The sequence below is a fragment of the Phodopus roborovskii genome, unplaced genomic scaffold, assembly GCF_943737965.1.
Source record: "Phodopus roborovskii unplaced genomic scaffold, PHOROB, whole genome shotgun sequence".
Lineage (NCBI taxonomy): Eukaryota > Metazoa > Chordata > Mammalia > Rodentia > Cricetidae > Phodopus > Phodopus roborovskii.
The window spans coordinates 5,323,815-5,554,488 of record NW_026125506.1 but is presented as its reverse complement, the minus strand read 5'-3'; the positions used below and the strand labels follow the sequence as shown (position 1 = coordinate 5,554,488).

At 49.0% G+C, this 230,674-nt stretch overlaps 1 protein-coding gene across 1 annotated transcript; it reads left to right on the top strand.

Annotated features, from left to right (window-relative positions):
* Positions 1-91,630: 91,630 nt before the first annotated feature.
* Ccdc60 (coiled-coil domain containing 60) lies at positions 91,631-215,369 on the top strand. The gene is made up of 15 exons (XM_051176369.1): positions 91,631-91,720; positions 92,564-92,716; positions 143,306-143,385; positions 172,099-172,269; positions 176,291-176,398; positions 181,405-181,512; positions 190,056-190,146; positions 194,960-195,185; positions 199,785-199,866; positions 202,828-202,899; positions 206,280-206,342; positions 206,881-207,003; positions 208,822-208,953; positions 211,893-212,082; positions 215,274-215,369. The coding sequence occupies exons 1-15, from the start codon at positions 91,631-91,633 to the stop codon at positions 215,367-215,369; spliced, it is 1,785 nt and encodes a 594-aa protein (XP_051032326.1).
* Positions 215,370-230,674: the final 15,305 nt, after the last annotated feature.

The following is a 230,674-nucleotide window of genomic DNA, read 5'->3' as shown; positions in this document are numbered from 1 at the left end:
CTTCACAGCTCCTCAAAGGAAAAAAAGAAAAAAGAAAGGAAAAAAAGAAAAGAAAAAGGAAGGAAGGAAAGAGCATGGCTGGGTTGGGTGGCTGAGTTTGATCCCCAGACCTCTTAATTTAAAACAGTAAAAGGTCTATGTCTGTGTATATGTGAACATATGCATACCCTCATGAATTTAAAGACAAGGTCTTGCTTTGTCTTAGAGGCACACACTTGTAACCCCTGTGATTGGGAAGTGCACCTTGGGCTCTGGTCATCCTGGCTGAATTGGTGAATTACGGGGCCCAAGGAAAGACCCCGTGTCAATCAACAGGATGAACAGTTCTTGAAGAACACCACCTGAGGTTTTCTCACCTCGGGTGTACCCTCAGACCAACCCATACCCACCCACACCCGCAAACACACAGCCTGCTGGAGCATCCTTTTCACCCTTCAGTGCCGTTTTGCCAGAACTTTCCACCAAAGGGCCTCACTTTCCTCCAGCAGAGAGAGAAAAACATCGTTTAGCCAAACCAGCAGGAGCCCGTGGTTGGCGTCACAACCCTGTGTAAACAGACTTGAGCACGGCTGTAGTTGAAGTGGACTCATCCCAGAGACAGGGCCTGAGATGCCCATCTTCCTTTGCCCTCCCAGAGCATCAGAGGTGGGCCCATTTTTGTTCTCCCCTGGGATGTACTGCTCAGCTCTTCTTTCAGTTCTGTGAGCTATCCCATGACTTAATCACCCCCAGTTTGGTAGATCCTGTCCCTTTCCCCTGGAGACATGGAGTGTCCATAAGAGAAATATGCTGGGCTTGTAGCATCTCCCACATAACCTATAAGGTAATACATGGCTCTGCTTTGGGATTTTCTTTCTGAAGCCACCCTACACATGCTTAGTGATTGGTGCTGGAGTCCTGGCTTGGTTGCTACGCTTCTCCCAGGATGCATCGCCTGTATCCCGTAACTCTAGTAACCGTTCCCACTTACTATCCCTCAAGCCCTACTCACGGTGGTCCTAGTTTGCTTTCTATTGCTGGACAAAGACCACGAGCAGAAGCAACTTGGGGAAGAAAAGAAAGGGTTCATCTGGCTGGTTTGTCTTATACATCCCAATCACAGGGACCTGAGACAGGAACTAAATCGGAGGCCGTGGAGGGTGCTGCTCACTGGCTTGCTCCCTATGGCTTGCTCACCCTGCTTTCTTATACCACTAAGGACCACCTGCCTGGGGTGGTCCCACCCACAGTGGGGTGTGGGCCTTCTCACATCAAGTATTGATCGTGAAAATGTCCCATGGGCTTGCCCAAACGCCAGTCTGATGGAGGCGTCTTCTCAACTGCAATCTCCCCTTCCCAGATTACCCCAGCTGTGTCAAGCTGGCAAAACCCCCGCCAAGTCCTCCTGACCTTCAGGTAACTCTTAGGTGTCTCCACGTGTCAGTAATGAAGCTCAGCAAGTGTCTCCCTTTTCCTTCTTCAGCAATCAATACCAACACTCACCGGCTAGACTGGCCTTTCCTTATAGGCATGTCACCATCTCACTTTCCGATACCCTCTGTATAGATGGCCCCCTCATCTGTCCAGACACTGATATTTTATAACTTCCATATATTCATGCATCCCGTATCCTCTTTCATTGGTCCAGGAGGCAGGTGGTTTTTATCCAGCTGGAGGAAGTGGGGGACCAGAGCAGGGAAAGTATCTACCCAAGGTCACAGAGGAAATAGGAAGCACTGGTGGGATTCGAACCGGGACTATCTGAACCCCAGTGCTGCTTCCCCCATGATCTACTCCGTCCATAGTGTCCAGAGTCTGGAGGGTAAATTTGAGTCCATCTCTCTCTGATTTGTTACTAAGGTCTCCATGCAAACTTCCAAGTGTTGTCTATGAGCTCATCTGCTCCACCCAATTCCTAATCAGGACCTGACCTCGGAACTCATCTCCTAGGCAACTGAAGTGATGTAACAAACAGAGGCAGGGCTGCCAGCATAGAGTTGAGCTGCCCAGACCAGACTGGTGGTGCAAGCTTCGGACAGATGGCTGACATTCTAAAGGGCTCCCAGCCTAGAATGTCTCTGCTATGGAGTTGGTTCACATGGCTCTTAGAAGCCAACCCTATTCAACACCTTGTCCTGGCAGGGCCACCAGGAGCTGGTGACTCACCCTGATTACACAACACTCCCTGTGCATGGTCCCCTGGGATTGGTAGGAGTCAGGACACCAGGGTTCACATCTGTCCTGAGAGTTATTGACACTACCTAGAGACCACCAGGAAACATTTACCTCACAAATACATTGAGTCTTCAGTCATCTTCTACTTTGACCTAAGTCTGAATTATAATAAAGACTTCCTATGTGTGTCTCAATGATCAAAATTTTAATCACATTTGTGAGGTAGGGGTGTTCATATGCCACAGCACATGTGTGGGGGTTAAAGGACAATTTATAGACATCAACTCTCGTCTTCCACCATGTGGGTTCTGGGGAATTAAACTTGCCAGGCTTGGCTGCAAGCTCTCTCCCATTGAGCCATTTTGTCAACCCAAAATGGTAAAGATTTTTTTTTGTTGTTATAAAGCTGTTGACCAATGGCTAGAGCTTCTTATTGGTTAGCTCTGTCTTAAATATTAACCCATTTCTATTAATCTAAGTGTTTCCACATGGTCCAGACCTCTTACTCTCTCTCTCATCCTACATCATGACTCCTCTTTACTACCTCTCCCAGAATCCTCCTTGTCTCCTAGTCCCACCTATCTTGCTTTCTTATATGCCAACAGTGCTTTATTCATTAACCAATAAGAGGAACATATTTACAGAATGACATCTCTCATCATCTCCTCTTTTCTGTCTAAAATAAAAATAAGGGCTTTAACTTTAACATAGTAAAATTACATATGACAAAACAGTTATCAAATAAGAACTATAGTTAACAATATTTAGTCCATTAACATTATCAGGAATTAAAGAAAACGCTCTATCATCTATCCATCTTTGTGAGTCTAAAGTCTTATATGTAACTTATCTTTAATTCTCACTAAGGAAAACTATAACCATAACTATCTGTCTTCAACTCTATCAAAGACAACAGAAGGATAGTATATAAACTCTAGAAATGACAGAGACAACTTGCTGCCTGGTCAGTCACCCAAAGTTCTGTAATTTTCCATCTTCAGCCCAAAGGCCATAGTGTGCCTGGCAGACTTCTCAGCAAAGCAGGAAACTTTAAACTGTCCACCTGTGTTGGCAGTTTGTCAGTCACTTTTCTCTGTGTCCCGCAGAATGTCTGGCAGGCTCTTCCATGAAGCAGGAACTCTGTAGCAATGTCCATCTTGTTTCAGCAGTCACTTTCCTGTGGGTCCAGAATGTCTACTTTATAAAGCATAAAGTCCAACACTCCAGACAAGAGCAGTATCTTATCCAAATGGCTAGTCTTGCCATATTGGAAGCAAACTCCATAATGAGTTCTTCAATGCCCATCTTCTCTTCTGACAAAGTTGGTGTTTCCAGGAGCAGTTGTACCTCACTGCTAAGAAAAACCCTAAACCATTTTAAATGCCATATTCAGTAGGTCTTTGAAAGGTTTGAAGAATATTTATCAACCTCAAATACATCTCTATATATCTAGAAAACTTAACTAACCTAAGATTTGTCTATTATAGGTAACTATAATTTGTACTTAATTATACATTACATTTTTAAATGAGCTATATAAACACAATACTTAAACAAGAGGAGAAATATACATACCACAAAATTAACCTTAAATTTGAATCAATAAATGAAAATCCATTAAAAAACAAAGCATTTATTTCTATACCATAATCCCCCTTTTACCTTTAAAAAGAGATTGGTTGAGATCATTAACCATTTATAACCAACCCCATTTAAATGAAAGCAAACATTTATAAACAATATTTGGGAATTTGAGTGTTGCCGTTCTTCCCAAACTGCTTCCTGCTCGTTGGGGATGCTGTAATACCATGGGATTCCTAAGAAGACACAGAAATCCTGGCTGTAGTCTTCAAGGCTGCCTTGTCCCAGCTGTTTTGAATGTTGGCTCACCTGGGACACTGTTTCAGGTGGTCTTGCTTGACCAAACCATGTTAGTTGGAGAAAGGGTCCTCTGGACCTCTGACTTCTCTCCTTCTCTTTCGTCCAACATCTTGATTCCCATCTTTACTCCTCTTTACTACCTCTCCCAAAATCCTCCAGTGTTGCATAAAAGAAAAAACTCACCCTTTCACCATTTTTGTTGGTGAACAACTCAGGGACATTAATCATATTCATTACCATTGCTGTCAAGATACAACTCAGACCTCATCCAGCCTGCCTCTGATAACCCTGATATGTTCTGTCCCTGGATGTGCTCACGCAACTCAAAAGGGTTCATACAAGTAGAACTGCATGCATGGTGTGTGTGTGTGTGTGTGTGTGTGTGTGTGTGTGTGTGTGAGAGAGAGAGAGAGAGAGAGAGAGAGAGAGAGAGAGAGAGAGAGACAGAGACAGAGATTATGCCTGGCTTTTCTCATTTAGCATGTCTCCAATAGTTGTTCATATTGTGTCAGTACTTTTTTCTGTCTGTGGCCACATGGTATCTCACACTGTATGAATGTACCATGACCCATTTCTACCTTTGTCTCCTGATACTTCACATACTGCTTTCTGAGAAATCGTGACTCAGATGATGACGTAACTCTGTTAAAATACTACACATCTCAGTCCACTCAAAGAAAAATCTACAGTTCTTACCACGGGGCATGCAAAGCTCTAAGGACTTCCTCTGCCATGTGCCATCCACCCTCTCTCTTACCTTTGTGGCTCCTCCAACCTCACCTCCCCATCCTCTCTACCTCTGCAACGCAGGGGAGGTAAGTCAACTCTCATTCCATTAACCCCCCCTTCACAGATTGAGAAACTGAGGCTCTAGAGCAGGAAGTGGCTTGTCTGAACATCATGCAACATACAAGGGAGAAAAGTCAGAGCCTCAGCCCAACTGCCAGGCTTTTATTTATTTATTTTTTCCTGCTAAACTGCTTTCAGCTGTGAGATTTCAGAAGCTTAAAAGAAAACTCCTTCCCCAGAGACCAGCTCGGAGCCCAGGGGAGTCATAACAAAGATGAAGAAAAAAAAAAGCTTCCTTTTTATTAAGAGCTTCCTATGTGTGTGGAGCTTGCTGTACCTCTTGCCAGGTGTTTTCCAGATGTGTTCCCCACGGGGAGGGGAAGGCAGGATGCAGAATTATCCCCATAGCCGATGAGGAATGGAAGGCACCAGGCTTCCCAGTTCATGGTGAACAGAGGTGGTATTTAAGTCTGACTCCCACAGTGCCTGGCAAAGACCCATGATCATAAAGCTGTGGCGTCTCTGATGCCGCCCACACATTTGTCTTCCCAGTGACCTTCCTACGCGAAGAGGATCCAAGAGGCTGCTTACAGAGGCGGAAAGGCAAACATTACACCACCACCCCCCTCTCCATGTGAGCAGCAGGATAGAGAGGAGCCAGGCACTGGTGTGGTGGGGGCTGGCATTGGGATCCTATGTACCCAGCAAGGATAGGTGAAGAAAGCCCCGAAACAAAGAAAGTCAGGACACTTCCACCCCAGAGCAAGAAAAAAAAAAAACAAAAAAACAAAAAAACAAAAAAACACATCACCGAAGCCCCATGCCTGATGTGCCAATTTCAGAGGGAGGAGATGAGCTCATTTATCTGCCTGGTGACATGCTTGGAAGTCTTTGGGCTGTGAGAGGGTATAAAAATATTCCCAGCATGCACTTGGCCCAAGGCTGGCTCCAAGTGGGTAGTGAGAACCATTGGAGAGGTCTGGTTGCCAGAACCGTATCTGTCTTTGACTTCCCAGATTGCTTTAATACAAGGTCCTGATAATCTCCATGGCTTTTGAAGTAACCACAATCCTATCAAGTGCCATGTTCCGAATGCTCACTGTGCACCAGGCTTTGTGGAGTGTTTTCAATACACATTATCTCACTAACTGGCTACACAGAAATTATTGTGGGAAAGTCTCCGTTCTGCAGGGGGAAAAAAAAAAATCTGAGTTTGAGATCATCTTTGCTTTACTCTAATGATAACAAACATTAAGTAAGAGAGGTGGCCCAGCGCCAGGTTACAGGTCACCTCCTAAGGATGTTCCTAATTTTCCCACCAATGCTAGTAGCAGCAGCAGCCACACTCCTGAGTCCCATCTCTGCAGTGAGCTCTGAAGGAAAAAAAAAAAAAAAAAAAAAAAAAAAAAAGGCAATGGAAGGGTGAGTGAATAGGACAGAGTGGGAGGCAGAAGAGAATGAACTGGAAAATTCCAGCCCTTGGGGAGGTAAAGGTCACGGAGACCTTGGAACTGAGGCCCTTTCATTCGGAGGAACCTTGTCAGACTACGCTGCCAAGGTCTGCTGTGCGCTGCCAAAAATGAAAGGCTGTCTGGGTAGAACTAAAGCTACAATGTGCCTGGTCTGCAGGGTGGGGGAGGGTGATGCGGAGCCCTCCCGGAGTCTGCAGAGGAGCTGGGTGGACACTAAGTGGACATTTCATATGAGCATTTCACTCAACACCCCCCAAACATCCATTTGGCAGAGGGGACTCAGCCTCATGATACCAGCAGAGTTCCATCCCCAAGCTTTCCCTAAATGTTTCACAACAGAATCTTCCATGATACTCCAAGCCCCACAAGCCCTGCAGACAGGTAGCCCGCAGAGTACTTCTTTCTCTCTCACCTCTTTGGGAATAGGAGATAACCAACAAAAGAAAATGTACAGTTACAAAAGTTGTGTCATGGGCACTAACAGAAAAAAGTGGCATCTACTGAAGAGGCGGGGACAGATGGCTGTGCGGGGCTCATGACAAGTCCTAGGCTAAAGAGTGACCTTGTCTCTATCAGCAAAGTGGACGGCTCCTGGGAAACAACACACACGTTTGACTCATCCATGCATGTTCCCATGACTGCATACGGGTACTCACACATCAACCCCCAGAAAGGCATGCTCACAGACACGTTCACATACAAGCACACACACGCACAAACCATGTCAGGGAATTGCCTTTATGATCACAAGAAGTGATGCCATTTTGAAACTGCACAGAAACCAAAGCCCCAACAGACATATGCCTGACAGTACTGATGACACTTCAGTGTAGGAAAGGGTAGACTGGTTGGAAGACTTCATGGATGTTTTCTCATTTATCAGCAATGCATTTGTGGTGTGTGTTTTCAGGACAGAAACAAAGGGTCTGTTCCCTCTAAGAAGAATGGATACATGACACTGTTGCTATATACATACCCTGGTGGTCTTCCATTTTGTTTTTGAACACCTTTGAGGACATCATGTGAGCTCCACTACACATGGGAAGTCAGCCAGGTTTCCATGATCTTTGCTTCCACATGCCACAGAGAAAGCAACGGGGTCTGTCCATCTGATCCCCAACTGCTACTCTTCCTTTCCCGAAGTTCTCTGATATCCAAGCAGAATCCTGAGAGCTGCCTTCTAGCTCCCAGAATTCCTCAACTCAAGTCCCCACCCTCCAGCTCCTTCACACAAAATCTGTGCCCTTCAGTGCCCAAAATTCCTCATTTCAAGTCCCTGCCCTCCATCTCCCAGATTTCCACACATTAAATCTCTGCCTTTCATCTCCCAGAATCCTTCACATCCCATCTCTGCCCCTCCCCAGCTCCCAGAAGCTCTCCTTACACCAACTCTCAGCTCTCTAACTCCCAAAGGCCCTTCTTGCAAAGCTCCCTCCCCCCACCCCCCGCCCCCCGCCCCCCCGCCCCCCGCCCCTGTACTCAGCCCTCAGGAGCAGGACTCCATTTTTCATTAAAAAACAAAACAAAACACTTTTTATTTGTATGTGCATGTGTGTGTAGAGGCCCTAGCTCCAACTGTCATTTGTCAGGTGCCATCAACCTCCTTGCCTTGACTTGTTTGTTTGTTTCAAAGTCTCTTGGTGACCTGAAAGTCACCAAGTTGGCTAGGCTGCCTGACCAGCAAACCTCGGGGATCCACCCATCTCCACCTCCTTAGCACTTGGGATTATGAGACCAAGCCACCACACCCAGCTTTGTTTCTTTTAAACATGGTCTGGAGATGGGACTCAGCTTGCCAGGCAAGTGCTTTACCCACAGAGATACCTAAAGGTCCAGGAAGGCTGTCTTTGCAGGGAGTTGGGGAAGGAGAGAAAGTACAAACCAGTACCCAAGGCTATTGGGCTTTGAGTTCAGATCCCCATTCTGCCTTAGATGTCATCCTTCCCTGCCTGAGTTTGAAATCCCAGCTGAGGAACGATCCTATTCTAAGTTCAAAACTAACTCCGAGTGAGGCTGAATCATGTTCCATCGCTGGCGATGAGATGACCTTAGGGAAGCCACTTACCTGTCTTTTCACCATTACCCTTGCTGAAGGTATACTTTAAAAAAATTATGCGTATGTGTGTATGTCTGAGTGTGCGTGTGTATGTGCGCTTGCACTATGTATGGGTGTGTGCCCACAGAGGCTAGAAGATGGCATCAGATCCCCTAGAACTAGGGCTACAGATAAGATGGTGGTGTGCCACCATGTGGATGCTGGGGACCAAACCTGGGAAGTGCTCTGCACCGCTGGCATCCCTCCAGCCCAAAAAGGATACATCCAAAGCCAACACCTAGGATGGCTTCTGGGTGAGAAATGCGTATGGAGTCCTGGGCGCCATATTGGAACCAGTGTGAGCTCCTCCTTCCTCTTCCCCTGCTGATTTTTTTTTTTCCTCTTATGAAACTGACCAAAGAGTCAGAGTGGTGTTTGGGGACATAACCATATTTTCTTTCCTCTGATGCTCTGTCACTTAGAGTCCTGAGGTGGGACCTGACACACCCTGGACTCCCACAGAAGTTGTAGGGTACCTAGCTACCTGGCCCAAAGCCAGATCAGCAATACACACATTTGCTGAACTTGCTAAAAGTGTGTTCTTGGAGATGGACACTCTCCTATTCAGTGAATATGAAAATGGTCTTAATAAATTAGTCTTAAATGTGTTCAATGAACACATTCTCCTTGGCAGCATTTTAAGCCCCATTTGTCTGAGGCTAAATATCAAGGGGGCTGTTTCGCCTTCTTAGGATTGCTTGCTCCTAAGGAATATCTTAAACAGAATCTGGAATATAATTAAAATCCCTTGAATAATTTTGTGATAAGAGTATTCAAGAAATATAAATTCACTGAGTGTTATCACCGAGCCAGTTAAAACCGCATTTTGCTGAGTTGTTGTCGACTTTATTCAAAAGAAGTGCATTCATAGTCATCAGCATTGGTAAGAACCATCCTTAAAATCAGGTTCTGAAAAATAGACCAGTTGAGCCACCATGATCAATTGATCTGTAGAGTTTTGATATTTAAGGAACTTTGATGAAATGATTTTGGCGACCCGTGAATCCTCTCCCGGTGGATACAGCGTCCCCTGTGGAAACTAGGGGAAGTCCACCCAGATCCGTCTCCCATTCAGCTCAGACTTCAGCGAGAGCCAGGACCCCCAGATTCTATGTCAGAGCTTTGAAACACCCCCCTGACGATGATGGCCCTTATTCTTCCGGCCTTTCAACACTCGTGCTATGTTATGCCACAGATGCACACTTGACAGATGAAGCCGGCACCCAAGCACACAGCTCTGAGTTTGAATCCTAGTCAAGGGCTTAGGTCAGCTGTGTTGTCTTGAACAACTGGCACAACCTCTCTGAGCTTTAAAAACAAAAGAGAAAAAATGAGGCCTGCTCTAAGAATTGTGTCAAAGATCTCAGGAAGCACTAAGACACGGAAGAGCTCTGCCTAGTAGTCCGTGTCACTGTTACACTGCTACCAGCTGAGGCATTCATGTCTCCAACTCTTCCTCTCACCTGGAAGTGACATGTGTGGGTCACAGGGTAAGTCTGACCATTCTCTGAGAAACTTCAATGCCTTTTCCATGAGGGCCGGAGTGATTAACCTCTCCTTCTGTCCGCATTGTAACCTCACCAGTATTTGTTGTTTCTTATTGGGGTTAGCTGGACTCTCGCTGCAGTTTCGATACTTGAGTCTCTTGTGAGATTCATCAAATGTTCACTGCACATTTGTACGTTGCCTTTTGAGGATAATCTGTTAGCTCATTTGTTGAACGGAGGAGTTATGTCATCTGCGGGAAAATGCTTGCGACTACAATCATAGTCAGCAAATCAATATAACATATGTCTTCCCTTGCGTTTCCCAGATTTTATACTTGGCTGTTTTAGCATCTGAAAAACGGCTGTTCATAGAGAGCGACCTAGAACCTCCCGGGCTGAGACAAGCATACAGTCGTAAGGTCTATGGTGTGCAGTGTGTTTGTGCAGACTGGGCTCTTTCTCATCTGGTCTGAGGGCAGCAGAGGTCATCACTCCCTAGTCAGGGTTTGAGGCACCACCTGCCTTGTGTTTATACGTCCATACTTTGACTCTCCACTCACCTTTCCCTCTTAATGCCAGGGTATGCTCTACCAACCCCAGGGGAGTGGGCCTGCTTCATCAGTGCCCTCCCCAGCCCACACTCAGTGATCTATTCTTGCTTCATAGTGCCCGTGTGTGTTTCTCAGTGGACATGCTCTGACCAGGGGCCCTGTCTCCCAGCACCATACAAAGAGCCGGGCAGTAGTATCTGCTCCTTAAATGTCTGTTGCAAAATTGAGACAAATAAACCCGCATTGAGCACATTGAGCATTTTGTATATAACAACCGTGAAGGCGAGGTTTAAATGAGTCCAGCAGACCCAAGATAAGTTGATCCATAGGCGTTTATTAGGGAAGGACTTGCACAGATAACAGTAAATAACTACCTCAGTCTTCCTGCTCCAGAACATGCAGCCTCTGCCCTTCCGATGCTCTCTGCAACCTAAGAGAGTGTGAGCCAGCCCCTCCTCTACCTTATAATGGGTCACACAGCACAGATGCACCAGAAACCACACCCTAAGGGTGTGGCCACCACCACAAGCTCACTGGCAAGGCAAGATGCCACTACACAACCCCTTTCTCCAGTGTGTGTTTTTGGTGTCTTTATCAAAAATCTGGAGGCTGAAGCTATGCGGGTTTTTTATCTGTTTTATTCTGTCTTATTCACGGATCTCTGCCTCTGCCTTTGTGTCAGTAAAATGCTGTTTTATTTATTTATTTATTTAGTACCCTGAGCCATGTGATGATATAACTTCAAATTGGGTGTGGTGGTATCTCTAACAGTATTTTTCCCCCCTTAAGACGGCATTATCCAAGGTCTTGTGTTTCCAAATGAATTTTAAGTTTTTTTTTTTCTGCTTCTATAAAGAATGATGCTATAATTTTTTATGGGGATTGTATTGACTGCATACCACTTTTATGATAGCCATTTTCACAGTATTAATTTTCCCAACCCATACGCATATATACGATGTTTTCTTCATCCATTCATCTGTTATGGATTTTTCCGTGGTAGATGATGTGGTTAGGTTATGGCAGACAACGTTACTTCCTTTAGTTCTTACTGTATCCAAGATGGCAAGTAGGCAACCATTATTTCCACTGGGCAAATGACAACTTAGAGACTCACAGTAGTGAAGGAGATGGCCCAAGGTCACACAGCCAAGCCGTGGCAGAAATAGAATTCGAACCCAGATCCACCCGGTCTCTTCCCATCCAGACAATACATGCAAGAAGCTTCTCACTGTTGTATGGCAGGCATGGAGCTAAGAGCCCCACAATGCAGAGAACTCTGACCATGTGGCTTAAACACGGGTGTTTATTATCTCACAGCTCTTCCGGATCCAGGTGCTGGCCAATATGGATTTTCACGAGGACTGTTCTCCACAGTTGAAGATGGCTGCCTACATGCTGTCCAGAGATGGTGACGAGAACTGAGAGAGAGATCTCTGCATGTGAGCTCACTAACCATGGGGTTGGGTGGGGCCCAACCTTTGTTAAGCTTAGTGACTTCTGTAGCATCTCCAATGCTGTTAGGTTTCCAACGCTCTGACCAAACACCCAAAAGAAACAAGAGGAAGTAAGGTTATGTTGTCTTGTGGTTTCAGAGCAGTTGGTTAAAGCTGGAACAGCAGGAAAGCTGGAATGTCTCTGTTCTTAGCAAGGGAAGCGTGTGGTGATGACTTCTCACGTGCTTGGCAGTACCAAAAGGCGGGGTGTTCAGACCAGAGGAGACTGTGCCCTTCAGAGGCCACAGCGACCCACTTCTGCCAGCCAGTCCCCCAACACCCCAAATTTCCAGAGCTCCAAAAACAGCATCATATCGGACGCAACCCAATTCAAACTGTAACAACTTTCAAACTCAGCCACAGTGGGGCTCTGAGTGTTGATATCCTGGCTTCTCCCTCTCCCCGGGTCCTGGGCAACCTGGCCCTGTTCCTGCTCCCAACTCCTCTCCTCCTGCCCCGGGAGATTTTTAAAAAGTGTATGTAGTGTACGTGGTTTCCTGTGAAGGCCAGAAGACAGCATCCGGCCCTCTGGAGCTGGAGTTTCACATGGTTATAAGCCATTCGATGTGAGCGCTGGGAACTGAATGCAAGTGTTCATAACCACCTTTCCAGCCCTGGGGTAGGGATGAGCTCTGAGGCACATAGACATTCCATCTCTAACAGATTCTTCCCCAGTCTTTCCATTCCCCTCATCAGGATTCCACTCCACACACCCTCCTGATGGAGAAGCTGTTCATGGTGAAAGCAAAGAGGAGAAAGACGAAAATACTCAAGCAAGCAGCAAATATTTACAGACTCCATAGATTCCTCCCTGACTTCCCACACAAATGCAAACAGACCACAGCTTCCCCTACTGTCTCCTCAGATTATTGAACTAAAACTATTTGCCACCAGAACTCTTTTATTAGTAGAATAATTAGATGTTTTTTTTTTTCCCTTGCAGCAAAGTCATTACCGAAGCAGGAGCCTGTGGCCATCCTAAGAAATACCTCTCAGAGTGGCTTAAGCCAACGGCTTTCTCTTGGTTCTCTGGCCGCAGGGACTACATTAATTTACTTTCCCACCCTTAATCGTATTATTTTTTAACTCCACAAAACATTTTATTGCAGGAAAATGAGAAAACTTGGAAGGAAAATAAACACCAGCGTTCTCCCCGATCGGAGAGCCAACTGTGATTCTCTATCACAGCGAAGCTCCATGGTTACTGTGGTCATTGGTTTGTCAAAATGATGGCAAGCCTAGTTCTAGTGCCTAGTGTGCCCTGAGCATCTTTCCACCCCCCCAATACAGGATTCCCTTTTAATTGTCTGCCTACTTTTCCATTATGTCAAGCGGACACATCATTGATTTAGGAGTAGCCCACTGGTATATACTTAGGCTGTTTCTCACTTTTGTTCTTATAAATGAAGCCGACAGAAATAAGTGTCCTGGGAGCTAAGCATTTACCCTTGTTCACACTTTCTCTCATGGAACCAGCACTTTTGAGTTAATGGATGTACATAGTTTTGTTGGTATTACTGCTTAGTCACATACTTTACTCTCAAAATGGAGGGTTTGTCTTTTGTGTGTGTGCGTGTGTGTGTGTGTTTCTTTTTGTCTCCCTCTCTTCCTGAGACATCTTCAAGAGACGTCTTTAGGGGGATAGGTGAAATACAGAAATTTAAATGAATACAACTCATCAGCATTATACCAGGAGAGCTAATTGATCATTAAATTGGAATTGTAGAGCCCATTTAATTAGCTTGAATTCCATGGTATTTCGTCAAATGTAAAACAATTGATTTTAAGATGCACCATTATTTGAGGTGAAATTAAGAGGGGGTTGGCAGTAAAACCTCCTCTAATTAAGTGACGGCACACTGCCTCCATAGTCCTGTGCAGGATCTCAGCCAGCCTCAGTATCTTTCCTTCATGTGAGAGTATTTCGATCTGTTGTAAACAACTTGGCAGTTTTTCTAGTCTCCATAGCAGAACGAGAAATTGTTTTAAGGGCAGAGGAGATGATTTCATTGGTACAGGGCTTACCATGCAAGCATGAGGACCCTCGATGATCCCCAACACCCAGACAAAAAGCCCGGTGTAGTCCAGGCTTGTAATCCTAGCACTATGAAGGCAGAGATGAGACCCTGAACTCACTGGCCGCAGCCCAGCCTATCTGACAATCTCCAGGTCAGTAAGAGACCCCGTCTCCAAACAAGAGGTGTTTACAGCACCCGAAGAACCCAAAGTTGACCTCTGACCTCCAGGTGTGCAGCACGTATGCACACACATCCTCATACACAAATGCAGATGAAATTCTTTTTATATATAGCTCCGTGATAAAATACAACACAGCTTCATCCACCCCCATTCTGGGGGTCAAGCAAAGATTTGTCTGTTGCTTTGTAAGGACAAAAAACAAACAAGAAAGAGACCAGAGTCATTCCCCCAAAATAACAACTTGTTTCACTGGTATTCACGTCTGTTCTTGCTCTATTTGGGAACATCTGTGAATACACAGAGACTTTCTGCGTCAATGGGAAATCATATCATAACATAATTTTTTGAGGACATTCTAAGTGGCAATTAAAACCAATGCATCAAGTGTCAACCACGTGACTTAGCCGGAGGGGTCTCAGTGTGAAACCTGAGACCAAGGGTGCTTAGGAAAAGAGACTGGAACTCCAGCGTGCCCGCTGACTGGCAGAGAATTATAAAACACGTCTCAACTGTGAGGAGCTTATTGTAGAAAAACTATGCATCTTAATGAAATTTGGTTAATAGAAGCCTCCAAAATCGATATTAACAGTGGTAAAATTATACAGGTGCTTGTAAATTATGCCCCAGAGTAAGAGTGAGATAGGAAGACGCCTTTGACCATTGTACCTTCCCTTGGTACCATCGTCCACCTGCCTCTCAGACAGAGACACAGATGCCACGATAGAGGATGATTCTAGAGTCTGAGGATACATAGAAATGAGTAATGCTCCTGTTTAAGTAGATTATATATAAGTGATAGATGATTGACAGAGACAGATGGATGTAGATGGCAGGTGAATAGATAGGTGGATAGATAGATAGATAGATAGATAGATAGATAGATAGATAGATAGATAGAAGATTAGAGATAGATGGATATAAATGATAAATAGATAATATAAATGGAGATAGACAAACATCAAACATATTACACGTATAGATATAATCTCAATATGGTCTACAACCACAAATCCAGTGAACTATTCTCTGTTCTTGGAAGTCTTAGAAAGAGACACATTTAGTTCCCCCAACATGTTCCTTCGAGAAGAGCTTTGAATTTTAAAGCTGTAATCGTAACAATCTGACCTAGGATAGATCTGGGACACTAGAAGAGGGGGAGAGAGAGAGAAACCTAACTAAGGACTACAGTCTAGGGAAGAGGAAATGGACAGTGACGGGGGAGAGGCTGTAACCTCTGGACCCTCCACACCAGGATCCTAACGGGACTAAGAGGTTCAGAGGGGAAAGCCCTTATTGTCCCAGTCACTGGGCTGAAGCCCACAGCTTTCTAAGGGTGCGGTCTACCCTTCCAGCTGTTGTCGGTGCTGCTACAGCTGCAGCCACTTGAGTGTGGTCTGTCAGACCACACTTCACATTCACCTTTCAGCGCCCCTTGGCAGTGTTGGGAGGTGGGCCCTTTGAATGGCGATTACCTCATTAAGAGGGGCTAATGTCTGCTATGGCATGGATGCAGTTTGTCCTCATGGAAAGTCATGTTGAAGCTCATGATGGTTCAGGTGCTTGGATCAGTGGGAGAAATATCTAGGCGACCTGGGATTTGGCATTGACACCCCAGATTCACATACACACTGCATGACCCATGAAAGAAATAAGTTGGAATTCGTTCAAATTTATATGTTTCTGTGGAAGATAGGGCAATGTGAAGACAAACCACAGACGGGAGACCAACTCTTCAAAATTTATAAAGAAAACCCAGGAACTCCATGACTCCCGAAGGACACAGATCAGATTTTTAAAATGGTAAAAAGGGTGGGGGGCTGCAGAGATGGCTCTGAGGTTAAGAGCACCGGTTGCTCTTCCAAAGAACCCAGGTTCAATTCCCAGCAACCACATGGTGGCTTCACAATCGTCAATAATGAGATCTGGTGCCCTCTTCTGGCCTGCAGGGATGCATGCAGGCAGAACACAGTATACATAACTAATAAATAAGTCTAAAAATGGTCTGAGAAGATGCCTTGCAGAGGAAGACATACAGATGGCAAGTATGTATGCAGTGGTCATGTTATTAGAGGACTGAAAATGATACTGGAGTACCACAGTTACACCTGTAGGATGGCTAATGCCCCAACAGCACCAAACAGCAGTGAGGATGTGGTTGAATGTCTCATTCAATGCCAGTGAGAATGCAAGGTGGCACATCAACTTTAGACACAAGTTTGATTGGTTCCTTTGCTAAAGATGGCTCAGTGCTTGAGAACACCTATTTCTCTTTCAGAAGACCTGGGCTCAGTTGCCAGGACTCACATCATGACTAACAACCATCCCCAAATCCAGGGCATCCGAGTCCCTGGAACTTCTGACCTCTATAAAGATCAAACACTCAGCCGGGCGTTGGTGGTGCACACCTTTAATCCCAGCACTCGGGAGGCAGAGGCAGGTGGATCTCTGTGAGTTCCAGGCTAGCCTGGTCTACAGCGCGAGTTCCAGGACAGGCTCCAAAGCTACAGAGAAACCCTGTCTCAAAACACCAAAATAAATAAATAAATAAATAAATAAATAAATAAATAAATAAATAAACAAATAACTAAAAATAAGAAAGCAAGCACTCATGTGGTGCACATATATGCAGGTGAAACTTTTATAATAAAGCAAAGTAGCCTAATTTTAAGATTAAAAAAATGAAACCTACGCTTACCATAGGATCTATCCATTGTTCTTGTCATTTCATGGCATTTACCCAAGTGAGCTGGAGGTGGAAATCTGCCTGAGAAGGCTTAGAAGTGCTGTATTCATAATCGTCCTAAATTAGAAGTAGGTAAGTAGGTAAATAAGCTGCCATACAGCCACACAATGGAATGTTATTTAGTGCTAAAAGTAGAGGCTGGGGAGGTGGCCCCATGGATCAAACACACGCCACTCAAGCTTTAAGGACCAGGACTTGGATTCTCAGCATCCACTTACATGCTGGGGGTGGCCTGCCCTGTAAACCGAGTCCTTGGGAGGCAGAGACTGGCTATCTAGAACAAACTGGCTAGACCAGGCATTTGAGAAACCTTGCCTTAATGAATAAGGAAGGTCCCTGACATTAACTTTGGCCCTCCACACACACACACGTACACAATGTACACACCTGCACATTCCAGGTGTTCCAGGCAGCGGAACCCTGCTATGTGAAACCATCATTGTAGAGACACATCATTACACGTGTGTCAAAACACATGAAATCCACAATACACAGAATGAACCCAATTATAAGCAATATAATTCTTAATGACATGCCCATTTTGACTCTTCCCGAAGCAGCTCACATCCTTCCAATGCTTGGTAATATCCAGTTGTGTGGATGCATAGCACTGATGTGACGTTAATGACGGGAACTGTGTAGGAGAGATGAGGTCATCCTCTGCACTTTGCACTCCGTGTTTCTATAAACACAAAGCTACTTGGGAATTGGCTGTTAAACAGGCATCGCAGCCAGATGTGATGGCCCACTCCTGCAACCCCAGTGCTGTAGAAGCTGAGTCAGGAGGATCTTAGTTTAGAACAACCTGAGCTACATGGCAAGACCCTGTTTCTCAAATATGTATATTAATTTATAGTTATAACCATTAGACATATTTGAGGATGCATATATAGTTTATAGATAAATGTATACTTTAAAACAGCCACTGTTTAGTTGTTGGACATCCAGTCCCGCTTCCATGCAAATAGAGTTATGTAATTAACTTAAGAAGTGCCTGCTAAATGTGCATACCAGTCTTTAAAGGTTCCAACTTCCCCACAGGAAGGCATGGATTTCCACTACCCACTGAACGAACGCACGTTCTTTACCCTGTACTCCTGCCTGAGCCCTGGCTGGGTTCACAGACAATTGCTTGACTTCTAGTGTGTGTCTGAGTCCCTGAATGGAGTGAGAGTGTGGAGCAAGTCCCATCAGTTGCACACTGTGCCTGGCTGGGCAGGGAGATGGGGTGCGGGGCTCACCTTGGCTATAACATCTGAGCCCCCGAGTCTGCTGTCCCTACAGACATCATCTGCATGGGGTCTAGAAAGTCGGGGCAGTCCTGGCAGGATGAGATTTGCCTTTTTGCCAGTTCAGGTTTGTCAATAAAATTGTGACTGTGCTGTTATCGATGTGGATTCTTGTGCCCCATGGCTGTCATTCTTGGGATAGTCAATCCTTCAGGATCCCCAGTGCCTTGATAGCCCAAGATAAAGGTAGCCAGGGAATAAGAGAACAAGCTGAATGAAAGACTGAAACTTTGGAGTTGCCTGTAGTCGAACTGTCTTTGGATCACCAGCTCCCAAATAATGACATGGAGACTTATTATTGTGAAAGCTTAGCTTAGGCTTGTTCCCAACTGCAACTTAAAACTTAAATTAACCCATTTATATTAATCTACATTCTGCCACATGGCTTGTCATCTCTCCTCAGTATAGTATGTCCCACTTCCTGTGTCTGGCTGGCAAATCCCCGCCTCTCTGATTCTTCCCCCAAGTTCCTCTCTCCTCTCTCTCTCTCTCTCTCTCTCTCTCTCTCTCTCTCTCTCTCTCTGGAAGTCCTGCCTATCCTCTCCTGCCTCGCTATTGGCCTTTCAGCTCGTTATTAAACCAGTCAGAAGGTGCCTTAGGCAAGTGAGGAAGGACATAGAAACATCTTTATACAGTGTGGTCAAATATCCCACAATTGCCCATCTAAACATCTGAGACCCCAGATTGAATAATCTCTCCCCAGGATACAAGATGACTCTGGTTCCATGGCTGCCATTTAGATGCAACCAGAACCTAGCAAATGTCACCTGGCTCCAGCAGCTGTCAATCTCAGTGTCCTCATTGTTTATGCTCCCATCAGGGGATTCTTGTGCATTTTAACTCCTCCCTTTAAAGGCATTTTGAACGTCCAAGGGTCATCAGAGATGGCTGAGTCCAAACCTCTCCACTTGAGCCCAGCAAGGCTCAGAGAAGGATAACAAAGTCTCAGTGCAATGCTTTTCAAGACATGAAGTACTCAGAACTCAGCCTCTTAATGGTTGTTCACCTCTCTCCTGACTCAGTGGAGCCCTAGATAAATCCAGGTGTGTTAGAAATTTTCTCAAATAAAAGTAGCTTCTGGAAAGGGTTTATTTATTTGCGTCTAGGGCACACAGGATGGTAGGGAGGGTGTGGTGGCAGGAGCTTGAGGCAATGATCCACACAAGTTCTGGAGTCAGGGAGCAGAGACCAACAAAGATGCTCAGTCCACCCTCTCTGTTCTACTCCACCTGAGCCGCATCCAACGGCGTTGTCCATATTTAGGATGTGCTTTCCATCTCAATTAACCCAGTCTAGAAACTTCCTCACGAGGCACCGACACACGTGGTTACCAAGAATGCTTTTGTTTGTCAGATTTTTTTTTTTTTTTTGTGTGTGTGTGTGTGTGTGTGTGTTTTGTTTTTTGTTTTCTGTCTTTTGTCTTTTTCCTATGTCTCTCAAGCAAGCAATCCTTGAGTGTAGGGACCTGGAAGCTGCCACTCCGTAGGTGATGCATCTAGCTTCCCACCAACGGCAAGACCCCTCGAACCCATCTCTGTGCAATGAAGTTCAATCATTATATTCTCTTCTCAAATCTTCTGTTTTCCTCTTCCCCCAAGAACCCCCACCTGGAGAGTCATTTCTTGACAGGTCCTTTTAAAATTGCATGCACATGCATTCATAGGTGTAAGTGTGTACACCCACATACCACGGTCATGTGTGGAAGGCAGACTGCCTCAGACGGTCCTTGCCATCCAACTTGTTAGACACAGGGTCTCTTGATGTTTGTTTCTGTGTGTACCTACACTAGCTGGTTGAGAAGCTTCTTGGGGTTCTGGTCTACATCATCATCCATCCTGCAGTAAGTACCACAATCTGCTTTATGTTGGGTGAGACCCGAACTCAGGTCCTCACACTTGTATGACAAGCACCCTAACCACTGAGCCCCCTCTGTGGCCTGGCTTTCTCTTATCAAGGGATACATTTCTAAATTAAGTCATTGTAGTGAATATACAGAGCACTGGGTTTCTTCATGACATTTTCATTTGTATGTGTGCCTTTCCTGGCCCCCCACTAGGGGGCCCCTTCATGCCCTGACCCCAATTAGTCTTGCTCTGTCTTCACGTTATTTAAATCTAAGTTCTGCATGTGAGAGGAAACACGTGGTGTTTTTCTCTGTTTTCCCTCCCAGTCTCCTCTCTTATCCCCCCACTCCATCCCCACATAGCACCTTTCTGATCTATTTAAATCCACATGTAAGAGAAAACATGATATTTGTATTTCATTGAAGACAATGATGTTCAGATTCATCCATTTTCCTGCAAAGGGCATAATTATATTCTTCCTTACATCTCAGTAAAATCCCATTGTCTATACCACATTCTCTTTATCCATTCACCTGTTGATGGACAGCTAGGCTATTTCCATATCTTGGCCATTCTGAGTAGTGCCATGATAAAAATGTTCTTTCTGGATCCTTCTACTGATCTCGCTGTTTCCATCCAGATTCCTCCTTCCCTAATCACAGAATAACACCAGTTGCTTGTAGTGAGATATTCATCCTGCCCACACCTGTTGCACTGTCCACACCCATTTGGGCGTGGTCACAGCCAAATGTGAAAGGGGAAGGCTAGGTCTGAGATCCCATACCCCTTGCCCTCTCTTGGTTCTGGTCCGGGGTCTGGTCACAGACAGCAGCCTGGGCATGGATTCCTGGAGCGGGGACTTGTGGGTCATTGGTTTCTCATGTAAGTGAATTCTCCTCGAATAAAATATAATAACCCATATTGTAACCCCACCCCATGTATCTTAATCTGTGCATCAATAGTTGCTAGCATCACAATGTACTCACCGGGCTCAGATTATTTCCTGAGCTGCTACAGAGTCCATTGTCCAAGGCCATGCATCCTCTCCCAGGGCATCTCAAGCAGAGATCTCAAGGCCCATCCCTGGCTCAGAGCACTCACAGGTGTTGACTGAGCCCTCTGGCAAGGCGGACACCCTCAGTTAGGCTCATGCCTGACATGGGTCAGTGTTCAGAGAGAGAAAGGGACAGAGGAGATGAGGATAGAAGCCTGGGTAGGATGCTGGGAATCAGTGGTGCTTGGTTCCAGGGACTTTGGCTTTCATCTGGAGCACACATAGGAGACCACCAGACGGCGCTGAGTAGACAAACCTGTTTCAGAGGCTCTGATGCCAGAGTGACAAGTGCAAGGGTGCATTTCACAAGACAACAATAACCCAGAGCCGAAAGCACAGCGGCTCCATCGGGGCCCAGAAGGCACTAGCTCTGCCAGTTTTCGAATGAAATCCCATTTTCCCTTTCTTGCTTGGTGATGGAGGAATATGAGTCAGCTCAGCTGGAACATTTCCCAGCCTCCCTTGGGGCAAGAACTGGATGGACTAAGGGTCTAGCTAATGGAATGGGAGCAGAAGGGATCTGGCTAGCATTGTTTCACTTGCTTGAAGGAAATGTGTGTGTTGTGTCATGTTCCTCTTTGTCACTATCTACAAAGTGTGTGCAAGGATGTGCACTCATACAGCAGAGCCACAAGAATAAGAGCAATGCTTCAGAAAGCTATGAGTCCCTGAGAAGCAAAGCCTAGAATAATAAATAAACTATCTCTTTGAATCCACTGAGGCTGGGGGTTGTTTGTTACAGCAGCTTAAACTTTACCTCAACTAAGACACACTCTTAGTGGGGCTTGTCAGTCTCCTGAGCGTTGCAGAGCAATGGGGAACAGGAGATGATATACAATGTAACACTCACAGGATGTGATATACAATGTAACATCCCCATGAGGTGGTATACAATGTAACATCCCCATGAGGTGGTATACAATGTAACATCCCCATGAGGTGGTATACAATGTAACATTCACAGGAGATGGTATACAATGTAACACTCACAGGATGTGATATACAATGTAACATCCCCATGAGGCGGTATACAATGTAACATCCCCATGAGGTGGTATACAATGTAACATCCCCATGAGGTGGTATACAATGTAACATTCACAGGAGATGGTATACAATGTAACACTCACAGGATGTGATATACAATGTAACATCCCCATGAGGCGGTATACAATGTAACATCCCCATGAGGCGGTATACAATGTAACATCCCCATGAGGTGGTATACAATGTAACATTCACAGGAGATGATATACAATGTAACAAACACTCACAGATTATATACAATGTAGCACTCACTACCTCCATCCTTGACCCTCATTAACCAAACTCCACAGGAACTTTCCAGGCAGTCTTTCCCATTAGGTCCCTTCCTGATAAACTTTCTTTTGACGCACTCACCTTTCTCTCCTAGAAATACATCTATAACTTCCCAGTGCCTGGAGACATCTGCAAAATGTATCAATCAAATGTGCGTGTGTGTGTGTGTGTGTGTGTGTGTGTGTGTGTGTGTGTGTGTGTGTTTTCCAATTTCCATCACAGGCCAGCTCCCTGAAGTTGCCAGGTGTAAATCCAAAGGCCTGATAGCCCATTCTCAAACAAGAAAGATATACCTTACCCAGGCCATGGTCCCCCTACAACAGATTACAGAACTATCTAACAACCCACGTGCTCCATATGTGGCAGCATAAATAGGAATGGCCCCCATAGATTCATATATTTGAATGCTCAGCATCAGGGAGTGGCGATACTTGAGAAGGATTAGGAGGTGTGGCCTCGTTGGAGTACATGTGCCTTTGTTGGAGGAAGCATGCCACTGGGAGTGGGCTTTGGGGCTTCAGAAGCACAAGCCAGGTCCAGTGTCTCTTTCTCTTCCCGCTGTCTGCAGATGTAAACTACTTCTCCAGCACCATGTCTGCCTGTGTGCCACCACCTTCTCTGCCACAATGACAATGGACTAATCCTCTGAAAGTGTAAGCAAGCCCCCAGTTAAACCCTTTCTTTTATAAGAGTTGCTGCGATCAAAGAGTGACTAAGACACCACCCTCACTTGTCTTGTAGCCAATGCCTTTGTCTGACAAATCTCCCTTCCTTAGAAATACTCTGTGCAGAAGCAGGGAGGCAAAATAGCAGAGAATCTGTTTTTCTCAACCTTCATCAAGTTTATGGTTTGTCCCTGGGAGTTTGGAGTCTTCTCCCATTTACTATGACACATAATCACACAGTGGCCACTCCTATGCATATATCCACAGGGCTCTTTCTCAGAGCACCAGCTCAGGCACGCACAGCCAGTAGTGCTGGGAGATGCCAGGCTCTATGTCCTCTTATGGTTTCTAAGCCCAGCCTGCAGCAGTGGCTTCCCGTTCTCTGGCTGCATGCCCTTCCCACTTGCTGGTTCTTTGTGTTTCTCCCTGAAGTCACAGTGGGTTTGCTGTGCGGACTCATTTCCTGCCTGCTTTTATGGTCTGTTGTGTTCACTAATGACACTTTGGGGCGGGCTTTAACTGCCCTGGAAGAAGGCGGCGGAAGCCAAGCTGTAGTAAGGCACAGTCAGGACTGACTATTGCGTCAAGACAGGTCATACCTTCCCGCTGAGAGAGACAAGATGTCTTGTAAGGTCACTAGCTTAGAGAGTAGCCATTGCCTGCTAATGCTCACACCCCCGTCCCCTGAAATGTGAGTAGAGAAAATGCCACATAGGGTCTTGGAGAGGGTCCTCCAAGATTTTCTTAGTGTCTGTCTGGGATTAACTCTTCTGCCACCTCCCAGGGAATAAGGGAATGGACTGGATTAAGGGGGTGTTCCATGTGGTTTCAGGGGGTTCTGTATTGGTAGGTGTGAACACACATACACGGTTGACTAGGTGAGTTAGGTAGCTGGAAGTGTGGGCTGTATACACGTGATGCTGTTATCATGTGGTTTGGTGTGTGTCATCATCTGCTTATGCTTTATCAGTCCCTGCTTATTTCTCCAGCCCACCTCACATCACTCTTCCTCCGTCCTCCATTCTAAATATTCAGCGAACATTTACCCCTCTCTAATTCACAGTGTGTTCACTCTCTTTGGATCCTGTGGCCTGACTGCAGTGCAAACACACAAATAAAAAACTAAATATTAAATCCATAAATAGTTTTTGAGCTTTACATATGTTTTATTACATTCTATTCTTTTCTGAGATGCATTTATTTTTATGTGCATTGGTGTTTTGCCTGCATGTATATCTGTGTGATCATGCCAGGTCCCCTGGAACTGGAGTTACAGACAGGTGTGAGCTGCCATGTGGGTGCTGGGAATTGAACCAGGGTCCTCTGGAAGAGCATCAGTACTCTTAACCACTGAGTTATCTCTCCAGCCCCAATTAAATTCTATCCTAATTATTCCATTTTATCCAATGGAATTCCTGCAATGCCTGAACTCCTGACCTGACCTCACAGATGATGGACCACAAACTGTAATATGAGGTGAACCCTTTCTTTTCCTCCCAAAATTGCTTTTGGTCATGGTGTATTTTCACAGCAATGGAAATCCTAACTAAGACATGTCTGTGTTAAACATGAACAGGTGTTTTTCTTTCATTATTCCCTGAACAATAGTTTCACTAAGTGCATAATATTTCTATCATACAAGACTCTGTGAGTAATATTGAAGTGGTTTAAAGTATACAGAGGATGTGTATGAATTATATGCAAATGCCAGGCCATGTTATGCACAGGACTTGAGAATCTGCAATTATGCAGCCCTGGTACCAATCTGAACTTGGATGCATATTCATCATATTCATCTATATGTCATACTTTAGTCTGTCAGAATATAAATCACTATTTCCCACAGCACATGTATTGTGTCATATCTTAAATTGTTTGCATGATACTCTGCTTATGTATGTAATGCATACATATGTTATACATACATACACATACACACATGTATGTTTATGTGATGCTTTGTTTATGTGTGTAATATGTATATATTCATATGTATACACATATGTATATATGTGTATGCACATATATACATATATATTCCATACATGGATCTGTATGTCAAAATACTGTTTGTCAGCCTGGAACTATATAAGACTCCTTCTGATCTCATTGATGTATATGTGTTCTACTATAGGTTGTTTTGTCTACATTTTATAATGAAAATACGGGGGGAGGAAGATGGCCCTTGGAGAAAATGACTCAGTTATACATTGTAAGTTGTTTGTGTCAACTGTAGTCAGCTTCACCTTTTCTTACTCACACATCCTTCCCACTAGTGTACCACTCTCTCAAACACTGCAAATGTTGGCTGCTAGCAGCTCACACCTGTCTACCTTGCTCAAGGACGCCTGAGTGGTTACATCAATTCCCAGAAGGAATCCTGATCTGATAGGTGACTGATGTGAGATCTAAGAATGGCCCCACACACTGTGTATTACTATCGGGAGGGAGGAGAGCAGGGTTGGGGGCTGTGGGGAGAAGGAGCCAGACAAGTGGGATTCTGGGAGGAAACTAGCCTGAATCCCCATGTGTGGCTTTGCTTTTCAGGATCTCAGTCTAGACATTATTGAGTCAGACATGGAACATAGGTTCAGGCTGAATACAAAGCCGGGGATTTCCCTCCACACCACACCGCATCCTCCCTGGGTGTTTGCACTATGAGATTCATGATCATCAGGGATGGTTTCTCTGTACCTTTCCCCAGAGGTAGCAGTGAATAGAAACTGTTTGTTTGTCTAAGAGTAGAGGCTAACCGTCTGAAACTATGAAGCACATAATGGACACTGTGCCTGTTACATTACATTTTATGGTTTTATAGCAATTACACTGCATTTTATGGTGTCATAACATATCACATTTTATGGCTTAATACGGGCTTTAATACAAGACACCGTGGCCTAGAATTTTAACCAGGGGAAGGAGGTAGAATAACCATGGGCTTTTGCATGACCACATGCCTGCCAGCAGAGGGCCAGGAAGGGACCACCACAACCAGAATGAGATTCCCAGGTCAATCACATCATATGCTAAAGCCACAGGGAGTTTCTGGCCATTGGCGACCACACCACACCCTTTCACAACCCACCGTTCCTTCCAGAGGCCTTCCTTAGATATACTTTTAAATCGATGCGTTCATCCAACAAGCAGTAACTAGGAACCTTCCATGCTTGGTACTATTGTGGCATCTAAGGATGTAGTAGTGAGACTCTCAAGGTCTCTTCTCACAGAGTCCACTTTCTAGTGGGATGGATAATAATGCATCCAGCCCTTCAAAGTACGCGTTCAGAGCCTTGCGATGGGGGCCCACGCATTTAATCCCAGCACTCGGGAGGCAGATCTCTGTGAGTTTGAGACCAGCCTGGTTTATAGAGCAAGTTCCAGGACAGGGTCCAAAAGCTACATAGGGAGACTCTGTCTCGAAAAACCAAAGTGTGTTCAGGATGCTTTTCCTAGTGGGTCAACTGGTGAAGTTTATTACATGCCTATGCTATGACATCTGTCAGAGCAATTGTCAATGCTTATTCACTTTCCTGCCTTCCCATGGGGCAGGGACAAAGCCCTACACAAGTTCACCTTTCCATCACCATCACCACACAAAGTCTCTGGAAGTGTCTAGCAAGTTGATTGAATAAACAAATGAAAGAAACAAGAGGAGATGAATGGCAGGTGAGGGTGAGAAGTACCAGGAAGATCCCACTGCCACAGGAAAGCACTTCCAATACGGACCCTTAAAATCTCACTAGGAGAAATTCACTCACTTGGAATAAGAACCCTGATGACCTACGCACCACAACTCATATAAAACCCCAAAATGGGTGCATTGGCAGAGCCTGCAATCCCAGCCCCAGAACAGAGACAATGAGTCACTGCCTCATAAACAAGGGTGAAGGAGAGAACCAGCTTCCAAAGAGTTATCCTTTGAACTCTACTTGTTGGCAGTGGCACACACAGATGAACATACTCAAACACAGGAGCACATGCATACACATAAACACACACCACACACACACATACACCACACACAATATACACAAACACATGCAAATTAGTTAGTAATGAAATATTAGAACAAAAGAGCCAGACTTTACCTGGGGACCCTGTCTCATCAGGACAGTAGAGCTGGTAGGCAAGATACTATGGGAGAGAAGAAAGATCTGTGATCCCATCCCTAGTTCTCATCCTGGCCCAGATGCTAACTTGCTGTGCACCTTCTGGCAAAGCTTTCAACCTCTCTGAACCTCAGTTTCATAAAACAATGAGGCTAGAGCCACGTCGTTAGTGGTTAAATGTCGGCACTGCTGTTATCGCTGTGGCCTGGGGTAACTTTCCTATCCCGGTCTCCTCCCCTGTATGTGACAAGCCTAAAATTGTCAGAGGATGAGGAAACCCTTAAGGATGATTTCATACAAATGAATCAGTTAGCACAGGACTCAGGGCATCATAAGCACCAGGGAAAGCTAGTTAATGCTAAATTAATACTGAATGAACAAAAGGGCAAAGGATGGACTACTGAGTATGGAAGGTATAGAAGATCTCAGGAAAGACAAGGGCAGCCCCATGACAGGGACTTGCTGTGCCCCAAACACTTGACTGGGAGCTCATAAACACATGAACTTGCAGTGACCTTAGGGGGTACATATCAAACAACTCAAAGCATGTAAGCCGTGTTTTTGTTTAGTTTTGTTTTTAAATCTCATCTTTTTCTTCTCTCCTTTAGACTCCAAAGATATGTGTATTCTTCTGCATGAAGCTGTCCACAGCTCTTTAGTCTTCCTTATTCTTCTAACCCTTCCTTCTGTTGTTCTGGTCGATGTTAACTGTCAACTCTCCGCATCCTAGAATCAATCACCTGGGAAATGTCTTCATGGGAAATTATCTATATCAGGTTGGCCTGTGCACATATCTGCAGGAGTGGGCATGTCTGTGGGGGGTGGGCATGCCTGTGTGGGGTGGGCATGTTTGTGGGGTGGGCGTGTCTGGGGTGTGTGTGCCTTGGGGTGGGCGTGCCTGTGGGGTGGGCGTGTCTGAGGGGTTAAGCTGAGGTGTGAGGACCCACCCTGAATGTGGACTGTAAGGTAGGGCCTGAACGTGTAAATGACAAAAGCCAGCTGGACATCAGCAGAAGGCAAATGGGTATCGTGGGTCGAGGGTCCCTTTGATTCTCTTTGCTCTGAACGTTGCCTGTTACCTGTCCTTGATGATGGACTGTTACCTGGAATGGCAAGATGAGACGGACCTTTCCTCCCTGAGCTGCTTCTGAGTGAGAGTTTTATTGCAGCCATAGAAATGAAATGAGGATACTTGCAATGCACCTCGGACAGTTTGACTTCCAGAATCTGCAACTTTAAAGCCCTATCCTACACGGCCTCTGCGTGAAGAAACCGGGATGCACTGTCACCGTTCTGTATCCACGGTGCTCAGGGCCAAGGAACTGGGGCTGCCAACGGGCGCCAAAAAGCCTTCCTAATGAGCTCACTCGGCTCCTCTTCTCTAATAGCGTTCCCTGCTGGGGCCAGGGGCCTCGTCTGCCAATACTGATGCCTGTCTGAGATGCTCAGAACCTGCCATGGATGGAGGAACAGATAGTGCTAAGAATTAAAGAGAAAAGAAGAACGCAAATCTCCTCACCAATGCTGCCCCTTGCAAACACAGAGGCACTCTGTGCCGCTGGTGGGGATGCAGACAAAGGCTAACTGATGTGCCAGCCAGGATTCAAGTGCTTCACTGGCCTCCCATACCCAGTGTGGGGTCCCCTGCCTGCTCAGAGGGACTGTGGAAAACTCATGCCTTAGGGTTTTAATTGGTGTGAAGAGACACCATGACTATGGCAACTCTTATGAAGGAAAACATTTAATGAAGGCGGCTCACTTACTGTTTCAGAGGTTCGGTCCGTTATCCTCATGGCGGGGAGCATGGCAGCGTGCAGCAGATGTGCTGGAGAGGTAGCTGAGAGTTCTACATGCAGGCAACAGGAAGTCGACTGAAACACTGCCAGGTACCCTGAGCATAGGAAACTCAAAGCCCGCCTCCACAATGACGCACTTCCTCCAAGAAGGCCACACCCACTCCAACAAAACCACACCCCTAATAGTGCTGCTCCCTATGAGATTATGGGGCCCAATTACATTCAGACGACCACAGTCTGACTGAGTACTTCTCCGGCAACTGGAGGAAGCCTGTTTGCCAGGTGTGTCCCTTGGAGAGTTGAGATTCTGATGGCCACAGGCTTTGCCCAGCCTGTAGTTCCTGGAGGGCCAAAGCCAGGGGGTAAGAGGAGGTATTTCTGCAGGGTGGTATAGGGAAACCCTGATAAAGTATGAGGACTATTGCCTGTGAAGTGGGAGTCTGGGATCCCGTTCATACTAAGCAGCTGCCTTCTCTGGCAGCTGGGGATCCGTCCACCCAGCACACATTCATGTATCGGCTACGAGGACTGTATGAGGTTATGGAGTGTAATATAATGCCCAGCATAAAGACCAGCACGGAACTATGCTTAGGGAATGCAGGAAATCCTGATGGCTGGACAGCGGCCACTAACCTGACCATCTTGTCCACACTTAGTGACACTACTGTCTCTAAAAGTCTCAGAGACTGAGTGACATCAACCCTGTCACACACTGTCCCTGAAGGCCTGGGCAGTCAGTCCATGCATTGTTTAATTTTGTGTGTCACTTTGACTGGGCAATAAGATGCCCAGATATTTGACCAAAATTACTTTGAGTGTGTCTGCAAGGGTTTCTGGATGAGATGAATGTAAGGATTGGTGGGCTGGGTGGAATGCACCCTCTGGGAGGAGATCTTCAACAAAAACATAAACTGGGGCTGGAGAGATGGTTCTGTGCTTAAGAGCACTGGTTTCTCTTCCAGAGGACCAGGGTTCAATGCCCAGCACCCACATGACAGCTCACAGCTGTCTGTAACTCCAGGGGCCTCCTCCAGCTTTCAAACTTTAGGTCATAAGAGTCTGGGATCATGTAGCCAATTCTATTTTTGCTTTTCTTGAATCAAGATCATCTCTCTATTATGTAGTCCTGGCTGTCCTGGAGCTTGTTATGTAGACCATGCTGGCTTTGAACCCACAGAGAGCTACTATCCTGTAAGCCAGTACTTTTTAGAAAATTAATAAATCTGTCTATTATATATTTATTATCTGTCTACCATCATCTATCTGGTCATCTTGCTATCATCTGTCTACCAATCTATCACTTGTATATCTATATATCATCTGTCTACCATCTACCTATCTAATTTATCTTTCGAGGTTTATGTATCCCTCCATGTTATCGGCTGTTTCTCTGCGCCGCTACCCTGACTGCTCCCCCTGCCCCTCCCCCAACCTTCCCACTCCTGCCACTTCATCTGTGAACTGATGACAGTTGTTCCCACTCGGTGTGTTGTTGTGATGACAGCAATTACAATATAGATTACACTGTAGTTTGCAATGTGTGCTACGAGACAGATTTTCAAGCGTACCAGGCTGAAGACTCAAAAGGAGCACGTTTCTCAATCTTCAAGGATAGCTTCTTCCAGAATGGGTGCAGAGTGATTGACAGGCTGAGGGTTGGAGGAACTTCCCAGTGCCTGCAGGTACTTGCTGCCAAGCCTAATGACCTGAGGCGAAAGGAGAGAGCTTGATCCCTGCAAGCTGTCCTCGGGCCGCGACACGAGGGCTGTGGCGCACTCTCCCCTCCCCCACCGTGCCTGCGTTCAAATAATAAATATTTATATAAGAACGCACTTGGCAAACTCTAGAGCTTTTGATGGAATTCAGACACGTGTTAGCTGTCTCCCCGGCATCTGTGTTAATTTGGATCTTTTGCAAAACAGAGCTCAACACGAAAGGAATTAATTAAGGGGAGATGTCTGTGACAGATACAGGAACAGGGAACAGGAGGGTCCACCCCAGTGCAGACTCATTCCAAAAGAATGGTAGAGGGGAGACAGCGGGTGGGGCGGGAATAAAGCATCTTAGCCTGCAGAGTGGACCTCTGTGTATCCCAGCCCCAGAGGGTATGGGAGTCCCAGGTCCCCCCACCCCCCAGGAACCAGATAGCCTGAGGATTAACCAAGGCCCGAGCCAATCAGAACATCACAGGACCTTGTCTGTAGTGACTGGTGTACACAGGGACGTGTGAGCCCTTCTTGTTCAATCAGAGATGATCCGGAGGAATCGTAGGCAGAGTAAACTTTCCCCCAGATTTAAATCTGGGAGAAGCAGGTTTAGACCTTTGGCATGGCAGACCCTGGTGTCCACACGGGGAGGGGTCACGTGATCGGGGAAAGGGAATTTGTGTGGTAAAGGCACCGGCTCGTCTCACACCTGTGTGGAGCCCATTTCCAAACGTTTCACTGGGCCCGTTTAACAGCTTCACTGGGACAACGTGTGCAGGAAATAGCCCAGAAGTAAGAATAGGACTTGAAGTTTGACCTATGAACACACCGGTAACATAGTCAGTGTGATCATGACAAAGTAGGGCATGGCGGCATGTGCAACCCCAGCCCTGAGGAGACAGAGACTAGAGCAGCCAGCTGGGGCTGTGCACCAGTGTGCAGGGCAGAATGCAGAAGCGGTGGGCTCCATGAGCCCCTGTGGCAAACATTGAGGTGAAAAGTAGCTGAGGAACACCCTTTATATTAACTCGTGGCTTCCACACACACGCACACACAGTTCACACACACACACACACACACACACACACACACACACACCTCAAAGAACACACCCAACAAACCCACTCCAAAGTTTCTTTCTGCTCCATGAAGTCCTTTCCTCCCAGCCCCTTCCTGTAACATCATTGATTAGCTTCCTATTCCGCAGGTGTTTATCTTCTTGCGAACTTTATATTGATGGGATTGCAAAGTGTGTTTTTATTTGACTTCTCTTATTCGGTACAATTATTTTGAAACTGTGTGTTGCTGTGATGTAGTATCCTGTTGTATCCCCCTATTAAACAGCGTTTATTATACTGCAGAATATACCATCCCACAGGACACACCATCATCCCACAGGACACATCATCATCCCACAGGACACATCATCATCCCACAGGACACATCATCATCCCACAGGACACATCATCATCCCACAGGACACATCATCATCCCACAGGACACATCATCATCCCACAGGACACATCATCATCCCACAGGACACATCATCATCCCACAGGACACATCATCATCCCACAGGACACATCATCCCACGGGATATGTCATCGTCCCACAGGACAGGAAGCATCATCCCATAGGACACACTATAAGTTAATTTTTATTTGACACAAACCATGAGCCATACCTTATTCATTTGATATAGATAGTAATTTCTTCATTTATTGAAAAGGGAAATTTTACACTGTATTCTGCCCCATGAATATATCAATCTATTTGCCACACCACAATGTCAGGATCACTGTGGCTTCATAGTAAGTCTCAAACTTTATTCTTCCTTATCAAAGTTGTTTTGGCTATTCCTAATCCTTTACATTTTTTTCATTATGACTTCTAGAATGAGTTTGACTATATATATATATATATATATATATATATATATATATATATATATATATTTTAAAGCCTGTTGGGATTTGGACTGGGATTGCACCATATTAGAAATTAATCTGGGAAAACTGACTCTTGGCCAGACTGTGTTTATTCATCTATGAACATGGTATGTCTCTCTGTTCATGTAAGTCTTCTTTAATGTTTCTATTGTGTTTTATAGTTTTCTCTTTTTATTTTTAATTACGTGTGTATCTGTGTATAAGTGTACATGAGTGCAGGCACCCACAGAGGCCAGAAGGGGTCATTGGTTCTGCAGTTACAGGTGGTTCTGAGCTGCCTCATGTGGATGCTGGCAACCAAAGCCAAGTCCTCAGGAAGGGCGGTACAGGGTCTTAACTGTGATGCCTTCTCTCCAGCTCTCTCTATTTTCAACTGTGCCTCGTACCTCTTTGGTCAGATTTGTCCTGAAGTATTGACGTTTTTTAAAAGGCATTTTAAATTCCAAACCTCAGCTTCCTGCCACTTCTATACAGACAGAAACTCACATTTGTATATTAATCTGTGTCCTACAACTTCACTAAATTCAGTGATTAAATAAAAGTAGCTTTCATGAAGATTCAGTAAGATTTCCCAGACACATGACGACATCCCCCGAAATGAGGCAGTTTTATTCCTGCCTTTGTGACCTTATCTCTATGTTTTCTCTTGGTGATTGTCCATTAGTGTCACAGTGATGTCCTTGTCTGGTTTCTGGTATTCCAACATTCTGCAATTAAGTATTTTATTTCTACTAATGCTACGTCTTTGTTCCCAGCCTCACCATTAGGATCATCACGCAAGCCCTTCCACACTCCACACACAATGGACATTTTCCCAGTAGAGCTAATGCAATGGTGTACTTGATGCTGTGTAAATGCCTCCCAAGATTGCCCTCAATCTTTAGGGATGATCTTTCTCCAAGCATTGGTCTTCCCCACATCTGCGGGCTGATCGCTCACCTCTTGAACACCTAATGCTTTACAGATTTAACATTTTCTCTTCTCAGGACATTCCAGAGACCGAGACTGAAGGAGGAGAGTGATAAGGTGAGCTTCGGGACACGCTCTGACAGCAAAAATGGAAGAGGCTGGAGGAAGCCGGAGTAGCAATGATCACAAGGAACGGTGAGGAGAGGAGAGAGAAGATAAATGGAATCATAAAGACAAGCCATCCAGGAGACAGCCCAGCTGGCCTCCAAAATGCCACTAATTGCACAGTTTCCATTCCATTTCTATTCCTATTCACAGTTTGAAAATAACAATTTTTTGTTTGTTTGTTTGCTTGTTTTTGAGCAGTTAAAGTGGTGCCTTTTGGGGGAAGGGTCTAACCAGGAGTCCATGAAATAGAACGTAGGGAATGGGACACAGCTCAGTGGTAGGGTGCATGTTTCATATGCTGGGTTTAACGTCTAGATCTCTCCCCGACAAATTCAAAAGGGGAATGAGGCCGATTCCTACCTTCCTGTCTCTCTTCCACACTGCCTTGGATATCCGTGTTCTTCTATCCATATTTTCTTTAAAAAAATTGAGATGGTGCTATTTGATGGGCACATCCTATGGTAAACCTTTAAATGCTTCCAGAGCACACTACCCCCTGAAGCAAGGTCATTATCATTAAAGTGTGAGTTCTTTTCCACTGGACATTTCAGCTTCTCGGGGATATCTTGCCTCTGCATGTACAGGTAATGCTGCAGTGAACACAGTTGTAGCCAAATCTTTACACACGTGCTAGATTATCAGACAGCTGGTCGCTGGGTCAATGGGTACACAGCCCCCTCAATCTTTGGATACATGTTGTTAGTCATACTTTGCATACATAGCAAAAAGGTATAAGTGTGTGAGTCATAGGAGCTTTGAGGAGCGAGTCTACCCCACCCTGAAGACCCTACAATCTGGCAGTATGCCTGGTATAATCAGTAAGCACTTGCTACATGCGTGCTGGCCCAAGCAGAAAACAGTTCTTTTCGTCTTGTGTTAAGCCAAGGGGTCTGTGCTTTGTTCAACTTCCTTGACCCCTAACACGCTCCCCGCATGCTCTTCTTTGGGGAATATCAGGTGTAACTGCATCTGGGAACACAGAAGCCTTGCTCAGCAGATCCAAGCAGGAAACTCCCCCATCCTGGAGTCCATGACCTCCTCAGGGAAGAATCTGTTCTTATTCCTCACCCATGCACCAACTACCGAGCAGGGAAAAAGGAATGAAAAGGAGACAGATGGAGAGCTCATTACACGATCAATTATTTCAATGCATTGGAACACAACAAAAATGCACTAGGGTGTGTGGGTTTTTAATAAGACATGACCCGAGAGAGCGGCCATAAGGCCCCAGGGTGGAGACTAAGGCACAGCTTTCCAGAAGGTGCCTACTGTGATAACTTTACCTGCCACTTATGCGGTGGCAAAAAACCAGACACAACCCCCAAGAATGTTAAATCTTGAGATAATGGGTTTTTTAATTGTTTTCAAATTTTGGATGAGCATTTTAATTGAAGTGGTTTGGAGGTTAATATAACTTTTGTATTTGATTATCCAGCAAGAAGATGGAGGAATAAAGGAAAGGGGGGAAAGTAAGGTAGTCTTTTTAGAAAAACACATTCTTTCATAGCATATTGCATGATAAATTCCATTTCTGCAGAATCATTTTCATTATACATAGAAGAGGAGAAATGATCTCTGCATAATTAGTGCCGAGATCAGAAAAATGCTGACAGCCAGAAGTTCTACCGTTTAACTCCCTGCAGACACTTTCAGCCCTCTAACACACCCTTGGGAGAAGTTAGGAGCATTCTGTTTTTAAGTGGTCACCATGGCCAAGTCATATATGGGACATTTTTGTCTTTCTCTTTAAATCCCATGATAATTCTGTGAAGATTAACTTCAAATTGGCATGACCCAGAGTCACCCGGGAAGAGGGTCTCAATGAGAGGTCCTCTGCATTGGGTTGGTCTGTAGGCGTCTCTATGGATGATTGTTTTAATTAAGCCAATGGATGTGGAAAGACCCAGGCCACCGTGGGAAACACCATCCCCTAGGCAAGGGGCCCCAAAAGGCAGAAATGGAGAAACCGAACACAAGCAAGCAAACGAGCATGCCCGTATTCGTTTCTCTCTGCTCTCCAGAGTGTATGCTGCAGCTGCCCTTAGCTCCTGCTGGCCCGTCTTCACTACAATGAAAGACTTTACTTTTTAATGGTAAGGTGAAATGAGCCTTCCCCCGCCCCCAAGTTTTTCGTTGTCAGGGTAGCGTTTTTATCATGGCCACGGGAATGAAAGTAGGACACACTTTATAAGTTTTCCTTTTCTTTCTTCCTATTTCACAGACAATGGGAACTGAGACACAGAGAGGTTCGAAGACTTGTTCAAGGCTACACAACTGTGTTGCTGGAGGTCCTGCCACCACTTCAGCCCCAAATAAGCAAACAGAGACATATATTAATTATAAAATTGTTGGCAGATGGCTACGGCTTCTTATTGGATAGCTCTCTCTTAATTATTAACTCATAACTACTAATCTATGTATTTCTACATGGCCTTATCTTACCAGAGAATGCCTAGCATATCCTTTCTTCCTCGTCCCTACATGAATTCTCTCTGCACACCTCTCTGCTTATCTTTCCCAGAATTCTCCTCATCTCCTAGTCCCTATCTTCCTCCCTCTATTGGACAAACAGTATTTTATTTCATCAACCAATAAGAGAAACACATATACAAAAGGATGTCCCCCATCACAACTGTCAGGAGAAAACTGCTCTGACCCAATCCCAGTGACCTCCAAGGTCAGCACAGAAGAATGGAAACACACACTCCTGACACTCCTATTGGTTGAGAGTTCTGTGGTGTTGGGCCTCAGATTTATCTCCCTCAAAATGAAGGTTACTTTTATGTCACTGTGACCAACCATTTGACAGAATCGACTTAAAGGAGGTTTATCTTGGTTCATGGTTCCAGGACTCTCGTCCAAGGCTGTTTAGTCCCATGTGTGGTGGTTGGCCACAATGGTGGTGGGAGTGTGAGTAAAGGAGGTTCTTCACCTTAGGGGAGGAGGGACAAGGTGTTACCTCAACAGGACAACTCCAGGGAACTACTAAGGAGCCAGCTCGACTCCATCTTAAGATCAGAAGCCATCTTGTTACAAGGTCAAAATAAGTTCATTTCTCTTTTCTGTAAAACTTCCCATGTTTTAGAATTTGACCTGGCTGTAACTTGAATCCTCCTCCAGGTCTGTACTTGACTGAGTCTTGACCCTATATGCATCCTCATAAGGTAAGTTGTTCTTCTAAATAATTTTGAAATGTTCTTCCAAGTTCCCATGGGACCAAAATTCCTCTGGAAATCCCTAGACCCTTGGAAGGCCCCTACTCCTGAAGTTTTTGAGCTATACAAACCCAGCTTTCTCCTGTACTCAATGCCGTTCTTCCAAACCCTATTTGAGGGAGACAGCTCTGTCTGACAGAATGTAAAGCTTGCTTAATTTGACTACAAGAATTTGGGTAATGGTTTTTACTGGTTTGGGTAATGGTGGGATTAACACTACTTCCCCCACTGAGGTCCCTCCACCCAAAATAGCACCTCCAGTTGGGCACAAGCCTTCTAGACATAAGCCATGGTGGACATTTCCTGGTAAAATTGTAACAACGATACAATAGTACCATTACAATAGTAAATGGTAAATAAAAATGTCAGCCAGTGATGCTGACACACACCTTTAATACCAGCACTAGGGAGGCAGAGGCAGGAGGATCTCTGAATTTAAGGCCAGTCTGGTCTACAGAGCAAGTTCTAGGACATCCAAGACTACACAGAGAAACCCTGTCTTTAAAAAAAATAAATAAATAAAATAAATAAAAATGCTACCATGAATGATAGATGTTATCATTGAAGAGTCACTAAATATGAATTATTGCTATGGCTCAAGGAAATGAGGTCACGAAGGCCATGGCCTCAGAGGAGGCACTGAAACACAACTATTTCCTGTCCCTCGTTGTTTCCCAGTGGCCACGAGGCAAACAGCTTCCTCTGCTATGCTCTCCACAGCAACAGGGCCGACTGACCACAGCTCAGAACCTCTGAAGCTGTAAACTAAAACCAGCCCTTCTACTCTCTAAGTTGGCTTATCTGAGACCCTTGTCACAGTGATGAAGTGCTGAGCGACACAGTCATCAAGGACATAACAAGGTCAAGAGCCTGCTGCTAGTTAGCTGTTAGTGTTAGCAAACATCTGTGCCCTGCATACAGCTTATTTCCAAGGCTCAGAAAGGGGATGAGACATCATGCTACGGAACCGCGTTCACACTTGGAGGGTTTATTAACATGGCTATTATTAACATGTCCATTGGAGACTATTAACATGAATGGATCAGAGCCCAGTGTGGTGGCACACACCGTGCTATCCAAGCACTTTAGGGGGTGGAGGCAAGAGGTTCAGGTGTTCAAGGTTATCTTCAGTTACATCATAGCAAGCTTGAAGACAGCCTGGGCTACATGAGACCCAGCATTAGTTACTGGGGACAAAGTGTTCAAATTGCATGAGACTAGGGGGGACATTTTTTTTATTTAAACCATCACAGACTCTGTCTCAAGAAACCCAAGGTAAGCACAGGTATTCCATGCATTGACAGAGAATCTCGTACCATTGGTCCGCATCTCGACTCTCCTCTCCACTTGCATTAGTTGAGACTTTTCCTGCTTCTTGCTACCCAGGGTGTAGTATGGGACCCTGCCTGCATCTCTCCTGGCTCTCCCTCACTCCCAGATCACCATGAGTTACTTCCCCTCTGGACCCAATACCAACACCTTCCTTAGAGACATTCGACTACTCTAAATGAGAGAAGTTTCAAATCAATTCTCATGTTTTCCAGGTGAGAGAGAAAAGCTGTTCAGTGACCCAGGGATCCCAGGGGTCTCTTGCAAGATATCACTTGCCTTCCACTTTTCTGCTTAGATGAGCTGCCAGCCTCTCTGAAAACTCAAACTTTTCTCCAAATAATTCCCAGAGACAAAGACAGAAGCAGATCCATCCAGGAACCGGCTTCCTGTGGCACAGAAGCATCCATTAATTAAATCGAAAGGATAAAGCCATGGCCACATTAACAGCAGGGCCTTCAAAGCACCTAGAAAGTTTCCGAATCCAGGGACCCAGAGAGAACAGCACACACAACACTTCCAGTAACTCCTTGCAGGGAACCACAGTCCCCGCTTTATCCTGTGGAAGATAAAGCCCAGAAAACTCATCACTTGCTCAAGGACAGCCAGCAAGAAGAGAAACAGAGAGGTAAGCTCGGGTGGTCTGCCTCTAATTATTGAGCAGATGATGTCTAGCCAGACACTGTGCTGGGTGCCGGGAATGCAAGAAATACTCCCCGCCCTGGCGGAGTCTATAATCTTCTGGGTGGGGAGAAGGCGTTATTAAATGCACAATTGAATATCACACTTGTGATGTTGCCAGAAGGGGTAAAAGTCTTAAGATTGCTCTGAACTGCCCCTTAATAATAGATGGTATGCTTGGAACTGGCATTTCCTGGGACCTGCTAGTACTTTTCAGATCACAGGCAGTGGGACTTGGAGACGTCCTGTACCCACAGTGACTTGGGTGTCCACTGACAGGTGGGTAGTGCAGTGGTTTGAGTGAAAGTGTCCCCCGCAGGCTCCAGCATTTGAACACATGGTCCCCCTTTGGTGGCATCGCTTGGGGAGGCTTAGGCTGGGCAGCCGTACAGAAAGAAACTCATGGCTGAGGGTGGGCGTTGCCTTCACTCACTTCCAGTTTGCTTTCGCTGCGTGTAGATTTTCCTGGCTTTTTGGTGCCTGTGGCTGAGCTGTAAACTCTGCTCCCACCACCACACCGGCCAGCCGCCACGCCTCCCCACCTGGACAGATTCTTCTCTTTCCGAAACCTGAAGCCAAAATAAACTCTTCTCTAAGTTGCCTTGGTCACGGTATTTATCACAACAGCAGAAGAGAAACTGTGTTTATACCAATGGTCCACGGTCTAATTTTCTTCTGTTATGGCAGAAGCAACCTTTGCCCTTTGGAAAGATTGACGACTGGCTCAGAAAGGTAAGGGGCTTGCAGTGACAAGGTGAGCCATGACTGGTCACAAGTCAAGTTCAATTCTTCAGGCAGCACCACAAATCCCATTTCTCGGCCTTAGCACTGTGGGTGTTTGGAGCCAGGTAATCTCTTCGTGGGCGTAGACAGGAGAGGCTGTCCTAAATAATATGAGATTTTCAGAAATATCTTTGACCTGCAATAACTAGAGTTCAACAGTAGTTGTCACCTTTCCCCCAAATGTGACACCAAAAACATCAGCAGACAACACCCTGTGTCTCCTTAGGGTGAAAGGGAGCCACAGCCACCTGAAATCTACCACTACAGATGCTGACCCATCCACAACCTGTAGCTTGTTCACCCCTGGCCACACAGAGCACAGTGCCCATGTGCAGGTACCGCTTTCCAGCTGAAACAGGAGAAAGGAAAAGAAGAAAGGTCCCCTAGTGTGCAGACTAATCAACCAGAGTTGATTCTGTACCCCAAATTCACTTTGAAGGTCAAGGTTTGGGGTGGTGTTTAGATAAATCCTTACATTAAGTAGGCCATCTTCCTAAGACATGACTCAGCACGCATGTATAACAGCCACAATACACACACATACAAACACTCATACACACATGTACACACACAGGTGCATATATGTACATGCACACATATACCCATACACAGCACACACATATACAAACATGTACACACACATACAGACAAACATACACTCACACACAACATACACACACTCTCACACACATCCAAAGTGTGGTGAACAAAGTCACCCTTGCTCCACCCCAGTGGGGAGTCAATGCCTCCATCTGACAGAACAGCCCAGGGGCTCCTCCAGGCTTCTCCACAGAATGATGTTTATAACTGACTGGTTGCTGTCATAACTAAGAGGAACCCAGTTTCCCGAGAGGTCAGCCCCTCACTGCCCTGCAGTTCTCAGGGGTCCATTTCTACAGAAGTCTCACATTCCCACCATCTCTACAGCTCAGAGTTTCCCCGGCCCATCTGTATTTTCATTAGCAGGAGCCCAGCATCTCCAAGGCAGACTCTTCCCACTGAGCCGGATAAGAGTGATGGGCATCAGGGACGGGGGTACCCACGTCAGACCCCAGGGAGGAGACAATCTACTGTCCTCCACGGACTTCCAAATGAGACCAGGATGTGTGCTATCACCCTGAGTACTTGGGGGTAACAGCGAGCTTGTGGGTCCATCTTCATATGACAGTATCAGGCTGTGTCATTCTGTGGCACTCTCTGCGTTTACTGGCTGAACAACCTTGAAGGAGCTCCTGTAGTTTTCTCTGGCACAACATCCTCATTTGGAAATGCCGGAGGAGACGGCTCAGCCAGCCGTGCTAGCATGCAGAAGGGCGTTCAGAGCACCGGCACCTACATGAAAGCCGGGCACAGCTGCATGCATCTGTTACCCCAGGGCTGCAAAGGCAGACCGAGGAGGATCCCTTGGGTTGCCTGGCCAGCCAGTCCAGCTGTTCAGTGAGTGATTCTGTCTTAAAATATAAGATGGTGAGAAACTGAGGTAGACACTTAATGTTGACCTCTGGCCTTCACACACATGCATGCATACACACAAGCACGCAGAAAGGAAAATGAAGATGCAAGTGTCACCTACCTCCTAGGATGGGTGAGAAGAGTAAATAAGTCACTTGCCATCCATAAAAGCCATTTAGCACTCAGTAAGTTCCCAGAACATGATTGCTCTTGTTTTACAGCAGCCTTGCACTGAGATCACAACCTGTTTGATCAATGAAACCCAGACTCGGATTGAAGGGAGTCCCCATGAGTTCAGTCTACTTGGGCAGCCAGAACTCAACACAGATGCAACCTCCTGGCTCCATCGTCCCCTCCCCCCACAGCCTTGAATTTGGACGTGTCATCTCAGCTGGCATATAGTGTCGCTGAACCTTGCCTTATGTTGTTGTAGTTAGATGCAGTTTGCCTTAATCAGTGTGATATTGTCGTAAAAAAGACACCATGACCATGGCGACTCTTGTAAAGGAAAGCGTTTATCTGGGGCTGGCTTATAGTTTCCAGAGGCTGACTCCATTGTTATGACAGGGAGAACAGCAACAAGCAGGCAGACAGGGTACTGAAGCTCTAGCTGAGAATTCTACATCTAGGGCCCTCAGGCAGCAGAAGAGAGAGACACCGGGCCTGGCTTGGGCTTTTGAAACCTCAAAGCCCACCTCCTGTGATACACTTCCTCAACAAGGCCACGCCTACTTCAACAGGGCCACACCTCCTAATTCCTCTCAATTATGTGAGCTTATATGGGCCATTCTCATGAAAACCACCACAAAGTTGTGGATTCATTCTAGAATCTTCCACAGACGCCAGTGCTTCCATGTGCTCCAACCCTTTGCACGTTCCCTCTCCCCTGCGAATCACAGTGTTTGCACGTAACGTATGCCCATCATCTCAACACTTGGAGTCACCTGTAGACTATTTGCTGAGTTTAATGTACAATTTCTCTTTAGACAGCTGCCATGCTCTACTGCTTAGGAGAAGATAAAAGTCAGGACATGGTCAGTAAAGATGCATCCCCTCCCCCAGTAGCTTCACTACCCAGAACCAGCATGCACAAAGAGTTCCTGCCTCTCCTTCCTCTTGAGTGCTGGAACTACAAGTATGGTCCATTCACCCAACTCTTGGTTTGGACTTCCTTTGCATGCAACCAAAATACCGCTCACTGGTGTGCTTCATTCTCTCCTGCAAACTTCAGAAAGGATGCAATAGCCCAACCGGGCATGCGGAAATCAGATGTAGACTATAAAGCCACCACCCCAATTACATGGGCTGCTTCTGAAAACAAATGTCTCATCTTCGAGACTTCCTGGCCTGGAATAACCCAATTTGTCCCAGACGAGGGATGTTTGCTTCCATTCTTCTGAAATGTATTAGTTTCATTACACTGAAAATTTTTAGATTGTACATTGATAATGGTGCCTAATGAGGCCAACAGTATTATATTCCTTATAAACAGAAATGTATGTAATTAACAACTCTGATAAGGCTCTGTGTATTCGTTGGTGTTAATTACAATCCAGCCCTCATCAGTGTGACTCCAATCTGGATAGTGAGAGAGGAAGGAGACACCTGGTCTCCAAGGAAAGAAAGGTGAGACCCTGGGAATCTGCACTGGCTGTCAATCATCTGTGTGAAAAAGAGTGTTGTCTTCTATCCCGGCTCTACCACTGATGGGTGAGCCTAGCTGTGTCCCTCACCCTCCCTGAGCCTCTCAGCCTCCATCTAAACAGTAAGGCTAGATTAGCCAGGTTTGTGTGTGTGTGTGTGTGTGTGTGTGTGTGTGTGTGTGCTTGTGCATGAGTGTGTGTGCTCGAGTTTTTGTATGTGTGCATGCCCAGAGACCAAATGAAGACATTTGGTGTGTTACTCTGTCTCCCACCACCTTATTCCCTTGACAGTCTCTCACAGAACCTGGAATTACACCAGAAGCCATCAAGTCCCAGCAATGCTCCTGTCTCCACTCTACCCTGTCCCTCGGTACTGGGGTCAAATGTGTGTATAAGCATCCATCTGTGAAAAGGGTCCTGGCTATGATGTTTAAGTTCTGCCATGAGTAACAACGGACCTAAATGAATGACCCTGAGTGCTAGGGATGTAGACAGCTAAGGCTGCCCAGAAGACCCCAGTATTTACAGCAGTGGGAGATTTCTCTCTGTTCAACCACAAAGAAAAATTGGGGTTTGAGGTAGCTGTAAGAGTTCCAGTCATCACACCTCCTGCCTCAGGGTATGAGAAGACGGCAAGGTTGCAAAATGAAGCCCCTTACCAAATGTTCCTGGGGCAAATCTTCCAGTTAATTGCATGGGCTGTAAAAGAGGAACCCTGCGGCTGGCTAGGCTGCTGTCTAAGACTACCATCAAGGATGAAGGAAGAAATCAACAGCAGCACTTACTTCAGAAGTAGCACAGAGAGGACTGGGGAGGCGGCTCAGCAGTCCAAGCACTTACTTATGGCACATCATTTGTCAGGACCAGAATTGGAATTCTAGCGTTCAAGTGGATGTCAGGTGGGTGTGGAGACCTGCCTGAGATCCCAGCTTCAGATGGTAGACATCACGTTAGCAAGACTAGCCACATTTGTGAGCTCTGAAATTGATGGAGAGACCCCCCTCCTCCTCAAGGGATAAGGTCAGGAGCAATCGAACATGAAAAGATGCTAGCTAGCTTTTGAGAGTTGGACGCCAGTATGTGTTACCTGAGACGCTGTCAATAGAAAGAAACAGAAGAGAGAGGGGACAATGGAGGGAAGGCCCTCCATAGCTCAGATGAAGGAGTGCCTGCCTAGTACACACAAGACCATGTGTGCAATCTCCAGCACCATGTAAAATTGGATGATACACACCTGTGACCCCAGCACTTGGGAGGAAGAGGACAGAGGGACCATCCTTGACTGTACTGTGATGTTGAGGCCAGCCTGGCTCACAGGGACAAGAGAGTCCAGATTGAGTCTGAGTTTCCCAGTAGATTGCTGAAACCCAGGAAAAGGTATGGACCAGAGCAGTAGATCTGAGATCTGTCCAAACATAAAGGATAGGCATGGCCTGGACATTGTCTTCAGACTAACAAACTGAGGATGCAAACCTGTTCCCAACCCTCCATGCCATCCTTACAATACCCCAAGCTCTCAAATTTCAAGGCGAGGACACTGGGCCCTCAGAGGGAGCGCCTTGGGGTTGCTGTATTCTGACTCCTGCGCACAGGGTTCCCCTAAAGTCCTCTTCACTCTTGAGCCTCTCGGAGATGTTAGCAGCCAATGTCTCACAGCTCTTCCATCCACACCTCCCTTCGGGTCTTCACTTTGGGGCATCACCACTATCAGCCTTCACAAACCCGCAAATGGTGAGAAACTGGAACATCCGCCCCAATTTCATGCAACAACAGCTCAAAGACGGAAGAGTTCCAGCTAAAGTCACCTGAGCAGAGAGAGCCAAAATCAGACATCAGAGCTGGGGTCTTGGAGCTGGCACTTCCGCTCCAGACTGCTCAGGTGGGGTTGCCCTCCAAGCCAGCAAAAGAAAGACGGACAGAAGGGGGAGGGTGGCCAGACACTCTAGAGCCCATGAGGGCACAGGGCTCATTCAATCAGTCTGGACACAGCCTGTCCCACCACTGTGACCCCCCCATCCCACCTTTGCTCAGCACGTCCCAGGGGAACTTGATTAATCCATTAGGTTTAACCTCTCTTTAACTTCCTGATTAGTTACATTTATAAACTCCGTTTGTGTTTGCTTTTTCATCAAACCAACACCCGCACCTCCCTCCCCCCGCCTGCCCCAGAAAAAAAAAAAAAAAAAAAAAAAAAAAAAAAGAGAGGGCCAATTTTCAGTGCCACTGATTTACTGCAATTTCTGAAAATCAGACGGAACCAAGGAGAGACGTGGTTGGAATTTCAATTTCTCCTCTGCACGCATGTCGCAGGTATCTGCTTGAATCGGAGAAAAGGACAGCAGAAGAGGAGAAAATTAAATGATGGCCAGATCCCAGAGTTAGCCAAGGCGGGTACGGCTCTTCAGAAGCCCTGTGTGTCCTTCCGTCACCACAGACCGAGAGCCTGTGTCTTTATGGGCCTGGTGACAGACTCCGAACAAGGACATCAGTCACTCTGATCCCGTGTCTTTACTCTGTGCTCCATGGTCCAGGGTACTTAAACATTGAATTAGTACTAATTTTAATAAAGTGTTAAATGTTCACCATTCAAAGTTTCTTCCAATTTTACACAGAAATCCCTGAACTTGTCCGGCTGTGTGTTTAAGTGACGCACGATGCCTTGACATCATGACTCCCCAGCTACACAGTCCTCTCCCTGCCTCTCCATCTCCCTCCTTTCTCCTCCCCTTCCTCTGTCACCATCTCTTCCTTCCCGCCTCCTCTCAGCCTCTTACCTCTTCTCTTTTCTTAGGCTCCCCCCATCCTGTCTCAAGATGGAACTGTTTGTGTCCTGGTCCAACACATGACTGTGTCTCGGGAGTTGCTTCTGTAAAGGATGCTGTGCCTTTCCCTCCTCCTCTGCATCCTCCCTGGGCTTCCTGTACCTGGCTCCCTGTATCCTTTCTGGGTTGCACGTTAGTTTTGCTGGAACACTTACCTTTGTAATGCTCTGAGAAGGGTTGTTGGGAGGGGGACACCAGATTATTTGTGTCTCTGAACATGTTCTTTTGGGTTTATTTGTTGAGCCCCATTATTTCTTGGTACTTATTCAAGATTGGAGTAACTGTAAACTTTGAAGGCATCCATGCTTTTACTTCAGTCTTTGTTATGGTTATTGGCCCATTGACACAGTCAGGTTCGCCTTTATTGGTATGTGGCATGTGCTTTTCTTGTTCCTGTTTTTGTTCTTTTCTGGGTGCTTTCGTGATCTTTGTCTAATCCTGTCATGCATGTCTCCACTATAGAACATGGATCACTCAGGGGCCTGGAGAGATGGCTCACTGGTTAAGAGCACTGACTGTGCTTGCAGAGGACCTGGGTTCAATCCTGAGCACCCACACAATGCCCCACAACTGTCTAACTCCAGCTCTACATCCAGCTTTTACCTGAGTTCTGGGATCCAAACTCGTGTCTTCATATGTGTATGGCAAGCATCTTACCCACCAAGCCATGTCCACGGGAGAGCTATCTTAAATTTTGGCCAGACATATGTCAAAGCATAAATAGAAGTTAAAAATCTAATTGGAATTTTCTTCTCTTAGTTTTGAAAAGGATCTGTCAACTGACAGACCGATGGCATGGAAGATGACCTGATGGAAGTCTGTCCCACTGTCTTAGAGAGACAGTAACCCCGCGGGACAGTATGAAGAACCCCATAGCACCGAGGATAGTCAACAAACATCCACTGAACAACGTGCACTCTTTGCAGCATACCGATGCTCTGGTTTGGATATAATATCCATCCCAAAAGACTCAAGTATTGACAGCAGAGGCCCTGATGAGGACAGTATTCCCAGCTGGGGCCTGGGGAAAGGGACTTCCCTAACATATCACTTCTCCGATGGATTCGCAAGCTGACACCATTTGGGGGAAGGATGGAAATGAAGAGGTGGAGTGTGCTGGGAGGAAGACGGTCATTGAAGGCAGGCTAACTCTGCTCTCTGCTCCCATAGTCTCCTCACACAACATTCCAGCCTGCATTGAGGGTCAGCCACACCGTGGCCCCAAAATAATGGAGCCGTCTAACCAAGGGCTCAAACCATGGAAACCATGAGCACAGACACATCCTCCTCATCTAACCAAGGACTCAAACCATGGGAACCATGAGCACAGACACATCCTCCCTCCTCAGAGCTGTCTCCTCAGGTGTTTCACGAATCGAGGAGACATCTGATGAATACAACTTACAACTGTGAAGAGAGGGAACTCTACTCCCTCCTGTCTAACGTTTTGTTTTTTTTTTTCATGAAAATATCAAACACAGAAGAGTAGGATGACTGTCACACACACACCACACCGGGCCAAGCTTGTCTACTCAGACTCAAAGCACTGGAGTGCTTCTGGGTAAGTTCCCGATGTCACATCACTTCATCGGGAGATGGCTATTTGTGAAGCTTTACATTAGCACGTTACAGGGGATGTCCCTGACCTGAGTGTGGGCATCAGTCTCCAGTTACCCACACTTCAGCAGGAGCCCTTGTTCTCAGACCACAATACTCCTGTTCTCAGCCCATAATACTCCCTCCTGTAGTTTTTTTTTTTTTTTTTTTTTTTTGGCCCAAACTCATGGAACAGTCTACGAAATATTATCCTCAGAGAAATAATGATTAATTTATCTGAACCAGGGCTCGTCTTTACCAAATCCTTCTCCTTGAGGAATGAGGACAGAGGACAGTCTTCACCCATGGGAAAAACCTCTGCTCTATGTCTACAGGCAATGAGATGTTTATAGCTAAACTCGCAGGAGGGACCAAAACCAAGATTTATGGTACACAATCTGCAATGCCATCTTACACAGCCCCCTTTACCTCTCTTGTCACGGTAGCAACCATATCCCATAATAAGTAGTGAGAACATTGTCAGGAAATACAAGAAGCTGGAAAGAGCAAGATTTGCCTCTGGTCTCTCCCAACTCCTTGGAGTTCTTCCTGTGGCATCGTAGCCTCTGGTGGTCCATTCTGCCCACTGGCTGCTGGCTGCAGCCATCGCCCAGACGAGTCAGTTCCTAACATGTTGCCATTGTGCCAATTCCAAGTTCTCAACATCCTGTACCTAGGCAGTACCGCCGCATTAAACAAGTCTCAGGCACTTTAGTTCGGGCTTTCTATCATGAAATTCTAAAATGAGAGTAAGTGTCAAACAGATTCTTGGAGTCAAATTCAGACTCCCAATTCCATAATCATAAAATAGGAGTGACGCGACCGCTCTCTGCCCACTGACTTGCAACTTACAGGATCACTGTGGAGGAGCTACCATTAGACAGAGTGTGTCTTCGCGGAAACTTCCGTGTGGGTTTTGTGTTACAGAAGAGAGGCTGGAAAGAGGGCTCAGTGGCTACACACTTCCTGCTCTATAGGTGTTCAGATCCCAGCACCCATGTGAGGCACCTCACAAATACCCATAATGCCAAAAGGTCCTAACGCCCACTGCTGACCTCCGTGGACACCCGTGTGCACACACAGACACATGTCCCTGAACGAACACCACAGAGGAAGGGTGAAAGATTGTACGGGCCAGAAGAAGTAGTGAACAGCATGAGAGAAACAGCGTTTGGTGGCTGCAGGCACAGGTCACATGGCTAAGGTAAGTGAATTCACGTGGCAAGTGAATCCAATCCCCCTGTTCTTGACTCTTATCAGCGTTGGTGTGTGACCCAGAAGAGTCCAATGGGAGTCAAGCTCCAGGGGTTTCTATGGCATGCAGGGACTAATATAACCTCTTCTCTGGTACATAAAGGTAAACCCTGCCACTTCATATGCTGACAAGTCCCCTTCTCCCAGAAGACAAGGACACAAAGGCTGGCAGGTCTGAGGAAAGTGTTGAGAAATGAAGCTTTAGATAATGTTATACTGTAACTCTCTCTCTCTCTCTCTCTCTGTGTGTGTGTGTGTGTGTGTGTGTGTCTGTCTGTGTGTGCACCTGTGTGTATGCGTGTGACTAACAAACAAAAGCCCCTTTCTAGTTCCTGGCTGCGTACTTCCTTGGCGACAAGTGTTGCTCAGGTGGATGAAGAGTTTCTCGCAAAAAGAAATTGTGAAATAAGCCTGATAAGACGCCGGTGGTTGATACGGGCAGAAGGGCATCAATCTCTCACTACACATCAATCACTGTACCCGTTTTAAGAGAAGCTGAGTAGACAAAGCACATACATTTGCAATCTATTTACAACTTATTAACTTTTTGAGTAAAACCACAGAGTGGCTTTTCAGGCTGTCCCCAGGAGGACAGCTTGACCTCCTTGTGGCCTCTGCCATTTCTCCAAATGCACTATGCATTTTCATTGAACACGGTTAAATTGGCCCGTGTGTGGTACTTGAGCGTACTCCCAGAGCAAAGGTCTGTAATGCCGCAGTGGGGGAGCTAGAAGCACAGGAGTGAACAGAAAGCAAATAGCAAAGGAGGCCAATTGGGCGTGACCAGATTCGGGACAGTGGGACTTGCAAATGGCCCTTGTTCCTGCCGACGCCCCATCTTCCATGAAAGGGGGGAGTAGCAAGTGTTCAAGTGTATTTAGAACATGTCAGTGCCAAAACACAAGCTCTTCCTTATTTGGAGGGATTAAAGGAAGGTTGAAAGCAGACATCAATCTCTCGCCAAGTATTTCCTTATTATTCAACCCTCTCTTCATATACAGACATCAATCATGCAAAAAAAAAAAAATGCATCGGCCCAGCAAAAGGAAGCCCTGCCCACCGCTCTCCCGATACGCAATACCATTTGATTATTTTCGTTGGGTTCATTTTGTGATCGCCTTCTCATTAAAACAAGTGGCTATTTGTTTGCGAGAGGCTTTGGTTGCTGAGTGACTTTGCCACTGCTGAGAGCAGGGAAGGAAAGCAAACCTTTGGTAATAACGGCCAGGGATGTTGGTCCCTATCAACCACCACTACCTCCTTATTCATAGCCTGGGCAGAGCTGGATGGCTTCTTTCTTTCAGGGTCTTATACTGTACGTTAATTTTGTACTATGAAGAACTAGCAGATAGGGGAGGTTTATTTGGGCTCATGGTTTCAGAGGGATCTGAGTTCGTCAAGATGGGGAATGATGATGACAAGAACATCTCCATGTGAGCAGCGGCAGAGGTGAGTCATACCCTGCCCCCACCTAGGAAGCTACCACGGCAGGAAGGCCTTACCTAACCCACAGATGGCAGAACTGTGCTTAACCTTAAGCATAGCCCCCCCCCCCCTCTCCTGGTGTTATCTAAGAGAATGCCGGGGAAGGGATACAAGCCTGCTGGGTTTGGGAAGAGGGTCTCTCTTGATGGATGCAACCAGTTAACATGGGGCACTGGGAAGAAGGCGGCAAAAACAGAAGCAAGAGAGGAAAACGGACGCTGCAGAATTCCGTCCCCGACTCTGCAACCTCCACAGCTCCAGGCGAAGCCTCCAGTCTGCGTTCTCTGGGGTCTGGCATTTTAGGAGCTCAGCAAAGGCAGAGACCCGTCAACTGATTTGCAGTCAGAGGTGGGTGACAGGGCAGGATGTGGAGGGAAGCAGGGGGCGGGGTGTGAGGGTGGGTGGCTCTAATTATGCAGGAGCCATCTTCTGTTTACATAAAAATATCTTAAGCAATCAGCAGTGATGAGCGAGAGGAAGAGCGTGGCTGCCTCAGAGTCCAAGGATGTTATGATCAATTAAACGCCACCTTTTCCAGCGCTCTCACGGGGGAATTGTAAGGTGGAACTGATTTTAATCTGGCACAGAGAACACGAAGTGCTCCTCCATGGAGCACGTTTCTGCCTTGCTCCAGGGCGGGCGGGCGGGTGGGTGCTCCTACCATCTTGCTACACCTATGCTTTTAGAATAATCTTTTAAGTCTTAAGTAATGGCTGTGAGGTGGTTTAAAATATTTCCTGCAAGTTCATAAAGCGCTCATAGAGACGGGCGTTAATTAATAACGCTACTTCCCAAGTAAGGGGAGGGACCCTGGAAAGGCGGGGTGACCCAGCGGACTTGTCATATCGTTTCTTGTTGCCCTCAAAATGCCCGACAAAAGGGAAAACAAGCTTGCTCAGCTCAGGGTTGAAGCGCGCAGCCCATCACAGCAAGGAAGCCAAGACAGGGGCCTGGGGAGGCATCTGCCTGAGGTCATTCCAGCTAAAGCTGCCTTTGTGAGTACTCCAGTGCAACAATGTGTGTGTGGGGGGGTTGGGGGGGTCAGGACAGTGTGCATTCTTTCATGAACCCATCTCCAAACAGGGCAAAGCTGGGGCTCTAGAACTCACCACCGTCTGCCCCCACAGGCTGCAAGCGGAGACTGAGGCAAGGGCAGGAAGGTCACAGGCTGGAACCCTGACTCCAGTACCATCCCAAGATGAGGCTTCTAAACCCCTGTCCCCTCTCTTGACCCAGCTGTTCTGAGAAGCAGTTGCCCTGAAGAACAGAACAGGGTGGATGGCCTGTGTGTTTTCTGAAGCTAGGTAGCTCACAAGCTGTGTGACCTTGGCCCAGTGACCCACCCTCTCTGAGCTCTGGGGGGCAATCTTACATACTCTGAGTAATTAGTACAAGATTCAGTGTGATGGGGCCTGAAAGGTGGCTGGCACAGGGTGTGTGTTTACCAAAGGTCAGCACCCTGCCGTCTCTCTCCACTATAGTCAGCTCAGCCTCAGATGGGCACCCATCGGCACCCTTACGCTGTAGCAGTGGCCTCATGTACCTACACTGGGCTCAGAATGGCTTCCTGTCTGTGAGCTCAGTACAGTCACACACGTAATAATAACAACACAGCCAACGGCACCGGCACCGCCTATTATGAGGACCACGGCAATCATTACTACCAGCCAAGACAAACCCTATGAGCCTTTTTCCAATACAGCCTTGCAGGGAAATGGAATGCGAGGTCATCAGAGATACTTTTGCAATGCCACGGTTTATTTATCTGTTAGTTTATTTAATCTAATGTGTTTCTATGGAGCAATTTAATTGCACACAACTTTTCGTTCCTATGAAAAATAATAAGAGGCTGGGGCGGGGGTGGGGGGGACAGTTGGGTGCCACACAATCACGAGGCCCTCATATCCTCGGTGCCCTTCTGAAGGCAGGGGAGTGCAGGGTGTGCCCCTGTAATCCTAGCTCTAGGGGTGTGAAGACAGGTCGGGTCAATCCCCAGAACTCACTAGCCAGCCAGGCTAGACAATCAGTGCACCCCAAGTTCAGTGAGAGAGATGGAGGAAGACACTGGACACTGACCTCTGGCCTCCACACTCAAATACATACATGAACAAGCACCAAAAAATGAACACATGCACATACATGCGCAATAAATAAACATCGCAAGCCATAGCACCAAAGTTGAGACTATGGAATTGGCAGATTATTTCCTTGACATGAATTCTGAGAAGGAGAAGGAACAAATTTTGAGGAGCTTTATGTTTTTTAAAGACTTTTGACATTCTGGGCAAAAATTTCCTCCCAAAGAATTTAGGGGAGATTGTTTACCCACAAATGTTTACCCACAAACTTTGCTCAGTCACTTCTGGTCACTCAAAAAACAAACAAACAAACAAAAAGCAGGAAACGAAAGCCATTTGCCTCCGTAGGGAGCCCTCCTCACTACTCTCCCTGAATCACTAATTCAGGGATGTACTGGTGCTGAGATCTGCATCCATCTGCATCCTCTGCCCCCACCTGAGAGACCTCCGTGCAAGTTTCCCTCTTCCTGGAGACTCCATTCCTCTGTCCTCATCAACCTCCCTGTTTACATGGCGGACCACATGAGCTGCTCCTTTTGAAGGCGCTCAGAGAGCTAAACACATAGAAGAAATTTACTGCACACACAATGGGAATTTTCCACATAGCAACCCCATTATTTTGTTTGCACACCAAACTTTTAAGTTTCCCGTGGGACTCTTATTAGGTTTTCTTAACTCTCCCTCGCTGTGGTTACTAAGACACAAATTGAATATAATTGCTTAAGGCGGGAAACGGTCCAGAGGGAACCCTGTTTCTCTCTAGACTCTGAACCCCAAGGCTGCCATGAATCCCGTCACGGCTCTGCTGGGGGAACCACATTTCTCTTTTTCTGGATCAGCAGCCTGCAATGACTGTTTCCCCAGCCACTACAGACTGATGATCTTGAACAAATTCATTGCATCCAATGGCGCTAGGATTCAAAACAAAAAGGCAATCTCCCTTCTGGTGCTCCACTGCAATCAGATTAAAAATGTGGCCTCTCCAGGATATTTGGAGCCACCTCTGAGGCGTGGCAGGAAAGAGGGAGGAGCAAGTCGGGGTCACCATCTGTTGCTTCTGCAGAGGCAGCTAAGGTACTGATACTCAGAGTTGCACTCACAGATGATGGTAGCTGTCACCCTCATCAGAGAAGTTTCTTTCTGCAGTGGAGGGAGACCATTACAGAAAGCTGTAACTGGTTGAAACAATCGTCTTTGGGGGCACCCAACCACATCTGATACATCTACAACATGACTCCTGCACCTAAGACTCAGGGAACATGGTAGAAGACCGGGCGGGACCATTGTATGAGCCAGGAAGTAGCTGTGAGATTGTGTCTTCTAGATACAACAGGGAAGCCATGCCTGATGGGAGATGTCAATCTGTAAATATGTTTCCTTATTGGTTAACGAATAAAGCAAATAGGCAAATAGGAAGGCAAGATGGGTGGCACTAGGAGACAAGGAGGATTCTGGGAGATGTAGTAGAGGAGATTCAAGACGTAGAGACTTGAGAGAGAAGAGGTCTGGGCCCTCTCTCCAGTAAGATAAGAGCACACGGAAATACTTAGATTGATAGAAATGGGTTAATATTTAAGACAGAGCTAGCCAATAAGAAATGCTAGTAAGGCCAACAGCTTTATATCGAATACAGCGTCTCTGTGTGCTATTTGGGGTTGATGCAGCTATGGGACCAGGTTGGCAGGAAAACTGCTTGTAACACACACCGAAGAAATCTCACCAGATGATATGCCAACTGTGGTAGAGGAAATCTCACAGGGCCCGGCCCCAGACATAGAGATGCAGGTAATTGATGACTACCAAGAGAAGGGGAGTTTTTTCCCCACAGTTGTGAAACCCTTTGTGACCAGTTCCTTAGTTCTGAAGGTTGCCAGCCCTTTTAAGAATATTTACTTTCCATGCAGGAGGACCAAAGTTTGCTGCTCCGGAATCCATGTAAATGCCAGGTGGTGGTGGAAGTCTGCCTGCAGTTCCACTCACAAGGTTAAAACGGAGACCTTGGAGCAAACTGGCTAACTAGACAAGCCATACCTGTGAGCTCTGAGTTCAATCAAGAGACCTCGCCTCGTGAATAAGGTATATAGTGATCAAAAGAGACTCCTGATGCCAACCTCCACCCTCCACACATGCCTACTACACGAACACGTGCACACAAGCATCCTAGATAAGGGAGCACACACACATATACACGTAAACGAAAGGGTGACCTTGGGAGCAAGGGGTAATTACACCAATACCGAGGAGTGCTTGAAGCTCTCCAAATTGGACCGGGGAGCTGTGGCAAAGTGCTTGCTAAACTAGCACAAAGACCTGAGTTCATATCCCAGCATCCACACAAAACCAAGGCAGGGTAATGTGTACCTGTAACACTGATGGCAGAGACATTACGTGTACCTGTAATACAGAGACAGGCTGGTCCTTGGGACTCACTAGCAATGAGCTCTGGCTTCTGTGAAAAACTGTTTTAAAAACTAAGATGGAGATGGATGAAGATAGAAGATATGTATGGGCAAGCATGTTCCCCAATGTAGCTGTACTTACACACACACACACACGCACACACACACACACGCACACACGCACACACACACACACACACACACACACTAACCTCTTCAAGCCAGAATATGCCAATCTTGAGTGTATGAGCCATCAGGATTTGTCCTCACTCAATCTAAGTGGCTCTCTTCTCTCTTCCCTCCCATCCTGCCATTGGAGCAGGCGAACCTTTCTACAGGAGACATCAGTCACCTAACCTCTGTACCTCTACTTTCTTAACTGAAAACTGGGGGAGTTTTAAGAGCACCTGCCTTGTGGAAGGCGGGAGCACTCAGTGAGAGGATCTGGGAACAGTCCTCACTTGATATCTGCTCGAGTCAGTTGAGTCGTCATCAGTTATTTTTGTTAGTCATTTCCCAAATACTAAGCAGTGCCGTGCATTATTTTGTGTCTCAGAAACAATCCAGCAGGGGAACAGTGTGCGCTGTTAGGTTCTTTTTTTTTTTTTTTTTTTCCAGCCTAACTGTTGTTGACTTATTTGCACAAGCATATGGTGTTTGTTGATCCAAAGTTTGTTTTTTGTTTTTCACGATGAGCTGGTTCCTGGGCCCACACTTGCCTCCTCAGCAGTCTGAGCCCTGTGTGATGAGAACTCTATGTGATAAACGGCACATGACCTTAACGTCACAGGGCTTGGAACAAGTGGCACAGAAACCAAGCAGTGAAAGCTGGATCGCTTTGGTTGCTGGTGCCACGAGGCTTCTTCTGGTCTTTTTGTGTGGCCCCTCCATGTGGCCCCTCCATGTGGCCTCCCCATGTGGCCCCTCCATGTGGCCCCTCTATGTGCCCCCCATGTGGCCCCTCCATGTGGCCCCCATGTGGCCCTCCATGTGGCCCCGCCATGTGAACCCTCCATGTGGCCCCCCCATGTGGCCCCTCCATGTGAACCCTCCACGTGGCCCCTCCATGTGGCTCCCATGTGGCCCCTCCATGTGGCCCCTCTACCCACTGTGCCACATGGACACCTTTATCAGAGCACAAAGACACACAACCGTGAATCCAAGCCCGGCATTCACACCGTCAGTCTGTGCCAGGCACTGCGTTTGTTTATTTCTTCTGCTTTGGGTAATTACCACGGATGCCGCTAACACTGTCAGGGGTTTATTTCGTTTGTGCTGTGAATTGAACCTGGGGCTCTGTGCATGCCAACCACACGACCACAGAGCAACACGACCCTAGCTGAACACCCAGACTTTCCCATGGAGCCCTAGAGATGCCAGGACTGAAGAAAATAAGGGCATTGGGAACCAACTTCCTCAGACAAGGCTCCTGCCATCAGAGGTGTTCACAGGGACCTGGGTCAGCTCCTCCACGTCTTCATCAGGAAGACCACAAACACTATCTGAACCTCACAGGGATGGCCACTCACTCCTCTGCCCACTAAACATGCCGAAACTACGATGCCCTCCTTTGGGCGTAGTCTCTGGCCACAGAGCATTTCCTGTCTAGGATTAAAGGCGATTGTTTCCTTAAATGTCTTAGAACAGAGCCCGGATGATAAAAACCACTCACTAAGAATTAGCTTCACCATCATCATCATCATTATTATTATTATGAGCCAACTGGCTCATAACAACAGATGTTGTTTTGACTCCGAAATCCTTTCAGTAAAGACAGGGATCAGTAAAGAAAGAATAGAAAGGCGAAAGGGATGTCAAGAGCAGACTTCAGATGCCTTAACCCTCTCGCTCTCCTCGACATGCTGAGCCTGATGTGGGCATACTCATTGGGCTCCCATAGATACATCACTGTCTGTGGGATACGTTTATTTCTCCGTAGCACATGAAGCCGTGTGTTTGATTTGCCTGGAAAGGTGTGGAAACCACCCAGACACGGCGCTAAAGGGAAGTGACAGAACTCTCCGGGCCTGGGAGGAAGAATGTTGAGGATCGAGTGCTTGACAAGCTTTCCACCCACGTTTCAATTATCCTAACAAGCTGCCAGGGAAGTCCCCCATTGCTGCACTACATTCTGGACGGTTTTGACGGGCCCAGGAGGAAGCTGAGTGTGCTCAAAGAAAGAAAATGATCTTCCCATCAGAGGGAGAGGTGGATAAACCCAAGTCAATGTTCTATTTTGTCATCTGGTACCTGAGAGGGTCCTTTCCTCAAGACCACTTCCTTATCTTCAGTTCCTGCACAAATGTGTCAGCCATCCTGAGCCACTCTAACACTGTGTAACAAAATACAATAATTCCTGTGCTTAGTCAAGCGGGCGGCTTTGACCATCTGGATGGAGCTTGGTGGAGTTGACACTTATTTCTGGCCAGCATCATGGCCCCGCCAATCTTGACTGAACTTTTCCACTCTTCTAGAGTACCCGAGATGACCCAGCATTATCCATGGGGTCATTAACGGCCCTCTCAGGTTTGCCCTCGGGTCAGCAGGAAGCTCCCATGAGAAAGGGCTTTGAAGTCATACAGTATTACATGGTCTAAGCTGGTACCCCAACGTAGAACAGGGTGGAGGTACTTCTCACATAGCCTGATAATCTGCGTGAATGGAAGACTAACCTAAACCCAAGGGACATTGGCGCAATCTCCCAGGACAACGTGAAGGTAGCCAGTGCCATGTCTTGACCACGAGCACATGCTCGAGCTTTATACATAGCGGGAGTGAGATGCTGTGGGTCTTAGTTTCAGCTGAGGCTTCACAGGCGAAGGACAGTCTTCAAACAGAGTAAAGGGCTGTGACACACAGATAGGGAAGGCAATGGTCTGGAGAAGGGTTGAGGAGAAAATAGTTTGGGATCCTTGATTCCACACCCACCTTCAGAGAACACAAATGTTCGTGCAAAGGCTTCGTTGGTGCAAGTGAGAGTCTCGGCCCTGCCCCACCCCGGGAGAGGAGAGAGGTCTTTTCCCCTGACCACCACTTTGTAAGGAGGACACCATCTCTCCTTTGCTATGCTTCTCCTCATGTGGGGGCGACCAAAGCCTGAAAATGGTACGAATTACTCAGGTTGGAGTCTCTATGGAAGCCTCAGGAAAGGAGCAAAGAGGGCAGAAGAAATATACCAGACCATGTCCGGGGTCCAGATATGTATGCGCTGCCTTGCCCTAACTCCTAGATGTGTGCAAACTGCTCAGAGGCAAACACGGGAAACAATATCCCACAGATGACAGAGACACTGATGTCTACCACTGGCTATGGATCTGGGAGGAAGGTACCAAACCAGAACTGTGAATCCTACTACTCTAGAGGATGGCACAGGTACAAATGACCCAAGATGAACCTCACATGATTGCGTTGGCATCGAACTGCTGAGGAACTCAGGAGCAGAGAGCACGCAGTGAGAGGTCCCTATGAAAGCCAACCACGACCCTTTCTCCAGGCCGTCTGAACTGAGAGGGCGGTGATGTAGGGAGACCAATAACTCACAATGGTGCCACGCCATGGAACTAGAAACGGGTCCGTCTGTAAGAGCGCTGCTTCTGTCTGTCTGAAGTTGGCCAAATAGACTAATTAATTACTTTTTACTGCACAGCAAATTGTCCCCAAAACTTCAGGGTTTAAAGCAACAACATTCATCATCATCTCACATGTTCTGTGAGTTGGCAGCCTAGGTAAGAGTTAACTCTATCCCCTGGTTCAGGGTCCCCCTACCAGGCTTCCATCAATGCATTCGGGCTGTGGTCTCCTCTGAGGATTTGATTCATTCGGGATGGGTGATCTTCCCAGCTTCTTCCTGTGGTTGTCAGGGAGATCTACTTCCTCGGGGGCTGCTGGCCATAGGACATGCTCCTAGCTCCCTGTTGTGTGATTTCGTCCACACAATCATTCTCATCATGGCGGTTTGTTTCATCAGAATGAGGCAGCGGGAAGGACCATACAGAGTTAGCCTTTTCATCCTTTAATATTAGACGTGAGACCCTATCACATTTAGTGTGCTATGTTCCTTAGAAGCAAGTCTCTAGGGGATGGTGACATAAGGTACCAGAAGGAAGAGATAATGGGGGGGGGAGGGGAGTCAGCACAAACCGCCCATTAGTGCAATTAATTTTGTAAGAAAAATACACCACTGCCATCAGCCAAAAGACTGCTAGAACAAACACACAAATCAATAGCAGCTATAATATGACAATACTCACTAGTTTTGTGCGGCAGACAATCTGCCAATCATATATGGTTGCCTTGGAGAGACATTACAGCATCTTTCCCAAAGGCGTACTTGTAGAAGATTCTGAGAATTTGCAGAGGTGGGGAATATAAGAATGTAAAATTATAAACATAGACATTCTTGCTTCATTTATGCCCAACGTCTTCTCCATCCAAACCATTAATTATTGAAAAGCAAACCTCAGACATTCTATTTCGTCTCCAGCCGGGCAGTAGGAATCCCTGACTATGGGGTTTTTTGTTGTTGTTGCTGCTGCTGTCCTCAGACATCCACACATGTGTCATAGCACTGGCTACAGCCCACACCACATAAATAAAGTTAGTAAAAGTGAAATGAAAGAGAAAAAAGAGTCCAGATAAGAATTTGCCAAAGGCATGGATTTTTTTTTTTTTTTTTTTTTCTCTATTTCACTTAATGACAGAATCTCATTGCTTAGTGCAGTGCCTGGGTCACAGTTCAAGCAAGACTTATATAAGCAGAAAGCAACAGTTTCTTCTAAACATCTTATGTATTTTTGCTGGTTGTGATGAATTAAAAGTACCAAAGTATTTGGGGGAGAGGATGCAATCAAGAAAAGATTTTTAAGTCTTTTTTTTTTTTTTTTTTTTTTTTTTTTTTCTATTCAGGGTTCTAAGGTAGGACGTTAGATGAATAAACAAGTAGCCTTGCCAAATGGAGCAGAGCCTCTAGGTCATTCTCCACCGGAAAAACCTGAGTGCTGCCGAGTCGGCGGGAAACAACACGGGGGGGGGGGGATGCAGGCTAGGTACAGCTGGGCTGTGTGGCAGCAATTTGGCTGACGATTTCCTTCTACGTTTCAGTGTAATTGAATTAGCATCCATGGAGACCGGCTCCCAGACATGGATGGGCAAATGGAATACCGAGGAATGAACACTGCCATTCATCTGACATTACGAGGGATTGAATTGCCATCCAATCACGCACCTCTCCGCGATGCTCTGAGTGTGCTCATTAAAGGAAATTAGGTAGAGGCGACAAGCCTGGGAACAATTAAAATCTCCTCACTTGGTGGATTCCCAGCAGTCATCAGCTTCCTCCGACAGTCAGGCTTGTTCAGCTAGTGCATATAACTGCTTCCACTTTTTGACCAGTGGGTAGAAATGCATCATGCTCTAGCTAAGGACCTAGAAAGATGTACAGACACAGCTACGGTACCAACCGACCCAAACATCATCCTTGACAGGAAGAGTGTTTCCAAAACAAGTATGGGCTGGCTGATGGAGCTTGACGTCAGAGTCAAGGGCCAGGAAAGCAGCACCCAGAAGGCTTGGTACTTGAAGCTATTCACTCTTGATTTTATTAGGGAACCCAACCCAATGGCGACACCATGTCTCATTTTAGCACGGGCAGTAGAGGTGGTCTGTCCTGCCAGGGTTCACACATCAGTGCTGGAAGGCCAGCATCCATCTCCCCTTTCCATCCCCATATCTCTGTGTACTTGGATGCTTCCACTGGAGATGAGCACGACATATCTGCCACTCCCAAGGTGAAATTAACACACACACACACACACACACACACACACACACACACACTGAGCAGCCATCCACCAAAGACACCAAAGTTGGGAGAGTGTAAACGAAATCTCCAGCTCCCCGTGCCTGAGTTAGAACACCGCCTGTCTCTCCAGAACCTCAGTGGGGTTATGCCAACACTCACAGAAATTCTGAGAGGGTGGTAACTGGCCTGCAGCCCCACCTCCCACAGCCTCCGTAAATGGAAGCATTGCCTGTCCCCTTCCTTCTAAGTGCCCTTGACAGCACGTGGAGGGAATGTGGGGTGGCACCATCACTTGGAAAATGCAAGACACTGGCCGCATCCACTCCCATTGCCGCTGCTGACTGCAGCAAACCTGCACAAGTGAAATGGTGTTGGCCGTTACGGGAGGCAGGACGTGTTCCCTGCTCAGCAGCAATGATGTGGTGGCCCGCGGGTGCGTCCAAGTCAGCCTCTTAACTGTGGAGAAAGGCTCCCTTTACCTCCCGAGTCAATGGCGGACTGGCTCTGTTGATTGCTCCATGGATCTGCGCTAAGGCGGAGAGAGCATGTTAGTAGATCTGGTGTCGTTTAAGGCACAGACAACAGGGATGTTCACCTTGGGATGGCAGGGAGCAGGAAACAGAGTCAAAAAAAATAGTCCATGAATAAGATGTTCCCCTCAAAGCCGCCTCCCCAGGAACTGGCTTCCTCCAAGCAGGGCCCTTCTCATGACAGCTCATCCATCTATGAACTCAACAACTGATTGATCTGTTGATGAGGTTGGAAGCTAGAGCCCTTGTGATCCAACTGCCTCTCTCAAAAAACAAAAACTCACAAGCTGGCAGCAGAGCCTTAGCCCACCAGCCTTCCAGGGACATTTCTAGATTAAAATTATAATAGATGTCAAAGACATTCCTCTTACCTATAAATAAACAAGTGAGAAAAATAGACTGTCCAGAATTCACTCTGCATTGGGAAAGACCTGCCCGATGGTTGTCTGAGAGCTGTGGGGGTGGGGACAAAAGTTTAGCCAATACCACAGAATGGGGGCTAACTATTGGACAGAAGAAGGGACCAGAAAGGCCAGGCCAGAGGGATGTGGACAGCAGTACACACCATTCCCGTGTATACTTTCTAACTGGGGGTAAAGGAAGAGTTGAGACAGGGTCTTAGTCCATATCCAGACTGGCCTAGGACTCTAGTGTCTCCAAGCACCAAGTTATGGGCACAAATTGCCATGCCTAGCTATTTTATAATATTCTATGGCAGAAAAAACTATAAACCATGTAGACATTAAAGCAAAAGTAACTGGCCTGTGCACCGAGTGGTGTTTCTGTGTCTCTGTTCCCTCACAAGTAAAATGCAGATTAAAATGCTGCTTTGTACTGTGTGCTGTAAGGGTTACGAATAACATACCTGGGCCAGGAAGATTAGTTCAGGTCCCAACACTCATGTGAAACCAGGTGTGATGATGCACGTCTTTAATTTCAGCATAGGGGTGTGAACACATGAGGGTCCCTGTGGCTTGCTGGCAGCTAGTCTGTTTTGTAGGCCCCTTGCTCACAGAAGTATGCCTATGAGAATAGAAATGCTGTGTTAAGTTGCATAACATATAACCAGTGTGTGTGTGTATGTGTGCATGTGTGCGTGTGTGCGCATGTGCGTGTGTGCGTGTGTGCGTGCGTGTGTGTGTGTGTGTGTGTGTGTGTGTGTGTGATTTTTAACTGGACTGTCAGTAAGCCTCAGCACAACCCTCCAGTCCCTGCCCTCATCAGAGATGGGATTACACATCACAGCCTGTTATGTGGGTGCTGGGCTCTGAACTGGGGTCCTCATGCTTGTCAGGAAACTCTCTTAACCACAGAGCCTTCCCTCCAGCACCCTAGACTTTTATTTTAGTTCAGATTTTTAGTTCTCTAGGAACTAAGGCAGAGTGACAGGGCAAGAGAACTTGATGTCCTCCTCTGGTCTCTGTGTGGCATGTACTCCACCACACACATATGCACATGTGCCCCCCACACACACATATACCACACATATACACACACACACATACAATACACACATACACACACACATACCATGCACACACATACACATGTACCATACACACACACACATACACACACACATACACACATACACACACACATGCCACACATGCACACACATACACATATACCACACACACACACACACATACCACACATGCACACACATACACATATACCATACACACACACATACACACACATACCATGCACACACATACACATGTACCATACACACACACACACCATGCACACACATACACATGTACCATACACACACACACATACACACACACACATACACATATACCACACACACACACACACCATGCACACACATACACATATACCATACACACACACACATACACACACACATACACACACATACACACACATACCATGCACACACATACACACATATACACACACACATATACAATACACACATACACACACACATACCATGCACACACATACACATATACCACACACACACACACACACACACACACACACACACACACACAATAAAAGAGAGAGAAAGCGAAGAGGTAAAGAAAGGAGGCTTAGATAAATAGCCAGCGACCTGGGAACAGTCATGCAGGTTGCACGCCAAGCAAGAGCTTCAGATGGACAACGTGAGGGATAAAAATCTTGCTGGCATCTGCGCAGAAAGCCATGGACCACAGCCCCAGATTCATCTTCCAAAGAAGGGATGGAGTTTCTCGCTTATACAAAGGAATCTCGCAGCCACAGCAGTACCAAGCAGGAGCAACAGCTTCGGGGGGGGGGGGGGGTCTGCTGAGTCTAAGAAGTAAGGAAGGCTTTGCTTGGTTTTCAACATGTGAAACCAGAGGTAAAGCACACAGCAGCAGACTCGGGATCTGAACCCAGGTCTGCCTGACCAAAAACCTCTGGCTTTGCATTTTAAAAACCCATTCACCTATCTGTGGGATGATGAAGATTCACCAAGCTCATAACGTGGAAAATGAGACAGGTAGATTCCTTCCTTATGCCTCTCTTTGCTGACAACCCAGTTAGCTGGTGGAAACAGACAGCCTACTTCAGAGAATTAAGGCCAGCTGAAGACAAGACAGCTCTCTCTCTCTCTCTCTCTCTCTCTCTCTCTCTGTGTGTGTGTGTGTGTGTGTGTGTGTGTGTGTCTGTCTGTCTGTCTGTCTGTCTCCCTGTCGCTCTCTCTCTCTGTCTTTCTCAGTCTCTCTCTGTATCTGTCTCTCTGTCTCTCTCTGTCTGTCTCTGACTCTCTCTCTCTCTCTGGTACACACAAAACCTGTTTGCAAACAGCTTGAGAGGGAGTCACAGCGATTCACTTAAAAAGGTAATTTCTTGCTTGGAACAGTGAGAAATTAGATGCAATCTGTTTTGATTTCTTCCCAATTTAGGGCACGCTTTAGTGACCAATTTGAAGACATGCCAGCCTCCTTCTGTCTGGAGGATGTGTTAGCTTGGTTTATGTCTCTGTTCATAAAGGAAGCTTAAATCACCCCACAGGAAGAGTGGCCTGGAATATATCTGCAGCAGGTGTGGAGCTCGTCCAGGCTGCCGCTTCCTGAACAGTATTGTTTATAAGGAGAATGATAGCTACCGTTTTCTGGGCGCTAACTGTATGCCAGATCTGATGCTGAAGACCCACATAGCCGCTGTCCTGGTGGGGATTGGATGAAGGGCTGTTTGAGGTGCTGAGCACAGGAACATTCTTCTGTTTTGGGTAAATCCCCCACTAGGAAGTTCCTGGTAAAAGCAGGAGGGGGAGATGGGGGAGATGATTCAATCAGTGACGTGCTTGTCACGCAGGCTCTGTTTAATTCTAAGCACTAGCACCTATGTAAAAAGCCAGGCATGGCGGTACACATTTGTAATCTCAACACTGGGGAGGTAGAAATAACTGGATCCCTGGGGCTCACATCCTGACCGTCTGATTGAATGAGTAAGCCCAGATAACCTAGAAACCTGTCTCAAAAGATAAGGTGGCTTATGCCTGAGGGGTAACATCTGAGGTTGACCTGTCCTCACGCACATTTTTGCACTCACACAAGCACACACACAGCAGAAGAGCTAACATCTCCAAGTTGGGGGCAGGGACTTAGCATTCCATTACCCTTCTAGATCATTCTATTTCTCAAAGGCTGTCTTTGTAAGAGCAGTTTTAGGTCTGTAGCAATACTGAGTGGAAGGTCTAGAGATTTCCCAGCTACCCCTGTATTCACACATGAATAAGCACCCTTTATTCCTGGCGGGACATACCCCAGAACTGATGAACCCACCTGGACACACTGCGTTCAGCTGCGTCTATGCATCAACAGTTCACATCGGGTTCTACTCTTGGTCCTGCATAGTCTGTGAGGACACACATCCATCATGGCTCTGCCAGACCTAACAGATGCCCCACCCTGAACATCTTCCTGTTCTCCTCCTCTTCTCCTCCTTTCCCCACTGATCCTTTGACTGCCTCCCTCACTTGGCTAAAATCAGAGTGCAGATCTACCCACATGGGTCTCTCCACTTCATCCTCCGTGTGCCCTTGTGGCTTACTTCTACAGTTCACGTTGTGATTAAATTAACCAAAGCCTGAGTGTCTTTTGACTGCATCCAAAGACCCTGCTACGTCGTCGTGGAGTGGCAGTGATCCTCATTTTATACAGCTGGAATGACCAGGAGATAAAACATTTGGTGACAGGGTAAAAAAAAAAAAAAAGAAGCTTCAGCGAATGGGGCAAATCTAGAGGCTAGCACGAAAGATGGGAGGGAGCACTCAAGGGATGACATGGGCATGAGTGTCCGCATCACCAGTGATGAACTGCTTGGTTTCCTATAGATGACTAAACGTCTCCCGGAGTCTCCATCCCGTCATCTGTAAAGTCCAGGTAGACGTGCCTACAACGCAGGCTTCCTGCAAATGCTATTTTTTAAGATTTTATTGTTTGATTACGTGTATGTACATGAGTATGTAAGTGCAAGTATCCACAGAGGCCAGACGATGATGATGGGTTCCCTGGAGTTGGAGATACACTCGCAGTATACACCCTTACTGGTTGAGCCATATCTTCAGCCCTGGATTCGTTCAGATACTTAAAACAATTGAATATGGTAGTGGGAGAGACGGCTCAGCAATTAAGAGAACTTACTGCTCTTCCAGAGGACCTGAGCTTAGTTCCCAGCACCCACCTCAAGCAGGTGGCAACCGCCTGTAACTTCAGCTCCCTCTGATTCCCTCTCCTGGCTTCCATGAGCACCTAGGATGGCATATGCGTGCCCACGCACAGACACAAAAATAAAAATAATTATTAAAAAGCAGCCATGTGTGGTTGTCCTCAGGGCCGCATCTAGTCCCATAGAAAGCATGGGTGGGCGTGAGCTCCTGTTTTTATTTGTATACAGGAACATCTTTTCTATACTATCGCATCATAAGTGAGGGTTATATGGCCAGCTGTACAATTGCATTTTGCTTTGCTTTGTCATCTCTCCAGTTCCCAAAACCAGGGCTGAAGGAGCAGTGAGTGAGTGATCTTTCCTCCAGGGAACCCTTGACAGGGAGAGATTCTGAAACCCGCCATTTATTCTGTTTCTCGCGGTGTCCCAGGAAGACCTCAGACAGCCTGGAAGGGCCCAGCCTGTGCCCATTGATCACACTAATGACGATGTTCTTCCTTCCTTTACCACTTGGTCCTCGGCCGCCCATGGCAGAACAGGCTACACTACCCAGCCTTTTTCTTCTGGCTCAGAGTCATCCGGAATGGAACCAATTAAGGAACTCACTCATTTCTCCACTCCTCACCCCTTTAATTACAAACAGTGCTGAGAGTTGAACAATACCAAACAAAAGACAGATTTATTTACCCCAGGATGTAAACAAGATTATCAGAAATAAGCATTCAGAAGCCCTTGACTCCTGGGAGAATTTCAATTAGCTGACCCCTGTCTTTACAGAAATCCTGGGGCTGTCCACATCATTAGGGAGTCCCCAGGCATTTTGCCTGCTTGCATTATTTGTTGGCATTGTTGGCATACATTCGCCAGCCAGCCCCTTTGCTCACGCAGGCCAATTATAAACTTCTCCACTGGGGCTTTAAACAGGGCTCTTTGGAAACAAGAAAGGAAACCTGAAAGAGATTCTCCTATCCTGGTGAAGCTTTCCCATGGGGGAGGGGCGGCTTCCTGGAACTACCTGCCTGGGTAGGTAAAGGAGGCAGAGATGGGGGAAGGCACAATTGTATTGGTTGAAACACATTAGGATGCAAAGCACCCACCACCACACTGATATTAAACCAAAAATAAGTATGCTGTAACTGGAGGATCTGCTGTTGATGTTAACTTCAAGCGTGGCTCCGGGTAGAGGGTCTACAGTACAACCATCCTAGGGAACATCAATCTATCCCTGCAGCTCTCACCTGGTTTTCCTCAGAACTCCAAGCTGCCAGCTTACAAGCTCCTAGAGTCTCACTGGACCAGCTCGGGTCACGTGTCCATACTTAGACCAGTCACGGTGAAGGATGGGTGGCATGCACCCATTGGCCAGACCAAGGTCATTTGTGAACCTGAAAGACCTAAAAAGTAATGTTAATGATGGACTAACCTGGAAACCAATATCTGTTCCTTGGAATTTGCTAGCTTCCTCTCACAAGGCCCTGAGATAAGAAGAATTCACACTGCCCCTCCTTTCCTGTGAGTCAACAGGTGGTAAATAGGGTCAAGAGATAGCTGTAACTCTGGTTTGCCCAGACAAGATTAATTAACACACCTGAAGCCCTAAGGTCTGCTGATCCTAATAGCAAGACCATCCGGCCTCCAAGGGTCATGTACTCAATGGACAGAGGGTCCCACCCCCTCCCTAAGCTTGTGGGTTTGCCTTTAAAAACACCTGGGCCCAGGGGAGGGGGCTTCTCTCTAGCCTGTGTGCTGGAGGAGCCCGTTTGCGCAAACGTTTCCTGTTCATTAAAGCCTCTTGCGTTTTGCAGCAACTGGACTGGACATTGAGTTCTTGGGGTATCGACCGAACCTGGAAGACTCCTCTTTCTGAGGGTCTTACACACCCTTGTGTCTATCTGGATGTGAAGCCAGTCCTAACTGTGTCTTGTGGACTGTGGGTGCCATGAGGAAAAACGGGGTTCTAACCAAGAGAGATTCTGAGAAGATAAAAGCAGTGGCTTCCAGATGGGCAGGGTGATGATACAAATCTTAATTCTAGTACTTGAGGCAGGAGGATTATGATTGGAGGCCACACTTTTCTATATATGGGGAAACCTTGTCAAGACAAATGGATGTCAACTTGACTATGCTGAGAATTTCCTACATGATTAACAAGTCTCTGGGAGGGCATTTCTAGAGAGGGTTGCCTGAATGTAGACATAAGAATGCCAAGGTCTAGAGCTAAAGCAAGAAAACAGAACGTGTGAGCCACCAGCCTGTCTCTGGGCACACCCACAGTGTGACCAGCCACCTTACACTGCCGCTGTCACAGCCAGAGCTGCTATCACCACCATACCTTCCCTGCCGTGGTCCAGGAGACCCTCAGGCTGTGCGCCAAAATAAACTCTTCCTTGGGTTGCTCCTGTGAGGGGGGTTTGTCACAGCAGCGGAAAAGCAACTAAGACAGTGTTCCTCTGGAGTAAGACTTGTAGGGTGCTCCATGGCCTCCCAGAGGCCATTTGAAAGTGATCTCATAGTATCTGTGTGGTCATTGTGTACCCCCAAATAGTACACACGGATTTCCCATGCTCTGGTAACTCAGAATGTGACCTTACCTACGCCTAAAAGTAAAGCCTTCAAAGAGGTAATCAACTTAAAGGGGGATGTGCTCTTTTATCAGTTTGACACAAGCTAAGCCCATCTGTGAAGAGGGAACTACAGATTGGCCTGTGGACAAATTAGTGGGTTGATGTGAGAGCTCTCCCTAGCCTAGTATTGGTGGTACCACTCCTGGGTAGGTGGCTTTGAATTGTACAAAATAAAACTGAGCAAACCATGAGGAACAAGACAGTAAACAGCATTCCTCCATGGTCTCTGCTTCATTTCTTGCCTCCAGGTTCCTGTCACCAGGTTCCTGACTCCAGGTTCCTGTCACCAGGTTCCTGACTCCAGGTTCCTGTTTCCAGGTTCCTGTCTCTAGATTCCTGCCTCCAGGTTCCTGACTCCAGGTTCCTGCCACCAGGTTCCTATCTCCAGGCTCCTGCCTCTGAGTTCCTGTCTCCAGGTTCCTCCCTCTGGGTTCCTGTCTCTGGGTTCCTGACTCCAGGTTCCTGACTCCAGGTTCCTGTCTCCAGGTTTCTGTCTCCGGGTTCCTGTCTCTGGGTTCCTGCCTCCAGGTTCCTGTCTCCAGGTTTCTGTCTCCAGGTTCCTGTCTCCAGGTTCCTGACTCTGGGTTCCTGTCTTCAGGTTCTTGACTCTGGGTTCCTGTCTCCAGGTTCCTGTCACCGGGTTCCTGTCTCTGGGTTCCTGTCTCCAGGTTCCTGCCTCCAGGTTCCTGCCTCCAGGTTCCTGTCTCCAGGTTTCTGTCTCCAGGTTCCTGCCTCCAGGTTCCTGCCTCCAGGTTCCTATCTCCAGGTTTCTGTCCCTGGGTTCCTGACTCCGGGTTCCTGTCTCTGGGTTCCTATCTCCAGGTTCCTGTCTCCGGGTTCCTGTCTCTGGGTTCCTATCTCCAGGTTCCTGTCTCCAGGTTTCTGTCTCCGGGTTCCTGTCTCCAGGTTCCTGTCTCTGGGTTCCTGTCTTTATTTTAAATCTGGGAATGGAGAGATCAGGAAATTCCTCTTGGAGATGAAGGTGGGATTTTTGCTGGAAGGAAAGAGAATGACTGAGAGGTACAGCCATGACAGTGACTGTCAGATTCTAAATGAGAACATGATGTTTAATTTTTACAGCTAACAGGGCTGGGCCATGAGTTGCTCAGGTATCTGGTTAAACATTGTTTCTGGGGGTGCATGTATGGTGTGTAGAGACTAATGTGGGGATATGACACAAAGAAAGCTGTCTTATGAATGTGGCAGGTCTCATCCACTGAAAGCCTGAGTAATTCTCTCTTAGCATCTTCCTCTCTCTTGTATGTTCTCTTTCCTTCTTCCCTCCCTCCATATCTTCTTCCCTCCCTCCCTCCACTGCCTGCCCTCCTCCCTCTCTCCACTCTTAGGCTCACACATAAACATCATCAGCCTTCCTGCTTTCCAAGCCACTTGACTTAGCAATGGTTTGAGTGTTTACCTTCTCCTATTATTTTTTTAATGCTGAGATTTTAGCTGCCAGTATAACTGTGTTAATAGGTGGGTCCTTTAATGCAGGAAGGCTCCAGCATCAGTGTCACTGTTAAAAGGCCAGTGTGATCCCCCCCATCTCCTCCCTTGCCTTTCTGCATTCATCATGGGAAGATGTAGCACAAAGACACTCAGCCAATGTGGGAACTGTGATGTAGGTCTTCCCAGCCCCCAGAGTGGTAAGCAATGTCTTCCTGACTGTTATAAACCACCCAGTACCAGGGTCTTCTGCTCCAGCAGAACCATATGGACCAAGATACATTTAGACTAGAGCCGGGTGTAAGCTCAGCTCCACAACCAGATAAGCCAATTTCTAATGAGAAATACATGCCATAAACATCATATACAGATGTGTGCATCTATGTAAGCATGTGCACACGTGCACGCACACCACACACACACACACACACACACACACACACAGAGAGAGAGAGAGAGAGAGAGAGAGTTGGTCTATTTCTCTGATATACCTTGGCTGATATACAAGACCACAGGGCAACATTACCTTCCTGTTAATGGGGCTAAATCCTCTGAATACAGAGTGAATTTTCACCTCTGGGCACTCTGGAACAAGGCCAGACACTAGGGCTGTACAGAGGTCTTGGACTGAGTAATGCCAGGCTCATAGGAGCTCTAAGGCAAGACAGATGGTATCATGGTAGGGAAGCTTCCATAGAAAACCACACAGTTGGATCCAGAGGTCCTGAGCAACAGCTGGGAGCAGCTCTCCGCATCTGCTTCCCTTCAACTCTCCTGTAACTTTCTGCCATGCGGGCATAGAGGACTCTGCCAGATTTTGGCTGCTATAGAGGGACATCAGGAAGGCTCCGTCCAGAGCTTTAAGGAAGCAAGAACCTGGGCGGGGCCACAGCAGCTGGACCTGGAAGGAGGGAGGGAGGGAGGGAGGGAGGAAAAGAGAGAGAGAGAGAGAGAGAGAGAGAGAGAGAGAGAGAGAGAGAGAGAGAGAGAGCAGTGCCTGGTGGGAAATGGGAGGCAGTGGTCCACAGAACTGTGGCTGAAATGACAAGGAAAATGAATTTGTGAAACAGGTTGTGCTCCCCAGTGAGGCAAAGCCAACTTTAAAAATGAAAACAAAAGAGGAAAAAAGGAACCAGAGGACCAAAGGGAAAGATGGAGATCTGTTTCCAGAGACTGAGGGAGGTGGGAGCCTGAACGTCACAAAGACTGCCTTGAAGGGCACACTCGAGCCTGGTCGGCACTGCGGAAGAGCAGAGTCTGGGGCCGACTTGTAAATAAGTAAATAAAATAAATAAGTAAAGTCAGAATTGTATGTGTAGGCACCACACTGAAAATTTCTGTGGCTGCTTTAACTTACACATCGCAGCCGCACGGAGACCCAGAGAGCTGTTTAATGTTACAGGTGAGGAGGAGATGGCAACTCGGAGTTTAAATGCATTGCCTAAGATCCCACAGCTAGGAGCCGGGAGAGTCAAGAGTTAAACTCGGTGCTGTCTGACTCGAAAATAGCTATTGGAGCCTTTTAAGGGTGTTCCACAGGACGCCAGACCCCTAAAGATCTGTGCTGCGAAGGGGGAAGCAGCTTGAAAGAGAGCTCAGTGGCTAAGAGTTGGTACTACACTATCACAGGGGCCAGAGCTCGGCCCCAGAACCTCCGAGGTCACAAGCTGGGCATCCATTGAAGGCCTGAAAAGAGGTCAGAGGCTGGACGGTCGCTGGGGCTCGCTGGTTTCCAGCTTAGTTGAGAAAACGCCAGCCTCAGGTACAGGGGGAGACCTTGCCTCAAAGGAGTATTCGAAGAAGGTGACAGAAAACACCCAGTGCCCACTTCTGGCCTCCACACCTGGGCACAGAAGTGCACACACCTGTAAACACATGCGTACATGCACATACAGGAAATAAGTAAGTAGTGTATGAAAAGGCGTGGAAGGGATGTTTGATCAATAACTAGACCTGGAACTTGTCATGTATCGTTACCCATTTATAAGGTCCGGACACAGACCAACCAGCTGTGAGTGGCTGTGTCCACGATTCAGTTATATAACAAAGCCAGCCTGTGGTGATTAATTATATATCCCACTAGACTAGGGCACAGTGCCCAGGCGTTAGATCAGACACTAGTCTGAATACTACTGTGAGGTCCGTGTTTAGATAAGCCTGACAATTGAATCTGTAGACGGTGTATGAAGCAGATCCAGCTCCCATAACAAAGATGGGCTCCATTCAATCTGCTAAAGACCTGAAGAGAGAAATTACTGGCGTCTTCCTGACACCACAAGCGCAATGTCGGCTCTCCTCTGCATCACCAGGCTCTAGCCCTCTCTACAGAGTTTGGACTTTGCGGCTTCCATAGCCACACGAACCAGTTCCATAAATTAACTCTGTCCACATACAGTCGGATTCAAAACCCTTGGGGAATTTGTTCAGAGACCTCTTGCAGATATCACAGTCTATGATGCTCTGTGTGTAAGAGGGCATAGTATTCACACACACAATCTAGTCACATCCTCCAGGGTATCTCCAAACATCACTAGGATCAGGGGAATGCTGTGCACATGGTTGTTCTGCTGTATCACCTGGGAGAGGACAGCAAGAGAAAAGGACCTTACATGTCTAGTACAGACAGATATGAAGGGACGACTGTATCTATGATTCCTTCATATGCACATGCACACATAGTATGCTTTTAGACAGGGTCTTTCACTGAACCTAGAACTCCCTGATTGGCTAGGCAATCGGCTATGACCTCTGGCTGAATGGTTTATGCTTAAACATGGGACATTCTCCAGGATAACTGATCATTAGTCAATAGATGGATAAGTTGGCAGGTTCATACATACATATATACATAGCCTATGCAATGTGTATCCTATGGAAATTTCAAGCATCTAATTATTGAATACAGTTTAACACACACACACACACACACACACACACACACACACACACACACACCCTGTTTTTCTGTATCTCTGAAGAAAACTGACTGAATCACAGCCTAAACTTGATGTCTTAAAACAACCTTTCCGAGACTGGTGAGCTAGCTCAGATGTCAAGGCACTTGCTGTACAAGCAGGAGGCTCCAGGTTTGAATCCCCAGCACTCATGTAAAAGCTTGGGGTAGCAGTTTCATTCTCAAGGGTCAGGAAAGCAGAAAGAGGATCCTGAGATATGTTGGTCAGCTATCTTAGTTAATCTGTGAGTTTCAGGTTTGATGGGAGACCCTGCCTCCAAAAGTAAATTTGAGAGGTTAGAAAGACAACTCAATGGTTGAGAGTATCCACTCCTCTTGTAAAGGGCTCCTGTTCACTTCCCAGCATCCTTATTGCAGCTCACAACTGCCTGTAACTCTATCTTCAAGGGACCTAGCTCCCTCTGCTGGCCCCTGCTGGCTCCTGCACTTACATGGTGCACATACAGACACTCAGACATAAGCACATATATAATAAATAATTTTAAAATAAACTAAAAAATAAAGTGAAGAGTGATTAAACTCCTCCAGTGCATGGTTACAAACATGTGCACACATCCATACAAACATGCACACACACACCAAATTCTTTGTCATGGTCTTGCAGCCTGGATCTTGGATTAAGGCAATTGGGCTTGGATTAATGCCTATGGGCTATTCACCTGTTTCACAATATCAGCGATTTCACCCTGGAGGCTTCGGGTAACTGTAGTTTGGGCTAAGGGCTGGGGTGTAGGTCCAGGTGGCTTTGTCACTCATCTGTCAGCTAGGAACATAGGCCAGATTGATCAAAATTTTAGCAAAAGAGGTGAAATGACACAGCCCATAAGACCCAGCCTTAGAAATCATAAACTGTCATTGGTACCCTACCTGTGGGTCCCAGACTCAAGGTACGGGAAGGCTACCCATGGGAGACTGGCCAGCACACCAGAAACCACCTTAGAGGCTGCAGAAGTCCACCGGCCAGACCCTCAGAATGTAACTTGCTATTTTCATCAGACTATAATCCTTGTGTTGATTAAAACTAATATTCACACATGCACAATGAGTGGGGAGTTAGCAATAAAATCCAAGGCCATTGCAGTTGTCTTCTGCCCACAGTTCCGTCTTGTTCTGCAGACAGCATCCTATGGATAATTTGATTGGCCTCTGTGTCCTCCCAGACACCCGAGTTTCTGGGTCTCTAAGGAAGTAGGAAGAATGGCCTGTGTACTCCTTCCTCTGGGTTCTCCCAGAGCCCCACAGATGGCCTTAAGGACCAGGTAAACACACACAAGGTCAGGAGCTGAGGGACCGGGCAGACATATTTCCAGTTTATGTGGAAGGAACAGGAAGGGCACATAGTGACCCGAGGAAGCATGGCTGAGCTATGTTTTAGTCCTGTGGAAAACACAGCTGTACGACATCGAGGAAGCCTCTGAACCTCTCTAGGACTCAGTTTCCCCATTTATGTATTCCAGACATCTTCAAAGACACTTTCTCTTTAAGACTTGATAAAATTTAAAGACACCTTTGGGACAACTTGTAGAAGAGGCTGGTGTCCTCCCCAACTTCTGTGAATGGTAAAGGGTGTGCTGTTTTGTTCCAGGTTCTGTCTTCATGTCTACACCAGGTAGGCAGACTCAGCCCCACGCTCACACAGTATTTGTAGGCAGCAACTATGTTGTGTATTAGCTGCCCACCAGTGACTCTCCTCATGCTAATGCAGTTTGGGGGGTGAAACACCCTTCCATGTCACTTTCACTCCAAGAGGAAATCCATGTGGCCCCATCGGTAGTTCCAAGGGTGGGGAAACAATCCAATCATGGCCAACCCCAGAGCATTCCATCATTTCCCCGACCACGGTGAGCAGATCAAAGCCAGTGTCAAGATCCCTGTAAAACAGACGAGGAAGCTGCTGAGTGTAATGACTTGAGGACAAATCCAAATCAGAGAGACGAGACACGAAGGGATGCCCAGGTTAGAACGGCATTATTAGAGGCCTGGATCTAACACAGAATACACTGTGCCTAGTGTATTCAATTTCATAAGCAAACAAATACTCCAGGCTTGTTTCACCTTAATCCAATTTTAGCTGGATTTCTATTGTTTGTTGGAGAGAGAAGCCTGACTAAATTTAAACCTTCCTGGAAAGGCGGGTGAATTTACAGCACAGAAAGGCAATCAGTGTGAGTGCAGCCTGCCATATCCTTGTTTCTAGGGCTTTCTGTTGGTTTTGTTCACTGGGGGCTGCCCGCCCCTGCTCCCTTCTCGTCTCCATCCTACACAGATGCTTACTCCTGGGAGAATGGTTTCGCCTGGCCGCTCCCTGCCCAGCACCAACCTTCCCATAAGCATTTATGATGGTATTTCCCTAAAAAGAAAGCCCCTTCCTTAAGGGGAATAATGTTCCAGCTACTCAGAAGACAAAAATCTCATTCCTCTGCATATAAAACGGGGAGGCTGGCCAAGCCCTCCTCTGTGATCCCATGCAATCTAAAAACCGTGGAGTGCCAAATATAGGAGAGCTATTAAAAACCGTGGCAGAGGAGAACGCTTTTCAAAATGCACTTCATAACCCATTAGAGGGTCCTGGAAACAATTTACTGGGTCATAACCAATATTTTTTAAAAATGAAGGGGAACAAAATAGAAAAATAATAGGGTCTATCATATATAATAGAGGCGAGCCTGAGCTCAGGAGACTTCAATTATAAACATACATGTGCTATACATATACCATTCTGCCTCACAGTCTAAATCTACTCTTCGCTGTGCATCATGGCACAAAAAAATTTGAAAGTCAGCGATAAAGGTGTGTGTGTGTGCAGTAAAGGGGAAGCCTTCAGGAAGTTACAAGTGAACTTAATGCTTGTTTAAAACGTAAGACAAAGGATAGTTTATTTTTGAAAGGTATTAGACTTCTGAAACCCTGAAAAGAAAGTATTCACGGTAAATGTGCCCAATGCATCATCAGTGCCAGTATGAGTAGTAGTTTATTTTCTGTTGTTAAAACAACAACAACAAAAGCCACCTGTGGACTGGTGGCTTATGTAGGCAAGAGGTTTACAGTGCTGGTGGAAGAAAGTCCATACAGAAGTCCAGCCTCTGGTGAGGGTCCTCAGAGGTTAAGAGCACCGTGGCGATGAGAATTCCTGGGATATATGGGGGGGGGCTCTCTATGTGACAGGAAGACATGCAAGGGGCTGGGCTCATCCTTCTATGACAACTTGCTCCTGAAGGAACTAATTTGGGGTCTGAAGAAATGCTAAAGTCAGTGGTTCTCAACCTTTCTAACGCTGCGACCATTTAACACAGTTCCTCGTGACCCCTCCCCCAACCATATACTTATTCTCATTGCTACTCCACAACTGTAATTTTGCTACTGTTATGAATCGTAATGTGACCGTCCGATGACGGGATATCTGATATGTGACCTCCTGACCTGTAGGTTGAGAACTGCTGGCCTAAATCTCTTCAGAGTACAGCAATGCCATTGACCTCCCACTAGGCTCCGCCTCTTAAGGATCCCTCTACCACAACACCTACACACAGAAGACCCAGCCTCCAACCCGTGCACACCTGTGTTACAGAGCACATGTCAGGCAACTTTGTTGCTTTCTTTGAAGTCATTGCTTGTTAACTCTTCAGTATAACTAGTGCAAATGTAAGAGGGAAGCTATTTTAATTATTTTTGCCTCTTAAAGTATCTTATTTTTGACAGATTCATGCATCTACCCAATCTTTCTTGATCTTCTCCACCTCAGGTGCCCCTTCCCACCCCTCCTTGTTACCCTCCAACACATCGCTTTCTAACCTTCATGCTTTCTCCCTTTTAGATTTATAGCCCTCCCGTGATTGCTGGGATAGTGGCTGTCCTTGTTGGCTTGATCTTGTACAGGAGGCCACAGCTGCAATTAGTTCATGAGTACAGTGGCTATGTCAGACCCAGAAACAGCATTTCACAATACTCTTTCCCTATCCTACCGACTCCACACTTTCCGCCTGCTCTGAGCCTTGTGAGGAGAATTCTATAGCTGTTCCATTTAAGGCTGAGCATTCAATAGTCATAGTTTCTCAGCACCTGAACTGGTTATGAATCTCTGCATTAACTGATGCCCATTGTGGAAAGAGAGGTTTCTCAGGCCAGGGTTGAGAGTGGCGGTAATCAGTGGGTATAAACATATTTAGAAAAGAGTTCTACAACATGACCATTTAGCAAACATCAGGAGTGGGTTTCCTAATGGGATCTGCACTTCAGATGAGGGTTACATTACTAGGACGAATCCCCTCCTGTGGAACAGGCCTCAGGTCCAATCAGGAAGCATTTGGTCGCCCCCATAGCCATCATGCCATTAATGCAACAGTGGACACATCTTACACGGCAAGTCTGCATTACAGCATTCGGGGTCTACTGGTAGGTAATACTGGAATTCTTCAGATCTGTTCCCAGACGGATTTTTCTAGGACATGCAACTAAAGTGTGTGGTAGTTTCAGTAATAGGGTCTTACCGCCTAGTTCTGGTGGACAACCAAGGTCAGTGGGAGTAGCCCGTGTTGCTTTGGGGGCGAACCCCTAATCAATAACTCATGAGGTGGTATCTCCTGCCTGGCACTCTGGGAGGTAGGACTCATTAAACTCTTTATTATCTTGTTTTATCAGGGGTAGACCCCTAACCAATAACTCATAATGAGGCATCTCATTCCTGGCACACCAGGGGAAAATAACTTAATATTCTGTTTTAAGTCCATTGGAAAGAGTGTTGGGAAGAAGATGCTTACAAACAAAACTTAGGAAAAAAATATAGTTATTGGGAAGAATTGCTAAGTGTGGCTTAGATGGCCTGGCAGGACATGTAAGTCCTCTGCATTGATTTTTTTTTTCATATCTCTGGGTTCATTTTCTTCCTCTAGCTGCTGTCTGTGTGTTAAGGTGTAGCTGTTGATATTCCAAACGTCAAATCCTTCCACATCTGTTTGAAGGAGCATAATTTATTGAGTACGGAATGTCACCGGATCTGAGAAAAGGAGAGACAGTTCCTACCAAGTGCCAGGAGTCAGACGGCAGCAGACAGGCGATAGCAGTCTGTCTCAGAGGCTGTCCTTGGATTTGATGCAACAGTGACATAGGACAAAACCAACAGACGGGCGCAGCGAGAAGATAAAGTTAAAAAAAAATAATAGTGTTGAGAACTGAAAAATCAGACTTTTCTATCAAGTCCGTCTGAAAAGAGAAGAAAGCCCGGAACGCATAGGCAAACTGTGGGTTTGAAAGTCTGAGCTCTGAGAAAGGAACTATGGGGGAAATGGAGGGACAGAGATGGAGGAGAATACAGGGATTAAACTCCTACCTGGAGCTTATGTGGTTCCCCCACGGCCCCTCCAGACAAATGGAGAGAAAAGTTGCAAGCAAAAAAGGATGCATCATTGAGTGCACACACACAGAGACAACAAACAGTCTGACCTCGCTGTGGTGCTGACGGGCCTGGCAGCCTCCCCCAGGGTGTTCACCCCTCCGGGAGTCTTTTTGAACCTGATAGAGGAAGCCATTTATTTTCCTTTTCTTTTTAGAAGGTAACATTATTTTTTTCCCCCTTTGCTTCTGTGTGCAATGTGGAGGATGGAAATTGATATTTATTTTCATTGCTGTGTTTGGAAAATCACGCAAGCAGCTGAGTGGCCCAAGCTTTGCAAGCCGTGCAGAAGACAGCCAAGTGTCAAGTTATTTGCATTCTACACATCTTCCCCTCTTGACCTCAGATTCACCTGTCACCTCTGGGACACATGTAACCGAGCTCCCGTGTAACCGAGCTCCGCGCTGCTTTCTTTGGCGAGACATGAACAAACGCCTATTCATCCCGAACAGGGTGCTGATGGCGACTACTGGTAGAGTTCCAGATAGCTGCGTCATTTCCTACAGCAACTCCTTTCTGAATCGGAACATTCCCTCTCTCCAGGAGTGGGAATGAGGCTCAAGAGGTAAACAAATGTCATATGTCTGGGAAGGCTTCGGGGTACAAGATCCCCAAGGGTCCTTCCCTAGGGTTCTAGAGGCTGTAGGCAGCTTCTGGGGAAAGAAGCTCAAGCAGCAGGAGTGTCCTCCAGAGAGAGAGTGCAGCTTTCATGAGTCATCGCCGGCACTAGGCTGGCTTTTGTACCAGTGTGTGCTAGGCTGGGCTTTTGGGTGATGCCACTACGTTTGTGTCATCCCTGTTCTTGAAGTAACCCCTTACCTATATTGCTGCTATAACCTAATTCAGTTCAGCAAGCTGGACTTTGGTCTGTCTTGGACTCCCTATCTGGGCTGAGTAGACGTGTGTGAGACACCCCAGGAAATGTCTCACACAACAATCACTGAAGAGCCGGGCGTTGGTGGCACACGCCTTTCATCCCAGCACTCGGAAAGCAGGGGCAGGAAGGAGGGTCTCTGTCTGGTCTACAAAGCTACACAGAGGAATCCTGTCTCAAAAAAAAAAAACAAACAAACAAACACACAAAAACATACACTCACTTAAGAATCCCTCCCCAGTATGAGAAAGTTCCCTCCTAGAGAAGCCTCCACCTTCTATATCCCAGCACCCCGAAAGACGGCAATCAGATCTGATTGCATGCAGCAGAACTTAGGACCCTCACTGCTCCTTCTGCAAAGGATGTTAACAGGCAGGGTATAGTGAGGGTGTCTTACGGATAATCCCTGGTGTCCTGGTTTGCTTTGTAATACTGTGACAAACAACACAACCAAAGCAGCTGGGGGAGTGTTTCATTTCCGCATCTGCCTTGTCCCAAGTGAACTCATGGATGCTATGTTAGTTATAACACTGTTGGCCGATGGCTTGGACTTCTCATTGGCTAGCCCTGTCTTAATTATTAACCCATTTCTATCAATCTATGTATTGCCACCAGGCTGTGCTTACCCAGTAATGCCCAGTATGGTGTTATTCCTCCGGCAGCACCGTGACTCTGATAGGCTCCCTGTCCTACCTCTCCCAGAATTCTCCTCGTCTCCCAATCCCACCTATCTTCCTGAGTTGTAGGGCCCTGCATGGACCCCCAAGGTCCACGAGCAAGCCTGAGCTGTTGGCTGGAACATTCTGCAGCTCATCTGGAACATCTTGCCCCAGAGTTGTTACTGGTGTTCTTCCTGATTTGCTAACACGCATCTGCTGGAGAGGAACTAAGCCCGAGAACTTGCACCATTGACCCTTGATTGTTTTCCACTGTGCCGTGAGTCAGTATATAAGCCTGCTCCTTCCCCTCAATAAACAGCATTTGGCATTCCAGCATCCCTGTTGCATAAATGACCCGCTGTCTCGTCTTTTATTTACATCTTTAGGCCTACGCCCAATTAGTGGAACAGATTGTAGCACGGGCGCCTTATTGGCCAACAGTGTTTTATTCATCAACCAATAAGAGAAACATATGTACAGAATGACATCCCCGTGAGGTACAATGTCAGGTGTCTTCCACTATTGCTCTCTCTCTTTCCCTCTGACACAAAGCTCACTCCTGGACCTGCCTGTCTCGGTCCTCCCTGCACTGGGGTCACAGTGGCATGCTGCCACACCTGGCTTTTTATGTGGGTGTGCATGATCTGAACTCAGGTCCTCATGCTTGTATGAAGCATTTCACCCATTGGGCCACCTTCCATAGTCGCCAGTCCAGTCCCTGCCACCCTCTGCTCTAAGGGTGACCCACTGGTGCAGTAACTGTGGGCTCCCGTGTCATGTGGGCTCAGATGCCCAGAAGCCAATTCCTCGCTAAAGGTATTGACAGCAGATGGGAAGTTAGGGGCAAGTGAGGTGGGAGTCTTCACACTTCCTAGTCGCATGAATTGAAGGTTGGGTGACTCCGTCTTCAGGCCTCAGTCTTGCTGAGTAGTGTTTCTTCTTCTTCTTCTTCTTCTTCTTCTTCTTCTTCTTCTTCTTCTCCTCCTCCTCCTCCTCCTCCTCCTCCTCCTCCTCCTCTTCCTCCTCCTCCTCCTTCTTCTTCTTCTCCTTCTTCTTCTTCTTCTTTTTCTTTTTCTTCTTCTTCTTCTTCTTCTTCTTCTTCTTCTTCTTCTTCTTCTTCTTCAGATTCTTGTTAAGCTAATTCTTCCCTGTTTTCTCCCTTCAAGTTTAGGATTACAATCCTAAGAGATTTCTAGATCACATCTTAGCCACAAGAACAACTTGATCTTATAATTCATATTTGAACAGCTGAGTAGAATCCCCATTGGAATGATGTCCCATAATTCATTGGCCCAATTCCTTAGCAGTGTGTGTGTGTGTGTGTGTGTGTGTGTGTGTGTGTGTGTGTACATATAATCTGGGCCCGGTGGCAGGCACATCTCATTCCATCCTCACATTCAGACTATCCAGTGGTAACTGCCACATCCACTTCTGAGAAGACGAAACAGATTGAGAGAGATGATGGTAGAGCCCAAGTTCACATAGGAGGTAAATGTGGATATAGGGATTCGAATCCAGCTCTGCATTGCTCCAGATCTCAAGGTATACTGGGTCTTAGTGTGATCTAAAGATCAGCTCTCAGTAACACACATTGATATGTTACACTGTAATTGCAACTTTAATGCACCTAAAACTAAAATAAGGTTGCCCGCTAAGGTGTACTCAAGCGTAACATTTGCAGAGAAAAAATACACAAATAATAATGCAAAGTGTTTAACATTGGGCAGTGAACACGTGCAGAGCACAATTGGTTGGATAAAGAGGTAGGATATCATCGGCAGGATAAGCATCCTGCCCTCCTCCACTCACCACCCCCTGCTCTTGCACAACCGAACTCTATTCTCATTTCTTCTCAATCTCCTGCAACATTGTATTATTGAATCTGTCTCTTGTGTACAGTAACGATTGCACTATGTATTTATAGACTTTCTGGCTATGGTGGATAAAAATGGAATGAATTCTGCCTGGAAATACTAAGAGTTAAACAATATTATGAAACAAGGGTTTTTTTTTAAACATCAGTCTGTGAAGGACCATGACCTTCAAGGACCAGGAGACAAACTCACAGGCAGTCCCAGTGGAGAGTATCTTGAGTGCAGAGGAGAAATGGATGTGTTGATCCCTGGGGTGGATTGATGCAAAAACCCACAGAGACCAAGGCATCTAGGATTTACAGAGAGAGTATGCACAATAAATAAAGCCTCAGCACGAAGAACCGAGGAGAGCTCTGAGAGGTCCCCTCCAACGTTCCTCCAAGCTGTGACCTCAGCACATATGTGAGTCAACTCAGAAAGAACCAGCAGAATTAAGGAGCTGTCAGGTGGTGGCACACGCCTTTAATCCCAACACTCTGGAGGCAGAGGCAGGTGGATCTCTGTGAGTTCCAGGCCAGCCTGGTCTGCAGAGCAAGTTCAAGGACAGACAAGGGCTACACAGAGAAACCCTGTCTTGGAAAAAGAAGAAGGAGAAGGAGAAGAAGGAGAAGAAGAAGAGGAGGAGGAGGAAGTGGAATAGGAGCAACATCCAAACCTCACCGAGAGACAACACCACCATCAAACTTGACTAACGAGACTGGAAAAACTCACAACTTGTAGAACATCAAATAGAGTTCTCAGCAAGGTTTGTCTCCATATTGACTCTTAACAGATGGAAAAGCAAGTCTGGAAAGGCCCAGCCTTAACTACGTCCCAGAACAAAGCTCGTGAACGTTGACAGGAACACAAAATGATCCAGCATCTAGGATGATAAAGGTGATAATGTCTGATAGCCTGTGGAAAATTATCATATGTGCAAAAAGGTGAGGAACCTCGAACCAAAACAAATATGAAAGTCAACGTACTGAAACTGACTCAGAAGTGACAATTATGCACAAGTATGGACATAAAGCGGTTGTTAGGAAAGACTGGGCATGTTATTAAGTGATACATAAGATGGGGGGAGGCTCACACTGAACCACAGGGGTGAAAGGTACACTGGATGGAGCAGCAGCAAGGAAAACCTTCGATGACATAAAACCATCACAGTTGCTTGGTACATTTGCCACCGCTGTTCTAAAGCCCTGCTTTTTTAAGACTCGTTTTATTAGTTACCTATGTGTCTGTGTCTGTGTACATGTATGTAAACCTGTGTGAGGGTACCCTCACAGACCAGAAGAGGGTTTTAGGAATCCTGAAGCTGGAGTTATAAGCAGTTGTCAGCCTACCAGTGTAGACCCAGCCTCTCTGTAAAGACATTAAGCACTCTTGACTGCTCAGCCAACTCTCCAGCCCCTACAGCCTTCACTCGACAATGCCAATATCTGAATTTCTTTGGGTTTGCCTTTTTTGTTGTTGTTGTTGTTACTGCTTTTCTCTTGGTTTTCTGTTATCTGGACCTATTTCCTGGCATGCTGGTAATGGTTTGATTTAATATGTAGAAGTATGTTTACTCTGAAATCCTGAATACTTGTGATTTCTGATGGTCTGTTTTCTGTTTGTCATAACCCTTACAGCATACCTTTTCCAGGGTTCTAATCAGAAAAAAGAAACTACAAAGTAAGGGGGATTAGGGAGAGAGGGAAAGGGAAAAGGGAGTATGAATTTCCAGAAGAATCAAATGACTTGGAGCCAATAACAATGATGAAAACTTACTTTGTACCTCTCTCCTGTCTATTATGTTTTATACCCGACTGTTCTGGTTAGCTCCAGTTGTCAACCTGGAGCCACCTGAGAAGGAAGTGTCAAATGAGGAATTGTTGGGATCAGACTGGCCTGTCCGTGAGGCATTGGCCCAAGCACTAATCGATGAAGGAGGATGCAGCCCACTATGGGCAGCATCACTCCTAGGCAGGTGGTTCTGAGCTACACAACACAGTTTCTGCCTTCGAGTTCCTGCCCTGACTTCCTCCACAATGAACTGTGACCTGGAAGTATAAGTAAGCCCTTGCCTCCCTTACGTTGCTTTTCATCAGAGTGTTTTCTCACAGCGACAGAACAGTGGAACATCAACATACATGCTCACATACTTTTATCTAACCTGCACACAGATGATGTGACAGAAATAAACATAGAGACAGATAGATAAGTATATCATTTAGCTTCATGATGACCCTAAAACTCTGATGGTAAAGACCTCGTGGCTGGGAGGTACACACAGTGACAACTGCACGGGTTGGAGAGAGTGAGCGTAGGACAAGGCAGAAAGTTGAAGAGTCACTGGGGGCCCAGGGCTCACACACACACTTGGGGATCCTAAGTGGAAACCCCTGACTATTCGGAGAGCAGTCTTAAGGCTTAAGGACTCCCCTAGGCCTCACCTCAGCACTCACACTGGGACATTTCCAGCATGTGAGCTCTCTGGGAGAGAATCTCTGGCAAAATACTCCCGATCTACTTGCTGTCCTTGGAAGGTTATGGGTTTGCTTGGGATGTTGGTTTTAGTTTCATTTGGCTTTTGCCAGGCATGAATGTTATTAAACTCTTTGACCCTCACACATACAAGTCCTAAATGGAGTCAGGTGGAGATGTTTTCCAAAAGGAAGTTGCTACAATTTGAGTATAAAATGATTCCCCAACCCTACAGGTTCGTGTTGAGCACGTGCTCACCAGCTGTTGTGGCCATAGGGTAGACTTCAGCACAAAGGGGATATCTGGAGGAAGAGGGTCCCTAGAAATATGTCCCTGAAGCCTGTGTATCCCCCAGACCCCTTTCTGTCTTTCCCTCTGATTCCTTCCTGCTAAAAGGCACACAGCTCCACGTGAGCTTGTCACAGTGATGCTTTACCCAAGTGCATGCAGTCAAGCAACCACAGACCGAAGGCTCTGAAAGCTTCAACCAGAATACAACTTTCCTCCCCAGTCACGCTGTTAGATGTCTCCTCATGGCTACCAGAGTGAAGGTGTTAGGTAGGACAAGAACTGCATCAGGCCTACATCCTGACACTGTGTCCCCAAGGTGAGAGATGGGTGCTCGCTAATGGCTTGCTTTCAGGCTCTGCAACCAACAGAACACCCCAGCACCCTCAAGATACCGCCCAGTTGTAGACTCAGAAACGGCTTGACACACTGTATGCAGTGGAATTCCACTTTAGCAGACTTTCATTTTGAAGCCACATTAAAATGTATCTATAAAATGAAGAATGTTTATAATGTATCATTTGAGGAAATGGCTGATGAACAGGAGAGATCATGGGGATTCCTAGCCTTCTTCTGTGTTATTACCAAACCACCTGGGACCCTAATTTTTTATTTAATTTAAAAGCCAGTGATGCCTCCCATTTAATTTTAAGTCACCAACTCTGGAAAGCCCCAGTCTTCTCCATTATCCCAAACCTCCAGTGAGACCTACGATGGACAGCCTTCAGGAGATAGCATGCCAAGCACACTCATAACTGGAGATAGAGAGAGAGAGACAAAAGTTCAGCCAAGACGGATGGTGTGTTGTTTCCAGGATGGTCTGCAATAAATAACTACAAGCTGTAGCAATTTACTGTCTTGTCTCAGGAACTAGAAGGCACAAACCAAGCCATCAGCAACACCGAGCCCCAAGCGCTCCCTGTGGGTTAAAAGGCAGGGAGGATGGGGGGATGGGGGGGCTTTCTTGTTCTTGCCTCATCTCAGCTGTGAGTGTGTGCTGATGAGTTCAATGCAACAGAGAGCAGAAACAAAGCTATGGTTTTCTTCTCTTTCATGCTAAGATCCAAGTTGCCCTCCCCCTTTGACTGTAGTTTGGAGAACAGGGCAGGAATGAGGTAGCATCAGAAAGCCTTCAAAGGGCAAGGGAGTATGATGCAATCTCCCTTTAATCTAATGAAGTCCCAGGATTCATGGAAGGGGTCCAAACACACATTATCCAGCGGTATTTATCCTGGAGGCCCTACATCAACAGATTGCCAACTACCAGGTGTCAAGGGAAACCCAAGTTTTATTCTTGCCCTGGGCCCCATAATTTGTAAGTCTGGTGCTGACATTTCAGTAAAAACATCCAGAAGGAGTTCACGGTGGCACTAGATTCAACACAGTAAGGCATATTAAAGGTATTACCCACCGAAATGATGACTTTTTTTTTTCAAATGGTTTTTAATGCCAAACATATGTATTAGTAACGGAAATCCAAGTGTTTACCAGATCTTGAGATTTCAATTCAGCTAACCCAGCTGGTGTCTGACACATTCTGAAGTTTTCATTCTACTTGATACATCTATTTTTAATCCCCTTGGATGCCTTTTTTCTTTTATGGTAGAGGGGGAGGAGAGAATGCCGGTCACTCCATGCCCGTCAGTTCATGTTTTTTCATAAAGCAGGATGGAATTAGGAATTAAACTATCACTTTGTATCACAGGTGTCAAATTCTTCACTGTTAGGGAGTGTGCTCACATGTCTGCAAACATGTTGGTCTCTCTGTGTTCACGGGGCATATGGAGAACATCTGCTTCCTTCAAATCTCAACGAGACCACAACCAAAGGGGATTAAAGGGACAGTTGATGGAGATGGTAGGAAGCCCGTGTAATGAGATGACTGAGAACAGGCATGACAGATGCCCAGACTATGAGCTGTGGTTGGATGTCGGGGCTTGACTCGGTTCTGGCCTCCATGATGGTACTGTCAACACTGACCCAGCCTGGGTTCCTCAGAATATAAGAGAGGAATTTGGAAATGTGTAGTTTATCTGAGAGGCCATCCAGGAAGCAACAGCAGGAGAGGAGAGAGTGGAAAAGTTCATAAACCAGTCCGGGAGCACGTACACTAATGAACAAGGGTTTCTATAACTGAGAGGAAGAGACGGCGGGCCATCACCTACTAGCTCCCTTTGGTCATTGCCTTAAAGCTATTCTTAACGGATGCTCAATTTTTGCACTCAGGAGTTTGCTCAGCATCAAGGCAGAATATGTTCCCACAGCCCAGTTCCCAAAGTACAGAGCAAGATGCCTCAGGGACCACCACAAACGCACAGAACAGATGGGGAACGATCTTGGATATGACAGAAAAGCATCTGTCGAACTGGTGTGGATTATGAATTCAACATTAAACCTTTCCACAGGTTGACATTTGAATTTCAACCTCTGTCCTCAAAGACTTACATGAAAGTCCTAACTCTGTGGGTTAGTTTGAAATTCTGAATTTAGTTAGTTAGCTGAAAATTTGAATGTCAACCCCTGTCCTCAAAGACTTACATGGAAGTCCTAACTCTACGTGTCTCAGAATGTGACCCTCTTTGAAAGCATGTTCTTTGTAGAGATGGTTAAGTAAAGGTATACACTAATATGTTATAACCAGTGTCACTGTAAGAAATCTAGACACAGATATGCAAGAGAAGCCCATGGGAAGACACACAGAGAAAAAGGCAGCCATATACAAGAAGAGAGAGAGAGAGAGAGAGAGAGAGAGAGAGAGAGAGAGAGAGAGATAAGAAGAACCAGAATCTATACACCTTGAACTCTGATCTTAGTGACTTCAGGTGACAAGAAATTTAGTCTCTGGTACTTAATCACCCAGTATGTAGTACTTTGTTGTGGCATCCCTGGCTGACTGGCACACACAATTTCAACAGTAGATCACATTTTACTCGTGTCTCCAAAGGGCTCGGTATAAAACATGGGCTGTAACAGAAATGAAATGACTGTGACAGGAAGTGAAATTGATGGTGTCCAGTCTAACACCAGGGTCTGAGAAACTGGGCAGTGAACACAATATCCATGTGTCCCCTTGGGGGGAAAACTGTAGCTATTTAAGAATCAAATACAAACAATATTTTAAAAGTAAGTTTGTGTAATTTTGGGATTTTTAGTGTGCTTCCCCCCCCCCCAACATGGTTACCATATTAAAAAAAAAAAACACACACACAAATACTAATTTGTGTGGATCTACCTCCTTAATAAATGGGATTCTCAAAATACTACTATTGGCTTACAGGTAATAAAATAAACAGAAAGAAAGAATTAAAATAGCAAAAGGAATTACTAGGCAGTATGGATGCCATTTCCCAAGGAAGTGTGGGTTTTAGGCAAATGGTGGCAAAGAGCTCCGCTTGGGAATTGGGCGTGTGAGAAGACTGGCTACCAATCCTGTTGGCTACCAATGTCACTTCCTCCTGCCACAGGAACTCCGAGAACGTGGAAGCATTCTTTCCCGTGGCCACAGGGTCTGGTCATAATCAGCCATCACACCAGCCAAAAGCAGCTGGCTCCACAGAGTTTAGGAATCATCTTTTAAAGCCATTGCTAAGCCATGAGCTCTGAAGTATTGTGTTGCCCTGACCTGGCCAAGATTTTCTCAGAACTGCTTCTCGGTATGTGGCTCCTCCTCCTATCCCTCCTTTCACCTTCAATGTGTTGACTCTCTTGCTTTTATTTCTTCATCCGGGTTGTATTAGTTTGTTTATCTCCGTTTACACGAGACACACACAGGATGCCTGAGACCGTGACACACACACACACACACAGGATGCCTGAGACCATGAGATACACACACAGGATGCCTGAGACCCTGAGACACACACACAGGATGCCTGAGACCCTGAGACACACACACAGGATGCCTGAGACCATATGCCTTATAAAGGAAAGCGATTTCTTGGCTCACAGTTTGGAGGACTAAGTCCAAACACCATGGTGTTGGCGCTAGTGAGAGCCGGCTAGTTGCATTGCATCATGGCAGATGACATCATGGTGGAAGAGTGCCAGAGAAGATCACAAACAGAGGCAGGAAATTAGAGAGAGAAATGGGGAGAGGCCAGGCTTGTTATTTTGTAACAACCCTGTCATAGAACCAGCCAGGGTTAGGGAGAATTGCATTAAATCCTTCCCAGGGAAGCACTCTCCATGACCCAATTACTACCCAGGAGACCCGGTCTCTTCAAGTCACCAACATGAAATGTTGGGAGACACACTCAAAACACACTAAGGCAATAGCACACATAGAACCCATTCTGGAATGGTCTATTGAAAGACCAAAATTGAAATAAACTTTTGTGTCTCTCTGTCTCTGTCTTGTGTGTGTGTGTGTGTTCATGTGTGTGAGTATGTGTGCATATATGTGTGTGTGTGTGCTCCCCAACTAAGTAGATTCAGAGGTACTCTAAAATCAGGAAGCTTTTTTCCCCTTAAGTAGTTGAATCTGGTATTAACAAGTTGATTGCAGAAATGCTTTGGTTCATATGGCTATAAAATAAAATAGCTAGCATTTGCCACGTTTTTATTGCATGCCAGCCAGTGGACTCGATGTTTTTTGGACATTATATCATTTTCATGGCTGTACAATTTCCACCACTCTATAAGGAGAAAATGAAGGCTCTAGGAGAAATGATTTGGGTAGTGTTGCACAGCTGGTAATTGTGGGTTGGGATTTAAACACTGGTTTAATTCACGAGCCACATGCCTGTGAAGAAGCCAAATAGCATTTGCTTGAACACCTGGAGCACTAGGGAGTTCACCCATTGCTTTGAGCTGTAGAACCCTTGACTAGAGAAGGAAGATGACCCCAACCATCTGGGCCAGTGCTCTGTGCACTTGTCCCTGAGTTCTGGGTGACAGGAACAAAATGGATAAACTGTCAGTGCATGTGACACTCACACATGAGATTAAAAACTAAAGCTGGGGAAATCAGAAGAGCTTCGCTTAGGCCCCATGAGCAGTCAATGGCAGAAGCAGAATTTGAACACAGGTCTTCTTGTCCCAAAGCCTTCCTGATTTCCCAGTTTTCGTTTGACACAAACAGGTGACTAACAACAAAGAAATGAGTACTGACTTCATTGAGCACTTTCTTTGTGCTAGACCCAGACCCAGCACGTCATGTGGACTGACCCCTTCGGTTTCAGCCTGCTCCAACCAGATCGCTATCACTGAGGCTGTTCACTGACCCAGCTGAGGGCAGAGCCTGAGACATTTTCCCATCACCATCCACAGCACCCAGGTCATAGAGTACCCGAGTGCCCCTCAGCAAATGGCTCAACAAAGATCTCAAGGCTGGAGGGATGGATGGCTCCATGGTTGAGGGAGCCTGCTGGTTTGGTTCCCAGGGCTTATATAGGGCAGCTCCCAACTTCATGTAACCGCAGCTCTAGGGGAATCCAACACCCTCTCTGGCTTCTGTGGACACTGCACTTAAGTGAGTGTGTATGCTTGCACTCACACACACACACAGAGACACACAGACACACACACACACATACACACAGAGAGAAGTGTTCACAAATAAACACACATGCACAAACACACAGGTAATCTTCAAAGAAATGTCTGCATTCACAATAGAGGTTTATTCCACCGTGAAGAATGAAATTACACAGTTTCGAGGAAATGGCTAGAAATGGGAATTGTATGAAGCGAGACAGACTCAGAAAGACGAGAACTGCATGCTTCCTTGTTTTCTCTTAGAGAATGTTAGGAGCATGGAAGGGGAGGAGCCGGAGGGAAGGAAGGCACAAGAAGTGAATTACTTGAATCACATTATACACACATGTGGAAATACTCTAATGGGGCCAGTACACCGCACAGTTAACACCAGCAAACCAGATGCTGTGCTTGTGTGTAGAGTTCCTCGAGCTGAGCTCAAACCCTTCTCCTCCAGACCATGCAGGACTGCTTGACTCTACCTCACGGCCCCACCCACATCTCCCTGTATGCCACGTGGCCCTGTAAGCCTTACCTCTGCTCCTCACTGTCTCATGCCCAGCCCTGTCCTCTAAACATGGCTTTGTTTATCTTCAGCCTTCAGAAAACTCTCCAGGGTTGCTGAATGCTACCCACAGAAGAAGCAGGCAGACCCAGACTTCCTGTGGTGAGGAAGGTCAGGTTCAGCCTTCGGACAGATGATGGAGAGAGGATAGCATTGTCAGAGGGAGGCGGTTTGCATTCTGTAGAGAGACTTCCGGCAGTGGGAGGGAGTCCAGAGAAGAAGGAGCCATGGTGAGATCAGGGCCCTCACAGCCCAAGGTTTAGGAATAAAACTTGGATGGGATTGAGGCAGAATAAAATACAGCCAAGGGGAAGGCATGTGAATCAAAATATATGGGTTAAATTGCTGCGGGGCCGCCACAGAGCAGGTGATCAATAAATATCAGAAGGCATTAACATCTGCTGGGCTGTGAGCCCAGAGCAGAGAGAATGTTGACACTTCCCAGAGTCATTAACAATACCCCTCCACCTGGGCTACCCACACGTGTTATTTCCTTCATCCTTCACCACCACTAGTAATCCCACTGCCCCCAATTTAAAGACCTGGAAACCCAAAGCTTACAAAGTTAGGTTTCCGTGAGTAAAACCTTAAAGTTTAGAATCGAATGGCTCTGGGTTGGGGAGACTAGCCAGTTCAGAAATGTTGTGAAAAACACAAACAGCGCATTGTATATTGCTGGCTCCCAATAAGTGGCATGTACACACACACACACACACACACACACACACACACACACAAACGCAGACACACACACACGCAGACACACACGTACATATCTATATCTGTACATGGGTTTTAAAGGTCATGTAGGAGTTTTCAGGTGGGAAGAGCAATAGGCACCTGCATTTGAGCATTTAAAACAAAGCCCGAGAAAACACTCTTAGATGAACAACAGGAGGAAACCAACTTTGAAAGGAGGGAATCTTGGAGACAATTAGAGAGAGGGCAGGAGTCCTCCAGCCTGAGCAGAAAAACAAAACAACAAACGTAAAACACTTCCTCCACCCACAACACCCCCCAAAAAGAGTTTGGACAAGGCGGCTCCCTGGCCAGCCAGCTGCTGAGCCCACCACTTCCAGCAACCAGGAAGAGTCCCTGTCCTCGCCTCCACCAATCCCAGCCAACTAGGAAGCTCTCAGGCGTCCGGTTGCCAGGTAACGGAGCGAGCCCTACCTGGCAGTTAGGCCCCAAGGCTGAGCCCCATGGTGGGCCACCTTGCTCCCTCGCCTCGCTGGCTGGGCGAGGATGGGGCTTTTTTGTCTGTAGAATTTTATATTTTTCAGCTCACATTTTATTTTGCTTATAGGGGAAAGATATTCCCTCCTTAAAGAGAGGAAACTATAGAAGTGATTTTGTACAAGTTGAACAGTTCCGGGCTCGCCTGTGGGAGCTTACCCCACTTCCCTACCTGGGACACCGGATGCTCAGCCTTCCAACTAGTCCTGGGAGAGACCTCCGTGCAGTCCGGGGACTTGGGACTTGTGGGGCTGGGAGAATCTTGGGGACCTTTCCCCCAAAGTCGAGGACTCTGGATACGCAACAAAAACCCTTCTTGTGAAGGTGCAGGCTAAATAAAGCCTGAGGTATTTTCAACATGACTAAAGTGCCGGCCAACAAAAAGCTGCAGAACACCTCCAGCAAGAAGGCACTGTGGCCCTCGTATGACTCAGATCCACAGACTCAGGTGAGTCGCCCCTCTGTGCTGAACCAGAGAATTGGGTCAGGGAGAGGGGAAGGGAGGGCCCAGGTATAATTAAATTGTCCAGACATCCCTGCTGCTTTGGATGGTTGGTTTCTCACAGAGAATGAGAACACGAATCAGAACTGCGAGCTGGGCCCCCCATCCCATTAGCCAGTAATTCCAAAATGATGGGCTAAATTGACAGAGACACTGTAGAGCGTCGTGGGGAAATGAAGATGAATTGTAGGCAGGGATCGCAGAACTTAGCTCCGGAGATCTGCTGGGCCAGAGAGACTGGCTCCCCGCCACACATACATGGGGATGGAGGGACTGGCTGCTGGGTGTCACTCTTGGAGTTTCGCAGCATCTCTGAGCCTTCCTCTCCTCCTGCCTACTGAGAATGGGAAGGTCAGCTAGGCCTAAATAAGGACAAAGAGAAGTGAAATACGGTATATACGTGCTTTTATACGTGCGTGTAAGGTGGGCCTGGGACAAGCTACTGTGTCATTGGTCTAGATGCAAATCATAATCGGGTAGATGTTTTAAGCATGCTTAATTTTGAGATGTCTTAGATGTCTTACTCCACCACGGTTAGCCAAGGGAGGGAGGGTGGGAATGGGTGGCCTGTGGGTGCACATAAGGACCATGGCTCAGAGAGGACAGGGCCCAGGCAAGGGGCAGAGCTGGCAGTGGAACTGAAACCTTGCCCATTCCAAAATTTGGGAAAGCCCAGAGGTTGTCCTGGTCAGCGCCCAGCATGTAAGGGGCAGGAAAACAATCATGTTGTGGGAACTCACTCCGCCAAGACTTGGAGTACCGGCCCTCTCTCTCGTGCTGTGGTTGAAGGTAGGGCTGCTGGTTCCATTCACGCCACCTCCCCCACCCCCACCCCCAGGAAAAACGGAAGACACTTGCGATGTGTATTTCTTGTGTACTCTAATAAACCCTAAACACCCCCTTAAGCGAGCTCTCAAGGATTCGCCTATATTCGCCTACACAGTGAGATGGTTTCCGGGCCTCGTTTAGAGAGGGAAGGGAAAGACAGGTAAAGAAGAATAACAAAATGCCAGGCTGGAGGACAAGCGCAGGAGAGATTACTCCCACGAGTGACTGGGCACCCCGGGAGGAAGGTGATGTCATTCGGCATCCATCGCACAGCCCTAAGTGTGGCCTGTCGGCACGGCCACAGAAGACTCCAAAGCCTCCCATTTCTCCTTCTCACAGAGGAAAAGGTTGTGAGATCAGGCCACCAGTGTTAGGAATAAAGCATATGGGAGACCTTGGTGGATCCCATCACAAGAGAGGGCCAAACACGCTGAGCAGTAGAGGTTAAGTAAGGAACAACCGGAAAGAGAGAGGAAGTGGGTCCTTTTCCTTTTAAAGGGTCCTTTGCACCTACATAGAGACTACGTAGAGATGTGGCAGCCATAGAACCCTGAGCTGTCCAGGATACCGCCTGAGTGCATTCTGTCAGGTACCACGGGACAGGCCAGCTTAATGCCTGAATCCTTACAATCAGGCTTTCACAGCAAGCCCCTTTCCCTGGTGACCCACTTGGCTGATCCTCATTTCTTTGGAAAAGAAATAGGAGGCTTCTCTTTTATGATGCGTTTTAATTTTTTTTTTTTTTTTTTTTTTTTTTTTTTTTTTTTTGCGACACTATAAAAGCAAGCTGCACCAGTTAATGAGAAGAAATGTTAAAATGTGGAGCAGGACGTGCCTCTTATTGCAGATGACGTTTGGCTAAAAGGCGCCGCCCTGGCAACACCGCCTTTAGAAACAGATGGGCTTGTGGGGGTAAAATTCAAAGGGAACGTGACACGGTCTGCGCCATCGAGTGCCAGCCGCCACGGTGGTGGTGTTTAATCTCATTAATGACTGAAGGGTAGAGGTGGCAGCCCTGAGTACACTGGGGCCTGGAGCCCCGAGGTCCAGTTCTCTCCTGAGAACCGAGCAGGCAGGTGAGGAAAGGAGGGGATGAGGAGCCAGGCGGGACCCTCGAACGGTTAGCGGTGAGGCCTCTGCACAGAGCCCCGGCTCCTCTGCACTCAGGCTGCCTGGAGTCCAAGACCGAGAGGCAAGATGTTTTTAGAAAGATTCTCTCCTGCCACTGGGAGCCAGCCTGGAGCCAGGTGATCTCCAGACCTCTAATCAAGGACGCCACACCCCCTGCACTGGATCGCTGATTACCCTGAAAAAGTAGTAAATTATCTAATGACCGATTGTGATTTAATGGGAAAAGGTAGGCGGGCAGACTCCTGTGTGCCAGGCAAGATTTGGGCCAGGAAAATAGCAGGGAGCCATTCCTCTCTCCAAGGGGACCAGTGGTGACCGCAGGAGACAATTGCACTTGGCGCTTGGTTGCTTTTTTGTTTTTCTTTGTTTTGTGTGTGTGTTTAATGCTTGTTCTTTATTTCTTCTTTCTCCTTCCTTCCTTCATTCTTTCTCCTTTCTTCCTACCTTCTCCTCCCTCCCTCCCTCCCTCCCTTCCTTTTCTCATGGCCTAATGCTCTGTCTGAGCTGGTACTACTCACCACAGCGGACCTTCACTGTGTCTAATTGCAGGCCCTGTGACAGACAGCCACTTCTCTCCATGATAAACCGGGAGGCGGGAAGGTGCTGGTCTATTACCCCCTGACGTAGGAAGAATGAGAGGCATGTTCTGCACTGCACAGAATGAGGCAGCGCTTTGTCCCTCTGCAAGGAAGCAGCTGGGCACCCTGAGTGCCTCCCAAGGAGGGGGCAGACAGAGCACAGTCTTCCTCCTGGCCTTTGAAGCCAGACAAATCAGAGTTCAAGTTCCGCCGTTGGACCTGCCTAGGGTGAGAATCTGTGGCCTGAAATGAATGGCATTAGGTCCATGAGGCAGGAGTTTTAATGGGTTAAATGAAGTGATGTGTGGGGACTAAAGGCAGTCCAGGCTCTATCGGCTGTGTTCTCCCTCTTCTCTGCCTGGCCGTGAAGCCACCACCAGTCTGAAGCTACACTCATCAGTGCCAAGTCTTGAGGAGCTGGCAGCAGGCTAAGGGTCCGATCATTAGCAAGGCCAGATCCCAGCTCAAGGAGAGGCACAGGGCCCATTTTAGATCTGCAAGAGGCTAAAACACCTCCCAAGAGTTCCTTCACCCTGGTGGCAGAAACGCCCCACCAGTCTGAACCTTTAAGTTGCAGAGAAGGAAGCAGCCATGGTGGATGACTCGGGCCTGTTATTTCCAGCTTTTTGGAAGCTGTGGCTGGAGAGATTGTGAATTTGAGACCAGCCTGGGCTATATAACAAGACTCTGTCTCAAAATAATTATTTTTAATTAATCAGTTGATTAGAAAGAGCGTGCCCATGAGTATAGTTGAGTCCCTTGGATTTAACTCTCAGCCTGGTCCTATCACTCACACTGAAATCCCATGGAGACCAGAAGTTACTGAGAAAACCCAAAGGAAAACACCAGGTATTGATCAGGACCTTTGCAGGCTGCGCGCACGCATGCGCGCGCGCACACACACACACACACACACACACACACACACAGAGGCGTGCACATGTGCACACATGAGAGTGGGGAGGGAAACCAACAATCCAGTGACATGAACATGAGTCTGTTTCTGTCCTGGTGCGAATTCTGGAGGGGGGCAGCTTCTGTACTGATTCAATCACTCTGGAATGCCACAGCTTCTCCTCATGATTACAAAATGGCTGCCCCGACTCCAGGCCTCACAGCCAAGATCCCTAATTGCCCCCCTTTGATGAACCAAGTCCCCGGCCAATGTGCACCAGTGCCTCACTTGCCGGGGTGGCGTTGCCTTTCTCTGCTCAGTGTAAGAGCGACTGGGGACTGGGGAGCGTTCTCTAACACTGACACAGTGTTGTGTTGGCAACGGCGACGGCGCTGGGTTGACAGATCAGCAGTGACTGATACAAATGAGCTCATAAAACCTCCATCACTGGGAGTCCTGAGCCACACACTGGCAGGTGGATCTAAAAGAGACAGGCATTACTGCCTTAGCCCAGCGGTCCTCAACCTCCCTAACGCTGAGACCCTTTAATACAGTTAGTTCTCCGTGTCGTGGTGCCCACCCTCCCAATCAGGAAATTTTGTTTGTTGATACTTCCTAACTGTAATTTTGCCACCGTTATAAATCGTAATTAAACATTTTTGGAGGTTGGAGGTTTGTCAAAGTGGTCGTAACCCACAGGTGAAGAACCTGTCCTAGCCCTGCGCTATAACTGTATTTGCCCGCCCACAATGGGTACCTTATGGAAGCCATCAGAGGGCCACGGTGGTCCGCCAGTCTAGAATCACCCAGGAGACCGAGGCAACCCTAACCCTTGCCACCATGCCGGGCCAACCCTTAGGAAACTGCAGGCCACAGAGATGCTGCCCCTCCTGAGTCATCCCCATCAGACCCTGCTGGCATGGTGACAGAAAAGGGAACTAGAGCTCAGGAGGAGAACAGTCACTCTGCTGGGGCAGCCACCCACTTAGCTAATACAGAACCCCAAGTGTGTAGCAAACGCGCTGGGCGCTGGGTATCTATCACCAGGGACTTGGTTCTGGGAGCTGAGGAGTACACTCTCACAGCATAAGGGGAGACCCAGAGCTGTGGGAAGCCGAGGAACTGCTTAGTTAGGCCATCACCCGGCTGTAAGACGCTCGGTCCTCACACACACACACACACACACACACACACACACACACACACACAATATAGGATGAGAGCTTACATCTTTAATGGGGTTTAGAAGGTATTATAGGAGACCCACTAAGTCATCTGAGGATTTGTAGAATGTCATGCCCTCTGTCTTCAGGCCATGTTTCAGTATTAGCTTGACGGTCACCTTTTAGACAAGACAAGCCTTTCCCAGAGCAACCCTTCCCAAACTAGGTCTCGGGCTCCAGTTTACCAGTTTCCCCGACTTAATACCCTCTCCCTTTGCAAGCTCACAGCTTCTCAAAGACAAGAGGCAGCTTAGCTTTGTCTGTCGCTGTAACTCCAGTGTCCAGCAGGACCTGCCACGCACCAGACACACGGTTCAGCTTTGGTTGAAGCAGATCAACCTGTCCAGGACCTGCTTGGTTCATAGTCAGCCACTCATTGGTGGCGGTACAGCCAAGTCAACTCCGCTTGGGATAGAAAGAGGAAGCAGAGGGCCAGGTGGGGCACAGGAAGGGAGGAAGGGAGCAACACAGCTCGGAGCTACCTCTCAGCAGCGTCCCCAGAGACCGCCAAGCCCACCATGGATGTCCATGTCAGGGTGCTCCCAGGGATCCAAATGGTGGCAGAACAGCCACAGCCCTTTGCCCGAAACCGACAGCCCTGGCTCCCAGCTCTTTTGCTGCCCATCTGGACGACTCTCGAGGAAGCATGTGACCTCCCCAGTTCCTCCTCCTCCCCCTGAGCAGAGAATCTAACCTAGAATTTTCTGGCCTCTGTCATTGCGACATGACTAGAGAGGGAAAAATAATGACCTATTTATCCATCAAACAGCAGGTATTCTGCATGTCTGGTTGGCAATAACACACCATTCCCGTGGAGCAGATGAGATCATAACCTACTATGTGTAGAGACAGGAATATGAACCTTGTGGTTGGGGAAGGGGTTCCTGCTCAGGTAGACCAGATGTACTAGCTACTTTTCCTGTTGTCTTGATACAAATATCCAGAAAGAAGTAACTCAGGAAAGGAAGACTTTATTTCTGTTCGCGGTTATAGGGTGTGGAGAAGTTAGAGTGACTAGAGCTTGAAGGGCTGGCCTCACTGGCCAGACCGAGCAGGAGGCAAGCACCTCTCTCATCGGAGAGGCATCTGTTGGAGCAAGTTTTTAAGGGGTATATTCAAAAAGTCCTTGGCAGAAAAAGGAGAATGCCAATTTTAGCCCTAGGCAACACGCACGAGAAATCTGACTGTGCCTGTGACCACGGGCCAAGACATTTGCGTTTTCTTGAGACCTGGATAAAACATGCTGTCGGGCTTCTGGCACCGGGCAGACCAAAGAGCATGGAGTAGACACAGCTTCCCAAGCAGCGCCCTTTCGGTGCAAGAGCATAGACACCGCTCCTACTTAGAGCCAGCCACGCTTCTAAGAGAGGCGTGCTTTGGCCCCAGGTCAATAGGCCAGATAGTGAGGACTAAGGTGGGGCTCACGGGGAGAAATGGTGATCTTTTAAACAGCTTAAAAATGGGTTGGATAATTTAGGCATATCCAGTCAAATGACTTGCCTCTGAGTCTAAGCTCTGACCATCAAAACTTCACTCTGCATTGTAAATTTTCTCCTTTTCCTGATACCTGAGCACTCGGCTTAGAGAACAGAATGTTCAGAAAGAGCCTGTGCACGTGGGCAGAACCCACTGGGAGTCTGTCTGGGAGAACCAAGGACAGCCCCACACCTGCACGCCGGTCCTCAGGCGGTTGTCTGTCCCACCTTATCGGGGGACCCACCGTGTTTCATCCACCTGTACCCCAACCTATGCCGAGCGCCCCACAGAGGGGTACCCAGTGTGCTGGCAGGGTTCTCCAGAGAAACAGAAGCAGTAGGGTGGGGGTGGGTGTATACCCTAAGACTGATTATTTTATCTATGTGTGCGCATGCCTGTGTGTACTTATGTGCGACATGCGTATGCAGGAGCCTTCAGGAACCAGAAGAGGGCACCAAACCCCCTGGAAGCTGGAGTTACAGGCATCTGTGGGTACCAGGAACTGAACCCTGGTCTTCTACAAGACAGTAACAGCTGGCCATCTCTCGGGGCCCAGGATAATAACTACAAAGGGGATTTATTCGAGTAGCATTTACCAAACAAGGTCTGGTGAGCCCAGAATGGCTCTCCGCACCCTGGAGAAGCAAACACCCAGTTGAGTTCCGTCCACGAGACCTTAACAGCCCCAGTTGGTCTGTGAAGGTTCAGAAGCTCCCTGGGGGAGCGCGTGTGGGTGCTGCTGCTATTCCTTACATATGAAAAGGCCAAAGAAACGGAAGAGTGATGAAGCCAAGGAAATAAAGGCCCTTGCTCCAGAAGAGGCGAAGCGAAGGCAGAGGACACTGCTTTTTCCTTGGATCTCATTTTTTTTTGGGGGGGGGAGAGGGATGATTGATACTGGAGATGAAACCTAGGCCCTCATTCATGTAAGGCAAACACTACCCCGTCTGTAACCCTGCCTGGGCCTCTACCATAGCTCAGGCCACTAAAAGTAGCACCCACTGTGCAGACAGGCCTTCCTTCCTGTCACTCCCCTCTGGAAACTGTCACAGACCGCTCAGAGGTGTGTCTCCCGGGTGATTAGCAGTCACCATCCTAAGCATACAAGACCAGTAACCTCAGGCAAGTTATTCTCGGTGCCTGAGTTTCCTTCTCTCTCCCGTGTAAAGGTAATAGTTGCTACTTGACTGGCTTGTTGGAAGGATGGGGACATAGTGTCCAGAAGTGTCCCCAGTGTGTAAGAAGTGCTCACTGAGGATACTCATCTAACTACTGCCGTGTGGGTATCAAAGCCTGTGGCCCCAACCACCAACAATGCAAACGTTTAAATGATGACATTTCCAGAAACGACGCCCCCCCGCCGCCGGCGGCTGATTATTCTTTATGTATTCAGGGGAAGACATGGAAAGGGCATCACAGCCGCAATGTTTCCTTCCCAAGAGCCCTTGAAGCAAATGCCCAAAAGGCAATTAGCACAGGATTGTCACCTATGTTCCCTTGCTTATTAGCGGATCTTGTCGTCTGCTAATCAAGCCTCTCTCCGGTATTTTTAGACCTCTTAAAGGAGGCGCCAAGGGATTTGAGGAAATATCAACCCGGCTTCCTCATGGTGAGATGGAAGGATGGTGGGGGTTGGGGGACAGCCCGGAGGGTTTGTGGGAGCAGAGACAGAAGGCCTGGATACGTCTTACCGTTAATGGTTTATCGGCACACGCCAAGTATACATAATAATAAGCTTCATTACGGCGTAGTCATACATGTGCGTAATGTACTTGATTCACGCTCATCCATGCTGCCCTCTCGTTGAATCCTTCTTCTTCTTCTTCTTCTTGCCAAGAAGCCCCCCTCCACCACCCCACTACTTCATGTAGTGGTGCATACGTGCCCCTGAAGACACGCGCCACTCCCTGACCAACAGCATCCACTCTTCACTGCCCACCCCTCCCCCAGAAGACTCGCGGCTTTCCAGGGTCCCCAACTGCCATGCTCCCTCTGTATTATGGCCCTCGCCTTCTCCCCTGTGAGGTCACAGCCCCTCATCACAGAAGCTGGTGTGGCGGCAATAAATGCATACCTCCCTCCCTCCTCACTGTCTGTCTTCTCACCCCTAGCCAAGGTTCGTGGGTTCAAGGTCTGTCTCATTTGTGTTTGAATTTGTGGCCTGTGGCATCTAACACGTTAGTCTTCACCGGAGCCTGCCCTGTGTCTTCCCGTGTACGAAGGCATTGCCGAATGCCCTGAGAGGGACAGACGTGACCTCCAGGCCTCAGGACAACACTAGGAGGGGGTAGGTAATGTCACTCCCATTTCGTACATAGGAAAACTGTCCCAGAGGAAAAGGGAAAGGGGATTTAAATGGAGGCAGTGATGGTTTGAATAAGACAGGCCCCCACCGGGCAGGCTCATACAGTTAAATCCCTACTCATCTGGGAGTGGCATTACTTGAGAAGCATTAGGAAGTGTGTGTGGCCTTGGAGGAAGCGTGTCATTAGGGATGGGCTTTGGAGTTTCAAATGCTCAAGCCAAGCCCGGTGCCGGACCCAGCCGACGTAGAAGTAACTCTCAGCTACTCCTCCAGCGTGATGTCTGCCTGCACACTGCCACGCCCGCCACACTCCCCACCATGAGGACAATGGGCCAAATCTCCGACACCGTAAGCCAGCCCCAGTTAAATAAGGGTTGCCATGGCCATGGTGTATCTTCATAGCAGTAGAACACTGACTACTACTCAGGAAGTGATCGACCCTCAAACCCGGGCCTGTCTGCTCCCAAAGATCTACCTGACGGCCTCCACCCCCAGTGGACGCGCATGGCCACGGGTCCTTCTCGGGATGTAGGCTTGGCTTCACTGTGTTGAGTTTCTCCAAATCCGGTTTCTGACTTTGCTCACACAGCCCGTGTACTACTCTTGAGAAGTGACAGGCATGTGTAGACAGAAGCCTCCCTGTCCACAGAACTGGCACCACAGGCGGCCAGGCTGTGGCCCCTCACAGGCTGACCTCTTTCCTTTCCTTCTGGATCTTCACCCGGCCTTTGTCTGCTGGTGAAGGATAACAGTCTCTTCTGGGGCTTAAAGGATCTGAGTTTAATCCACAGTGGGGATCTGGGTGGGAGAGTGGGATGCTGGATGAGGTCAAGTGCCACCTAAGCAGCCAGAGGAGAAAGAAAAGCTACTTCTCAGAAAGCAAAAGGCACTGTTTATTTCCCGAGAGCAAGAGAACTGTGCCTTCAATCAATCTTACATGTCTCTCTCTCTCTCTCTCTCTCTCTCTCTCTCTCTCTCTCTCTCTCTCTCTCTCCCCCTCCTCCTTTCTCTCCAGTGTCATTATAACAGTGAACAATATGTTAATTATCCCTTTCCTTCTTTTAGCGTAATTAATGCCTCTAATGATCTCATATGTTTGAAACCAGGAGAGGCGAAAGCCATGTTGGCCTGCCCTTGAACAAAGAAAACGGCTTTCAGACGGTTTAGCAGTTGTGCCAAGCAATATCCGCCCCATCTCTCAGACACATGAATCTCGTCTGCCCAGCGTTGTGGTGGGTTGTGGTAGACGTCTGTCTGTCTGTAGCCTCGAACCCCAGGTAGACAGATCATTAGGCAAGACTGGTAACAGTGGCCCCGGGTGACGTTTTAAACCAAATGCAGAAGATCTGGAGGGCATCCTCTCGGCAGCCGGCCAGTGACAGGAAGAGCCTGGCACGGCTTCTCAGCATCAGTGGCCCTTTGCTGCAGGTGTACCTTTCTGTTTTTACAAAGGACAAAAGGGAAGATTTCCTCTGCGCTCCACACCAAGCACAGGACTTGGCTGTGAACCTTACTCTCCTCCAAACGCTTTTATAAATTACAATTTTATTGTAGTAAATACCATGTAGGTAGAAAAAAATGGACACAGAGCAATGTACACTTTTAGGAATTTTTTTTTTTACAGTGAACATACAAAACCAAGATTCAGAGAACTCTCAAACTCCCTGAGACCACAGCCCTCTTCTCCTGTCTCTGCCCCCAACCCTCTTGCCTGACTGTGAACTTTGTCTACCAGAGCCGAGCTGTGCGTGTTCCATTTGTGTATGGGGCTCACTGGGGCAACTCAGGCCCCTTGTTGTAGCTGTTTGATTTTGGACTACAAGAATGTGCCATTGTGTGTTCATTCATATTCCTGTCAAAGAACTTTGGGGCCTGTGGCTTTTGCATAGAAGGGGAAGGTTGGCAAAGCAATCACACACACACACACACACACACACACACGCACGCACGCACGCACGCACGCACGCACACAATGCTCAGGGTGGTTTTGGCATTTGGTTATGTTCCCCTCTGGTAGGCGCTTCTGGTCATCCACAGTGGTTGTATCACGGATGCTGACAAATAGCTGTACCTGTAGTTGGGACAAAATGCCCACAGAGCAGCTTGGTGGGGAAGACCCTCTCTCAGCTCACAGCTCCTATACCTGTCTGAAAATGCTGTTCCTTTGCTGACAGCTGGAAGAGGAGTTTTCACTGGCTACGGGATATAGTGGGCGGGTCTTGATTAAAGGTGTCATTCTGTAGTGCTGTACATTTTCTAGCTCTTAAATACTCTTCATTCTGGAATATTCTCTCCTTTGGTCTTTTGGATCCATGGCTCTCCAGCAACTTTGAGATTATAAACTTTGCTATTAATCTTATTTTCCTGTCTTACAAGAAACACAAGCTCCCCACACACATGCTCGCAAACCCCCTCTTCCTTAGAGACTGACAGTGCTTACTGCCAGGATTTCCCATGAGTTCAGCCCCATCTCTCCCTGATTCTCCCATAGCTCCTTACCTGTTGCTTTATTAATCTGTTCTATCGATGGGAGGGGGTGTTACATGATTATGTGTGTAGGCTTAGGTGCACATGTATGTATGGCATGCTCATGTTCACGTGTGTATACTTGTGTGCACATGCATGTGTGGTATGCACATGTTCATGTGTGTACACCTGTGTGGTATGCGCATGTTCATGTGTGTACGCTTGTGTGCACACAGGTACACGTGCATGTGTGGTATACACATGTTTGTATGTATGCTAGTATATGCACACAGGTGCACGTGCATGTGTGGTATGCGCATGTTCATGTGTGTACACCTGTGTGCACAAGCATGTGTGGAAGCCAGAAGTCAGCACCTGGTATCTTTTTCTGTCACTTTTCACCTCTTTAAATTTGGGGGATGGGGACCCAGTCTGTCACTCCACTCGACTCTAAACTCCCCAGTTTGTCAAGACACAGAGACACAGACTGACCAGCAAATCCCGGGGATGGTCCCACCTCTGCCCCATCACTGAGGTTACAGGCGTGTGCTGCCATGCCCAGCTCTTACGTGGGTGCTGGGGATCCGAACCTGGGTCTTCACGCCTGTGCAGAGGGCCCTTTACCCACTGGGGCCTCTCCCCAGCCCCGATCCGTTCATTTAAAATCTTCCATTCAACACGTGTACACACAATACAACACATACTCCTCGGCTCTGCAGCTTAACATGGTATGGCAAACACATGTGCCACGCCATGCCATGTAACTGCCAGCAAACTCAACACAGAGCACCTGTGGACGCCCAAGTTCCCAACTCCCCTCCCCATCCCCCCACCCCCTGCCTCCCCACCACTATAACACACACCTCACCTTCAGGCTTCCGCACTCCGGGCCTGTAACTGACAATGCACCTGAAGTGGGGTGTGGCCTCATTAGCTCTGCAGCCGGTTTCAGCAGAGTCTACGGGCCCAGTCCCTCCCTCCTGCCCCCTCTCAGTACTGGGGAGCCCTTCACATAATTACCACAGGTTTATAAGTGTACGCAACCTAGGTTTCCATGGAGACTCCTGCATGAACACAGTGCCCAGGTAGAGTGGCAAGCATAGGTTCCCACCATCTTGTTTTGAAGGCCCCAAACTTAATTGGTGTTAATGGTGCCTCCCCCTGGTGTCCCTCTAATCACTTTTCAGCCTCCTCCATGCTTCTCACCCCAGGAGGAAGGGGATAGAGCGGCCCTGGGGCCCATGCAGTCCCTGCATTGGGGTTCCTGGCAGTCTGGCCCATGGACGGGACAGAGCAGGGACAGCAGAGAGGAAACCCAGCCTGGCAGGTTGGCACAGGATGAAAGCCACAAGCCTGACCTTATATGGGGCGCTCCTCGCCCAGGCTGAGGGCGTTGGCTAATGCTGGGCCTGAGAAGTCACCATATTTGGAGAGAAAGCTTGGAGTGGAGACTTTCAGAAAGATTTACGGTACACAGAGGGCTGACGCTGTCTCCCAGTGCGTCCCCCTGCTGCCTAGAAAGGTGAAAATTGCAAGCAAAGGCTTGGCAACTGGAGTGGGGGCGGGGGCGGGGGCGGGGGGGGGGAGCCTTCTGATTCTGTTGTGTTGAAAACACACACACACACAAACACACAGACACACACTCACACACTCTTACACATATATACACATACTCTCACATTCTCTCTCTCTCACACACATATACACACACTTGCACATAAACATGCCCACACACACTCTCATTCATGTATGCTCACATACATGCTCACATACACTCTCATATACACACTCACATTCATAATCTCACACACACTCTCACACATGCTCACACACACACATATGCTCACACAGATGCTCACACACATGCTCACACACACGCTCACACACACACTGTCACACATGCTCACACACACTCACACACACACTGTCACACATGCTCACACACATATACACACACGCTCACACACACACATGCTCACACACGCTCACACACACTCACACACATGCTCACACACACATACACACACGCTCACACACTCACACACATGCTCACACACACGCTCTCTCACACACACACTCACACACATGCTCACACACACACATACACACACGCTCACACACTCACACACATGCTCACACACACGCTCTCTCTCACACACACACTCATAAACACATGCTTACACACTGGTGTAACTACTGAATGCTCACTGTATTTCTTAAATCTGAAGAGTGGGAGACCCTGAAGCTGCAGGAACCTACTGCCAACCCCTGCATCTTTGCCAGCTGCCGTAAGGAATCAACCTTGCCAGACAAAGGCTGGAGTGTATGTGTTAGGTACACGGCGAGGGGCTGGGTAGATGGCTCAGCAGTTAAGAGGACCCCACTGGGGTTCCTGGTACCCACCTGGCAGCTCTCGAGCATCTGTAAGTTCAGTTCTGAGGATGTGGTACCCCTTTTCTGACCTCCACGGGCACCAGGAACCCAGGTGGTACAGACATGTACACAACAGGCAGACACTCACACGCAAGAGAAAAAACATAAATCTAAGTTTCTTAACGGACCATGGGGGAGTTTCTCACTTACTGTGTGACCACAGGCAGGTTTACTCTGCCTCTCTGTGCCCCAGCGTTCCCATCCATGAACTGAGAATAGGAATAGTACTCACCTTGCGGAGTTGTTATGGGGATAAATGTAGCAACTCCGGCTGGTAGTAATGATCACAGGGGTTGATTGGTAATGTCTGCCTATCCTGGCCCCCACCACAGGGGTAGCACAGGATCAAGTGCTACTAGAAGGTTGTTGAAGGAATGAGCGTGGTTAAAATGGGGTTCAGGGACCTGCCAAGGGCATCAGGAAATGTGTGAGTCACCTAGAAACCTGTCCCCGAATGCAAGAATTTCAGATTTAAATGTCTTTAAGACTCAGTCAGGAAATGCTGTGAATGAGAAAAGACAGTGAGGGACAGGGACTCAAACATACTGCCAAGCCCCAGGTCAGCCTCGAAAGCCCAGGTGGAGGAAGTGGCCATTCGACCCCTTCCAGCCTGCTGGAACCCGTCAGACATCCGATTCAGCCCCCCCCCCCCAGGTCACCTTTGCTCCTGAATGGTCACAAATAACACGATCAATTTTTCAAGTTCAATGCCTCTCCAAGCCACAGAATCCATAATGAGTTAAGGAAAGGGTATCAAGCAAAATCACCGCGCTTTGCTAAGTTCTTGGCAGGGTCCCCCAGTGCCAGTGACACCTCATACCTCATCTACAAGGCCATGATCCCCAAGCACATGTCAGAGTTAGATGGGTGAGAAAGGCTCCCTCCCCCGGCTCCTCTCTCCCGGCTCCTTCAGACTGCACTGGAGGGCCAGTGGGAGGGTCCTATACACCTCATCTCCTGCATCAGCAGCCTCCTGCATCAGCAGCCTGGGGCTTGAAGGGTGGTGTGCAGACATCAGCAAGAAAACCACAGTCGGCAAGCAAGCGGCAGGAAGTTTTGTCCAAAGCACACTCCGGAAACCTGGTTTGGAACATGTAAGCGGTGTCTTCGCTGTGAGCCTCAGAAACATTTATTCTCAGCCATGGGACATACCAGCCCTCCCCACCAGATCCTAGCTCTTACGGTGTGTGTTCTTAACACTCGTTCATGGGCAGCCATTGCGGCCAAGCAGGTTCTGTCTACACGGGGAAAAGATACTAAAGTCTGTTCACACAAAAACCACACAGGATGATGCCCTCTGTGCCCCCTGGTGGATGGGCAGGCCTGAATGGTGGAAACAATATGCATTTGCTCCCAGGGCCTAAATCTTGAACTTAGTTTACAACCTGTTTCCAGAGCTAAGATGGAGAAATGATTCAATGGATAGTCATGGGAGGGAAGGAGGCAGGGATGGAGGGAAGGATGGGTGGAGGGAGGGAAGGGTAAGTGGAGGGAGGGAGGGAGGTAAGAAGGGGGAGTGGGTGGAGCCTAGGCAGATGGATGGAGCTACCACCTACCTGTATATCAGAATTACAACTGTCCTTACAGTCACAGCTAATTAGAACCATGGGTTTACCAGGTGGTCAGTTCTGCCTAAGCCTGAGGGTTTTCCCACTTGGATCTCGAGGTGCTCATAACCATTGCTCAGAGTATGAAAGAAACCTCAGCATGTGCCCACATCCCTGAGCAGCTGTGCATCCCAGCCCCAGGGTTGTTCCTTTCTTGGGGAATATGTTTTTCTGAAAGGAGGCCTTGGTACCAGGGGTGTTGGTATATGCCCACCTAGCTCTCAGGAGGCCGAGGCCAGAGGATTAGGAGTTCAAGGTCAACAGAAGGCTGGGGAGATGGCTCAGTTGGGTAAAGTGTTTGCTTTACGAGCAGAAGGACCTGAGTTTGGATTCCCCAGCACCCAAGTGAAAAGCTAGGCATGATGGCATGTGTCAGTTAAACCAGCAATGGGGAAGCAGAGGCAGGCAGAATGCTTCAGGCTTGTTGGCCAGCAAGTCTAGGCCAAATGACTGTTCTGTCCTGGTTCAGTGAAAGGGCCTGTCTCAGATCATAAGGTAGAGAGAGATTGAGGACGTGTTCATGTGGCTGTACACATGCACATACACATACACACACACACACACACACACACACACACACACACACACACACACACACTAAAATACCAGACTACCAACAGAGAGTCAGGGAGTATTCTGGAATTCTGCAGCATCTGTCTGCAATCCCCTTGGGAGATATCAACCGCCATGGCTCACATCCACTGTTCAAAGGAACTCTAGTGAGTTCCCCAAGTAACCCTAGTCTTCAACCCTTCTGGTCCAGGGGTCCAAGGCAGGAGGCGGCACCAGGACAGGTTTCAGGATGGGTTACTGGGGTGTCATCTCTAGGAACCAGGGATTTGATGTGAGGTAGCCTGTGCTTGAAGCTAGGTCCCTCTGCTCGGCAGCCTGTTTGCCTCTCTCCTGGATAATGGAATAGAATGCCCATCTTTTGCTGAACCGATGAGGTCTGGAGTCGCTGCACAGGATGGAGGTGACCAGGAGCTGCTCTCCCATAACTGTGACTCCTGGGGCCTAATGGACCATGGAATCAAGACAGAGATGAAAATCAAACAACAGTGAGACCTGGTGGACATCTAGAGGAGCTTCCGCGTGGTGGAAGTTAGGCGGAGCCTGGGATCAGACCAGCTGTGGAAGTGCTGTAGTCTTAGGATTCCTCACACAGAGATCATGAGGCTCCGGCCCCTTTCCCGCCTTTCCACAGAGCTGGAGAAATTCCATGCAACGTTTGAGCCACAAGAGCAAGCGACAAGAGCCACGGGTGACACGTGACGGTTTGATGGAGGTCTACTCTTCCTCGTAACTGTTCACCATGCATTCATTTCCATGGTACGTCAGAGAAACCCCAAGGAGGACGCGGGACAGCGTGACATGCGTGAGGCCTGTTGGTGCTTAGGGAGAACCTGACACCCAGGAAATAGGAACCTCAATGAAGGAATTGCCTCCCTCATATTGACCTATAGACGTGTCTATGGATCATCTTCCTGATTAATGAATGATTGACGTGGTTTGGTCCAGCCCCCTGCGGCTGCTGCTATCCCTGGGTGGGTACAGGTGGTCCTGGGTTGTTTAAGAAGACAAACGGAGCAAGCTACGAGGAACAAGCCAGTACACAGCCGTCCTCCACGATTTGTGCTTCAGTTCCTGCCTCCTGGTTCCTATTTCTGTCCCTGCCCTGGCTGCTCTTGACATGGAGTGTCACCTATAAGAAGAAATGAACCCTTCCCTTCCCAAGTTGCCTCTGGTCGTGGTGTGTTAGCACAGAGTCAGAGAAGCAACTGGCACGGCGTGCACCCCCTCACCCCTCCCTGAACCCCGTTCTAAAGCGAAGAAAACCGGGCAGGAAGCAGCAAAGCCCAGAGCCCAGATCAGAAACCCTGTCATTTGAAACCTTCAGCCCTTCCGGAGGGAAACTGAGGCAGGTGACAGGAAGGGTGTCCCCACTCCGTGCACCTCGGATAACTGAACCAGAGAGAAGCACTTGATGCAAGATGTCCAACACCAGAGGGTTTGGCCCTGTGCCCCGGGAGATGGACAGACACAGCTGTGGAGTATGGACAGTCCAAGACACCCCAAGATCAGAACTGCCGTTTTGGCACAGCCGTGCTGTCACAGCTTGTGTGAAGAAACAGAGGGTTCGGAGAAGAGAAAAAGAGAAGAAGCCTGTGCTCAGAAGGGAGCAGACTTAGCTGAGGCTTTCCCACTGTTGGATTCCATGGAACATCCTACTTCTTTTCAAAGCTGAATTGGGTAAATGCATTCATTTCCTTTCCTATGGAGCACAGATTTCCGCAAATAAGACGGACATCTGAGAAGCCCACGAGAACAGAAATGGCTGAGCACCTCAGTGATGGACGCACGGACGAAAGGATGCTGGGCGCCGGTGGGTCTCTCTGTAATGCCTCTGCCTGGCTGCTTTAAAGAGGCAGAGTGGAGGCATCCTACAGAGGAGGGTGCCCTGCTCAGGGCTGCAGAGTGAAGGCTGCTTCCGTTTGGGACCACAACCCGGCCTCAACCTTTTCCACAGCCACACCACGAATAAAAAAGCAGCAAGGTGACAGGCTTCCTGCAAATCAACTTCATTTTTCGTCCCTCTGTCGACTGCAATGTGAGACAGCTCGAGGAGAAATTAATACTCACAGTCAGTGTCAGCCCTGCTGACAGCAGATCAAGGCCGAGAGACAAATTGCTCATTACAGTTCAGGGAGCCAGAGCCCGGAGGAGAAAGCAGCGCAGTCCCCGGTAAGCTCCAGGCAGCTCCCACCAGAGGACCCGCCCTGGTCCCTGCCTGCCTGTGAGGTTTGCAGGGGCCTGTTTGTACTGGAACAGCCCATTCCGATTTCACTGGAGCCTTGTTGGACACCAAGCCACTATCATGTTCTGGAAAGGGTGTGTGTGTGTGTGTGTGTGTATGTGTGTGGTGTGTGTGTAAGTGTGTGTGTGAGTGTGTGTGTGAGCACGTCTCTGTGTGTGTGTGTGAGTGTGTGTGTATGTGTGGTGTGTATGTATGTGTGTGGTGTGTGTGTGGTGTGTGTGGTGTGTGGGGGTGTGTGTGTGTATGTGTGGTGTGTGTGTATGTGTGTGGTGTGTGTGTATGTGTGAGTGTGTGTGTGTGAGTGTGTGTGTGAGCACGTCTCTGTGTGTGTGTGTGTGAGTGTGTGTGTATGTGTGGTGTGTATGTATGTGTGTGGTGTGTGTGTGGTGTGTGTGGTGTGTGGGGGTGTGTGTGTGTATGTGTGGTGTGTGTGTATGTGTGTGTGGTGTGTGTAGTGTGTGTGTGTGTGTGAGTGTGTGTGTGTGTGTGTAACCCGTGAGACCCTCTGTGGCAGCAATACCGACAAGACTGAGGCAGAGGACAGCCGCACACACTCCCTGTTGCCTGAGTTCTCTCTCGCCCTGCACAGTCCCCTCTCTATCTCATGACACCGTAGCTAGGTGATGGTGACAGAGGGTACATTTGTGAGTCCTGTATGAGCCCCTGACCCAAACATCAAGGGGCACCGCCCCAGCTAACCCGTGTGTCCCCCTTGAGCCCGGGGTTATATCCTGCCTTTTCTACATTTCCTGAAAGTGTTTGCTTGGCTTAGAATACAAGTTCCAGTGGGAGATAGGAAGGTTCTAGAAAAATTACATCTGCCCCTCCATGTTCCTGTGCTCTCTTCTTCCCCCTGCGGTAAAAGGTGGGAGAGAGAGCCCGGAGGTTACACTGTGGTTCCTGGTCACCTCTGTCCTGGGGCCTTGGTCTCTGTGTGGACCCCAGCAGGTCACAGTGCCTGTCTGTAAATGTTCTGTCCTGAAGTTTCACCCTTCGGCCTCTGCTGCTGCAGCCGGCCCCCCTCCCTGTTAGGCCTGATGCTGGGAAAGGCTCCTTTCTGATGTCACACCTGGGATAACTATCCCCTCCTGGAATCCCCAATCAGGTTCCCCTGCAGGTCCCCCAGCACAGTGTGACCACCAGTGTTTGCAGAACAAATGAAAGGTTGAATGAATGAATGAATGAATGGGCTCAAAGGGACAGGCTTTGTGCAGCGCTCCATCCAATACTCTTCACCATCTCAGTCCCGAAATTGGGCTGTGAGAAACCATCCAGAGCACCGTCCCTCCCACATCATTTCCCAGCCCTCAGCCGCCCTTCCCTTCCTGTTCTCAACCATTCTTTGTGGACGGATGGCAATTAGACCCTGTCTGGAAAACGCCTGCCTCCATCTCTCACCCAGAGGGGAGCATCTATTCTGATTTGGGCAGCGTGGGGGGGGTGTATATTTTCCCTGCCTCATGTTTTCTTTTCACCAATCCACCAGACCTGGTCCCCTAAATGAGTACTGGTGGATGCTCTCACCGGTGAGCAGGGATAATTCCACTCTGCAAATTCACAGAGCACCCGTGGGCTCTAGGAGCTGTTATCTGGGGGCCACTGCACGGCTCCCCAGCATCCAAGGAGTGTCTTTGGGGACAGCATCCGAGGGCTGTGGCGCATAATGACCAAGTGCCCGCATTCCAGACCCAGAGAGAGTGCCGCATGCTCCCTCCAGGGCTTTTCAGAAATGACACTGTCAGAGCAAACGGTGATTTAATGGCCACACGACAGGAGCTTAGAAACAAATGGTACCCAACCCAGAAAAATGTAGGTGACAACTGGAACGCAATTACGCCACCGTCCGTGCCCACTGCTGTCATTACCAGTCAAGCATCTCGAAGAAGCCTCTCTCCTTTGGAAGGTCAAGTCCATATGGTGCCCAGTCTTTGAGGGAAAAGAATCAGGGGTTGATATTTCTCTGGATAATCCCCCAGAGCTCTGTGTGAAGGGCCCCACCCACCTCTCCTGCCCTCTCCCCCCCCCCCCGTCCCTCTCCTTCACCCTCTCTAATCTCTGTCTTTTTTTCCCTCCCTCTCTCTCTCCCTTCCTGTTCTCCCTCTCACATTTTTTTCTTGTTTTGAGGTGGGTAGGATCAGACAGGATGTGCCCTGGCTCTGTAGCTGAGGAAAACCTTAAGTGTCCAGTGCCCCTTCCTCCCATCCTTCCTTCCTCCCTTCCTTCCTTCCTTCCTCCCTCCCTCTCTTCCTTCCTTCCTTCCTTCCTCCCTCCCTCTCTTCCTTCCTTCCTTTCTTCCTCCCTCCCTCTCTTCCTTCCTCCCTCCCTCCCTCCCTCCCTCCCTCCCTCCCTTGCTCCCTCCCTCTCTTCCTCCCTTCCTTCCTCCCTTCCTTCCGTCAATGTCCGGGTGCTGGGATTTTAGGCCCGTGCCACCAAGTGGGCTAATGTGTAGAGCTGGGGAAATGTGGGGCTGCGGGAATACTAGGCAATCATTCTACCAGCTGAGCTGTCCCAATTCTTTTAATTGTTTTAAACGTTTTGTCATTGTATTGGTGTGTATTCAGTGCTCTAAGGGACAGGTTTCCTAACGACACTCAAGTGCATGTCACACTTTTAAGACCCACCCCACCCGCTGCCGCCCCCACCCAGTTCCCTTTACTCTCTCACACTACATGCAAGCAGATGAAGACATGTGCGGGGCTAAGGACGCTCTCTCTTTGTTTCCCAGAGGCCTGAAATAGAGGTTCCCTCCAAAAGAAAAGAGAAAAAAAAGGCCTCTGTCTTGCACAGTTTGAACAAAACATACATTCATGCCTTCCGACATTTGCAGCATTTTCTGTAATGAGCAGGTGGGAAACTTGCTGAACTTTTTTGTGACAGAAGTCATAAATTCATCCATTTGTCTACCCAGAGGATAAAGTGCTTTGGAAAGGAAAGAAAAGCCCTTAACTGGAGTTCTCTGTCCATCTCCCTTCCCCACAGGAAGCACATTCGTGTGTGTGTGTGTGTGTGTGTGTGTGTGTGTGATAAAGCTCCTCAACGCCTTTATTATAGAGGTATGCATGCATGGGTGCATGGGTGCATGGATGCGTAGGTGCATGGGTACATGGGTATGTTAGTACATGGATGCATATGTGCATGGGTACATGAATGCATGAATGCATGGGTGTATGAGTTCACAGGTGCAAGAGTGCATGGATGCATAAGTGAATGGGTACATGAGTGCATGGGTGCATGGGTGCAGACCTCCACAGGTTTTACTTTTACAACTGTTTGCTTGGAGTACTGGGGAGATGGTTTGGTGAGTAAAGCGTTTGCTGAGAATGCGTGAGCACCCAAGTTTGGACCCTCAGCAAGCACAAAGAAGTTAACCCCCGTGCTGGCCACATCAAGGTACAGACAGGAGGGGCTTTAGGGCTCTCTGGCCAATCAGCCTTGCTGAAATGACAAGTTATAGGTCCAGCGAGAGACCCTGCCTGAAATCAATTAGTGAAGACTGATAGAAGTAATCAAAGGTTGACCTCTGAATTCTAGATGCACACACACAGGGCCTACACCATGTATGAGTGTCAGTCATATGCCCCCTCCAGTGTGCATAACAAGCACGCGCACACCTAGTTTCTTCACTAATGGAGTTATGTTACGTGCATTTATTTTTGCATGGTTTTAAATCTTAAGACTGTGTCTCTGAGACTTTCCATGTTGGAACCAGTGTAGAACTACTTTTTGTAATCCAGCATGGTGGTCCCAACTCTCAGGAGGCTGGGGCTGGAGGATCACAGGTTTCAAAGTGTTATGGGTCATGTAAGGAGATCCTGCCTCAAGAGAAACAGAAGAGGCTGGAGGGATGGCTCAGCGGCACTGGCTGCTCTTGCAGAGGGGGGACCAGTGTTTAGTTTTCAGCATCCACACAACCACTTTAAACTCCAGCTCCAAGGATCTGAAGTCCACTTCTGGCCTCTGAGGGAGCCTCTGTGCTCATGTGCACAGATGCACACAGATCCCCCTAATTGAACAGGTTTGTCAAAACTTAAAGACATTTAAATGTTTGCAAGCACAGCAGCCAGAGAAGCCATCTCTTTGTTCTTGTGCTGTCCTTGTGACTAACAGACTGAGAGTGTCTATGTATGTATCATCAGTTTGAGTTTTCGCCTGTATGAATAGAGTGTGTGTCGGGCCTTTGTTTCTGCTTTGTTGATTTATTTGTTTTTTTAAAATTTCTGCCTTGAAAACAGGTTTGAGAAGGTTCTTAAGAATATCTTGAATCATCTGTTTTCACTCGAATCCTTCAGCGTCCTGTCACCATGCAGGAAGGAAACACAAACACACCTCACTCAGAGGGTCATGTCACACAGTTCCCAAGCGACACCTTAGGCTCCCAGCTCCTTGGTGAAATGCAATCAAGGAGACTCATGTGAAGCCCTGCTCCTTCAGTCCTCACAATGCACAAGCAGCACAGGGACCGGCTCTCTCTTGATTGGGACCATTTCCGTATGGGTGACCGCAAGCCCTCCTTGTCCCCTCGCGCTACCCGTCGTGAAACAGTCCCCTCTGGGTTGTCCTGGTTGCATCCATCTGCTGCGTGTACCCCCCCCCCCAGACTCTTACCATAGCATACTCTCCCACAGCTCCCACGGTAAGCACTCATTAATCCACAGACCTGTGAGCAGCATTCTAGAAAGGGCAGGGAGGCAGGACTCTTAGGAGCGCCCCTTCGTGCTTGGCCGGGTCCAGATGTACCGTGGATGCTTGCCCTTCAGACACAACACCTCTAGGACATGTTCCATACCAGAGGCAACAGCACCCACCCCACCAGGCACAAGTGGCCCACCACTTGTTTTTATAAATAAAGTGTTATCACATCAAGCTGTTCCTTCTGCCCAAGAACACCATCCTCACAGAAGCAGGCCAAGGCCCTTCCTTAGCCTCAGCTGCTGTGGTTGCTACAGCAGGCTATGTCCAGTATTAAGCGTTTGCCTCAGGTCGGTGACGTGCTAAATGAAGTCAAGAACTTTGCCTGTGTCCTTTAGAGCCACATCCCCGAAGCCTGGGCATCAACGGATTTTCAGTATTGTTTTAATAGATGAGTGAGGACCCACAAGATTTCTCATTGTGTAAAAGTGTCTAAATAAGACTGGCAGCCCAAGTTTAAGCCCCAGAACCCACATGGAGGACTGAACTTCTGCAAGTCTCTCTCTCTTCTCTTTCTCTCTATCTCTCTCTGTCTCTCTCTGTCTCTCTGTCTCTATCTCTGTTTCTCTTTTTCTATCTCTGTCTCTCTGTCTCTGTCTCTCTCTGTCTCTGTCTCTATCTCTCTCTCTGTATCTCTCTCTCTCACACACACACTGACGGGGGCTGTGTGACCACACCACAGGTTTGGAGCCGTCTGTTGGAACCTGGTGTGCTCATCAGTGAATACACAACTAAAGACAGCTAAGAGAACTTTGATGGATAGGTTGAAAGGGATTTTCTGTTTAATCCTCCTCCCAAGTCCTGCAGAAATCCACACCTGGGGTTGCCACCTTCTAGTTGCTATCTCCAGCAGGGACCTACAACCCACCAGTGCATGCTAGAGATGAACGAGTGCTCAAGACCCCCATGCATTCTCCTCCTCCACTCCTTGAGTGGCTCTCTGCACAACACTGCAAAGGGCAGCGGCCAAAACACAGGACAGGACCCCGCCAGTGCCACAATCCCAAAGCCAGGCTTTGCCTCAACCAGAAGAAGCACCAACCCTTTCAGAGACCTAAAATAGGGCTCTCTCCTAGCGTGTAGTATCTGTATCGGAAGACACATGGGGACCTCGGGAGCAGCGGTCTAGGGACTGGGCATGGTATTGTGATAACCGGGTCTCTGTGATGACCAGCAGATGAGGATGCCGCTCACAGCACCCCCCCCCCGCTTTCCTGACTTCCTCCTATGAGATTGCTCACTGCTTTGCAATCTACAGCAGCTCAGTCTGCACTCTCTTACAGGAGCAGAGGACTCTCGGCCCAGGGTTCTTCCCTGAGAATCTCACAGTGAGGCCCATCATGCTTAATGATACATTTTCCCCATCTGTACAACTGAAGATTGAACCCGGGAACGCAACGAGGGCATACTCTCTGCCCATGTCCCTGCACATGTAGATGAATGGAGTGGTGTGGCCATGTGCATGCGTGCGAGTGTGGGACCAGGGGGCATGTGCATGTGTGTGAGTGTGGGGACAGAGTGGCCATGTGCATGCGTGTGAGTGTGGGGACAGAGTGGCCACGTGCATGCGTGTGAGTGTGGGAGCCAGGGGCATGTGCATGCGTGTGAGTGTGGACACAGTGTGGCATGTGCATGCGTGCGAGTGTGGGACCAGGGGCCATGTGCAAGCGTGTGAGTGTGGGAGCCAGGGGGCCATGTGCATGCGTGTGAGTGTGGACACAGTGTGGCATGTGCATGCGTGTGAGTGTGGGACCAGGGCGCGTGTGCATGCGTGTGAGTGTGGGACCAGGGCGCGTGTGCATGCGTGTGAGTGTGGGACCAGGGGGCCATGTGCATGCGTGTGAGTGTGGGACCAGGGGGCCATGTGCATGCGTGTGAGTGTGGGACCAGGGCGCCACCTCCGGGGAAGCCGTTCTCCCTGTTTTCTAGATGGGGTCTTGTCAGACATTAGCCCAGAGCTCATGGTCAGGCTCGGCTGTCTGGCCAGTGAGACCAGGGATGCCCCTGCCCCTCACCCCAGCACTGTGATGACAAGAACGCCACCCTACTCAACCTTTGGTGGGGGGTTGGATTTAAGATTCCATGCTCGCAAGGCAAAGCACTTTTACTGATTAAGCTGTCCCAACAGGCCTCTTGAGGACACACTTTGTCTCACAGGGACCTGGGTCCCCTCAGGCAATGACAAAATTAAAAATAGCAGTGGTGAGTGTTGTGTGACAGACTTCACCACACACACCTACCCACCCCGGAAGGGGAACACATGGCAGACCAAAGCAATGCATACCCAGAAGTCCAGCTCAGTGACGGTGGGGTTCCCAGGGTTGCTAACAGGAATGGGTGAGGGATTACTTTCAGGGGGACGGGTGACCCAGAAAACCAGTTACATCTCCAAAAAAAAGTCCACCCTAACGTGGCCACCAACCTCCAAACATCCCAGTCCTCATGGTCTCTGCCCAACTTGGGGGCAGCTCAACCAGTCAGAGAAATCTCCCCTTTACAGCTTGGCAGGTCAGGTCATAGCTGCCTGTCCACCCACCCCACCCCCACGGACAGTTGTTTGCTTTTTTTTTTTTGTGTTTGCAAGATATGGAGGGGTAGGCATTGTAGAACCCTGCCAGTTCGGTTTCCACTCTCCCAGACACTGACATTTTGCTTACCTCCAGGGTCTCCTGAGCCTTGCTCACTCCTGGAGGGAATGTTACAATTCAAAGGGAAGTGCTGTTCAACCGGAGTGCATTTACCTTGGAGGATGGTAGAGGCAGGGATCAGATGAGGGTATCTACAGCTGATGTCTCACCCAACTGCAAGGTGTAGAATACACATCCAGTAAAACGCTCTGTCGTTAGCTCTAACAGTTACTATGCACCGGATGCAAAGCCTAGCAACACCGATGCTCAATAACTATCTATGGGATGAACAAGTGAGTGAATGAACGATTGTGTCAGGGCTCCCGCGTGCTATTTGGTGTTCAATTACAACACATGGACCATAGACTCATAGACGGGTGCAATGTTTTCTCTCTGGGGGGGGGGGGGTTAAATTCTGCCCTCTAAACCAAGCCGAGTGCAGCATCCCAAGCCTAGACCTGGGGTTTGCAAGGTGCAAGCACTACATAGAAGAGCATTTGAGGGCTGCCAGGTGCTCGGGGCATATTTTACAGGTCATTAAATCTCTAGCTAGACAAACTCAATCATGTGCACTCGTTAAAATGAGATCTGGGCCATTTCTGAGATGAGGTTCCTACTGCTGCAAAGACAGCTTCAGAGGCAGGGGTGTGGAGACAGGGAAAGGGAGGGGAGGGAGGGGAGGGGAGGTAGGGGCAGGGAGGGAGGGGCGGGGAGGCAGGGGCGGGGCGGGGAGGCAGGGGCGGGGCGGGGAGGCAGGGGCGGGGAGGCAGGGGAGGGGAGGGGGTAAGCAGGGCAGGGGAGGGGAGGGGAGGCAGGGGGAGGGGGAGGCAGGGGGAGGGGAGGCAGGGGGAGGGGAGGCAGGGGAGGGAGGGAGGGGAGGGGAGGCAGGGGTGGGGAGGCAGGGCAGGGGAGGCAGGGGAGGGAGGCAGGGGAGGGAGGGGAGGGGAGGCAGGGGAGGGGCAGGGCGGGGAGGCAGGGGCGGGGCGGGGAGGCAGGGGCGGGGCGGGGAGGCAGGGGCGGGGCGGGGAGTGCACAGGCTGTAGTGTGGAAGGTTCCTCCATCCATCTCTCACTTCACCCTTCCTGCACTCTCCTACTTTGCCTTTTTTTTTTTTTTTTTTTTTTTTTTGGTCCTGTGAACACAGTATTTTTCCTGCATCTCCACTTAAACCAAAAGTGCAAAAGTGTGCATCCCAGGGACCTGAACCTGCGTTAAGGAGTGAGTGTGTTTACGACGGGATGTACAGTGAATCCACACGGACTCAGACAAGTGATGTGGGGAGCTGTGTATAAATGCAATCCCTCTCCCAGCGGCTTAGAAAGGGCCTCCAGAGTGCCACCTCTGTCCCCACAAGAAGACAGGCTTCAAGAGGAAGGGAAATGCCAGCAGTCTGAGCTCCCTGCTCCAGTGTGGCATCCTCAGCAGAGAGCGGGGAAGCCTGCATGCATTTGATGGACAGAGTCACAAGTCAGGCAGCCTTATGCGGCTCAGGCTCATCCAGGCTACGCTGAAACGCTGAAGCCAACAGACATTAAGGAGCACCTTCCCGAAGCTTCTGAAAGCAAGTGTAGGTGCACATGCATGTACACACAGACACACGCACGGTGGTCTTGTAGAGACAGCTTAAATGGCTGAGCACACATCACCACTGAGCACACACTCGCTCAATCCTTTCTCCGGTAGCTTCATTTCTTGTGCCCATGTTTCTCCACCCTTGGCATCTAAAGCATACTCCTTCTCACATCCCAAGATCCCTTTCCAACAGCAGGCCCTTAATACACCCCATGCAATGTCTGTTGAACTAGTCATATCCCTGCTAGACTTTGAAAAGACGATAAATAATGTTTGCCAGTAGCTTGCTCCATGTCAGGCTGGCCAGGCACTCCAGATGTAATTGTCATAGCCACACCACCAGGCAGGGTGACTCAGCATCCTCACTGGTGCAGACACAAAAACTTGGAGACTCAGAGAAAAAAAGGACACGTCCAAGGTCATACCACCAGGGAGAAGAGGTCAAGGGTTTGAAGCCCACATCTGTCTGGGGCTTAAGTCTGTGTGTGCACTCAGTTCTTGTCTCTGCTGCCCATCCCCTTAGCTGCAGACCATTTCCTGCCATTGCTTTTGACTTCCGTGAAGAGAGCAAGCAGTGATTTCACGGCACAGGGGATCCCGTTTGGTTTTTTTGTTTTTTGTTTTGTTTTGTTTTTGTTTGTTTTGTTTTTGTTTTTGTTTGGTTGGTTTTTTGTTTGTTTGTTTGTTTGTTCTGTTTTGTTTTGCACACCACAGCCAGGGGCCACTCTCAGGTTGCTGTTGAGTTGGGGAGTCTCTTATTGCCCCCAAGCATCCTCTCAAACCTCAGATGCACCCTCTAATCCCTCCCGGAACGGGAGGTGTGCTGATTTAAGTGAGAACGTCCTCCATAGGCTCACGTGTTTGAATACTTAGTCCCTACTTGCTCAGACTGTTTGAAAAGGATCAGGAGGTGTGGTCTTGTTGGAGGAGGTTTCAAAGGCCCTCACCATTCCTAGTCTCTCTCTCTCTCTCTCTCTCTCTCTCTCTCTCTCTCTCTCTCTCTCTCTCTCCTGTTACCATGCTCCCCTCCATGATGGTCATGGACTAACCCTGAAACTCTGAAACTGTAAGCCCACCCCCAGTAAACTCTCTCTTCTTCCTATAAGTTGTCTTGGTCATGCTGTCTCTTCATAGCCATAAGAACGGAAGAACAGGATGCTTAGGGAGGTTTCGTGGTGGTCATATTTGAGTGTTGAAAGGTGAGTAGGAGTTTTCCAAGAGAAAGAAAAGAGGTAGAAAGAGAAGAGAGGAGAGGACATCGCCGCCTCCGGGGACCTAACGTGCTTCCAGGGGCCCAGCATGTTTCAAATGATTCAGTCACTTCAGGACGGTGTGTGTGTGTGTGGGAGTGGAGGAATGGCACTTCCTTCTGAGGCCAGCAGGGAGGCATGGAAGGGTTTTAAGTGAGCATAACAAGGTCTGTGCTATAGAAAGATGGTGTGTTTGTTCTCTATGGCTACTACGATCAGTTACCTGCAGTGAGCTCATTCCAAGCAACAGAAATTTCATCTCTGGCAGCTGAGGAAGCCAGAAGTCCTAAGCCAGAGTCAGCAGGATCCATTCTCTCTCTAGAGGGAGACTCTGCCTTTCTTCCCAGCTTCAGCATCCAATGGCTCCACAGCATCCTCCCCCACCCTGTGGCCCCCAGCTTGCTCTTTGCCACCCATGCTCCTTGGCCCCGCCCCATGCTCCTTGGACCCCCCATGCTCCTTGGCCCCGCCCCATGCTCCTTGCCCCACCCCCATGCTCCTTGGCCCACCCCCCATGCTCCTTGGACCCCCATGCTCCTTGGCCCCGCCCCATGCTCCTTGCCCCCCATGCTCCTTACCCCACCCCCATGCTCCTTGGCCCCGCCCCATGCTCCTTGGCCCCGCCCCATGCTTCTTGGCCCCGCCGTCTATTCTCGTGTCCAGAAGGCTCCTTGTTCATTGCATCTTCTTTTCCTAAGGGTTCCAGACCTGCCCTGATCCACGGCACCTGCCTCACTGTGCCTGCAAAGACCCAGTGTCCACATAAGGTCCCCCTGGCGGTTAATGTTTGTGGTCAACCTGGCCAGGTTTAGGATTGCCATGGCAGCACACTTCTGAGCATTTCCAGAGAGGATCGCATGAGATGGGAAGAGTCTCCCTGAATGTGGGCAGCGCCAAGCCATAGGCCGGGGTCCTGAATACAAAGGGAGAGGGAGGCAGAAATGGGCTGAGCGCCAACGTCCATCTCTGCTTCCTGACTGTGGCCTGCCACCATGTCGGACTGTACCCTTAGTCTGTGAGACAGAGTAAAGCTTTCTCTCCCTGCTTTCCTCAGGGATTTTACCAATAAGGAAAGCAAAATTCAGCCTATGGTGGTTTGAATGCCATTGGCCCCCATAGTCTCAGGGAGCCGCACTGTTAGGAGGTGTGGCTTTGTTGGGGTGGGTGTGGCCTTGTTGGAGGAAGTGTGCCACTGTGGGGGCGGCTTTGAGGTTTCCTATGCTCAGGATACTGCCGAGTGTCTCAGTTGACTTCCTGTTGCCTGCAAAATGTAGCACTCTTAATTCCAGCACCACATCTGCCCGCCCGCCACCATGCTTTCCGCCATGGTGAGAATGGACTGAACCTCTAAAACTGTAAGCCACCACAATTAAATGTTTTCCCTTATAAGAGTTGCTGTGGTCATGGTGTCTCTTCACAGCAACAGAAACCCTAACTAAGACACCATCCCATTCCCAGATCCCGGGAGTGGGGATATGAATACTGAGGGGACCCTACTCAACCCACAACAGACTATGAAAAGACCAGGTTCAGAGTGGGGAGACCATCCAGGGAAGCCAGCCAGGTGGAGAAGGAAGGAGTCCCAGATGCAGCAGGAGGAGGGTGTGGCGCCCTACTGCAGTTGGATGGGTTCTGTCCCACCTGCTAGGTCCCAAATAACCACTCAGAGGCTTAATATTAGCTATAATTGTTTGGCCAGTGGCTCAGGCTTGATATTGGCTAGCTCTTACTTCTGAAGTGAACCCATTTCTGATAATCTGTGAATCACCACGTGGCTGTGGTTTGCCAGTAATGTCCTGGCATCTTAACTTCTATGGCCACTCCCTGACTCCGCCTTCTCTCTCTCCACATGTTTGTTTGGATTTCCCAGCTGGCTCTGTTCTGCTTGGCCACTGGTCAAGACAGCGTTATTCATCAATCAATGAAAGCAACACATATTCACACCACCCGAGCAAGGGCTTCCATGATGGCCTGCCCTCTGGGAGAGGGACCTGGTAACCCAGGAAGGTGGTTGGACAGAAGCTTGATGCAGATGCTTGCTTCCCCCCTGTGTTCGGATGAACACAGTCACAGACACTGTCCGCCCAGGTAACCACCTGCCCACCTGGAGGCTTCTTTGAATCTTAAGCTTGTTGTAATGCATTCTGGCCCTTTGCAGGGAGGCTTCCTTTAGGACAGGCCTGCAGGAACAGAGGAGCCCAGTAGCAGAGCTCATCATTACCTTAACAGCCAGCGTTCATTAGGTACTCACTAGATGTCGGGTGCTGTGCGAGGTGCCTCGAGTTCATTACTTGCAAGTCTCCCCATGCCTCTAAAGAGTAAGGCAATATTTCTAATACCTCTGTTTTTATGGATGGGAGAAATACAATCTATCCAGGGTCAGAGAAGGGTGATGTGATGCCCACAGTCATGTGACGCCCAAGGAAGCTCCTCAAAAAATGAGGCAGGAGATTGGTGGGGCATACAGGGCCGGGAAGATGACCTGATTTAAGATCCCCGGCACCTAAGTCAAAAAGTCAGGCATGGTATGGATGTCTGTAATCTTAGCTCTGGGGAAGTGGACGCAGGAGGCTCGTCCCAGCCCCCTGGCCAGCCAGTCTAGGTAAGTCAGTGAATCCCCAATGCAGTGATAGCCCCCAGGGGTTCTTTTTTAATACTAGGGGGACTTTTGTTTTCCATTTTAACTACAGTTATACTTAAGGGGAATCCAGAAGCTAAGAAGCAAAGATCAGGGTATCAAGAGGGACCCTGCTTCCCCTAACAGCCCCACAGTGCGGCTCTGAAGATACAGAGGGGCAGGCAAGACTGGCTGGCACAGCCTGCCCAGCCCCAGGTGTCGCCCATCCTACCTGTGGCCGCCTGCCTCTTCCCGAGCAGGTGCTCAGCCAGCAGGCCCTTCCAGCATGGTTAGAATAGGAGGCTACTCGAGCGTGCAGTTTGAGGATGAGACAGTGACTCCTCGTACACACCTGAGGTCACACTACTTGCCACACCTCTGGTTGTGCCAAGCCTTGCCAACACTCCGTTTTCAAGGTTGAATAATGCCTCCCACCAGTCCCATCTTATGTAAATTGGTCTACAAGTTGGATTTCACAGGTCAAGGCAGCAGGAAGCTATGTGACTGTCAGATGCAGTGATTAAGAGAGAAACTATTTTTAGGCATCACTAGACTAGGAAAGAAAACTAAAGGCCAGTGGCCACTTAGCTGCTAACCCAAGTAGGCCTGTCTGCCTTCGTGGGGTCAAGTGTCCCTTTGGGTTGTGATACTACCCTATCTAGCCTTCTTTTCCAATCCCTGTTGTGACTCCGCCCTCTACTTTTGACACGAGTCTCTGAGTTCAAATCCACCCTTTCTCCAGGAGTTGAGCATTCCATCCATCCATTCCCGTGTGCACCAAACGTTTGTGTGCCCTCTGTGTGCCCACCCTCCCCTCGGCCCTCACACCCACCTTCTGTCTGTCCACCTTTCTGTCCCTCTACCCATTTGCTTCCTCCTATCTACTCACCCTTCCCTCTCCTCACCCACCTGCCATTATTCCCACCTGTCTATCCATCCTCTCTTCTGTCCATCTGTCTGTCCCTCACCCTATCCTCTGTCTGCCCATATGTTCACCCACCAAGCATGTTGCATGCCAAAGCCTACCTCAAGGCTGGAGATCCACTGGCAAACACGATGGGGCCTTGGCCGTGAGGGAGCTCAAATACCCACCCCACCCCCAGATCCCAGGATCTCCTTCAACAATGCCCAGACACGCTGCCTGGGGATGTCTAAAGCGATGGTGGACACTTAACACTTCAGACTTCTTTCATTCGACTCAAATGGATTTGCAGGACTCCGGAAGGTTGGGCTCCCTTGTCCTTAAACACGAGCAAAGCGATTCAAGATCCTCAGTAATGGGAGTTATATAACTATCCCACCATCACACTCTGTTTATAGATCATCAAAGTGCACTGCACACTGTAAAACTTCTAATTAATCCTCATAAAGCCCCAGTATCAGGAGCAGAGGGCAGATAATAGCCCTACCTCACCGACAGGCCCAACGGACTAACAGCCGCCGTTAACTCCATACTTAGCCCGAGGTCCTGTGGCGGCCTGCCTGTTTTATCTCTTCATTAACAGTGCATCTTATTAATTACAACAGTTACATTAACAACTGGCATTTCTTGTGCCCCCTCTCCATAAACCCAGGACCTGTCCTAAGACGGTTACTTAGTATCAGGTAGGTGAATCTCCACCGTGACCCTGTGAGGTGGCCCTCCAAACACCAGGGAACTTAAGCTCACAGCACTGTCTCATCTGCCAGTGCCTGTGGGCAGTGAATAGAGATCTGTGAGGTTTCCATCCCACGCCCTTCTCTTTGACTTAGCGTGTGGCGAGCACACAGGTGAGGCTCTGTGTTGTCTTGTCTCCAGCTGTGTGTCCTTAGGAAAGTTCTGTTGGAGAAGAAAGAATACAGACTGCATTGCCAGCACAGGGGTTGGGTTTGAGCCTGCCGTGGCTTGCTTGCCTGTGTCTCCCAAATGTCATGGACTGCAAAGTCAATCCACAAAATCCTATGCTGGCAGTAATGGAGGCGAGGCCTTGGGTGAATGTTTAGAGCTGGGTGACATTCTGCGTGTGGGACTTCTGCGATGCCATTAATGACTTTATAACGAGACCACAGCTGACAGTCTGGCTGTCTCCTCAGGAGGGATCGCAAGTCCCCCTTCCTCTGTGACCCCTCTGCCCTCCCCGGCCCTGTCTGTGTGCTGCGTTTGAGTCGAGCCTCACTCAGCTCTGGTCACTCTGCACATGCTGTTGGCACAGCGCCCCCCTCCCCTCTTACCTACCTTCCGGTTTAATTGACAAATGAAGAGTATACATATTGGTGGAATACAGTGACTATTCTATTCTGTTGCTAGGCTCCACTGTGCAGGGATTAAATCTGGCTAACGAGCATATCTGTGGCTCACAGGCTTATCATTGCTAGTCCCTCCAGAGCCTGCTCACGCCTGGAAGTCGCCTCCTTTAACCCTGACTGCCCTTCCTCCTTGCTGACTAAATGCCCACAGCCCACATGATATGGCACTGTCTAATCTGCCCATTGTAACAAGTACGGGTTTTTCTGCCCGCCACCTGCTCTTCTTCCGGCACCAAGCCCCAAATAATACACAGAGACTCTGTATTTGGTACAATACTGTTGGCCCGGTTACTTGTTTCTTATCGGCTAGCTCTGCCTTAATTATTAACCCATTTCTGCTGATCTATGTATTTCTCTTACCGGGGAGCCGGCGGCATACTGCTTTCTTCAGACTCTCCATCTTGACTCCTCCTTACTACTTCCTATTTCCTCCTTGTCTCCTAGCCCCTCCTATCTTCCTTTCCTATTGGCCAACAGTGCTTTATTATTAACCAGTATGAGAAACATATACAGAATGACATCTCCCATCATCTCCTCTTTTCTGTCTAAATAAAAAGAAGGGCGCCATCTATAATGTGTACGGGTTTTTCCGCCTGCTGCCCGGTCTTGTCCTGCTACCACGCCACCAGCCCCAAATAACACACAGAGACTCTGTATTTGATACAATACTGTTGGCCCGGTTACTTGTTACTTATCAGCTAGCTCTGCCTTTAATTATTAACCCATTTCTATGTATCTTCACATGGCCTTCTCTTACCGGGAGGCGGCTGGCGTCCAGCTCTCTCCAGACTCTCCATCTTGACTCCTCCTTACTACTTCCTATTTCCTCCTTGTCTCCTAGTCCCTCCTATCTTCCTTTCCTATTGGCCAACAGTGCTTTATTATTAACCAGTATGAGAAACATATACAGAATGACATCTCCCATCATCTCCTCTTTTCTGTCTAAATAAAAAGAAGGGTTTTAACCTTAACATAGCAAAATATATTATACAACAGTTATCAAGTAAGAATCACAGTTAACAATATTTAGTCCATTAACATTTAGCAAGATTTGAAGAAAATATTTCATCATCTATTCTATCTTTGTGTGTCTAAAGTCTAAGTAACTTATCTTTAATCCTAACTAATGAAAACTATAACCATAACTATCTGTCTTCAACTCCTTCAAAGACCACAGAAGGATAATATATAAACTCTAGAAATGACAGAAACAACTCACTGCCTGGTCACCCGAAGTTCTTTTGTAATCTTCCATCTTCAGCCCATAGGCCATAGTGTGTCTGACAGACTCTCCAGTAAAGCAGAAAACTTTAAACTGTCTTCTTTATTGGCAGTTTGTCAGTCACTTTTCTCCGTGTCCTGCATACTGTCTCGAAGACTCTTCCATGAAGCAGGATCTCTGTAGCAATGTCCATCTTGAATCAGCAGTCACTTTCCTGTGGGTCCTGCATGTCCAGTTTATACATCACAAAGTCAAACAGTCCAGACAAGAGCAGTATCTTGTCCAAATGGCTAGTCTTGCCATATTGGAAGCAAACTTCATAATGCATTTCTTCGATGTCCATCTTCCTTTCTGGTGCAGGTGGTATTGCCAAGAGCAATTATGTCTCACTGTCACAAAAACCCTAAACCACTTTAAATGCCATATTCTGTAGGTCTTTGAAAGGTTTGAAGAATTCCTATATACATCTCTGTGTATCTTGAAAAACCTAACTAATCTCTAAGCTTTGACTATCATAGGTAATTATCTATAATAGTACTACATTGTACATTACATTTCTAACTGAGCTCAATAAACACGATACCTAAACAAGAGGAGAAATATACATATCACAAAATTGACATTAAATTCTATCAATAAATGAAAATCCATTCCAATACAAAGTATCCATATCTATACCATAATTCCCTTTTTACCTTTAAAAAGAATATTGGTTGTGATCATTAACCATTTATAACCAAGTCCATTTAAATGAAAACAAACATTTATAAACAATATTTGGGAATTTGGGCGTCGTTCTTTCCAAACTACTTCCTGCTGATAGGGGGCGCTGTCATGGGGATCCTAAGAAGTTGCAGAAATCTTGGCTGTAGTCTGCGAGGCTGCTTTGTCCAAGCTGTTTTGAATGTTGGATCATCAGCGACTGTTTCAGGGGGCCTGGCTTGATCAAACCACATTAGTCTGCAAGGAATCCACAGCTTTTCATTTTCTGTGGAAACAAAAATAGAAATCCTTTTCCCCAGTAACTTGTCCTTGAACTTAAGTGTTGGAGTCAAAGCATTTTTAAAATATATAAATTGAATTAATGCAGCAGCATTTCCTTTATCAGTTGTTGTTATTTTCTCAGCAGTCAAACAATGCAGAGACAACACAATAGCATACAGTAACCAGATTCTCTTTGAGCTTTTCATCTTTATGTGGCTGTATTATTACTCCGTTTCTTTTATTTTTTATTTTTTGAGACAGGTTTCTCTGTGTAACTCTTATCTGTCCTGGAATTCACTCTGCATACCAGGTTTACTTTGAAATCACAGAGATCTGCTTGCCTCTGTCTCCTGAGTGCTGGGATTAAAGGCGTGTGCTACAACACCCAGTTCCTCTTTGTCTCTTTAAAACCATTTTTTTTTTCATGTCTACGTATATTTTAAAACACACTGTAAACCTTTAGAGGTTTTTCTTAATATGAATCTGTCTTTACTGTAAATCTTTATCTTCGTCTGGCCACAAGTCTTTTATCTGGTAAACAACAACATTGCTAAAATGAAAGTCATAGCTGTGTCAGCCGCGGTTTACCAAAGATGGTGGCGGGTACTTTTACCTCCAGCACGGAAAGTTGTGCTCACTGCCTTGCTCTGTGCTGCCATCCAGAAAGCATGCTGCCGGCTTGGAGATGTGGTCACTGCCATTGCCATCTCTCATACACACCAATAAATTGTTAGCAGAGTTATTTAAAAGCTGTGCGTTTTTTTTCCCGCTTATTCAAAGTAAGGAATCTTCCCTTAAAGGAGCCGCGCGAATATCTGCTTGTCTCTAGCAAAGCACTGTTCAACTGAGAAAAATGCTGCTACCAAGAAACCTTGCTTGTCTCTGTTCTTTTGTTTCTAAAACCCTTTTTTAAGCTTTTGTTAAATTTTAAGTGGAAGTTCTTATTAACCACGTGGGCGCCATTTGTAACAAGTACGGGTTTTTCTGCCCGCCACCTGCTCTTCTTCCGGCACCAAGCCCCAAATAATACACAGAGACTCTGTATTTGGTACAATACTGTTGGCCCGGTTACTTGTTTCTTATCGGCTAGCTCTGCCTTAATTATTAACCCATTTCTGCTGATCTATGTATTTCTCTTACCGGGGAGCCGGCGGCATACTGCTTTCTTCAGACTCTCCATCTTGACTCCTCCTTACTACTTCCTATTTCCTCCTTGTCTCCTAGCCCCTCCTATCTTCCTTTCCTATTGGCCAACAGTGCTTTATTATTAACCAGTATGAGAAACATATACAGAATGACATCTCCCATCAGCCCATGAGACCCTCTGAAGCGGCTTAAAGGAGTGCGTGTGTTGTGTATGGTGGTGGTGGTGGTTGTGGGGTTCGAGCTGTTTTATTGCGGGTGGGTTGAGGATTTGAATCAAGGTCTCATGATATAGCCTTAGCTAGGCCAAATATCACTCTGTAAGCCAGGCTGGCTGCAAACTGGTAGCAATCCTCCTGTCTCTGCCTCCCATGTTCTGGTATTGTAGGTGTGAGCTGCCATGCCTAGCCGGATGTCTCTTTGTTTTGTTGTTGTTTGTTATTGGTTTGGGGTTTTGTTTCTGGGTTTGTTGTTGTTGTTGGTGGTGGTGGTGGTTCTTTCTCTTTTTGAATTGAATCCAATGTCTTGAGCAGTGAGAATGATATGCTGAGAAGTCTCAGGGCTGGGAGAGCAGGGAATGGAGGGGGGGGGACTGTGGCCAATCATCAAGAGACTCCAACAGCAAACAGCATGGATATGAGGGGAAGGATGAGGTTAGGTGAGTGGGGCCAGCCTTGAATCAGTCCAGATAAGACCTTAACCCAATGGCCAAACCGGGAGAGATCTGAGAAGTGTCCCCAGAGAGCTGGGAAGTGTCCCCAGCCGGGCCTCTCCCAGCCCAGATCTGCTCTGTACACCCAAGGCAGAGTTAAAGAAATCTTTGTAGCTCTGCCTGGAAGCTCCTCCGCTCTGCCATCAACCAGCTCTCCTTCCTCTCTGGCACTGCTTACCTCTCTCTAATTTGCATGGTGAACCTGCCTCAGCCCCCGATTTGCCCTGGCAGGGAAGGCATGGAATTGAGTATCTCATGTCCTCAAAGGCACCCCCTCTCCCCTCTTTGAAGGGCTTGGCTTGGTTCAGCACTTCACATCTAAAAATCATAAGCCGGTGTCTGCATGCTGCCGCCCTGTCCTGTCCTGACTCACCCCACCCCCAGGAACAGTGTTTGCTAACTGTGGAAGGGAAGATGCTTTGCTTTTCAAACAAGTCCGAACGAACCCCAGTTAGTTGCTCTGCAGCTTGATCCTCACTGGTGGCGACTGCGGCTTCTCATCCAGCCTTGTTATTGATTTGGCCAGAAGTAATTAAGGAGATAATTCTTACTCAATTACATTTCCCCGGATTTCTTGAGGTTGCTAACTCTGCTCCCTGGCTGTATTTTCTTTTCCAAATTAATTTCATCTTGACTCTGAAATAAGGGAGGGTGGGTATCACCGGGGCTCCCCATGCTCGTTGATTTTATTTTATTTATTTATTTATTTTTTTGTGGGAACAAAGTTGGGCTCCATATTTTAATTCCGATCAGGGTATTTGAATTTTTGATTTTTTCTTTTTAAGAAAAACATAACAAGCTTGAATATACCACAGAAAATGTACCATCCCCACCCTTCCCACCCGACCAGGGCAGCCAATTCTGACTCTTTGGATGTCGTGGTTTGGGTATGGAATGGTCCCCCGTGGGTTCACATTCTGCAAATTTTCTCCTCAGCCAGCAGAGCTGTGTTTAGGAGGCTGTGAATGCTTCGGGGTATGCTATGGACAGACGTCTAGGGATGCAAGACTGGGCTTGCCCCCCCACCAAGTGAAGGACCCAAAGGGCAGGAAAGAGTGTGAAAGTCTAGCTGGGCTGAAGTTTATTCAAAGCAAGAGTCACAAGCAGAGAAGCAAATTCCTTGGTGGGGGTATCCCCTCCCGACTGGCTAGCTTGAAGGAAGATGTGGACTGGACCACAGTTTGTGCAAGACGCGCCTTCAGGAAAGTGGCCTCCATGTCCCATTGTTGTGGAAGATCCAGCAGGAAAGAAAGACCACGTTCCAACCTCTGGCCATGCCGGTTAAAATCTATTCCTAGAGCCCCCCCCCCACTTTCCTGGGGAAGCCATGTGGCTTACACTGCCCTTCGGTGGGGTCTAATGCACAAGCATAGGTCCCTGGGGTGGGCTCTGGAGGCTACAGCTGGTCCTAATTTCTGTCCTGCTCTCTGTCCCAGTCTACCATGAGGTGAGCGGCACATGCCACATACTGTGGCTGCGGTGGACCGAAACCGTGAGCCAAGTGAATCTTTGTTGTTTGGCTCGTTTCGGCCAGGCATCCTATCCCGGAGATGCGGATGTAACCAATATGCACACGTGACTCCAAGTTCAACCTGCATCTAGGACTTCCATGATCCTCTGTGAGAGATGAACTCAAGGTCCTTTTTGTTCCCACACCATTTCCTGTCCCCCGAGCCCATCCCCTCAAAGGTTATGCTACCTCTAGTTCCTCTGTGGGTTCTATAACTTTTTAAAAGCTTTATTTTCATTTTGTGTATAGGAGTGTTTTGCCTGAGTGTACATATAGACACCATTTGCATGCAGTACTGAATGTGACCAGAGGGGGGAGTCTGCTCCCCTGGAACTGGAGTTAGAGTCAGTTGTGAGCTGTCATGTAGGTCCTAGGAACCAAACCCTGGGTCCTCTGTAAGAGCAGCCAATGCTTTGTGTAACCACTGAGTCATCTCTCCAGCCTTGAATCCTATAAATCTCAAAATTGGTTCCATACAAAACTGCTCCATCCACCACGAAGAGGGCATCATTGGTCCCCTTGCCTTACGGATGGGCATCTTACCAGCCCTCTGAGTTCCAGGGTCAATTGCATTCTTACTCAGATCTACACTGTGGCCTGGGCTTCCTGGCTTTGCCTCTGGGTCCAGTCCAAGAGTTAAAAATCAGTGAATCAATGGTCACGTCCATTCATCCATCCACTCACTCAGCAAACAAACAACTGCCAAGAAGCCACTCAGTGCTTGGCATTGTTCCTCAGACCAAAGATGCAGTGTGGCCAGGTCCCACTGCCTGCATGCATTGCATGGCTGGGGACCAGAGGAGGGAGAGAAGACATAGTTTACAGAAAAGAAGAGAGCTGCTCCAATTGGTGCTTAAAATATGAACACAAGAGAGAAAAAAAGCTAGGCCTAATACAACGAACGAAGAGATTTTTTTTCAGCCAGAGCTGTTGGCTTCTCTTTTGACTTCATAAACACAAGCAGAATCTTGAACCTCAAACTTTGACCCACTTTGCCAACCACGGGCTGAAGCTGGGAACCTTCGGGAAGCAGCACACAGGGGTTGAGCTCTTCCTCCAGGGGCTGGGATGGCAGGGTCCCAGAGCTATAGCTGGATTCCATGCCTGCCCAGCTCCTCCAGTCACTGTGGTTACTCCTTTTGCTGCCCAGAACACACTGGCAGCTCAAAATACGGCTTTGAGAACAGCTGGGGACACACATCTGCTCCTCATAAACGGTGCCAGATCAGCCCAGTGATGCCACCAGGGCCAGCATGGAACTCAGAAGGGACGGCTGGAGCGACGACGGAAGGGAATATTCTGTCTTTGACATGCTTAACAAAGACACAGACGCGGAACATGACAATAGAGAAGCTGTATGACCAAGTGTGCTGAGAAATTAGAGTAAGCCGCAAAATATGGCATAAATACCAATTAAAGGCTCAACAACAAAAGCAAAGTCTAACAAGGATGGGTGGGCAAAGGGAACTCATACACTATTGGAGGGGATATAAATTAGCACAGCCACTGTGGGAATGAGGACAGAGGCTTCTCTACTATCTAAAATTGGAACTACTTCACACTCCAGCTGTGTAAACTCTTAATACCGCATCTGAAGGAAATGAAGTCAGCCTGGGTACACCCTTTCTGGGCACGCACGGTTCCCAGTAACCAAGATATGGAATCAGCCTAGATGCAGATCAGCAGAGGAGTGGACAAAGCAAAGATTGCTCACCCGCATGGTTGACACGGCATAGAGGACATTTGGGTCATTCCTAGGGAGTGGGGCCAAAGGACATTACGTTAAGTGAAATAAGCCGAAACACAGAAAGATTAATGGCAGTGGCTAGGAGATAGCCCTGAGGGTAGGAGTGCTTGCTGCACACTCATGGCAACCTGAGTTCGAATCCCTGGTGCCCAGAAAAATTGGGCAGGGCCATGCACACACCTTTAACACCAGCACCGGGCAGACAAGGATCTCTGGCCCTCATTGGCCATCACCTCAGCTTCAGGTTCCTGCCTCAAGGAATAATAAGGAACATGCATATGTCATACACGCACCTACACGCATATACAAAAGACATACAAATATGCTTTCATTGTCATGTACAGAAAAAACATTAAAAGATGATCTGAAGGAAGATGATCGACCACTGTGGAGGGGGGAGTTGGAAGTGAGAAGAGGTCAAGAGAGACATGAGCACACATGATGTTTACATGTGTGGAAAAGCCACGGTGAATCACACGGACCTGTCCCGGCAATGCATGGTAATAGTTACAGTCTGTCTGCTGTCCGCCATCCCCTGTGGGAAATTGAGCAGGAGACACTGTCAGCAAGCTGTGTCCGGGGCGGTGCACACCTGGGAAGGAGTTGGGACTGCCACGGTCTGGAAGTTCTTTTAAAGCGGTGATTCGACCCAGAAGAGAAATGGAATGAGTTCACACAACCCCAAGTACCACCCGTTTCCGGGGAGCCCAGTGCCCCACGGCTGTGCTTTGTGATATATTGCTGTGTTGTGGGTTGCTCCAGAAGTGGATGGCTTAAAGACAACAAACACTTATCATCTCCAGCTGCTGTGTGCTGGGAATCCAGGTGTGGCTCAGATGCTGGCCTCTGGCTCTCCACCGAACCAAGATGGCCCCAGGGCAACTGGCCTTTCCGGCTCAGTATGTGTCGAGGGGGCTTCCGAGCTCACTCACGTGGCTGTCAGCAGGTAGCAGGTGCTCTCTGGCTTTGGCAGAGGTTCCTTGTTCCATGGTTTCTTTGAAAGAAAAGCCTCGCGACCAGGAAGCTGGATTCTGCCAGAGCAGAAGTCAATGGCCTAGGTAGAGCCATGTTCACTCTGCCACCCAATCCCAGGAGTCACCATTTCTGTCATTTTCTACTCATTCCATGAGAGTTACAGGGCTGAGCCCACCTCCCAAGGGAGAGGATTACACAAAGAGGTAGAAATGGGCTGCTGGAGACATCTCAGAAGCTTCATACCAGAAATAAGATGTAGGAGAAAATAAAACCTGAGTGTGTGTGTGTGTGTGTGTGTGTGTGTGTGTGTGTGTGTGTGTGTGAACTCTCTCTAGAAGGATCCACAAGACTTGGTAACACTAATCATCTCCAGAGAAGAACATGAACAACTCCCTGAAGATGGAAGGGACATGGTTGTAGCTGCCCCCACTTGGTCTGATTTTAAGTCATTTAGAAATACTGTGGTGTTGTTTTATGAAATGGACTTGACTACTTCATCTTCAGTACTTGGCCAGGGTCCTCACTTCTAAATTGCTTCTGCTAAAGGGAGCTCTCGTGGCCTCTTCACAGCATCGGCAGCCTCAGGCACATTCTTTCCCGCTTTCTGTCATCAGAAGAACCTGCATGACCCCCCCTTCCACCCCAACCCCCAGTCCCACTCTCTATTCCAAGCTCCCACTGGCTGCATGCCTCCATCTAAAATGCCTATAGGGGAAGAAACGTAGCGTCTCCCATCAACCACGGATCAACCACGGCTGTAGCCTATAGCAAAGACAGTCTGGCAGGAGGGAGGCACAGGGGGTTTGCTGAAGCTTCTTCCATGACGCTGGGATCCTTGGGGCTGTGGCCTCAAGGCCTGGCATATGTGTGCGTTTATGCTAAGTCTAACGAAAGAAATAGATCACGGCAGAGAAAAATGGCTGGAGAAAGACAGATGATAGATGTTAACAAATTAGTGTTAGGGTTTCAGCTAGGACTGCTCAGATGTCTGTCTGTCCCTCCCTCTGTCCTCTCTCTCTCTCTCTCTCTCTCTCTCTCTCACACACACACACACACACACACACACACACACACACTCAGACATGGGGCAGACACTTGTCATGTGAGGGAGGACCTTGGGGCATTTGGAGGCACCTTTTCTAGATTTTATGGATTAGAGATCAGAGTTCTGCAGCTTCTTCCATGACCTATTTCAGGGAAGGAAGGGAAGGGAAGGGAAGGGAAGGGAGGGAAAAGGGAGGGGAGGGGAGGGGAGGAAGGGATGGGACAGACAGAATTGAGAGTGGAGAGGTCAGAGATAAGTCACAGCTAGTTTTCAGTCTGACGTGAGCTTTAAAACAGCCTGCCAAGCCTGTAAGCGGTGTTCAGTGTCTGCATGTTACCGCCCCACTGAGGGCCAGTCACCTACAGATGTCTCTGCTGCCCAGCTCAGACCACCGGCTCCCTGAGAAACACATTGCCTACTCCTCCCATCAATGGGAACCTATGTGAGGCTGAGCTAGCTCCCGGCTGAAGCAACTCAAGGGTGGAAATGTGTCAAGAGTGTCAGCTCAAGGGCTCAGTTTGAGGGTGCAGGCCACTCAACCCTGGGGGTCACCAGGCTGGCAATCGTGCTGATGCTATCCCAGAACCTATTCCCTTAAGTTCATCCAGGGTCACGAAGGACACAAGGACCATGGTCCCTTATAGCTAGCCTTTCAAAAGACCCTGTGCGATTAGTGTGTTTTACTTATTTATTTTTTAACTAGTGCCTTGGCTGTTTGCAAACTAGCTTGGTCTCTGGCTGGTGTGTGTGTGGGGGGGGGGGGGCTCACAGACGTTAGCGGCTGATTTCCATTTCAATCAAGCGAGAGCTGAGAGACTCAGAGGCAGAAGGATCAAAGAAAGTGAAATCTGATAGAAAGCGATGGCCTCCAGCGCCACCTACTGGTTTGCCTCCACATTGCTGCCCTGGAAGCCCTTGGTAGTTAGGTGTTACCCAACTGTCAATATTGAATTTGTTTGGACACATTCTTATACACTTCCTCGAGTTATTTACTTTTTTTTTGTTGTTTTTTTGATCGTGGTGTGTGATTCTATGTGTGAAATCCACAGAGGTCCGCGTCACGGTGGCGGGAATGTTTGCTTGGTGAACTTGGTTGAGCTCCTGAGTTCACCAAGTGTAGAGCCGAGTCTCTCACAGTTCCCAGGTGAAGGCCAGGCAGGTGCTACTTTGGAGCCCTGATGCCCAGCTCGGCATCTGTAGTCAAAAGAAACAGGAGCAAAGAGATGGGAAGCTGTGCGTGTTGTCTGCATCTGGTATGACTGAGACTCACGCTGAGAGCATGAAGAAATCTCTAGGGAAGAGGGACAGTTTGGCCATGTCCCAGCACAGAAGGCCACACGGTACACTGACCCCCTGTTTCAGAGAAGGGTGTCAAGAGCAGGGGCTACACCCCATACTAGTGTCTTGGTGACCTTGAAGAAGAAGTCACTCTGTCTCTAGGGTCCTGGGGTTTCCTTTCAGCAAGATAGGGCTAGGGATGCCTGGGAGGGTCCCCTGGGAGGTGAAACAAAGCAGTGTAAGTAAGGGGAAAGGATGCTCCACAAACACAGTAGGTCCACGAGCACACAGTAGGTCTACAAACACACAGTGGGTCCACAAACACACAGTGGGCCCACACACCATAAGCACAGGGGACCTGTTTACCCCATCATGGCCAGAGTGGTCCCACATTATCCGCAGACCTCACCACACGTTAGATGTGCCTTGTCCCCTTTCATGATCAGTTAGTTATCACCCTGCAGTGCAGCCATCTCTCCGCTCATTCCGAAACAGCGAGGGGGACTCAGAGCCAAGACAGCAGGGGCTTTCTTCCCCAGGACTGTGGCCACTAGTCCCCTGCACCCTTCACACCCCCAACCCTCCCCCTAAGAACTTTCTTATCCCCATCCCTGGAGACAGTCATGTCTATCATTTCTCTCTTAACGTCCAGACCCAACTTCCTGTCCCCTGGGTTCATAAGAAAGTGTGCGGAAGGGGAGGACCACTGGCCCTCGGTGAAGGGTGTTAGTCTTCAGGCATCTGCACTGGCCTGCCCTTGGGGTCCTGACAGGATGCGCCCTCAGCTGCAGCCACTAAGAGCACCACCTGTGCACATTCACTATGCTCCCTTTTAAAGGGGCCCGGCCCACCTTCCATTCTCTCTCTCTCTCTCTCTCTCTCTCTCTCTCTCTCTCTCTCTCTCTCTCTCTCTCTCTTCTCTCCTGCTGCTCCTGTCCCTGGAGGCCAGTCTCCCCTCCCCCCTTTCCCATTTTTTTTAAACCTCCATTTGAACTCTGTTGCTTGGCATCTTCTCTTCCACACAGATTTTTTTTTTTTTTAAATAATAACAGTTTCTTGATGAACTCAAGAGAACACTCCATCCTTTACTTTAAAGCCTTTGTCTGTGACCAAGGCTCCTCGTCTGTGTGTTCCTGGCTCCGTTTTGTATCTTTATATGACTGTGATGGTTGGTTTTTGATTGCTTTTCCTTGCCAACGTGACACAAACCTAGACCCATCTAGGAAGAGAGGATCATCATTAAGAAAATGCCTCTTCATGACTAGCCAGTAGGCATGACTTGATTAACGATCGATCGCTGTGCAGAGGCCCATCCCCCCCGTGGGAGGTGCTACCCCTGAACATCTCTGCGGTCCTGGGTGTTACAAGAAATCAAGTTGAGCAAGCCAGGAAAGGCAGGTCAGCCAGCGGTGTCCTCCAGGGCCTCTGCTTCAGCTCCTGCCTCCAGGAGCTGACTGACTTCTCACAGTGGTGAGCACGGGTGTGGATGAGTGAGCTGAATTAACCCTTCCCTCCCCAAGTAGCTTTTGAGTCTGGGGTTCCATCGCAGCAGTAGAAACCCCGACTAAGACAACAAGGAAAAATCGAAAGGCCTCTCCCAGAAGGAAACTGCGCCACCCTCCCTGCTCACCATCCAAAACGTCAAACTGAAGTCTCAAGAGCCACCAACCGCCCTGCCCCACAGTCTGTCCCCAGAGCGGTCTGGAATGTGCAGTCGGTGGCTTGCACACCACTCATGTCTTTTCAAACAGTCTCCCTTCCCCCTCACAGCTCCACAGAACGGAGCATCCCAGCTGTTCCCCTGATGTCTACATCAACCCCAGCACATTTAAGGGAATTCGTTTCCATCTTAATCTGATTCCAGGAAGATCATATTTTAAGGCCTAACAGAGATGAGTCTGTGACATCCTTCCACAGAACAGAGAAAGCAGCTATTTAGAAGGTTGGCTCTCAGGCAGTGGGCGGTGACCTTCAATAAATCGTGCTGCTTTTCTGCCTTATGGAAGTCTTAACGGTGAAATGTAACAAAAAAAAAAAACCAAAAAAAAAAAAAAATCAGTGGATAAGCTACCTTTAAGTCAGCAGCCAGCCAGGCAGACAGGGCACTAACAGGGGAGGCATGCTCTTGGTATTAGGAACACACTTTTCTGACTATGGTGGTGCACGCCTGTGGTCCCAGAACTTGGGAAGCGGGGGGGGGGGGGGGGGGGGGACTTTGAGTTCAAGCCTGGACTATAGTCGTGAAAGGCTTTCACAAAGGGAAAATGCTCCGGCGTCACTTGAGCCTGTTTCCACACCCAGGCTTCGCCTCTTGATGCGGTGACTTCTCACCTTCCTAAGTCTACACAGACGCCTCACATGCTGGAATTGCCATGTGCACCACGCCTCACAGAGTGGAATTGCCATGCGTCACTGTAGCGAGATGTTCACTTTGTCCGCATCTGTGGCACTGACCACGCCCACTGGGGCAGAAGTGACCTGGGGAACTAGATCTGAGGAGGAGAAACCCAGGTACGCTCTCTTGCTGGCCTGACAGGACTCAGGCAGGAGAGCATCCGGAGGAACCTGCTGGTATTCATCTGTCTCTGTTGTGAGTTATTTCTCCCTGAATAAACATCTATTCGGCCTATTTGTTTCTCCTGAACCTTATTAGACTACAACACGGCACAGACAGATGACATGACACATCCTTAGACTATACGGGCAGCAAATAGGTGAATGCTCTGGGGAAACTGAGGCTCTGAATGTGGCTCACTCAGCAGCAGGCAGATCCTAACCAAGAGCACCAGGCCTCCGGCTGAGAGCAAAGGCCTTCCCTCCTCACCCAAATCATGTCCGAAGGCGGCCTTCGAAAGCAGCTGCATGCTTGCCCACCCCCTTGCCCCCATCAGCCGCTAGCTTGGTCCATCCCAGACAGCACAGTGTGCCTCTCACAGTCCCCTGCTGCAGGCCTCATGTCATCATTCAGAAGTGCTGAGGGCAGACCTGACTCTTGCTTTCCAGGAGACAGAGGGCGATGTCATCATCACTCATATCCACCAGGGAAACCAGAGGCTTCCAAAGGCCAGCCACACATCCAAGGAGAGCAGGGACAGATAACCCGGTCTCCTGCCTCCTGGCTGAGAATCATGACCCAAACCGGAAGGCACAGAGGGGCATGGGCTTCGGCCAGTACTTACGCTCTCCGTGTGTGTGTGTGTGTGTGTGTGTGTGTGTGTGTGTGTTTGTGTGTTTGTGTGTTTGTGTGTGTGTGTTTTGTGTGTGTGTTTGTGTGTGTTTGTGTGTGTGTTTGTGTGTGTATGTTTGTGTTTGTGTGTGTGTGTTTGTGTGTTTGTGTTTGTGTGTGTGTTTGTGTGTGTTTGTGTGTGTGAGTGTGTGTGTTTGTGTGTGTGTGTTTGTTTGATCTCTCCCTGACTCCCTATGATGTTTTCCGACTTTGTAAGAAGAACACATTCTTTGGTGTGGAGTCGTTTGGCAGCTGTGTCCCCTGGGTGAAAAGACGCAGTGTCGGTGTTCACATGGAATGCAAGGACACAAGGCAAGAGGGTCCCAGTCACCTAGCTGGTCTCATGGAGGAGGTGGTGGCTGTCAGGGTAGGACCCCTGAGCAGTTCCCTGCAAGGAAGGGAGGCCTAAGAAGGTCGCAGATACCCTAGAGCCACGGCTCCCGGGGAGGTCTTTAGGCCGTGGGGTGTCTCCCTTACTGTCTCTTTCATGCAGCCATCAGGGGGTAGGACGTTTGCCCTTCGGTGTCCCTCCATTTGTGCTGCCTGCCTCCCCACGGCCTCACAGCCACGGGCCAGGCCTTCCTTCGTGGACTAAGACTGCACGTCACAACAAGCCTTGTCTCTGCACAAGCTGACCGCCACGCCGGGCTCGTTGTAGTGTTGGAAATCTGACTAACACACACACACATACACACACACACACACACACACACACACACACACCACCACATAGGAACCCATCATTAAAAACTACATTCCCCCCCCCCCCCAGGACTCTAGATCCAAACAGTAGAAAGTTCAGACAGGAAATTGGCTGTCAGATGAGAGGAAGGCCCATGGTTTCCCCGCCCGTCTCTCAGCACCTGCAACTGAACCCGCCTTCCCAGGAGTCCAGCGATGCCAGGCTGGCCAGCGCCAGGGTTTCTCAGGGCCCTTTCCCTTAGTCCTGCCCTAAGGGTGACCGGGATGCAGGGGTTCTTTAGCTGTCCCAGCTTGACTTCCCAGATCTCCTGACGCCCTGTAACCGCTCTCCAAGACTACACTCCTTCTGTGGGACTACGGACTGAGCTTTTACATCCCTTCCGGAGTCCACTGATGCCATGCGTAAAACTCCCATCATTCCAGGACCTCAGACGGCCCAACTGAAATCAACATTAAACATTTATATTTTTCCACATCAAGAGAATTAGTCAAAAATCGTTCTACAGACATGAAAGACACCATTATTCAATTAGAATTAATATATGCAAATTACGGAAAATTAGGAAAAGAAACAACCCAAGTCAAAGCGATTGTCTAATTAACTTACAGTTCAGACACCCTGATATGACATCTCTATTGTGGATTTATTTGTATTTACTTCCAGATTATTCTATTATGACAAATTCTTTGCCATTGATTTTTTAAAAAATCATCTGTATGAGATGATAGAAAATTGTTAGAAATTTCTAGACAAAGGAAATATGAGCACTCTCTATGATCTAATTTTCTTATGACGTTTTCCCTTGAAATTATAGCTCACTGCTATGCTTTCACACCAATAAACAAACATCTACAGCAACATGAAGCATTGGCAAGGGAACCCCACCACTTAACCTTCTGGGCAAACCTCGGCTTGGCCCCATGACGCCTGTTTGCTGGGCACTGAGGCTTCTGCAGGGTGAGTCACATTGCCTTGTGGGACATGCTCATGGGAGCTGCCTCATCTCTTTGGATGGCAGTGAGATTGCTGGGAGCCGGGTGCAAACAGCTACGCAGTGCTCTCCAATGGGGACGCCTGAGGGATGTATCAGTGGATCTCACAGTCACTGTACAGACATTGTAGACTGCACGAATAGAAAGCTAAGAGGCACAGCCTGTATGTATGTGTGTGCATATGAGAGAGAGAGAGAGAGAGAGAGAGAGAGAGAGAGAGAGAGATCCCTGTTGCCCAGAACTCAGTGAACAAAACCACCCTAGATTAAATCCATCACAGAAGAAAGCAATACAGTCTAGAGGCTGGATAAACATGGGACACACCAGGCTGCTGCCGGCACACCAGCAGCCTGGCTTAGAGCGAACTTTTCAAATAAATAAGGGCAGTCTCAAAATCATGAAAATGCAATACAGCAAGCATATAAGCCAGTAACACAGACAGACAGTTACCACCACAAACAAGTGCCCTGTATCACATGCAATTGCATTCACTGTACTTTTTAATCTTATTTTCATTTTCATGTATGTATGTATGATGTATGGCACATGGTGTGCATGTGGGTATGCCTTTTGCACATGTCTGGTTACTTGTATATTGAGGCACACATGCACGTGTGTGTGTGTGTGTGTGTGTGTGTGTGTGTGTGTGTGTGTGTGTAAGCCCAAGGCTGATGTCAGGAACGACCCTCCATTGTTCTTCTACTGTTATTCAATAAGACAACGTCTTTCCATCAAACCCATAGCTCATCAATGTGGCCAGTCTTGCTGTCCAGTTTGCCCTGGGGACCCCACAGCTCCACCTTTCCAGGCTGGACTCACAAGAAGGTTTCCACATCCACCTGGCAATTATGTGGGTCCTGGGGATCTGAACTCAGGTCCTTAAGCTTGTGCAAAAGCCTTTTAACCACTGCGCAGGCCCCTAGAGCACTCTTACATAAGTAGTAGAGCAAGTGTCCTATCAGGGAGCCACAGCTCAGCCCCATTAAGGTCTCTTGAAATGCCATCATCTGTGCTGCCCCTGGGACTGGGGCTGTGCTTTTGAGGCTTCTCATTCATAGATAGATAGACAGTCAGATAGACAGACAGACAGACAAATAGAATGACAGATAGATAGATAGATAGATAGATAGATAGATAGATAGATAGATAGATAACAGGTCTCAGTGAGAGTGGTCCCTGGATTGTGACTGTCATAAAAATTAATTAATTAATAACAGGTCTCAGTGAGAGTGGTCCCTGGATTGTGACTGTCATAAAAATTAATTAATTAATAACAGGTCTCAGTGAGAGTGGTCCCTGAGGACCCCCAAGTGCTGGCAGACAAGGCCCAGCTTGTCTCCTAGATATGTTAGGCTGATGACAGGGCTGTAAATCCTCTAACCCAGCCAGTGTGGTGCCGTTTCACTCATTGGCCCAAGGACAAATGACCCCGTGATCAGGAGTGTGTCTGCCCTTCCACAAAACCCAAATTCAGTTCCCAGCACCCACGCTGGTTGGCTCACAACCTCCTGTAGCTCCAGCTCCAGGCGGCCCAGCATCCACCTCTTTCTGGGCTCTGTGGGCACCCACACTCACCTGCACAGAGTGATGTGTGTACATGTAATTTAAGAATAAAGTGGAAATTTAAAAACACACTTCAAAGTTGAACGTTGTCATGGTTGCTTACCAAGTGTCGCCCCATCCCCAGGAAAAGGTTTCCCTGTGGTAGCTGGGGTGCTGGCTCAGTGCATAAAACACTTTGCAGGCAAGAGGGCCTGTGTTTGATCCCAGGACACATATGATATCTACATCAGCTAAGAAGTAAGAAATACAGCCTGCCACAGCCCCACCCCCGGAGGAAGCACTATGTCTGGGAGCCATGTCCTTCCTTCCTTGTCTTTGAAAAGTCTATTTGCATATTTAAAAGTAAAAACAGAATCGTGTTGTAGATAGTGCTTTCTAACTCATCCTCCCCCTTAAAGAATGCACAGCCTCCCCACAGATCACTGAAGGTGCCTTCACCACCACACAGGAAGTATGTCCCTTCTAATTGCTGTTTAGCATTCTGCTCTCTGGATACTTCAGAACTGTTTAGTCTGTCTTCTCTTGTGAGATGGGTAGCCAGGAGTTTCTGTCCCGCCGGGTCCCACAGCTGTTTAGTCCCAAATAAACACACAGAGGCTTATACTAATTATAAACTATTTAGCCGATGACTCTGGTCTCATATTGGGTAGCTCTCTTAATTGTCAACCCATTTCTATTAATCTGTGCATCTCCACGTGGTCTTGGCTTAGCGGCGATGCTCAGGTCCTTCTTCCTTGGCAGATGCATAGCGTCACCTCTGTCTTCCTTTTCCCAGAATTCTCCTAGTCTGGTAGCCCTGCCTGTACTTCCTGCCTGGCTACATCCTGCCTGTCCATTGACCTAAAACAGTTTTGTTCATGAACCAATAAGAGAAACATATTCCCAGCATACCGAAGGGCATACCCCATCGGACATGTGCAGGCCGTTTTGCCTTCATAAGCAAATGAATGATCTTGCCGAGGACCCTCCGCATCTGTCAGGAAAAGTCTCTGGCGGGATGCTTAACTGCAGATGTTAGATCTAGGGGAAGACTCCCTTCTAACAAACTTGGAAGGCCTGGATGAACGGTCCTTCTCAAAGGGTTCCACCTCGAGTTTCCCACCGGTTTTATCTGAGGGGGCAAATTTTCCCACCATTCCTTAGCATTTTTTACTTAGAAAAGATCCTAAGGGGGAAGTAATTTCAAAGCAGGAAAGTATTTCTCTTAAGAAAGGCAGCTTTCATATAAAGTGTAATTAATCAAATCACCTTTTTAAATGTTGACCCAGTACCAACCTCTGTCTAATGAAGCTGCAGATCGTACGTTTCACCCACTGTCTAGTTAAGACTGGGAGAAAAAAAAGTGAAAGAGAGAGAAAGCCGCAAAAATTCCCAGGATGCTCCACCCCTTAGATCCCGCTGTGTGAGCATAAAGGTGTCAGAGCCACTGGCAGGGAATGGATTCAGTTGTTAAAACCAACTGCCAATGACACAAATAGGAATAATGTTTAAGCCCCTTGATCTTTCTTTTTCTCAATTTTAAGTTATATTGTTTACTTATTTATCTGTGGGGGAAGGGGCATGCACGCACTGGTGGAGATCGACTCCACCTGGAGCAACGGTATTAATGTCCCGTCTCCTGTCTGCCCATCAGGTGTCAGATAAGACAGTGAAGAACATGAGGTACATAGACAGAGAAATCATAAACCTCAAAAAGGATCTTGTACGAAGCCGGTGAGTGAGAGCCCTGAAAGGGATGACTGGGAGGGGGCGGGGTGGGAGAACACGGGGGAGGGGGAGGGGTGGGGGTAACACGGGGGAGGGGGCGGGGTGGGGAAACACGGGGGAGGGGGGAGGGGAACACGGGGGAGGGGGAGGGGTGGGAAAACACGGGGAGGGGGCGGGGTGGGGGAACACGGGGGAGGGGGAGGGGTGGGGGAACACGGGGGAGGGGGCGGGGTGGGGGAACATGGGGGAGGGGGCGGGGTGGAAAAACACGGGGAGGGGGCGAGGTGGGGGAACACGGGGGAGGGGGAGGGGTGGGGGAACACGGGGAGGGGGTGGGGTGGAGAAACACGGGGAAGGGGTGGGGTAACACAGGGGGGAGGGGCGGGGTGGGGGAACACGGGGAGGGGGAGGGGTGGGGGAACACGGGGAGGGGGAGGGGTGGGGTAACACAGGGGGGAGGGGGCATCCACTGGATTACTTACAGGAGGGAAACCTTGGAAAGAACAGAGAAAGGGGTCTCTAATTCGGTTTTACGTCTCAGGGAGGATTATGGGCCCTCCTACAAGCCCAACTGGCGTTTACGTGGGTTTCTGGGGTCCCCACACTTGGCAGCAAGCTCTTCGACAACTGAGCCGTCTTGTTGGTCCCTAGATAAAACTTTCTTTTCCCTCTTCACCCCTTAGCTCCTTCCAGGGAGTTGGCAGGAAGGTAAAATGGGGCTTTGGACTTAGCAACTCAAGATGGGGACCCTTTTATATCTGTTTGCTTTGTCGTAAAACACATTCGGTGAGCACGGGATCGGGATGTACTAGACACTGCCCCTCCTTGCCAGTCACAGCATCACCTGGAAGGCCCCTTGCCTCTGTCCAGCAGCAAAGACTGATGGAGGAGGATGGGAGGGAACGGGTGATAGGTAATGGGGCTAAGCAAGGGGCCAAGAAAGGCCTTTCCACAGGAGGGGTGGCCCTGTCTACTCTCCAGGGGCCGTGCCATGACGTAAGGAGCAGACGGAAGCAATTCCAGTAATGTTTTACTTAACCCAAGATGCTATCACTCATATTGTATTAAACATAAAACGAACGCATTTAGAGCTGGAGACATACTAAGTCAGTGTGACCAGTGTGAAGGTTAGCTTTGATCGTCAGTTTCACACTGTGGGATCGCCCGTGGAAGGGGTGTCGCTGAATCTCAAGAGGGTCTCAGCTGTCTGGCTGGGTTGGCTCAGGCTGTGACCATGCCTCTGACGGTTTTTTCTAAAGTGGGTTAATTGAGGTGGGTAGATCCACCCTGACCGTGCGCAGCAGCATCGTCTCACGGTCTGGACCCTGGACTGATTGACAGGAGGGAGCAAGAGGAACAGTAGGCATGCGCGTGCGCGCAGGTCTCTGCCCAGGTCTGAATGTCACGTGACCAGCTGCTTCATTCAAGTCCCCGCCCTGACTTCCCCAGAGCCCTGGACTGCAGCCTGCAGTTGTAAAGCCAGGGGAACCCTTTGCTCTGCCAAGTTGCTTTCGGTCAGTCAGCCACAGAAGGCAAACTAGAACATTCTGCCCGGTGGAAGGGGGGAAATAGCGAAGAACAATGAACGACCTAAGGCCAGGCTGTGGTTCCCGGCCGAAGCACACACCAACACCTAACATGCACGCATGGGCACGGGCCAGGTGTCTGTGTCTGCTTCTCCCGGTGAATGAGCTACTCCTCCCACGCGTGTCCTGGAGAAAGTCCCCGCATGGAAGCCCCGTGTGCCTTTATTTGGAACAAGGGCCACTTAAGCAGTAATTGAGGTTAAATGAGGTCAAGAGTGTCCTTACCCGGTCGTGCTCTGATAAGAACAGGGGGGAAACATCAGAAATTCATGCACAGAACCGGATGAGGACAAAGCAGGCAGGTGGCCGCCCGGCACCCCAGGAAGAGACGTTCCAGGAAAGACTCGGCCTGTCGGCGCCTTCCTCTTGGATGTCAGCCTCCACAGCTGTGGGAAATGTCACACACAGCCTGTGGTGGTTTTTTTCACAGGTTCTGGGGATTTGAACACAAATGTTCATAGTGCATTTACCCGATTATCCACCTCCTACGCCCACTCATCTCGATGTCTTTATACTCTTACCTAACTTCTTGTGGCTATTGGTGGTTGAAACATCTGTGTGGTAAAATGCTACAGAGGGAGCATTGGGTTTGAATATGAAATGTTCATGTGCTTAAACACTTGGCCCCCAATTGATGGCGCTGTTTGCAGATGCTATGGGACCTTTAGAAGGCAGAGCCTTCCTAGAGGAGACAGGTCAGGTCACTAGGATGCCACCTAGGTTTTATGGCTTGGACACACGTCCTCTCCTCTCTCTGCTTCCTGATGGCCAGGCCTGCCCAGTGCTGCCCTAGCCACACCTTCCCCTACCATGACTGGCTGCATCACCGGCCAGAACTGTCAGTCAAAATAAAGCCATCCTCTCCTAAGCTGATTTCGGTTGGGATGTTCTAGCCCAGGAACAGAAATGCAATGAACACAGAGTGTTAAAGCAAATGCCCTCCCAGCTGGGGATCTACTGATGCCCTCTTAACCCCAAATCAGCCATGACACAAATAAGATGGAAATCAGTAAGCAAATCGGGACTTCTCTGCCTCCTGGGAACTGGTTGGTGAACGCTCACTGGGACACCTCTGGGAGAAGCCTCAAGAAAGCCGGAGGCAGGAGGGAGCAGGCACCAGCTCAAGAGAGTGGGGATGATTGACGGACAGGTGAATGCAGTGGCTTCTCTGTGTCCGTCCTCTGACAGGGAGTCTGTCACTGGCGCCTGACATGGTCCCCACAGATCCGGAATAAGCCAGGATTTGACATCCTCATCAGAAGACAGAGTCAGCCTGCTTGACTGATGAATGTGAACAAGAGAGGAAGACAAGGACACACAGAAGAGCCACCAGCAAGAAACCAAGACACACACTGAGAGGCTCCGCCCACCCTGCTGGCGGTGCCCACTGACACTTAAGGAATCCGGAAATTCCCTCCAGCAGGAATTGCTGTTTTCCAGGGAAAACTTCCTTGCTGAGAGTTACAACAAGCGAGCACACACAGTTGCACAGAGCACACACAATTGCACCGTGCACACACAAGGAGTCCATCCCCACCATTAAGTGAGGTGAATTGTTAGCGAAGAACCGCTGCCTCCTCTACTGCCCCCCTTCATATCGCCCACCTTGAGCCAAGCCCCCTCTCTCCTGGATTTTTATTTAATGCTCCAGCCTTCTCATAATTCAATCACACCATCCCTGGCTTCATGGCCAATTTACATGATTCTAAAAGAGAACAAAGCCCTAACTGCCTCCTCCCAGCTTGTCCCGCCAGATGTAGGGTGGGGAAGGGCACCGAGCTGCTCTGCGTTTGGCCACGCTCTGTGCTCGGCTAGCACAGGTTGACACCTGGAGCCTCCTTGCGGGCCAGTTCTTGACCCGCCGTGGGAACCAATGGCCTACTTTCCTCCACTGACACTTGCTGATGCATGTGCCCTGAGGGATGCAAACATCCCTACCACAGAAATGCCCCACCCTAAGCCACCCACCCACCCTCCATACCCTGAGCTGGGCTCAACCACCTACAAATGGTGCCGTGGAGCCAGCGCGGCACAGATTCTGCAGATAATTCAGAGATCTGCGACACTGTTTTTCCAGCGGCGTTCTGTACACAGTAAAAGCAAGGCAATTAGAAACAGCTGAGGTGGCTTTGGGGGCAAAGGAAGCAGCTGTTCTGAGGTAAATACTTCTCTCCTGTGGGTTGGGGCCTCCAGCGCCCATGTGGCACACAGTGGAAACTGTGTGTGTGGGGGGGGTGGAGACTAGCGGGAAACACTCAGGTCACTGTAGAGGGTTAGAGCGGTCTCAAAGGGGATTTGGGGCCTAGACTCTTCTGCCCTTTTAGCTTCCATCACACCAGAGGCACAAAAGAGCAGACCGTTCACTTGTGGCAATTCTACTCACGGCGAGTAAGGCCTGCAAAGGCCCCGTGCAAAAGGCTACACTTTTCAGTCCATCTCTGTCACACATGGGACCCTGAGACTCGGAGCCATGAGCCAGAAACTGAAGAGGATCCTCACACGCCGGTGCCACTTACACAGAGGAAACACGTCAAGAGTCAGCCAGCCGGCAGTGGTAGAGAAAGGCACCAGGCTATAAAAATGTAGGGGAGCCAGAGGGGCCACGGGGAATCTGAAAGGTGGAGAATGATGACCGAGAGGAGCAGACACAGAGAAGACACGGAGAAGCGAGCTGGGAAGAATTAGAGAACAAAGAACACTCGGGAGAGGAGGGCAGGGCAGGGGAGGGCAGGGCAGGGGAGGGGAGAGGAAGGGAGGGGAGGGCAGGGGAGGGGAGGGCAGGGGAGGGGAGGGCAGGGGAAAGGGACAGCCCTTGCACTGTGGCAGTGCTCAGCCAAGAGACCACGCCCCCTGGAGGTCAAAATGCTACTCTACCAAGTTTCTGCCCTTGGATTTCCATGAGGGCTGCCACAGCCCTGGTAACCCTGCATATGCACCCTTGGAAGAAATCCTTCCTCAGGGGTTGGCTCACCAACCAAGGAGCCCGCATGAAATGACTACCTGGCTCATAAAGTCAAGAGGAAATGCAGCGCTTTTTACCACCCAGCCCATTTCTCAGGCTATTTTCTAAGTTAATGATGTTTGATAATGTTATCGGCATTCGCTTGGAAGCGTTATTTGTATCTGGGCTTGTAAGTATAGTGAACGCGCTCTCTCTCTCCCTCCCTCTCCCTTGTGTGTGGTGAGTGTGTGTGTTGTATATACACATGTGTAAGTGCACGCACACACATACAGAGGCTAGAACAGGGTGCCGGGAGTTCTACTCCGGCACTCACAGCCTTGGTCTCCTGAGACAGGGTCTCTCAGTGAAGCTAGAAGCCAGCAAGCCTCAGGGGTCCTGCTGTCTGGGCTCTCTGTAGATCTTGGTTACAGGAATACATGCAGCCATACCTGGCTTTGCACAGGAGTGCTGAAGATTCAAACTCAGGTCTTCATACTTGCTCAGCAAGCAGTCTCTCCAACTGACCCATCTCCCCAGCCCTGCTCCCCCAAATACGTTATAAAATTCATCACTGAACTGAAAAAAAAATTAAATACAGGATAGCAGAGACATGGCAATGTGCCCTTACCCTGAGCCTGTGACAGACATTACCAATGGATCACAGTGCTGTTACCCCTTGAGCCCATGACAGACATCACCAATGGATCACTATAGCGGTTTAATAAGGATCAGGATAAACAATTAGGCTGAACAGATGTTTATTTAGGGAGAAATAACACACAACATAGACAGGTAAACACCAACAGGTTCCTGCTTCCAAGAATTCCTCTGGATGTCCTCCTGTCCCCATGCAGCTGGCAAGAGAGCACCTCCTCCGACCTAGTTCCCCAGGTCACTTCCGCCCCTGGCTCCACCCCCCAATGGGCGTGGTCAGTGCTACAGAAGGAGACAAAGTGAATATCCCATTACAGATCACAGTGCCGGTTTCCCTTGAGTGAGTGTAGATCCGGCTTCAGATTCTTAGACATTGACCATGGCTGATGTCATGGCACAGGTCCTAGTTTATCATCTCTAAATTAGAAGCTGCAGGAGGAAACTGTGGTATCTATAATAACATTTTATTAATTGGAACTGGGGTTTGGAGTAAAAGGGATCAGCAGGAGGGGCCAAGCTCATCCGAATCCCTTTCTGAATGAGACTGGATTTTAATCAGTGAATTTAAACATTTGAAGCAGTTACTGCCGGGCTTGGGCATCGGCTGAGTTCACCGTCTCTAGCTTTTGCATCTCATCACCCTGCCCCTCAGGCCTTGCACAGCCACGGCCCCAAAGTCCACCCCTGGAGTCTTGCCTTTGCTTCTCCACCACCCTCAAAGCCTCCGAGCTGTTTAAGGCCTGAGACTCGTGTGTGTGCTGGTGGATGTGTTGGGTGTGGTCCTGGCTGAAATTTCTGGATTGTACCCAAAAGTAGATCTGTGTCAATCACGCATGCCCCGTGCTCTGAAACCAGCTAAGTTGCCATTAATGAGCCCCTTGTATGTTCTCTGAGGACGAACATTTGGCCCGTGTCCTTGACTCAGAATTAATAAACACAGCCACACAGCCACGCCGGGGCAACCTGGCTCAAGTTAATTGCATTTTTAGCATCGTGGCTGTGACCCAGGCGCTCTGCCCGCCCCTTGTCCATCTCTGTGTCTGCATGCATCAGATGCCTCCAGTCAGTCGGAGTCCCAGGGTTAAGTTTCTCCTCTGCTTTCCCTCCTGACACTCACAGCTCAGGGTAAATATCTGATGTTGTTCTTTTCCGCTTCTGGAGGCTAAGGCTTCCTCGAGGCATCTCACATCCCAAAAGAACTTGGCCAGAGGACCAAGGGTTCAAATCGAACACCAAAATCTCTGGGACCTTTGATCCCTTTGTCATTTTGTGTGTGTGTGTGTGTGTGTGTGTGTGTGTGTGTGTGTGTGTGTGTGAAATTCTTTCCCAGATACATAGCAGTACGGCCATTTTACAGCAAGGCCTGGAGGGTTCTCTTGGTATAGGTCCAAGTTGTCAGTCTTTGGGAATTGGGTCCAAATCCTACCACTGCCAGCCATTGGCCATGGGTGGATCAACCTGATCCCTACCTCTCAGACAGATTATCAGAGGAGAAGAGAAGGTGAATACAGCTGTGTCGGAATCAAAGGAGGCTTTGCCATTTCTGTGCTCAGTTTCCCGAGACAACCTGAAAATATTCCCAGGTTCCAAAAAACATGAGCTTTAGAAAGGCAGTAGCCCAGCCCGCCTCCTGTCAGGTCCGTGAACTTGGACTGGCCATCCCATTTCTCTGATGTCTCCACTGAATGGATTCAGGGCCTTTCCTCAAGGCGGGCGGGGCTCCAGGAAGGAAAGGACAAAATAGTCCAGCCTGAAGAGAATCACCTGCTCCCCTGCTTCCCTCGGTGCCTTGAAACAGAAGGGAAGCCAGGAGACCTGAGCCGAGGCCCCCAAACCAGATCCCTTCAGTCCACCCTTTCCTCCTGCCTCCTTGGGCTTCAGGGGTCCTGGACCAGACAACACTTTGTCAACATCAAAGATGGAGGACAGGCCCTCATTCTGCAGATCACAAATATGTTTTCTCTTTGCTGGACACACACACAAAAATGAGTTAACTTTGCCTTTAGTCCCTACACTTCTTACCAGAATTTTAGGAAAGTGTGTGTGTGTGTGTGTGTGTGTGTGTGTGTGTGTGTGTGTGTTTGTGTGTGTGCCCATGTGTGTATCTGTGTGTTTCTGTGTGTCTGTGGAGAGAGAGAGATACCCAAAACCAAGAGAAGGGAAATATGGGAAATATGCAGGCCTGTGACTGAGCTTTCCACTCCTCTTTTCCGTGGGACTTTAAGCTACAGCCAGCAAAGAAGCCTGAAGACAAAATGCCAAGAATGGATGCCGATGTTAAATTCCCCATCATTTTCAACAGGATCATAATCCTGATTCTCTCTGTCAGTCTCCCCAACATAACCCAAGGGACTCAAAGAAACATACTCCATTCTAGCTGTGTAAGAAACTGGGCCACAGGCTAGGAAGATCAGTGGGTAAAAGCCTGTGGCCTGGGCTTGGTCCATAGAACCCACATGTGGGGGAGGGGGGGAGAACAGAGTCCTGCAAGTTGTCTTCTAACCTGAATACACAGACTGCATTATACACACACACGCACATGCACACACGGACATGCACACATGCACATATGGACACACACAGATGCATGCACACACACACATGCACAAGCACACACACGCACTGACACACATGCACAAGCACACAGAGCGTACACACAGAGCACACACATGCACACATACAGATGCAGGGACTCACTCATGACATCCACTTGACACTCGTTCTGCCTGTTTCTGTGTGTTGTTCTCTATGTAAAGGCAGCAGCGTTTCTCTGCTCTGGTATTGATGGGCATTTGGTTTGTCTGCACTCTGGGGCGATTAGAGCTACTGGGAACACTCTTAAGGCAGTGTCTGCCAAGTGCGTGTAGGCATTTCTATCAGGATGGTTTCTAGAAGTGGAGCTGTCTGCTCACCCACTTGTGTGCGCTTGGCATCAGCAGATAATGTCAGTTTCCCAAGCCCAGGGTTCTCCACAGTGCGTGTGTGGAGGTCAGAGGACAGCTTTCAGGAGCTGGTCCCCTTCGTCCACCACGTGGGTCCTGGGGATCGGGACTCAGGTTGTCAAGCTTGGCAGCAAGCTCTTACCTACTTGGCCATATCACCAGTCCTCAGCCCAATATTTCAAAGGCCTTTCCAAAGTATATAAATAGCACAATGTAGGACAGTTAACCACTGAGCCTAAGAACGCAGCATGCAGTGATTGTGCGTACACAAAGATGTTAGTATTTTCATAAAAGAAAGTGTTCTGAATACACCAATTGGTAATATGATTTTAATTTAGAAAATGATTGTGAGTATCTACTGCAAGCTAAACAAATGTACGAAAGTGGCTTCATCTTGTAAATGTTTTAGTATAAATACATTTAAATACCTACAAAGGCAAATAAGAGACCATAACCAACTCCTGTGAAAGGTGTCACCCATATCAATTAAAATATAACTAAGGTCAATGTGCTCCATTGAAACTCATCCTAGTCAGGGTTTCTACGGCTGGGAAGAGACACCATGACCAAGGGAACTCTTACATGGAAAAACATTTAAAGGGCTGACTTACAGTTTCAGAGGTCTAGTCCATTATCACCATGGTGGGGCATGGCAGCGTGCAATTTTTAGACAGACATCCCCGGAGTACTTTGTCATGCATCTTGATTCTTAAATACACATAGCTCTGAGGTCCTTAACCGAATTCCTCTAGATTCGCACAGTATTTCTGTTGAAAAAGAGAGAGAGAGAGAGAGCGCTAATTCACAAATGCTTGAAACAAAATGAGCCTCTGATCAAAAATGAAAGGAAAGTAATAGACGTTGTTTAAGAGGCTGGAAACACTTCTGTCGCAGTTAAGAAGGATCTTACTCCTTACACACTTCTGTCGCAACTGCTTTCCCTTTTCACTTTGGTGCAGTCATCAACAGATAGCTGGACTCAAGCTGGAATCAAGATGAAACAGCGAGTATTTGCGGAAGGAAAAAACCCTGAAATTCCCCAGTGATCTCCGCTGAGCCACAGGCAGAGCTCTTCAGCCAAAATCATACATAATGTTACCAATAGCATCATGGGCTCAGCATTTCCTTTAATGCCAGCGTGTTCATCATCTTTCCATTTCTATAACGAAATACCCAAGACAGCATTTAAAAAATAAAATAAAATAAAATAAAGCTTATCTTGGCTCATGGTCTCAGACATCTCAATCCCTGGTCGTTTGGTCCCATTGCTCTAGAGCCTGTGAGACGAACGTGGCAGAGACTACTTGTGACCATATAGCAGCCACGAAGCACACAGAGCACAGGGCACCCCCCTCAAGGTCACACCCCAGAAGCCTACCTCTAGGGTCTCCCTCTTAAAACTCCCACCACCCACAGTGCCAGCTTGGACACTTGGCACTTAAAGCATGATAGAGACTGTTAATCGTCAGCCACCTAATTGGGGGGGGGGGTTCTTCTGCATGCTGTGAATAGATGTTTCTCTTATTGGTTGATGAATAAAGCTGTTTAGGCCAATAGCTCAAGGGCTGCAGGTGCTGAGTCTCGTAGGATAATAGCCGGGTACTCTGGAGGCATCACTTTTCTGACACTACCCAGCACCCGGAACGCAGAGTCCCCCACAGCACATGCCGGACAGCATCATTGTTAACACTTTCATTGCTATTACTTTGATTTAGTAACGTTGCTGTTACCAGAGACAACGGCTTGAGTCAGTGGGACAGTAAAAGGTCATTTTAGAGGTGACCAGACTACTTCCTGCCTCCTTACCCATGAGCCCATCATAGGGGGAAATTACAACACAAGAGCTCCACAGCTCTTGTATTTCCAGATAGTTCTGCGTGCATGGATGGATGTCTGTCTGGTATCTCTGTTAGGAGCTTCACCTTCTCCTCTTGGCTTCCCAACAAACAGCTTTCTGGTTGATTTCAGCACCCAACAGGGAAAGCCATGTTGGTTCAACACAGCCATCGCTTCTCCCAGTCACAAGGCCCTTCTTGACCAACACCTTGATGATCCATATCGCCATAGCTCTTAAAACCCAAGAGTTAGATACCTTACTCTAAGAGAGTCAGGAAGATGGTCTTGCGGGCTTCCAGAAGGCTCAGCCCTGAGGATGTCTCACCCTTTATTTGCTGAAATTTTAATATGAAGAGCACAATTTTCCCCTCCTCTGGGGATACCTAGATAGATCACACAAAAGTATGTCAGTGGATGTGCAGCGGTGTGGAAGGAGATGCTTCCCCAAAGCCAAAACGCTGAAGCTCATCATGGCCAGCAAGTCTCACCCGAGTCCTGGATTAATAGGACCCTTTAGAAACAGCCAAGAACTTTATCTTCCCCAAACTACACACACACACACACACACACACACACACACACACACATACACACAAAACAAGAACAAGAACAAAACAAGCCAGAATGCCTGGAGAAGCTTTTTTTTTTTCTGCCACAAGCCAAAAGAGAGAGAGGGGGGGAGAGAGAGGGAGAGAGAGAGGGAGGGAGGGAGAGAGAGAGGGAGACAGTAAAGTCAAACAGCCAAGAACTGTGGAGACTAGCGGTCCCTCCAGGTCCCCGAGGCTGTATCAGAAGCCAAGTTTGAGGGTCGGGAAGCTCCGACGGCTGGACTCAGGGGTCCAATTTAAGGGGAGTGTACAGACAGCCCTGCAGCAATCAGACTCTTGTGTTCTGCTGCCAAAATCGTTCCTAGTGAAAAGCGGGTGCCATGTAGAGACGTGAACTAGAAGGTGTCTTATATGATAGTCTTCAAATAAGAAATGTTTCCAAAGGAGTCTTTAAACAAAGCCAAGTTGTAGCTACACATCAACGAGGAATTTATCCCTTCACCCTTGTCTAGAGACATTTCAAAACGCGCATTACTGCCGAGCAGCCCCGAGTCCCCATGAGCTTTGCACGACGGCCTTGCCATCACCCAAGCCCAGGGGCAGAGCAGGAGGGGCAGCATTGTGTGCTGACACGTGTCTCTCCTTCTCACAGTGCGTGTTCCAGAGCAGATGCCACAGAGCGCCATAGAGCGTCCCCATACGGTGTCCCCATACAGGGGCCCAGGAGGCTGCATTGCGAGCTTCACTCTGCAGTTATTAAGTCCCTGGGGAGGAGTCAGGAGGCACAGCTGTAAAAGGAGACCTGGAAGACAACTCCGTCTAATGGCTGAAATACAGGCAGCATAAACAAGATGGCCAGGGTTTAGATGCCCAGTGTGCAATGTTTTAAAAGTGCCCGTGCTAGAGAACTGAACCAGGTTCCTTACTGAACCAGGCCAGCCAGATGGATAAAAGCTCCTGCTGGCAAGCCTGACGGCAGATGATCCTCAGAATCCGCACACGCACGCACGTGCACACACACACACACACACACACACACACACACACACACACCCCTTTAAAAACAACTGTCAAATCAAATGAATTGCAAAGTGAATGAGGAAGCTGACACTGATCTGCTCACGGATGGATGCCTGGCTTCCACACCCATGTGCATCCATACACGCGTGGCACATGCACACACACAAAGAGGGTATGCATGTACATGTGCCCAGTGTCACGTGTTTGGGCCCATTTACTTCTTCCCTTGCCGCCCCTGTAGCTCTATTTTTTTGAAGTTGCCTTCTGGAAGTGTTAGGACTGGGTAACAACAAGCAATGGCTGAGTGAAGGGAACACCGGGGAAGAGGGAGACACACCCCGCCCGGGCAGAGAAAGCAGCCCTCTTAGGACTGTAGCAGAGAGGCCCTGGGTGGAGGGGTGACTCCACTACATCCCTGCTCTGTGCCAGACCCTGAGGTAAGACTTGGTGTATGACCACCAGAGAGGTAAGGGGAAGATGAGAAATGGCAGCTCCGTCATCTGGGTCAGGCGATTAAGGGAACACCTTCAGATGGACATTGATCAGCAGAGTAGGAGGAAAGCGGAATGGTCCTGGGAGGGGGTCGGTGTGGCATTCTCTAGGGTCCCTAGAAATGAACCCCTGTGAGGACCAAGAGGGACAGGTAACCACGCCGCGTCCCGGAGGCCGATGGGGCGTTGTTGTGGTGACAGGCAAAGTGAGATTGTGAAATAACAGACGCCGTGGGCCCGTGCCCCTCTCTCAATGTCGCCACACCCCAGGCCCTTCCCAGAGCCACGCCTTGTTCTGTTGCCTGTCCTGAAATTATCAACCAGCCATGCTTCAGAGTTTGTGTGCCCTGGGGAAAGACACTCTCTTCCTCCTAATGCACTTTTAAATGCCCACCCTGGTGGGTCCGGGAAGAGCAATCCCTCCCTCCCGTTCCATTTAGTCATTAGGCACTTGGAAGACGACAGACAGGAAGTGGTTTCTACGGTGGGGTGGGGTTTCCATCCATATATGTGCGTCTCATTCATGGCACTAGTTCATCTCAGAACTGAAAGCCGAGGTCTAGTCTGCCTCCGCCCACCGCACACCACTCCTGCTTGCCAGCGGCCGGGCCTGAGTGGATGGATGCTGACAGGTAGCGGGGTGTGCGAGTGAGGCCCAGATCCTATGCTGCGGAGAACACTTGAAATTCGCCAGCCAGTGAGAGCCCAACTGTTGTCACCACCGAAGGGGAGAGTGGGGTGTGAGGAGGCGTGGGTCGCGCTAATTGTCTTGATGATGGCGATGATTGCGTGTGTGCAAATACTGGGCCATGGAGTTGTTCATCTTAAACATATACAATGGGAGAAGAGAGAGGAGTGGGGGCGAGGGGCGGGGAGAGGAAGAGGGTGTGGCTCTGGGTCCAGACAAGCAGAGCCACAATCCCGGCACTGGCGCCTTCCACCGTGGTGTGAGCTCAGCAAAGTGGTCCCCACTTCTTCATCTCTGACACGATAGACAGCACCTGCAAATGATGAGGCCATTGTGGGGATTGAATGGGTTAACACAAGAGACGTGAGTCCCCCAGGACACAGAGCACGTGCACCATAAGTGACGGCTCTCGCCTGGGGGATCCTGCAAGCCTGAGCTCTCTGCGAGGGCCTCTGCCCTCAAGGGTAATCAGCTTCATCAACACCCACCTCCCAAAGCCATCCCGTGTCTCCAAACGTGATGGGCTAAAATAGACAAGAACAGAGGCAGGGGGAGGGGGGCAGGAAGGGGAGGAGGGGGCAGGAAGGGGAGGAGGGGGCAGGAAGGGGAGGAGGGGGCAGGAAGGGGAGGAGGGGGCAGGAAGGGGAGGAGGGGGCAGGAAGGGGAGGAGGGAGGGGGCAGGAAGGGGAGGAGGGGGGCAGGAAGGGGAGGAGGGAGGGGGCAGGAAGGGGAGGAGGGGGGCAGGAAGGGGAGGAGGGGGCAGGAAGAGGCAAGGTTGTGCTTGTTAACAAGTCAGGCTTGGTGATGTGCCCTCTCCGACGACTAAGACAAGGAGGTTCAGAACTTGTAATGGCAGTTGCTTAGAAACCAGAGCCACAGTGGGGCTTCAGCTGCCTTCCAGCAATCACCCTAATTGGGATGCGTATAGAACTGTTTGTTGACGCTCGGCAGGTTTTTTCTTCTTCTTCCAGAAGAGATTCCAGGTCTTCTTGTACAAATGCTGACTCACATTAATTAAGGAGTAGTCCCGGGCAGGGGCACCTGTTAATCTGATAGAGAAGTGTGTTGGGTGGAAGAAGGGGATAGAAAAAGGGGAGGGGAGGGGATCAGAAGGGAGGGCAGGGGAGGGGAGGGGAGGGGAGGGGAGGGGAGGTTGCATTGATGGTCAGCATCCTCCTCCAATAACAGAACCATAAAAGTTTCTACCACTACGATCATTATGGAATGTTTCTAGGGACTATGGTATCTTTGGGGGCAGAGGTGTGTGTGTGTGTGTGTGTGTGTGTGTGTGTGTGTGTGTGTGTGTGTTAAGTCAGGTCACAAAGCTAGAAACACCCATACCCATGTGATCCTGTAACAAAGCAGAGTATGACACAGCACAATGCATGCATGCTGTGTGTCCTGGTATTAAATACTGCAGCTCCTTTGGGGGCTTAGGCAGCACATGAAGTAGCATGGGGTCATAGGTCAGAGAGTACACCATGGTATAAAGACAAAACTTTCCCCAGTGGCATATGGAGGGTCATTCCATTTGAACATTTCTCCCAGTGAATGAAGAAAAAAATGTGCATATATATATATATATATACACACACACACACATACATAAATACATATGTGTGTATATATTTGCATATTTGTTTTTATATCTTATATATGTTTACGTGTGTATATGTGTGTGTCTATATGTATATATACATACATACATACATACAAATACATATATAGGCAGCCATTCCTCTTTATATCAGTTCCCAGCATTCCACTCCTGCACAAACAGTTCTACAGCCTGCCCCACCCAAAGAGAAAGGGAATGTGCCCAGAAATGCCCTCGCTATACGCCAGGCAAAGTCGGCGTGTGCTTAATTGGCATTATAAATTCAAGAATCCCAAGCGGCCTCGTTAGCCATGCAGCAGTGTTCTGTGGAGGGCTCCCAGCACACAGAGGAGAGCTTAGAAAATGCAGGTTCCTCAAGCGCTCATGCTAGTGCTGGGGCATGGGAAGCAAACCTGTGGCCACACAAGCCAGCTGGCAGTTCACAGGTGCACAGGTCGAGGGGCAGCTCACCCCGCCTGAGCAACTTCCAGTGAGCGTGGATGGCAGGGCTCGTTACCAAGCAAAACCTGAGGGATGAGGACAGTTCGGAAGAGCATCATAGGTGGTGTGACCAAAGCAAAGCACAGGGGTCCATACAGAAGGCATGGGGAGGGGGAGGGGCCAGGGGGAGGGGACGCTGCGCTGGGAAACACAGAGCCTGGTGCTGCTAGGGTAGCCACCCACTGGCAATGCAGAGGTTAGGAAGGTGGGGTTGAACTGCAGAATCTGGAAGACAGGGAATGCAAATGCGGGAAAGGACACTGGTCACGTCTTTCCCTGCTGAGGCAGGAGCAGCTTAAGGCACTGCAGTCCATGAGTAGGACGCACGCATACAGCGAGAATGTGAGGGAAGCGGTCACATCCAGATGGTCACGGTTTGTCCTCGATCTGGAGGAGAGACGCATGGATGCTGATGCTCAACGTGCATGTGCCCTCCTCCGTCTCTTTTCAGTCAGCCCGGGACCCCGGGCCACAGGCTGTGGTGGCCACATTCAGGGTGGGTGTCATCCTTCCCAGCCCACAGAAAGACAGGGGAGAAGACAGAGAAAGGGGGTAAGGGGGGGGGGCGGCTGTCCGAGGGAGCAGAGGTGGTGACGGCACAGAAACCTGGGTGAGGCGCTTTGGGAACCGACCCCAAGGGGACCCAGCCATCGTCATCGTGGAAGTGAGAAACACTGAGAAAGCCACACGATGGATTTTTCACAGCACACGCGCACACACGCGCGCACACACACACACACACACACACACACACGTGTTTAGGGGTGTCGCTGGTGCAAAGTAGAAAGACAAAACACCAGGAAGACAGAAAAAGACCCAAGACCACCCTGGCTACGCTCCTGCCGTTTTGAGGACTGCAGACCTAGGTAGATGGGCCACTGTGTGCAGTTCTTGAGTGGGGCCTAAGGTGGCACATGATGCTGGGACACCAGGGGCTCCCACTCCCCTCACAGCCATCCAGGTTCTGTCTCTAGCTTGGCACAGGGTGCCTCTCCTCCCTGCGCTTTTGAAAACCAGAGTCTTCCTCAAAGACTCAGCTCAGCTTCTGATTTGGGTCGGGAACAGCAACCCCCAGTGTCAGGGTGGGAGCATGGGGAGGGAGGGGGAGGGGGATGTGAAAGGAAGGGAGGGCAGAGTCCAGGCTTAGACGCCACCATCTACAGTGGACCCCTTTGCATCTTTCCTGCGGGGTGGAGGGAATGTGCAGGGGGAGGGGGAGGGGGAGGGGAGGGAATGAATCTCACTCAGCGCCAGGCGGGATGCAGGCAAATGGCAGGCTGCTAGGACATGTTTACTTAGTGTCGGTATATTTGTAAAGGGGGAAAGATTCCTGTGATCCGATCCTCCGTAGAGAAAGCCGGGTGCCTCGTGTAAACCAGTGAATCACGGGAAGTGTGGCCAGAGGTGCTGGCCGCTAATGATGGCAATAGATAATAACAGACCTGTCGATACTCAGCCTTGGGGCTACGATCGAATGAAATATAAAACAGACCATCAACAGGGGATGAAACTGTCGACCTAACCTCCCTTTGCTTTCTTCACTTAGTAAATTGGCTGTTTTATTCACTGGTGATGAAAATAAGATGAGGGCCCCCACTACGCACCAAACAGTGCGGGGAAGAGAGTGAGTGAGGAGTCTCGTGTGCCTGCGTGTGTGCGTGCGTCTCCCAGCAGTTTCCAGAGGCTGGGGGTGCTGTTTCCCATAGGCATTCACATTTTGCACCTTATTTTGCCCACCCCCTTCCCGTCAGCACTTGCCTCCCGCATGATGAGTAGGCTCGCTGAGGGCCTGGGGGCCTCGGGCCAACCCCTCCTCTTTCTAAAGCTGAGAGTTGTGCACTGGGTTCGTCTGGGTTTTTTGTTGTTGTTTTGTTTTGTTGTTTTAATCCTTCCAGTGTGCACCCCATCATCACTTCTTATCTTTCACGAGTCAGATAAGATAATGCAGTCTTGTAGGACCACTGAGAGACACCAGGCTTGGAGCCAATACAGGTGCTGCCCCTACCCCAGCGGGCGACCCTGCCAAAAAAAAAAACCGTGCACCACCACCACTAGTAGCAGCCTAGAACGCTGCCCTGAGACACGGAAGGGCTTGTAGCCTTTTCTCCACAGCTACTGCTGAATCACAATTACTCACAGCCTCGTGGTGATGTGTGTGACGCTGCCCGTGGTGGGTGGTGCTGATGGTGGAGGTGGTGATGTGTGAGGGTGATGATGACGCTGGTGGTGCTGATGATGGAGACAGTGATGCATGCGTGTGATGATGGTGGTGATGGAGCTGAAGATGCAGATGGTGATGTGTGTGATGATGGTGGTGGCCGTGATGTATGCAGTGGTGGTGGTGTAGAGATGGTGGTGGTCATGGTTACGTATCCCCAGTTGACAAAGTAGAGTGATCAGTTATGTTTTTATCACACAGCCAGTTGTTAGTAATTATAACTATAGCCTGGACACCCCAGTCCAGCCTCCCCTGAGTATATGCTGCCTCTTCGCACGCCCTTGGGTTTGGTAGTGGCTGACCTTCAGGTAAGGTTCATGTGACCTGGGGACTGCTGTTCAGTGAACATGAGTTTTGTGCTGTCATTGACCAGAGACAGAGACTCAAATTCCCCTTAATTTTGAGGGGTTTTGCTTTGTGAAGATGTGTGTGTGTGTGTGTGTGTGGTGTGTGTATGTGTGAGTGTGTGTGTGTGTGTGTGTGATGTGTGTGTGTGATGTGTGTGTGATATGTGGGTGTGTGTGTGTATGTGTGTGTGTGTATGTGTGTGTGTATGTGTGTGTGTGTGTATGTGTGTGTGTGTGTATGTGTGTGTGTGTGTATGTATGTGTGTGTGTGTGTATGTGTGTGTGAATGTATGCCACAAGTGTATGGGTGCCTGTGGAGGCCAGAAGAGAATGTCAGATCCCCACACATGGGTGCTGGGAATTGAACCTGGGTCCTCTGCAAGAGCAGCAGGCCACTCTTAACCACTGAGCCACCCTTCCAGGCTCTAACTTGCACCTTTGTCCTAGTTCTATTTAAAGGACTCCTACAGTCCTTTAACAAACTAGCTTACAAACAACATCGCCATCGGCCTCTTTAGCCCTGCACCCACATTTGCCAGGAGGCTTCAATCTTTATCATGTTGACACGTCTGTGTGTGGGTGTTGGGATCACAGTAACTTCCTCATCCCTGACTTGTATCCATCCCTCCTAGTCACCTTCATGCTTTCCAACTTTCCTGTTGCGTGTCTGTGTACGTGTGTATATGTGTATATGTGTAGGTGTGTGTGTGTGTATACATGTAGGTGTATATGCATATGTATGTGTGTGTATATTTGTATGTGTATGTGTGTAGTGTGTGTGCATATATTTGAGATGTGTATGTGTGTATGTATGTGTATGTGTGTCTGTGGGCACAAATGTGTGCAGGTAGCCACAACAGCTATTTGTGCGTTCACAATTGCAATGGCCATGTCCTATCCATAAGGCAGCAATTTCCTGGACTCTCCTCCATCCTGCAGCTATTAGCATCTCTCCACCCCTCTTCCACAGGGTTCCCAGGCCCCCAGTGAAGGACCAGGAAACACTTGTAGGGGACTAAATGCACCATCAGCTATGAGCTCCCCTTACAGGGATTCCCTGACCTGTGAACCCAGGCTAAGCCAGTAGGTTTGACTGACACTCGCTGATCAGTGGGGCCTCTTGTGAAACTCCCACCCGGCACTGGCGTGAGCTTTTCAGGCTCTTTTTTCCACCATTTCACCCTTCATTTTTTTTTCCTCCCACATCTCACTCTTCCTGTATTTTCTTTAGTGACAATCAGAGATAGAGATTAAATTAAAACCTAGAAAAGAAAGCCACTTAAAATAATTAGAAGGCGTCCGCACACAGCTCCTCCCTCAGCAGAGTGGAGGATAATTCCCCGGCCCCTTAGTTTAATAAATCTCATCACTACTAGAGAGCCAAGCTTTCGTTCCCACCAGCGCTCCGCACGGCAGACTCGCGGACCTTTGTGGATTGCCTCATAATGCAATTCACCAAATCCCAAAATAATTGTGGTCTAATTAGACGGTTGTTGCCATCACTCCTGGAAGACAACCGCCAAAGCTTGCCACTCAGAACCAGTGCCTCTTGCCAGAAACCTTGTGGGGCTTGGAGTCTAATCACCACCCTGGCTACAAACAAGCCAAGAGTCACAACAGCGTCCAGGGCATCAGTGACTGTGCCGGTCGGCCGGCCGGCCGGTGACGAATAACGACGGAGAAGACAAAAAGCTGGTGTTGTCAATCAGAGACCCCCAGTGTGCCAGCAATTGCTCCTCACATACAATTTCCAGCAGCACCCTAGGATGGTTTGTTGACTGAATGTTTGACCAAAATTAGCTTAGAGGAGGAAAGATATTTTAGTGTATGTGTGTGTGTGTGTGTGTGTGTGTGTGTGTGTTCATGTGCACTTGTGGTGCATTCCATGTAAGTGCACATGCATGAGGAGGTCAAAGGTCAATGTTGGTTGTCTTCCTTGGTCTCTCTCTACCTTATTTATTCAGTCTCTCTCTCCCTCTCTCCTTCCCCTCTCTCTCTCTCTCTCTGTCTCCCTCTCCCTCTCTCTGGACCTGGAGCTCACCAATTTGGACAGAATAGCTGACCAGCAAGTCTGATAGGGTTCCCAGCTGCCTTTGCTACGCCTGGCTTTGGCTTTTTACATAGTTGCCAGGGATTCACGCAGTGCACAGACACATATACATTCAGGCAGAACACCCGTCCACATAAAAAAATTTCAAGTTTTTAATCAAGAATAAAAATCAAATGGCCCTACCTCCTGGAAGTAAGCAGGCCATCGACGTCCACTGTGGTGAGTGCAGGACTGGAGAGGAAACGGGAGAACGGGGCACTGGGGGTTCTCTGTACTCAGCATGGAGGTGATGAGGGCGGAAGGGAGGACAGTGTTGAGCGGCGGAGTCAGGAAAAAAACCAATAGAAATCAGCCAAGGGAAGGCAGAGATGGAGGCTGTGCTGCAGAGAGGGGTGAGCACAGCCAGAGGAGAGACAGATGCCCTGGAGAGCTTGGGCGTGCGGCTAGAGGCCAAGTCTCAGAGGCCTGCCTCGGGTGAGGAAATGTGACGTCATCCCGAGACCATCGGGCGGTCACTGTGTGACCTGGAGATCTTTGGCCACGGTGGCTAGACCTGTGCCTTGGAAAGAGCTGTGCCAGGCATGTGGCATGCACCTGGAATCCCAGGACTTTGGAGGCCGAGGCAGGAGAAGTCTAGGGTCTGAGGTCAACCTGGGATACACAGGAAGATCCTATCTCAAATGGAAAAAAAGCAAAACAGAGAGAGAGAGAGAGAGAGAGAGAGAGAGAGAGCCCTGCAGCCCCATGGAGAGAAGGCTGGGAAGATAAAGAGCGAACGAGACTCCAAATGATCGCTCTTGGCTGGAGTGGCATCAGCCACGTGAAGCAGGTGCAGTGACATCAAGAGCTGACGTCACCGTGGCTGGGGTTTGGATATGATGCCGTGGTGACACGGAAGCTAGGCATGTCATAAGGCAGCATCCCCCATGTGCTGTGTCAGCTTGTCTGGTGTCCTCATGTGTCTGCACCCTTGGAACTGACCCCCTCTGGCCATGTCTACCGGGTCAGCCTGCAACTCTACCCAGTGACCTCACGCGCTAGGGAAGGGAGAGTTCCTCGGAGACCCATCCAGCTTCAGACCCAACTTCAGACGCCAGTGTTGTTCGGGCGACTCTCTAGAGAGGCCCAGACCCACACTTGGGTGTGTACTGTCCCCTCTTCTCTGTCTGTCTCTGTCCCTCCCCACGCCTGCCCGCCTCCCTCTATTCCTCTTTTCTTCTCTCCCTTCTTCCCTCTCCGCCTCTGTTAACTCTACGTCAAAACCTTTTCAATAGACTCCAGCTTTCCCTCCACTAAATTCTTTCTATGGCAAAGCCAAGACTCTGTGCTCAGGAGACCCCTGAAAAAGCCACAGGCACCCGATGGGGTATGTCCTTCTGCGTGTATGTACGTTTCTCTTACTGGTTGATGAATAAAACACCGATCGGCCAGTAGCGGCGGGGCTACCAGATGAGAATTCTGGGGAGAGGAATCAGAAAGTGTGCCATCGGGGAGATACCATTTAGTCGCAGAAGGAGTAACAGGTTCGGGCATTCTCTGGTAAGATAAGGCCATGTAGAAACACATAATTAGTAGTTATGGTTAATAATTAAGAGAGAGCTAGCCAAATAAGAAGCCCGAGCCATCGGCCACACAGTTTACAATTAACGTAAGCCTCTGTGTGTTCCTTTGGGGCTGAAGGGCAGCCTGAAGGGCAGCAGGACCAGGCAGAATGAAACTCCGCCTACAGGGGGCAGCAGCCTCCTGCCCCTCCATCCCAGCCTCTGACCCCACCAACCCAGCAGCAGTCCTCAAGGCCCAGAAGCGCTGCCTGCCCAGACCTAAGAACCACCCCACATACTTCACAGAGGAGCTGAAGAGAGCAACCCGAAGCTATGATGACGTGACCTGTCTTCCACCAGGTACCCAGTCACGGGCCCTGGCCCCATTCTTTGATCCAAGGAAGGAGATCCAGGAAATCCGTCCTGGACGTAGATCTGAGAGGGGAAGTCTCTCGCACTCACACACATACTCACACACACACACACACTCACACACACACACACACCGTGGTTGACACACTCACACACGCACGCACTCACTCACACACGCATGCACACACTCACACACTCACTCACACACTCACTCACGCACACTCACACACACTCACACACACACACACACACACACACACACTGTGGTTGGGTTTGGAAATCAGCAAATGGCCCAGGGACAGCTCTGCTTTGACTTAAGAAGGGGCTGCAGCCAGCACTCAGATCTGCTTTTAATCAATTGGCTGTTCACACAGTACTCTACCAGGGCGACCCTTTGTGTCCCTAGCTGACCTCTGTCTGAGCAATCTTGTCCTAGCAAGAAGAGGAAAACCCTCCCTTGCAAACCACTGGGGCACAGGAGAGGGCTTTAATCGGAACCCTGACAAAGATGTTAACTCGGGAGAGGCCTAGCGCAGACGGTCCTTTTGTCTGAAAGGCAGTTCGAGCTCTGTTGTGATTACAGTTGAGTGAGGTTCAATTACTGTAATAAATATATCCCAAATTTCATCTCAATTGCATTTGCATTTTAATGAATGATTCTCACCTTCTTGTCAATTTGGCAGCCAGACTGGATTTATTAAGTTATTGTATAAACAGGGCATTCTAATGCAGGGAATTTAAATGTAAAATATATGCTCTGATGTATCCGAACCAGGGCTGCGTTATTAATTTGCCCCATCGAGCTTGCCTGAACAGTCAAGAATCAGGGGATGGTATTTCAGATCCTTCCCACTCTCCATCACGCCTGTCCTGCCCTCCTCAGAGATCAGTATGTCTGGGTGGGCTGACAGGGCAAGGCGTAAACCGGCCAGACGAAGTGGGCTCCCTACACTTCCACCCTCCACACACCGGGAATACACTGATTTATCTGCTATTATGTGCAAACAGTAAAATTTGTTAAGTGAAAATTTCCCGCGTAAGCAATAACCCACTGCAAGAGCAGGACACCCCCGCAATCCAATGGCCAGGAGCGTTTGTCCATCTTAACGTCATTCCGCCTCCCCCATCGTGGTACTCCGGGCTTTATAGCTTCATATTTCTTGTAGGCAGAGACAGGAAATATGAGTGAAAACCGGCCGGGTGCGGAACCATAACACCATTAAAAGTTGTTTCTTCCCCGCCCCCCTTTGGAGGTGCATTTGGGTTGTTAGTTCTCAACACAGTGACCCAGTTAGTCCTCCTCCCTCTGTAACAGAGAACTGGACACACTGGTTCCCATCACCAGCTGTCTCCAGCGCCCTGAAAATTCTCGAGAGAGCCCATGCTTATGGGTGCTGCCCAGTCCTGGCTTCTTCAGTGTGTGACTTGAGTCAGACACACAAAAAGGAAAAAATATCGCATCACACCACCTCTATGCGGAATCCAAAGGGAAATGGGGTGGGTATGATAGGATGGGGTGCTGTGAGGAACAAGGAGAGAGAGAAAAGGCTTAGAAGCTTGTAAAAGGCGGCCTATCCAGAAGCAGACTGGGAGGGGCTAGGGAGTTAATGTGCGGGATAAAGACTGTAGTTAATTTACAGAAGCAAAAACACCCCGCAGCAGGGACTGAAGAAATGCAGGGAAATTCGGTGTTTCTGGGGCCAGGGGCTGATACAGGTCACAGAAGGCTTATTACAAGCAGAGTGCCCTCACTGGGTGGGACTGTCCAACCCAAGGACTCAGAAAGAACTCCGGAGATGCCTGATGACCAGCTTGTGTCGAAATCTTACTTTGCAAACTTGAGCGAGGAGAGCAGGTGTCATTGAGTCAGACCGCTGTCTTTGGGAGAGACAAAAGGAGGAGGCTGGACCAGCGTTTCTAAAGTTGCAAGGTGTTAGCTGATCTCCCAGGGATGTGTCTAAAACTCAAGCGCTACTGTTGTGTTGCCGAGACCTGGCATGTGGAAGAGGCTGATCCCAGCACAGCAGACCAGCAAAGCAGGCTGTGTTTAACCTTCAAGGACCCATCCCTAGTGACCCACACTCCTGCCAGCTGGGCCTCCTCACCTTATGAGCCTTCTAGAACTTTCCAAAATAGTGCAGCCAACTTGGGATCTAGCATTCAAGACACCAGCGCAAGGGGCACGGTGGTGATTCAAACTGTGATGAAGTCTTCCATCCTAACTAGTTCACGGGATCTGCTACGGGAACACTCTGTGGATCAAAAAAACAAAAAAGAAAAAAGAAAAGAAAAGAAAAAAGAAACCCCAAACAGCAGCATTTGCAGTGGGTAGAGCTGCTTAAAACCAAGCAGCCGTGGGCTGGCGACACAGCTTAGTTGGCAAGGTGTGGCCTAGTGTGAACAAAGCCCTGGGCCATCCCCGGATAAAACAGGGCATGGTGGGGTGTGTGCTAGCGCAGCATTCAAGAGGTAGAGGAAGGAGGGTCAGAGGTTCCAGGCCATCCTCAGCTACATAGCAAGTTCAAGACCATCCTGAAACACCTGAGGCTCTGCCTCAAAAACAAAGCAACCAACAGAAATTAATAGCCTTGCTGTGTGCAACCCAGCTGTTGGCTAACCATAACACCACGGGGTGGGGGAATCTTTATCCTACAAAACTGTTAATTATTTTGCTTTCCACATTTTTTTATGGTCTGGGTCCTGACATGTCTTATCATATCTAAAAAGCATACTTTCCCACATTTTAACACCCAGAACATGGAGTCATTATATAATCATATTAAATTCAATTGAGATGTTTCCCTTTTTCGCAATAAGATGACGTTTCATTTTTACAGTGGGTGCCGCATTAATCAGCCATTTTCACCCTGGGGCCGTGTGACAAGCTGCCTCACCAAAATTCAGTAACTTTAATACATGATGTGTTGTAAGATGTCGGTTGTCTGGGGCCAGGTGATCTCGGCTGGGGTTCCTGGGCTCCTGTACGCATGCCGCCCTCCTTTCTTACTCTTCTGGGTCTAGTGAGATGACTGTAGCTGCCTGGCTTCTCACAGACCCGGTGAGAAAACCCATTTCTCATGCCCAAATGCCTGATGCACAGGCCAAGGATTCCCCACTGGGAAATGCACCCCAGCCCCCAAATCACAGGGCGGGCCACAGGGCGGGCGGAGGAGAGAGGGAGCATTTGCTGAGCTATGGCCTGGTCAGCCACAGATGGCGGAACATGACCCCAAGGGAGGGAGGCTTTAGCATTAGGGATTGAAAGGGAGGGAGGAAGGGAAGAAAGGAGAGAGAGTAAAAGGGAAGGAGGGAAGGAGGGAGGGACAGAGGGAGGGAGGGGGAGGGAAGGAGGGAGGGAGGAAGGGAGGGAGGGAGGGAGAGAGGGAGAGAAGTTGGGTCATCCCTTTAGGCAAAGGGTCTTTAATAGCCTGGCTACAGAAGAGGTGTGAAGCAGAGAATTTCAGGCTTCAGAGACAAAGTGAGCCTTTCTTCTTCAAGGCTCCTGGAGGAAGGAGAGGTCCTGCATGCAGAGAAAGCAGGCTTGGTTCATGCGTGACCTGTGTTACATGACCGTTACGGGAGCACAGCTTTTGACTAAGTAGCAGGGATCACAGGGACACTGGGTATGGGTGTGGGTCTTGGATACTGTGTGTGCAAAGTCACGTTACCCTGGTAATGAGTAGGCGGGTGGGGCGGATGTTGATCCAACCCTGCTCGCTCTCAGCCAGCCCTGTCTACTTGAGGTCTGGTTACTTTGAAGGCCTGGGTTTCCTCACAATGTCTTCTCTTGTACTTTTCACTACCCGGAGACACTCCTCACACACTTACCTCCCCCCCCCCCACACACACACCATTTTCTCACCTGCCAATCACACTGGCCTCTCTGGACCATAACAAGCATCCTTCCCCATGACTGGTCCTATGTCATAGGTGTTAGACTAAACTCTTTACATCCAGGGGCTCACTTAATCCCCCCCCACCCTTGGGGCATGAACTAATAAATGCCTGTCCTATTTGACGCTGAAGAAGTTCAAGCTGACCTGTTTCATTAGGCAGCTGTGGTGGCCAAGTCTGAAACACCAGCACGTGAGAGGTGTATGCAGTCAGATCCCAAGATGGAGGGGCCAACCCAGCTCACACTTGGAGATGTTTTCAAATTAACGCGTACACATGTGTCTGTTGCTGTCTTCCCCTGTGGCTGTAATGAAATACTCTAACCAAAGCAACTCAAGGGACAGGGGATTGATGTCAGCTCACGATTTCAAGCTATAGTCCATTGAAGCGGGGACATTATGGTGATGGGGCTTCAGCTGGCCACACCACGCCCTCAGCCAGGAAGATGACAGCTTGGCTGTTTGCACCATACATGCCAGCCCTGAGCTGGACTTCTCCACTTTCATGCAGCACAGGACGCGACCCATGAAATGATCTCACCCGCCGTCAAGATGGCTCATCTCACCTCAGTTAACATGATCAGGATAATTCCACACAGGCACGCCCAGAGGGCCAGCTCCCAGGCCATTCCACAATGTCAAGTTAACAATGTAACTAAGCATCGGGCTTGATATTTATCATTACCCAGGGGAGCTGGAGGGGACGGCGTTGGGTGAAGTGGGTCAGGCACGGGACGGCACATGCGTCGTGCCGTAAAATAAGCAGGAGCTAAAACTGTCAGTGTCACAGAAGTAGGGTAGAGGGTGGCGGTTACTCGCGGCTGGGAAGGAGAGAGGGAGCTGGAGAAAGGGTGGCCAAAGGGACTTCGGGTGCTCTACAGCACTGAGGGCTGCAGCTCACTGACACCCGGTAACCGAGTGTCTGAAAACAGAGGATGGGGAGAACTGGCATATTCCCAACACAGAAACTCAGCAGAATTGGGGCGATTTTCATGCCACTTACCCCGAATGATCATGACCCTCTCACAGTCATACAGAGATAACCACACCGCACCCCCAAAACACGTGCAGCCATCATGTCAATTAAAAATGAATGCAAACGCTATTTGGAAACCTACCCAAGGGGTGGGGAGAGAACTCAGGAGGTCCGATCTCCTGCTGCATGGGCATGATGGCCCCAGCTAAAACCCTGGGACCCACGCAAGAAGCCAGGGGTGTCTCCTTCCTGCCGAGGAAGCAAGATACAAAGTGACAGAGAGCAGGACACGTGGAGTCCTCCCTCAGCCTCTGCACACAGGCACCGCACACGCGCACGCGCCCACACACACACACACACACACACACACACGCACGCACGCACACGCACGCATACGCACACACACGCATACACACACGCACGCACACGCGCACACACACACGCATACACACGCGCACGCACACACATGCACGCACCACACAAAAAAGTAGCAAACACCCCACTTGAACCTGACCCTCCCTCTGCCTTCTCATGGCACACTTCTGTCCCTCTGCCCCATCCCCACCCAGCCATGAAGACTCCGCCCATCGGCACAGGGAACCATCCTCTCGTGGGCTTATACAGAGAATACATGTCCTTTGAAAATGCAAACGGCACTGCGTGCAATAGAGAGGAAGTTGTGTCTGGTAGAGGAGACTCTGCATTGTGTAACCCTCCTGCGCCTCCTTCTCTGGCGCCTACCGCCACATCATTCCTCTCCAGTGTCAGTTAAGGGAGCTTTCCATCCTGTGAAGCAGTGAGCAAAAGGGCCCCCTCTCCCCTGTGAGTGGATTTAAAGCCAAAAACTGCTCTTCCCTGCAAATAGCTCTCATCCTACAAATAGCCTAGTAATCAGCAATCAGGAATAATGATGAGGAGGATGCAGGAAACATACAGGGAATTAAATGAGAATCTGCGAAATAAAATTAAGCATTTTTAAATGGGCCTCTGCAGTATCTGGGGAACACCTCCAAGATCGATCCCACCGTCTGAAGTTTCCAGAATAGACTGGGATGTCTGGCATCAGGGCCAGAGTCTCCCCTCCACCAACCCTGCCTGCCCTTCGCTTGGGCCCTTCCAGAAGGCACAGCAGCTGGGATTCCAGGCTGCCTTTGCTGGAGAAGGGCGGCTGAGAACTCGGTAGCGTCCTCAAGTTTCCCAGCCGCAGCCTGTCTGTGGAACCCACTAGCTTAGAAAGCCACCCACAAACGCTCAGTGGGATGTTTCCAGATTCCCAAAGCCACGCCCCCCCCCAATCCAGTCTCGCTCTCGCACACTTGAAGACTCAGCTCTGCATGTATGCTGGCCAGTTCATCCATCATCACCCCACTTCCTCCTGGTGGGCTCCTACTTAGCGGTAGGGTCACCTCCTCCAGGAGGACCCTTCTCCCAGTTTCTCTAGGTACCAGCCCTCTCCATCCCTCATGCATGCTCACAGCCTTTTGGCAATTGTGGAGAGCCTGTCCTAGAACTCTCTCTGTAGAGCAGGCTGGCCTCACATGCACAGAGATCCGCCTGCCTCTGCCTCCCGAGGGCTGGGATTACAGGCGTGTGCCACCACCACCTGGCCATCTCTGGTCTTTTTCGCGGTTCTGGAGACCTGAACTCTGGTCCTCACACGCATGTGGTGGGCGCTTCACTCACTGAGTCATCCATCTTCACTTCTCCTCACAGTATACTTTATCAGGCTCATGGTAGGAAACACACTCCATAAACACCAACCGGAAGGTAGAACATAGTTTCCCAGGGATTAAATGGCCTGCCCCGGGTCTCAGTAAAACGCAGATGCAGCACTCAAGCCGAGGGCTGTCTGACTCCTGGAAACGCACCGACGGGAGGGGAGGGAGTCTTCATCTTCATTACCTCACGTGACTGTGACAACCAGCTGACAGAGACGTGTAAGGAAGGAAAGGTCTGCTTTGGCTCGTAGTTTCAGCCCACCCTGGCGGGGATGGCTGGACAGACACACATGGTGCAGATCAGTCTCTGGTGGGAGGAGCAGGTGACGGAGGCCACTCACATCCCAGGCGAGCAAGAAGCACAGTGAGAGGAAGCAGAGCCAGGGCCTTCAACGGCCCTCCATGACCCTCTTCTGCCAAAAGTCCCACAACCCGCTCCCCTCCCCCCAAAGTAGCGCCAAGCACTCACAACAAGAGCGTGTGGGGGGGATGAGTTACACTCAATCCATTGTGTAAGGGTCCTGTCGTGGGGGCATGAGGGTGGCCTCAGAGATAGCGATCCTAAGGCTGGAGGATACTGTCCTAATATATTTAAGAGTTTGTCTTTGATGTTCCCCCTCCTCTCTCCATGCCTCTCTCCATCTGCCCATCTACTTATCCACCCCCCGCCCGCCCGCCATTCCCCATCATCTCTCTCCCTCTCACTTGATCTCCATCTCCCTAACTCCTTCTCTGCCTGCATCTGTGTCCCCCCCCTCACACGCACACGCACGCGCACACGCACACGCTTGTCTCTCCAGCTTCCTGATCCAGTGTGTGAAGATCGGCCGTGGATATTTTAACATACTGCGAGAGGAAAACGCCATGAAAAAGAGGCAACAGCAACTCCAGAAGCTAAAGGAGGAAGAGCTGAACAAATTCCAGCCAGCCAAGAAGTACTCAGACATCCACTGCAGGGACACCCTGCTGTCGTAAGTGGGCAGCATCCTCGGGGGACGCTGAGCAGTGAAGGTTCACTCGGGGTGGCTCGGCTTTCCTAGGCTAGTACCCAATCCCTTCTTCCGCCTTATCCCACCTGCCTGATCATCCTCGCTCTCTGACATTAAACGGAGCATCTTCTGTGGCACACTCCACTCTCCTACCTGATGATACTAAGGGCAACCCAGCAAATCTTGCTTGTTCCCAGATACACCTCCCCCATCTTTTCCCTATCGTCTCCGTCCCTGTCCCTGATCCCTCCCCACACCCTCTTCAACCCAAAGCTCCGCTCAGTACTCGGGTACTCATCTCCCGTTTTCAGTGCTGGTACTTCCTAGCTTTCAGCCAACAGCCTGCTGTATACCCTTTGGGTTCTCCGGACCCTCCCAGCATGCACCTGCATTTATCACTTTATCAGTACACCGCCAGCCATAGCCCCTGGTCTTACACAAAGCGAGTACACGGAAGAGTGTCTGTTTTCTGAGTAAAGCCACTTCCCTTTCCGGAAGCCGTTCTCCCAGCTGGCGAGGACCGTCCACAGACAGCTCCAGTATGAAATGCTCACATGCATAAAGCAGCAAGAGGAACCATACATAGCACCACGCACAGCATTAGTGGCAAGTATTTACTGCGCAGCATTCCTACAAACCTGGGATTTATTAGCCCAGCATGAGAGTCGTGGAAACATGAACTAAGAGATATCTGTTGGTTTCCCCAACATCACTAGTTAGAAGCATCCTCAGTCGAAAACACGGTGATACCAAAACCCCTGGGCTTCGACAACCGTCAGGGACGGGGCCCCGGGAGACTTTGCTCGTGCAGTCGGAGCACAGCACACAGACATCGGCCCATCAGAAAGTCTTGGCACCCAGCATACACCACTAGGGCAGTACTGTATCTTCTTTTTTAAAAGCATCTTTAGGCATTTAACTGGCACAGAAAGGATTGTCTGTGCTCACAGGGTACTGGATGGCATCTCAATACACACATGCAACGTGCGATGGTCAGATTAGGGCCATTACCAGACCCATCACCTCAAACACGTTTTTTGAGTAGAAAACATCCGAAGCCATCTCCACTCACAACGTGGAAGAGTACACATCCCACTGTGACCAACCACAGTCTTCCAACTGCTGTGTAAGGTTAGACATTATCCTCCCCAAGAAGGCGGGTCAGCCAGTGGTAGAGTACCTCCTAACATTTGTAAGGTCCTGAGTTCAAGCCCCAATGTCGCAGGAAAAACAAACCATACCATTCACCACATCAAGCTCTCCATGCATTGTCTTTGGCCAAAAGTCATAAATAATACATTCAGGCTCAGAACCTCTAGAATGTCCTCATTAGACCCTGAGAAGGGTACTTAATACAGAGAGAGCCCTCAGTGACCCCCCTCCCCCAGGGGAGAGGGCAGTCCCAAGCTCTGCCTTCTACCCAGAGCCCACACCACTCTCCCAAGCCCAGAGGACTCTCTCCCTCCCCTCTGGCCCATGCTTGGGTATGCAAGGCGTGGCTCACTTAAAGTTTAGTAACTTTAAATAAGTGGCTGCCCGCTTCATGAGTACAGCATCCATTGTGAGAGCGGGCCTGCTTTATCAGTCAGCGTAAAGAGACTGTCCATAGCATGGCGGGGTCAGAGTCAAGGGCACAGTTCGGACCCGGATCCCACTTCCGACTCCACCTGTACAGCTGCTGACCTTGGAGCAATTCACTGCACCTCTCGGGCCTCCGTGTGTTTTACCCATGTGGATGGCACCAAACCCCCATCCTTACCATGACGGTTACGTGAGACTGTGCTCAGCCCAGCACAGATCACAGCACTCGTAAAACACACTCCGCGGCCGTCTACAGCTGTGGCTCCAACACAAAGGTCTCAAGAATGCAAGAGTTTGTTTACAAACACTTTCTAACCAAGTATTTGATCACATGACGACTATTTTTGCCCTCCCTCTTTATCCCCCCCACACACACACCTCGGGGGGATCTAGGTGATTCCGGGCAAAAGTCTTAAGACTGGCAAACTAGGCAAGAAAGGTGAACTCCAGCATCTCTCCCACAAGATCCTCTTCTGCAAGCTCCCCCCACCCCCACCTCACCCACCCCCACCCCACCCCACCCCCGCTGTGCAGATTCAGCTGAAAAGGTGGTGAGGGGTGGAATTTGTCTTATTACAGAGCCAAGAGAAGGCATCAAACCAGAGGTTAAGGAGTATGAGGGCGGGTTAATTTCTGTTTAGTCCTGGGACACATGGTTAGGCCACTAAGACAGAGCACACAGAGCAGGGCAACACATTAGCCAGTGAGATTTTTTTTTTTCCTAGTTTGTTTGTTTTCCAGCTCCGGTGTCAAATAAGGAGTCAACGGACACGGGAACTGGGTCACCTAGACTCTGGGGCTGTCTTTTAATTAGCTCTATGACCCAGAGATTGCCCTCAAATTCCCTAGAGGAAGGTGTTTGGTCCTCACTGTGTGCCAGTGTGACCCTCACAGGAAGCTAAGGAGAGGGTGTCTTCAAAGAGAAACTGCTCCCCACAGCGCCCTCTGGAGGGCGTCCATTCCTCCCCGGACAAAGACAAAAGCATGGGCCAGCCTCAGGCCCCACCCACGCAGTCTTGTTCTGCAGATTGCTGCACAGCCTCCTCCTGCCCCCCTCCCCACCTGCCCCCCTCCCCACCTGCCCCCCTCCCCACCTGCCCCCTGCTACCACCTCCCAGGACAAACCCATCCTCTCTTCTATTGACCGAGTTAATTCCACTCAACCTTCAGGTTTCACTTCAGTATTTATTCTGTCCCCACTCGGGCCACGGACACCACTTCCACAGGTCGGCTCCATTGGGCATCAGCCAGGGTAGGGTGGCTCAAAGGAGGTGGCTCCCTCACACTGGCCTGGCGCCTCTCCCCGTGGGCCTCCTCACAGGCCGAGGGATTCCTCACAGAGCAGACACCACATGCCAGGACGCAGGGAGGAGGGGCCGCTCACTCTCGAATCCTGACATGAGTCACCTACCACAGAGCCACCATCTAAGGATAGGGGGGGAAATATGGGGACCCGCCTCTCATTTGGAGACTTGTCAATGAATCTGGGTGACATCCTTCTTACCTGTCATGGCGCACACACACACACACACACACACACACACACACACACACACACACACAGCAGTCTGATTCACACACACCTGCAGGCTGAATTCAGTTATAAAAACGAAAACACCTGTGATGCAGGAGTACTTGGAAGAAAACCCATTTTCTATAACTGAGATAACCTGCTCCGTGAGGGCTGAAGAAGGAGAAGAAAACAGCACTGAAACTTGGTTTCAAAATACCCTTCCTAGAACACAGCCGGAGAGCAGTGCCAGTTCAGCGTGGCTGAGCTGAGAGCCGCTGAGGAGATTTGCAGTGCCCACCTCTGAGTGTGTCTAGGATCAGCTCCTAAGGAGAGATCTGCCCTGAGTGTGGGCCACACAATCCCCCAGGCTGGGGGCCCAGAAGGGATCAAAGGCTGAGACAGCGAGTCACCCTCACCTCGGGTTTCTCTGGGTCTCCACTCCCCTTCCCCCACCTCTCCCCCTCTCTCCTCTCCCCTTTCCCCTCCTCCCCCCTCCCTGGACCTCTGCAGGGTAAGCCGGTCACCATTTGCCACCACCACCTCCTGCCACTGTGAGGCACAGCAAAAGCAAATCTATTCCGCTGGCTCCCTCGTATTCCGTCACACAACATTGAAACATGGACACGAAAGTATTTATCTCACTCTTGAGGAAGCATTTCCAACACCTGGTATGGTGTCCCTGAAACAAATAATTTACCTCCTTGTTTATTTTCTTGGCTCCTCCGGTGGGCAAGTGTCGTTTCCTTTTACTGTGCTCGGTTCACAGGGTGCTTCTAGAACCCTCACCCAGCAAGCAGCGGGCGCGATTGCCAGGCGCCCCGTGATGAGTGACAAATAAGCTCCAACACAGATGAGGCCTAAAGCCGCTCCTGAGGGTCCACTCTGCTCCGCTTTCTGTTCTCCCCTCAGTACCTACGAGGAAGAGAAGTTAAAGAAGTTGGAGGCCGGCATCATTATCCGCCCATTCACGCCAATCCACAGCTGCATCATCGCTCCTACCTTGCCCGAGTCTCACGTGTAAGCACCTCCCAGCAGTTAATGTGTCAGGAGCCATAGAGTTGCTCCTCTGTCCTCTTGAAAGGAATGAGGAGCTTGGAGCCAGCAAAACTACTGGTTCTGAGAGAGGGGGAGGGGAGGTAGGGAGGGAGGGAGAGGATTCCACAGGTGTGGAGGATTAGACCCCAGTGGCAAGTCAGATGGGGCCCTCTGTAGTCATCCCTTCCCTCACCAAGCCAGACACTCAAATGCCAACTAGTTTGCAACGCTTGATAAAAATCTGTCTTGAGCTCTCACTGTAGAGCTTGTATAAAAACATCTCAGCTGAGGCTCAGGGGATATAATTCCCGACCCCAATCCCCCCACACACCCCCAAGACTCAGAGAGCTTTTTCCCAGGGAAGCCTCTGTGACCGTGATCTGTGATCAAGGCATGTAGAGACTAGTCAGCCTTCCCAAGTGCACACTCTTGCTCCCTGAGGCCTTGATGCCGGGTTCTTCCTGAGTTCTATGCAAGTCCATAGCTTTTCACCTGGGAAGATCCGGGCAGAGGCATAACCTTGTGACCTCGGCCCTATGGGTGTCTGGAGACTGAGAATTACTTGTTGTGAATGAAGGACTCTCCTGTGTCTTACTGGCTGTGTAAAAGCGGCACCCTAGGCCTCTGCCCAGCAGATGTCAAGAGTACCCCTCACGCTGCAAGCTGTGACAACCACAGATGGCTGCAGACATGAACAGATGCCCCCTCAGTCCAGACCCACGCAGTCCCTCCAACCTCGGTGTTGGAAACCTCTGCCTTAGGATAAGGCGCTCACAGGGCCACAGTTGACCCTGTGTTCATTGCCCTCCCACAGTCTTCACAGTGATAAGGCCACTCTGCAGACACTGTGCCCCCTCAGTCCAGCCCTCCTGTGAGGGGGTTTCCTCATCACTCTCTTTAGAAGAGAGTGGGAGCTCAAAGATGTAGATCCATCTTTTCCTGGTCACAGAGAACACACAGCAGGTCACCCTCCCAGGCTTTAAGCCAGGTCTGTGTGGTGACGTCACACCCCGGGTCTGTGTGGTGATGTCACACCCCGGGTCTGGGTGGGGTCACACCCCGGGTCTGTGTGGTGATGTCACACCCCGGGTCTGTGTAGTGATGTCACACCCCGGGTCTGTGTGGGGTCACACCCCGGGTCTGGGTGGGGTCACACCCCGGGTCTATGTGGGGTCACACCCACAGCTCTCCTCTTATGCACTGTAGAAAGCAGGCCCCAAAGCCCTGCCTTGGTTGGGTTGGTGACATATTTTGAAAGCCAAGGCTCCTGCTCACAAAGAGAACCTAAGAGCAAAATTGCAGGGCTATACAGACACTAAAGATTATTAATAAGAGCACTTCGCTCATGGGTAGAAGATGCAGGCAGCCGTTACCACCTCCTCCTCCACCACCACCATCATACTCGACATTCATCATCTCTCATCACAGTTTCCCATCCCCACTGTCATTCAACAGCACACACTGAGCATGCCCTCATCCCTTCTTAACAGTCCAAGTCAACCCACCTGACCCACTGGCCTCCTGCCCGCCTTTGATTGACATTACCTAGGTTTCTTGGTAGACCTGTTCACCATGGCATTCCACGCGGCAGCCTACGTTGGATGCCCCCAAAGTATCCCCTTAGGAAAACAGACATTGTCCTCTGACCCCCCTACACACACACACACACACACACACACACACACGTGCAGCACAACATACCCCGTCCCTGACACACTAAATAATCATCGTAATTATTTAATTAATTACTTGATTGATCGATTAATTATCTAATGTAATCATTTTAAAAAGTGGCAAAAGGACAAAGGAAAGAGAAGCGATGTGAGGGAAGAAGTAATTCTGGTTTGAGTTTGGGGGAATCAGCCCACCCTACAGGGGAAGACAGGCCCGTAGGTGCATCAAGCAGCCTGTTTGTTTCTGAGCTGTCACAAAGCCAAGACACAGCTCTCAGAGCCTGCTCCCAGGACCCTAGGTGTGCCGTCTGGTCACCACGTCCCAGAGGTAGGGAGCATGCCACACTGTAACCGCAGCATCAGTCTCCCAAAAGGTACAAGGGTAGGCTCTCAGCCACCACAGTGTGGATCTGAGCCTGGCTCACCCCTCTCCCAGTGCAACTAATCCCAAAGCGGACCGGTAACCCTGAATTAACCGTGTGGGGATCGATCCCATCAGCTCAAGGGAGACTTGCTTTTTACTTTTCAAAACGGGAGAGGGCCATTCTAGAGGACTAAGACACAGATTCCTGCCAGCTCTATAAAACGACAAGGTTGTCCCTAGCAGCCTTTTTTGATACCTGTTCGGTAATAGCATGCCCACACCCCACGTCCAGATCTGTCACGAACACTGGTGCAGACGGCTATGGGTCTGGCAGCTGGTGAGAGGAAACTACTGTGTCCCCCAGCCCCGGGGATGTCCTCACCACCCCACCCCACCCCCAGGTTCCTACTGGAGTTGTCAGGTGTGTGGCTGCTGGTTCTTACCCGGCTCTGATGTGAGCTCCACACAACCGTGTGTGGAGATTTCACCTACCATGTCTTGCATTCAGGCAAATGAGTGCTTTCTGTTTAAGCCTGAGCTATTGCTCTGTGACCTGGAGAGAAAAGTCAGATTTCTATGACACACACTTCCAGGTTTTGTGTTTTGCTTATTTCCCAGTCTGGTCACTACAGACTAGGAGAGAGAGTGTGGAGTTTACACCCCTTATCCTCCATCTAGACCCACCCGACAAAACCATTTCCTGGTGAGAAATGGCTCTACCCTCCGGCAGGCAGGAAGCATCAGCAGTTTTATTTTACAGCAGGGATTCAGGAGGCTAAACTCAGATCCCAACTCTGCTGCGGTTTGCTGACCTTTGACCTTAGATGAGTTTCGCGGGCCTTTGTACCTCCAGTTTCTTCTCTCCCAGATTCATAAGGATGATAACAATTCGCCACAGAGTGGACAACTAGAACAGTGCTCTTGGGGATGTTCGCAGTTACCGGTGGGGCGGTGCTGTAACTATCTCAGTGGCCCGAGCAGGAGACCTGCACCCACGCTATCAGTCAGAGAAAGCGTCCACACAGCAATCCTGTTTCTCCCGAGTGCCTTCCTCTGTGCTGCAGCCATGGAGAATCTTTGTGTCTGCATTCCCCTTTCCTCTGAGAACAGCGGCAGACTGTGTATCAGTTTAAACCAAGTTGCCCCCTCAAAGGCCACATCTCCAAACACTCGTCCTTGAAGGGGTGGGCTCACAGTTTCCAGGTCCACAACTGAGCCCGTGGCAGGTGGCTTGGGGAGTTTAGAGAGGTCAGGCAAGGATGGAGAGGGTCAGCGTTGACCAGTTTGGGGATGGATGGATGAATGGAGGGAGGGAGGGAGGGAGGGAGGAAGGGGGGACGGAGGGAGGGGGGAGTAAAAGGAAATGTAAGAAGGGAGTAGGAGGGAGGAATGTAGGAGAATGAAGGAGAGAGTGGATGACACTCAGGCCTGGCATCCCCAGCATCACTAGCGACCAAGCCGACCCCATCCCCACCACTAACCTCCTTGCTCCTTGCTCTCCCCACGCCCACCCGACACACCCCACAGCCTAGGCCTGCAGGGGCCCTGCCCCAACCTTTCACAACCTGTTATCGTCACAGTAAGAGGGAACCAAGGGGCTCATGGCCCAGTGACAGGCACACAACACACCGGGCTCGTGTTCTAACTGCCGGACACAGAGCTACCAACCCGCGCCACCCCTGGCAGTGGGACCAGGGCAGTGCAGAGAGGGAAGAGTCGCTCATAGTAAATTGCTCATAGAAGGAAAAGCTTTTTCTTCACCCAGATACACACAGTGGGGGAGGGGTGGCTAGTTGTCCTCAGAAATGATAATTACTCGCTGCTCCCTAGCAAGAGAGGCAGGGCCAGGGGTGGGGTGGGGTGGGGTGGGGTGGGGGGCACAGCTCTAATCCATGCTGGTGAATGGACAGATGGCTCTCAGGGGAAAGAAACCCTAAGAGAGGAGAGATCTTCCTGGGAACCGAGAAACCATCCCCTCCTGCTCCTGGGAGGCCTCCTTCCCATTAGTGCAGGGGTGGGGGTGGGGCAGCTTCCAAGAAAACCACCCACAGTGCCTTAACCCTCTCCTGACCTCACTCACTAGCAGGGCAATCACCAGGCACTGGCTTCATCAGTGCCTAGTCAGAGCTCAGCTCCCTAAGGCCCATCACTCTCCAGATCAAATCCCATGCTAGCTGTGTGACCTCAGGTAACTCACTGGCCCTCTCTGAGCCTCAGGTCTCTCCCAGGTCCAGTAAGCCTTTCATGTTGCTGTGAACGTTGAACCAAACATCCAAACACTATCTCTTCATAACATAGTGAGTAGCATGATCTTGAGCAAAACTGGACCTCAGTTTCCCCCCTATCTAAAATGGAGACGATAATTCATACCCCACCAGGTTGTCGGGAACATATAAATAATATGGAGACAGCACACCAGTCAATGTCTGGTTTGCTGTGGACAGCGTAAGGTCTCCCAGAGATCAGAAATGTCCGCTAGACATATGGTTAAGTAGTGTTTTTCCTTTTGTTTCCAAATTACGTGCTCAGAGTGTTTTTCTTCAATAGCCAGCTATGTTTCAACCCAGTTAATACTGTTTCCCATTCCCAGGCTTTCTTAATGCCCTCAGGCTGTTTATTGCATTTTATAAGATAAATGACTGGGCATCGGTGGGATATTAATTGCCTTCAATTCTCATTTTATTTGCCTGAGTCACGACCTCCAGCTAGGAGAAACTCTACCCACTACACACAAATGGAGAGGAACTAGAGCAGGATGCTCATGTTTTTTCCGTCGTGGCCCTGACGCATACTGGCTCGGTGACACAACTGTGTGGCTTCCCTAACCGCTCGGATCTCCAGTGGCTCCACGTGCAATGTGCGCAAAACCCTTAGCCACGTGACGGAAGCCAGCACAGTGCAGTCGCGGTGACCAGCTTCCTTCCCGGTGCCCCCTCCCTCCGCCTCTGCAGGGAACCCCTCTACCGCCAGCTGTGTGCGCTCCACTGGCTCCTAGAGGCCCTGACTATCGACCACACCCACCACACCATGAGGCCCTTGATTGCCTGTTGGAACCCCAAGTAAGGCCAGCACCCCTGCACCCTACTGTAAGCCAGCACTTGCCTTGGTGGCGGGAAGGGGTGGGACCTTACCCTTCCCACCCACACACACACACACACACACACACACACACCCCTTTGGTGTTTGTATTGGGTGACTTGCTTTAGGAGTTGACATGCCCTATGGATCCAAACCCAGGTAAGCTGGAGACAGCTCCTACACACCCTCCAGAGCCCACTGTGCTTAAAACGGGGCACGGTGGGGACATTTACACCACAACCAGATTCCTCTCCAGGAATCATCCCACTGTGTCTCCTCAGCATCAGCTCTGAATGCTCCTCTACCCCTGCACCACCTCCCAACACACACACACACACACACACACACACACACACACACACACACACACCTTTGCTCTTTGTTCTTGTTCTCCTTTAGCCCAAGGGAATTTTGTTTGCCTGCCTGCCTGCCTCCTGCCTGCCTGCCTGCCTGCCTGCCCCCTGCCCCCTGCCTGCCTGCCTCCTGCCTGACCCTGCCTCCTGCCTCCTGCCTGCCTGCCTGCCCCCTGCCCCCTGCCCCCTGCCTCCTGCCTGCCTCCTGCCTGCCTGCCTGCCTGCCTGCCTGCCTGCCTGCCTGCTTGGATTGGTCCTCTGATTCACTGGTTCACTGGTGACTGAGTTGGCTGGTTGGACTGGTTCATTGGTTGGTTGGTGGGCAAGTTGGTTAAGTTGGTTCATTGGTTGGTTAATGAGTAAGTTGATTGAGTTGGTTTATTGGTTGGTGGGTTGGTTGATTGGTTGGGTCATTGTCTGTGGTTTGATTTTTTTTTCTCTGTTGTTTTGTTTTTAAATATATGTTGAAGGTTATTTCTCCACTTAGATCTAAGGTACTTATTCCAGGTTCTGGAGCATGTAGGTACACCCAGATGGAAAACTCTAGAGAATGTTGACTAAGCCATGAACATGTCACCACCACAGGGATGACTTATACCACAGCTTTGAGGTCACTGTTTCAGGAGCTGTAAATACAGTTTTCAGCTTGCAGAGCCATCACCTTTGGGAAGCCCAGTTGTTTGCCACTGGTAACAAAGGAGGGTAAAGAACCCCCAGTTGGGGAATCTGATTTGCACTGTGAAAACCCAGGCTGAGTTAAACAGAAAACAGCTCCCCATGACCCATGTTAGCAGTCCACCTGCATGCCCAGAACTTGAAGCCTCAGCACTGAGGAGTGGACCTTGGTGGATCCCAGGGACTCACTGACAAGACAGTCTAGATGACATGTTAAGCTCCGAATTCAGGAAGAGACTCTGTCTCAAAAATCATGCGCAGAACAATGGAAGACAGCATCAGGTGTTAGCCTCTGGCCTCTACATACACCCACATAGATGAGTGCATCCCACAAACACCACGCACACACAGACATAAGGCATGCATCACACACACACCAAAAATTAATTCACAAATAGCTACTTTCCATGCACCATCTATACTTATTTAAAACAAAACTGCCCGTGTTATAAGTGGATGCAGGTTTCTCTTGCAAAACAAAACAAAAACAAAACCTTCCCCCAAACCTCCCAAGTAAATATATAAGGTGTGAGAGCTTTTATACCACCTTGGAAATCCCTGCCTCAGAGTATAAATCCCTTTCTAAGGGTGTAAGCCGGGTTGTCCCACATCTTCACGCAAATAGCAGCAGCAGCACTGACTGGTGGCCATCTTTCCATAGCGTCGCATGTGCACGCACACACACACACACACACACACACACACACACACACACACACACACGAAGCTTCCACAGTCTTTCCTCATGGAAAAGAATGCCCAGCAGGGAATTCTGCTGAGTGGATGGAGAAGCACTCGCATTAAGTCCCCATGGACAGAGGCTGAGACGTTATTCTCAAACTCTTGGCATTGCAAGTCATGCTACATGGGACACCCTGCCGCATCTCTTCCACGCCCGATTGCAAAGATCTCTTGGGGCTGCGTTCTGAGAAACATGACTTACTAGGTCAAAGCAACAAGCAAGTCATTTTTCCCCCAAAGTTGATTGTTTGTCCTATCTAAAGACGAAAGGCCCTGAGCCCGCAGATGCCTGACAGCACTTTGACCCCTCCCCGCCAAAAGCCACCTGCCCCAGTGTTCTCCTTTGACGTGTGGACACCCTCCCTCACACGTGGAAAGAAGCCCATCATTCATGACGTGGGTTGGGGGTGACATGAAGGCCTACCTACGATGCCTTCAGTTGCTCTCAGAAAAGTGCTCAGGATGGGGGCACGAGTTGTTGATTTCAATAAAAACAGTGTAAGGTCACACGAGGAGCCAGTATTTTCCCAGGACGCATCCGGCAGAATCCACTGAGGATCTAAGCATGCCTGGTTCCTGACCGACAGAGGAGGAAATGCCACCCAGGAAGATGTCCACAAGAAGTCAGGGCATTTGCTGGAGTTTGTTTGTTCTGATAGAAGCTTCTCTCTTAGTTGTGGTTGGAAGCATGCTAGTAAAGGTGTAAGTTACCTCTTCTCAGAGCGCCATGATTTCTAACAAGGCCAATCTCCACAATACGAACGTGTGAAAACCCCCACCATTGCCGATTTCAACCCCATGAACATGGCACGATGTGGTTCAATTTGGAGCTGAAAAGCGCCCATGGCCATTCTTAGTTGTCCAGCTTGGCGACACCTGGAATGGAGGGACACACCTGTGAAGGAGCTCCTGCTCCTAATCTGGACCTATGAGGCAGGAAGACACACCCTTAATCCATAGCTGTGGGCTACACCTTCTGCTGGAAGCCTACAGAAGGACACGAAAGAAAGAAGCATTTATTCTTTGCCTGTATAGCCTGCATACCTTAACTCTCCCCAGCAAAGTCAATTCCTTCACTGGAATTACAGCCTGCTTCTTCGGGATTCTGGCGTATACTGAAGACCAACTGATACATCCAGCTTGTGGACTGAACAACTACTAGATCCTCAGACCTTCCTGTTCATATCAACCTGTAGTTGGATTAGCCTTAAATATAAAATATATATATATATATGTGTGTGTGTGTGTGTGTATATGTATATATATACATATATATGTATATATATGTGTGTGTATGTATATGTATATATATATATATATATATAGAGAGAGAGAGAGAGAGAGAGATATGGAGATATGGGGGGTTCATTCCATAAGTTCTGTTACTCTAGAGAACCCTGACTAATACAGAAACCGTGTGTATTAACTCTTAATGGCCAGTGAGAACCAATACAAACTGGCCCCAGCACGTCACCGTATAGGATTCATTATATATATATATATATATATATATATATATATATATGTTATTGTTGTTAATTATGGGGTTAAGTTCCATAGAAAGTACATGAAAGCATCTTTTCGGTCAGCCAGGAAGTAAGACATCTTCTCCTGGACTCCTGCTCCGCCTTTGAGGTCTCACCCAATGCCACCACATCGACATGGACTTCCCAAGCATGGGATGTATGTTCCTAAACCTAAAACCCAGTGGATTTGAAGGACTGAGATCAAGAGTTTGGGCGTCAGCTCAGACTGGTACCCCAGGCCCGTAACCACAGCTAACTGCAGTGATTGGGGCAGGAGGGTTCCAAGTTCAAGGACTGTGTGGGCAAACTAGCATGATTGTGCCTCAAAACAGAAGACCAGAACGAGCCCTTGAGAACGCCTCTTCGCCAGTACCTTCGTCAATCATGTCAAAACCCCAATGCCAAAGCCCTCGCTTCAATCCCCAAAACTGAAGGAGAAAGCGGAGAGTTTGGACATCAGCCTAGATGAGTGTACACCCTGCCACTTGCTCACTGTGTGATCACAGGCAAGTCACTTAGCCTCTGAGCTTGTGTATCATCACCTATCAAACAGATTACAGACCCAAAAGAGTTATTCCTAAGACCGGGCAAGCTCATGTCTAGAAACACAGCGAATGTTCATTCTGTGACAGTCATTGAAGATAGAAATCTCTACCTTGAAGAGCAAATAGAGCTGTGCTCATCAGCACCTCTGAGACCTCAAGCCAGTAAAGAAATAAACACAGGAAGAGAGTTCTGCTACCAACAGGCGATAGCCATGGTGACCGGGCAAACATGCAGGTTGGGGAGAAAGGCCACACCAGCCCTCACCAATGGTGGCAAGCCTCCGGAAGCATCGGGAGGAGTTGGCAGTCACTGGCTTACCATGAGGGAAGAACACAGGGGCAGTGTGATTATCTAAGTCTGGTTTCCTCGGGCTGTGCCACAGAGACAGCATGGGCCTCCTCAGAAAATCAGGTTGGTGGAAGACTGGCTTTTGTAAGCTAATGGTCACAGGTATGCTGCTTGCCTCCTACTCTGTAGGACGTTCCCGTGAGTGCAAGGCCTCTCAATCTATGGAATGTGGTGAAGTAACTGAATATGTTGGTGCAGTGAAGCTGCCAGGTTGGTAGATCTGAGTGGGCCTAAGAGTGTGCATTCCAGCAAGCTCAGGCTAACCCTAAGAGTCCAGACACTCAGAGCTGGTGAGTTCCTGCTACCAATAGAGCCTCCCCCTAAAGGTCCTGAAGCCAAAACGCCACCACCAGCTGGGACAGGCTTCCAGAACATGACCCTGAAGGGGCCGATTCAACCTTAGATATAGAGTAAGTCTTCTCTTATCAAACAGTTTCAGAAGCCGTTCTGGATGTGCAGTTTTGCAAATGCGGAATGTGTGCAAATCTGTGCTTTTTGACCTAACAGAAGAAGAACCCTTCCGAACATGAACCCCTGCCTTGAAGGTTTCAGTAACTACATTTCCAGGATTTAAGTTCTCATCATTGTGAAAAATGCAGCAGTACTCTGACGAACACACGTAATGAGCAATTTTCTAATTTGACCATTTTTATATTTACATGGGGTTCCCAGCCACTGCTGGGAACATCAAGGTAAAGGAACTGGGCTGCGCCACCGCCCACGAGAGCAACCATTCCGGGGAAGGGGCTGGAGGAGGCAAGCCATAGCGAACTCGCACAGATCAATGCAATCTGCAAGGCTAGAGGGCTGGCCTGGAGACTACAAGCACTTGTTGCTCTTGCAGAGGACCAGAGTTTGGTTCCCAGAACCCACATGGTGGTTCAAAGCCACCAGCTTCCAGGGATCCAGTGCCCTCTCCTGACCTCTGTGGGAACCAGGCGTGCATGTGATGCACAGACCTATAGCAAAACACTCCCATACGTGAAATAGTGGGATTTTTTTTTAAAATCCGCAATAGTAACAAGCACAATCACAAGGGATTTTATGGGTGACATAACAGTGAGAGGAAAGGCTTGATGGTCATCAAGGAAGATGCTCTTAGAGTGGGCATTCAGGGTGAAATGTCTGGTTTGCCCCCCCCCCCATTCTCCTCTTCCCAGCCAACACAAGCATAGCCGTCTTCGCTCCGGTACTCAGGCCAACATCTCAGGAGTGGCAGAGCACGGCGCAATCATCCGGCCCCGTTATTTCTGAAGAAGCAGGACAGGACCACCTGGCCTGCAAGATTCCAGAGTGTGGACCACTGCAGCCTCCCTGGTGTGTGATCAGCCTTTCTTCCTCTCAGCCACAGGGCCAGGTGCACATCCTAAATCAGCCCAGAGATTTCCCTCTCGACAAGAACACGCTTCACCCCGGATTGGAGTTGGGAAAATAAGAGTAAAGTGTTTGAGAAAATGGCTCTGATTGCTCTGACATCGCCCGTCAGTGATCTCCAAGAGTAAAATGTGCTTGGAGGACCCTGGGCGCCGAGATGAGTCTGCGCCCAGCGCTCTCTCCCTTTGATTTCTGGGAAGCAGGTGCCCCAGAGAGCATGGGGGGGGTACAGTCTGAAAATGATAGCTTTCTCCCCTTGAGAGACGCCTGGCCCACCTCGTTCCCTACCATTGCCCTTTTCAAAGTGGCACCCAGATCTCTGTTGATGAACACGTGCTGTTCTTTTTAATAGCTGAGCCGGATGTGGCCCAGCTCGTGCCCTTAGCCCCATATTACAGGTGGGGCCTGTGGCTGGGAGAAGCCAATAATCCTGCACAAATCACACACCTGGAAGGCCGGGTCAGACAGGCGGAACAACGGGTTCTGATAAGCAAGGACAGTCACCGGATCCCAGGACAGCAAATCAATCAATCAGATGTGCTAAATGAGTGACCATCGCTTCCTCCTCCCCACCTCTGAAACTGGCTTCTGGCTCAGCCTCCACATGCAGCATCAGGGCCTTGCTCATTACAGCCACACAGGGAGCCAGGTGGATGGCGGTTCTGTCCAACCCGAGCTTCCCACCTTGAACAGAACGCGGAATCTACTAAAATAGGGACTGGCTGGCAAAACATCCACCCAACCACTCTATGCTCATGTACTTTATTTTATTTTATTCAAAGCAAGTCACAGAGAGACACAGACTTCAGGGGGGCAGGGAAGTGGGGTTCCATTTGGTGAACAGTACTAACGGGGAAGCACGCCAACTGGATTTTAGCCTCCGAAGCAAGGTGAAGAGTGGACGCCCCTTTCCCTGGCCGCTTCTGATATTCCATCCCGGCCTGCTTATTTGCCACTGAGAAGGAAACATCAGAGACTGGTTCTGCCTAACCTGGCCTCTCCTTTATCAGTAGCTTTGCAGAGGGAGTGCTGAGGGCTTCCGAAGGCCTACAGGGATCTGGAGGCGTCTTATGTTCATTTAGCCTGCCGCTTGAAGTCGCAATAGACTTCAGGTCGCCTTGGAAGTCAGCATTAGCGGAAGGCTTCTATCTTCCTGATTGGACCTGAATATTTAAGATTCCGAAAGCTTGTCTGGGCCCAGATTTAATTTTGAAAGGGGAAGGAGGTTGCTTTTGAACTTCAAGAAGGTGCCGGCAGCTCAGCAGGGGCTGCCTTAGCAAAGGAGAAAGCCAAAAAGCCCTGTGGTCATGAAAGACACGGTGGACACCAAAGCCCACTGTCGGTTAGCCTGGAATCGGGCTTCAGAAGTGCCGCTGTTTAAATACTGTGTCTAAGTCTGCAGCTCTGCCCCTTTCCCCGGCTGGATTTTAAATATTCCCTAATTTGATCACTCGAGGGAAAAGCAAGCAGAGCAGACTCAAATGAACTTCCCTGTTGATTATTCAGAGCTTTTTATTGTACAATCAAGCATAAAGACCTACACAAAGCTTGGTGGCACACCCCACCCGCACCCCAGCCTGGCACCCACCCCTGGCGTCTGTTTCTTATGTTATGGTTGTGAATTGCTAGATGCCCGACAGGCCCTGCCTCTGGGTCAGAACAGCCCCACCCACTCCTTATGGTGAGAGCTTGTGGATCTGCCACTCAGAGCCCCGCCCGCCCACATCATGAGAAGCCAGCCTTAAGCTCAGTTCATCTGACCAAGTTCGCCCCTGCCCCTCTATCTGAACACTTTGGTCCACAGACGTCAACAGGGCAGACTGTGAGTGACACCCTGCCCCCAACTATCAAAGTTGCTCCCATCACTTCATCTCTTCCAGCCCCTGCTCTGTGCAGGTTGAGAGCCAGTCAAGTGCTTGACACACCCAAAATCATCCTTCAGAGACAAGGGGATTAAAAAGGAGATGGATGGGTGGGGATGTGGATGGCTGGGTGTGTGAATGGATCAGTGTGGCTGGATGGAAGGATGAATTGTGTGGTTGGGTAGATGGTTGAGTGAATGGATGGGTGGAAAGGTAAGTAGACAGAGGACGGATGGATGGACAGACGGAAGGACGGACGGATGGATGGATGGAGAGTGGAAGGATGGAGGGATTTGAGGCCGGCAGGGTGTGTGTGTGTGTGTGTGCGTGCGTGTGTGTTTTAGTCTCTTATCCAGAAAGTTCCCAGGCCATGAGGGAAGGACTTGGAGGAGGGCACTCCAAACTCAGGATCACATCGTAAGAAAAGGGCAGAAGCCCCAGAAGCCCCGCCCCGTGGCAGGGGCCTGTGAGAGGGAGGGGCTGGAATTCTGGTCCTCCCTTCAGCTGTGAAGGGCTGTGATTATGACTCTGGCTCAAGGTGACAGTGATTGAGAGGATTCCCTGAGAGCCCAGAGGCACCTGGCACAGAACATCTCCATAACTCTGGCAGTAAGCTAAAAGCCGGTGATTTCACCATGAGACTCACCGCGCACGCGCACGCCCACACCCACCCTCCCCGGGGCGTCCAGTCGCACCGCACCCTGTGATACCCAGAAGTGCTCCTGACAGGGTGCCCGTGACCGACAGACAAAACACGGTGCAGGAAGGAAGCCACTTTCCTGTCCACCCCCAGCGTAACTGCAGCCTCACCCTGGCCTCTGTAAAAGCGCCCAAGTCCAGAATGCAAACAGATCCAGAAGTCATGCAAATATACCCCACCTCCCACAGTCCTCGCCCAGGAGAGGGCCGCCTCTCTTAGCTTCGGGTGTTTCCCCCCCAAAACCCCACCTATGGAGAACTGCCCCTCAAAAAACACTAGGGGAAGAAAATCCTACCAGGGACCGGTCCGCCTGAATTTATTGTTTCTGTAGGATTGGGGGGGGCTGTAATAAACCGAGACCCTGCACACTGAAAACTCATTAAGCTGTTTGTCATGCAGGGACCCAGGTGGCAGCAAAAGCACAATAAAGAAGATCAACAAGGACAAGTCCATGGGGCAGAGGTGGGACCACTTCGTCACAGCACCAAAGGTAACCTGGAGCCAGGGCAGAAGCGCGCACCTCACAGCCAGTCTCTGGTGGGGGAGTGGTGTGTGTGCGTGTGTGTGTGCGTGTGCGCGTGTGTGCGTGCGTGTGTGCGTGTGCGTGCGTGTGCGCGTGTGCGCGTGTGTGTGCGTGCGTGTGCGCGTGTGTGCGTGTGCGCGTGTGTGCGTGTGCGCGTGTGTGCTCGCGCGTGTGTGCGCGCGCGTGCGTGCGTGCGTGTGTGCGCGCGTGTGTGCGCGCGTGTGTGCGCGCGTGTGCGCGCGTGTGTGTGCGTGTGTGCGCGTGTGTGCGTGTGTGTGTGCGTGTGTGTGTGTGCGTGTGTGTGCGCGCGCGCATGTGTGTGCGTGTGTGCGCGCGTGTGCGTGTGTGTGCGTGTGCGTGTGTGTGTGCGTGTGTGTGCGTGTGTGCGTGTGTGCGTGTGTGTATGCGTGTGTGTGTGCGTGCGTGCGTGCGTGCGTGTGTGTGTGTGTGTGTGTGTGAGCACGCGCGCCCGCCTTCCCAAGCAAAGGGGAAACTACATGCCATTGGATTTTTTATTTTATTTTGTAAATTTTAATTAAAATGGTTATCTGGGGATTATAGAGGAAACGACATTTGGCCAAACAAGCTGGAAGGAGAAGAGAGGGAAATGGGGGATGGGCACATACTTAGTAAGATGCTGCCAGAAGGAAAGGGACTCACCTCACTCCATCTTTTAATCAATAGTCTCTCTCTCTCTGTCTCTCTCTCTCTCTGTGTGTGTGTGTGTGTGTGTGTGTGTGTCCCCTCCCTCCCCTTACTAGACAGGATAGTCTTCTAAGTCACATGTGTCTTCACTATTGAGAAGGCATTTGGAAGTCTGTCACCTTCAACCCAACCCAAAGCTCTGCCTGTCCCCAAAGCCCAAGTTCATCTACTCAACAAGCAAGCACCCAAATAATAGCAAAAAACAAAAAAACAAACAACAACAAAAAAAAAAACAGATAAAGCTGCTCATAGATGGAGCACATGGCCCTCACCCACAGAACCCACCCCACACACAGTGCCCTCCTCACCCACCCCACACACAGTGCCCTCCCCACCCACCCCACACACAGTGCCCTCCCCACCCACCCCACACACAGTGCCCTCCTCACCCACCCCACACACAGTGCCCTCCTCACCCACCCCACACACAGTGCCCTCCTCACCCACCACATGGTTAGTGAGAAGCTCATGGAAAGTGTAAAACAGGGAGGCAGGTGTTAAGGCTCAGAAGTAAAGGTGCTTGCAGCCAAGGCAGATGTCCTGAACTTGATCTCTAGGCCCTACATCATAGAAGGAAAGAACCAACTCCATCAAGTTGTCCTCTAACCTACACACACACAGACACACACACACACCTAAAATGTACAAATTTTTTAAAGTACTTCCTAGTGTAAGACCCTCAGAATGAGGAGTCTCCCAGTTTCGGTTGGTACCCCCAAGAACTCAATGTCCAGTTGCTGCAACACGCAAGAGGCTTTAATGAACAGGAAACATTTGCACAAATGGGCTCCCTCAGCACACAGGCCAGAGAGAAGCCCCATCCCCCGGGCACAGGTATTTTTAAAGGCAAAACCCACAAGCTTAGGGAGGGGGTGGGACCCTCTGTCCATTGAGTATGTGACCCTTTGAGGCCAAGGCTGGATGGTCTCGCTATTAGGATCAACAGACCTTAGGGCCTCATGGTGTGCTAATTAATCTTGTCTGGGCAAATCGGAGGTACAGTTATCTCTTTGTTTCTTAAGGACCCTATTCACCACCTGCTGACTCATTGACAGGAGGGGCAGTGTGAATTCTTGGTATCCTGCTATCTCAGGGCCTTGTGAGGGGAAGTTAGCAAATTCCAGGTCAGACTCCTTTATTTCAAGTGTGTGGGTGGGGCGGTTCTTTAACTTTACTTTTTTGTCTTTCACTAGCTTACTGACAAAAGGGCCATGTTACTCCATGAAAGCTTCTTAATGTCCCACTGGGCACTAATCCTGCACCCTGATGGGAGGAGTTGTTGGAGCTTAGGGAGGCAGAGTGACTTGCTGGGGCTCTCACAGCTGGGCCAGGGTTCCCCTGGGGCCTGTGTGTTAAACACTAGGTTCTTCAGAGTCACACTCTCCACGATAGGGCCATTCCCTCTTTCCTGCTCTTCCATCAGAGTCCTCGAGGATCCAAAAACACGCAAGAGCCTTTGTTTTCTCACACAAAGTTGCTATGGAGACACTGTGTGCATCTGTCTCTAGAGACCCACAAAGCAGCGGGAGCCATGAGCCTCAGGATTTAAAAAAAAAAAAAAAAAGTGTCCTTCCAGAATAATGAGTACCACTACAGTTGTATTCTCACAATGGAATCTCCCACGGAGCCGTCCATTCTGGGGGTGGCAGGGCACTGGACACCCACTCTAGCTCATTCCAATCTGTGACTCTGGATAAACCCTTCCTTCTCCTCACCTGACCTCAGTTTACCCCTCTGCAAAGTAGAGGTCGGGAAAGAGACCCTGGCCAACAGTCCCCCGGTGGGTTTTTGCTGTGCATAGCCCTCCTCAGTACCAGGCAGTGTTCCTGAGGGAAATCTCATCGACAGAAAAATGGGGCTGAGCAGGACAGAGCAGGGGATGGTTAAGTCTGTGGCAAAGCAAAGCACAGTCAAAGGGAAGGTGGAGAGACTCATATTACCACATGCAAATGGCAGCCAGGTGCAGGGGTAGGGGGTGGGAGGATGGAGGTGGGAGGGTGGGGGGAGGGGGTCACTATTTTGAACAAAAACCAAACACTCAGGCCTTTTCTATAAAAGTCTCCAAAATTGTAAAGAACGGTGGGTGGCTAAATATGTCTCCCCACGGCATCCAACCCCTGCTTCTTGGAAAGCATAAGGATTCACTCAAGGGAAACTTCCCATATTTAAATAAATAATTAAAAAAAAAAAAGCCATCATTCCCTCCTGAGGCAGAACATAGTGGCAGCTGGGTCACATGGCTCCTGAGCAAACTGTGAAAGCCAGGAAAGCCACCTGGGGACCTAAGTCAGGGAGAGTCAGTTCAATAAAGGGCAGGCGACACACGGAAGCCCGTCACGGCTGCCTCCCCCAACATTTTATCTTCCTGACGCTCTCAATTAATCAGAAGTGTCAGCCCTTGGCTTAGGTCCCTGGCTGGGGTGGTTAATTGAATGTTAATTAATGACGACTTTAGGGGCTCAGGGGAGGTGCAGGGACGATGGCAGTTACAAGGGTCCTCTTGAGGCCACCTCAGTCTGTCCCCACATTTTATAAATGAGGAAACTAAGACTCTGAGTTCAGGGCTCCTTGCAAGACCCCCGGTTGCCCCCTGAGACACAATCTGTTAAACCTTCAACGTGGTGTTGGCCTAAGGAGTCTGGTCTCCAGCACCAGAGACTCGGAAGTGGCTGCTGAAGCGGGAAGGGTAGGAGACCTCCGCATGTATGCGCTGTCCCTGAGCTCTGACATCCCCTCTCACAGTGGGCAGGGGGTGCGGAGTGTCCTGCCAGGCTGACAAGCTCAGGCTGACAGTCAGGGCAAGGGAAGCTTCGACTGTTGAATTCCCCCATCCATCGTTTATGTAGCCTGGGGAATGCCTTGGAAAACTGGAGAAAGCCAGTCCAGACTCCAGTCCCCCAGCCCACCTCACGCTGAATCCACCTTCTGTGTGTGCAAAGAGAAAATTGGGGAAGGGAACAAAGCACAGGAAGAAATGGCAGGCAAAGCCCCACAGCCTTAGCCCTCACCTTTAACCTCCCCCTGTGTAACTAGGAAGTCCCTCCCCACTCCTAATTCGGGGGAAGTTCAGCCCATATTCAAGGCTCCAAAGCATCCCTGACAACACTTCTGCTTCCGTGCAGTTGATTCCCGAAAGCAGCCCTGCTGAGTGCACTTCTCCTGAGTCCTGTCGCGGTGTTAAGTCTTGGTGTGGCCTTCATGTCCCCTGCGGTCCCTGCCACCTTCCTTCCTAGGGCATTAAACACTAAGAGTTTCATACAAACACGACACCACTCTGAATCTCTGAAGGCTCTCAAGGAAAATTGTTTCTGGGTCCAGGGAGCCGGCTGGGTGAGTAAGAAGGCATGCCGCACAAGCATAAGGGCCTGAGTTCTAACCCCCAGCACTTACAATGTGTGCTTGCTTGCAGCCCCGGCACTGTGGGGGGAGAGAGGTGAAGGCCAGCAGCGCCCAGCTCCAGGGTCAGTGAGAGACCCTGTCTCAGGGGGGTAAGGGGAAGTGATGGAGCAGGGCTCGTGATGTTTTCATCTGCTCCCTTCTTTCAATAACATTCTCTCTCTCTCTCTCTCTCTCTCTCTCACACACACACACACACACACACACACACACACACACACACGGTTTAAAATTTAATCATCTCTATTGAATTATTAAATTCACTGATCTCTTGTACGTCTCTGCAACCACCATGGCATTTTAGGTGATACAAAGAATAATCAGTACAGGGCCAATGGCACTTCCAGTGACACACAGAGAAAGGAGTCTCTTCTGATGACCTTGGTTGGTGACGAATGGTCGGTCACTCCAGGCCCAGCGTGTGTCCAAGGTGTTTACAAGGGTCCAGGAAGAGCTGTGTGTCCTTTGACACTCCACCTTGAGCTCAGCAGAGATCAGAAACACCACTTCCCTTTTCCTCCCTCCCTCCCTCCCTCCTTCGTCTTCCCTCCTCCTCACTCCCCTCCTCCTTGTCCTCTCCTTCCCCCTTCCCCCTTCCTATCTTCATCCATCCTTTCTGACATCCCTCTTCTCTCTCTCTCTCTCTCTCTCTCTCTCTCTCTCTCCCCCCCCCCTTCAGACCAAGAAATTCAAAGCCCCCGCCATTCGCACAGCCAGCCGCAAACCCAGCCGGAGAGGGTCCACTCTCAGTCTGACCCGGACCAGTGGGGGTTCTTCTCCCCAGAGCAGCATGATTTCTGTGAACCCCGGCTCCGATGAACCCCCAAGTGTAGCCACCGGCAGTAAAGACATTGAAGACAATGAGTCATTGTCAACTAAGCCAGACGAAGAAACCCTCCATGCCAGTAAGTCCCAAAAGACCCCACTGTTACCTGCCTTTACATCTGTAGCCTTTGAGCCTCTCCTGCCTGTCTTCCAGTCCCTCCCAGCAGAGACAAAGAGGTCAAAGGTCACCTGTTTTGTTCAATGTCTTTGGGTCCTTTCCTCGACAGCCCTTCCCCCAAAAGGCTGAAAATATCCCCTCTAAGTTGTGTCACTCTGAGCCACCACCACCACCACCCGCACAGGTCACAGCCACGATCACCATTCGCCTTCATAACATTTTAAAATATATTTTCCTCTGTCTCATTTTTCTATAGAATTTCATCCTTTCCACATTTCATGAATGTAGAAATTACGCTCAAGACATTTCTGCCTTGTTTTCCCACGTTCTTCAAATTCGGTACCCAGACTTTTGCCTGGTTTGGGCTACTTTGTGTGAGAGAGAAGAAACAGCCACTCATATAGCCCAGGATGGCTGTGGCTCACAACCCTCCCGCCCCTTGCCTGAATGCTGGATTGAAGGTGTTTGTGTGCAACCACACTCAGCTGAAGGCATCACGCATTTTAACCACGCGTTGTAAAATGTACGACCAACACTTTTATGAGGTTGACAGAGCACATACCTGTGCATCTGGCACACTGTCACAATGCTCCCATCAACTCACCAGAAGACACATCCACCCATTGTCCCCGCCCCTTCCCAGTCTGAACCCGGGGGGTGGGGGGTGGGGGACATGAATCTTTCCTACACAGAAGTGTGCGTTTTCTCTGTCACCTTCAGTAATTCACAATGCAATGTAGTCTCCTTGCGAGTCCACTGAAAAGCCATGGGTCTTCTTCTAAGAAAGAAATCCAAAACCATGAATGCCATCCTAGGGTGGGGAGACCTCCAACCTCAGGAAGAGAAACTGGCTGCTGGGTCCCGCAAACCTGCCTTGAGCAACTATATTAAAAATCAGATGTGTAGTAGGGCCTCAGTGGGTAGAAGGACCATCCTTGCAAACACAATGACCAAGGTTCAAATCCCCAGAACCACACAAAAGTCAAATGCATAGCTCCCTAGTGTCTGTCATCCCAGCATCCCCCACAGAGAGACAGGAGGCCTAGGCAAGAGTCCCTGGGAGCTGATGGGTCACCTAGCCTCATAGACACAGTAGGAAAAGGAGATCCTGTCTAAACATGTGGAAGGTGAAGTCGGACATCTGAGCCAGGGCTGGCCTGGGAAGACTTGGCAAAGACGGGGTTCTGTTTAGTTTCAAGGGGGTCGGAGTGGATCTAAGGTCCGGATAGTGCCTGGCTTATCAGAGCCAAAAATGTGCAACACTCCAGAGATGCAGGGAGGAGCCAGGACCTGTGTGTGAACAAGGGCCCACGGAGGACTCGGAGCTCTCGCTGCCGCTCTCTGGAGCAAGAGGAAGTCAGAGAGTGATTTCTCTGGATCGCTAGAACCTCCTTCTTCAACGTCTGTGTGTTGAGGGCCTAGTATGTGGAAGGAACGTTGTGATCGTGCATTTAGGAAGGAAAACAAGGAAGGTGGTAAAGGAGGAAGCGGTGGTGATGGCTCAGCCGGGATGGTCCACGGAGGCCCTGCTCACCTCTGACATTGAGCTGAGACCTGAGGAGATGGACCGAGAAACCATTCTAAGTGAAATACTGGGTTCAGCGGCCCCGCCCCCACCGGCTCAGCATCTTTCCCGTGATGCCCACGGCCTCTAAGACATCCTCTTACTCGGGATGCTTATCCCTGGCTTGGCATTGCTTCTTCACGTCTTTAGCAGGTCGACCTCACCAGTAGACTTTCCCTACAGATTGAGAAGACCAAGCAAGGATGGGTAGAACGACTTTCAAAAGTGTCGTCACACATCTGCTTTACCCTGTCCTCTGAGTTGGCCAGCGTCAATATCACTGGCTGGTAGAGCTCTCGCCACCTCACCCAGTGTGAAGCAGACAGGGTAGAAAAGCGCCCAGACCCCGGCGTGTATAAGCAGCCGACTCCCCGAGATTTTCCTCTGACCCCCACGCAGGGTGGAGGAGAATTCTAGACAGCCTCATTGTCTAGAACTCAGTCACAGGGCTACACCCAACTGCATGTAAAGGATGCTGGGGAAATGATCTGGAAAATGTTCCCCTTCCAGATGGAAAACGAATGAAGTCCCTAAGCCTAAAGAGTGGAGGGGAAAGGAGATCAGAGTCCCCGCAACCCCGCAGACCCCGCAATCCCCGCAGACCCCGCGGGGTCTTCACACCTTCAGCCTGGCGTACACTAGCTGTGCAGCGGCTGCTGAGAAATGTTCCCACCAGGGATCTGTCTCTGGCGGGGAGAGCCCTTCTTCAGCTGCTCCACTCTTTCCGTTCATTAATACCGTTGCCTCCGCCCGTTTGTCACAGCGGTGACAAAGGCTGACTGGTTTCCCAGCCTAAAACCTACATGAAATTGACATCGGGCCCACTGGCTGTTCCGAGACAGCTCCACATCGCTGATATTTTCCAGCCACATAGAAAGTATTAGATTACATCTCTAATGCAAAGAGGATAGAGATGTAGTTTATAAAGTTGGTAGAGTGTCCGTCCATCACGCCCATCACAGTTGCCAAGCAACTGACTACCTCGCCCAGTGATGTGATGACTAAGCACCCTGGACAGCTACCGGCTTACTAAGCACCCTGGACAGCTACCGGCTTACTAAGCACCCTGGACAGCTACAGGCTCCTGGAGAAGGTGTTCCCCACTGGTTCTGCCCTCAAGCAGGTCCCTGATCGCAGTGGGGAAGAGGGGGAGGAGGGGACAAGCAACCGTGTGTCCTTGCAAAACACTGTGGCTAACTCGGGGCCCTTGTCTTTTGTGAAACACACAGCTCACTTATGTTTCATTCTCCAACTTTTAGGTATATTAGCTTCTTAGGGCTACACAACAATATCTTGCCTCAATGTAGTGGGCACCTGACTTCCAAAACCATGGTGTCAGTGATTTGTGACACCTTCCTTTTTCCAGCCTTCTAGATGGTGCATGCTGAGAAGACTTGACACACACACCACTCACGTCTGCCTCTGTCACCACATGGCATGCCCTCCTCAGATGTGACCCTCTCCTATTACAAGGACACCAGTCATTTAAGAGCCCACCACACTACACCACAGGGTAACCTCATCTTTACCCGTCGCAGTTACCATAACTGCTTCCAATCAACATCACATTCTGAAGACTTGGAGACTAAGAGACAGGAGTCAACTCATGGTGTCCAGGCCTTGAGACGTATCCAAATAGTAAATGGAACAGAACATATTCAGCAGAAAAACAAAAGCTGCTTTCATCGCTTTCCATCACTAAGACACCCAGGGGGAACTTCTCGAAGAGAGGCAGGATCTGTCGTGCTGCAAGGTTTCATTTCCTGGGCAATGACATCATTGCCTCAAGAACGTGGTGAGGCAGAGCATCACACCTCACAGAGGCAGGAAAGATGGGGCTGGACCACGCTGGGTCCGGTAATACATACGCTCCCACTAACCTGTTTCCTCCGACTACACCCTGCCTCCTAGCAGCTCGTTCAGAATGAACTCACCACTGGATTAGCGCACCTGCAAAGTTTACACCCTCCTGACTCATGCCATCATTTGCAAGAGCCCCATGAGCCAGGGACCAAATCTTCAGCACACTGAGGACGTTGCACTTCAAAATCATGACAAGGGTCAACTGGCATGCTGAATGGGGTGGAAATCATGAGCCTGTCTGGAAAATTGGTCAGTGAGAGGCAGAAATGGGGACAGTGTGGCCATGTCCTAGATTCTTTCCAAAAGAAGTAGGGATCTGAATGTTGATGCAGAAACTTAGTTTTCAAAGGCTGGCACGAATATCAAATCAAAATACAACTGTGATCTGGATTAGGCTGTAAGTCACCAGTTTGGAAAGTAATCAGTCAGGGTCTCCCAAACCTTATTTCTTGTCAGAATCTGGGACAGTTTTCTCTAGTTGAAGCAGAGTTTAGAATCCTTAAGGGGCCTGTAAAGATGACTCAGTCAGTAGACTCCTGGCTATGTAAACACGATTACATCAGTTTAGTCCCCTCACCCACATAAAAAGCCAGGTGTGGTGGAGCCTGGGCGCAATCTCAGTGCCCAGCAGAAAGAGACAGGAGGACCTCGGTGGCCAGGCAGTCTAGACAGTCAGTGAGCTCCAGGCTCAGTAACAGACTCCTGCTTCAAAAACATGGGGTAGAGATCAAAGACACCCCACACTGACCTCTGGCCTCATGCATCATGTCCACACAGGAGAATGTACACACACACACACACATACACATACACACACACACGCACCCATGCACGCACACACACACAGAGAGAGAGAGAGAGACAGAGAGAGAACAGGTACACACCATGTACAGAAGACAAATTAATTTTAAAAAGACCCTTCAAGGCCTCTCTCCAGGCAGGTGGGGCCCTGCTGCCAAGAAAAGAATCAGGAAATGGTTTTAAGTCAAGGAGTGACATGGTCAGATGTGTAGCCTGGCAGACCCTATGAGCTGCCCCTTCTGGGGCACAGTGGGATCCCAGTCTGACCCCCCCGCCTGCTCCCAGAGGCCAGGCATGAGGTTCATGCACCATCCTGTCTCCTGTTCTCATTAGACCTCCAGAAGCTTCTGGAATTGGTCCGAGAAGATGCCCGAAGAGCGATGATGATGTTAGAGATGTACAAGAAAGTTCCCAGGTACATTACTTTAATTCCTTGGGCAATTGAAGGATGTCAATCAAATAGCCATAACATGATGGACACATGGGGGGGTGGAGGAGAACATCACTCTGCCGACCATGTGCAGTCACAGTCAGAAGGGGGCCACATCACCATCAGGGAATAGGACAGCTAAAATGGGACAGAAAAATATTTTTTTGTTACGAGTGGTTTTCCCACCAGCCTGGTTCCACGGCCACATCAGCCCCAAATAACACACAGAGATGCTGTATTATATATAAAGCTGTTAGTCTGTTACTAGTGTTTCTTATTGGCTAGCTCTAAATATTAACCCATTTCTATTCATCTAAGTATTTCCACGTGGTCTTACCTTACCGGAGAGAGGGTCCGGAGTTGTTCTCCCTCAAGTCTCTACATGTTGAATCTCCTTACCTCTCCCTGAATCCTCCTTGTCTCCTAGTCCCGCCTATCTTGCTTTCCTATTGGCCAACGGGACTTTATTCATTAACTAATAAGAGAAACATATTTGCAGAATGACATCCATCAGGGAAAAGCGTACATTGGTGAGGGGCTTGGTCTGGAAGTCCTCGCCTAGAGGACCTGGAATCTTATCCTAAAAGCCTGGGTATCTCTAGATGACCCAAGCAGCAAATAGAATGACTGGTTCATTAGAGAGTAGTGCTGGGCTGAAATCTGAGGTGTGGGCCTTCCGGTGAAAAACCCCGCCCATGGACTTGTAGCCACTATAAACGCTCCAGAGAGAATGCAGAGTCAGAGTTCCCGTCTCAAGTATAAATCCCTCTGAGCAGGCAAATTAGTTACAGAAAATAAATGGAGCCCAAGAAAAGGTTTATCATGAGCCTCGGCCTACTGGGAAGCCAGCCATGACTTATTGGTTATTGTTAGTGCTGTAATTACCCTTCTCCCAATGTTTTCGAATACATCACACCCTACGTCTGCCTGTTCATGATGAATCTGTCTGCTGAGGCCTCAACTCAAGCCCATCCCCTAAGGTGGCACTTGGGAGGCATTCTGAGGTACTGGCCTGGTCAGCGTTAGGTGACAGACAAAAGGTGACAAACACAAAGGCTCATAGATGGAGCTTGACTCAAGTAGGTAGAGATGCAAAGCCTGATGCCGAGGACGACGCCTCTGTCCTCCCCGAGCTCCTGCAGAAGTGAGACTGTGAAGCACCAAGGCACAGCTTTGGGACCTAATAGCCTAGCGAACCAGCCTCTCCATCCCATCATCCACTCTCCACGTGCTACCGGGCACACTGTTTCACCCGAGTCTTGTTGGTATATCACAAAAGGGATCACCTTAGCAGCTCACCCCAAATGGTTATAGTGTCTTTGTGAAGGCCTAGGAATATTTTCTAGAACTTATGTCTCTCTCAGCGAGTCCTTAGAGCATCTATGGGTATGATGCGCTTACAGGGCAGCTTCCTCCTGGCACCAGTAGCTGCATTGGTAGGGCAACGCTGACTTGTATTCTTTATGCGGGAGACAAACCTTTACAAACTAGTGAACCTGGCCAAGACAGGGGCATGAGATGTCACCGTTGTTACCAGTTGGCTTTCGATTGCTGTGATGAAACAGTAAAGCCAACTTGGGGAGGAAGGGGGTCTATGTCCGCTTACAACCCCAGGCCACACACAGCCCAACACAGGGAGGAGTCAGGGCAGGAACCTGGAGGCAGAATCTGAAGTAGGAGCCAAGCTTGCTTCCCATGCGCAGCTTGCTCGCTTTGCTTTCTTATATTACCCAGGACTGTCTGCCTAGAGGATGGCGCCACCCACAATGGACTGGACACACCCACGTAAGTCACTCGTCAGTAAAATCCCCTTCCGACGCGCCTGCAGACCAATACTATGAAGGTGTTTTCTCAACCGAAGCTCACTCTTCCCAGATGATCTAAGCTCTGTCAGGCTGACAAAAGGAAAAACTACCCAGCACAGTCTACCTCCATCTATGGCTTATAAAGCCCATGGCTCTGGGGAACCCTGTCACATGTGAACTCTGCGTTCAGTTCAACAATAACCATAGTTACAGAGAAATGATAGAAATGTCCCTTCCCCATCAGTTCTTCCTAGGAGAAATACTGAAGCTTACGTGAGACTAATAGGGAGGGACACACACCAAACTAGCTCACACAGAGGTCAGCCGACAGGCTGAGAGGTTGACAGAGACCTCTGACACCCAATCCCAGCCTCAAGGCTGCAGGGGGATGGCTTCTTTGTAAACTACAGCAATGCTTCATACATGATGCTGAGGACCAGAACAGGCGTGTTCATGAAGACAGTGGTGCCTACAGCTCATCTCAGCCCCACCGAGGCAGGACCTCCAGAGCAGCTCCGGTTTCTAATAAATAATTTAAGTGGGCACCGTGTGGGAGTCTGGGAAACACTACAGGTGTAGAAGCCCATGCAGTGTGTGGTTCTGGGTTTCTCGGTGGAATCTGATGAGTGGGAACTCTAGGTGGGCACTGTGAGAGAAGAACTCTAGATAAGGATGTGACCCTAGGTGAGTGTAGAGTACTAGGGGTGCTTTCCAAATCCCCCGTGTGCGTGTGTAATTACTGTCGTGTATGTGAATTTCTCGGTGTGCTTGTAATTCTAAAAACGTATATAGAATTGTGGTGTGTGGGTGCATGTGTGTGCATGTGTGTGATTGGGTTGTTTCTGAGTTAGGTGCGACTCTGGGGTTCTGTGGCTCTCCAGAGGAGGTGGCCCATCCTAGCATTTGTCTGTGTGTGAGATTCTGGGGAAGTGAGGGCTTCCGCCTGCAGTTGCTGAGCACAGCTTAGCCCGGCACAGCCAAGTCCCTGAACATGTGTCCCAGAGCCTGTATTCTAAGCGAACTCCCTGGATGTTCCCTCCACTGTGGCTCTGTAACTCACCCTCGGGCAGACAACTGGTCCCGCTGCTGCAGGGGCCCCTGGCACCCGACACTCTGTCACAAGACTCCTCCTGCTTTTCAGCATCGTGTCTATAGTCAAGCAAATCAAGAGTGATTCTGCCTGGAAAGAGTGGCAGACCGGCTACAAGTCGAGGTAGGAAATCCTGAAGCCTGCCACAGGGGGATGCAGGGTGAAGAGGCAGGGAGCCCAGCCAGCCCTAGTCCAGGGCTACCACACAGATGGGGTGGGGGCAGGGGCAGGGGCGGGGGGGGGGAGCTGGGAGGGGCATCTCTCCCTTTTGTTTTATTTACTTAGTTTTTCCCGAGACAGGGTTTCTCTGCCTAGCTTTGGATCTCTCTTCTTTTGACCTCGCTGAACATTAGCTCCTTTTGCTGCTGGGTCAGCAGCGAGTACCCAGACACTTCCCAACGTTTATATTCCATGCTTTTCACTAAACTCTTCCAACCATGGAGAAACGCTGTTGGGAGAGCATGGCCCAGGGCCCCCTTCCCTCCTGTTTTAAAATGCAACCCCAGTCTGGCTGTTTAAGGTCTGTAGCATAATACTGTGGGGGCACATAAGCACCGGCCTGGAGGACCTTACTCTGAATTAACTTCACTCCTCCCCTTTGAGTAGTCTGTCACGTGACATGGAGTCGGTCCCCTGATTCTTCCGAGGTCCCCTCTGTGGGCCAGGAGCTGTGCCAGGTCCGGAAGCTTCAGTAAGCAAATGAAACAAATGCATGGTGCACCCCTACATCTGAATGGGACGCCCTCGTAGTTTGGGCCCTTAAATAGTCCAAGGGAGCCGGTGGTGCCTTCCAGAAAGATGCCATAAATGCACGTGCTACATGATGAGGGTTCTGAAGGTGATACGTGTTGCTAGATTACCTCCCAATTTGAAGCATAGTCTTCCAGGAGCTTAACGATGCATTGCAGAGTAGGGCTGTCCAACGGGGCTGACAAACACCGTGAGTTTGCATTAGTGTCAAGTGTAAACGGTTCCTGAGACTCTCTCCCACAATTGTCATGGCTATCCAAATGCCCATCATTTCTATCTCAGTTAAAGACTAGTTAAAGTAGAGACAAGATTCCCCCTCCCCCGTATCCATGAGCCTCCTGGGTTCTCCCCACATTTGAGAACTGATCAATAGTAAGTAAGCATTCCTTGATTGACCCCATACAATCGTGGCTATGAAAAGTCTTCTGGAAGACAGTAGAGCACATTTGCCACCAAGGCTCTATGGTGGGCAGAGATGAGTATCCAAGCTGAGTACTTACGCAGAACTGAGACAAGCCAGCCTCTCTACAAGGGGAGGAGATGAGGGAGCAGAGGGACCAGCACCTGCCACCTCCTCTCTGACAACAGTCTACAGGAGAAAGGCTGGATGGACACGGTCTCCTCCTGATTCACCCGCAGGGGTCAGGGCAGCTGGGATCTGCTAACAAGGCCTCCTGTCCATCTGAATATTATTACTGGGGCCCTGCCGCCTCTCAGATGGGATAACACTTTTTCCATCACCTACAAGGCCTACAAACACCTCCAGGTCCAATCCCAGAAGCTTCTAGAAAAAGCAGCAAATGCCAGGGCCTGAGAGATGGCCAAGCCAACCTCCCAAGAGTCCCCAAAGCTGTGAAGTGGGAAGGATATAAGCCAACCACTGCAGGAGAGCATGACAGCCTTGTCCCAGACCCCACAGAGGAAGTGGCCAAGCTCACTATGTGCTTATTTGGGAGAAACAAGGGGAGACAGGGATGTAAATGAGTACTAATGAAAATGTCACTCAGTGTGCCAGGTGTGGTTAGCACAGGCCCTTGATATCCATACTCAGGAGGCAGAGGCGGGCAGGTATCTGTGAGCTCAAGGCCAGCCTGGACTACATAGTAAGACCCTGTCTCAAAAGCAAAAAAAAAAAAAAAAAAAAAAAAAAAAGAAAGAAAGAAAGAAAAGAAAAAGAAAAAGATAGTGCTCGGGCATAGAGACATGGCTCGGTTGGTAAAATGTGCTTGTCAGGAAAGCATGACGGCCTGAGTCTGAATCCCCAGGGCCCCCATTAAAAGCAGGGTGTTGTGACAGCATGTATCTGTAACACACGCGCCCACACACACACACACACACACACACACACACACGAATACATGCACACACTCACACATGTGCATACACACACATAAATATTCAAGTGTCCCGAGAGAAAGGCGGAAAGGCAGCATGCAGGGGTAGATCTGGTCTGGAGTGATCATCTACTTGTGGCAGCCGGCCTAGCTGGAGGCACAGCGTGGTACAGCCATGCAAGGGATCTAACTGTTCCATACCTAGAAAGAGTCCAAGGATGTGATAAGTTGGGTGATCCCAGAGGAGACAATTGACAACCAGGCTGGACTCCGAATCTGGACCCTGGACTCTCGTCTGCCTCCAAAACTGAGGCATCTGAGTCTTGGGCTCAGGGGCACACTGGTCAGGGTCCCTAGGAACAGAACTGATAGAAAGAATGGACACACACAGCAGGGGCGTTTATTAGAAGGGCTCAAGGCTGTGGGCCTGGCTAGTCCGTCAATAGCCGTCCCCCTAGGGAAAGGCCGAGACCCAGGACCTGTTCAGTCTCTGAGGCTGGATGTCTGCTGGTCTCAGTATGTGTTGGTTTCCGGAAGAAGTGGGTTCTAATAGCAGTGAAAGAATGCCTCAGCAGCAGGGTAGGGAACCTGACAGCAAGTGAGGCAAAGCAAGCTTCCACCTCCCATTTCCTTCCATGTGTGATGGCACCAGAAGGTGTGGCCCAGGCTTAGTGTGGGTCTTCCCATCTTTAATGACACAACCAAGAAGACTCCCTGAAGCTTGAGTTTTAGCTCACCCCAGGTGTCGTCAAGTTGGCAACTGAGATTAGCCATCACGGGGGCACAGCGGATGAAAGGGTCACCTGTCCCAGGGAAGAAGGGCGCTAAGTCCCAGTGCCCAGGGAAGAAGGGCGCTAAGTTCCAGTGCCCAGGGAAGAAGGGCGCTAAGTCCCGGTGCCCAGGGAAGAAGGGCGCTAAGTCCCGGTGCCCAGGGAAGAAGGGCGCTAAGTCCCGGTGCCCACGAAGAAGGGCGCTAAGTCCCGGTGCCCACGAAGAAGGGCGCTAAGTCCCGGTGCCCACGAAGGGCGCTAAGTCCTGGTGCCCAGGGAAGAAGGGCGCTAAGTCCCGGTGCCCAGGGAAGAAGGGCGCTAAGTCCCGGTGCCCAGGGAAGAAGGGCGCTAAGTCCCGGTGCCCACGAAGAAGGGCGCTAAGTCCTGGTGCCCACGAAGAAGGGCGCTAAGTCCCGGTGCCCAGGGAAGAAGGGCACTAAGTCCCGGTGCCCAGGGAAGAAGGGCGCTAAGTCCCGGTGCCCAGGGAAGAAGGGCGCTAAGTCCCAGTGCCCAGGGAAGAAGGGCACTAAGTCCCGGTGCCCAGGGAAGGTCTCCTCTGGCCCTGAACTCTGGGAGACTAGACACGCCAGGAGGGCCTCAGAGGGGCCTCGCGTGAGAAACAACCAGAAATTGCCCCTTGGTGTTTCAGCGAGAGATCCAGCACGACGAGTGGAGAGAGCCACACCCTGTTGGGCCAGAAGAAGTCAAAGGGGTAAGCCAGGCGGGGAAGTGGACATCGTGGGCAAGGGGCTGACCTTACCATGGTAACTGCATCCCTTGTCTCCCCGGGAAATGGGAGAGAGAGACAAGGGTCTCACAGGCCAGATCCTGGGCAGCCCTGTGGAAAAGGAGCACCCCGGGCTATGCCCTACATTCATGGCCTTGTTCACCCCCCATGTCCAACCCTGCCGAGCAGGAGCATCATCTCATTTCGCAGAGTGACAGGCTGAGGGTTGGGCACATGCAATGTCCCAACCGAGGCCACGCAGCCGAGAAGGGATGACACTGGAGGTGGAGGTTCCCTGCCTTCCACATCTGCTGGGATCACGTGCCAGGCCTGAGCCACCACCCTTTCTCCCAGCCTCCAAAGGGGACACGGGGGTGGGGGGTGGGGAGGCTCCACTTGAAAACAGAGCCCAGTTAGACACCAGAAGTTCCCACTTCAGGGCGCCTGGCACTCAGGCGGGACCCATGAGGCTCCCAGGAGCATCCGCTGGACCCTGTCCCCCAATGGTTTCTCTTGTCAGCAGGCGTGCCAACCGTGACATCATCCACTCCAAGAGCGGGGTGTGTAGCACTATGCGGGCCAAGTTTTACAGCGTAGCCCAGGAGGCCGGCTTCTGCCTGCAAGACAAGATGGAGATCCTCATGAAGTAAGGGCACACACATGCCCAGCTCACTGCAAGGGCATGTACCTGGTACTGTATGGGAGGGGTGAGGTAGGAGGTGAGGAGCAGGAAGAGGCAGAGGAGGGGAAAGCGAACGGGGAGGAGGCCACAGACTAGGGACCCCGATTCAGGTTGGGGAGTCGGGGAGGTGGCTTTAGGGCGGCCATGAAGGAAGCAGAGAAACCCAGAAGAGGGGAAAGTAGGGACAGAAATGCTCCAGGTGGCGACACCCACGTCACACAGAGCCAGTGGAGTGATGGGGACGGCCTTCTGCACAAACGTTTCTCTTATTGGCTGATGCATAAAACACTGTTTGGCCAATAGAGGCAGGAAGGTAGGCAGGGCTAGGAGACGAGGAGAATGCTGGGGAAGGTAGGAAGGGAGAGCCCGCCAGAGAGACGCCATGGAGGGACCGGGAGGATAGGATGAGCCAGGCGTTCTCCGGTAAGATAAGGCCACGTAGAAACACACAGATTTATAGAAATGGGTTAATGATGAAGATGGAGCTGGCCAATAAGAAGCCATCGCCCAACAGTTTAACAATTAATTTAGCGTCCGTGTGCTTATTTGGAGCTGAAAAAAGGGCATTGGGACCTGGCAGGACAAGGAACCCAACAACAGGAGGCCCCCAGGACCCTCCTCCTCCCTACTGCAGCCCATGCCCTAACCAAGATGAGCATGTGTCCCAGGGAGCTCACCCATTCCATCAGGGCTTCCAGGTGACCCCTTTACACTCCCTGCCCTGCTCCGAGCTCGCCATCCAGAGAGACAGACGAGTACGAGAATCTACCACCCGGGGGCGGCGAGGGCCAGCAAGGATGGGGAAGAGCAGAGGGCTAAGGGAACACAGAGAGAGCGCTGGTGTCCCTCCTGACCCGGGAAAGCCACCTGAACATCCCAGGGTGATGAATGGCAGCACCATCCTCAAGGCGCTGCGTTAGGCAGTGTGTGGCCCGCCACTGAGCTAAGAGCTTTGCAGGTACCCACCATCTATGGTTCCAAACAAGCCCACAGGCGAGGAGGGGCTTTAGGTAGACCCCTGAGGATGCCACAAGCACCCCCCCAGAGAAGTCTCATGCCAAAGGCCCTGTATGTGAAAGCAGTAAAGGTGGAATGAGGGCCCAGAGAGTCTGGCTAGGAAATTAAGGAGGGGAGGAACTTCGAGAGAAGGCAAAGTCCCAGACGGCAGAAATGGGAACTGCCCGGTGCCAGCTGCGCTGGCTCTTGTGATGCTTGCTAGGGGGGACGAAGCTGCAGAGAGCTAGACAGAGTCCAGATCACGAAGGCTTCCCTGGCCTACCCCCTCCCAGTGTGGAGAGCACACTATGTCCCGAAGTCTCCCATCTAGAGGAAGAGGCATCCAGTTCTAAGCACTTGTAAAGTACAGAAACTGGACAACCCCGGACCTTAAGGGATGGGTTGCTCTAAGTCCTTTACTCTAAGCAAGATGCAAAGCATCGTGCACGCGCTAGGTGTGAGGCATTGGGCACGGGCATAACCATGGCACGGATTCTCTGTGGAGAGGAGGCATGCGTGCAAAGTGATGAGCCTGGGGGAGAGGACATCCAACAGGAGTTAACACCTGCTGGGTGCCTCGTCTCTGAGAGGGAGGCGGCAGAGGCATTTCAGCACCTCGGAGAGAGCTAAGGCCCAAGAGGCGGAGCATGATTGACAGTCTTAGAGGAGCCCCACAAAAGACTAAATGGTGGGCGGTATTGAAAGAGCTGGCCAGTAGCTGGGGGGCGGGGAGGGCGGGGCTCTGTGTCTCTAGTTTCTCTCCCTCTTCTTCACACCGCTTCACAGGCGCCAAGAAGAACGGGGACTCCAGAAGTTCCACTCTTTTATCCTCGCCTCGAATTATCAAAAGGATTTGGCAAAGATGAGGCACCAGGTCTCGATAGTGAAGGGGGACGCGGAAGAGATTGCGGATCACTGGTAAGACCCCGAGGACCAGATAAGACCGTCCCTCAGCTTGGCGTTATGTGCTGGTTAATTCCGGGGGGTTCTTCAGCAGCCTAGAGGCACCACCTCCCGAAGACCATCGGTCACCAATCGGGTCCCCCAGATCAGGGACAACGGTCAGCCTCAGGACCATAGGTCATGAAACCCGTACCTGTCCTGGTCTTCACAGATACCACGTTTTTGGTTCGAGATGTGGAAATAAAGAGCGCTCCCTTGCCACCGCCACCACCCATGGGCAAGCATGCACACACACAACTACCCAAGAGTAATACCAACCCTGTCAATCAAATGTCTGCAGAGTCTGAGTTCTCTGAGGTTATCACTGCACACCCCTGGGAACACTGTGCCCAGGCATGTGGAAGAGGTCAGGCAGCAACATGGTGGGGGCTGGGCTCTGCTGCACGGCGGCCCATGGCAGGGTGATGGCACTGAGTATTTCAAAACAACTGAAAGGGAGGGCACCGAATCTCTCAGTGTGACAAAGTGATGAATGATTGGTGGATGCACTAAGCATCTAGATTGGGACATTACATACTGTATACAAATGCATCCAGCTGGGACATTCACTATACCCTGTCCACAAATTCTGACACTGGCTGAGTGTGGTGCCACACCACTTTAATTACAACACTCAGAAGGCAGAGGCTAAGTGGATCTCTGTGAGTTCAAGGCCAGTCTGGTGTCCACCATATGCCCCAGGCAAAAGAGTAAATTTTAAAAGTCCTGACACATGACACAAACACCCTAGAAATAGGTTCAGTGACCATGTCAATTAAAACATGATTTTTAAAAATTTAAAGGAGATGCTAACCAACCGTAAGAAATCACTATGAATCAGATGACTGATGGATGGCAGAGGCTACCCTAAGAAAGTTTAGTGTTTCATATTTTATCCCTCCAAACCCTTGAGGACACATATGAAACCCCTGTTTCACAAGCAAACTGGGTCTCAGAGCAGCGGGTTCACTTGTCCAGGGCCACACAGTTTGTAAATACTGAGCATAGGGCATGAGCCTCTGACCGATCTCCAACTGTGCATTCACTTGTAATATGGAATCGGAGTGCTGTAAACCCCACTCTGCCAGGATGAGGAAAATAAGATCTGAGAAAAAGATGAGAAAAAAAATGGAGATCTGGACCTAGACTCCCTCCCAGATCATTCCTGACGTGGAACAGGCACTTGCCAGAGTGACCCTGAGCCGTGAGAGAGATGTGGAAGCCACCCACAATGCCACACACTCCCAGGTCTTTGCTGCCCCGTGAAGGTACACAGGCCCCCAAAGACGCCCTACGTAAAGGGGAAGGGAGAGTTACTTTATACCCCCCTCTCTGGGAAGAAGAGTGGAAGGATAATAGACTAACTCGCATGACCATCTCAGAGTGGGAAGCCAGTGCTGAGCTTCCCAGGGTGGACTCGGCCATCATCGCTAAGGATGGAGCATCTGGTATCATGGGGAAAAAGCTCCCTCCATAGCTTCGTTAAAACCAAGGGAAATGAAGCACGACCTGCCAACAAAGGCTCCTCACTCGCCCAGGTACACATCCGCTCTTCCCAATGATAACTACTGAACACCTACTATCTGTTAGGCACAGTCAGTCCAGCACCGCATGCTGAGTAACTCGGGAAAAGTGGATGTGTTCATGGGGATGCATGCTATACAAAGACACGTGAAGAAATACATGAATGCATAGCATATGTACAAAGATGAGCAGCCAAGAATGTTTGGTGGGTGAAGCTATTCTCTGAAATCTTCTACAATGGTGACGGAGGAGAGCACTTTCCATCATCATCATTATAATAACTGTCATAAATGTCATAATTCTATAATGTGATTTTATTTTCTTATTATTGTTGCATGTGAGAGACGGGGAGAAAGAGGAAGGTAGGGGCACGTGAAGAGTTAAGAGAACAACTTTCTGGAATCTGTTCTCTCCTTCCACCTCTTTGTGGGCTCTGGGGCTCAAACTCAGGTTATCAGGCATGTGTGACAAACACTTTACCCAAGAACACGCTAAATGCACGCCATCATTTGTCTTAAGCAAGCCCTGCCCACATTTAAAGCATGCTCTTAGACCAAGGTAGGTTAGGTCTGACAGAGATTGGTTAGAGCCCCTGTCTCTACCTCCTCAACAATGCAGTCCCAGTGGTAGCCTGTCAGCTAAGCGTATTATCCTGGAGGTGAAAAATGCATAGGCCATCATCTCCATTTCCATCATCTCCACCACCACAATCATCTCCATCACCACCATCATCTCCATCATCTCCATCATCTCCATTTCCATCATCTCCACCACCACAATCACCACCATCATTTCCATTTCCATTATCTCCATCATCACCATCATCACCACCACCATCATCTCCATCACCACCATCATCTCCATCACCTCCATCACCACCATCACCTCCATCACCTCCATCATCTCCATCACCACCATCATCTCCATCACCTCCATCATCTCCATCACCACCATCATCTCCATTTCCATCATCTCCATCACCACCATCATCTCCATCACCACCATCACTGCCCCAGCCATTGTCACCTAGAAAACACCACAGATGTATCCACATCCACCCTGGCATGATTAACACTCACAAGAGAATTTCAAATGTTCCCACTTTGTTTTCTGGATTCCCACACTATCTGCTTTATAGAAAGCTGTTTTATGAATGCAGCCTCTTAAAACATACCCTTTGTTTATCTGCCAGTGAAACAGAAACTGGCTATACTTCAAAATAAGTATTTAACTCATGGGTGACCCTAGAAAAACTGGGTATAGAGGACAGGGCCCCCACGTAGAGCCTCATGCTGCTCTCGAGACATCCAAAGAGTAGGAAAGAAAATGGGACCCAGATCCCCATCCCAGGAAGGACCCCCCTCACTGGCTCTCTCCTCTTGGACTTGAAGGTACTTTGATCTGTTGTCCAAACTCCCAGAGGATCTGAAGAGCTTCCGACCTGCAAAAAAAATCCTGACAAAACTGCAGAAGTTTGGAGAGAACTTGGACCTGAGGATCCGGCCACATGTCCTCCTGAAGGTGCTCCAGGACCTTCGAATCTGGGAGCTGTGCTCCCCAGACATTGCAGTGGCCATTGAGGTAATGATCACCCCCCCATGCTCTCACAATGCCCTCAGGAGCCCTCATTCAGCATCTTTCAGCTTCCAGACACTGCTTAAGTGCAATGGACCAACTATCACAAAACCCAAAAGCCCTGCCTTCTGGAAACTCTGACTCTAATTGGAGAAAGAGTGCCATGTGCACTTGGCTGTTTAACTTCAACTCCGAGGGTCAATGGTGTCTATGTAAGCAGTACTCCCTGGAGATCAGGAGGCTTGGACGGGATGTAAACGTGCCGATCATCAAAATGATCGTCTAAGAAGTATGCTTCTGAATCTGTGGTTGGTTCCCAGGCTAGCAGTGAGCAGTGTGGCCCTCACTGAGTGCTTATGGGGACAGACACTTACCGTGCCCCTGACGAGGAGACCATCACAGATCACCTAACAGCAAGAGCCCACATGAAACACTGGGCTCTGTGTGTCTTAAACCCAAAATCAGAAGTCAGCAGCGCTCAAAGGAAGCCCTGATCCAAAACAAAAAATTTAAAGACAAATGGCATTGTGAAAGCAATTCATGACATTTACAGGGAAGTGGACATAGCATAGTTATGCTAAGCTTAAAAAGCCAGACTACCAGATTTTCTCTTACACACACATGTGCATGTATACACACATGCGCACACGTGCACACAAGCGCATGCACTCACATGCACGCACACACACACACACACACGTGTGCACGAACACATGCACGCACACAGGCACATGGTATGAAAATCTAAGGGTCCTAAGTGTGAGTGTGGACACTAGAGGGTACTTGAGGATGGATCTTGTCAATGAACTTGATCTTCTTGAACTGTTAGGAACTCATTACTTAATATAATGAATAATACTAATAAAAATGTTAAGATACTAACAAGCAAAGAGAGCAAGGGTAAAAATGTATCCAGCTGGGTTTTCTTCCTCTCTTCAAGCTTTCTTAGCAGACTGGCAACAAGATGAACTTAAAATTGAAGTCAGCAACTGGAGATGGGGAGAGGGGCCCTTTCCCCCAAAACAACCAGTCTGGCCTGACAGGACAAGTTAGTGCAGACTAACTGAGGTTTTAGACAGCAAGTTTTGCATCCCTCTAACAAGGCTCACTCACACACTTATGAGGCAGAAAAGGAGCCATTCCGATCAACTCATCTTTGCCAATGAGACACGTTTGTTTTCCTTCCCCATGGTGTAAAAATCCATGCTTTCAGATTGGAAAGTCTCATCTAGATGCAGCTGGTTACAGAAAGGTCTCCCTGCAAGAAGTTGTCCGGACACCTGAAGAAGCAGTAGGTCAGGGATGAATATGCTCCAATGCCATAACCCCAACTCCATAGCTCAAAACTCCACAGCCCAGCGTGCCATAGTCCAAACTCCATAGCCCCAAACTCCATAGTCCAGCACTCCATAGCCAAACATTCCATAGTCCCAAACTTCATAACCCAAACTCCACAGCCCCAAACTCCATAGTCCAGCACTCCATAGTCCAAACTCCATAGCCAAACATTCCATAGTCCCAAACTTCATAACCCAAACTCCACAGTCCTAAACCATAGAGCCCAAAACTCCATAATCGTATCCATTCAACTTTTGAAGCACTGAGCTATTGGCAAAAAGCAGGGTTCTCTAGAACAATTTAACTTGTAGAATGAATATAGTGTGTGTGTGTGTATGTGTGTGTGTGTGTGTGTGTATGTGTAGGGGGGGAAGAGAGATTTATTAGATGACATGCACGCTGCTGTGGTCCAGCTAATCCAACAATGGCTAACTACCAACGGAAGGCACAAGAACTCAGTCATTGCTCATTCTATGAGGTTGGATGTCTCAGCTAAGCTGGTTTTCAGTGTCACCCAAATCCCAAAGGCATGGGCTCTAGTTAATGCCAGTGAAGGAATGGACTTGTCAGCGAGAGCTAGAGCAGGTGGGCTGAGAGCTTCCTTCCTCCACGTCCTTAACACAGGCGGCCAGCAGATTAAAGATAAATCTTCCCACTTCAGAAGATGAGATCAAAAGTAGCTCTTCTCACTCCAAATGTCTTAATTAAGAAAAAAATCCCTCACAGGTGTACCCAGTCACTCGGCTTTTAATCAATTCCAGGCATAGTCAAGTAGACAACCAAGAAAATTTGAGTGGTTTTCTTCTTTCGAGATTTATGTGTGTGTGTGTGTGTGTGTGTGTGTGTGTGTGTGTGTGTGTGTATGTGTGTTTGGCCCATGTGTATGCATGAGCACCACAAGCCTGCTTGATGCCTGCCAGAGTCAGAAGAAGGCAACAGATCCCCTGGAATGTTCTCAAGTGTAATGGACTCAGAAGCCCTTTGTGGACCAGACCAGCTGCAGCCCAGCAAACAGGGGCCACAAGTTTGGCTTTGGGAAGTCCTTAGACTGTCTTTCCAGTCAAGCTACTGAGGCAATCACCACCAGTCCTCCTATCTATCCTATCCTATCCTTTATTTTATTTTTATTTATTTATTTTGCTGGGCACAGTGAGAGAAATTAACAGTTCAAACAAGAACTTCCCCGATTGTTAGCAGAGGGTCAGCATCAATGATTGCCCTCGACTAGCCATTGCCTTGTCCCCTTGAACCACTCCTGCACTGGGCATTCATTACAAGGTTCTGCGCCACATGCGCAGACTGACTCTGCTGCTTTAAGACCTATTTCGAATTCAAATAAGAACATCACTCAAACAGCTGGAGAAATGGATCAGTGGTTAAGATCACCGGCTGCTCTTGCCAAAGGCCTGCATTCAGCTCCCAGCCCCTACATGGCCACCTGTCACTCCAGTTCCAGGGAACCTGACGCCCTCTTCAGACTCTTACATATAAAATGAAATAATACTGTTTTTCCAAAATTAACTCGCATTTGTCTTGTGACTAACATCATTTCTGTAGTATAAAATAAACACCAAGCGATAAGTCATCAAGCATGCAAATCAAGAAATGTACATAAAAAACGGTATACAGCATATCCGTGCTATTTAAGAACACATTCCAATGTCAAACAATAGATTCTAATAATGCAAAAATCTCAATTACTTCTGCACCAACCTAAACACAAATGTCTAAATCATTGGGGGCATCCTGGATTTCAATCACAAAGTCTTCTGAAATGTCAAAGAGAGGCTGGCAGAGAGGCAGTCTAGTTTAGCTTTTCAAGCCAGGCTCCCGGAGTAACACTATGTTTGCCCCTGCAGTTCGTGCGAGAACACATCATCCATATGCCGCAGGAGGATTACACCAACTGGCTACAGAGCAGGGTCAACATGCCCATCCGGCATGCCCTGTCATAGTGGGGCCGGTCCCAGCAGAAGGGGAGAACCAGCACCGTGTCTCTGAGTCCAGCGTGGCCTTCCCCTCTCCTCCCCCACCAAGTTCTCCATCTCTGCTCACTGTTGAACCCTGCCTCTGTCTATTCTTCCAGACTCCCTCACCTTTCCTAAAAATCCTATATAATAAAATTGAGTTGGATATTTACCATCTGCCCAAGGAAGAGTTCATGCTATGGCGTTTGGGTGTGGCAGTCAGATCCTAGGAGAACAAGTTATCACTTGCTGAGCTCTTGTATCGACAGCCCAGTGTTGGGTGCTGTGCCTGTATCATATAATTGTTTATAGCATAAAATGTAACTTTCCTGAGTAGATAGTACTAATTTACCTATCCCATTCCATTGGAGCTAGAGTGTTATTTTCAATATCACATGTATTGTTTTGGAAGGATGGACAAATGGATGAATAAATGAATGGGTAGAGAACTAGATGAATAGGCCGAGGTACAGGTGGATGAACAAATAACATGGATGCATAAATGGATAGGTTAAGAGATGAAGAGATGCATGGACAAATGGGTGAATAAATGAATGAATGAATGAATGAATGAATGGCTAGATGGATGGGTAGATTATGGGTAGACAGAGAGACAGATGGACTGATGGATGGATGGATAGGTAGATGGGTATATGATGGGAGATGTCATTCTGTAAATATGTTTCTATTATTGGTTAATGAATAAATCCCTGTTGGCCAATAGGAAAGCAAGATAGGAGGGACTAGGAGACGAGGATGCTGGGAGATGTAGTAGAAAGGAGTCAAGATGTAGGACATGAGATAAGAGGGCCGGACCCTCTCTCCAGTAAGATAAGACCAGGTGGAAACACTTAGGTTGATAGAAATGGGTTAATATTTAAGACAGAGCTAGCCAATAAGAAACGCTAGTAACAGGCCAACAGCTTTATATCTAATACAGTGTGTCTGTGTGTTATTTGTGGCTGACATGGCTCTGGGTCCAGGCTTGCAGGAAAACTGCTTGTAACAGGTATATGTGTGGATGTATGTATGTATTATGAGTGGATGGATGTGTGGATGGATGATGGATGGATGGATGGTTGGATGGGTAACTGCAAGATATGTAAAGAGGTGGTATGTATGCATGCATGCTCGAACGTGTGTATACAGTTGTGCATGGACACATGTAGAAGCCAGAGCTTGATGGCCTGCCCAGTGGGTAGATATAAAATGAGACATCAGAGGAGAGAGTAAATGAGGAAAGGAGACGGTGGCCCTGGGGACAGAATCACAAAAGCCACTTGGTCACAGTGCGCTGTTCACCAATGGACTGCTTCCTTCTACACAATGTGCAAACACCTGACTTGGATCCTCTGCTTCTGTCTCCTCAACCCCTACGGGCTTGCTCTTCCATCCCTCCTCTTCTGCAGACGGCGAGGCAGAGCCTGGAAAGAATTCTTGCACCCTTTTTTATTTAAGTTTATTTTTGCCTGTGTAAGTTCATTTGTGTGTGTGGATGTGCATGCATGTGTTCATGCGTGTGAACACACACACAGGCCAGAGGCCAACGTTGAGTGTGTTTCCCCAGCACTCTCTTCTGTCTCAGTGTGTTTTGTGTGGCTATGACAAAGCACTCTGACCAAAAGCAAGCGGGAAAGAAAAGGATTTATTTGGCTTACAAGGAACAGTCCATTGCAACGAAAATCGGAGACATTAACTCAGGGCAGGGACTGCAGCAAAGGCCATGGAGAGCACTGTTTACTGGCCTGCTCTTCGTAAATCTCTCAGCAAGCCTGGAGACCGCACAGCTCTCAGTGGATTGGACCCTCCCAACCAATTGGCAGTCAGTAAAGTCCCCCACAGACATGCCCGCCGGTTAACGTGGTGAGGGCGACTCCTCAACTGTCTCTCTCCCTCTTCCCAGGCTGACAAACACTGTGACATCCTTCAGGTTTATATTTTTGAGGCAGGGTCTCTCATTTAACCTGGGGTTTGCTGAGTCCACTAGGCTGACCGGCTAGCAAGCTTCGGAGAGTCTCCTGTCTCTGCCCTCCCAGCACTGGGAGCCTAAGCGATGCGTCCCCTCCTGGCTTTCTGACACGGTGAACACAGCTCACTCCTCAAACGATTATCACTTACAATGAAAATCCCCGAGTGCTTCCCTGTGGTCTTTCCAAACAAACTGCAGCGTTTGTAGTTACAGCTATCCGGAGTGTGCCACGAGTGTGCCATGGCCCCCTGGAACTTCTGGCCTTCGTCCAGCTGTGGCCAACCTTGCCCGTGACTGTTTCTCCCACGCCCAGCCGTGCGTTTCCCAAGGCTCTCACTGTCGGACAAGGAGGTCACAGAAGTGTGCCCAAGCAATGGCTTCAATGAGCACACATGTGCACTGTGACATGCGCTGTCCAAAGTCTAGTCTCCCACGTGTTCACAGCATCTCCCCAAAGGGAAACAGGGCCTTGCTACATACAGCGCCCATTTTTGTAATTAAGCATAGGAAGGCAGACAGATGCATAGCAGATTTGTTCCAGAGCTGAGTCAGGAATGGGGTCTGTCTGGGATAGGAACTAGATTAAGAATCACATGACACCCTGTGTCCTGCACTCCAGGCACGGCTCAGCTTATTTCTCAGAACTGTAGCGCCATCTAGTGGCAGCTGTTCAGCCGTTAGTACTGCTTCCGCTATGCCCTTGAGCAAAATGTAACTGTCCTGCCAAAAAGGGAGGAGGTGACTGTTAACAGTAAGAAGACCTAGGAGCTCAGACTGGGTGTAAGATGCTCACACAGAGGAGCTCACACATAACCCGGAACAGCAACCAGTGCATCACATTCCCAGCTCCTGGGCCCGAAGAGCCCCAGGGAGAAATAGTTTTTGGAGTGAACTTCTTCATCAGAATCCAAGAGAGCAGCAACAATGTCTGATCCCCAAAGTCACTGCCCCCCCCAGACTGCCCAAGCCATCTGCGTATCTTCTATCTTAGCTTCTAAAGCTGCATCTTCTGGTTGGGTTTTCTGTTTATACATATAGTGCTTTTGTTGTTTATTTGGTTTTGAGGTAGGGTCTCATCCAGGGGAATCTTGAGTTTGCTTTGTTATCTGAGGCTGACTTTGAACTCCCGACCCTCCTGCCTCTGCCTCCCAAGCATTGGGGGGCGGGGTCACAAGTTTAAAGAAAAACATTAAAATAAAATCATATAAAGCAAAGCCCAGAGCACATTTGGGCCAAGGAGTCATAGTCTGTGAACTCCTGCTTCAGGGTAAATTCAAAGAAGATGCGTTTTCTACACTTTCCAGAGCACATAGGAGGGCTGACAAAACGGAATGATTTCAGCATCGGCTTAGATATTTAGACAGCACTGACTGCCTCTTCATCTTCATGGGAAGAGAACATGAGCACAGGGTAAAACTTCACAGAGTAAACTAGGTAGTGTCCGTCCCCTCCCATTCTCAGACCACGCCAGCACCAGCCACACCGTACCCAGGAGCCTGGGGCCCTCCCAGAGACAGTCGGCCCGAGCCAGCAGCAGGGATGCCCGAGCCTGCTGCCTGCCAGGCCTTGCTCTAAACCAGCGTCCTCAACCTCCCTATCTGGTTCCTCATGCTGTGGCAAACCCCAGTCATAACAGTTTTCGTTCTACTTCATAACTGTAACCTTGCTACTGTTATAATTTGTAACATAAATATCTGATATGAGACCCCTGCAAAGTGGACCCCTCAGAGGGGTTGAAAACCACTGACAAGGTAAAGGACACACTCAATACAAGGTCCTTCGTGGGACAGAAGCATCTTCAGCCCCAAAGTCCCAAGACTCTAGACATAGATGTGATTAGGGAAAACTGGCGGTCAGAGATTCACGACACTTTTTAAGGTGTAGGGGGCCAGGAAGATGGATAAAGGGGCTTGCTGCCAAGCCTGATGACCCAAGTTCAACTCCCAGGATCTATACATAGTGGAAAGAAGAGAAGTGACGGGCAAAAGCCGGCCTCTGGCCTCTGCAGGCATACGCATGCACATACATACACACGCATGTTAAATGAAATGTAATTGAAACAGGTGTGTGTGGAAAGAAGTGAAAGTGGTTCATAATGAACAGACAACAAATTCTGGAGGCAACGAGCTCCAGAGAAAGGAGAAAGGAGCTACGGACAGGGCTCAAGTGAGGTTTGTGGGAGGCAGGCAAATCCTGAACGTCCGTATAATACTTGAACCTGGGGAGATGTAGCTAGCACATCCCACACCATGGGAGACATGCAGAGACATAAAGATGGCCCCTCTCTCCCAGGAATCAAAAAGAACCAAACTACAGTCCTGCTGTGGGATCAAGTCCAGATCTCAGCCGCGCTCCTGCACGGCCTTGAAGGGCATCACATCTGTCAAGTGCAGAGCCCACTAAAGAGCCCACGAGGATGCCTGTGTGCAACATCCATCTCACAGGAAGAAGCCGGTGCACACTGGAGATGGCAACAATGCAGTGGTGACAGGCAGTGTGGTGTGGATGGAGCACACGGTCTCACACGGAGTGTGGTGTGGACGGAGCACACGGTCACACATGTCAGTGTGGTGTGGATGGAGCACACAGTCACACACGGAGTGGGGTGTGGACGGAGCACACAGTCGCACATCCCCAGCCTTGCATGTCAAAGACGATTCATCAGTCACTGTCCTCACGTGCACGCACTAATGTCTGGCTCTGGCCAACTGAACCCTGAGTCTGTCCATCACTGCCTCAGAACATAGAGACTGATTGTAAAACCCAAGTCACATGACCCCAACCCAGGGACAAGAAAGACACATATCTGGCCTCTGAAACTTAAAAAAAAAAAAATGAGAATTCCACACATGAGAACTGCATTTATATTATTTCCACCTATCCCTCTACCCCCTTCAATATTATCTGTGGTGCCCATTCTGTCTCAAATCTAGGACCGTCTATAGATAGGTAGATGATAGATACATAGACAGATAATTGAGAGATGATAAGATAGATACATAGATAACTTAGAGATGATAGATAAGATAACAAATAACTAGATGATAGATTAGATAGATGATAAGATAGGAAGTTCATGATAGACAGATAATTGATAGATGAGATAGATTGATAGATAATAGATAACAGATTAGATAGATGATAGATAAAATAGGAAATTGATGATTGATTGATAGATAGATCGATAGATAAGACAGACAGACAGACAGATAGATAGATATAGATGATTGATAGACTGACTGACTCTCTGTGGAGTCCAGCAGGTGTTACAGGTGTGGTGAAGGTTGACCAGTTGGGATTGGATGACCTATTAGGGTCATCCCTGGAGAAAGCTGACTCCCTCTTTTGGCAGCCATTGATTGCCTGTAGCTCTTCACCTAGGAGCAGAGCCTTGTGACATCCCTCATCCACGCTGGCACACTGGTTGTGCTGGTCTTGTTTAGGGGACCACATTATGTAGAGATTTCATGTGTACAGCTTTTGTGACAGAAACAACATTAAGTCCACTGAGTAAATGATTTCCAAGGAAAGGAAGGGATGGGAAATCCAGTTGCACACACGGAAAAGCACCCTCCAGAGAAGGACCATCTTAGCTGGGCTGCACACATCCCATACTCCACATTTCAGTGATGAGCTGATGCATGCAGAGCAAACACATCCAAGGTCACAGGCTTTGGGGGAGAGGCAAGGCTGGGACCCCAGACGAGGCCGTGACAGGGCGCATGAAGACGCTGAAAGCCTCCACCAGAAGCTGAGTCTAGTCACAGAGGCATCAACAGAGAAAGCAAACGGGGGCCAGGAGTTGACCTCCAGGTCTGGGGAGAAGTTGGGATACAGCAGAGAAGAGAATAGGGAATAAATAATTTAATCTCATCTTTATTCCCAGTTCCCGAGACAAACAATAGACTTTTGAGTTCCCCAGGTGATAGACCTTTCTTAGTTACTCACAGGGGATGCTGGAATCACCCTGAAGTTTATGCACATTGGTGAGCCACACTGAACTCCTACTTTTATAATGGGGGCTCATCATTCAAGAAAGAGCAGCTGTGTAACTGGGAGGGTGGGACTTCTAGCCATCGAATAGTCAGTCAGTCATTCTGTCCTGGAAGGAAGGAAGGAAGGCCAAGTTCAATGGCAAAACCAATGACTCAGTCAAGCATGCCCACTCAGGGAGAGAACTATTCTATTCATGATAATGACAGTGATGATGATGGCAGTGCTGGGTGACGATGATGGTAGTAATGGTGATTACTGTAATAACGATAAACTTTAGACATGGGTGTCCTGCTTCACTGAGTGTTCTGAGTTGTTCTAATACATGGTTTTGGATCTGGGGGTGACTAGTGAGAATCCCCAAACGGTAGTCAGTTGGGCAAAAGCATATGTAGCCTAGGCACTCATGAAGCCGTGGCTTGCATCTCGAAGGCAATCCTGTGAAGCGCAACCTAATTCTGGGTCCTTAGCCACACAGCTGGCAAAGAGGAAGCTTTAATTCAAAGGACCACGCCCTTCCGACTCTATAGGTGAGTCTCTGGCAAGAACACTGTTTGTACCCACCTAGCACATCTTCTTTGGGTTCTAGTTATTCATGGTCCTCTGAAGGAACAGAACTGAGAACATGAAAATGCATTAAGGGGGAGTTACTAGACTGGCTTACAAGATATGGCCTGGGTAGTCCAGCAATGGCTGACTCACAGTGGAGAGGTTGAGCGTCCAGTACTTGTTCTGTCCAGTACTTGGATGTGTCGGCTCCAATCTGACACCAATGGCCTGGAGGGTTCCTGGAGAGCCACTGGTCGTTGGTCTATGCTGGAAGCCAGAAGGAGCATCTAATATCAGTATAGGAACACGGTGGTCACAGCAACAGGGTAGATGGCCTTGCCAGCAAGAGTGAAGGCAAGCAGACAAAAATATAAATGAATGAATGAATGAATGAATGAAATCAAGGCTTCCTTCTTCCATCTCCCTGTCCCCTGGGTTGTCACTGGAAGGTGTCACCCAAACTTAGGGCAGGTCTTCCCACTTCAAGGTGTGGTCATGTGACCCAGACCGGGCCAGTGCAAACATTACATTTCTTTGGTCATAGTAAATGTGTCTGAGATGGTCACTCAAAGGGACAGTGCAAATCAGTCCCTGGACCCTGACGAATCTAGAAGGCGGCGATTGTCTTCTGAAACCGCTGACCACAGACAGAGCAAGCCAGGTGAGGTGTCCTCGCACCCAGGGGTTGACAGAGAAGGGGGAATCTCTTCAAGATGGGCCTAGAGCATGACCCTGGCTCAGCAAAACAAACAAACAAAGCCATCCTAAGGTTTTTGGGAGCCGCCACCACACAGGAACACCATCAAAACAAAGCCAGGAAATGATGGAGTCCAGGCTGCCCCCTTGCTATAGAAGCTAGCAAACTTCTCTGCTTAAACCAGGTCCAACTTGCTTTTCTTTGCTCGAAACAAAAAGATGCCTAATGAGTGCAATAGGAGTGATAGAGAGAGACACAGAGAGAGAGAGACAGAGAGAGAGACAGAGACAGACACAGAGAGAGAGATCTGTGTGTGAGCACAGCTGAAATGTATAATTAATTGCATCCCTCTCCCCTTGAGGAAGGCCCCCTCCTTTAACCGATCTAGTGAGACAACAGGGTGTGTCTGTCATCATCAGGCCATGCGAGTGAAGTGGAAAACCCTGAGTGAAATCCACCACATGGATGGAGAGTCGGGAAAGAGGAGTGTGATCCAGCACATGAAGTTTGCCTGTGACATCAGCACTGACCCCTCCCCAGCAACACAGCCAGATGGAGACCCTCACTTGTCCTTCACTCAATGGCTTCCTAATAACATTCCTCCTCTGTCTCCTCTGGGGCACTCCAGCTTATCTCCCAACAGAAGTCGTGTTGCCAAGGAAAACAGGGTACCAGAGACTGGGAATTCCCCAGCAACAGCCAATCTGATGCAATTTCTCCTTACCCCAGGCTGCTTGAATTCTCTGTATCTCCTTCAGCCCAGTGAGAGAGAGACAGAGAAAGAGAGAGGGGGGAGGGAGGGAGACAGGGAGCAGACAGACACAGAGAGAAACAGAGAGGCAGATAGAGCAGAGACAAAGAGAAACAGAGACAGAGAAAGACAGGCATGGGGCAAATGGAGACAGAGAGACGGAGAGAGACTCACTGATGCTCTTACTCTCAGGGTCTCAGGGTCCAGCAATGCTTGCCCTTAGACCAGACTAGTTCAAATTACAGCTCTGACATTTAACATCTGTGTGACCTTGGGCGAGTCACTGCAAGTGGCCCACACCTGTGGGGTGTGAGCAGCCAACACCTGGCTAACGAACTCACTGTGAGGATTAAATGATTCTTACACATTGACTTCACACTCGAATCCCTTAGGAAGCTTTAGAAACGCCCCCAGCACAGGGATCCCGATTCCAGAGGAGCCCAGTGTTGACGGAGCATCAAGACTCCTTTAACTGCTGGGGGAGTCCAATGCACAGCGAGGCTTGCGAGCCATTTAGTTAGTAAGAAGTATACTGTTGAGAACAAACAGCATCTGGCTTATGGCAACCACCACGTAAGAGTTTGCTATTCTTATGCTCTTAATGTCATGAAAACTTCACAGGGTATTTAAGACGCACAGCCCAGCCCTACTGGAGGCAGGGACAAGAGGCTTCGGAGTGAATTCTCAGAGCACCTACTTACCACATCAACACGCCTGCTCCCGTGAGCACAGGTGGGGCCCACTGGAGAGCAGGGCCAAGCCTGGCGGCTCATTCAGTACTTCCAACCTCTTGAAACTTCGGTTGATGGAACGGCATAGCCCGTTTCCCCTAAACACTTAATTCCAACTAGGTTTCGGTATTTGGCAACAAAGAGGCCGGATTCAATTAAGCCTTGGAGACGCACACTGAGCGCCTAGCAAGCTGGAATAGAGGGAACGTGGCCAAGGGACAACCCCACCTGTGCCTCAGCCCCCACAGTGAAGACGTGGAGACCCTGAGTGAGAAGTGACTAAAGATGGGGAGGGGTATCGCGGTTTAATGAGGGTCAGGAGAAACAGATATGCCCAGCAGGTGCTTATTCAAGGAGAAATAACTCACAACCCAGACAGATGAACACCAGCAGGTTCCACCGGAAGCTCTCCTCTCTGATTCCCGCCAGCAAGAGAGCGTTCCCCAGCTCCTCCTCAGACCTAGTTCCACAGGTCACTTCCACCCCTGGCTTCACCCCAAATGGGCGTGGTCAGTGCCACAGAAGCAGACAAAGTGAATATCGCACTGCAGAGGGGTCTTCAGAACCCAAACTGTCACCAACCAAACACATATTGGCCCAATAGGGACACCGGCAAAAAGGCACATGAATGGTATTTCTCTTCTCAACTCTGCTGATAGAAGCAAACCCATCGGTTCCTATACTATAGTCCCACCGTCTGGAGACACGGTCTTGAGAACTGCTGGCATTGAATTGGGGAGTAATTATTATCAAGATACTATCAAAATGTTAATAATAACAATAAAGCCAATGGCCAATGGAGGGGCAAATACGGAGAAACCCAGAACCCCGAAAGGTTAGCCAGGACATAAACTAGCATAAGCCATCACAGAAACAGATTACAGTACGGATGCTCTCCAAAAATTAAAAATTACCATGTGTATGAGGTCCAAGCTCTGAGCCCCGGGACAGAAGACAGCAATGGAAGGGGGTAGGGAAGGAGACACGGGGTAAATAAAACATGATTTATCACTGTTGTAATTCAAGAAATGTTGTGTGTGAGAGAAAGATGCCATGCGACAGGGTTCAAGCAGAGGTGTTTTTTGTTTGTTAGGGAAAGGGATCTTAAAAGGGGGAAAGGAGAGGGAGAAGACCAGCCTCCAGAGACAGGAGAAGGAAAGAGGGGGAGAGGGGAACAGACAGCGAGAGGGAGGGAGAGAGAGAAAGAGAGGGATGGGGGTGGGCAGGGTCCTTTTAAAAGGGAGCGTAGTGAATGTGCACGGTGGTGCTCTTAGTGGCTGCAGCTGAGGGCGCATCCTGTGCAGATGCCTGAGTACTACCAATCACTGGCCCAGGCTGATGGGCAGGCCGACACACATGGGCCACACACAGACACACCAGCTGGCATACAAGCTATAATAAAACCCACACAGCAGTGGGACTCTGGCAGAAACAGTCATATAACCAACTCCATCGCTAACCACTTGGGTTCCCTGGACATCATCATCTCGCTATGGCTCTGCAGATGTCTGGTGGCAGCCATGTTTTAGCCGACTGTGGATATTCAGATCGGCGCCATGTTGTCTATGGGTAAACTGACTTCGTGTTTCCTTCAGTGTGATCCACCAATCACATCGCCTGACCTGAGATGTACCCGAATGAACTGCAGCCTGTATTTCAAAAACAAATCTGCACATTCATGCTTAGTGCAGCGTTGCTCACCAACAACCGGGGTATGACTTTGATCTGTGCCCATCAACAGGGGAATAACTTAAGGTAATTAGTACACATGATGGGCAATGATCCATCTGTAAAGGGTGAAATCGCACCGTACCCTAACGTGCATGAGCCAGGGGGATTTACCCAGGCACAGGACAAACCCTGCTTGATCCCACTTATCTGTAGGAAGCAGAAATGCTGTCAGAGAAACTCACCAAAGAACAGCAGATAGCAGAGACTGGGATTGGCAGGGAGGAGAGGGTGGGTCAGGAGATGCCGGTCACACGCAAAACTGCAGGGTTAGGACCAGAGGCAGGGTGGTAGCTCAAGGCTAGCCTGGGCTGAATAGCCAGACCCTGTTGGAAAGAAGAAAGGAGGGATAGAGGGAGGGAAAGAGAGGGGAGGGGAGGGGAGGGGAGGAAAGGTCTCTACATATCCCGATCTAACCCGGCATCCACTGTGCTCTGTAGGCCAAGCTGGCTTTGAGCTCAAAGATCTACCTGCCCCTGTCTCCTGAGTTGTGAGATTATCAGCATGCGACACTATTCCAGGCTCCCTTTTAAACATGCTAAGCATAGAACTCGATGCTGTGTTTTTTGCACAGCCATCACAAGCACCTGCTTCCCAGATCTCTTCCTTCACCATGGACAGAAACTCAACCCATTGGGCAGTGACTTTCCATCCCTAAGAACATGTTAACCACTAATTCCCTTCAACTGGCTTCCGTCCTTTGTCACGGGGCTTTTAAGGACCAAACTCCATCCCTTTGCTGAACACTATCCCGATAACATAGATAAGGCACATCTTGTTCATCCAATTATCTGTACATGCAACGCCTCTCTGCTATTCTGAACAATGCCTCAGTGAATAGTGGCGAACACGGATCTATCCGATTCATTTTCCACTCTTGGGGGTATGCAGGTGGGGATGGAGTTGATGGATGTGGCAGAATTCTGTGTTTGGCCTGTCGATGTCCCACATCCCGCCACATTGCTTTTCCCAGTGAAGCCTAAGTCACTTTTCTAGCAGTCAGGGAGAGGCCGGTGTCTCTGCATCCTCGCCAGCATGTGTTACACTCTGTATTGGCGCTGATCTGGATAGCCATCCTAGCCAGTGTGAGATGGCAATGCCACTGTGGTTCTGACCTGCATTTCCCTAATGACTAGGGATGTTGAACATTTTTTTTTTCTGTATGGGTTTATTCAAGCCACCCTCTGAAATGGGTGATTTCATCCAAAGTGACAAAACTAAGTTGTGAAGACTGTACCGTGCAGGCAGCAGGAAGCCAATGAGAGCTTGTAAGTGGGTGAAGGATATGAGCAGAGATTAAAAAACAAAGGAAAAACCCTTTGACAGATGCAGGTGAGATGAAGCCAAAGGTCTGCTTCAGAGAGACGACATGGTGATGGTCTAAGCTGGGAACCACTGAAGCTCGAACTGATAGAGTACCACGAACAAAAGAGACACTCGGGGCCACTGTCCCTTCCACACACTGCAGCAGCTACCTGAAATCACAGGGGGCTCCGGCAAGCGTGTCTCAGCCTGTGTGATGAATGGTCCTGCATCTATGAAATTAATGATGCAGATGAATAAATCATGAAACAGAAAGCTGCTCACACTATATTAAGTGAAAAAAAAATAAGGTTACAATACAGGTCGTTCATCACAATCACATCGTAAGACAGATGACACATAATTAGATCGGAATGGGAGAGGAGGACAGGTGTGCAGGAGCAGAGGACCTTGAAAACAGCCCGCCCTGCAGTGTAAAGAATGGCCATGTCCTGCCAGACTCACCTCCCATCAAGTTACTCTCAAGCTCTATTTCCTCTTCTTTATCAGCACTGTGTCATCTGAGAATATTGGACTCACCAGATGCATGCTGCATTCTCTCTGCATTCCGGGAGCAGGAGACATCTCAAAGATACCCAGTGGCTCTCTCACAGGGAGGGCAGAACTTTGTTTCTGTATCTATATTTTTTTAGTGTGCACATGCATGTATGAGATTTGTCACAAGGGGAAAAAAATAGCAAAAAGAGACAAACAGTGATTATTGCCACCACCATCACCACCACCTCTACCAACACTAATGGGTTTTTGTTTTGGTTTGGTTTTGGTTGTTCTTTTTGGTCCCCAAAAGAACCTCAAGGCCACAGGCCACCATCAGAAACCACTAGTAAAAAGTCAAAGAGCTGTTCTCCTGCCCTGAGCCCTCCCAGTGTGGTCTTCTTCCTGTGCCCTGTGTTCCCACTTCCTGTACAGAGTCAGCACAGGAAGAACTCGTTGATGCCCGCATACACAGATTACCTTCCCACCGCTGCACCTGGGAGACTTCTCCAGAAAGAAGTCACTAGTCAGCATCCATGGTTGCCTCCTACCTGCACTTCCCACCCTCCTTGCCCCAGTCCTGGGAACTATAGACATTATCTTAAAACACCACAGGTGGCTAATACCAGAGATGGATGCCAGGCTGGGGCTATAGAAAAAGCAGAATGAAACCATTAAGTAGCAAAGCTCCAAAAGCCATCTGAAGTCTGAGGTGTTAGCACCGAGCACTTGGGTCCATCCGGTATTTCTAAACCAAAGATGAATCACCCTGGAGTTGGAAGCCCTGTGAGGTTACTCAGGCAAAAAGCACCAATGATTTAAAATCACTCAAGGTCCTACAGTGAGTTGGCACATAATTGACTATATAGTAAATACACTTTACTTCATGATGAGCTATGAGAAAAGCACACACACACACACACACACACACACACACTACATAAAATCACACCGACTATTAAGCCTTATACATGTGTAGGTGTACACAGAAGATGAACATTGCACCTTTCATACATCATTTTGTAAAACTGGACCCTGACATTTCATTTCTCCTTATAGGCCAAGGCAGGGGGTGCAAATAGATTTTTCACCATGAGATGCACATAGATTTTTCAAGCCATCAAAGCTGCTCTTTGGAGAAAGGTTGGGTTCATTACAGGAAATGTGAGGAGGAAGGAGGCAAAGGAGGTGTTTGGCTCTGGGAGAATCACTTTTAGAAGTGTCCACAGTCCTCTTGGGGAAAGTCACCGTTGAGAGCAGAGGTGCATCTATCTCCCGAAAGAATGTTTATACGGCCAAGGAGATGGCTCCGGGCCCAAGAGCTCTTACTGCTCTTGAAGGTTTGGTCCCAGCACCTGGTTCAGGCAGCTCACAAACACCTGTAACTCCAGCTCCAGAGCATGAGGTGCCCTCTTTGAGGCCCTGCAAACACCCACACACCTGTGGTCCATACACACAGGAAGGGAGGGGGGAAGGAGAGAGGGAGGGAAGAAGGGATGGAGGGAGGGAAGGGAAGGGAAGGAACAAACCAGGAAAGAGTATCTCTTGTGTGTACAGGCATACCAATCTAAATACACCCAATCTTGTCTCATCCCAGGAGCTAAGCAGGTTCAGGCCTGGTTGATACTTGGATGGGAGCCTATGTCTGTGTGACTGGGCACAAAGAATTCTCTCTCTAGAACAAAACAGGAGTCAGGGGCTTTAACTCTAATGGGAGGGGAGGGATTCAAAGGCTGGAGGACTGGTTGACTCAGCCCCATGATATAGGCAGGAGAGGAAGGTTCCCACTTTGGGGTGCCTGTGAGCACGACATATGAACTCTGACACATGTGAAGGACAGGGCTTAGGATATGTACTTTCCAAGTTTACCATCAGACTTCCAGTGGGTGGGTACCAGAGGTTCTAAGGTTACCAGAGATGCTCAGTTTAAAAACAAACAAAAACACTTAAGGACAGGAGCCCAGAAAAACAGATATAGAGACCACAGAAGAATTTCTCAGGTACCCATCCCTGACCTCAACCAAGGATGGCCTGGTTCAAGACGGCAAATCGTGGATGAGAGCTCTCCAACAGTGGTAAGGCAATCATTACGGGAAAGCAGAAGACTACCAAACACCTGGGTTACAAGGGAGGAACTTGACAGAACCAAACGGTATCAAAACCCCATGCCTAGAACCAGAAAAGCAACAGCGAGCAAACCAGACATGACCCCGGGGAGGGAGAGGTGGCTCAGTGGTTAAGAGCATTTGTTGCTCTTGCAGAGGATTGGGTTTGATTCCCAGCACTCACATGGATGCTTACAATAGTCTATAATACTCTAGTTCCCCCTTCTGGCCACCAAGGGTATTGCATGTATATGGTGCACAGACAGACAAGATACACACTCTCAAAAAATGAATGGTAGACATGATCTGAAACTTCACACACACAACAAATCATCACACAATACTTGTGGGATTCGACAGATGTGAACATCTAGTGAACGTTTTGGCGAGCCCCTCCTATAAGGAGCCAGAGAAACAATTGAGCTGAGTCATGTTGTCTCTGTTACAGCTACTCAACTCAATTGTTTTAGTGCAGAAAATAATCACAAAGTGCAAAGGAAAAAAATAGGCATTGTGTGTTCTGGTAAAGCCTTCCTCATATTTGCATTTCATACATGTCCCCAGCTACTTCAAAATGCAAAACCCATTCTTGGTTCACACAGGTCATAGGAAAACAGGTGGTGACTGGATTTAGATCGTGAAGTGTAGTTTGGCTACCCTGGTTAAAGGTTAAGCCTAAAACATAAATAATAATTAAAAATAGCTTATGATTCTGAGCGTTGCTAAGTACCTGATGTCATGCTAAGTATATTTCACTGTGATAATATTACAGGTATAATTTGACCCGCTAATGCATACTCTCAAGTGAGAAAAAAGTAAGGGTCATTTGTGGCTGATCATAACTATGAGTGTGCTCACCCTTGTGAGCACCATCTACTACATCCACTGCTTTTAAGAGGCAGTTCTAAGGGATGGGGAGATGGTTCTTCAGGAAAGAAATTGCCTTGCAAGCCTGAGGGCCCTAGTCTGATCC

Excerpts from the sequence above, each read along its gene's own strand:
- Ccdc60 (XM_051176369.1), top strand. The coding sequence starts at position 91,631 with ATGACTAAAGTGCCGGCCAACAAAAAGCTGCAGAACACCTCCAGCAAG. Across the intron at positions 176,399-181,404 it reads ACCTTGCCCGAGTCTCACGT|GGAACCCCTCTACCGCCAGC; the intron begins GTAAGCACCTCC and ends CCGCCTCTGCAG. Across the intron at positions 202,900-206,279 it reads CAGACCGGCTACAAGTCGAG|CGAGAGATCCAGCACGACGA; the intron begins GTAGGAAATCCT and ends TTGGTGTTTCAG.